We start from the raw sequence: 288,358 nt of genomic DNA on the forward strand, positions 1-288,358 counted from the left end.
TTCACTACCCTTTTTGCTTCCTGCTCCTCAGACCTCTGCTTCAACACTGACTCTTTTCAGTTAGAGCTTAAAATAAGACCTTCTCTTACTAATGCAAGAGCAGAAATAATTAGATTAAAAATTATATGTTCTTCTTCAGAATTATCGCCTACAAAAATATTTAAATGATTTGCTCATTTCTAAACTAAGCAAAATTTTGTTTATAGTGAATACTTCCACTCCACCTCCCCCCATTTCCCAGAGAAAGCAAATGTTTCATGGATCTGCAGGGACCATTAGCATTGCATAGCAAAGGAGAAAAATAGGGAGGCGACCATGTGTATCTGCTAAGCAATGTTTAAATTGGAGGAAATCCATACGAATGGTAGACTCCTCTTTTGCCCTCACTGCTCAGTCTGCGGACTAAATAGCAAGCACGCAAGCAAGGTACTTAAGAATAGATGACCTAAAAAAGGTGGATTTTTTTTCATGTCTTGCAAAAGTTTCTAATGAATATTATATTGTACCATGTTAAACATGTCATAACACACATTGCCAAGTCTCATTTTGTAGAGGCAATGGAGAAAGTGACAGAAAATGTACTGAACTGTCTAAAATGAAATTCAGTTCAATTGTTATCTTTGACTGCAAGTCCCCTAAGAGTTTGATAAGTGGTCAGAGTCATTTGCAAAAGAGCAAAATCAATGAGCAATTTAGAGCCACTTTAAGGCCCCTGTATTGTACACTTCCAGCATGGTGGGTAAAAGGGTCTTAGTGTTAATAAAAATCAGACCTGACTTAAAAAAAAAAAAAAAAGAGCACAATCATCTTCATCTGTAGGAAGAAAAATGAAATTCACATTTTTATTTTATTGTATTTCATTGCATTCCCTAAAGCTGTAGCAATAAACCATTTTTGAATGGCTAAAGCTAACTGGTGGTTAGACCAGTTAACATTCATTTGTTTACTTTTAAAAACATTTTAGGGGACACCTTGCTGAGTTGGCCTATCCTGACCTTGTCGTGGGAGCTGAAATTCAAGCTGCCATGTATGTTGATCTTGTCTCCAATCTGCAATGTTGATTTCAATCACTTCAATCTCTACTAGGCTCTGATGCATTGCTGGGGTGGAGCTCAATAAACAGCCTTATACTGTTCACACTTCACAGAAAACATTGTTAATATAGCACTCCCATGTAAAAAAAGATTTTAAAAAAAATGTACAACTTCTAAAGGTTTCAGAGTAGCAGCCGTGTTAGTCTGTATCCGCAAAAAGAAAAGGAGGACTTGTGACACCTTAGAGACTAACAAACTTATTTGAGCATAAGCTTTCGTGAGCTACAGCTCACTTCATCGGATGCATTCAGTGGAAAATACAGTGGGGAGATTTATATACAGAGAGAACATGAAACAATGGGTGTTACCATACACACTGTAACCAGAGTGATCAGGTAAGGTGAGCTATTACCAGCAGGTGGGGGACGGGACCTTTTGTAGTGACAATCAAGGTGGGCCATTTCCAGAAGTTGACAAGAAATGTGAGGAACAGTGCGCGGCGGGGGGGGGGGGAATAAACATGGGGAAATAGTTTTACTTTGTGTAATGACCCATCCACTCCCAGTCTTTATTCAAGCCTAAGTTAGTTGTATCCAATTTGCAAATTAATTCAAATTCAGCAGTCTCTCGTTGGAGTTTGTTTTTGAAATTTTTTTGCTGAAGAATTGCCACTTTTAGGTCTGCAATCGAGTGACCAAAGAGATTGAAGTGTTCTCCGACTGGTTTTTGAATGTTATAATTCTTGACGTCTGATTTGTGTCCATTTTTTCTTTTACGTAGAGACTATCCAGTTTGGCCAATGTACATGGTAGAGGGGCACTGCTGGCACATGATGGCATATATCACATTGGTAGATGCGCAGGTGAACGAGCCTCTGATAGTGTGGCTGATGTGATTAAGCCCTATAGATATGTGGACAGAGTTGGCAACGGGCTTTGTTGCAAGGATAGGATCCTGGGTTAGTCGTTCTGTTGTGTGGTTGCTGGTGAGTATTGGCTTCAGGTTGGGGGGCTGTCTGTAAGCAAAGACTGGCCTGTCTCCCAAGATCTGTGAGAGTGATGGGTCGTCTTTCAGGATAGGTGGTAGATCCTTGATGATGTGTTGGAGAGGTTTTAGTTGAGGGCTGAAGGTGATGGCTAGGGCCGTTCTGTTATTTTCTTTGTTGGGCCTGTCCTGTAGTAGGTGACTTCTGGGTACTCTTCTGGCTCTGTCAATCTGTTTCTTCACTTCAGCAGGTGGGTGTTGTAGTTGTAAGAATGCTTGATAGAGATCTTGTAGGTGTTTGTCTCTGTCTGAGGGGTTGGAGCAAATGCGGTTGTATCATAGAGCTTGGCTGTAGAGCATGGATCATGTGGTGTGGTCTGGATGAAAGCTGGAGGCATGTAGGTAGGAATAGCGGTCAGTAGGTTTCCGGTATAGGGTGGTGTTTATGTGACCATCGCTTATTAGCACCTGTCATAAATATAAAGGGAAGGGTAAACCCCTTTAAAATCCCTCCTGGCCAGAGGAAAAATCCTCTCACCTGTAAAGGGTTAAGAAGCTAAAGGTAACCTCGCTGGCACCTGACCAAAATGACCAATGAGGAGTCAAGATACTTTCAAAAGCTGGGAGGAGGGAGAGAAACAAAGGGTCTGTGTCTGTCGGTACGCTGCTTTTGCCGGGGATAGAACAGGAATGGAATCTTAGAACTTTTAGTAAGTAATCTAGCTAGGTATGCGTTAGATTATGATTTCTTTTAATGGCTGAGAAAAGAACTGTGCTGAATAGAATGACTATTTCTGTCTGTGTGTCTTTTTTGTAACTTAAGGTTTTGCCTAGAGGGATTCTCTATGTTTTGAATCTAATGACCCTGTAAGGTATCTACCATCCTGATTTTACAGAGGTGATTCCTTTACTTCTATTTACTTCTATTTCTATTAAAAGTCTTCTTGTAAGAAAACTGAATGCTTTTTCATTGTTCTCAGATCCAACGGTTTGGGTCTGTGGTCACCTATGCAAATTGGTGAGGATTTTTACCAAACCTTTCCCAGGAAGTGGAGTGCAAGGGTCGGGAGGATTTGGGGGGGGAAAGACGTGTCCAAACTATGTTTCCCAGTAAACCCAGTTAGAGTTTGGTGGTGGCAGTGGATATTCCAAGGACAAAGGATAAAATTAATTTGTACCTTGGGGAAGTTTTAACCTAACCTGGTAAAAATAAGCTTTGGAGGTTTTCATGCAGGTCCCCACATCTGTACCCTAAAGTTCAGAGTAGGGGAGGAACCTTGACAGCACCGTAGTGTCCAGGAAGTGGATCTCTTGTGTGGACTGGTCCAGGCTGAGGTTGATGGTGGGATGGAAATTGTTGAAATCATGGTGGAATTCCTCAAGGGCTTCTTTTCCATGGGTCCAGATGATGAAGATGTCATCAATGTAGCGTAAGTAGAGTAGGGGCATTAGGGGACGAGAGCTGAGGAAGCGTTGTTCTAAGTCAGCCATAAAAATGTTGGCATACCGTGGTGCCATGCAGGTACCCATAGCAGTGCTGCTGATTTTAAGGTATACATTGTCCCCAAATTTGAAATAGTTATGGGTGAGGACAAAGTCACAAAGTTCAGCCACCAGGTTTGCTGTGACATTATTGGGGATACTGTTCCTGATGGCTTGTAGTCCATCTTTGTGCGGAATGTTGGTGTAGAGGGCTTCTACATCCATAGTGGCTAGGATGGTGTTTTCAGGAAGATCACCGATGGATTGTAGTTTCCTCAGGAAGTAAGTGGTGTCTCGAAGATAGCTGGGAGTGCTGGTAGCATAGGGCCTGAGGAGGGAGTCTACATAGCCAGACAATCCTGCTGTCATAGTGCCAATGCCTAAGATGATGGGGCGTCCAGGATTTCCAGGTTTATGGATCTTGGGTAGCAGATAGAATACCCCTTGTCAGGGTTCCAGGGGTGTGTCTGTGTGGATTTGTTCTTGTGCTTTTTCAGCGAGTTTCTTGAGCAAATACTGTAGTTTCTTTTGTTAACCCTCAGTGAGTAATGGCTTGCAGAAAGTGGTGTTGGAGAGCTGCCGAGCAGCCTCTTGTTCATATTCCGACCTATTCATGATGACAACAGCACCTCCTTTGTCAGCCTTTTCGATTATGATGTCAGAGTTGTTTCTGAGGGTGTGGATGACATTGTGTTCTGCACGGCTAAGGTTATGGGGCAAGTGATGCTGCTTTTCCACAATTTCAGCCCATGCACGTTGGCGGAAGCACTCTATGTAGAAGTCCAGTCTGTTGTTTTGATCTTCAGGAGGAGTCCACCCAGAATCCCTCTTTTTGTAGTCTTGGTAGGAAGGTCTCTGTGAGTTAGTATGTTGTTCAGAGGTGTGTTGGAAATATTCCTTGAGTCAGAGACGTCGAAAATAGGATTCTAGGTCACCACAGAACTGTATCATGTTCGTGGGGGTGGAGGGGCAGAAGGAGAGGCCCTGAGATAGGACAGATTCTTCTGCTGGGCTAAGAGTATACTTGGATAGATTAACAATATTGCTGGGTGGGTTAAGGGAACCACTGTTGTGGCCCCTTGTGGCATGTAGTAGTTTAGATAGTTTAGTGTCCTTTGTCTTTTGTAGAGAAGCAAAGTGTGTGTTGTAAATGGCTTGTCTAGTTTTTGTAAAGTCCAGCCACAAGAAAGTTTGTGTTTCTAAAGGTAATTTTTTGTCCTACATCCTCCTCTTTATTTGTTTTCATGAAAAGTCACCCCCGTGGACCTGATCCAACTTTTGCTGATTTCACTAGGAGTTGATCCAGGCCCTAAAGCATTTTCATTCATAATTGCATACATTCCTCAATATAAATTATGGGTTCTATTCTGCCACTCTTATTCACCTTGAATACTAGCTTAACATGTCACTAGCCCCACCGGTTTCCATGGGACTACTTGGGAAGCAAGGTAATACTGAATGAGTGTAAGGCTGATCACATGAAAGTTCTAATAGTTAAAAATGTATAAAGCACATTTATTTCTCTTGTGATATTTATAGGCATCTTTGATTGCAACAAAAAAAGCTTATAAATTTTTCTGAGCTCATGAAATTTACATGGGCTCTTATAAGGGCTCCCCTTCAATGGGTGGGGGAAAGGTTACAGGATAGCCAGGAGGCAGCTGGGTTGATGTCAAGAGAAGGTCACTGCACTGCCTTTCCTGCTGACCAGCAGAGTGGTGCATAAGTGTGCACATTTATAGCCAGTGAAGCCATCTTTTACCCACCCTCCCACCTATGAACCTGGCAAAAGGACCAGGCTTCCTCTTGACGGACTGTGGGAATTACACTAGTTGACCATTTCCTTTGGGGAGCTGGGAAGGAATTTTTCTCTCTTTGCCAGATTGGCCAAGGCAGGGTGGTTTTTTCCACCTTCCCCACAGGAGGTCTGGGGCCCACCGGGGTGGAGTAGGTTATAAGGCTACGTTTTAGTCACAGGTATTTTTTGTAAATGTCATGGGCAGTAAACAAAAGTTCACGGCCCATGATCTGTCCATGACTTTTATTATATACCCCTGACTAAAACTTGGGGGGCAGGAAGGCCGATGGTTGCTGGGGGTGCTCGAGGGTGCGCAGGGTTCTGTGGCCCTGGAGAGCACTGCGGGTGCTGGGGGAGTGTTGGTGGGGCTGGGGCAGACCCCCTACCTGGCTCCTGGGAAGCAGCAACCTCCAGCTCCTAGCTCCACGTGCTGCCTCTGTTCTGCCCCAATGGGAGCTGCGGGGGCGGTGCCTGCAGACGGAGGCAGCACGTGGCACTAGGAGCTGAGGGAAGGGAGTTCCTGTCGCCTTTCTGGGGAGGCCCCTCTCCCCAGATAAGCACAGGCCTGCACCTGAAACCACAGCCCCCGCCCCCCACACCCAAACTACTGCTGCTGCGGGGGCAGGGGGAGGGGGAGAGGGAGACTGCCACAGCAGGAGCTGGTGCGACTAGCCCAGGACTGCCCGAGCTGCTCAGGAGGCTCCTGGGCCATCCATACTGGCCACTGCAGAAGGCCTAGTGACAAACACAAAGCCCTAATTATAATGTTGCAACTTAGTATGTAAAACTTGTGGTAGATGTCCAGGACAGGTACTTGGTATGGAAGGGATACAGTTATCGAATAAAATGGATTGGGAAAGGATTTGAAGGAAAGCATCCCTTAAGAGAGTCGAGTAAGGGAGGTTTGATGCTCCTACATCTGGAGCAATGGTGAGCCAACTCCTCTGCTTTTATAGCCCCTTTTCACCTCATATAAAGAGAGGGTGGTAGAATCCCAGCAGCAGGATAGCTGTGACATGGCTGGGGATTATGTGGAAATTATTAAGAAAAGGATAATGACCTGCACTGTACAATTTGTTGCCAGATACTTTAAGTGAATAAAGTTGCAGCCTAGGGAAACTACCTCCGTTGCCTCCTGTCTTTCTTCTGGCATGGCTGGACAATTAATTGGCTACTACCTGAACCTTTGCTATTTGTCTCACTCCCTGATCCAAAAATCACATCTGCAGTTTAGATTCACTGCTAGATCCCAAATTATTTTCTGGTGCTGGTTTGAACACAGCTGAAATCTCATGAGATTTCAGTGACAATATATCTGAACCCTCAAAACTGAACCTAAGGGGACTAACCTAATATCTGGACTTTGCCCCCTTGCTCCATGTCTACTGTCTCTCAAGGAATTATTAATTCTTGAAGGCCGCCTCCCCCGGAAATTGTCATATGTATGGAGAATGAACTAAATAACTAAAAAATGTTTAGGGCCTATCAAAAGATAACCCTCTGACTAGTTCTCATGGAGGACCAATGCCAAAAACATGTTCGAAGTTTGTAGCCCAAGACAAATTTTAGCTAGAGTAAGTGGACATAAAAGTTAAACAAAATTTTAAAAAGCGAAAACTCCCCTCCCCCCCAAATAATCCCATCAATAAAAAGTGTTCAACTGATCTCAATCTTTCAGAAAAAAAGGACTTCTCTGGCCTTAGATTAAGCATGAGAAGCTTCAGACTGAAAGTGAACTTGTGTGTGTGTGTGTGTGGTTTTTTTGTAAAAGTTTGGGGGAATAGAGGGAGTGGAGCAAAATTAGGCTTATAATGGAAATGTCACAACTGTTCCATGTCATTTGCTAATGATTATATGCCTGATGCTGAATGAGAATGGAACTTCCATTAACACACAGTATTTTTCTTGGCTTCAGCACTTACTACAAAACCATCATCCAGAACAGCTCCTTTGGTCACCAAAACAACAGCCAAACGCTCATCTAAAAATTCAAAGAAGCAGCCAAAGAAAGTAGTACAATCCCATGAAGTTATGGAAGGTAGGAAAGAATACAAATGCGATGGAACTGGGCATTGCCTGAATGCATACTAAAGGTCATAACACTGTTCTGGATGTAGAAAGCTAATATGAGATGTTACCAGACAGCTACCAAACTTGTTAATAAAAGCTTATTACATCATCTACTTCTCAGAGAAGATCTTAATGGTTTCTAAGCTCTATCCTAGCTAATATAAATGTTAGAAAAGTGTGGTGATCTCTCTTCAGTCCCTAGTGGATTTTCATCCACATCTCAATAATCATTATATGCACAATTGGCAATTTCAGGAAGAGTCCAGGACTGTAAAAACAGAAGCACAGTAGCAGGACAGCAGTGTGTGGACAGCGCTGAGAGGGAAATTTACACAGTAAGGGTCTGATGCTTCAGTTAAGCCAGGCTGCATAAAATTTCAGAAAATACCCATAACTTAGTCTTTCTTTGTGGAAAGTGCAAAACACCTTTTTTTCTAGTGTTGTTATATTATATCATAACTTGTTAGATTATAGGCTGACCTTGAAGTTCATATGCTTATACTGACCGGGACAAATTCAAATGTGATGTAACTCTATTCACTACAATAGTAACACCAGGGGTCAATCATGGCAAATGTATGTGCGTTTTAACAGATAAACCTTTAAAACTCCTGCAAAGTGGAGTTTGCAATAATTTCCCATAAAGAGATGATACAGTGGATCAAAGCTAAAGAAATTACATTCATTTTAACTTTTTAAAAGACAGTGAGAACCTTTAACAAGGATCCAAATCCATTTACTGTATATTGCAGACATTAAACAGGAGAAAGACCTAGTCCGCAATGCTTTGCCAGTACAGTATTGTTTCGACAGTACATTTACAAGTGCAGCATTTCTCAGACAGTGGTCAGTAGAGCACTTCCAGGCGGTCTACAGAGAGACAGATCTGTCACAGTGTTGTCTAACACTCGTTAAGCTGCAATGCTTGCTGTTAGCAATAGCCCAGATCTCAAGATTTCCGGTGGCTTTTTTGAGAAGCTAAATGAGCACTGTTCTGTCTGTCAGCACTGCATGTCTGCCAGGTTTTGGGGGGAAATAGGTGTTTAAATTTAAGTTGGATAGTGGATAACACCAACATTGAAGCAAAACATATAGAAGGACAGAACAAAACTGAAAAATATTTTGGAGATAAGATACAATGAAATATTAGGCATTTATACACTTAAGGCCAATTCCTGATCAATTTAGATATGTAAGTATAATCTGACTAAAGTTAATGGGACTACTAACAAAGAGTAAGGCGAGAAGATTTTGATCTAAGTTCATGGAGAGGAAATAAACCACACGATACAAAATGGGAGGAAATGTAACCAAGATGTCACCGTACAGTTGCAGTAAAGTGAGCTAAAATTCCTTTTGTCTCCTTACTATTCTCCTATTAATACTTGTCAGGTAACCAAGCATTATGATAATGACAGGGAAGGTGTGCAGTAAGGATTAGGAGATTCAGAGGGGAGCAGATCCTCCCAGGGATCCTAAATTTTATGAAGTGGTCCACTATATGAGAAAGATTGAAAACCCCTGTACTAGAGTGTTTTCCTGTTTATTAGTTTTAAATATCTCCAGTAAAACTTACAAAAAACTTCTAAGCCACTTTTTCTCAGGTAGGAGAGACTGCTTTGAAATGCCTTTAGCTCCATGGGGTTTCTGGTTATGTACCACTTCTATCTCAGATGTGTATATTACAAACAATTCTAAAATCAGAGGATAGGGATAAATGTATGTTTAAATATGATTAAAAAAATAAAGGCCAAGTTTTTCAAATGACCCCCTTTTAACATATAGTCTGAAATAACAAGTTATTGGTTGACAAATATTATAGGCCTGATTCTCCTCTCACAGAATAAATCAGAAGTAACTCCACTGGTGTGACTTAGAGGAGGATCAGGCCCTATATCTTTCTCATGTCCCCATTTTTTTTTCTCCAAAGGCAGAAAGTCTGAATTTGAAGTCTTAGGACTTTCCCTTTTTATCTATTCTGCAGGTCCTGTACACCCTCTGTTAGAATCCTGAGTTTTTTCTGATTTTAAACCTCTTTACAGCTGATCTGTCACTGCCTTTACAGACAGTAGCCAGCAGCTCAGCCACACACATGAAATGGGGAAAATGTATGAGCGTTCTAACAGAACTTTTTGCTCTAAAATTAGTCTTCCATATTAAAGGAGGCTGCCATGGGGTCATATTTTCATGCAATATGATCACAAGATTTGGCAGCACTGCTACTACCTGCTGAGGGTTGCTTCCATTCATTGCTGGTTAAGGAGGCAAAAAATTTCAAATGACACCTTCATCTTATTTACTCCAAATCTTTATCTTTTTGAGAGCAATTTTGTTGTAAACTGTACATTAGCTTCTTACACATCTTATTTTGCATGACTTTCTGTTTTCACCAATTATTTTACTTGGCTACAGAACATTCGGAATCTGAGAAACAAAAATCTTCTTCCTCATCGTCTTCCTTGTTGTCATCCACAACAATTCGGAAAACAAAGTCTTCATCAAGAAATCCCAGTGAAAAAAACCAAATAAATAAAATTAAAAACAAAAACAATAGAAAAGTGAAGGATACCATGAAAGGTATGGATTGTGATCAAATAGCCTAATGCAGAAATGAAATTTAAATACGCAGTGGTATAATAGAAGCTGCTGTTTAGCAGTGCATGCTTGTCTTTCTGTGTTGAAGGAATTCTTAAGGGTTTACCACAAACTCTCCTCTTAACATCTGATTCAATTCTTTAAACCCACATGGAGCTCCACTGAGGTCCATGGGGCTCTGTACAGGTATTTGGAACAGCTTGCCAGATCACAACCTTAGAGAGGACATGTAAGGCAAAGATTTTCAAAGGTTAGTGTATTGGAAGCACATGAATGAATGCATCAGTGAACCATACCTGTCCCATATTTGTGTGTGTATCAGGTTCAACTCATACACATACACTTTTGGTGAATATGTTTTGAAAATTTGGCCCATTACACATGAACAGTAGTATATGGTGAAGCAGCTTCTGAGCAGATTTGCTGTTGGCATAAGGGACAGAAGGTCAGTTATGGGAATGGCTTTTATGCAATACAGTATGTGCAATACAGTACAAAACAATGCATGTTCAGGTTGAATCTTCATTACTGGCAACGTACCTAGCTTGAATGTCAGAGCCTAGGCTTAGTTTTCAGGTCTGGAAGGCAGGCAATTTACCTAATTTTACTTGTAAGCTGAGAACATTTGATACAGAACTCATTAAGGGACAATAAACATAGAACCCCACATTGGAAAGTGACCCTGTAGAAATGGCAGAGCAGAGCCACCGTTTAATGTTCACACAGAAAGAGACCAAATTTAATATATTTCCATGGAAGAATCGGAATATCCTAAGCAGTGTGCAGAAATCTGCCTTTAGCCAATGCAGTATCTCTTCCTTTTCAGATCTTCAGTGTGCACCAATAGCCCTATCTCCTTTTTTAAAAATGGAAAACAATCTACTTCATATATAATAAAGCAGCTGAACCAAAATAAATAAATAAATAAATAAATATAAAGCCTATCAGAACTACATATAACCAGAGTCAACTCAAAATTTTGCAGAGCCCTGTACATAGTAAGTCACTAGGCAGGCTTAGATAACCCGTGTTGAACTTTGGTAGGAGGGAGATTAGATAGTGACAGTGTAGCACATTGAAATCTCTTTTCTGAAGAAGGATGTGAGTGGGTTTGTCAGGTGGGAGTGGTTTGGAGTGTTTGCTACCCTGACTGAGGAAGGCCACGCCCCTGGAAGGCTCTCATGCTGGGGTTGACTGCAGGTACAAACAGGATAGAATTGCCGACACAGTATTGCTCTCAGAATTGCTGGGGCCTGTGTGAGAGCATATTTGGCCCAGTGCTAAGGTTGGCCATGAAATACATAAGGCTCCTTTGGACTCTCTTAACTTTTATATTACAAGTACAATATGTCATTAACCCCCTGAGACCACAAGCTGGGGTTTCCTAGAACACATCCATTTTCCAGCCCAGCACCATCTACATTTACCATTTGTGTACTTAACAACTAGAAGAGGTAAAAAAATCTAACCTGTCTCCACTGGAATGCCTGGGTGAAAAGGGTCCCTCCCCAGCTCAGTGAAAATGAGCGAGTGAGTGAGGGTGGGGGAGAGCCAGCAACGGGGCGGTATGGAGTGAGCGGGGCGAGGTCTCAAAGAAGGAGCAGGACAAGGGTGTAGTCAGGAAGTTAGGAAGTTTTGTGTAGTTAGGAAGTTGGCAACCGTAGAAAGACCTCCCATTTCCTCACACAGTTTGTTATTACAGGTAGAGAACCAACTGACATAGGAAGAGCCAAAACATAGTGCATCACTGCATGTCACAATAGTAGGATAGTTTCATAAGGACATAAAAATGTAGATGACATAAGTCTGCGATCATTAAAATAACTTAGGCCTTTCTATTTTCAAAGGTGCACTTACTTAACTAAAGGTGTGATTTTAAACCAATTTAGTTCGACCAATGTAAACTCTTGCATGGACAGTCTTAACACAGTTTAAACCTGGCTTTTATCGATTTACCTTAACTTGATTCCTTATCTCGTGATGAATTAAGCTAAACCGATAAAAGCCAGGTTTAAATTGAAATAAGATATCCACAAAGTTTTGTATCAACCACATAGGGTTATAAACCAATTTAAGTTAAACCAGTGCAACCGACAGAAAAAGAATTGAAAAAGGTATTGTTCCAAGTCACAAGAGTTGCAACTATTTCCAACTGTGTTTACAAAAAAAAATCATGAGTGGTTACTGCGTTAAATCCAAAAGAACTAATGCTAGAATGATGCATAAACATGAGAAAATAAAAAGCGGTGCTTTAATTTGATGTGCACTTCTTGTAGAGCAAGACTCAAAAAACAGAAGAACTTCATCCAGGACTGCTATGTCTGATGAAATAAGAGAGATTTCTGAGGAGATTGGCAGTGGATTGGACAATGTGGGTACCAGGCCAGCTCCTACTGCAAAGCATCCTGACAGAAAAATTTCAAGACAAGGAAATAAAGGTACAACAGCAGCTCCTTTGTCAGAGGAACGTTTTAGCCAGAGCCCTGCCTCCCAGCCAGATAAAGTTACTATGCCCTTCAAAATGAATACTACAAAGACAGTAAGTCCGAAGACCAACATGCAACCTGCTACTACAAGTATGGCTAAGATTTCAGCATTAACTAATGCAACTCATGTCACTAAAGCGAAAGACAAAAGTACTACATCTATGAAAAATGGCACAACTACTACAGCTAAAGGGATGATCGCAGCTCAGAGAGAAAAAACTACTGTAGTGATAGAGACAACAACAACTTCTAAGAAATACACTTCAAAACCAGCTGAAGAGCCAACAGATAGAAGTACCACAACTACTGTAGCTATGGAGGTAACAACAGCTAAAACAGAGATGACTACTGAAGCTAGGAAAGCAACAACAGCTAAAAGTGACAGAACTAGTGCTGCTAAAATGGCAATGACAACAGGTAAAAGAGTCACACCCATGGTAGTCACAGAGAAGACAACAACAGATAACAATGATATGACTACTGCAGGTAAAGAGACTATAACAACAACAGAAAAGCAAGGCAGAACAACAACAGATAAAACAATACGCAGAAAAGACACAACTCCTGTAGCTAAAGATACTGTAATGACAACACATGAAAGAGACCTAACTACTCTGGGCAAAGAGACTGTAACAACAACAGAAAAGAAAGACACAACAACTACAACAGCTAGAGAAACAATAACCACAACAGATAAAGAAGTCACAACTATTGCCGAGAGAGAGACTGTAACAGCTAAAACAGGCACAGCTGCAGCTAAAGACACTGTAAAAACAACAGATAAAAAAGACACAACCACAGCAAATGACGAGATTATACTGACTCCAGATGAAAAACACTTAACAACTAAAAAGGACACAACTACTGCAGCGAGGAAGTCTGTAACAAGAGCACCTGGAACAGACACAACTACAGAAATTAAAGACACTGTAACAGCAGCAGGCAAAAAGGATACAACTACTGTGGACAAAGAAAACTTGCCAACAGATGAAAGAGACAAAACCACCACAGGTAAAAAAGATACAACGACCATGGACACAGAGATTGTGATGACTACAGCTGAAAGAGACACAAAAGATAAAAAAGACACAATTACTGCAGAGAGAGAGACTGTAACAACGACAGCTAAAACAGCCACAACTGCTGCAGCTAAATACACTGTAACATCAGTAGCTAAAAAAGACACAACTACAGTAGGTGAAGAGATTATATTGAGTCCAGATGAAAAAGACTTAACAACTAAAAAAGACACAACTACTGCATACAAAGAGATTGTAACATCAGCTAAAACAGCCACAACTGCAGCAGCTAGGGAGACTGTAACAAGAGCACCTCAAACAGACACAACTACAGAAATTAAAGATACTCTAGCCACCACAGGTAAAAAGGACACAACTACTGTGGACAAGGAGACTGTAATGACAACAGATGAAAAAGACAAAACAGCAGATAAAAAAGGCATTACTATAGCTGAAGTCAATATAATGACAACAGATAAAGCCACAACTACTGCACACAGAGAGACTGTAACAACTAAAGCTAAAATAGTAACAACTACTACAGCTAAAAAATCTGTAATGACAACAGCTAAACTGGACACAACAGCAACAGCTAAAAAGACACAAACTACCACTAAACAGACACCTACTGCTGCTGAAGTAACAACTGTGGCTCTAGAATTGACAACTGCATATAAAGAAGAGACTGTAGATAACAGACAGAAAACTACAGCTACCGAAGAAACAACAACTGAAGAGAAAAAAGAGTTAACCACTGTTATCAAAGAGAGAACTACAGAGGACTCAAAGGGCATGACTACTGCAGCCAAAGAGAAAACTATGAATGAAAACAAAGAGATAAGTACTGTTCTCCAAGAGACAACTACAAGCGATACAACAGAAATAACTGCTGCTGATAAAGAGATAACTCTAGTTAATAATAGAGAGATAACCGCTGTTACCAGAGAGCCAACTATGGCAAATAAAAAAGATGCTGTCACTAGAGACACCTCTACTACCAATAAAAAAGAGGTAACAACTGCTACCGAAGAGACAGCTACAGTGGATAAAAAAGAAAAAGGTTCTGATGATAAACAGGCAACTACAACAGGTAAAATAGACACAACTGCCAGTACTGTCACTAGAGAAACACTGACGGTCTCTGAAGAGGTGTCCACTACAGCTAAAGACTCCCAGGAAAGACCTGTGTCACCAACAGAAGATAAACCTGGTACCACTGTCACTCAAATCCCACCAGTAAAAGCCACTGCCAAACCCACCATTGAACCTGAAAAAAACACTAAGTCTGTGATACAAATTACTGCTACTCAACCCATAAACCTTACTACCTCTCAACCTAAAGACCTCACTGAAACAAAAGTCCATTTTGAAACCACAAAAGAAACTTCTATGGTTACTAAAAGATCTACAGCAACTTCCATTTCCAAGGAGACTACTGAAACCAAAGACACCTCTGAAAATACATACACTAGAGATACTACCAACCAGAAAAATACAACACAATTTCCAACTGAAAAATTACAAACTTCCAAGATTCCCATCAGCCCTTCTTTGGCTCAGAAACCAGCTACCCATCCAGTCACTCCTGAGCAGGAGAAACATAGAGATCATTCAAGTCCCACTACAATTATTCCAATCACTCTTCCAGAAAGTAATTTCCCTCTCAGAAACACAGAAAACCCTAAAGAAACTCCTGTTCCCTCTGAAGGACCCAATCAAAATCCTACCTCTTCCAAACAAGTTAACTCTATAGACTACCCAGCAATCTCATTCACAACTTCTATTGCTCCACTGAGAGGTACACCTAATCCTAATGACAATGATGAAAACAAAAGGTTGGAGACCATTATGAAAATAACATGGACAACATCAAAATCTAATTCAGCTATCCCTCAAAAACAAGAAACAACGTCACATGGTATTACAACTAATACCAGCATTGATCTTGTTTCAGATAAAGAGATTACCAAGGAAAGTCCAATAGCAATGAACACAAATACTTCAGTAAAACATACAATAGTGTCGTCAACCTTTACAGCTGAGAAGGATATGCATCATACCTCCACCTTGCCAAGCGGATTCATAACCACAAGGACTGAAGAAAGAAGAGAAGTCACACATTTCCCCACTAAAACATACTCATCAATATCTTATTCAACTAAAGCTCCTGAAAGAAGCCCCGCTATACACACAGACTCCAAACTACAGGACAAGATCAACACAAGTGTATTTTACAGAGGTATATTTCTTTATAATTGTAACATTTATATTTATAGGGATGAACAAACTAAATTTCTCAGATAGCCAGAGCATGTCTCCATTTCAGGAACCATGTGTTTCTGAAGAGATTACTTGGAACTTTGACTGTAAGTACCAGGGAACATATAAATCAAAACAGGGCCAAGGAATAAGGCTAGAGAGAGATTTCCAAGTCTCATGAAAGTATTCCAGCAAATCATTGGCTAGAGTTCAATTATTAGTCATGTGACCTAATTTGGCAGCCATTTTGCACAGATACCCCCAATAAAAAACAAGACATCCCCCAGCCCCCAGGACACTTTCCAGCTGCAATATTGTTCTTGCCCTTACTATCCACTATATTTTAATTAAAATTTTAGCACTATTATTTTCCTTTAACAGTTTTCAGATTCACATATTCCTGAATATTTTGCTACAACTAGGTACCACTAGACCTAATATTTTTTAAATACTAAAAGGATGGGTGAATACTCATGATTACATAACTTAAACTACACATATACTCATCCTTAAGAAAAAAAGAGCTACAGGAAACACTGCATGGTATCTGTTTCATTCACACTTATGAATGGAGAATTCTGATGTGGTTTTGCATCCACTTTTCATTGGTGTGAATGACGGCATGAGGTGCAAGCCAATGGAGAGTTGAAATCAATGGGAGCTAGATGCCTAAATACGTTTGAGGATCTGCACCTAAATCTATATCTGCTCTATATGAATGAATGAGGAGTCAAGAAAAATATTTTCAGAACCTCTTGGTTTGAGACAGCGCAAATATACTATGAAGGATTGAAAATTTCCTGCAGTTTTTCAGTTTCCCAGGTAAAACCCAGAGTACAGAGAACTGTGAGAAGCTGATTAAAAACAAAACAGAAGAGGTAAATTCTTTTTTCAAATTTCTATAAGAGATTTCTGGACAACAATTTGAGTCAGTTCCTATCTGACCTAAATCCATTTACCCAATGCACAATATTTCAGTCCTTTTAGACTTTTTCAAATAGGCATTGTTTTTAAAGATAGTGTTTAAACAAAGAAGAGAAATCCACTAAACAGGCAGGAAATGGATGCAGAATTAAATATGAGTTTTATGTGAGAGCTAATTCATTTGGTTATTTATTATGGTATACTTACAATTCTACCCAAATTTTTTTCTGAAATGCAGGTACTCCAAATATTAACAAAAGAAAACTATAGATTGCTATAAAAGTATCAGACTTTATATTCTTTGGTAATAAATATCAAGGTTAAAACTTTGGAGAACATATCTCAAATGAATAATTGCTATTATTTGTAACATAAATATAGGAATCAGAACTCTGGTTCCTGAATAGTCCCAAACAAGAAGAAGGAATGGTGCTTGTCTGTAGCATTCTTATTCAAAGTTTTACTTTTATGCCTTTTTATAATGTAATAAGTTGATGAATATACGGTATAGGTTTCCCTATGCACACTCCAATAAATAATGAAACTAAGAGTCTGTTCCATTAATAAGAGGTTTATCTTACCTGACAATCCTATGGCATTTTAAACTATTCTTTGAGCTTCAACTTCATTTAAATAAAAAACTAATTATTTTGTACCAGATGAACAAGCTAAGAATTTGTGTAACGGAAAGCCAGCAGATGGAATTGTTGCTTTACCAAATGGAACATTAGCTGTATTCCGAGGTGAGTTGTCTACTGGATTTTTGTCATTTTCATGCCTTCACTTATGTTTTAATTAAGTACTTACTTTTTGGCCTTTCCTAATGACCAGATAATATATATTTGGGCTATTGTCCATTTAAGTTCAACTTCCAGAGGTTCATTTCATTTCATGTGTTACAGACAGGGACCCATTATAACGTAATTACCAGACACTTATTTTGGTGCATATGGCACATTATTGTTAAATTATTGCAATGTTTATGCTCCAGAATCTAAGATTTCATTCAAACAATTATCTAGCCCTTATAGTGGTAAACCTTCCAAATGTAACTGAGGGCTTGTCTACACTTACTGAGGGATCGACAAGCAGCAATCGACTGCAGATCGCTCTCCCGTAGACTCCTGTACTCCACCGGATCGAGAAGAGTAGGTGGAGTCGACGGCAGAGCAACTCCCACTAACATAGTGTAGTGTGGACCCCACGGTAAGTAGATCTAAGCTACGTCGATATGAGTTACGCTATTCGTGTAACTCAAATTGTGTAGCTTAGATCGAATGTCCCCTGTAGCGTAAGACAAAGCCTGATACAGGAATGTCTACCTGAGTCTGCAGACTACCTGTAATACCAGCTCTGGCATCAGTGTAAAAAATAAACTGCTTAACAAAATAAACACACATAGGCATTACTGTACTGAATGGGAGCTGGGATAATGATGCATAACTTTGGGGACAACCACACAAGTTAGTTTTATTGTGCTAAGTAGGATATGGGCTGCAGAAAAGCCATGGAAATTTCTCTTTGCAGGTCCCCCAGATCTCCAATTCATGCCTTCACCCTCACCCTTCCCAATTTCCATCCTCCACTAATAACTTCTCCACTCCCACTGCTGCTCCCTTCTCTAATTTGTTAACTCTGCCTGCTTTTAGTGTTTGATGAATACATGAACATACAGCCCCATTAACAACTAGTAAAACTTTATAGGAAGCAAGGACCAGATGACTTTAAGAAATTAATAGAGAAAAAGGTAGAGTTAAAATAAGGGATATAGATAGGAGCCAGAGATAGAAAGGCATAGAAATCAAAGGCAATTAATATCCAAATAAATAACTCTACAGCAATAATTAGACACTCTACCCCTCAAAACAATCATATCTCCTCTAATAATTAAATGTGACTAGCGTCCCACAAACAGAACATAATAATAAAAACTGAGAGCAGGCCAGGAATCTACCATAGCCCTTGGAATGAACCTCTGCTTACTACTATCTGGGTGCTTGGTGTCACCAACACAAACTATTGACCTCACATGAGTCTGACTGGCCATGAAGCACAAAAGACTGCTCCAGACTAGGCCTTCACTCACTGATTCCTTTTGTACATGTAGCATAGACAGTAGTCACTGTTGTGGTGTTATCTCATTGCAGTGTAGACAGTTCACCTTCTGGCGGGAGCCAAGACTTAGGTTGCTCAAAGCCAGGTGCCTTGATGAGGCCTAATAGGGCAGGTGGGGAATTAGGCCTCCCCTGCTGAATAGTGGAAACTGAGAGTTCCTTGCTGATCGTAATGTGTAGCTTGACAAGTGTGAGGGGTGAAGGGAAGGGCTGGCTCTTCTCCCCACTCAAAGCCTTGTGTACTTCAGCTGTTTGGGGACAGCTAGCTTGGGATACAGCCTCCCTGTGAAGCTGGGTACTGCAAGATGGCTCGGTTCCTCTTTCTGGGAAGCCAATGCAGATTGCATGTCTCTTAGTCCATGCAGAGTTACAAAGGGGCTTTGCACCATCTAGCCCTTTCCCCAAACAGTTTGTCTGTGCAGTCTTCATGCATGTGGCTAGGTGATCCCAGCCACAGAAAGGATATTCTGGGGTTGTGGTTGGCTGTTCTGTCAAGTCAGTCAAACTCTCCCTCCTCTTTTCTGTCCCAGCAGCACTGCACAGACTTTGCTGCTCTCAGATTAGGCAGATTTCCTGTGTCCTCCTCCTCCCGCAAGCTTGCTGAATGTTACTTTTCCAGCAGATGCTTCTGGGCTCCAGGCACTGTAATTATATGGAGGGTCTGATCCTGCTAGGTGCTGAGCCACCTCTGTTACCTTGGGCACTCAGCCTTGCAGGAGTCAACACTTGGAGAGGCTGTTATGACATTTCAAAGAGAAGAGGGTGGCTCTGTGATCCTTGCTTCTACTATTTAGAATTCTTCTATATGTGGCATTTTCTGTACTATTATTTTTAAAAAAATAAAGGTTATGTAGGGGCAAAATGGTGCATGTCAGTGAGGGTTTTCAGGGCTAGTGCTATTTTTTTATTTTGCAGGTCATTACTACTGGCTGCTGGATTCATCTAGGCAGCCAACAGCGTCCCCTCGTAAAATCACTGAGGGGTGGGGTATTCCATCCCCCATTGATACTGTCTTTTCCAGATGCAACTGTGATGGCAAAACTTTCTTCTTTAAGGTAGGGAATTTATCTTTCTTAGTTTGAGTGTTTTAAAAGATTTAACTTCACAGACACCTCTTCAAATGAAAAAAACAATGAAGGGCTGTATAGCAAAAGGTAATAGTAAAGAAAAAGGTTCATGAGCTCAGCTGACAACACACCAGTCTAATTGCCCAGTTTGCCTTAACGAGTATCCCTGTTGGCATTCTCATGAAAAAGGTCAAGGACGGAAGGGACATGCAGACTGAACTAACCCTTCTAAGGCAGTTGGAGAGGATGCTGGTGAGCCCACAGAGGGTAGCTTTCGCTGCTGTGGCCTGTATTGTATGCATTCTATAGCCAGAGAATATCAGTCCTCAGAGTTGTCAGGGTGGATCCTTTTCTGTGCTCAAACACTCATTGTATAGATATAAAACTGACTACCAAAACCATGGCAAGAATATACTAGAATTAACAAGCTGCAGCTGTGTGGGGGCTGTGACAGTCAGGCTCCCACTGATGCCTTAACAGGGTTTCCTTTTCTATTGCCACATTTTATATCTGAGGTAAGAACCTGCAACAGGCAGAATGATCCCAGATACTATGACAAGACAAAAAACCTCTTTGTGGCAGAGAATTCAGTGCTCTTTCTATGATTTGTAGGTTATATACAGTCCTTAAAGTGCACTGGGCCACAGAGCCGGGAAAGAGAATTTCTAAGAAGGTTGCTGAGGTGTGCACATTTTTGGTACCATCAGAGGAAAAACCCTTGGAGAATGGCTGCTTTCTCCTCTTGCCTGCCTGTCTGACTGCTGAAGTACAGCAGCCTGGCAGAGCTCTTCACACCAACTTTCACAGAAGAGAAAGGCAACCAGAAAGAGCCCAGCAGCTCAAGGCACCTCCTCACTTCCTATGACCAAGGGAAAGATGGCTCCTCTGTTATGCCCCTCCAGCAACACTGGGCCTGGGAAGGTGAAAGAAGGGATCCTGCTACAGGCCCAGGCCTGGGAGTTGGGGAGGGGTGGTGGAGGAGAAGAATCTCAGGATTGATGGGAGGGTTGGGGGAAGAATTAATTGATGGGGGTGGGTGTGATTTCAGACCACTTTAAGTACTGGTTATATGTGAACAAACAATGGATATGGGTGGGGGATGCCTGCTCTTTAAGCCATCTGCTGTGTAACAAGCACAACTATGTAAAGTGCAGTCTTGGTACTTTTAAACTGCTCCTAACAGGAAAGGAGTGTCAAAGTACTCAGTGTTGTTTGATGCAATTCCCACTGGAGGGCAAGAAATTCCTACAAAGCAAGTAGAAAGAGTAAGCATGACTGTACTATGAACAGAAGCTTCTTACTCAACAAATTGGCACATTTGTATTTTGAATCTTCTGTTTACTGCAGTAACAAAACTAAGGCTGTGTCTACACTGCACAACTTTTAGCAACACAGGTGCAGTGTAGCCTCTGTTTGTCAGCCGGCTTTCCTGATGACAAAAAACTTGCACCCCCAATGAGTTAGCTCCATAAGCAGGAGAGTGCTCCCACCAACAAAGAGCTGTTCACACAGGCGCTTGTCATTGGCAAAACTTCTGTCTTTCGGGGGTGGGGATTATCACCTCTGAATAAAAGTTTTGTCGTTCCACTGCCAGTGTAGACAAAGCCTAAGATTCCACTACTTTTTAATCTTGCAGGTACTGCAGAGCCAATGCAGCTAAGGGAGTGAATTGGGTTGCGAATCAATAGAACTGTTCAATATGTTCAAACTGCAGCCTTCTGTGAAGCCTCAGTAACTTGACCGATATAGTTGCACAGGTGTTACAGAGCATAATTTGAAAGCACTATGGTTGCACAGGTGTATGCCAGGGTGTAATTTGAACCAAAGTTTTTTTTATTGGTGATGAACAAGCAGGAAAACACACAAACCCCACTTGACTTTTATAGCTTAGAATGAGGTTAGAGGACTGGCAGTTAAGAAAAACATTTCTTGTCAAATGAGCAAATTTGAGCTGGCGATTAAATATGAATATAAAATTTCAAAGATGGATCCCTACAATGCTGTTTTTTAAAGAGGCATTTTTCATTTAGCAATGGCTCCTCTGTGACTGAGAGTCTGTAGTCATGAGGTCCACAGTTGGGAATAAATCAGTGGAGGAGAAAGCAGAATACCTATCTAATTCTTCCTACATTTCTGCTTTTTAAAGGTCCAGACTTAAGACCTGAGAAGAGGTTGGGCTGGTTGGAAAGCTGAAATCTCTCCTATGAGCTATTCAAGGAAAAAGTCTGGTCTGAAATTGTTTGGTCAAAATGTTGGTTTTCAGCAGAAAACTTCAAAAAAATAAAAGCTTTATTTCATTTTAACTTAATGTTTGTTTTTGGAATCAGCAAATTGGGGTTCCCATTTTCAATTTAAGGATTTTCAAGATCCCTCCCCCACCTTTTTTCAACTAATTCAAAAGGAAGGAATGTTAGTGTGAGGACAGGGGCAGGAGGGGAGAGAGATTATTCCAAAAACCAAAATGGAAATCTAAACAAGTTTTTCACTGTTTCAAATGTCAATTTGAAATAAAGACTTATTTAAAAATTTACCCCAGTAAAATCCACATTTGTGGGTATCAAAGCTTCCTGCTAACAAGCTTCAGTTTTGATTAAACTTTTTGGAGGGAAAATTCCTCTCACACACAATTTTGACCAGAACTCTAATGGAAGGCATAGGATGTGCCCATGGATCGGCCTTGAACTCTTTCAGGTCACCTTATGATGCAAGTGAAGGGAAAGCAGCCGCTGCTGTGCTTCAGTCTCTGACCCCCTGCACCATTAACAGTCAGGGGAGGGGGACATAAATAGTACAGCAGGGAAAATGTTAATAATGCCATGAACCAACCCTGCCCCCAACCCTGCACATGGTTTTATCATAAGTGTAATTTATCTGGCACAGTTGGCAGCCACCAGCACCTTTTTGGAAATGCACTGCATGTTCCAGTGGGCTAATGATTACAGCGGCGCTAACCATTGGTGTTTGTTTCCTTAAGCGGAGTAGTTTAAAATACTGAGTTAAACATAAAATCTGAACTCATTGCTACATTCTCCCCTTATTTCGGTGGAAGGCACAATGCTGTATGAAAGAGAGCAAAAATTAGTTGTACAAAGTTCTTACTTAATAAAATGTAATTGTTTATTCTTCAACTCATTGTTGGGGAATCCTCAATGCTATTTTCACCTTATCTTCTTCCTCTCCATCTCAAGCTCTCTAGGATCCCTGAAAGTTTTTAATTGCACCCCCATCCCTGAAAATCTGCATTACATATACCTAACAAAGCTATACTAATTTTTCACTGTATTCATATGCTTTTATATTATATCCCAATCCCTTCATCTGTTTGTGCCTTTAATGTGGTGACCAGCGTCCCAGGGAAGCCAACCGAGGTTACTCAATTAGGGTGAACTACAAGGAATGGGGCAGACAATCCCCAAAGTTAGTGGACATTCCAATATTTAGATTTACCAAGCCAGCACAAAACAAATTCTATAATACCTCACTGGTTACCCAGAAACCAAAACCACACTTCCCTTGAAGTAACCCATCCTTTGGCCTCCACCCAGACACCCAAGTCATATATGTTGAGGATTACTGAAAATCTTAATCATATAAAAAAGTTCTACCAATCCCAAGGGATCGGACACATTACCTCCCAGGTTAATGAATATTTCAGATCTTACCCAAATACACGCTTACAGCCAATCCTTAACTAAACTAAAATTTATTAAAAAAGAAAAGAGTAATGGTTAAAAGATCAATATACATACAGACATAGGTACAATTCTTGAGATTAAATGTATAGCAGAGATGGTGAGCTTTGTAGTTGCAAAGAGTTCTTTCAGAATTAGTTCATCGGTTATAGTCCAATATTTATATTCAGGGTGGTCCAGTCAGGACTGGGATCTCAGCCTTGTGGCTTAAGCTTCCCCTGCATGAAGCTTCAAGCAAAGCTGAGATAAAATGGATTGGGACCCAAAGGTCTTTTATACAGTTTTCTAGCAGCCATTTGATCACACAGTCCTGGGTGAACAATGGGCTTTTGATGTAACCTTCCGTTTCCTAAACCTCACTGGTAATTAACTACATGGATTAACACAAGATAATTTATCCATTAAGCATTTTATCAAAAACTTTAAAGAGACATATAGACAATGACATTATTGCACCCAAGATTAATCTAAATATTAATATTCACTTTTGATCTCTGAATCAATAGCTATATAGTGAGAGACAGGAGCTGTCTGTTTACATGGCTAACATTTATGAGTGTACACATACAATTAGTATCATCCCTAACTTCTAACAATATAGGTTTGCATTTCAAAGTTCTAGCCTATTTACCATGAAATGGCCCTAATTACCATTTGTAACATCTCTACAGATTGATTCTGGGTCAATTAGCCTGCAGGATGTGTAACACTTTCTGGCCATGTGTCACACTTTGTATAAGATTTGTTGAAATCTGGGTGGATACAAATCAATGATTTAAAAATAAAAAATAAAAAAATCAGATTTTTTAATAAAATGCTTTTTGAGGAAAAACCTATCTGAAGATAGTTTTAATTAAGATACATTATAGCTCAAAGATATCTCATCATGGAATAGAGATTCTATAGTATGAGACAATGTATTCATGCAATGTTGAAGAAAAGTTTTGTAAATGAGTTCCAATAGTTCATGGATTAGGGATCCAATCTTATGCAGTTCCAGGGGCTTCTGTATAGGTTATTTAGGTTAATCTTTCTATCTACCCAGTGGGACTCAGTGTTCAGTTTAGTGGATACCATCAGAGATGCTTAGATTTGCAGTTCTCAAACTGTGGATTTGTGTCTCCAGAGATAACATGCTTGTTAACAGCAAAAATGTTTTAAAATAAATAATATATAGAGGTGAGAAATAACAGACCTCAACCCTATTGTCCCTTTGTAAATTTGTGTACACCGAGTCAATCTCTTAGCTTTCTCTAAAAGTGAAAAGTTTCAAAAAGTTCAATGAATAGAAGATTGTTGGGGGAGGAATAGATCTAAACAAGAAGACGTCTGGAGATAAATGTGAGAAGGGAGGGACAGGTAGTAGAAACAAAAGTGAAACTGTTTGAGCAGCATATTCCAGAAGTCTTGAGGTCTTTCTGAGTGTAGCCTTCACTGGTTTGAGATCTACCACACCATTCTCTCACTAGAGGGGAAAACCTATAATGGCAGCAGTTTGGGAATATTTTAATGAAGTTCCTCTACCAGTGGGTAAGACAGGCATACGTACAAAATACAAATAATGCAACAAAGAAAAACTTGAATGTTCATATGCTTGTTTTGTTAAAATACTGTATTATGTTTGCTGTTAAAGAAAAAAATCCAGAATACATAACGTTTTAGTTAAATAAAACAATTTAAATGTCTGTCTGGTGATGTTCTCCTCCTAATACAGCATGACAAGAAAATCCTCCAAATATTAATGATTAACCTGTTGAATTGGAGATATTTATGAAGTCATTGGGCGGTAAACTATCTGCTTCAATTACCTTTGGTAAATGAAATAACTAAACAATCATTCATTTTCTGATAGAGCTGTAAAACTAATCTGAAAAGTTTTCAAAATAAATCACTTAAAGTGTACAGTGTCTGCCTTCTAAAAATGAAACCTACATCTATCTCTGAGTTGTGAAGAATATGTATTAAGGTTATAACCACCAAGAAGAATGCACTTTTATGTAGAAATCCAAGATTAAATGGTCTTCCTGACTAGTGATTTAAATCAAATCCACCCTGGTTGCAATTATGTAACAGTGGTAGCAGCAATGATTTGCATGGTCATATTTTAATTAGCTAACATCACAAGTGCAAAACCCCTTCAGGGAGGCAATTGTCCTTTTTTCTGTGTTTGTACAATACCCAGCACAATAAGGTTCTAATCTTGATTGGGGCCTTTAGACATTACTGTAATATAAATATTTACTAGGGGTATGTCTTCCCTACCCACCGGATCTAGTCTAGTCTAGACGCGATAAATTGACCCCCAAGCACTCTCCCGTCGACTCCTGTACTCCAGCGCCACGAGAGGCGCAGGCAGAGTTGATGGGGGAGCAGCAGCAATTGACTCCCCGCAGCAAAGACACCACGGTAAGTTGCTCTAAGTACGTCGACTTCAGCTACATTAGTCACATAGCTGAAGTTGTGTAACTTAGATCGATCCCCCTCCCCCCCCAGCGTAGACCAAGGCTAAGGCTCTAGAAGCAGTTTTCAGCCTACCATGCCAGACTAAAATATGCAGCCCTTGCAAACAGATTAGTCTGGTAGTTTGGGTGGAAGTGATTTTGAGCGTCAAATAGCAGCTGTATAACATGGAAAGCCCAGCACTTAGAGAGAGTTCCCCCTAGCTCAGCTAAAGTGATCACAAAAGTAAAGTGGCTGCTGGTAGGTGAAAAGGTTTGTGCACTAATGGAGGTTTAAGGAGCCTGCAGAGTAATCTCTCTTCAACATAAGCGACATTCATTTTTATTTTTGATGGATATACCAGTAATTATTTTGGCCAGTTTTATAATGTGCAGTAATTAGATGTGGATTTCATAATCACCTGTGTAGTCTACATTGAAGCCTATGAGCAATGGACATTTTTTTCTCCTTAAGTAAAAGTTTCTGTTTAAATCCTCAGGGTTCCCAATACTGGCGTTTCACTAATGATGTGAAGGATGTGGGCTATCCCAAACAAATTGCAAAAGGATTTGCAGGACTAAGTGGGAAAATTGTAGCAGTTCTTTCAGTAGCACAGCACAACAACAGACCAGAATCTGTGTATTTTTTCAAGAGAGGTATGTTTCATGTCTACAGATGTAAGTAGTATTCAGCTTATTTCTTTCAGGAATAAAACTGCTCCATTTTCAACTAAGACTGCATGTCTGGCAACAAAAAAGTGATGACAACAGTACATAGTGCACCAAAAAATCCTGAGCTAACCTGAGGCTTCAGATACAGCCTTTGAATGCCAAAGTGATCATGGAAGTTTAAATACTTTTCAGGATAGGGTTATGAGGAAGAGTTTTACCATCATTTGAACACTATTCCAATGACAAGTTAAGAGGCATGGTAAGGCCTGAAATAGACCAATCAGCACATATCTATGTATGGAACTGTTTCGCAGTCATGGTTTCTTTCCTTGTAAAGCACTGGATTTATCTTATTTGAATGGTATAGCATCTACACAGGAACATTTGAAGGAGCTATTCAGATTAAAACAGATAGGCAAGTAAAATAGACCCAATCCTGCAATCCTTTCCCTTGCTACCACTCCCAGGAGGAATGGGAATTATGCAAGCAATAAGCCTGCAGCATTAGGCTAGTGCCCTACAATTTTTCCTTTTCTTCTCAAGGAGATTGATCCCATTCACTCTACTCAGAATAGTGCTTACTACCATGGATAGTCTCATTGACTTTAACAGAACTATGCACAGAAGTAAACAAATGTTAGGACTAGGTCCTGTTAGCATCATTTTTCCAAGTTATATATGTAATTTTGGGGCATTTCAAGCTGAAACTTTCCTCAATAGCCTTTGGACACATTTTAAAAGGTGCTCTTTTCTTCCCAGCCTAGCAAGTTCATATTAGGGTACTAATGACATTTCTGATTCAACTGTTTTCACAACTGGAACAAACTTCTGCTTCAGGTGGCAGCGTTCAACATTATATCTACAATCAAGAACCAGCCAAAAAGTGCAAAAAGAAAGTATATGTTAGGTACCCCGCTTATACACCCAGAGCTGTGATCAAGAGGAGACGCTTTGAACGTGCAGTAGGATCAGCAATCATGTACCGCACACCAGTCATGTACCACACTTTCAGAATCAACCATAATCCATCTGGTCAGTTATATTTAATGTTAAATGATTTTTATCTTCTTTTTAAAATTAATAATTTCTGAAGAACAGCATTTGTCATCTGTTCAACTTCTTGAATGTATGCTTTTAAATCTCTTCATCCTAGCAGCAGTTCTCTCTCTCAGCTTCTCTCCCCAAGTTATAGCTTTGTACAGCCCATATTTTAATATATTTTCCTAACAAAGCAATTTTCTTGTCGGCAGGAATATTACATCATGAGGTTAAAATAAACTCTTACTGGAGAGGATTTCCAAAAACAGTTCACTCGGCTATATCAATACCTAACTACAAAAGGCCAGATGGCTATGACTACTATGTTTTCTCTAAAGGTAAGTTAAAGCTAAAACACGTTAGCTCAAAACTCAAATGCAAGTGTAGGTTTCTGAAATGTGAAGTTACCTACCCTTTCCACTGCAAGAGAACTGCCAAGATGAAGTTTAATAAGTACTAGGGTTCAGGCTTAAAAAAAATGGCAATAACTCAAGCTTCACCCATAATCCCTAAATAAATGGATGTTTCTACTTAAAATGATCGGCAGAGAAATAGCCTGTGGAACTCAGTGCCACAAGATGTCAGGCAGATAGGATTAAAAAAGGATTGGACATTTATAGGGATAACGACTATTGGAGTGGTCATTGTAATGATAAAGCATTCAAAAATGAAATCCTCACGCTACTGAAGTGGAAGGAGTTTTGCCACTGACTTCAGTTTGGGCAGTATCCCGTAACAGCATAGTGAAGGATTTTGTTGTTACACCTTCCTCTAAAGCACTGGATGCTGCACTAGGACCACCACTGGTCTGATCCACTATGACAATTCCTATCTTGCCTATGAAATAAGTGAGACAATGCACACCTGTGGAATACGAAGGTGCCACTTTTACAGTTTTATTTTAAGAAAAGGCTTAAACTCTTTAGACCCTTCAGAGAAGTGCTGGCACAGAATACAACTGAGCATGAGACAGCAGAGACAAAGAACCTTCTCCCCTTAACTCTGAAGTCTTTAGCTGAGGGATGTTCAGTTGTGTAAGACACTATCTGTTCAAGTGCACACAATTTTACAACTGTGAAGAATGTCTTCTGGGATTTTTGAGTGTATTTGAATCAGCTGTGTTTGAGATTCAAAAAAAGATCATATGTTCCAGTATAACTCTGAACAGTGTGAAAACTTCAAAGTAGTATTTGTCAAGAGACTTGACAAAGCTGCCAATATATTTTTTTAAAAAGGGAACTGCTTTTATAAAAATGGGGTACTGTGACTGGTCTAACTGGCACAGTTCTCCAGCCGCTAGCTGGCTGTAACTGTTATAGGGTAAGATTGATAACTGTCAATACTCATTTTTGGGTGACTAAAAAGAGTAAATGTCTGAATGAAATGCTTTGTCTGGAAACTGATATTAAAGCCTCTCTCTCAACTACATGTGCACCAAGTGTGATATAATGTACCAGTTCTGCCAAAGTGACAATAAAAAGGGAAAGAGGCATCTGATGTCAACTCAGCATATTAATCGAAGAGCTTTTTATGTACTAAGACTTCCTAGATCTACAATTTTAATTTCCACTCAAACTGCACTTCTCTCATTGCAGATCAATACTACAACGTGGATGTGGCCAGCAGAATAGCAAGATCAGTTACCTCTCAGACTAGGCAGACAGTATCCAAGGACTGGTATAAGTGTCCTAAAAATGATTTGTAAGACCGGATTTTAAAGAAAGAAGCCATTTTAATATGAGTTTGTCTAATTTTATTAATAAAGACATTGAAATATGCGCACATCAATCTACGTACAAAATGCTGCTTTTAGCGCTGCAATCATTACACTAAAGCAACAGTAGCCAATCTGACAGTCTGTAGACACAGCTTCAATTACTTTACAGAACTTTTAACTAATATTGCCTCTGTTTAGGCCTCCTCTGCCTCCCATTGCATGAGTTACACCTGTGTAGGAAAAGAGACGAGTATTAATGCAAGTACTCTTCCCCACTCCAATAATCAAACATGGTCAGTTTGCTACTTTGTTTGGTGATGAGATGAGTGTGCAGGGGAATATTCTGTTAGCGATCTCTGTGATGGCCTAGCACCAAGAGGTACTACTGTGGATTTTCATTCCATGGATGAGAAGAGTCACAACCACAGCATGCTCAATTATGGGTGGAGAGGGTTACCCTCCCTTTTCTCCAGCCACCCTTTTGGTTAATGTGTGACAATAGATGGGATTGCATTGGAAATCCCTTCTAGTTCTATAAGTACATTTTTTATGGTTAGATCCACAACATCTGAATGTTAACAGACATATCAGCGCTAGCACCAATGCATGCAGAATATTTAATATTTATGTTGATGAATAAATTTAATCTGGGTAGGGTTTTTTTTTTTAATGTGGGGGCTGTTATAGTTAATCATTAGTAGCAATCAAAGTAAAATCTGGAGAATACTAACATAATAAGCTTCTGTAATTTCAATCATTTAATTTTCTTTAAAAAGCAGCATAGTAATTCCAGACATCATCTCAACGAAAATCTTAAATTTGAAATAGGAAAATTGTGTTAGGAGTAATCTTAAAGATCAGAATTGTATCATATCAAGCTTATGTCCTAGCGATAAATTACCAAAAAAAAGTAAGTTTAAAATCTACTGCAATTTATACGCCTTCTAAAATCAGAGCCAGGAGCTCCAGAAGGAGGATGTTTTCTGTAGTCTTTTTGCCTGTCAGCCAAATGAATGCTTTGGATAATATATATTGAAAGCTCTGTGGGGCAGGGACTCTCCATTATTCAGTGTCTCATCATGTATACTTATGGTGGCACTATAGATATCCAGTTTCAAAAGGGTTAAGAAAATTAAGAGGTTATTTGAAAGAGTACATACATAGTCACAATAATTATAACATTGACAGTCACTTACCCCTCTGTCTGTTAAACTGACGACCACGGACACCAGTTCTTAATGTTGGTGGCTGAAGTCTAACACGCCGGAAAGGCTTTGGCTGATTACTGCTTGTGTCTGTAGAGAAGGAAGAGTTTTAGAAAGAATGTATAAGATTGTTACTGCAGTATAATTTGTAACTGTTAGTGAGTCCATCGCTTAAGTTTAACGTACATCTGTACTTGTCTTTCATATTTTAAAAACTTGAGGGTGCAACATATTTCATTAACATCTTCTCAGATAATAATAATAATAATAAAGCCTCAGACTGAACAAGTGTGCGTGTTTTCCTTTGATTTTTTTTTTTTTACTCACTAGCTGGGTTAAATTATATGCAGCGAAGAGCAAGTGCACCTGATTACAATCCCTTTTATTTTTGCATTGCTTACATCACATCCCTTTTAAAAGTTCCACTGGACTAAATTTTGAATCCCATACTCACAAGAGTAGTCCCACTGAAGTACATAATCACAACTCCAGGAAGGGATTCCCAATCTGACCCTAAAATTTTCTCTTTTGAAGCGAGTATCCTTCAAGGTATTTAAAAACTTCTCTTAAAAAAGAAAAACTAAACAAAATATCTCCATTAGTTACCGATGACAAAAATACGGTCCAGGTACTCACAGTCTGTTGCCCTCACCAAATGGAAAAGGAAATTAAATAGATGAAAAAATGTCAAACTCTTCAAAGATTCACATGTCCATTTTATTTCAAAATGGAGTGACAGACCAATGGTTGGTAGACCAATGGATTAACAAAAGAATAAAGCATCTCATATGCCCATCATGTTACTTGTAATTTTTCACTTATTAAAAGGGATATTTTAGCACAGTGGCTCCCAATCTTTCCAGATTACTGTACCCCTTTCAGGAGTCTGATTTATCGCACATACCCCCAAGTTTCACATCACTTAAGTACTTGCTTACAAAATCAGACACACGTAAAAAAGTGTCACTATTACTAAAAAAAATTCCTCACTTTCTCATTTTTACCATATAATTATAAAATAAATTAACTGGAATATATTATACTTACATTTCAGTGTATAGTATACAGAACAGTATAAACTAGTCATTGAATGAAATTGTAGTTTGCACAGACTTCGCTAGCTGTGCTTTTTATGCAGCCTGTTGTAAAATTAGGCAAATATCTAGATGAGTTGTCGTACCCACTGGAAGACCTCTGGGTACCCCCAGAGGTACGAGTATCCCTGGTTGAGAACCACTGTTTTAGCAAAAGCTGTGATTATTTATAAGCAACCCAGATGTCTTAGAGGTTTATCCATGTTATCGACTCATACAGAACAAAAATCAATACAAGTTTAAACACTTATGGTGGAAGAAGTTCCATATTTAGGATAAATGCCACTCATCTGCCTACAAATTGCCACCCTATCTTACTACAATGCTGCCATAAAGATTAAAATTCACTCATAATTCAACCTGTCAACACACAGCTTGGGAAGAGGTGAGAAAGTTGAGTGTATTCTTAACAATGGCCACAGCACTAACCTCAGTTTCTTTTTGACCCACTATGGAGACAATAATAGGTATTAAAGTTATGCTTCAGAAGGGACATTAACTGTTCAGAATAGTTGGTCCTAGTCTGGTCTCCACTGCCAACAATGCGTATTGCACTGGGAAAAGGCTCGAGGTACAAACATCCTACAAAACAGTATGAAGCAATCTGCATTAGGAAGGAAGCCAATACCTGCTGATGAGCTGGAAGGAGGATCCTGACTGGTAGAAGGGAGGTCTGACTCATCAGATGCTTGAACAGATTCTTCTTCTTGCTGGCTATCAATTTCTAGACCAGCTTCTGATGTAATTCTGGAACATAAAAATTCAGGTGTCGAACAATGGTGATAAAACTCAAGAGAAACTGATAATCCCCTGAGAGCACAGATAATTTTGTAATTTTACAGGAAATTGATTTTTGTTTTACTATGGGTACTTTCACACACACTCTTCACATTTTTTCTACCTTGTTACCAGATATTAGAGATATTAGTATTTTAAAAATACAAAGGCAGACAAATCCTCTTTGGCACTCATCTACCCATCCACTGCACACCACCAGGGTGACTGCTTTGCAGAGAAGATCAGAAAAATGAGGGAGAAAAAATTGAAGTTTACTTGGGTGCACTTGAGTAAAACCATGTGCCATGGAAGAACTTGTACACCAATCTGCTCCCCGTATTACAGAGGTCAGTAGGAAGTAAATATTTAATTTAAATGGAACCCATTAAGACTATGCAGTATGATCCAGTATATGAAATGTAAAGGCTGGGAAAAAAGAGATGGTTCCTAGAGTTTTGTCCAAAATGTTCTTTTCAGTGCAATACCTAAAAGGCTTGGATTAATGATTTTTCAAAAAGCCAGTACCAAGACAGTGAAAGACAATAACACAGCTATCTTAAAGAGCACTCTACAGAGTCCAATGGAAGCTTTCCAAGGAGAACTAGGTCAGTTGATTACATGGAAGTCTGAGGGCAGAATTAACAAAATAAAAATAAAATCATTTTCGACAATCTCTGGGGCTGTTTGGTTGTATTTTCTCCAGTTAACTCCCATTTCGTGCTGTTTTATTTCCCCTGCCTCGGTGCAGGACTTTACATTTGTTAATATCAAATTCTACCCCACAAAAGCCCCACAGCTCTCCAGATCACTCTTAGTTTGTTTTTGTCCTGTATGTCTCTAATTCTGGTGGTGTTCCAAATTTTGATCACACTTGAAATTCAAACAACACACACACAAAAGAAAAAAGCGTTTAGCAGCTGAGCAGAGAGATGCTTAAAAAAAAAAAAAAAGGTTAAAAAAAAGCTTCTGGAAAGCCTGACAGTCCTGGATTGGGCTCCAACTATCACTGAGTAAAGCCTGATGGATACTTCACCATGGTTATAGTAACAGTTCCACAAGTTAGTTGAAGTGCTCAGCAGACCCGTTTTGAGAGCCACTGCATCAATCCATTTATCACGGAAATGCATGCCCAACTCACTCATGCTCTGGGTGTCCAGAAAGGGTTTATATTCTTTTAAAAGATTTACATTTTGTTTCTGTTATTTCTGCAAAGTAGGAAATTAAGTTGTTCGGAAAAAAGGAAATCTGACAATGAGCTGTGACCGTTTTGAGATGTCTAGAAATTCTAGATCCCACTACCAGTGCCAGAGGTTAAATAAGCCTCTGATTCAGAGTTTAATTCTTGTTTTCCACTGCAAGTGGATTACCTTGTGAACATCTTCCACCATAATTTCCAGTTCAGATGGGAGTCATTCTTTCTGTAGCCACACTAATCCTGTTTTCAAGATGAATATAGTTCCATACAGGGAGACCAAAAGAAGAAGTTGGTATTGAAGGAGGCAAAAGGTCACCAGATTAGTTTTACACTTAATTTAGGAAACCTCTCAATGCTGGTGATCCCTCCCTGCTATGGACCAATATTGAGCTAAGATTTAACAGACAACAGACACACACAAACAATGAAATGCAATGAAAGCATGTAAAACTAAATCTCAAATACAGAATTAAGTCTTAATCCACTGAGTAGTGTATCTTACCCTTCAGATTCTGCCTCCACAAAAACCTCATCCCCATCATCACCCACTCCAGATTCAGTAGTAGTGGATAAACTGCCAGTGGACGTTGTCACCATTGGAACAGACTGAGAAGCATGCTCTGAAGGATCAGCTGCGGTACTTTCAGTAAAAACAGTCACTTTAAAAAACAAAATCAGGAAAAGCAGTTAAGAGAGAAGGTTATTTTGTACTTATACGCAATTTATTAAAATATTGGGTACTATGAGAACTCAGTCTCCAGTAATATTTTCACCACAGCAATAAACAACATAACAGTAATATACATTTTGTTTGGAAGTCAAAGCATCTAATTTTGTCATTACACTTTGCAATACTGATTCTCACCTGGTGCTGCGACTTGCAGTGGAGTTGTTGGGACACTGCGGCCACCAGACTCTTCTTCATGGGCAAGGAAGAGTGGTGTTTCGTACATTCCTAAACCTACAACACACAATTCTTGGTATTAACAGATGCAGTGAAAGCATGTTAGACAGCAGAAAATTATATAATTATCTGAAGGCAAACTAGTATAGTACAGTACAAGTCCTAGTACAACCTCGAAGTAACCTACTGGTTTGTATTTAAATACTGAGACTGAGTAGTTGAGAATACTCAAGAGTAAACCTAGTTTGCACTTATGTAGAACCTTCAGCCAAAGTTCTTCAGTATTAATGAAATAAACCACACTCCCACATGAAATAAATATCTGTATTTTAAAGACAAGGAAATAGATTCAGATGAGTTAAGTGACTTGTCCAAGGTTATCTTCTAACGACTGACCCAAGCTTTAATCACTAGATAATGCTTCCTTTGATCAACTTGGAATTTTTTTTCAATTCTACGAGTGAAAATCCTATTAGTTGTACATATGCAATTTAGTTTAAGCTACTTAAAACAAAGAAGTTATTTCCAAAACAAATGTGTCCCTCAGTAATGGGAAATTTATTTTACAGAATTTAAGGTTGAACAGTAGTAGTCTGGAGCTTTGAGCAATCTGGGTATTTTTTACTCTATTTTTTTAATTTTTTTTTTTTTTTTTTTTAAAACAGCCCAATTACAAACCGTCCTTCAAGCTTTGGTTCACTCCCACTCGATTAAACTGTCATATCCTTTTCAGATGCATATTGGAAGAGCCCATGATATTTACTGTTTACTTGAAATCTGTCAGACTTACTACTGCAAGAGAATCTCAACCAAGATCAATTCATTTTAGAGACAAGTCTTGCCAAAGAGGCCAGAAAATAATATTGTGCTGCGAAGTACCCAGGTTCGTTGACATGAGATAATTTCCCCTAAACTTACTGAAACCTATGAAAAGAGACAGGCACTAGGTAATTATGCAATTATGAAAATGTCTCACTGGCCAAGCTTGTGAAGGCCTTACACTCAACTTGATGGCATTTCTGTGTTTGTATGTATGTAATGCAGTAACTTTTGAACGCTGAATACAATCAGTTCCAAAATTCCAGGGAACGTTCTAGGCATCAATGGCCACCCTGTTGATTTTGGATAAAACGGAAAAACTCCAAGGGTGAAAACTGAGGACACATGAAGCCTCTGCCAACCCTTTAGCACAAACCAGACACCTTGAAAATCACTGCATACCAGGAGTCTGTATGAGAGAAAGAGGAATGCAGGGCATACAGAACACCTGGCAGGGAGGAGATTGAGGGAATTGCAGGGAGTCCCTGAAAACAAAGGATGAGACAGTGGCACATAGGAAGCTTATAGGAGGACTGGAGGAATGCAGGGAGCCCTTGGTGTGTGCAATAAGCTCTGCCTACACAAGCTATAAAACATGCAACCCCTTAGCAATTTTTCTTTTTGCAAAGCTTATCTTAGGCCTGGTCTACACTACAGGGTTAGGTCGAATTTAGCTGCATTAGATCAATTTAAAAATGAATGCGTCCACAAAACCAATCCCGTTCCATCGACTTAAAGGGCTCTTAAAATCGTTCTGTCGACTTAAAGGGCTCTTAAAGTCTGTACTCCTCCCCGGCGAAGGGAATAGCGTTAAAATCTACTTGGTGGGTCGAATTTGGGGTAGTGCGGACACAAATCAACGGTATTGGCCTCCGGGAGCTATCCCAGAGTGCTACATTGTGACCGCTCTGGACAGCACTTTGAACTCCGATGCACTAGCCAGGTACACAGGAAAAGCCACGGGAACTTCTGAATTTCATTTCCTGTTTGGTCAGCATGGCGAACTCAGTAGCACTGGTGACCATGCAGTCCCCTGAGAATCGCAAATGAGCTCCAGCATGGACTGAAAGGGAGACACTGGATCTGACTGTTGTATGGGGAGAAGCATCTGTGCAGGCAGAACTCTGATCAAAAAGAAGAAATTTGCCAGAATCTCACAAGGCATGTTGGAGGAGAAACACACAGCAGTGCCTCGTAAAAGTTAAGGAGCTGAGGCAAGCCAACCAAAAGACAAAGGAGGAAAACGGTCGCTCCGGGTCACAGCCCCATACCTGCCGCTTCTATGATCAGCTGCATGCCATGCTAGGAGGGGACCCTACCAGTACCCCACCACTGTCCGTGAACACCTGCAAGGAGGGAGTCTCACGGAACGGGGAGGAGGATTTTGTGGAGGAGGAGGAGGAGAATGCGCATGCGCAGCAGGCAAGCGGTGAATCCGTTCTCCCCGGCAGCCAGGACCTTTTCATTACCCTGGAGCCAATACCCTCCGAAGGCGGGATCCCCGACCCTGAAGCTGGAGAAGGCACCTCTGGTGAGTGCCCATTTGTAACTACAGTACAGGGTTTAAAAGCAATAGTGTTTAACATTTGATTTTCCCTGAAGAATTGGGATGCATTCGCGGCCAGTACAGCTACTGGAAAAGTCTATTCGCATGTCTGGGGATGGAGCGGGAATCCTCTAGGGACATCTCCATGAAGCTCTCCTGGAGGTACTCTGAAAGTATTATGGAATCATTGCAGCACAAAGTATGGCAGCGAATGGTCCTGGGTTTTGGTCGCATTCAAACAACATTTGGTCTATATCTTTCTGTGTTACTCTCAAGAGAGTGATTATCATTCACGGTCACCTGGTTGAAATAGGGGAATTTTTGTAAGGGAACAGTAAAAGGACCCCGTTCATGCTGGCCTGTTTGCGCTTGGCTAAAAGGGATCATCCTGGAGAACAGGCACGCGGTGGGGTAGGGGGAGGTGTGTGCTGCACATCCACCCGAAAACTGCAGCCCCTCCTTTTAAATGTGAAACCCAACTGGTATTGCTTGCTATGGGAAAGGATGGTGCGGAAGTTTGAAACCATTCCCACATGTTATGCGTAAGAAGCCAACCCTACGTACCCTTTGCCTTATCATGGCTGCATGGAAACCTAATTCTGTTGCCCAGCCATTTGTGATGTGTCACCATACTGGCAAGCGCTCAATATAAAAGGCAAAATGCAACCTTGTACCTAAAGCACACGTGCTGTCTGCTGTAAATTGCTTGATTCACTGTGAAAGAATCTCCCTTTTGTTCTCAGAAATATATCGTCTTAAATATTACTCTCCCTTTTTATCTCCCCCCAGGTGCAAATGTTTCTAGGCTCCCCCTATCATTTCCATCCCTAAGGTTATCCCAGATTAGAAGGTGAAAAAAAACGCACTCACGATGACATGTTTTCCAAGCTCATGCAGTCCTCCCATACTGATAGGGCACAGCTGAATGCATGAAGGCATTCAGTATTAGAGGCTAGGAAAGCATTAAGTGAGCGCGAAGAGCAGAGGCAGGAGGCGATGCTAAGGCTCATGGGGGAGCAAACGGACAGGATGAAGTGTCTGGTGCAGCTGCAGAAAAGCCAACAAAAGCACAGACCCCCGCAGCATCCACTGTACACAGCTCCTCCCCAAGTTCCATACCCTCCTCACCCAGATGCCCAAGAACGCAGGGGGGGAGGCTCCAGGCACCCAGCCACTCCAGAGGATGGCCCAAGCAACAGAAGGCTGTCATTCAAACAGTTTGATTTGTAGTGTGGCTACAATAAGCAATATGGCCTTGTCCTTCCCTCCTCCCCCACCCTACCCAGGCTACCTTGTCCATTATCTCATTTTTTTAAATTAATAAAGAAAGAATGCATGGTTTCAAAGCAATAGTTACTTTATTTTGAAGGGGGGAAGGTTGGTGGCTTACAGAAAATTAAAATCAACAAAGGCGGCGGGTTTGCATCAAGTAGAAATACACACAACTGTCACACCAAAGCCTGGCCAGTCATGAAACTGGTTTTCAAAGCCTCTCTGATGCACAGCATGCCTTGCTATGCTCTTCTAATCACCCTGGTGTCTGGCTGCTCAAAATCAACCAGGCCATTTGCGTCAACCTCCCACCCTGCCATAAACATCATCTCCCCCTTACTCTCACAGATATTATGGAGCAAGCAGCAATAACAATGGGAATGTTGGTTGCACAGAGGTCTGACCTAGTCAGCAAACAGCAGCAGCATGCTTTTAAACATCCAAAGGCACATTCTACCTCCACTCTGCACTTGTTCAACCTATAGTTGAACTGCTCCTTACTACTGTCCAGGCTGCCTGTGTACGGCTTCATGAGCCATGGGAGCAAGGGCTAGGCTGGGTCCCCAAGGATAACTATTGGCATTTCAACATCCCCAACAGTAATTTTGTGGTCTGGGAAGTAAGTCCCTTCTTGCAGCTGCTCGAACAGCCCTGAGTTCCCAAAGATGTCAGCGTCATGCACCTTTCCTGGCCATCCCACATTGATGTCGGTGAAATGTCCCTTGTGATCCACCAGTGCTTGCAGCACCATTGAGAAGTACCCCTTGCGGTTTACGTACTGGTTGGCAAGGTGGTCTGGTGGCAAGATAGGGATATGTGTTCTATTGCCCCACCACAGTTAGAGAAACCCATTGCAGCAAAGCCATCCAGTATGACCTGCACATTTCCCAGAGTCACTACCCTTGATAACAGAACGTCAATGATTGCATTGGCTACTTGGATCACAGCAACCCCCACAGTAGATTTGCGCACTCCAAACTGATTCCCAACTGACTGGTAGCAGCAGGCGTAGCAAGCTTCCACAGGGCTATCGCCACTCACTTCTCAACTATCAGGGAAGCTCTCATCTTGGTATTCCTGCGCTTCAGGGTGGAGGAAAGCAACTCACAGAGTTCCAGGAAAGTGGCTTTACCCATGCGAAAGTTTCACAGCCACTGTGAATCATCCCATACCTGCAACACTATGCGGTCCCACCAGTCTGTGCTTGTTTGCTGGGCCCAGAATCGGTGTTCCACTGTATCAATCAGTTCCACTGCCGCCATGATGTCCCAATTGCCACAGCCCGTGCTTTCAAGAATGTCTGCGTCCATGTCTTCATCAAAATCAGCGTCTCTTAGCCCAGTTCTGCATATACTCCAGGATAATACGTGAAGTGTTTACAATGCTCACAACAGCAGCGGTGAGCTGAGCGGGCTCCATGCTTGCTGTGGTATGGCGTCTGCAGGAGAGCAGAGTTGTAGCGGAAGTGGTGGATGACAACGGATGCCACAAGAATAGATATTTATACAGAACGACGAGAGGACCTGCAATGTGGATTCATGGCACCAGGAGAGCAGAGTTGCAGCAGAAGCGATGGATGACGACAATATGGAGAAACTTGCTATTGAGACACTCATTTACAAGGGCAGGAGAGCAGAGTTGCAGAGGAAGTTGATGATGATGGTTAACAGTCGTCCTGCACCGTCTGCTGACGGCAGCATCCAGGACACAACAGCAGTGGTGATGGTGAGCTGACCTGAGCGGGCTCCATGCTTGCCGTGGTATGGTGTCTGCACAGAAAAAAGGCGCGAAACGATTGTCTGTTGTTGCTTTCAGGGAGAGAGGGGCGACTGATGACATGTACCCAAAACCACCTGCGACAATGTTTTTGCCCCATCAGGCATTGGGAGCTTAACCCAGAATTCCAATGGTCGGCGGAGACTGCGGGAACTGTGGGATAGCTACCCACAGTGCACCGCTCCATAAGTCGATGCTAGCCACGGTAGTGAGGACGCCCTCTGCCGACTTAATGCGATTAGTGTGGACATACACAATCGACTGTATAAAACAGATTTCTAAAAATCGACTTCTATAAAATCGACCTAATTTCGTAGTGTAGACATACCCTTAGTGATGGTGCTGTACTTCTCAACAAAATATTATTGTCCTCAGCTCTTGATCTTCTCTCCGTTTTGCTTTTCTGACTCTTGTCAATCCGCTACCTTGCTCATTGCCACCCCTACAATGAGTGGTTTAGCAGATCTCTTACAGTTGCTTCTGTGCTGCCAGGAAGGCATGGAAGGGAGACTTCTTGCTGCACAACAGCAGCAAGGACAAGAACGAGCAATTGCTTGCCCGCCATCATAGTGGACAAGGGCCTATCTATCTCAAAGACTTGCTCTCTTCTGTACTCTACCACAACAGCTGCGATCACAAGGAACACTGATGCTGGACATCCCCAAGTTCAAACTCATAGGAATGGAAAGCATTTTCAATAGGCTACCATATTCAGTCACAGATTCAGGCTCATCTTTATCCCGCTACCTTCAAGAACACAATGCCAGCCCTATTCCTTTACATAAGCTTTGTAATAATGAAGTTAGAGCACAGCTTAACAGTATCCCTCCTGAAAGCAAAGACTAATCCAACTGGGAAATAGTTTAAAGTAAGATAGGGGAGTAGAGATTTGGTCTCTGTGACAGATTAACGTTTCCTAAGTTATGTGTGGAAGGCCCAGATACAGCAATACCCACGAGAGAGACAGTAACAAGAACTTTCTTGTGGGATATCGAGGCTAATCTACTGATCGAGGCTAATCTACAATAGATCTTGACACACCTGAACCAATGGTGAGAAGATTGACAGAGCCACACATCAAGACATGCTAGAGAATTGTACGCTGTACAATTTGAAAACATCTGTTAAATTGTGTGTGTTTTAATTTTGCTTTAGTGAAATCAAATTTCAATTTGTCACATACGGTGACGCAGGCAATCTCTGCATGACAACATAATGGCTCAACAAGCTACCTACTTCACTGCGTTAGTGTTAATTTTCCTAATATTTGTATATGCTATTCTAAATGGCTAAACATCGGCTTAGCAGAATTAATTTTATAATTTTAAGAGATAATATCCATGTTTATTTAAGCAACTTTTTATTTATATTAATTTATATTTTCACAGTTGCTGGAAATTATGGAGGTGCAGGGTAAGGCAATTATTTAACAACAGTAAATGTTAAGATTCAGAAAAGTTAAATCTTTATAAACATGAAAGCACAAAAAGTTGTCAACATCACATGTCAAAATATACAAAGTAAACATCCTTAAAACAAACTAAGTTCTCAGTAAGAAAAATGCTGCTTATCTTTTAACGTCAGTTATCATCAATGAAAATATTTTTTCGTTGGTTTGTGTATGTATGGTAAAACTGATGTTTACCTATGTTTACTGATAAAAATCTAATCTTTCCAAGCCTAAGCAGTCAAGCATCCTTACATTAAGCTGCATATAGTTACAAATAACAAAGCTAACAGTGCTAGATAAGCAAAACATCTTCTCTGCCTCCTTAGTTCTTCTACCCTTCCTACAACTACACAGAGGCACAGGCAAGGATATAGTTGGAACGGAGATGACAATTACCCAAGCTTGATTAGTTTCTCAAGCTGTTTCCATTTTTTCTTACAAACATAAAACAAAGGTATTACATAGATTTACCTCCTTGTGATGCAAGCTGGCCAAGATCTGAGTGGCTGGAACTAGTCTGTGGCATATCTTCTGGAGGTCCAAACCTGAATCTGGGAACTCCAGCAACCTGGGGGGAACTACAAAGATGCAGAATGTGCTGTAAAAACTGTTTAATAAACTAAAAACTATAATAAAATTATTTTAATTGAATAAGGAAAACAAATTATCAATTATACAAATAAGATTAGTAGCCAAGCAAAGATAACACTTAATTTTATCAGCATTATCCAAAGTAATTAGTTACTCCATTACATCTGCGTCAAAATGATATGGTCAAAAAATACTCCACTAGTAAGAAAATAATAAAATCACTTTCAATGAATACTGTAATGTTTAATGACAGGTTTCAGAGTAACAGCCGTGTTAGTCTGTATTCGCAAAAAGAAAAGGAGTACTTGTGGCACCTTAGAGACTAACCAATTTATTTGAGCATACTGATGATGCACCCGATGAAGTGAGCTGTAGCTCACGAAAGCTTTATGCTCAAATAAACTGGTTAGTTTCTAAGGTGCCACAAGTACTCCTTTTCTAGTGACGGAGGATGTGGAAAAAGCTAATGTACTCAATGCTTTTTTTGCCTCTGTTTTCACTAACAAGGTCAGCTCCCAGACTGCTGCGCTGGGCATCACAAAATGGTGAAGAGATGGCCAGCCCTCTGTGGAGATAGAGGTGGTTAGGGACTATTTAGAAAAGCTGGACGTGCACAAGTCCATGGGGCCGGACGAGTTGCATCCGAGAGTGCTGAAGGAATTGGTGGCTGTGATTGCAGAGCCATTGGCCATTATCTTTGAAAACTCGTGGCGAACCGGGGAAGTCCCGGATGACTGGAAAAAGGCTAATGTAGTGCCAATCTTTAAAAAAGGGAAGGAGGAGGATCCTGGGAACTACAGGCCAGTCAGCCTCACCTCAGTCCCTGGAAAAATCATGGAGCAGGTCCCTCAAAGAATCAATCCTGAAGCACTTGCATGAGAGGAAAGTGATCAGGAACAGCCAGCATGGATTCACCAAGGGAAGGTCATGCCTGACTAATCTAATCGCCTTTTATGATGAGATTACTGGTTCTGTGGATGAAGGGAAAGCAGTGGATGTATTGTTTCTTGACTTTAGCAAAGCTTTTGACACGGTCTCCCACAGTATTCTTGTCAGCAAGTTAAGGAAGTATGGGCTGGATGAATGCACTATAAGGTGGGTAGAAAGCTGGCTAGATTGTCGGGCTCAACGGATAGTGATCAATGGCTCCATGTCTAGTTGGCAGCCGGTATCAAGTGGAGTGCCCCAAGGGTCGGTCCTGGGGCCGGTTTTGTTCAATATCTTCATAAATGATCTGGAGGATGGTGTGGATTGCACTCTCAGCAAATTTGCGGATGATACTAAACTGGGAGGAGTGGTAGATACGCTGGAGGGGAGGGATAGGATACAGAAGGACCTAGACAAATTGGAGGATTGGGCCAAAAGAAATCTGATGAGGTTCAATAAGGATAAGTGCAGGGTCCTGCACTTAGGACGGAAGAATCCAATGCACAGCTACAGACTAGGGACTGAATGGCTAGGCAGCAGTTCTGCGGAAAAGGACCTAGGGGTGACAGTGGACGAGAAGCTGGATATGAGTCAGCAGTGTGCCCTTGTTGCCAAGAAGGCCAATGGCATTTTGGGATGTATAAGTAGGGGCATAGCGAGCAGATTGAGGGACGTGATCGTTCCCCTCTATTCGACATTGGTGAGGCCTCATCTGGAGTACTGTGTCCAGTTTTGGGCCCCACACTTCAAGAAGGATGTGGATAAATTGGAGAGAGTCCAGCGAAGGGCAACAAAAATGATTAGGGGTCTGGAACACATGAGTTATGAGGAGAGGCTGAGGGAGCTGGGATTGTTTAGCCTGCAGAAGAGAAGAATGAGGGGGGATTTGATAGCTGCTTTCAACTACCTGAAAGGGGGTTCGAAAGAGGATGGCTCTAGACTGTTCTCAATGGTAGCAGATGACAGAACGAGGAGTAAATGGTCTCAAGTTGCAGTGGGGGAGGTTTAGATTGGATATTAGGAAAAACTTTTTCACTAAGAGGGTGGTGAAACACTGGAATGCGTTACCTAGGGAGGTGGTAGAATCTCCTTCCTTAGAGGTTTTTAAGGTCAGGCTTGACAAAGCCCTGGCTGGGATGATTTAACTGGGAATTGGTCCTGCTTCGAGCAGGGGGTTGGACTAGATGACCTTCTGGGGTCCCTTCCAACCCTGATATTCTATGATTCTATGATTCTTTTTGTAACGTTTAAATAGCTCCTATGGCTTTACACAACTAATTCTCCACAGCAGCTTGCTGTGTATATTTTAACTGATCTTCATAGTCAACATTGAGAAAACATGCTTTTGTCACTTATAGCACTAATGTGAATGTGCAAAAGAGGAGCTCAAAGAAACACGATAACCCACTGTTGCCCTAGTAATTTAACTGTATGACTTTTTAAACAAATAGGTTTTGCTAGATTGGAATGTGCTTACTTTTCTGAACTCCATTTTATGATGTATGGTTCAAACAATTCAATATTTGTGACTCTCTCTCTTACCCATCTAGTAGATGGAATGCTATTTAGTATCTTACTACACAATCACTAAATCTTTTATTTCCATTTACCTTTAAGCAAAGAACCATTCAACTGTTAGTAAAAGGGAAATACACAATAGCACTTGCTTTTGTTACGACTTCTACGTACTGAATTGCTTCTGCAAATCCATCTGTACGATGTGGTACCACAAGAGTTGGGGTGCTTGGAACTGTCCTGTCCTCATCATCAAAAAAGTGTTGCTGCTGAAAAAAATATTAAGATCAGAAGCTAAAATTTATTCATTATTCCTACTCTGCTTGCTTCTAAATAAAACTCATCTACAAAAGGTTGTTCCCTCCCAAATAGACTAACAGCTTTAACCACTATTTGTCTAGTCAACAGTGTGAAGGGAACCCATGTGAAAATAAAAAAGAATTTTAAAAGATTGATTCCTAAAAAATAGTAATAAATATTGGCTGTGTCTAAACTGACCCAGATTCTTAAGAGTTTTTAGCTTCATCTTATACTTAATATACCTTGCCCGGTATTCACATTTGGAATAAGTTAAAGGATGGAAGTACCATTAACATGAAAAACCACCGCTTGATTAAACTATCTGCAAGCTTACACAAACAGCCAAGGAATTCTTTACTGCTCTTGTAGTGTTATAAGACTACAAAGTTCAGAGTGCTCTCTCATTCAAGGTTTTTTAGGAGCAGTCTGCCATTTACTTACCATGCCCCCTATACCAGGAGTTAGTTGAAGCCCACGTCCCACTGACTGTCTCCGAGTCATCTGGATTCTCTTTATGGTAAAAGGAGGAATAAAGTAGTATAAATGTTTCCTGGGGAGTCTAGCCATATGCAAATATCTTCAGGAATAAAGTTTAGTGATAAATGATAAATAAAGAAATTCTTTTGGCTTTCTACCAAAAGCATGACTTGATTAACAAAACCAGCTAGCATATTTTTATTAGTGAAAGCCATATTCCAGATATATTTAATCATGCACTTAATTCCTATACTTAAAACAATCCTGAATCAGGCAGAAGCAACTAATTTACAAAATGGGGCAATGTTACACCAAAAAGGGGGAAAAATTAATATAGGAACTCTTTCTAAGTAAAGAGGAAATAGTGAGTGTGTGAGGGGGGTGTTGCAGTACAATGACATTTAAATCATTTTCACAAGACACAATTTTAGTGCAGTCTAAACAAATGGTTCAGCATTTAGTGAAAACGGCTCAAAGGGTTTTTTTGTGCACTTCATCAAACACAGAAAGGTCTTTGGAAAATAAACACAATGTTATAAACCATACTATAATATCTTGAAAGAGCACAACAAACCAAATGAAAAATCTATGAACGATTATAATTGTGTTTAAGTTAGAACTATTAAGGTCAGTTTAATTTTTCCCCCTAAAAAAAAAAACTTAAAAAATTTCAAGTTCTGAGCACGGAACTGTCAAAACTTCTGGCATTCATTCTTCAACTCTCTCTTGGTGCTCCCTGGACTGTGGAGGAAGCATGCTCAGCACAGCTCACCACTTAACAAATTCTCAAACCAATTAGGCAACAGTGCAGACCAACTCTCAAGGAGACCTAGTTAAGGCAGACTGAATAGAAGTCTACTGACAGCTGCATTCAACATTTCTCAGTGTAATAAAATATGCAAGGTCCCATACAGATTCATAGATTCCAAGGCCAGAAAGGACCATTATGATCATCTATCTGCCGTGTATAACACAGGACACAGAATTTCCCCAAAATAATTCCTAAAGCATATCTTTAAAAAAATTAAATCTTGACTTAAAAATTGCTAGTGATGGAGACTCCACCACAACTATTGGTAAATGGTTCCAATGATGAATTACTCTTACCATTAAAAACGTATGCCTTTTTCCCAGCCTGAATTTGTCTAGCTTCAACTTCCAACCATGAATGCTGTTGTCTTCTTTCTCCATTCTTTCATCATTCTCCTATCTATCCCACCTCTTTTATCCCATCCTTCCTTGTGTGCTACTTTTTTCTCTCTGCACCTTTTGTTTTTTTGGTCTTTATTTTTTCTCCACTCTTCTTTTTTATCTGTTCTTTCTTGGGGCAGAAATGATTTGAAATTTGGAAGGTGTTATTATATGTACCTAGCTGAGCACAGGTCTTGCTCCTCTTCCCACTCTGCTTGTGTTTCCAATTCAGCTCCCCATCAGGCTACACTGAGGAGAAGAACCCTGATTTCTAAGAGATGATGATGCCGGGGAAATCATTGTCTCTGTTCTCACTAGCAGCAACATTTTCCACACCTCATGCATGGGGTGAGCTCATGCACTGAAAATCAAGGAGAGATCTTGTGACACTGTAGGACTCATCTGTGTAGCACTATGCTTTTAAAAACATCCATTTTCCAACCTTCCTTACCCACAGCCGGGTCCAACCAGGAAATATAAACATGTTAGCTGAAGTTTCTGGTAAAGTGGAATAGTTAACAATGTTGACATGTAACCTGTCATAAGGGTTCAGAGATAAACACCCCATAGAAATAAATTGGAACAGTGCACACCCCTCAGAACAAGGGGGCTATAAAGAATTAGCTCACAATCAGGAGGTTTCTTTTTGCAACCATAAGGGTAAAACTTTCTTTTTTTAAATGACAGGTTTCAGAGTAGCAGCCGTGTTAGTGTGTATCTGCAAAAAGAAAAGGAGTACTCGCGGCACCTTAGAGAATAACAAATTTATTTGAGCATAAGCTTTCATGAGCGACAGCATCCGATGAAGTGAGCTGTAGCTCACGAAAGCTTATGCTCAAATAAATTTGTTAGACTCTAAGGTGCCGCAAGTACTCCTTTTCTTTTTTTAAATGAAAGCTTAAAATTCTGTAGAATCTTAAAGTGTCACATACAGCTCACATGTGAGGCATTAGGCACAAAAAGGTTAGCTGAGAAGACAGTGGGAGTTTCTTTATGCCACACCTGCATCTGCACAAAGAATATTTAATAAAAATCTGAGCCAGATCCTGCTGAGTTATAACCTTCTCAAAAACTGCTTTTAGAGTGGAAATACTGACAAGTATTAACTGAAACAGTGCTGGTATAATTTACAAAAAGCTACATAATTAAGTAGTTTCCTTAATTTTCTAAAGCGTTGAGTAATTTCCTACCTGTACTGGTGGTCCCAGTTCCTGGGGTGGAGCATGAATAGTCAGTCGTGGGGGTAGAGGATGTGGTGGTCTGCGTGGTGACTGAGGTGGCCGAGGAGCCTGCCTCTCTGAGGCAGATGTTGGCTGCTGTTCTCTTGAACTTTCATGAGAGAAAGTTGACTCTGGAGCACTTGTGCTTCCTTCGCCTAAAATGCAAGGAAATATCACACAATAAAAACACTGTACTCCACAAATCTATGACCAGAGTAATTCAGGCAGTACTCTAGTTGCAATGACAAAAGTATGACACCTTTAAAAAATTGATGTACACTGTAATACTTTATAGAGAATATGGGGTCACTTCACCCACCACACAAATGGAATCAATCCTGAAGCATGAGTAGTTTGAGATGAAGCTGTAATAAAAACTTACAGAACGTATACCAAAATTGAAAATCAGATTAACATGCTATAGCAGACATTTCTACGCTTGCAAAAAGCAGTAATTGACCAACAGTGACAACTGAACAGTGCCCGGATTTAAAAAGTCATTTGAAAGACAGCATGTCTACAAGTTAAAGAACCAATTAGCACCATGATAGGCAATTGTTCACCAACGACTCAGAGGGAAGAGGATCACTTACTGAATCAACAGCTCTTTCTGCAAGTAATGTTTTCCATACAAATATTGAATATACCCAGTGCTACTTAGCTTATGGAATTTTACTGGAGCACACCCCTGTAAACCTATCTTTTCCACCTCAAATTCAAAAATACATGTTTTAACAGAAAGAACTCAAAAGGCTTGCACATGTCTCCCCTCATAACCAGAGACTGTAGAGATAGAGATTAATTGTACCACTGTTTTGAGAGTCTGCTGCTCTCTGGTTGCTTTCTCCACCTCCCATGCTCTCTTCAGTTTCTGTACAAGGATCTGTACCATCAGCACCCTAAAAATTCATAAAACAGTGATTCAGTGCAAAACCCCACCCAGGCCAATAATTGAAAGAGAACAGAAAAACCTAATATAGTAAAGATGGTATCTGTGAAAACTTAAGAAATTTTATATACTGTACATAGTTATAAAGAACAACTATGTATACATTTACTCAAGTTTTAAAACCTATCTATATCAAAATATCGTTTGTTCAATATGTTTCAACTAATAAACATTTGTTGTTAAGAGTTACACTTGGCTAGCTTCACAGCTACCATAGTCTAGTATTACAAAGCTTATGCTGTGTCCTGTACTTCGTATTATCCAACCTTTCCACACATCGAAAAGTTTTTTTACTCAAGAAGAAAACCAGTTGCAACATGAACTATATTTATCACCTAACCACAAAATCCAATCTACTTGAATCAACTCAAATTAAGATTTTCCTTTCTCAACATGTGGATTACAATAGGAACAAGCTATAAAATCACAATTACCTCAGGAGATTGCATATGCCTACAAAAGGTTGCTACTCTTACCTCAGCATCATCTGCTTCATATCCATCATTTCCATCAGCACTCCCGGTTCCTTCATTACTATCATCACCTTCATCCCCCATTCCTGTATCTTCATCATCATCTTCATCCTCCTCTTCCTCATCTTCATAATCCTACAAATGTAACGTACACAGCTTTAGGAAAAGCTCAAAAGGATAACATCTAGCTCTTATACAGTACTTTTCAACTATAGATCTCAAAGCCCTTTACAAAGGAGGTTACTAACATTATCGCCATTTTAGAGAATAGCTAAATCATTTTATAGTGTGCTATGAATAGACAGATTTTCTCTAAAGGTCTCTTTCTAGAGATGTTAAGAATTCATTTGTAGGCATATACAAACTTCAAATGTTGTTGTAGGTCAAGTGAAAAATTTTATTGTCACCTGCAGTAATGTGCAATGAAAAGATGCATGAGAAAGTTTATACAGTGACTAATTAAAATATGCCTGCTTCAAGCTAGTTCTCTCATTGTATATGTTTGTACAGCATCTGGCATCTTGAGGCCAGGATTCTAACTGGGGTCTCAGGGCACTGTGTTAATACAGGTTGAATCTCTCTAATCCGGCACTCCGTGGTCCGGCATAGGTGCCGACTCCGTGGGTGCTCCAGGGCTGAAGCACCCATGGGGAAAAATTAGTGGGTGCAGAGCATCCACTGGTGCCAAGCTCCTCCCTCTCCCCCCATGCGCTGGTGGCCCCGCACTTACCAACTCCTCCTCCTCCCTCCCAGTGCTTCCGGAGCACTGCAAACAGCTGATTCGCAGCATTCAAGCACCGGGAGGGAGGGGGAGGAACTGGAGCCGTGGCTGGGACCCCAGGCGAGGGGCTGGCGTCTGGGACTTGGGGCGAGCATCGGAGCCCCTAGGCGGAAGGGCTAGTGGCTGGGACCCCGGGTGACAGCGGAATCCCCGGATGGGGGGGCCATGCTGGGCGCAAAGCCTGGGAGTACTGCAGCACTCCCCATACCCCTACTTCCCACGCCTATGGATACCCACTGGCACTCTGCATTGACCTCCTGTGATTCGGCACCAGGCAGGTCCTGAGGGTGCCGGACTAGAGAGGTTTTATCTGTATAAATAAGTTACATTAATAGCAGAAAAACTCAAGGTATTTGGTAATGTCAGTGTGATATATTCTGTGGGATTGGTTTATTTATTTATTTTTTTGTGAAGCAAGAAATACTGAGGATTTTACTTAAGGAAATGAATTTTTTTTTAAAAAGTTATTTCAGAATTATTTCTGTGCTGAAAACCTCTCCACAGCCTGGCTAGCAGAGGCATTTCATTATATAAATGAGTGCTTCAGTCAACTTCGCAACAGTTCAAAAATCAAGCTAAGTTGAGTAAATAAATTTAAATGTCCAGCTGTATGAATAACTGCAGAATTCCTATTAACAGGAATTATGTGCTTAGTTCTTCCTGCATCAATGAAAAAAATGTGTTGTTTTACTTCCGCTCATAGCCAGGTAAATGGATGCACAGAGCTTCTAAGAGTGCATATGCTTTTCTATATTTACTGTTAAACAGCAGACATTTGTAAATCATGAGTTCGTCTTTAAAAAAAATAAGAAACCATTTTAATTGCTTTTTGGTAGCCACCCGCAGGACGAGCTGTTTATTTGCACAAAGATATTGATGATCAAAAACTACAAATAAGCCAGACATACTTCTTGCTCGCCTTCATTTTCCTCATCATCATCCTCTTCGTCATCGCTGTCAATCACAATGACATCATCTCTCTTGGACTGACCATCCTGGGATGACGAGGTATTCTGTTGATCGGACTGAAGAGGTCCAAGATCTATTGGGAGGGACTGAGAGGTTTCTTCACTATCTTCCATGGGAGCGTACTCTCCCTGGGTAACCCCCTTTAAAAGGTAAAGGAAAGTTACTAAAATAAAAGTGATACTTCATGTGTGTGTTTTTAAAAATGTTTGCCACAGGAGATATTAAGTCAATTTGCAATTCTGTTTAACTTTTAAATCCCTCCACAAGTGCTGCTAAAAGCAGCTATGTCACCACTCGCGGTTCAGTACCTAGATCAGATTTGGGTCCACTCTACACTACATCTGTGTTGTTGTAATCTGTTTGTGATGCTCATCTTAACTGGTTGCAACAATCACATTTTTGTTGTGTCCACTCAGCTGCTTTTTGTTGGGTCCACAAACCATGCAATTACATGAATTCACACCTACCAAAGATGGTAATTGTGTTTGTATTGATGCGTTCTGGGACAGTCTGGGCATAGTGCTTGAACAAGGAGAAGTGCCCAGAGAATATGTAAATATAGCCTTGCTGGAAGCATGTGTGTAATGTACGCTGGTGTACCCTAATACACATACAGCTGTGAGAAAGGAGAACTGGCCAGATCAGTTACAACAGCTCTGTTAGAGGAGCCCATCAACATGCAAAAGAGTAGTATGCCCAACTGGTGGTGAGATGACAATCAGAGCAGAAGCAGAATCTGTTGCTGGAAATGGAAAAACATTAGTTGTCACAGATATTAACAGAGTATTAATCAAGTTGTGTGCGGACACAAACTATGGCTGGATTTGACCATGCCACTAACCAGTTTCACACCCATCTAAAAAAGATTAAATGTAGCCGGGACCTTGGGCAAAGTTAGTTTTCCATTGATATGGAAGAGAGATCTCTAGGCTTCTCTGCTGCTACTCCAGACTGAATGAAACCCTTTAGGTCCATCACTTGGCTAGCTAGCTACAAAAAGTTATTAAAAAGGTTGTACATCATTCTAGTTTGATTCAGCAAAAACTGCAGCTCATTAAAATCCTCAAAGAATTTGAACAAGAACTGTTAAATCTGGATAAAGATGTTCAGATAATAGTCATCTGTTTTCAGATACTGGAAATCACTTTTTTTTTTTTGGATTGAGAATATTTTTTTCACATTTCAGCACCCATGACTGTTAAGTGCAAGAACTAGTTCTAGATATTTCTGCATACTAAGTGACTTGGTTCCTTTGTATTTGATTGCTCAGCAATAGAATTAACTGGACTGCAGTAATCATGTTTGAGTTCTAGAATAGGTCATTCAAAGATGTTTGGAGGTAGAGATATCTGGGGGTTAAATGAGAGTCAACCTCTGAGCATCTTTTGTATGTGTAAAGTTACAGAAAAAAACCCCTGATTTTAGGGACACAGTATTCTCCACTGGTTAGAGAAAATCCACTCCCTACCAGAATGTAAGGTCCGATCAGGACAGATGCAGGTATGAGTTATGGAATTACTTCTTTGCGGTAGGAAGAGAAATTTAATTCTAATTTTTTGTCTTCACATTTCAATTACTTATTTCAGGAGAGCCAAAAATCTGGCCCTAAATAAATACAAAGGAAAGTCTAAGGTACTGAACAGAACTACTGACATTGTTTCACTCTTATGATCCATCCCAGTTCCTTGCTGATTGAAACCTGCTCAACGATTTGTAACAGAATCTTTCTGCAACATAAAGCCATAAATTCTTAAATTTCTTTCTTTGTTCCCACAGAAGTGTAGTCTGTGGGAACAAAACAAGAAATTTAAGAATTTACAACTCTCAAACTCCAATCCTGGCTCTGATGTTGACTCCTTTAATCCCTATGTCTCAGTTTCCCCCGTAAGTAAAATTACTACATAATTCAGTGGTAGTACTTAATGTTTATATATTTCTTTGAAAATGTGAAGTACTATCTATGGAGGTATGTGAAAATCGCAATCAAAATTAAATATACACTGAATGAAACTTCTAGCCCTAAAAATTGTTATAATCTTTACAAACTGATTTCCATTACAAATCTCTAAATTATGACTGACATTTCACAAAGATGTTACCATCAACAAATGCTTTTCTAATAATGACTAGATTGATATACAATGTTAACTGCAGCAATTGTTAAAATACCAAAGTGGTATTTGCACGGAAGGGCTGTTCATGCTACAATTAAAATTAATTTTTTTTTGCTTACTTCTCCAATAGAGTCTTGAGAATCTTGATTGTAAATCTGAGTTTCTACCTCACCATCAGTGCTTTCTTCTGCCGTGACTTCCTCCTGAAAAACCATATATTTTTCATAATAAGAGAGCCAGTCAGACAGACAATTTTAACTACCATTTCTACACCAATGCCCAATACCTACCTTGAGACTGCTGACTAGCCTCTCTCCATCCAACCTCATATTTCTGCTTTTCTGACATCTCCTCATAGGTGTCATATGAAACTCTGTTTTCTCGCTACATCTGAATATTCAGACCATGTCCAAATATTGCTGCTTCTTTCTCCATAACTCAAAGACCTGGCCCTCTTTCTATCCACACTGCTAAAACTCTTGCCCAGGGGCTTATTGCTCATTTTCAATTTCTGCATCTCCTGCCTTCCTGACACCCACCTCACTCCTTTCAGGCCTATTCAAAATACTGCTAAGCTCGACTGCATGGATTTCAAGTTAACAGTGTTCCCCTTAAACTAATAAAAATTCTACTATTTAACACAAAGCCCCTACCATTAAACGCTATAACTTTTGCTTTAGTTGGAAGTTCAAGATGTAGGCTATTCTAATGGTATAGAGCAAGGGTTTGCTACCTTTTTCTTTCCGAGGCCCCCCTCAACATGCTGTAAAAACTCCATGGCCCACCTGCACCACAAAAACTGGTTTTCTACATATAAAAGCCAGGGGCAGCATTAGGGAGTAGCAAGCAGGGCAACTGCCTGGGGCCCCCATGAAGCTGGAGCTTCAAGCTCAGCCCAATGAGGTGGAGCTTTGGCTTTCTGCCTTGGGCCCCAGCAAGTGTCGTGCCAGCCTTGCTTAGTGGACCCCTCCAACACCTGCTCACGGCCACCCCCCACCCCCACCCCAAGGGGACCTCGGACCCCTGGTTGAGAACCACTGGTAACGAGTTTGTCAATCACCATTTTCACAAAAGGTGACCGACTTTGCCAGCAACAGAATTTTAAAAGCTTTTGCAACAGGATCCTGTTTCAGTTTCCTCATCAAAAGCTTATTCCAATCTCAAATCCTGGACGGGGCAACATAATTCACTGGAAGTATTGCTATTCTTACAAACCTCAGGTCCAACTCTCTGTATGCTTCTCAGTTTCTTTGGAAGAGGTATATCCACTGTTTCCTCTGAAATTTGTTCCGAGTTTTCTACTGTGCTATCCTCTTCCTCCTCTCGTGGACGCTTGGGCAAGGAAGAACTTGGGGTAGCTGAAACTTGAAAGAGTCCTCAGTGTTATTTTCAAGAGCATTATGGCACACAAAGAGGGTTTAGTAAACTGGCAGAAACCCAGATAATTTCAGCTTCCTCTCTGAGAGACTGCCTCTTGCTCTATACTCAACCCTAGCACTTGGATAGGAGTGTCTTGCGGTTTGCTCCTGGGGTTGCACACACTGGGACTGGCAGCAGAGCTTTCTGAGCTGCAGGCTCCCCTCTGTGAAACTGGCCCCTATTCAAAGTCCATCAGAACCCAGATCTAAGCTTAAGGGCACAACTGAACTCATTCTATTTGCTTCAGCTCTTTTGTTCGTTTTTCAGGAGTTTTGTTCCTGACAGAACATGGTTGCTAACATTTCCGTAGACACCAGCAAAGGCAATTAAAAATAGCCACAAGGGATAAATTTTGCAAATAACAGGAGCATCTATAACGATAGGTGCTCAGTGTAACAGTAAGATCTAATTTTTTTAAAAATTGCCATCTAAGGCCTAAATGGGTTTGAAGCAAGTACACGTACAATCACAGAATATGTGTTCAGTTCAGTTGATTTAGTTTGCTTTCCTACAGTAGTCATTTATAAAGTTTCGAGCCAAACCTTTATATTAAACTCTGAATCCTCATACCAAAGCAAGATCAAGGAAATAGAGGCGCGCATGAGGGGAGATCCTGCTTTTTTCTGTAGCGAACAAAATTTAACATCCAGCACTAGTTTGAATAGACATTTGAACATTCACTTCTTGTTTCATCTAGGATACCTTTTAGAAGTGTACTAAGTCACAGTTTTTGAACGGTATACTTTGGCAGGTGCAAGAAGGTAGGCCAGACCTCAGTCTTTTTGAAAGCCTACCCCACAATTTGCACACAAAGCCTTCAGCTGCTATTATATGCATTATGGCCTGATTCAATGAGGATCTGTAATGGTTTGGACACACCATGAGATTAGGCCCTTTATGTTTATTTAGAGAATGAAACCAACCTGTACCAAACACTGCTGTGGAAGTGGAGGGCCTTTCTATTTGTGAGCTCTGTACGACCTCCACAATGGTCGGGGGTGGCTCTTGAGTCGCTGGCTCGATCTGAGGATGACTTTGCTGAGTGGGCTGCACAAAAGCTGTAGCTTGAGTCTGTTGCTGAACAGTTAAGATGGGTTGAGAGAGAGATGTCTGGACATTAGGACTGGTGGAGCGTACAGATCCACTTGTGCTTCCAAAGACTGGAACATGCTCGACTGGTCCTTCTGACTGCATAGCTGGAAAGCAAATGGTAGCACATTTTAATTGGCTTATCATTATCTAGTACAGTTCACATTACTTTTCACTTGAGAAAGCAGTGGATAGTGAGATTTAATGTTTCTCATGTATGACCTGTTAACTGATTTAAAGCTGTAAAAACTGTAAAAGCACAACAAACTAGCAAGGGGATTCAAGGTCAGGTAGAATACCAGACATTACATTTAACTCTGAAATTGACTAGATTTCAAGTAGAGGTGTCCTTTTAAGGTTAGTTTAATTTAGATAGTTGTCCTTTATTTAGAACACTTACCTTCTTGGGTTTCCACCTGTGTTGTAGGCATAACTGTGGCTGTTGGAGTAGTGGTTGGATTTGTAACTGTAGCAGGAGTAACCATTGGACGGATACTTGCTCTTGGAGTAGATTTACTCCCAGGTATGGCAGTAGCAGTCACTTTACTTGGAGTTGACACAACAGGCGTTGGCTTAATGTTTGCTGTTGGTGGATCAGAAGTGCTAGCACTGGAAATAGGACACTGGTTTTATTTGTGCTAACAAAGTTGGGGTCAGACTTACAAGTGTATCAAATTCAGTTTTCTAACACAATATCAAATGTTGATTTAGAAAAGTTTCACAACAACATTTAAAACAGATCATGGCATAGTACTAGTATCTAAGCTAAATTATTATTTAATTGGCATCACAGAGACTTGGTGGGATGCCCACATGGGTGAAAGTGATCATAAAATGATATATTTCACGATTCTACGGAAAGGAAGGAGAGAGAACAGCAGAATAAGGGGGTGGACTTCAAAAAGAAGACTAACAAATACAGAGAACTGGAAGACAGGGTCCCAATGGAAGAAAATCTAAGGGATGTAGGAGAGTTGGCAACTTCTGGAAGACACAACATTAAAGGCAGAATGGCAAACTATCCTGATTCAAAGGAAGATAGGATGTATAGTAAGAGGCCAATGTTTCCCCATTAGGAGCTTTTTAATGATCTGAAAAATCAAAAATGAATCCTACAAAAAGTGAAAACATGGACAAATTGCTCAGGAGTACAAAAGAATAGCACAAGCAAGTACGAACAAATTCAGAAAGGTTAAAGCACAAAATAAATGACAACTAGTAAGGGACATAAAAGGTAATAAGAGGCAGCTCTTCATCTACATTTAGAGCAAGAGAAAGACGAAAGAACAGAACAGTGGGGAAGGAGACCAAATAAAAGAGATGACATTTGGAAGGCTAAGGTGTTTAATGCCTATTCTGCTTCAGTCTTCACTAAAAAGAAGAGTAGTAATCAGATACTCAACACAAGTAATATTATCAACGAGAAGGGAAGAATGCAAGCCAAAATACGGAAAGATCAGGTTAAAGAATATTTGTATAAGTTAGATGTATTAAATTCAACAGGGCCAGAAGAAATTCATCCTAAAGAGCTTAAGTAACTAGCTGAAGCCATCTTGAAACAGTTAGCAATTATTATCTCAGAACTCAAGGAGGATGGGTGAGGTCCCAAAGGACTGGAGAAAGGCAAGCAGAGTACTTATTGTTAAAAAAGGGAACAAAGAGGACCCGGGGAATTATAGACCAGACAGACTAACTTCAGTACCTGGGACAAATTATTAAACAATTCGTAAGCACTTAGGGGATATGAGGGTTATAAGGAACAGACAGCATGAATTTGTCAAGAACAAATCATGCCAAATCAACCTAATTTCCTTCTTTCACAGGATTACTGGTTTAGTGAATCAGGGGAACCTGTATCTGATGCATCTTAATTTTAATAAGGCTTTTGACACAGTTACCACAACATTCTCATAAGCAAACTCAAGAAATGTAGTCTATATGAAATTGCTATAAGGTGAGAGCATAACTGGTTGAAAGACTATACTCAAGCTGGGAGGGCATATCTCCAGGGATCCTGCAGCCCTGAGTCTAGTACTATTCAATATTTTTATTACTGAGGATGACAACAAGCTGGGATCAGAGTAGCAGCTGTGTTAGTCTGTATTCACAAAAAGAAAAGGAGTACTTGTGGCACCTTAGAGACTAACAAATTTATTTGAGCATAAGCATTCGTGAGCTACAGCTCACTTCATCGGATGCATGATGAAGTGAGCTGTAGCTCACGAAAGCTTATGCTCAAATAAATTTGTTAGTCTCTAAGGTGCCACAAGTACTCCTGTTCTTTTAACAAGCTGGGAGGGGTTGCAAGCACTTGGGGGAACAGGATTAGAATTCAAAACCAACCTTGAAAAATTAGAGAATTGCACTGAAATCAACAAGATGAAATTCAATAAAGAAAAGTGCAAAGTACCACACTTAGGAAGGAAAAAAATCAAATGACAAATATAAAATGGCAAATAACTAGCAGTAGTTCTGATGAAAAGTAACTGGGAATTATAGTGGATCACTGATTGAAAAAATCAACAATGGCTGCAGTTGCAAAAAAGGCTTATATCATTCTGGGGTGTATTAACAGGAATGTCGTATGTAAGACATGGTAAGTAATTGTGCTGCTCTACTCGGCACTGACCTAGAGTAGTGTCCAGTTCTGAGTGCCACACTTTAGGAAAGATGTGAATAAATTGGAGAGATCAGAGGAGAGCAACAATTGGGTGACGGGGCAACAAAATGGCAGATGAAATTCATTGTTTATAAATGCAAACAAATCACATTGGAAAACATAATCCCAACTATACATATTAAATGATGGGGTCTAAATTAGCAGATACCACTCAAGAGAGATCTTGGTATCATTGTGGATAGTTCTCTGAAAAAATCCACTCAGCGTGTAGCAGCAGTCAAAAAAAGCTAAGAGCATGTTGGTAATCATTAAGAAAGGGATAGATGAGACAACAAAATGTCATATTGCCTCTATATAAATCCATGGTACGCCCACATCTTGAATACTGCATGCAGATGTGGTTGCCCCATCTCAAAAAAGATGTACTGGAATTGGAAAAGGTTCAGAAAAGGGCAATACAAATGATTAGGAGCATGGAACAGCTTCCATATCAGGAGAGATTAAGATTCAGACTTTTCATCTTGGAAAAGAGACGACTGAGGGGGGACATGATAGAGGTCTATAAAATCAAGACTGGTGGGGGGAAAGTAAATAAGGAAGTGTTATTTACTCCTTCTCATAACACAAGAACTAGGGGTCACCAAACGAAATTAACAAGAAGCAGGTTTAAAACAAACAAAAGGAAGTATTTCTTCACACAACACACAGTCAAGCTGTGGAACTCTTTGCAAGAGGATGTTGTGAAGTCCAAGACTATAACAAGGTTCAAAAAAAGAACTAGATAAGTTCATTGAGGATAAGTCCATCAATGGCTATTAGCCAGCATGGGCAGGGATGGTGTCTCTAGCCTCTGTTTGCCAGAAGCTGGGAATGGGCAACAGGGGGTAGACCACTTGATGATTACCAGTTCTGTTCATTTCTTCTGGGGCACCCGGTATTGGCCACTGTCGGAAAACAGCATACGGGACTAGATGGCCCTTTGGTCTGACCCAGTATGGCCATTCTTATATTCTAACAATAATGATAAAATGTTTAGACATTCTGACCTATGAGGAAAGGTTTAAAAAAACTGGGTATGTTTACGTCTAGAGAAAAGACAACCGGGGGAAGGGAGAGAGAACACCTGATAAACAGTCTTCAAAATATGTTAACGGCTGTTATAAAGAGGATGGTGATTAGTTCCCCATGTCCACTGAAGGTGAGACAAGATATAATGGGCTTAATCTGCAGAAAGGGAGATTTAGGTTAGATATTAGGAAAAACTACAAGGGTAGTTAAATTAGGAAGGGGTTTCCAAGTGAAGTTGTAAATCCCCATCACTGGATGTTTTCAAAATCAGGTTGGACAAACACTTGTCAGGGATAGTCAAGGTTAACCTGGTCCTGCCTTAGTGCAGGGGGCTGGACTTGACCTCTCGAGGTCTTTTCCAGTCCTACATACTTATGATTCCATAATCAACAGCTACCTTCGAAGTTTTGTTCACAATTATCATTCTTGCATATCACCGCTAGAAGAGATTATTCTGCAGGGCAAATTATGCCCTGTGCACAACCCCATATCCTTGATAGATGTGATTAACTGGAAATTTGTGTAGCTGCTGGCGATAAATCGCTGTCTGTACTGGCGCTTTTCAGTGCTAAAACTTTTGTCTCTCAAGGGTGTTTTTTCACACCCCTGCATGACTAAAGTTTTAGCACTGACAGCGCAGTGTGGACACAGTCTTCTATTTGTCACTGAAGTCAACTGATATGGCTCAATACAGAAGGAGAATATCTGCTGAATAAGAATGATGCCAGTGATTTTTACAGTCACTTCTCAAGATCAGAACTTCATTTCAAAGGGATACCAGAATTTTAAAAATCAAAGATGTGTAGCATTGTTACAAGAACACCTGGGATCAGAACTGTTCCAAGAACAGAAATGTCAGATTATAGGCCATAAAGATTATACATCTTCACAGGCTGGTGTAGTACCTGAAACTGCTTATAATTTTTCAAATAGACTAGATTTCAAGTTCACGGTGTACCTAATTATGACAGTTTAGCAGTAAATGACTTAACTGGTTAGATTCGGTTAGTCCATAGCTCAGTGTTAGCATTTAGCAGTCAGTAGCTTCCAAAAGCTGTTAAAAAATTCTTAAATGCAAAAGCCTTTAATTCATTCCTACAGTTCAAAACAAAAAATATAGACATAACGACTAGACAAAAAAGAACCCACAACTTACATTCCTCTTTCACCTGATGCTGGAGTAGATTTGAGTGTGATCTGCCTCTGCTGTTCTGCAACCTATTAGATGTAAGTGTTTTTGTAAATTATATGCTTCCATAGCTAAATATTAAGCCAGCAGGCTCTATAAAACAATCCAAAAATGCAATTTTGGTTACTACTTCAGTAGACAGATCTCTTTAATTACAATTGTTTCAACTATGGATTTGGAAGTATACCAGTTCCATGCTTACTCTCAAATATTCTGAGCTTGCTCAAGGAAGTCAAGTATTTTCTGGGATACCCTTGATAATGCAATTTTTTTAGACAGCCAAAAAGAGTACTGATTAATTCTGTTCTATTGGAAAGAACTATATTTACTGTAGGACCAGGATGCAAGCTCAAAGTTTTAGCACGATAGTCCTGTCATATTGTATATGCAAATAAGACTGCTGACAGAGCCAACAAGAGGAGCAATGTTTGAACTACTCCTGTGGTGAAACCTAGTCAGTAAAACAATTATATACTTTTGTTAGCAGTGGAATGTTTGAACCCAACCAGAACGATTTTTTGTTATTAACTTCTAATGCTCTGAACAGCTGTTTCTCTTCCTTCCAAGACCAACTTGCTTTGGGAAACTGGAGGTGGTATGTACTGTTTCGGGTTTCCAGCTGCATTATTCTGGGGATTAAAAAGGTTGGAAGCCCCCTGGGAAGAAGCTGTGTCTGTTGAATTTCCACCTGCTATCAGAGATATGGTATAAGGGAAGGGGCACCACACAGGAACTATTCTAATTCACAACTGCTCCGTTACTGTGAACTCAAAGCACACACATTGTTAGACACAGACTATTCCGTTTCACTACAAATGGTAAAGCTAACAAAAGCTTCACATATCTTGTACCTTACCTTATTAGTAGACTCTGGAGGCTCATCTCGCTGTTCATGGTGCCTCTCTTGTTGCTCTCTTAGCTCTCTCTCCAGGCGGCAAATGCGACCTTCATACTGTGATTTGAGTGCACTCATCCGCACCTCCAACTCAGTCTTTTGCTCTTCTAATGCACTGCTCTTTTGTTTCCACTCGTCATTTTCTTTTGTCAGCTGTTCTTTTGTACCTAACCAAGTAACAAAGCATTCAGTCTCTTCACTGTAAAACTGCCTACCAAGTCTTTGTGCACGGAAAATCTGTTCGCTTTTATAAATTTGATGAAGTACTTTAAGCAGAGACCTATGTGTACTAACACTTTGTAAGTGATAAAACTATTTCTTAGTGATAACTTGTGTGATTTTTTGAAAATAAGGCTAGCAATTGTAACTTTGAAATATCGAAGGACTGTATGTTTTCTCCAACCATCAGAAAGCAGTAGTTTCATTTCTTCCTGATTAACACTGAACTTGCTGAAAGAAAGGAATGTCCTTTGTACTGGTAAGTTGTGTGGGATAAATACCTGGGTGCTAAGCAGGGACAATATCCTCTGACTCATCTAAAGTAACTCTCAGATTAGTTATTGGCCATTTTAACTGATACCAAGTCAAACATTTTTACAGCTTCCAACACTATATAACTAACTGTATATAGCTGAAAAACCTGCCCAAGGAACAGCTACATTCAAAGTTTAATTTTAGAAACTTATGGTTTACATCATAGTTAATTTCTCACTAAAGTTTACCCAAGAAGTTCACATTTTCTCCAGGGTTTCAGCCCAGGAAGGTTTTCCATAAAACCAATGAAAAAAATGGAAATCCCTTAAGGCAGAGTAGAGTAGCTCACCAGCTAACTGTGCAATTTTCTGCTTGGCAGCCAGCAGGGTCTTCCTAGTCTTTTCCTCCTTCTCAGTTATCTGTTGCCTGAGCTGTTCTTCTTGTGTAGTTCTCTCTTGCAAATCTTGATGAAGACGAGAAAGTTCTGACTGTAGCTGAGATATCTGTTCCTGAAGACTTCTGGCTTCACTTTCTTTCTCTGCTATAGTCTGCAGGAAAAAAAAAAGATAATTTAGCTACCAGCTATAATAAGCTACCTTAAAACTAGGTGGTGAGTGCGTCAGACACAAAACACAGCCCAATTAACTGAGATACTAACTAGTCACTTTAGTTAAGATACAGCAGACCCTCGCTAGAGCGCTCATTGCTATAGCGCAGATTTGCATATAGCGCGGTCATTGCAATGGATCCCAAAATTTAAATATTTAAATTGGGATCCATGGTAATGCGGCCCCTGCTATAATACGGTCCCCGGTTAATGCGGTACCGCGCATGGATCCCGAACCCCGTGTTCTAGCAAGGGTCCGGTGTAGTAAAAGTTCTCAGTGGTATAGTACTCCAGCTCCTCCAACAGAGATAGAGACAGAACACATACTTTACGAACAAATCTTCATTGTACCCTGTGAAGTGCTTTCAAAACATATGTAGAAACTAACAATATTGCTGTCTTCTTACCTTCTGTAAATTTTCAATCTGATTCTCCAGGGCTTTTGTCTTTACCTCAGCCTGGCTGAGAGACTCTTTCAGTTCTTGTATTTCCTGGACCGAAGCTTGCTGTTCTTGTTCTTCAGCATAAGACTGAGTTGATGTCTCAGAAACCACCTGAAACATTGCAAATTGATGTCAGGTCTGGGTTATACGTTTTTTGTTTTGTTTTTTAAAAAGGAGCCATCAGATGTAGAAAGTTATCACTTCCATACATAAACACCACCAGATGGGCACTGATCATCAGAAATGGTCTAAGCAGGATACAAAAAGGAATTATGATGCTCCCTTAAGAGCTGAGTTTCACATTCAAACAACATACAGCATCAGAGGAGTAGCCGTGTTAGTCTGTACCCCAAAGCAACGAGGAGTCTGCTGGCAGCTTAAAGACTAACGGATTTATTTGGGCATAAGCTTCCGTGGGTAAAAAACCCACTTCTTCATATGCATGGAGTGAAAATTACAAATACAGGCTTGTGCCAATACATATTTATAACTGTATCTGTAATTTTCACTCCATGCATCTGAAGACGTGGGTTTTTTACCCACGAAAGCTTATGCCCAAATAAATCTGTTAGTCTTCAAGATGCCACTGGACTCCTCGTTGTTTTTGCACATACAGCATATTATTCTTTGGACATTTCAAAGTTAAAGCCAGAATTTTATAGGCAAGTTTTGGTATCAGAAGTAATGATATTATAAATAGTAATACCTATGAAGACTCTGCTGAGAGTGCACTATTCAATTTCTTAAATAATCAGAATTTACATCTACCTTGTCATATTGCGCTTTCAGCTCTTCATACTGAGTCTTGTATCGTCGCCCAATTTTCTTGACCTGTGTTATAGTTTTGACTTTTTCTTGTATGTCAGCCACTTTATTCTCTAGCTCCTTCTGAAGAGTGTCCTTTTCAGTTCTTATTTTAGTTAGTTCATCTCTGAGGGTCTGGACCAGATTCTGGCTTGTAGTCAGAGATGCGTTAGATCTAAACACCAAAATTGGATGAAGAGATGCATGAGATCTTGCCAAGAGATAAACAAAGTCAGTACATTTTGATATTGCTATATTTTTGTAAGTCATAATTCACCATGAGTGAATATATATTCAAAGCAAAGTACCCACACTAAATCAAATTATAAAAGTTAAATTTGGAGTCATTTGGCTACTTATTTTAAATGTCCTGTTTCCAAATAAATTAACACTTCACTTTTTATAACTACTGAATAAAAGGCGTTAAATTGCTGAACAAACACCAAAGGCTTAACACTTATATAGGGGCATTTAGGAGTTTTGTTTCCAAATGTCGTCTTATTTTAAATATTACATAGTAAAACTGACTTTTAGTATGCAGAACTTTCCAAAAGTTTCTTTATACTGTACCTTGCTATTTCTGCTTTAAGCCTGCCTGTTTCTTCACTCATCTGTTGTATGCGTTTGGTATTCGCCTCCTTCTCTGAAAGGAGTTTTCGATATTCTTCAAGATCAGAGTCTTTCTGTTGGCTCAGTAAATGCTGAAAGATATTTATAATCTGATTAGTCTTGATTCTTGCAAAAAGAAAACACATTTCATTCTACAGAATCTATACATGTTGGTGATAGTTGCTTTTGTGCTCTGTCAATGGTGGTTTAGAACTGCATTCTAAGTTAGGCATGAGATACTGTATAAAAAAGGATGACCATGTTTACACTAAAGTATAACCACTAATGTATCACCACTGTTGCACAATTGTGATAAATCTCAAAGAAAGTATACCCCTGAAAGTATCACTGGAAAAGTTTCAGAGTGGTAGCTGTGTTAGTCTGAATCAGCAAGAACAATGAGGAGTCCTCATGGCACCTTAGAGACTATGGCATTTTAGCCCACGAAAGCTTATGCCCAAATAAATTTGTTAGTCTCTAAGGTGTCACAAGGACTTCTCGCATTGTTTTTATTTGAAAAGTTGTAATCTGTTGAACAATGTTATCCTGTTTATATGCGTGTATTATCATTGCATATGAAGTTATGAATCTTTGCTCTGTGTTTGTATCTTAAACATGTTTTATTCCTGGGTAACACCCACAAGACAGATTTACATCAACACCAGTCAGCCATGGTTGATGAACCATTAAGGAGAATCAACTCTTCCAGTAGGCCCCTTCCAACTACACCTTAGAGAGCATGTAGACAATAGATGACTCATGAATCGGCAAGGGCGTGTAGAATATGTGATCCCTGACTCCATGTTTGAGACTAATTTTCCATGCACATGGACTGAGAATATAAATGGAGACTGTGACATTATTTCTTTGTCTCTTTCTTGCTCCACATCTCTGAACTATAATTTCGATAAGAAAGGGAAAGCTTTAAACAATGGACTGAGGACCCCCAACCCAGAGAGACTAATTACAGACTGGCCGATTTAACATCACTGCTATTATCCTGATCTACAAACTTTGATATCAACTGTAACGTATAGGATTCATTTTAACCTTTTAATCACTCTTCTTTTCCGTTTTTTATGAATAAATCTTTAGTTAGTTACTAAAGATTGGCTGAAGCATGTTTTTTGGGTGAGATCCTGAAGTATATTTTGATCTGGGGGTAAGTGGTGGGTTCTTTGGAACAGGAAGAATATAATGTATGTTATTTCTGGTTTTAATAATCATTTATCACAGATAAATAGTTTGTCTGGGTGATGCATGAGGGCTAGAGGGCCTTAAGGAGACTGTCTGTGGTTCCATAATAACTAGTATGGTAATTTGGAAGCACACATTTGTTACCGGCTTGATGAGGTCTTAGGATAGAATACACCACCAGCCTGGGGTATATGCCCTGTATTCTGGCAGTCTGACCTCAGATTGGCGCTCTTAGCTGTGTCCTATACCAGGCAGAGTGACAAGGCAAACTCATGTTATCCTAACAAATTCAAGCCTTCTTAATACATATTCACTGGTGATGTTTCATAAATCAAATTCATTTCAGTCTTCCACCACTTTTCAGGAGATGGGGTTGATCTACCAGCATTTGAGTTTTTTCATTTGGACCTCTGTAAAAAGACGCACTCACCTGGGTCCGGGCTTTCCAACGTTTGACATCCTCTTCCAACAGCTTCTTTTCTGCCTGAAGCATTCCACTTTTTTCACTTAGCTCAGCATTAGACTCTTGTAAAGGTAGGATGTCTGCCTCTAGCTTACGCACCTGGAAAATCATCAGGTGTTAAAATATACCCCCATCTCACTGGGGGATCAGAGGGGATGTTGGTCAGACTGGCAGAGTGATGTACAGCCCAGAAGGAGAGATGGGAGAGCACATGCCTGAGAAGGCCATGACTAGGGCCCTCCTTCTCCTGGGGTTCTCCACTGGCCAGCCAGGGGAGAAGTGGGAAAGCTGATGGATGGTGGAGCACAAAGGCCAATTTAAACCCCTTTCAAGGGTGTCTCCACTGGCCAGTGCAGATAAAGTCTGAAAGATGCAGCACTCCCAGAAGTAAATGACACAAGATTTCACTGGTGGACCTTGTGCTTGTAAAAGAGGAGGCGTAAAACAACTTGAGGTCCCCCTTAATATCTTCTACTTGCTTTATGGCGGTGGGGGGGGAAGAGGACGAGAAGATTCAGAAGTGAGCTGAGTTCTAGGGGTAGACTGATGAGGGTCAACCCTGAGTTATTGCTTACATGATGGGAGTGGGAGCCCTGTAAATCACACTGGACACAATTAAATTCCTGGTCTGTGAGATAGGCCACATATAACACTCGGCAGAAGTGCTAAGTTAATAAAATTGTGGCCCACCACTTCAGCCCATCCCCTGATCTTTCTTTTATTTTAACGAGTGTCCTGATCAACGGCATATTGTTAATCAAGAGTCACTATTGATTTTCTACTTTATTTAAAGCTGCCTGCAACTTTCTGTATAGTAAACAGGGCCTTGTCCTCTGACATCTTAATTATATTGAAAATCCTCTCAGTAGTGTGATTGTCTCCCACATTATTTATAATCAAGTTTTACAGCATACAGTTATTGCGATTAGCAATATGTTATATGTCTAACAAACCCAGATGTTGATTCATTCAAGATCTCCTTCAAATACTGAGTGTCTGAGAATTTTGTGCATAAGTCTCATCACTAACCTTTGCCTGCATTTGTTGTAGTTCTTGTTCTAGCCTCTCCTTCTCTTCTCTCAGCATCTTGTTGGTTTCTATCAATACATTCATGGTTTCTGTCTTTTTCATTAGTTCTTCATGCTGAGCAATTGTTTTTGCTGTTATCTGTTAGGTCAAAGAAAATCATCCAAATAACTGGTTTAGCTTTCTTTGGACATAAACATTCAAACAACGTTCATTGGTATTAGACTTTAGAAAACTATCACTGTACATAAAGTCGTGTAAAAACTTTTTAAAGAGTTAGATGAAGAAATTAATATATTGTTTAAAAACCCTGAAAATAGCAGACTTCCCCATGTGATTCTCTGTACCACTTCTCCAAACATTTCTTTTGACTGCTTCCTAAATATCTGTTCTGCACAACTATACATGTTAAAACAAGTTTTCAAAGCATAATTGCTATCCTGCTTTTGAGAGCAAGTTCATGGGGCTAGGAGCAAAGATAGTGCAACTGGACAAATATCAATCCCATTCCAAATACAATGGACTCTTGCACACTTCTTAGCTTTTAGCTTATGTTTACAATGCAGATGACAGGCATGCTTCCCAGCTCAGGTAGACAGGCACATGCTAGCTCAAAAAGAGCTCTAAAAATACTGCTATAAATAGCAGCATAGCTGAGGGTAGCACAGATGGTGGCTCAGGCTAGCTGCCTAAGTACATACGCAGGGGATCTGGCTGGCTTCAGTCTCTGACTGGTCGTCTGAGCCACTGCCTGGCTACACTGCTATTTTTAGCAAACTAGATTGAGCTAAGCTAGTACTTCTGTCTATCCAAGCTCAGAAACACACTCCCAGCTGCACAGATGTACCCAGTTGAAGTAGGAAAAGACATGAATAAGGAGGAAGACATTTCAGCCAGTTGAAAGTGTAACCAACAGTTCATGTACACACCTGCACCTTCTCTCTCTCTGCGTTCAGACTATCATGCAACTCCTGGAGCTCCCTTTCCAGGTGATCCACCCTCTGACGATAACGCAAGCTCTCCACCTGGGCCACCTCAAACCTAGTTTCTGCAATCTCCTTCTCTCGGCGTATAAATCTGCAAGAAAGGGGGACATTTGAACTTAAGTGTAAGAAGGAAATTTAAATCTAGACATCCATGTCAGAATGAGGCCAGCTGCTAAAAGAAAATAAAAATGGCAGTTGGCCGAAGAGACCCAAAAGCAAATCCATATATCTACCAATAAATAGAGGAAACAAGAAGACTTGATCCTACTCTGGGAAGGTGTCACTCTGTGGAATGTTCTTGGCACCATCGTTTACCAGGAGGTACCAGGCCCTCCAGACAAGTCTCTGCCTTACATCTTTTCCATAGGATAGCTGGGACCAATCAGCAGCTGCAATTCCACCTATCTCTGCTGCTACTGAAGCAGGGGAAAGGCTGTCACCATAGCTAATACCATTTAAAAATTAATCCACTTTAATTTTGAAATATTCTGTTTTCCAAAAAAGAAAATGAAGATGAACTAACCAGTTCAGCAACTGAAATTACTCACAATGACTATGGAAAATAGTTTAGGATTAAATTTACCGGAGAATTTCTAAGATTTGTTCTTGTGATTTGCCTTCTTCATTAAGAGAAACATTCAATGCACTTGGCATGGCTTCCTTCACAGAGGTCACCATCTTGTCACTTAGATTTTCCAGTTGCTCATGTAATAATTGGTTTTGTCTTTCTAAGTCTTCACAGCGAGACCCAAGCTTTGAAGTTTCATCCTACAACAGAATATTTTTCTGTTTGGTCATGATGAATTTTAATTTGCATAGGTCTGAACACTACAGATATCTATACACTTCAGAAAAGCCAGAAAAATCCTACCTTTAACATTCTCTCCCGCTCTTCCCATGAGGCTTTGCACTCCAGAAGTGCAGATTCAGCTTTCTGAGTAGCTTCCTCTAACTGCTGCCTTATTGCTGAATTCTTAGCAACTTGACTTTTAGCAGCCTGCAAGGCCTCAACATCAGCAGCATGAAGCATCAATTCCCGCTCATACTTATTTTGAGCTTCTGAAGCGATCTTTGCCTGTGAGAAACAGTGTACTTTGTTATTTCTTCAAGTATATCACATACCCTCCATAGCTTTCCATACTTGTTAAAAAGTTACATAAATACAAAAAGGGAAATTTCCCAATATTAGACTTGTCTTCTCTTGCAGATCAATCCTGATAAACAAAATAAGCCACCAAAAATAAAATCTAAGCCACCTCCTCAAAGTGACCCTATCCCTTAACCCATGTGATTCTCAAAAGCCTGAGAAAACAGATATGCAGATCTGAATATATCCCTAAATATTAACACTGACAACCAGCTGGATGAAAACCCCTTTTATAAGCCCTTTCACCAGCCCTCTTCCTTTAAATTCTGCATCGAGAGGGATAGGAGCTTTTCAAGCACTTCTGCTGATTGCAACTATGGAGAGAGGTAAATACAAAAGGGGCGGGGGGGAAGGACCAGCAAAAGATTGATTCAGTCTTATTATCTGACACATGAAAACCCCCAGCAATTAAACACTCAGTCTAGATTAACTACACAATTGAGTTTTCTGAAAGAGTTATTAGAATTTTCAGATGTAGAAAAATAAGCATGACTAGGATTCACTGTAAAAACCAGCAGTTACTTGACACCAAACTTATCTTCTCAGAGTATTGGCAAAAATGTTTTGCTACAGTTATTGCTGCTAGCATGCTCTCTAAGTAATTGTCAAAATTGGGTTTGGAAAGAAATTTTCCCCTAGTATATATGGGTGAGAACTTTAGTTTTCACCTTCTTCTGGAGAGTTAAGAAAGAATCCATTAAGATCAGTTAAGTACGCCCCACACTCAGTGTTCCCTCTAATTTGTTAAGTCCATGTGTTGAATGAATTTTGTATGTGCACCAATATGGAGGTGATGTTTGACACAACACTTTCACATTGGTACACATAACAAAATTCATGTGGTGGGAGTGTGGCTGAGGGGATCGGAGTGTGGGAGGGGGCTCAGGGCTGGGGCAGAGGGTCGAGGTGCGGGCTCTGGGGTGGGGCCGGGGATGATGGGTTTGGGGTACAGGCTGCCCCGGGGCTGCAGTGGGGAGAGAGGACTCCCCCATACCTCTCTTGCTGCAGCAGCTCAGGGCTGGGGGAGAGGCACCTCTTCCTGGCAGCAACAGCTCCAAAGGGTCTGGGCAGGGCTGAGGGAGGGGCGCATCTCCTGCTCGGCAGGTCCACACTGGGGCCTTATACAAGTGCAGAATTTTATATTCAAAAGTCTATTTAATTAAACACTCTAGTTATTTAAAATTTAGATTACATCAAGGCAATGAAGTACCAGGAAATGCAGTCTAGGAAACAATCTTGTCATAGGAATGGACGAACTGCTCCTGTAATACCCTTCTATTTCCACTAATTTCTCTGACCAACAGCACTAAAAATTAAACTCATCCTTGGCTCCAGACAGAGACAAAGCTATCAAACTTCATCTGGCCATTTATAGCTAAAACCAAAACCTACCTGTTCCTGACAGTCACGCCTGGCCTGCTGTTCATTATTTATTGCTGTGCTTGCTCTTTGAAGAGCTTCCTGGACTTCAGATTGCACATTAGAGAGGCTCTTCTTCAGTTCAGATAGCTATAGAAAGGAAATAAAATTGAACAGACAATGTAATTTATTAAGTACTATAACACAACATGAAGAAGCAACATGAAGAGGTATAAGATATGAATAATTTAGAGATAAAGGAGAAATTTTAAATGGTTATAATCTGGTGAAATTTAGACTTTGGCTTATTAACGTAATAGAGCCATTTTTGCGCGAATTCAGGTATTCCGAGCTCCGTTTTCAGAAATAGGTAACTGTGCTTTCCCAGCTGAGTTCACAACAGTGATGCTGGTTGCACAGCAGTCTTGTTAATTTCAACTCCAACAGGAAGAAAATCAGCCATTTCCCAAATATAAAATGGAAAAATTAAAGGGTCTGGATGGCCTAATTTTGGTATACATAAACAAACACCGCATCTTGGTTTTGCTAGTGTGACAATGCTATTTCCTTCAAGCACTGATCAAAGTATAAGACAAGACAAACAGTGAAGGACTAAGTGGATAAGAGTTTTGTATATTTATTTATATATTTTAATATAGCATCCTTCTAATTCAGTTACACTCCTGTAAATCCTTTTGTGAAATTAGCATTGGAGATTGCATTGCTTTCCTTTTCTGCATAGAAGTTAAAATGAAAACTACAATTAAAGACTAACTGCAAACATATTCTTGTAGACACAAGGAAGGTGAACATTCAGCACTCTATACCTGTTGCTCCATGTTCTCTATAGCTTTACGTTTCTCATCCTGAAGTTCTTGCTTTTCCTTTTCTGCCTCCATCAGTTTCTTTTCTAGCTGGGCTTGATACTCAGAAGAATCCTTCAAACGTGCATCAACAGTTGCACGAACTTCCTCTGTCACCTTCACAAAAAAAGTAATATCAAAAAGGTCAAGCTATCAGTAAAAGTTTAGATCCACACATACTACAGGGTACATGAGATCTGCTTGTGTTCCATACTTTCCTTATAAAGATTCACATTTTATGTTTCACATTCATGCAATATTCATTTTAAGCCAAAAAAATGGAATCTTAATCTCAGTTAGCCAAATGTCATGGGAAAATTGGAAAGTATAGCTAATGGTATTTTTGAATCACTCAGGATATTTTCAACATCCCACTGGGGGCACTTTTGAAGAGCACAGTTTCAGATAACTAGGTTTGGATATAGATCAGCTGCAATATCTTATTACATATTAAAGTTTGTAAAATTTATAAAACTCATGCCTCAATGAAATGTTTGCAGTAACTATTGGAGGGAAAGAGTACTGAATGCTGGACACAGAGCGACATGTACTTGATCTGTTGGATGCCACAATTTTAGTAAAAATAATAATTTTGTCCGGTAATCAAAGTTCTATTTGGGTATTCTCTGCTTTGACAAATCAAGAATCTAAAAGACACACAGACGATTTATAACATTGGGCTGCATTTGCAGTTTAGGCAGTTATGTTTTTTACAAATAGGATGTGGTTATTTGCCTTCATGCTTGAAGTGTGCCTAGAAAGCATTCTTTCACATATTTGAAAAGTTTAATCCGTTAGGATAAAAAGTGATTATTTAGAATGTATACATAAATTGTATCTGATTCATATGCAATGCCTACATTTCCAAAGGTCTTGTGAGGGCTGAGGCCACTTGCTAGTAGAGAACTTGGAGACAGTCAGGCAAAGAGTCAGCCTTCCCTCAAATTTACAGTTCAGTTAAATTAACATATGGGCATTGAAGTATGCAGGAAGACTGAATGTGCAGTTTGCTTGAAACTCTATTTACAGTAAGTGCTGAAAAGGAATGGTATAATTTCACAAGACCCTAACAGGCAGTGCAAAATACTTGCTTCTGATTGTGACATCCCATGAAACAACACAGGCTACAGAATTCCTCGTAAGTAAGAGTACTAATACAGTGAAAAATATGACCAAGATGTACACTGTTATATTTAGCAAGTAATGTTAATGGCTAAACATATTGACACTTACCTGTTTTTCTTTATTAAGGGATTCTTCTAAACTAAGAACCATAGCTCTGTACTGTTCCACATTACTAGTAGTAGTCTTCAATCTTTCCTTCAGGTCATTAACTTGTTCCTCAGCTTGTCTTAGTCGACTAACAAGATCATCCACATCCTCATTTGCACTAGGCTGTCCTAAGATATAAAAATTGTGACAGGGTCGGGCCGGATGGCTACAGGAGAGTAATAGAAGGCAGATATATTAGCCCCAGGTTAAGTAGGTCCCTCTTCCCTGGGTAAGGTAACAGGGACGGTTCCAGAGCAATCAGGAACCTTCTGGACACAATTAAGACACACAGGCTGATTAGAACACCTGCAGCCAATCAAGAAGCTGCTAGAATCAATTAAGGCAGGCTAATCAGGGCACCTGGATTTAAAAAGGAGCTCATTTCAGTTTGTGGTACGCATATAAGGAGCTGGGAGCAAGAGGTGCTAGGAGCTGAGAATGCATACTGTTTGAGGACTGAGGAGGACAAGCATTATCAGACACCAGGAGGAAGGTCTTATGGTGAGGATAAAGAAGGTGTTGGGAGGAAGCCATGGGGAAGTAGCCCAGGGAGTTGTAGCTGTTGCATAGCTGTTCCAGGAGGCACTATAGACAGCTGCATTCCACAGGGCCCCGGGCTGGAACCCGGAGTAGAGGGTGGGCCCGGGTTCCCCCCAAACCTCCCAACTCCTGGTCAGACACAGGAGGAGCTGACCTGGACTGTGGGTTCACGAAAACAGCCAAACTAAGGGCTGCCGTGAAGCTCCAAGGCGAGCAAATCCGCCAATAAGTGCAAGACCCACCAAGGTAGATGAGGAACTTTGTCACAAAATGCATAAATTTATAAACTAGTCTTTAAGATGTAAATTATGTCCAAGATATACTTTCTGAAGATAAGATGAGCAGTGACATTGCTTTGTGATTTTCACAGGAAGCAACTTAATTTCACCAGATATTACCCTGGCTGTACTTATTAATTTTTGTGGTGCTGCAAGGGAGAAGTGAGATGAGACAATACACGAGGGTAGTCTGGTAAGACTAGCCTTATAATTAGAGCCCTGTGATTTCTGTAAATATGAAGTCCCACGAAATAAAATGAAAAACGTACATAAAAGAAAATAAAGCAACTGTGTCCTCCCACCCAATACCTCACCCTGCAAGGGTGGCTCCTGCCCCACAGGGCTGGGCCCAGTTCCCTGCATTGTGACCTGATGCATGGGGTGGCAGTGCTGCTCAGACTTGGCCCAGCAACCTTTCTGTCATGACGTGATGGGGTCTCCAGGCCAAATCTGAGTGAGTGGTGTTGTAACCCAAATTTGAAGTACTATTTGCTCAAATTTGGCCCAACTGCCCTCCTACTGCCATGGAGGGGTGGCCAGGCAAAACTTGAGTGGTGCTGTAACCCTGTTCACCAGGGCACAATGCCTGGAACGGGAAGCTGGACTCAGCCCCATGGGGCAAGAACAACTGCTGCTGCAGGGTGAATGTTGGGTGGGCTCACCCTGAAACCCCACAAGGCCTCCCACCCCCCACGGGACATGAGAACTTCCTCAGCCCCCTACCCCTCCATGGAAGGGCCCTCCACTACTCCTGTTGGGATAGATAAAACAAAGTAACACAAAGTTTCCCAAAAGTGAATGAAAAACTATAAAAAGCTTTAACAAATTTCATGTGTCTACTTATAATCTTACCATCCCTTCTAAAAGATAAAGTGCCCTTTCATATTTGGAGGAGAATGTACACATTAAATTTGAACATTTTTTAAACTCAGAATTTTTTTGGGTAATAGAGGAATAAAGAAGTATTTTTTTTTAACAAGTAAGAATTTTCAAGATTCATAAATTTCTTTAAAACACAGTCAAACGAAATTATTTTCCAATGAATTAGAAGTTTTCCTTTAAGGCTAAGAACAAACATGAAAAATTTCAAGCCAAAAGGATTTTTCTTTTAGAAAATCCTAAGCACTAAATAAAAAGCAATAGCTCATGAGGTAAGTGCTTTCTCATCTGTAACTATTGCTAAAAATATTAATATGTTTTTTCTAAATGTTGCACAGTGGAACAAATGAAAATAAATTCATAATCAAAATGTCATAAAATCTTGCATCTTAAACACACAACTAAAGCATACATGAAAACAGGGCTTTTAAAAAAGTTAGTTGCTACCTGTTGAAAGTACACATCACAAAATCTGCAGCTTTAAAAGATACAAGACAAAAACACTGGCCCTAGTGAAGTCAATGCGGAACCAGGATTTCACCCACAATCTTACATTGCAATTATGACATAAAATGCAAGTTCAGAAATTTCCACCCATTACCCTAAGACCACTACCGAGGTCTAAGCAATTAATTTAGATGGTGAGGATGAGGAAGTACAAGATCAGATGTATTTAAGAAATAGCATTTCACATAAAAGGTAAGCTTTCAAGTCTACATAGGAGCCCTATTCATTTGTCCTATTTTTAAGTCGGGTCCATCTGAATTCTTTTATACCTCATATTGGTCAAACTGTATCTGAACATGTTGGAGTAATCAGAATGGGGTTTTCTGATTTCAGAGACTATATTCCTAGATTTACACACAACACTGGACATAACTCACTCTAGTCTCCTCCTTCATTGGGCAGCTTTCAAACTGGTAAATGTTTCAGTAAGTCACCATTTCTCTTTACCTTTACCAGGAGCCTGCTGGGATGTCTGGGAGGCTAACTGAGCTTCAATATTATTCAGCTGCTGTTTCAATGTGGCAGTCTCTTTTTGGGCATTCTTCAGCAGTTCCTTTGTGTTAAGGTGACGGTTCATTTCAGTCTCAAGTTGTCTCTTAGTATCCAACAGATGAACCTGTAAAGGCAGTGTTCTTGAGTCTGCAATACCTGACACATTGCACAAAAATCCAACATAATTAATACAAGACAACAATGTAATGATTAAGCAGATCTTGTAAGCTGGTAAGCAATTTCATTTATTTTTCCCTTAAACACCAATTAGAAAAAATTGCTTACAAGTACTCACATCTTGGTTTTTGGTAAGCACATGCCTTTGTTCCACCTCATTCTCTAGTTTCTTCTTTAGTTGGGATATCTCACGCTCTAGTTTCTCTACCTGGTTGTTGAGTCTTTGTTTAGTCTCTGTCTCAGACCTCTCCAATATCACCTGATAAAAGCATGAAATGTGAATGCTACCATGTGGAACAATTCAGACAAATGAAGAAATCCTAATCACTTAGTATGAGTTAACTCCACACCATTCCTGTTACCCTCACCCCCCCCGCGCACACACAAAAAATTATGCACCACACAATATGCTGTATCAAGATGTTACAACTAACACAGCAGAACTTGTTATCACCATGAAAAGCGAGTTTATAGTGCCTGCCAAATTTTTCTTGTAACTACACAAATCAAACAGCATGTATTTTAAAAAAGATGTGTTATTAAACAAGCGTTCAGTCATCATTAAAGATGAATTTGTTAGGAATGTTATCTTAAGCAATTATTTATGAACCAAGTATTAAACACATCTCAGTGTAACAGGAAAACAAAATTAGTAGGTCAGGCAGTCACCAGAATCAAGTTTGTCGGAGTTAATAAGAAACAAGTAACCACTTTTTTGATCTGATCCACAATTTATAGTCAGTTGCATTTTAATAGTTATATCATCAATGGAAGGAGAATAATTCCTTGTCTTTTGAAAAGTGCACAAAAACGAAGCCCATACTGATAACAGTATTATTGCTCACTGATGAAATTGCTAAGTAACACATTCAAGTAATGAATGTTTGTTTATGACTTGAAACAATGATTGCTGTTTAATGGCCTGTTCCAATGCTTATTGAAGTCAATGATTTCATCAGGCATTGGATAATATCTTGAAACATGCTATTTTCATCAGTATTTTTAAAGCCCTGAATAGAACATGCCAAGTCATCATACTAATTCCTGAAAGATCTGACAAAATGAAGTGTTACACATTTAGTGTTATCAATTGAAAAGACTGTCTCCAGTTCACATGGTTTTTGCTTCCAACAAAAAAGATGGCATTTGATTATACCTGAATAGTTCGCAGATTAGTAAGCAGTAAATTTTGTCCCCTTTGCTCAGCTAATAAAGATTCTCGCTGCTGGGTCAGACGAACTTCAGCCATCTTCAAGATATCCTTCTCTTTTTTCAAGTTCTCTGCTCTCACCTTTAAAAGAGCAAAATTACAAATGAAAATTTAGCATCTTAACAGCAAATCTGTGCATTAGTTAATTTGGGCAAAATTTACCTACTGTATAACTTCTTGAAAAAACAAACATTATAAACAGTCAAGTACTCTTCTAAATGTAACCAGGCTTAAATTTCTGAAGTTTAACAATCTAAGTAAATAAGTTTTAGAATTACAAAACTTTAGCTAGCCGACTAACATTAACCAAAAGCAAAAGCTTCACTCTATTCATCAGTAAAAAAACAACAACAGCCCTTAGAACAGTTTACTGAGTCTCTAAGTATTTGTGATGGTCAACAAAATATCTCACACACATGTTCCAACATGGACATGATTTTAACAGCCAGTGTTTTCACAAGACGAAGTTTTAAGAGATTTAGTACTAGATACTACTGAATTCCGAAATTTCAGGTGGTGTGAAGCACTGGTTCAAATTCTAACAGTTTTCAAGACAATGGAATACAAATTTACTGTGTCACTATACTAAATTTGAAGTGTGTACGAATACAGATTGCATGAAAATGTTGTACAATCACCTCTGCCATAGCCAGCTTTTCATTAGCTCCCCTTAAGTCCTGGGTCATGGTATTAATTATCTGTTCCTGTTTTTGAGTTGTTGCTGTGAGCTTTTGCGTTCTCTCCTGAAGAGATGTTATTTCTCGACGATATCCCTCAACATTGTCCTGCAGCATCTCATAACTTTAAATGGAACAAACAAAAAAAAGTATTTTATATTCCTGAGTTAAATGACTTACACTGAATTACAAGGAGGGTGCATACACTCACATGAACATGCTATGTTTACATGTACCAGTTTGAAGCATGATTTACAGAGATATTAGCCTTGTAAAAGATTAACTGAATTGGAAAAGTAAATGCAAATTAAATAGCTTTCTCTAAAGTGCTAGTCTATTTCTTATCAAGTTTCTGAATATGTTGAATATTTGAGTTAATATCGTGCAAGTAGAAAAGGAGTACTTGTGGCACCTTAGAGACTAACCAATTTATTTGAGCATAAGCTTTCGTGAGCTACAACTCACTTCATCGGATGCAAGCTCAGGAAAGCTTATGCTCAAAGAAATTGGTTAGTCTCTAAGGTGCCACAAGTACTCCTTTTCTTTTTGCGAATACAGACTAACACGGCTGTTACTCTGAAATCTATCATGCAAGTATGGCTAGTTCTTAAATAACGACCAATTAACAAAGCTAAACAGACTTCTCTTCCACTGACAGGCTAGTTGACTATTCTATTCAATACTAGTTGAAGCTCCTCTGGCTTTAAAAACATAAAGTTTCTCTCTCTCTCTCTTTGGCTTTAACCCAGAAAGTTGTATTTCAAATAAAGGATCCACAGTTTCATGTTTGGGTTGTTCCCTTGTTGGATTTCTTGGTTTTTATTTTTAAATAAAGAATTTATTAGGGGTTCCCACTTTGGATTAAGTAACACTGGCACTTTTTTTTTTTTTTGAGTAGCAACATGCTGTCCATTTTGGGCTTTTTGCGGAATTATAAAGTAGCCATGTAACAATGCACCTAAATTTGCCTGTGTGGCAACTGCCTTCTCACTCAATTGGAAACAAGGGTATTTTATTAGCAGTTCATATCAACAAACATGCTATATAGTCTAACACCAAGCAATTAGCTTGTTTTCTCACATGTAAGACAAGAAAATGGAGTTCTATTTGGAAATGTAATAAACACCAAATTACCGTTTGGAGGCAAATTCAAGTTGGGTGGACATCTTAGCATTCTGTGACCGCAAGTCTGTGACTTGCTCCTGAAGTTTTTCATTTTGTTCATTTAGCAGCTTGTCATTCTCTGCCTTTTCTTTTCTGTAGTTCTCAAAAACTTCCCGCAGCTACAGTAAGCATTAAGGAACAATCATTAAGAAGATTACATGGTGAAAAACACAAATTATTTGAAATGTTTACCGAAAAAAATACAGTTTACCTGTTTAAGTGCAGCCTTAGCCTCTACTGCTTCTACTGACTCAGTCATTGACACTGGAGCAGGAGTTGACATGGCCTGAGGCATACCTGAACGTTTTGGGGTTGATGTAAAAGAAATTTCCTCTGGCAACATACTTGAAGCTTTATAAAAATAAAAACTACATTTTAAAACCACCAAATATACAAACAGAAGATTGAATCTCAGTCACTTGGTGTTGGGAAGGCTAGGAGTTCTTAGAGCAAAAAACTTATATATTTCATATTTTCCATATGCCATCTAACGATAAACACTGAACAACACAGACCAACTAAAAAAAGGTTCCAATCCTCTCTATGCATCATTTTAGAAAGCTATCAACTACTGTGAAGTTCTTTGACATGTGGAAACTTATGAGTTGCTAACACAAGCCTAACCTTGCACTGGAATGACAACTCCAGTTGTCTGAGCTAACAGTACACGGTACATATCACGCTGACGAACTATAGAGTCTACAAGCTGCATCTGAACATGACGTGCTTCACGCAGTTTCTCTAACTCATGGATGGCTTCCTCAAGTTGACTCTGCAGCTCAGAAATTCTGAAACAGAGAAAAGACAGGATTTTGTTTTCTTTTTAACTGTATTTAGACAGCAATTATTATTAGCCATGATGGCATTTTTACAGAAGCATTTAAACTATTTAATCACAATAGGCCTTCAAAACTGTTTAGTCCATCCTTGGAACTTTAATTAGTATCACTGGGAGTTCTGAGCAAAGATACATGGACTGGACAAGGCCCTTGGACTTGAACAATTTTTCTTTTAAAAAGTGAGCAAACATGACTGCCTGGCTTAGTCAGTCACGTATTGGCAGATGTCCTATTGCTCATCTTATTTGAGCTCTCAGTTGTTTTAAATTTTGGGTATAATTACAGTACCTTGTTAAACTGACAACATAGAAACATGCAATCCATTTAGCAAATACAAAATATGTCCCGCTATGCCACTGATTAATCTGACAGGGGAAATGGAGATTCCCTTCTCTTAAGACGGGGGAGGGCTATATGCCAGTCAATTGGCTGGGTGCCCCTTCCCACATATATTGACAGGCGATAAATTGGATAATACAAAGAAATAAATTCCTGCACTTGGAGCTGTGGGGGTCTGTGCCTGCTGATGGTCCATGTCCTCAAAATGTCTCGTGGCCCTCAATCAGCTAACAGGCCACACAGGCCACAGGTTGCCCACCACTGCTCTAGGCTTTGGCTGATTGGCATTGGTCCCCATATCACGGACCCGCTTAAGAGATGGGATTTTTTCACCTTCCATGAGCATCCACTATGTGTAGGCCACAGGTTTGGAGGTTTTGCTATTATTTAGGTTTTCTTCACATAGTTTCAAAGCACCTGTAACTTTATGGAGGCAAGAGACAGATTTGAAGACGGTTGGCAGTTTTTCAAAGAGACATTATTAAGGGCATAAGAGGAAACTAACCCACTGTGTAGGAAATATAGGAAGTATGGCAAGAGACCACCTTGGCTTAACCAGGAGACCACCCTGTCCTAACCAGGAAATACAAGAAAGTCCTACAAAAAGTGGAAAATATGTCAAATTACAAAGGATGAATATAAACAAATAGCGCAAGTATGCAGGGACAAAATTAGAAAGGCCAAGGCACAAAACGAGATCAAAGTAGCTAGAGACATAAAGGATAACAATAAAACATTCTACAAATACATTAGAAGCAAGAGGAAAACCAAGGACAAAGTAGGCCCATTACTCAATGACGGGGGAAAAACAATAAAAGAAAATGTAGAAATGGCAGAGGTGCTTAATGACTTCTTTGTTTTGGTTTTCACTAAGAAGGTTGGTGGTGATTGGACATCTAACATAGTGAATGTCAGTGAAAATGAGGAAGGATCAGAGGCTAAAATAGGGAAAGAAGAAGTTAAAAATTACTGAGACATTTTAGATGTCTTCCAGTCACCAGGGCCTGATTAAATCCATCCTACAGGGTACTAAAGGAGCTGACTGAAGTGATAGCTGACCCATTAGCAATTATCTTTGAAAGTCATGGAAAACAGGAGAGATTCCAGAAGACTGGAAAAGGGCATATTTTGTGCCAATCTATAAAAAGGGAAATGAGAACAACCCGGGGAATTACAGACTGGTCAGCTTAACTTCAGTACCTGGAAAGATAATGAAGCAAATAATTAAGCAATCAATTTGCAAACATCTAGAAAACAACAAGGTGATAAGTAACAGTCAGCATGGATTTGTCAAGGACAAATCCTGTCATACCAACCTGATAGCCTTCTTTGACAGGGTAACAAATCTTGTGGATGGGGGGGAAAGCGGTAGACATGGTATATCTTGACTTGATTAACATTTTGATACTGTCTCGCATGACCTCATAAACAAACTAGGGAAATGCAATCTAGATGGAACTACTATAAGGTGGGTGCAAAACTGGTTGGAAAACCATTCCCAGAGTAGTTATCAGTGGTTCACAGTCATGCTGGAAGGGCATAATGAGTGGAGTCCCGCAGGGATCAGTTTTCAGTCCAGTTCTGTTCAACATCTTCATCAATGATTTAGATCGGCGTAACCAACCTGTGGCTCTGGAGCCACATGTGGCTCTTCAGAAGTTAATATGCACTTGTATAGGCACTGACTTCAGACCTGGAGCTACAGGTGCCAATTTTCCAATATGCCGGGGGGTTCTCACTGCTCAACCCCTGGCTCTGCCACAGACCCTGCCCTCACTCCACCCCTTCCTGCTCCCTCCCCTGAGCCTGCATTGCCCTCACTCCTCCTCCCCCGCCCCACGTCACGAAAAAGCTGATCGGGAGGTGCGAGGAGGGAAGGGGAGGCACTCATCAGTGGAGCTGCTGGTGGGTGGGAGGCACTGGGAGCGGGGTGGGGGAGCTGATAGGGGGCTGCTGACATATTACTATGGCTCTTTGGTACATTGGTCAATTCTGGCTCCTTCTCAGGCTGGCCACCCCTGATTTAGGTAATGGCATACAGAGTACCCTTATAAAGTTTGCAGACAATACCAAGCTGGGAGGAGTGGCAAATGCTTTGGAGACTGGGATTATAATTCAAAATGATCTGGACAAACTAGAGAAATGGTCTGAAGTAAATAGGATTAAATTCAATAAGGACAAATGCAAAGTACTCCACTTAACAAGGAACAATCAGTTCCACAAACAAAATGGGAAATGACTGCCCCGGAGTACTGCGGAAAGGGATCTGGGGGTTATAGTGGACCACAAGCTAAATATGAGTCAACAGCGTAACGCTGTTGCAAAAAAAGCGAACATCATTCTGGGGTATATTAACAGGAATGTTGTAGGCAAGACATGAGAAGTAATTCTTCTGCTAACTCTGCACTGACTAGGCCTCAACTGGAGTATTGCATCCAGTCCTGGGTGCTACATTTCAGGAAAGATGTGGACAAACTGGAGAAAGTCCAGAGAAGAGCTATAAAAATTATTAAAGGTTAGAAAACATGACCTATGAGGGAAGATTGAAAAAACTGGGTTTGTTTAGTCTGGAAAAGAGAAGACAGAGGGGACATGATAACAGTTTTCAAGTACATAAAAAATTATTACAAGGAGGAGGGAGAAAACTTGTTTCTTAACAACAATGGGCTTAAATTGCAGCAAGGGAGGCTTAGGTTGAACATTAGGAAAAACTTCTTAATTATCAGGGTAGTTAAGCACTGGAATAAATTGCCTAGGGAGGTTGTGGAATCTCCATCATTGGATATTTTTAAGAGCAGGTTAGACCAACAACTGTCAGGAATGGTCTAGATCAGGAGTTCTCAACAAATTTTTTGGCGGCCTCAGTGCAATTTTTCCTAAAACACTTAATTAACTTTAGGAAAAACAAACCAATTTTAAAAACCTGATTTTAAAAACCTTCCAATGACGGGAATTTCACAACCTCCCTTGGAAGCTTATTCCAGAGTTTAACTATCATTATAGTTAGAAAGTTTTTCCTAGTAACTGACCTAAATCTACCTTGCTGCAGATTAAGCCCTTTATTTTCATGTCATGTTACTGGCAAGTATGAAAACTTTGCTGAAGGAGGAACGTTTACCTAGATGAAGTTGTTTCTTGTTCCTCCCTTTCTCTAGCCTCCCCAAGCTCCCGAAGAGCCACCAAGAGACGCTGATTCTGCTGCTGAAGTTCCTCAATATTTCTGTAGGAGACGAGATGCTGGGATATTACTTCAGAAGAGCTACTGATGTCAGCAGAGCTCACTTCTTCATCACGAATTACATGATTGCCTCTGGCTTCCTCAAGTTCCATTAAAAGCACTCTCACCTGAAAAAGAACATTCAGAGGTTATAAAACTGTAACTTACATTTGGTTTTAAAAATGTATTTTTTTACAGACAAACTGTTTAGAAGCAAAACACTTGAAAGTTCTGTATTTTCTAACTTTCTATAAAGTATTCTGTCTAGAATTAAAATTGAATAGCAGAGTTTTCTTTACAAATATGAATTAAATTTCCCTAAAGCCCTTTGAGGTTAGTAGGAGTTATCCTCATTTTACAGTGAGATAGAGGTTCAGTCCTTTGTCCAACGCTACAGAATCCATGTTAGAGATAGAGCTTGAACTCAGGTATTCCTGGTTCACAATCCTGTGCTCCGATCAGTTGACCTTCCACTCCCACACAAACAAAATCCAATTCATATTGGAATTTTCCATGTCAGACATGCATCATGTTCTCCCAAAGATGACTTCAACTTTTGATAATTTGGACTTAATCTAATTTTATAAGCAGAAACGGAAATAGTACACCGCCCCAGGGAAATGCTTTTAAGGACATCAGCAACATCAGAGGTGTACTTCACAAAGTCGATCTCAGAATGTATAATACAGCAACTGATCACTGAATTAACAAGAGTGAGAGCACTCCAGTACTGTATTAGGAAAAAGAAATGAGTAATATTTGTTCTAACCTGCTGTGAAAGGTCTTTCACTTGTATTTCCAGTCTTTGGTTCTCTCTTTCCAGTACAGAAGCATGCTTATTGGCTTTATCAGTGTCCTCTTGCAAACGCTGAATTTCCTATAAAAAAAAACCAAATGAACTTTTATATAAAACATCTACAAACTCAGAATTGATTAACACTTCCTGCTACAGTGATCATGCCAAATATGGTGAAATAACTAGTAAAAAAATACAGCTATTGTGCCTCAAGGCAACCAAGTATTTGTTTTCTCAATTGAGACTAGAGTCTGTCTTTTTCCACAATCAAAATGAAAAGAAACCAAATCATTACTTTTGCAAATTATATTTTAATTAGTTTTTGTAACGCCACACACTAAAATTATAGGATGAGATTCTTCAAAGCTGCCTAAAGGATTTGGAAACCCAATTTCCATGATAATTAATTGAAATTGGAAATCTAAATCCTATGTTGCTTAGTTACTCATTAATTCCCTGTTTTGGTACCCCCTTGCAAATTAAGATCAAATATGTAAAGCCTTTGTTATAAATTTGTTTTCTTCTCACAGAAGGTCATAAGACTACAGGTAAACACACCGTTCTAGAACTGCAACAGAGATCATGAACAATCTTGTCCATAACCACTCAAGAACTGGAAAACACAAAACAGTTTCTTTTGCACAACACATCAGTTAGTAGAATCCATTCACTTATGTTTACAAATTTATTTTTTAATATCCACACTGACCTTCATAGCTTGTTCAAGCTTAGCAGACAAACTGGCTACAGCTTTTTGTGACCGTTCATACTCTTCACGTTGCCGTTTTAAAATTGGTGCTTTGGCTTCCACTTCCTGTACTATTTCATCTAAATACTTATTAATTCTCTTATTTTCCAGCTTCTCCAGAAGTAGCTGATCCTGTGTTTCCACGTACGCATTGTAAAGCTGTGTCAAGAAAACATGTTTTTTTAAAAGTGTAACCAGTCATCTCAAAACACACTTATTTAATGATTACTATTTCACACATTTGATATACATGTTTTACATCGGTTTCAGAGGAACAGCCGTGTTAGTCTGTATTCGCAAAAAGAAAAGGAGTACTTGTGGCACCTTAGAGACTAACCAATTTATTTGAGCATGAGCTTTCGTGAGCTACAGCTCACTTCATCAGATGTTTACCGTGGAAACTGCAGCAGACTTTATATACACACAGAAATCATGAAACAATACCTCCTCCCACCCCACTGTCCTGCTGGTAATAGCTTATCTAAAGTGATCAACAGGTGGGCCATTTCCAGCACAAATCCAGGTTTTCTCACCCTCCACCCCCCCACACAAATTCACTCTCCTGCTGGTGCTAGCCCATCCAAAGTGACAACTCTTTACATAATCAAGTCGGGCTATTTCCTGCATAGATCAAGGTTTTCTCACATCCCCCCCACCCCCATACACACACAAACTCACTCTCCTGCTGGTAATAGCTCATCTAAACTGACCATTCTCCAGGTTTAAATCCAAGTTAAACCAGAACATCTGGGGGGGGGGGGTAGGAAAAAACAAGAGGAAACAGGCTACCTTGCATAATGACTTAGCCACTCCCAGTCTCTATTTAAGCCTAAATTAATAGTATCCAATTTGCAAATGAATTCCAATTCAGCAGTTTCTCGCTGGAGTCTGGATTTGAAGTTTTTTTGTTTTAAGATAGCGACCTTCATGTCTGTGATTGCGTGACCAGAGAGATTGAAGTGTTCTCCGACTGGTTTATGAATGTTATAATTCTTGACATCTGATTTGTGTCCATTTATTCTTTTACGTAGAGACTGTCCAGTTTGACCAATGTACATGGCAGAGGGGCATTGCTGGCACATGATGGCATAGATCACATTGGTGGATGTGCAGGTGAACGAGCCTCTGATAGTGTGGCTGATCAGTTCTGATCAGTTACATCACGTTCTGTAACACATTTTATATTCAGGTAATCTTTTCAACTGCATTCACTGAGTTGAATAACTAATTGGTTTAAGCTTTATATTAGTTTATGATGCAAATATTCTGTGATGTTATCGTCCCTATTGTTAAATATTTGCCATTTTTCAAGTTCTAGTGTAACTACAGCAATGTAATTCTATACAAAATGAAAAAGGGCAAATCTTAAATATGTTCTAACTAGATATTTGACATAGATCAAAATTCATAGATGGCAGATCAAGCAATAAAAACCTTAGTAATACCAAGTTTAGCAACAAACAAAAGTTTCATTTTGGAACCAATATCTTCAGTGGTTGGAGAAAAGGAAAGAACGAGAAAAGAAAGATGAAAAAATATATCATACAACTAAATCCATTCTTCCTACAAAAGTACAATTAGTTCCATCATAGAGAACACTTTAAAGTTCAGTGTATTTTGACACATTCTGAGCATCCCTTATGACGGTGACAGAAGGAAAAGCTCTACTGTAAAAAACTGGTGTGCACAAATAAAACGATGACCAGATTCAAATGTGATTGGATATGACATTTTCAGGACTGAAGAAACACTCTCTCTTTTTATGTTTCAAAAAAACCCTTGACATTACTGCTTTTTTAAACTCACTAAGACCCTGATCCAGCAAAACACTTTAGCACGTGTTTAACTTTAAGGATGTGAGTAAACCCATTGACTGAGATCACGTGATTGTGACCCTAAGAGCATCCCAGGAGCCAAGGGGCTCCCTGGTACCTAACAGTTAGTCTCAGCAGGCCTGACTGGGTAAGTGTACCCCAACTCACTGTGATCACAGTCCGTATCTAATTGGTGTCATGTGAGGTATCATATGCGAACTGGTAACATGATGGTCATTAACAATATTGTGCAGGGTGATATTTGAAAAATTGTAAATTTGTGATGGAAATATGCTCTGAAAATGTGCTCGGCAGGTAGGGTTTAAGGCACAAAGGAATGTGGTTCCATTTGCTTGAATGGTGTTGCCAATGTAAACTGAGCAAGGAGAGGCAACTGAAGTATAGTCACACAAAAGGTAAACAAAGCAACCGACTAGCAATTGGGGTAGATAAGCCATGATGGGGGGGAGGAGACTGCAAAAATTAACATGGCATCAGTTTCCTGAGCTGCAAGGAAGGTTTCCTATCTTTGAAAACAAAGATAAACTTTGAGGATATGAGCAAAGAGAGAAAGCCATTTTGGCATCTTTCACCTGAGGAGATAAAGAAACCAGACTCTGGGTTCCATGTTGGGTCCTGGCTTGAGACTGGCCAGCTATCCTGGAAGAATGACTGTGGTGAGAAAACTACTTTGAATGAAAAAGATTCTAGTCTGTTAAGTTAGATTTTAGTCTTAGAAGCATATTTTTACCTTTGTTCGTTTGTAACCATTACTATCTCAATTCCTCCTACTTGGCACCACTTAAATATCTACTCTTTGTTAATAAACTTAATCTTGTATTATTACACAACCATATGAGTGCAGCATTTCAAATTGAAGAGTAAAATACTTAGCCAAACTAATAGGCTGGTGCTGTGTACTGTCTCTTAAAGGAGCAGTGAACTTGATACGGTTTGTGAGTGCTACAGTGAGAGGAGCTGAGTAGTACAAAAGAGACTGTTCTGTGGAGACTCAGGACTGGAAGAGTCTTGGTGTCATCCTGCAAGGGGTAACCAGGCTGGTGGAAGTCAGGGTAAGGTCACTATGCTGTAAGCAGGCTGATGGTGTCAGCACTCTGAGCCAAAGCCGCAGAGCACAGAAGCACCCAGGGTTTAGGGCAGGCAGTAAACACAACCCTTACTGTTCTGAGTGAGCCTCCAAAGTGTAACAGAGATGAAGTGCTTTGATGGATTAGGGCCAGGGACATCTGAGTAAATACTTTGTATCCATGTTGTTAATGTTGTAAGAAAGATTTTAGTCAAAGGCCCAAATAGATAAATGGATTTTGAGTCATGAATTTATAATAAACTAACTCTACCTACCTCGGTTAACTTCATTCCAGGTTTCACCACTTTAGCTACTGCTGCAGCAGTAGGAGACATGGCTGTCAGCTCTTCCTCAGACAGTATGGCTCCTGGATGAGTCAAAACCCCAAAACATATGTCAAATCATACATAAAATAGAGAGAAAGTATTCCACAGATGCTTACATTTTATTTCTAGTACACAAATACTATGCACATACGCTCAAAGACAAACACACATACTGTACACAGACAACAATCATTACAAATAAGGTGTTATGAACCTTCTCAAAAATAACGACTAGGAAAAAATTCCATGTGGTTCTAGAATCTTAGAAATTAGAAATAAAATACACCTAATTCTAGTGCAAAATTGTTCTTTATAATATATTCTATAGAGCTTTGTCCAATCTAGTTATAAGTGTTCAAAAAAATCTCATTGTCAGACTCTTGAGTCTTCAATCACAAAATGTAAACATACAATTTAAATAGCAGGGATGCCCCTGAAATACAATGGCTGGCAGAGCTCAACTGTGCCAAACTACAAGTGACACTCTAGTAGAGTGAAAGAAGAAAAAAAAAAGTGCTACCTTCCAAATTTTAAAAAATTAAAACAAAATACAACAGTAACTGGTTTTCTCTGATATTTGGACTGTAGCAGATATATTTAGATTGATCTCTGCTACATAATATTGTCCCTAGATACTATCATATGTTTTAAGATGAAGATTCAGTGCACTTATTTGGTTTAGAAATTGCAATGCAAAAACCCTTTTTGAAAATTACTTCATATATAAAATCTGGCACTTATGAACAGTTCAAATGTTATCCTACCTTTACGTTTTGTAGCGGAAAGTAAATCATTAGCATTCTCCAGTTCTTTCTCTAACTTGCTAATCTTCTCTCTCAGTTCTTTTTCCATTGCAGTTTTAGACTCCTCCACCTCAGCCAAATGATCCTCTGTTGCTTTGTTAGCTAAAATTACATATAATTTTTTTTCTCTCTTTAAAGAGAGTGAAGTATACAAAAGTATCTTTAAAAAGGTTTCTTAAATGTCCTCTGAGAAGGACATTAAATCATTCAGCTTAGAAAGAAAGCATAAACTGGTGTTCTGCTGAATACAGAAGAGGGCTAAAAATTAAACAGCAAGATTAGGACAAGCCAGTCTAAAATAACGAGAATGACAAGATGATACAGGTCAAATTTCTTTAAAGACCTTCTGCAGAAATTATATCTTCTCAAAATCACAATAACATTAAGAAAATTCTACAAGTACATTCAGATATCATAGGAATGTACGAAGATATTTTTTAAAGTTATAAAATAACTATTACAAGACAATTCAACATGACATTTTAACAACATTTCCCACAGATGAATATTGAAAAAATTTCCTTCGTAACTGCCATTGTTTTGGGGGTGTTTTTACTCAGAAACCGTTTAACTAAACAGGAACAGAAAACAAAACCATTAAAAACTATGCAGCTCTTACAAGTAGCTTCTCACCTTCACCTGCTTCTTGCAAGAGTTTGTGCAGCTCCTCTACTGCTCGTGTCAGCTCATTGCTCTTTGCTTCTGAATCATCCGCAGCACTCTAAATACAAGTGTATTATTTCATCTTTTGTTATTGAACAGTTACAAATAAGGTAGCTCCTCAGAGGAATCAACAAGATGTTGGTATAAATATGTAACACACACCAAGGTATTACTCTAATTGGAAACAGTTGTCCCGGAGTGTAAGTCCCAACAATACTGTAATGAAGGGTCTTGAAATTCAGGTGCTAACTCCCCATTTTAGAGGAAAATGGTCAGTTGTTGACATAACCAAAGTTATTTAACATGTTTGCATGGCTGTATTTCAGCAGTATTTTTAGGGGGCCGGCTTTGTATAAAAAAATCAAATTTTCTGAAAATTCAAAAAATCAACTTTTTCTGAAGTATGAGCTTTCATTCTTAGATATAAATGTTTTTGGCAAGTTAGTATTTATACTATACTTTTCACTTGAATAGCTCCTTCTTTTGAGGATCTCAGTGTGATTTGCTGTACAAACAATAGAATTACTGCTTTGTAACACTGCTGTGAAAAGACATTATCCTCCATTTTAAAGGGAGAGCAAGTGAAGCAGAAAGAAATTAAGGCCCACACCTCTCTAAAACTTGCCTCTAATTTTGCGTGCCCAGATTTAGACTGCTAGGATCTAATTTTCAGAGATGATGAGAAACCACAATTCCGGTTGAAGTCTATAGACACTGTGGATGCTCAGCAACTCTGCAAATCCGGCCCTATATAAGAGGGACACTCAAAAACTGTGACATGAAAATTAGAGGCCAGTTAAATTTTTTGTAGATTTTTCTTGTAAACAAAATTTGTTTTCATAAAAACCTCATGCATAATGAACCTTGTTAAGCAAATATTTATTTTTTCATACTTAAAAATAGAAGCAAACTTCTATTTATATATTATTAAATATAAATATACATACACATACTTCAGAGAATCATAGGCCTGGAAGGGACCTTGAGAGGTCATCTAGTCCAGTTCTCCTGCACTCAGGGCAGGACTTATTATTTAGATAATTCCTGCCAGGTATTTGTCTAACCTGCTCTTAAAAATCTCCAATGATGGAGATTCTACAACCTCCCTAGACAATTTATTCCAGTGCTTAACCACCCTGATAGTTAGGAAGCTTTTCCTAATATCCAACCTAAATTACAGCAAGGGCAGTTTAAGCCCATTGCTTCTTGTCCTATCCTCAGGGGTTAAAGAGAATAATTTTTCTCCCTCCCCATTGTAACAACCTTTTATGAACTTGAAAACTTATGTCCCCTCTCAGTCATCTCTTCTCTACACTAAACAAACCACATCTTTCCTGAAATGTGGCACCCAGAACTGGACATAATACTCTAGTTGAGGCCTAATCAATGTGGAGTACAGTGGAAGAATTACTTCTCATGTCTTGAATACAACACTCCTGCTAATACATCCCAGAATTATGTTTGCTTTTTGGCAACAGTTGATGACCGCTTTCCCCCCATCCACAAGGCTTGTTACCCTGTCAAAGAAAGCTATTATGTTGGTTTGACACAATTTGTTCTTGACAAATCCATGCTGACTTTACTTATCACCTTATTATCCTCTAGGTGTTTGGAAATTAATTGTTTAATTATTTGCTCCATTATCATTCCAGGTACTGAAGTTTAACTGACTGGTCTGTAATTCCTCGGGGTTGACATTATTTCCCTTTTTATAGATTGACTCTATATTTGCCCCTTTCCAGTCCTCTGGAATCTCTCCCAACTTTCATGACTTTTTGAAGATAATCGCTAATGGGTCAGATACCTCCTCAGTCAGCTCCTTGACTAATTACATGTGTAGGATGGTAGTCCAGTAGATTACAAAAAGGTAAGATTTTAAATGCAGTGTGAAATATAACACCATCATTACCACCACCTACAAAGTTAGGGTCATTTCAGGCATTTGGCCACATCAGCTGCCCAACCCTGATGAGGTTCAACAAGGACAAGTGCAGAGTTCTGCACTTAGGACAGAAGAATCCAATGCACCGCTACAAACTAGGGACCGAATGGCTAGGCAGCAGTTCTGCAGAGAAGGACCTAGGGGTGACAGTGGACGAGAAGCTGGATATGTGTCAACAGTGTGCCCTTGTTGCCAAGAAGGCCAATGGCATTTTGGGGTGTATAAGTAGGGGCATGCCAGCAGATCGAGGGACGTGATCGTTCCCCTCTATTCGACATTGGTGAGGCCTCATCAGGAGTACTGTGTCCAGTTTTGGGCCCCACACTTCAAGAAGGATGTGGATAAATTGGAGAGAGTCCAGCGAAGGGCAACAAAAATGATTAGGGGACTGGAACACATGAGTTATGAGGAGAGGCTGAGGGAACTGGGATTGTTTAGTCTACAGAAGAGAAGAATGAGGGGGGATTTGATAGCTGCTTTCAACTACCTGAAAGGTGGATCCAAAGAGGATGGATCTAGACTATTCTCAGTGATAGCAGACGACAGGACAAGGAGTAATGGTCTCAAGTTGCAGTGGGGGAGGTTTAGGTTGGATATTAGGAAAAACTTTTTCACTAGGAGGGTGGTGAAACACTGGAATGCGTTACCTAGGGAGGTGGTGGAATTCCCTTCCTTAGAAGTTTTTAAGGTCAGGCTTGACAAAGCCCTGGCTGGGATGATTTAGTTGGGGATTGGTCCTGCTCTCGGCAGGGGGTTGGACTAGATGGCCTCCAGAGGTCCCTTCCAACTCTGTTATTCTATGATTCTATGAACCCAAGCTTATTCTTCCATATCCTTCTTTCAACATATCAGAGCAAATCTATGCATAGTGTCCTAATGCTATCTATGAAGTTTTTGAGAGATCTGTTCCTTTTAGTGAAAATGCATGTGATAAAAATCACTATCCTATTGGCCAGAAGAAACTAAACAGGACTTCGGAGGATTATGGAAGAGAACCATCCTCCCATCTCACATTAACACTTTATATAGGCAGAAACATAGCTCTGGGAAAATAGCCTGACCTGTATCACACTCCAAACCCTGGACCTACTTCCATATAATTCTAATATGAATGTACCCAACATCCCCAAACTTACCTTGTACAAGTTAGATAACTTTATGTGGGCATTTAGTTCATTATGGAATCTTTCTTCCATACCAGCTTGCTGTTCTTTTGCCTGATGAATAAAAAAACATGAATTCATAGTACTGGTTCTGTTTCAACTGAATTGCAAGCCACTGAGGTGGCAAAGTTTGCAGACAATATTAAATTACTCAAGACAGTTAAGTCTAAAGCTGACGGCAAAGAGTTACAAAGGGATCTCACGAAACTGGGTGACGGGACAACAAAATGGCAAACAAAATTCAGTGTTGGTTAAGTGCAAAGTAATGCACATTTGCAAACAATCCCAATTGAATCCAAATGATGGATTCTAAATTAGTTATTGCTGCTCAAGAAAGATCTTAGAGTCATTGTGGCTAGTTCTCTGACAACGTCTTCTCAATGTGCAGCAACAGTCAAAAAAGCTAAAGGAACAGCAGGAACCATTAGGAAAGGAATAAAATAAAAGCAGAAAATATAAGGGCACTATATAAATTTACGGTATGCCTACAACTTGAATACTGTTCTGGCTGTCCCATTTCAAGAAAGGTATATTAGAACAGGAAGAGGTACAGAGAAGGGCAACAAAAACGATAAAGGGGATGGAACAACTTCCACATGAGGAGAGATTAAAAAGATGGACTGTGCATCTTAGAGAAGCAACAATGACTGGGGGGATATGATAGAAGTCTATAAAATCATGACTGGTGTGGAGAAAGTAAATAAGGACATAACACAGGAACCAAGGGTCACCCAATGAAATTAATAAGCAGCAAGTTTAAAAAAAACATGTAGGTATTCACACAATGCACAGTCAGCCTGTAGAACTTGTTGCCAGGGGATGTTGTGAAGGCCAAAAGTATAACTGGATTAAAAAAAAATTTAGATAAATTGATGGAAGATAGGTCCACCAATGGCTCTTGGCCAAGATGGTCAGCAGTGCAACCCCACATTCTGGGTTTCCCTTAACCTCTGACTGCCAGAAACAAGGACTGGACAACAGGGGATGGATCACTAAATAATTCCCCGGTTCTGTTCATTTTCTCTGAAGAACTGGCACTGGCCACTGTCGGAAGACAGGATACTGGGATAGATGGACCATTTGTCTGACTCAGCATGGCAGTTCTTATGTTCAAAGTGAGGTTTTTATAAGTTTAAGAATTATACTGTGGCTGTTAGAATACACAGAAGTTCAAAAACAAAAATGTTTCCTCAGATATACAGTAGTACAGACCAAATAATGTGGAAAAGGGCAAGCTACTGAATGAGATTTTTTTTCCCCCATCAGAAGTCTGACTTTTTTCTAGAACCAGCCAATTTTAATTTACTTTTGAGAAAACATGATTCCTCACATAAATGATACATACAAATGAAAAAGCAAAATTCAGGCTGTGGCACAAACCATTAAAAGAACACTTTTACATTTCTTTATCAATGTTTCAATCATATGTGCTATTGGCTTATTACAAAAGAATCAAGAGACCTAGTTTGTTCTACATTTCTTTTCCAGGTTTCAGAGTAGCAGCCGTGTTAGTCTGTATTCGCAAAAAGAAAAGGAGTACTAGTTTTACTCTTTGCACTTCTCTCAGCATGGAGAATGAAAATATGCCAGTCAATTTCATTTTTAGGCTTTCATACACTTCCAAAAGCTGCAACATTTGAGTGGCGAATATTAGTTCAAAAAAAAAAAAAAATTATATGGAACTTTTATAAAAGTTGGAGGCTGGAAGCTGTTGGCCCAAAGTAAAAGCTTTCTTAAACTTCTATCCTCTTCCCACCCACCTTTGCTCAAAGAAAGAGAGTAGTAAGTTAAAACTAATACTCTCCTCCTAACGGAGTCCTTCCTGCTTTGCCTGGACACTGCAGCCTGCAATGTAAACTCCCTCCCCTCTATAGATTGGCAATCCCAACAATACCTTAGTACAGTGGGGCAGATTAGGGTAGTACTGTATTTAATTTTTCTAGTTAAAATACGGAAGCTATCTTAAATGCTGCCACACTAGATTACAGTTTAGAAAAGGTTTTCTTACCTCCTTCAATTTAGTCAAAAGATCTTCCACATGTTTCTGTAAATTTTCATTTGACAATTTTAAGCTGTTTACCTGCTCCTCCATTCTGGAAACCTGTGTGAACAACAGATATTAAACACCAGAGCGCTGCAGCTGGGAGCTGGCGGAGTGGAGCAGGCTGGGGCTGGGCTGCTCTGCTTCCGCCGCTGCCGGTGAGTGCGGAGGAGATCCCTTCCCCCAAGCAACACGGCTGGGGAAGTAAAGCGGGAGGCTCCCAGCCCGCCGCTATTCCACTGGGCCACTCTGGGACTGCGCCCCCTCCCCCCCGTACAGCTCCTGCCTCCCAGACCCTGGCAGGGGGGAGCCCCTGACTGCCCCTGAGACCCTCTGCCCCTTATCCAACCGCTCAGCCCCGGCCCCGCCCGGCACCCTTAACACGCTGCTCAGAGCAACGTGTCAGAGCTTGACTGTGTTGTACGCAAACCCGCGTTATATCAGGTCGCGTTATATAGGGGAGACGTGTATTTTAAATAACAAACATTCTTTTTAGCAACAAATTGTATTTCTGTGTATTTTCCACTAGCACTGTTGTATTACACCTTGTACTTTCCGCTACTTCTAATTTATCATCACTAATCTTACAAAAATAATCTTCAATTGCTTTACCTTACTTTAGATGTCCATACCAATATATTCATTCCCTGCAAACTATAAGGGACCAAAGCACATAATGGAAAAAAAGCACAATTCCCTACCTTAAAACATAACATCACCCAAAACTTCGAGAATGTACATTACATTTCCCCTTTACACGGAAGTCAATCCATAGTGAAGAGTGTCAGTGCTTTAAAAATTCCTCACTCAAGTAGTCAAGGGGTATAGACTCCAGATAATTGTTACCGTATCTTGACTAAATTTTGTTTTCTTTTTCAAAATTACTTAGAAAAAATATTTTTATTATTATTAACTACTTTACCTCTTCTTTCTTGTTCTCCAGACTACATTTAAGCTCCAGGATTTCATTTCCCTTTTCCCTGGCAATAAGCAGGAGTTCATCTGTTTTGGCTTTCAACTCAGTGTGCAGCCAAGTGTTCTGATTCTGTAATAATTCCTTTTCTTGCTCCAACCTTTTCTCACGATACTAAAAATAAAATTGTGAAAGACAGCATGGTAAAACTAAATAAATTAGCACTTGTAACAAGACTACTTTCTGTGCAATACTTCTTCACAAATTACGTGTGAGTGTGTGTGTTAGCGGCTAGCTCAGGTTTGGGGCTAATGATGCACCCATGCATAGCCGTGCATCCATGAGTCTCACCAAGTTAGAATGGTCTTCTTTTTCCTGTCTTCAGGCTCCAGGAAACAATTCAGGCATGACATATGCCTACTCCTGGATCCTTGCTATCATTTTATGAATAAGAATAATGTCTCTGGCATTGGAATTCTAAGACTGTTAACCTGTCTCTTCAATAGGTAGCATAAACCTACCCCTTCTCTTCAGGTACAAGATAGAAAGCACATTAAAGGCAAAATATGTGTCCATCATCACGGAACAACTATTGTAACATATTATTCACCATTTAAGTTTCAATAGGGGTCAAAGGCCATAATTAGCCTTGGGACCCCATTGTGCTATGCTTGACACAAACAAAAAAAGATATGACCCAGCCTTTAAAAAACAGGAATTACAGACGTGGAAAAAGAAAATTAAAATACAGTGCTATAACAGAACCCCACTTCCGGAGACTTAAAAGCTTGACAAAGATGTCTAAGGAGAGACTAGGTTAAACACCACATATAAGCTCCAAAGTATCAAAAGGGTCAATGTGCCAATACCGTAGTCGTAACAAAATAGCAGTAGTTTGCTTACTTGTTTGACTATATGAAGGCTACTGTGCCTCGAACAGAAACATTCAGAGACAAAATGATACTGAGGAAGAGTGAGGAAGACACTCACGTTTCATAACTTCAGTAAGCCACATACAGATTCATGCCATTTGGCTGAATCCATGTGTAACAGGTCCCTGGAGACTAAACCAAGGACCTCTTGACCTAGAAACACAACTGCCTGTGGTAAAAGACAAAGCCCATTTACTTGCAAGTAGTAGCATATTCAAACCTCTGTAAGTGTTCCAACTACTAGAATGGAACAAAAAGCTGCATTGTGTTAGCTAGGGACGTTTTCCAGAAATATCTAGGAAACTCCATATGAATTCCCTATAACTCTCCTGGAAGGGAACTGATACAGATGCCAATGTAGCGCTGCACAAGCGTAAGTTAACATAACCTTGAACTACTAAAGAGAAGCAACATGAAATGCAGACAAATAGTATTTTGACATGGCTCTCTTGGGAGTCTATTTAACTGACTGTTCCAGTTTCAAATGAAATAAAAAAACTGGATGTATGTTATGATGACTCTAGTCTGGTCCAAATAAAAGATAAGGGACCTTCTAAGATTAAGATCATAAGGTTATCAATGGGATGAGTAAGGAATATATATTAGCAAGATAAATGACTGCGGTCATTTGACTAAGGTCAAACTTCCTAGCACCGCCTTTGGAAGTTAATTTAGAATTCTGTAGGACTATTGTTTCCGTAAGAAAATGAATACAGCTTGGATCAGTCACTAGAGCATTATCACTACAACCAGGAATGAAGTCTAGAAAGTTGATTTCGTGGATATTGGCAGCTCTAGAGTAAGACCAGTCTGCATGAATTATAGAAAATTCAACAGTTTAAGCCTATTGGAAGGTTACAAATGACATTTTCCTGCTATGACAAAGAGTTTGCCTGTGTCCTTTGAAAGAAGACCCATTTTTATACCACATGTGGTTATCTTATTATTGATTTAATTAATGTCTTTACAATGTAAGTAACTGGAACTCTCACTACTGACAAGAATAATCCATGAAAAACACTACTTACCTTCACCGAGACATCCGATGTTTGAAGCTCATCCAGCTTTAACTGTAGCTCCACTTTTGCTGTGTTTGCTTCCGTAAGTTTCTCATTTAGACGTTTAACATCCTCTAGGAAAATCAGAGACAATGTAAGATGTCAAACATTCAAAACAGTATCAGTTATTACTGTAAATAAATCAGATTTAGTACCTTAGAAATGAAGGCTACCAGTTTATGAGAAGACCGTTAGCAATTGTCAATATGTGCCTCCGTACAACTAAATATCACCTAGCATGCTGCTGGGCTTTTCCTGACTTGCACTTACATTTTCCCCACCACTTTCCTTTACCAATCTGACTCCTGTTCCTTACTGATCTATTAATAGGAGTTACCCATACAAATTTGGATAATGAACCATTATTGAGTTTAGGTTTAAGTCTGAATCCCAAAGCAGGTGTAAACTCAGTTATGGTTTTAGCATATTTACTGGTCATACCATTTAAGTGTTCAATTTCTTGAGAGCGTCTCTCACTCGTTCGAACCAAATCCCTCTTTTCACCTTCCAATTCTTCTTTTGCTCTAGTGAGCTGAATCTTCAATTAAAAAAAAAAATACCAGTTTTATGTTAAGAGTCATGGTCATTCTTTAAACTTACTATCATACAGGGAAAATGCTGTAGTAAGCAGAGGTTATCATCCTAACCATTTTTAATGTGTGTGTGAAAGCAATCCTACTATATAGTACACAGGAAGGTGTTTAACTGCTCAAGCAAGTTTTCAGTTACTGAAACAAACTGGAATCTTGTGTCCGTCTTTGATTTCCACTACTGTGCTGGGCATCTATTCAGTTCTGACACAGAGGGAAGAACCAACATCACTTTTTGCAACACCCTGAAGTTTTCTTGGCGGTTTCATCCCATAGCCCTGATTAGTTTATGAAATGTAATCTCAATCTGAGATGGTACAGGATAACACCTTCTTTACCTTTAAACATAAATTGAGAGTATTCCAAAAGGGTACACGTCCAAGAAAAAAGAACAGAAAAGAACAGAAATATCAGCCACTCTAGGAGAATTGTTTATTGAACAGTGATGTTTTCTTACTCCTTCTTTTGCTACTAAACTGCTATAGAGATTTCCTCACAGATGCAAGACAGACGGCTTTCCTCTGGACTCCAGCAAGCATAGAGACAGCTCTTCTTTGTTAGAAAAGCAGAAGAAATGGCTCAGAGTCCTAATGGATTTCCAAACTCACAAATAAAACTTGTTCTGAATGTGCCTAAGGATAAATCCTAGAACCAGAACTGTGGTATCAGCAAAAGGTACTCTAGTCACAACATTAGTTCTCTGAATTGGTTTTAGTTGGTGAACAAATTAGGCCACATGCTATTAACCACAGACTAATCAAAGGGCCAGTGGGGAAAAAAGAAATTGCAAAGAAAGCCATAAATAGCATGGGCTGGTCTACACAAGACAGTTGTACTGATTGAACCCAGAATATTAATTTGAAACCAATTTTATTAAACTGGTGTAACCCCCTGTGCAGAAACTTTTATTTCGTTAAAGTAAGACTTCTGAGGCTTAATTTAATTTGGTTGGGAACACATTTAAGATATGCTAAAATAAGTCACTCTTCAATCAGAAATAAGAACATCCACACTGGAGCTTGCACTGGGACTTGAAGAGCACAACTTTCCTGACTAGACAAGGCATTATTTGCACCAAGCTATCCATCTGAAGAATGGATCAGATCTAGCTTTTGATTGTCAAGACTCTAAACAAAACATGCACCCTAATTCTAAAGCCTTTCAACTATCTATTGCTATATTTGCATACTCAGTGATTCCTATACCTGGACAGCTGCATTGCGATCATGAGCCGCTTCAAGTTCTTTGTTTTTCTCATTCAATGATTTCAACTGCTCATCTGTGGGGAGAGAGGAACAAGGAAGGAAAATTAAGGAAACTTTTTGGTATTAACAGAACATGTGCATTAGTTATATCCAGTTGGTAAAATTCATGTTCCTGCTTTCATGTTCCTGCTTTAGAATAATGTAAAACTGAGAAGAGAAAAATTTTCCCAAAATTAAAAATCCAATATACAAGCCACTGACCAAATTGGTACTCGTGATTAAAAACAAAAGTAGTTTTATCCCTACTCATCTGCTTTCTGGAAACAATACTCAGAGGAAGGAGTATCAGAGAAGCCACTAACATATCAGTGTCTCAGGGCTGATCCTGCAACCTGACCCTTATGGGGATGCATGTGCATTGCACACATCAGTTTGTAGAATCTAACCCTTAGCTCCTTAAGTAGATGGTAATTAAGATGTTTACTCCAGTAAAACAGACTAGAAGCCTGTCGAAAGCAGGGACTTGAACCAAAAATATCAACGAACTTCTATGAAATGAAAGAAGCTTGGTTGACAGATTTTTCTTTCTTATTTAGATTTTTAAGCATTTCAAAATAAGTTCAAAAGATTTAATTATTGTAAGCAGGAAAAAAAATTCCAATCTGCTAATCAATGTGTAGTTATACTTACTAAGTTTGTTTAGCTCCTGACGGAGAGTCTGACATTCCTGTGTCTCGTTTACAAGTCTCTCCTGACTTTGAGCCAGACGCTTTTCCACTTCAAAATACTGTTGTTCTGCAGAAAAACACATTATGTTAACACTACTTCATAATCAGCTTTTATTAGAGAATCATATCTAGCAGAAAATGCAACTAGAAACAATGCGCTTTCAGTAGACCCTGAAGAAAAAACATTTTTTTTAAGCCAAGTGCTATTGTGCTATTTACTGTTAAGCACTGTTTAAATAATTTTGTTACTATGGTCAGATGTGTTTTATATTTCTCCAAGTGCATTGCCCTAAAGCAGTGGTCTCCAACCTTTTTACACACAAGATCACTTTTTGAATTTAAAATCAATGCAGGATCTACCCCGACCCCACCCGAGGCCCCGCCCCACTCACTCCATTCCCCCCCACTCCGTTACTTGTTCCACCCCACCCTCACTCACTTTCACCGGGCTGGGGCAGGGGTGCGGAAGGGGGTGCAAGCTCTGGGCTGGGGCAGAGGGGTTCGGAGTGTGGGAGGAAGCTCTGGCCCGAGCCTGGGGCAAGGGGTTGGGATGCAGGAGTGAGGGGTGCAAGCTCTGGGAGGGAGTTTGGTTGCAGGGGTAACATGGTCACACTGCACCTAATCTCATAGAATCCACTGGACATTTCATGAGTTTTACTTTTTATTAGCGTCATTTGTGGTTTTGTGACAATCCCTGAAAGATTTTTGATCTATAATCAGTGTAACATTCTCAACTGTGGGGTGTGCACTGGCTGAGCCTGTGGCAGGGAGCTGGGGTTCGGGAGTGAGGGGGGTGCAAGCTCTGGGAGAGAGTTTGGATACAGGAGGAGGCTCCAGGCTGGGGCAAAATTTTGGGATGCAGGAGGGGGTGAGGGCTGCAAGCTCTGGGAGGGAGTTTGGTACAGGAGGGGGCTCCAGGCTGGGGCAGAGTGCAGGAGAGGAGTGCAGGATCTGGGAGGGAGTTTGGGGTACAGGAGGGGGCTCCAGGCTGGGATGCAGAAGGGGGTGCGAGGTGCAGGCTCCGGCTGGGAGGCACTTATCACAAGCAGCTCTCCGTAGATGGTGCACTGGGGCTCACCACTCTGCTCCTGGAAACAGCTGGCTGCTGGCAGGTCTCTGCAGCCCAGGGGGCGAGAAGCAGGTCTCCATGCACTGCCCACACCCACAAGTGCTGCCCCTGCTTCCCGGCCAATGGGAGCTGCGGGGACGGTGCTGGGGGTAGTGTGTGGAGCCGCCTTCCCGCCCAGGGCTGCAGAGACGTACCAGCAGCCAGACGCTTCCGAGAGCAGCATGGGGCCAGGGGAGGCAGGCAGCCTGCCTGAGCCCCGCTGCACCTCTGGACTTTTAGCGGCCTGGAGATTGCGATCGACTGACTGAGGCTCCAGGATCGACCAGTTTATCATGATCGACGGGTTGGTGACCACTGCCCTAAAGTCTGATCTACTCCAGTTTTTGGACTGATTTCAGTGTATTTGTTTAGCAACATATGGCTAAATTAGTGCAATTCCCTAGTGTGGTCAGTTATACTGGTACAAAAGTGCTTATGCCAGGATAGCTTATTTCTAAACCAATACAATTAAACCAGTATAAAACTGGGTGTAAATTTGCTCTTACAGTCTTAACTTGGAAAACTGTTAACCACAATGATTTCTGATAAAGAACCTTTTTTGTATGGGTACATCACTATGGACTTTGAAAATATCACAACCAGAAGTAACACTGATATGTAAAGGTTATTGCTTTATAGCTGAAATAAAAGTCACACCAGATTTTCTCTAGTGTTCCAGAAAGCTTTGTAAATATCTGAGATAATATTTCTGGTGATGCTACTATTTTCTTGGAATAACAGCAAGAAAGATTAGCAGACTTTTAGATAAGTGCTGTTTTCTTAATATGTACTGTAAAACTTTCTCAGTCTAATCTACATCAGTTTCAAATAATGATGTTCCACCAGCATGTATATGAAAATCTTGAAGTTTACAGATAACCACTAGCCTATTTAAACTGATAAATTCCACTATAAACACTTGGAAGATTAGAAGTTTTAATTGAGTAAGATTGTTTATGAAAATGTTAATAAATAATACTTCTACAATCTTCCAATAAAGCATCACAAAACATTTTCAACCAGTAATGAATTAAGTTCAAAAATATCACCATAGGGCAGGAATATTATCCCTATTATAATATTGCAAAACTAAGGTATAGAAAAGTTAAGGGCAAGTTTACAAAAGGAAATCTTTGGCCTAGCTGAGAAATGAACTCCTGACTATACCCTTTGTTTTACCTATGCTCAATTATTAAACAATGCTCTTGCCCCCCACTCCAATCCCCTAATACTTAGCTCTTATTAGACAGCACTTTTCATTGTCTGATTTCTAATTGCTCTACAAAGATAGGTATCATTAATGTCATTTTACAAACAAGGAAACTGAGTCACAAGGAAGGGAAGTATCTTGCTCAAAGTTACCCAGTCACAGAGCCAGATATTAAATCCAGGTCTCCTGGGTCCCAGTCCTCTGTTCTAGCCACAATGCTGCCTTCCTGAGTGGGCCCAGGGCAATAAGATTATATCATCAATAATGTAATTGTCTCTAAAATATTAAGAGTATAATGCCAGATGGGACCACCAGATAGCCCAAAACCCTGGATTAGTATTACAGCCCTCAGGAAACAAAAGTGTTGTATGGATCATCGCCAATCCATCCTTTAAAAGCCTTGCTTCAAGCAATGGCAGATTATCTGGAAAGGTTCAAGCCTCAAACATTGAGTTTATTGGAAGTGTTGCTAGACTGGGCCCACTCAGAGGATGTCTAGACTGCAAAAAACAACTACAAAAACAGCAGTGAGTCTCAGAGCCTGGGTCTACAGACTCAGGCTTGTACTACAGCATTAAAAATAGCCAGGCAGACGTTCCCACTAGAGCTCAGGCTCTGAAACCCACTCCCTCTCCAGGGCTCAGACTCCAAGTGGGAATATCTGCATGGCTATTTTTAGTGCCATAGGCCTGTAGACCCACTGTAGCAGGTGCGTTTTTGCAGTGTAAACCAAACAAACCTCTGATGCTCTTCCTCAAGCATCTGGCTAACTTGGAGAGCAGGTAAAGAATCTCCAGTAGAATGTACATCCCCCTTGACTTTAGATTATTTTTAAGAGTTTTAATGTAAAGTAATAACTTGTAACTTCACATTAAGAACAGGCTCCTAGTGTGGTTTACAAACACTGCGACACAGAGCTCAAGTGGAAAACAAGGGTGTAAAAATTAAAGGAATCCGCCTCACAGAACAAATGCATTATATTCAGACACTGCCATTATATAGATGTAAAAGCCATGGGGGATATTTTAAAAGCCTATGTCAGCAACATGAGACCTCCACGCAACATTGCCTCTGGCACTATCCCTTTGCTTCTTGGCTCGGACTCGGTTATGACGATTAGCCAGTGTCCATTGTAGCCCACCTCCCGCCAAACACGCACAACTCGAGACTCGGCCCCTCCCGTACTTCAGTGATGGTGAACCTCGGTGCAGGACAGCATCATGCGCCCAGCGCCGCGCGGGCGGTGGGGGGGCGGGGGGGGCGCCTGCCCTCGCCCCGGCCCGTGACACCTATGAGGGCCTCAGCCCACCCGCCTGGCAGCAGACTCAGGTCCGGATCCTGCAGCAGGAGCAGCCCAGCGGGCTGTGGACAGCACCGTACAAATATCACCCCTCACTCCCATGCCCTCCCCAGCCCCCGCCACTGCCCCTTCCCGCCGCCTCATGCCCAGCTCCCCCCCACCACTCACCGCTGTCCACCTTGAAGCGCTCGTGCCTGGCTCGGAGCCCATCGATCTCGCTCTGCTGATCGGCCAGGAAGCGCTCCAGCTTCCCCTGCACCGGCTTGGGCAGCTTGGCCAGCTCGGCCCGCTCCAGAACCTGCTGCAGCACCGCCGCCATCTTGGGAGCGAGCCTCTCCAACCCCTCTCTGCCGCCTTCCGGCCCGCGGGGAAGGGAAACAGCGCAGCGCCCTCACCTCCCCGGCTCGCACAGAGCATGCGCATTAGCCGCCCGCCAGTGGGCGCCATGGGAAACGTAGTGTTCACTCTCCACCGGAAACCGAACTCCTGTGCGAAAAGCTTCCGGAAGTAGCGTCCTGCCCGCCATGTTGAGTGAGGCACTGCGCCCCAACCTGTCTGATTAGGCCGAGTGAACTCACAAAGAGGGGTCTTGGTTGGTTAGCAGTAAAGAGTTCGTCGTCTCGCAGCGACTGGATCAGCAAAGAAGAGGTGCTGCTACATCCGCCACACAGAACATGGCGGACCCTGATGGGCAGAAACATCCGGCGCCTATCCGCCCGCGATTAGGTTTGTCTCCTGTTGGGCCCAGTGATTCGGCTACGTCATCAACCTACGCTTTGATAGTTCGCTCTGTGAGACGGGAGCAGAGGCGCAGCCTGGTGATGTAGACACGTGGGACACATCCGTGCTGGGCGCTGTGAGAGAAGCTGGTGCCCCTGCCCAGTAAGCAGGGGAGGCTGCCGTGGGTAGAGGGTGTAGGGGGCTGGCCTCGCCGAGGGAAGGGGGCAAGGTGCCCGGCCCCTGGAGACAGGAATCTGACCTGGCTCGGGGAGAGGCAAATGTCTCTGAAGGACGGTGGGTGTCTGACCTAGCTGAGGGAGGGGGAGGCCGAATTGCGGGGCGGGGATGACGGGACTAAACGGGAAATGTCTTCCCTCTGGGGCACTAGCTGGCGGCTCTCGCAGTGGTTGAGTCAAGAGAGGTGGATCCCGTTGTAACCCCCTATCTGCTTGCACCTTGCACTCAAAGCCCTTGGGGGCTGGAGCGTCGTCCCTCAGCTCTGTAGTATAGATCTGGACTTCTTAGTTAGTCCCTTTGGAAAGAGCAAGTCAGGTTGAGGTACGTGAGCATGGTGGGAGGGGGAAAGAGAGAGCTAAAGAATCCCCTGAGTTCTCCCCATATGTCCAGGTCCTACATTTCGCATTCAGGAATTTTTATTTATTTATTTATTTTTTAAGCTGCAAGTGGAAGGTGTAAAACGGGCCTGTTTGACAGACTTCACAGTGACTTAAAAAACAAGTCCTGTCTGAAGAAGGGAAATGAAAGAATGTTTGCAAAATGTAAATATTGTAGAATGTAACTGAGCAGGACTGTTCTTTCATTTTTCTAGGCAGCAGGTATTTGATCATTTTGATCATAGCTTAGTGGTCTGACTATGTGAGAATTGTGAATGTGTGAGTGAACAATTGGAAGTGAACTTCTCCTAAAGCATTAAGAGTTGAAGGTTGTTTCATAGATAACTTATAAATTATTTTTCCCTAGATTTTAAATTAAGATATTTGATGTGCCAATTTCACAGTTATGTTACCATATTTACAACACCTCTTTTTCATACAAGTCTGTTAAGAATAAAAAAATACACTTTCTGTGCCATAGAGAGACTTTTAGAACAGTGAAGCTATTACAGGTATAAAGCTCACTTGTGACTTTGTTAATGGTCACTGTCATACTAACACTTTCAGGGTGTTTTTCTGACCTTTTTATTTCTACACACTTACCATGCTGTGCCTTATGTTCTCGGGTTAAGTACCTGTAGAGGTAGAATAATATATTTTCTTTTTATAGATGGAAATTAGACTAAACTTGCAGTAATGGGCAGAAGCTATTTTGTGGAAGAAGCTGTTGGACAGTATCTTTCAGACTTCAGCACCAAGCCAAAGGCTTGTGTCACTGGCCTGTTGATAGGGCAGGTAAGTGTTTAAATCTATATGAAAGTGAATAGGCTTCTGTCAGGTGAATGTGTAACTCAAATTAACACTATGTTCAGATAGGGTTTGTAATCTGTAGTCAAAGGTAACACTTCTTTATGTAGATGCTAGGGTGAAGAACCTGTGTTAGTGACTTGAGCAGTTTTGCACCCTACATCAGTATCAAGCTACAGACTTGATCCTGCTCCCATTGACTTTAATGGTGTAGGATCAAACCCGTAACCTTAATGTTCAACTTGTATAAGACAGGAAGGGGATATTTTGACAAAGGACATCAGGGCAAAACCATATGCTTATAAAAGCTTTCATGGTACCCGCTGAACACTTGGAGACTTTGTTTTTTAAATCTTGTCTGAAAGATACAGTAAATGGCATGGAACTACATTTATGCACCTCCAAAAGAATTAAGGGCTTAGATAACACTGCTGCATTTCAAACTTGTGTTCCCAAGTAGTCTGGAATATAGTTAAGAGTTGCATGCATGTATTGAAGTGAGAATATATCTTCAGGTATTAAACCATGTAGTAGAAATGAGACTGTGAAGGTGATAGTAGCAACGTTTTGACTCTTGATCTCCCATTTCTGTTCTGTATTTTCATTCATGTTTTGCTATCAGTGTGAAACCCAGTTATAATAGAATGACAGACAGCAAATGTTACCAGCCATTCAACTGTCACTGAAAATGTGTCCTGTCATTAATATTTGGAGGGATCTAGAACACACTGGAGTTCTTTGACAATGACTTTTAAAGCAACTGTTTTTAAAAGTGTCTGCTTATGTAAACAGATCTTTTTAGTGTCACTTTTTATATATTTGTGAATAATTAACGTAACAATATATGTTACCATTTTAATTTCTCCCACATTTGTCATGCCCAAAACTAATAATCTGTTGTTTTTTCATTGTTACCTTGTCCTTCTCCTATTTGTTCTGTTTTTTTCTCTGCCTGTTGCCTCATCATATGTTTCAAATGTACACTCTTTGGGTTGGGACTGCCCTTTTTAAAAACAAATAAATAAAATGTATGTATCGTCTCTAGCACAATGGGGTGTTGGTCTCTGACTGGATCCTCTAGCTCAGTGGTTTTCAAACTTTTTTTCTGGTGACCCAGTTGAAGAAAATTGTTGATGCCCACGATCCAACAGAGCCAGGATGAGGGGGGAGAGGCTCAGGGCTGGGGCAGAGGGTTGGGGTTGGGCGTGAGGGCTGTGGAATGGGGCCAGGAATGAGGGGTTCAGGGTGTGGGAGAGGGCTCTGGGCTGGTGCAGGGGGTTGGGGTGCAGGAGGGGATCAGGGCTGGGGGTGCAGGCTCTGGGGTGGGGCTGAGGATGAAGGGTTTGAGGTTCAGGAGCGTGCTCAGGGCTGGGGCAGGGGATTTGGGCACGGGAGGGAGTCATGGCTCTGGGCTGAGAGGCAGGCTCTGGGGTGGGGCTTGGGATGAGGGGGTTAGGGTGTAGGAGGGGGCTCCAGGTTTGTGGGGCGGCTGGGGCAGAGGCTTGGGGTGTGGGCGGGGGTCAGGGCTTTAGGCTGGGGCCAGGGATGAAGGTTTGGAGTGCAGGAAGGAGCTCTGGGTTTGGGAGGGGTCAGGGCTGGAGCAGGGGGTTGGGGTGCGGGCTTACCTCTGGCGGCTCCTGGTCAGCAGTGCAGCAGGGGTGCTAAGGTAGGCTTCCTGCCTTTCCTGGCACTGCAGACTGTGTTGCACCGCAGATGCGGCCAGCAGCAGGTCCAGCTCCTAGGTTGAGGCACTGTGCTCGGGGCGGGGGCAGCGCGTAGAGCCCCATGGCCTCCCCGCCAAGGAGCTGGACCTGTTACTGGCTGCTTCCGGGGCATAGTGCAGTGTCAGAACAGTCTTAACCGGGCAACACTGCCTATGGGACTTTTAATGGCCCGGTTGGCGGTGCTGAGCAGAGCCACTGCAACCCAATGACTTACAGTCCACAACCCAGTACTGGATCGTGACCCGCAGTTTGAAAACAACTGCTCTAGCTGCCATTGCAATACAATTAATAGTTGCTTCTGTAGATTATTTCTTCTTTCTGGATCTCGGGTTAGTGGTCTTGTTCATTTTCTTCATGGAACAAATTAGAATCCTCTTGAAAAAAAATTGCAGCCCTCTAAGTTGTGTTCTTGGCCAGCTTCTGGTTGTTCTGATGTCCTGATGCTTTACATTCTTTACACTAGTGCTTTTAAGGACACAGCATGTCTGCTCATCTTTAGGAAAAGTGTTCCAATCTGCATCCATTTCTGTTCCACTTGAAGTTCGTATACTGCAGAGGATTCAGCAATAAAGTTGATAACCATCGAAGATATTATACATACATATTATACATAAATCTTCATTACAGACTTATGTGAAGGATAGACAGCATCAAATTTGCGGGTCTTTGTGTACTTTGCTGGTAGAGGCAGCAACTGCCATTGTTAAATTTGAATAATCCGGTATAATCTAAGCCTCTGTTCTCACTTCGATCTCTCTGAAATGTACAATGCTTGATTTCTGGCCAAAGATGACCTTATTTTGTCTTTTGAAGTGGTGGGAAAATTGTATCGTAGTTTTAGAATATGTCTATATCGGTATCATGGGCTTTGATTGCAACTCTTATGGACGTATCCGAGCTTTAATCTAGTTAGTTCAGGTACCAAAGCAAAGAAACTGTGACAGCACAGGATTTAGCGCAGGCTAGCCACTCTAGTAATTACCCATGCTGCTATGGCTTCTCTGCTCCGGTACCTGAGCTAGCTAGATTAAACCTCAGGTATGTCCATACAAGTAGCAGTCACACCCCATGATTGCAGTATAGACGTACCCATAGAGCACAAGGAGAGTATCTGGGTGAGCAAGGGTATTTGCTCCCATTATACTTTTTGCAGGTGGGGGGGAGAACTGTGTTTTGAACAGCCTTGCACGTAAATCGGTGAGGTGTTGAAAGATGAGGAAACTAGAGTTATGAGACTTTTAAAATGATGCACTGAGCATAATAATCTCTTTAATTACATGATATGTTGCTTCTCAAATAATAGAACTTATTTCTACAACTTTTTACTATCACCAGTTACTTTTGAGATTATTAAAAACGGAGAGTTTTTAAAAGAAAATCACTTACCGCTACTTACATTGTTGACTTTTTTTATTTCTCTAGGTTTGGGAAATGAAAATAGACTATTCATTTTCATTAACAATCTAGTAAACTTCACTTACAGGTTGTCCTGCACCAGCACAGTACTGCAGTGTTTGGGTTGCAAGCACTGCAAGGGAGTGTTTTTGTCTGGGGGAGGGGAACCCAAAAAACCAAAGCCAAACCTCTATTAGACTTACGTTTTCTAAATAATGTTGTTTAGAGCTAAATTTTACCTCTTTGAGCTCATTTAAGAGTTAAAGACAAGGGAGAGAAAATATTTCCATGTGCGATTTTAAAAAAAAAAAACGAACCCCAAAACCTGGAGCATTATAGAGATGAACTACACAGCAGCTCAAAATGTGCTATATATTACACTGTGATTTTCTTTTAAAATCGATACCAACCTGATAGTCTTTTGTGTTTTGTTTTGTTTTTTTTCCCCCCTAAAGTGTTCACCACAAAGAGATTATGTGATTCTGGCTATTCGAACACCTCCAAGAGAAGAGCAAAATGAAAGCAACAAAAATTATCGTCCAGAATTGGCTGACATTGATGAAGAATGGGTAACAGCACATGCTAGTCAGGTAAAACACTTTCAGAAGATGTATACTTATTGTAAGAAATAAGTTTTTGAAATTCTTCTGAACTTCAAATCCTAATTTTTATGCATAAGAGTCTTCTCATGAGTCCTTTGATGGCACTGATTTTGTTAATTGATCAAAACCTTACACGACTACAACCAATATTAAAAAGTAGTCTTTTCCAAAAATGCAGGTGGCTCTATAGTTTTTAAGCACAAAACTTGCATGAAATATATGATGATAAAATGGAAGAATAGAGTATTTTTAAATTAAGGGATTGTGAAGTTGAGAAATAGCCTTGCTAATTTTAGTCTTGCAGTTTATTCTACATCTGTGTTCCAATACCTTTAAAAAAAAATAGTAAACCAAGTGATATAGTTTATAGAACTTTATAATCATAATAGTAATTAATAATTTGCTTTTCTGTTTATTTTGTAAGTTGTCTAGAATGCTCCCTGGAGGACTGCTAGTTCTTGGTGTATTTATTGTTGCAGCTCCAGAACTGGCAAAAGACATCCAAAATGCTTTGCGCAAGGTAAGTGGGTAGATAATGTCCACAGGAAGGAGCTGGATTTTTTTTTTTTTTAATTTATGCAGCAGAGTAATTTTCTATCACTGACGTCTTAGCTATATTTATTAACTGGATTATCTGAAACGGAAACCAAAAATATACCAGATAAATGGTTTGCAGTAAAAGATTGCTTGAATTTTTCAACATGGGCAAAACTATATATATTTCAACAACATTATTCTTGAAAACATCTGTAACCATTTTGACTAAAATTTTTCAAAAAAAAATTCAGCCTGAGGCAGACACCAGGCATATAAAATTTCAGTCCCAGTGATTAAAGCTTGACAAAGCTTTAAGCAACTGAAAAGAAGCTCTTAAAATGGGTGGTGTGGGGCAGCTTTTATATGGGGCAGTGCTACCAGTCCCACTTATAGTAACCTATATATCAGTAAAAAGAAAAGGAGTACTTGTGGCACTTTAGAGACTAACCAATTTATTTGAGCATGAGCTTTCGTGAGCTACAGCTCACTTCGTCGGATGCATACCGTGGAAACTGCAGCAGACTTTATATACACACAGAGATCATAAAACAATACCTCCTCCCACCCCACTGTCCTGCTGGTAATAGCTTATCTAAAGTGATCATCACTATATATCTAAAGTGATCATCACTTTAATCCAGTGGAAGCATTATGATTGTTACTCAATATTGGGACAGATACTTGTGTAGATAACTTACCTAAGATGTGGCAAAAGACAAAATAAGAGTAATTCTTTCATCTCTGTTATTATTATATAACTTTATTTGATGTATTTTCTTTTTCATACCAACTGTCTTCCAAATTGTCTCACAGAGTTAAATGGTTTGAAGTGGGAACTGGAAATGTGGAGGCAAATGAGACTTTAAGTTTTCAGATGTGGTCTGAAGAGAGAGTTGATGAGATGGAGAGATATGAGAAAGCTGTTACAAATATCAGAAGCTGCAGGGAATTATGTCAGATTGTATTGAGGAACTGAGAAGAGGAAGGTGAAGAAAGAAACCAGGTCTATGAGCGGGGCATGAACAAGTCTATGAAGGGTTTTTTTAAAAGTGCAAAATGAACTTAAGTCAGTAGATTTGTTTTTGTTCTTGTTTTGAAGATTTGTGTGATAGTGGTTGTGCTGCTTTGTACTGTAGCATGTCCAGAAAGATGCTGTTCAATGTAAAGTCTACATATTAGATATTTTCATTAACATCCTCTCCAGCACTTGAGTCTTTCATATGTGATGTTTCAGACATTTAACAGCGGCACCAGCCTAACTTAAAACCACGTATTTTTAGTTCCTGTACTGTCTGAAAATGGGATGATCTGAGATGAGCCAACCTTCAGACTGTCAGATTTTATGTTAGATTATAATTAAAAGCCATAAGGTCCTTGGAAAATGGATGCTGGCATCAGAGTGGCAGTGACCGTTCCCAAGGGTTTGCACAAATCTTTCCATCAGTTTCAGTTTGTATATTTGCAGCATGTGCATTTGCAAATATTCCCGTTTTGGTTCTATTACAAAGTGTTATACAGCTGAGAAACTGACTTGTAGCAAAACTGACGTGCTGTTTTGTTTTAAAACTGAAATACAGCGCTGTTTTCAGCAACAATAACTGCTTGCATTAATTTTTGTTTGTGCTATGAAGAAAAATCCCATAACATACTTTTCCTTCTTCTTCAGCTAGTTTTTTCAGTAGAAAAGTCTGTAGTTAAAAAGAGGCTCTGGAGCTTTACTGAGGAGGAGGTCTCTGACAGAATGGCTCTTCATGTTTGTTCTGCTACAAAGAAGTATCCTTCTATAGCAAAAATATAATGTCTTTTGATACAGTGTATTGAAATATAATATAGTGCAGGATCTATATAATCTGTCTGGTCTAACTGTATACTTATTGCCACCCAAAAATCTTTATTGCCTTTGTGTCAAGGGTTGCTAGGATGGATATTCCAACAACTCATATCATAAAAAGCAAGGCATCTACTCTGCACTCAATTTATCGGTTCCCCTGCTCAAGCTCAGTTACTGTCCTTCCACTGTTCACAGACCACATTCTCCACCTTCACTCTGCTCAACCACATGCAGCCATAACTTTGAGCATGTTTACTGGTTATATGGTCATGCATTTTGATTGATTGTAGGGTTGGTGTGTCCTTGGTAAATTACATTATATTAATTTTTGTATGATGCATGTAAGTAGGTGAGGTATGGTGTCTGATTGCAGATAGTAAATGTAGAATGTTTTTCTGTTAGAGATCACCCTTTCATATAAAACTCATTTGGTAGTAGTTTTCATGTAGAAGTTACACTAGTGCACACAGATTTCCATTCTGTATTATATTTCTTGTCGGAGTTGAAGGCTATACACTTGTTCAGAATGAGGATAAAGATATAGGGGTTTCTACTGGTGGAAGGAAGTTGAGGGAAAAAGAGGGTGATCAGCAGGGAGGGGCCTGGATGGGGAAGCACAAGGGAGTAGAGATCTATTTTAATGAACCACTTATGGCTCATCAGAAAGGAGAGCCTCTTCCCAGCAGCATCTTCAGGTTTTCCCTTGCACTCTCTGTGCATATTGCTACTTCTCACAATGCCCCGCTACTTCACTCCCACGTTTAATTTGTAAAAGTGATGTTCTTGTTTTAAATATCAAAGGCACCCAAAATAACATCTGATGTCTTTCTCTGTGGCACTGTAACTTGCAATTGTAATAATAAAAAATAGTTTAAAGGTTGATTATGATGGGGAAGTAACAGGCATGGTGGGAAGAATGTTGTAAGTCAGTGAAATAGCTGTGCAGGTGAGGATCATGGAGAACTGGGGCTCAGCAGTTTGATGGGGGAGAAGTATTGCTCTGGAGGAGGCCAGGAGAGAGAGAGAGCACAATTCTAGAGAAGTATGGGAGACATCAGGGTTTGCAAGTGTAAAATACATATCACCATTGATTGATTAGCTATCCATATGAATAGCTAATCAGTGTTGATACATATTTGAAAGGCAGGCACATCATTTCTGTAATACGTGTAGTTTACAGGTGAAACTTTTTTTTTTATTCCCATCAGTGTGAGAACATTCTCTACAATATTAAAAACTTGGCTCTGGAAAATAAGAAGATAGTGAACATAAATGATAAATTATAAGTTAATTTAAAATATTTGTTTTTATTTTGTTCCTTAGTTTTTATTCCTTTTAAGCATGTTTCACTGAATTTTTTCCTTAATTAATAAAGGATACTTTGTCGAACCTATGATATGCAAGATCCAAAGGTAAGATTGACTACTGTATGTAAGATTTATAAAGTTCAGAAGAAATAGATTTTATTTCACATTTGTAATATTGTATTAAGCCATTATATTTACTACATTTTAAAAATAAAACCCTGTCTTTTCCTCCCAGAGTTCACCTAAGCCAGCAGACTGGAAGTACCAAAGTGGCCTGTCTGCCTTCTGGCTATCCTTGGAGTGCACAATTAATGTTAATATCCACATCCCACTTTCTGCTACATCAGTCAGCTATGAACTAGAGAAAAATACTAGGGTAACTAAATAATAACAATACACTATTGCTTACTCCTTTAATATTGTACATACAATTGTACTGCTTAGAAATGAATAATGTGTTATGAAAATATGGAGTAGGTAGGGGAATAGAATTAATGATTTGTTACTGGCAGTTAAATCTATAAGGTAATAAGTTCCTTATACACAACTCACTTGCTGCATTAAGCATAAAAAAGCATAAGGAGAGAAATCTTTCAAGATTTTTATTTTCCTGTATTTATTCTATTTAAATTATTAAGAAACATTTTTAGGAGTGTGTAAAGAAGATAACATCTTTTCCTTTTTCTCTTCATTTGATGCAGGGTCTGGTTTTGATAGGATTTGAAAATGGGGTGCTCTCATTGCCCATTCACTATTAATAAGCCCCACCCCATCTTATGGAAAAACAAAATCCACATGTCATGTCTTCCATATAGGTGGTTATGCAAATTAGCTTTATATTTAGGCCAATAAAAATTAAAATTAATATTTCTATTTACTTTAGGAAATGTAGATTAAGAGGTGTATTGTGAGTAGTATGTTGTCTATCAGTATAATGCAGATGGATGAGAGGTCTGAAATTTGGTTAGGATTTAATGTCTTTCTTTGGTTAATGATTTAAACGTGCATTACAGTAGTTTTGGAGTGTTGGTGGGTTTTGTGGCAATATTCAACCAAAAGTGTAGTTTATTTTTAGAGGTTTCAGAGTAGCAGTCTATATTCGCAAAAAGAAAAGGAGTACTTGTGGCACCTTAGAGACTAACCAATTTATTGGAGCATAAACTTTCGTGAGCTACAGCTCACTTCATCAGATGCGAAAGCTTATGCTCCAATAAATTGGTTAGTCTCTAAGGTGCCACAAGTACTCCTTTTCTTTTTCTTTTTAGAGAAGCTTTCTTCTCAAAATATATACTTACAATCTTTCTGTGTTTTTTGGTTTTTAAAGAACGGATTAACCCGGTGGGCAAAACAGATAGAGGAAGGTGTTTTTCTGATCAACGGGCAAGCTAAAGAAGATGACACAGAGCTATTGGAAGGGCAGGTGTGTGCTGTATAGTATAGAATTAATATCGATGTGTCACTCAAAATGTCTGGTATGGTAATATTAGTGGCTGAAAGGTCTTCTGTAGAATATTTTACTTCTAACTGGCATGTGCCATGTAATTAATATAAAGGATTGCTTTTCTCTTACATAAAAATTGCCATACTGGGTCAGATGAAAGGTCCATCTAGCCCAGTATCCTGTCTTCCAACAGTGGCCAATGCCAGGTGCTTCAGAGGGAATGAACAGAACAAGTAATCATCACGTGATCCATTCCCCGTCGCCCATTCCCAGCTTCTGGCAAACAGAGGCTAGGGACACCATCCCTTCCTATCTTCCATCAACTTATCTAGTTCTTTTTTGAACCCTGTTATAGTCTTGTCCTTCACAACATCCTCTGACAGAGCGTTCCACAGGTTGATTGTGCATTGTCTGAGGAGATACTTCCTTTTGCTTGCATTAAACCTGCTGCCTATTCTCCACCTGTCCTTGAAGCAAAAAAGGGATGATTGTAGAAGTAGTAAAAAGAAGGATAAGTTAGGGAGGACTGGTGTATAAGAATTCTGCCCATATGCTGAAGATTAGATTGACTTTTATGGGTGACTTCAACAGCTTTATTTCTGTTGCAGTTTTTAGAGGTGAAGAGTGAGCCACTCAAGAAGATTTTAATGAGATCATCTAAAACTGTGCAGTTTTTTTGGTACTAAAACCACTACTACTAATTTTTTCCAAAGATTCCTAACTTTTTATTAACTGTGTCCTTAAGGTGGTTTCTATATCTCAATTTTCTTTCTAAAATCTACAAACTGGTACTACGGTGCTAGAGGCCATTGGAGCACCTAGGTATGGTAGATACAGATATGTGTTCTGTATATTTCATATACCATTTTCTCCTTTTATCTCAGAAAAAGTCTTCAAGAGGAAATATTCAACACCGTATTCAACCCTTTGATGTGAAGGTTCTGACACAATTGGTAAGCATTGTGTGTAGAAAATGCTGGTAAGGTTAAGTGCAGTATTGCATAAAGCTTTATTCTCAGATGCCTAGCCTAAAAAAGGGGCATGACGTAAAAATTGAAAATGTCTTTTTTAACAACTCCTCCCCACTATAGGTTTGGTTTCTTGTTCAAATTAATATAATTCTGGTATGTAGGGACTTATCCAAGTTATTGTTATTGACTTCAGTGGAAGTATCAGGTCCTGATAGAGCACCTGAGGATCATACAGTATAGTTGGAGGGGAGGGAAACTGAGGCCTAGAGATGTTAAATTCTGTAAACTGCTCATGTTGGGCAGAATCCTGCACCTACCAGGCTCTATTTATTTCAGTGGGGCTTTGTGTGGCTATATGGGTTCACCTGCACAAAAAAGGCTTACAGATCTTAAGGCCAGAAGGGACCATTGTGCTCATCTATGGTCTGACCTCTTGTGTAACACAGATCATAGCATTTTTATCAAGTGGTTTCTGATTCAAGCCCATACCTTCTGGTTGAGCTAGAGCACATATTTTTTTAGAACAGCAGCTCTCAACCTTTTCTACTGTACCCCTTTCAGGAGTCTGATTTGTCTTCTATACACCCAGGTTTCACCTCACTTAAAAACTAATTGCTTTCAAAATCAGACTTAAAAATAGAAAAGTGTCACAGTGCACTATTACTGACAAATTGCTTACTTTCTTTTTACCATATAATTATAAAATAAATCAATTGGGGCATAAATATTTACTTACATATCAGTGTATAGAGCAGTATAAACAAATCATTGTATGAAATTTTAGTTTATACTGATTTCACTTCTGCTTTTATGTAGCTTGTTGTAAAACTAGGCAAATATCTAGATGAGTTGATGTACTCCTGGAAGACCTCTGAGTACCCTCAGGGGTACGTGTACCTCTGGTTGAGAACCACTATTTTAGAAGACAGACATCCAATTCTGATTTTAAAGACTATAGGTGATGTTCCTAGTTGAGTTGTTTCAGAGGTTTAATTTACTCACCAAAAAAAAAAGTGCAAAAAAGCATCTTATTTCAAATAGTTTGTGTGATCAGAGCCCAACTGGCCTGTTGAAGGTTACACAAAGTTCATGACATCTTTAAATTTAATCAAAATAGTAATAATGTAAGTTTATTTTTCTTGTGAGAGATGCCCATTTATGCTCTGTGCAAAGGGCAGATGTTTACAGTCAAACTATTGGTCTCCGACAATACTGTTTATACTGGAATCGCTAATTGTTCTGTGAACATCTTTGGGATAGTCAAAGGAGAATATCGGACTGAAGGGATTTCCATAATGGTCTCCCTCTTGCCACACAAACATTATAGTTTGCCCTAAAATAGGGTAAGGACTCCATGGATATTAGCTTTGATCTAGTTCCAAATATGACCAGATAAAAATGTCTTCCTAATTAATTATAGGACTGGTGGATGATTCTGCTGTAAGAAAAATACTCAAACAACACAACGTAGATATTCTAGATTATACTTACTAATACAGTAAGTAGACAAACTTTCTGTCACTTAAAAAAAGGCTTCAAAAAGTAGTGTACAAGGGAGGTTACTGGGAAGATACTGTATTCATATTAGCAACAGGCTGTTTAAAAATAATGTAAGCATTTTACACATTCTAGGGCTATAGAATTAATTTTATTTTCAGTTAAAACAGTGGTGACCAAACTTCAAAAACAAGCTGAGGGAGCTATTTTCACAACCTTGCTAGCATCACCATTGATGTCTATTTGCATGCTGATGAGAAGTAAACATAAAATACATTAATTGCAAGAAATTATAAGTTCCTGGAAAAGCAAATTTTAAAGAATTTACCAACTGGAAAAGGACAAAACTATTAAGACGGAGCTTCATATTTAAGTTACTTGCTAAAAGGTATTAACTGCGAGAGGAGAATAACACACATTTTACCAAGTACTTAAAATGTTTAAGTGCTGTTAATTGAAATTTGTAGTGGCTTCATGACTGACCATATTGCAGATGCATAGGTAACATTATAATTGAAATGTGTTTATTTTTCAGTCCCAGAGTTCAGGCCATCGATCTGCAGCAATGGTGCAAGTCTGCCGTGGTTCCATTAATCTTAAAGGTGCTGTGAAATGCAGAGCTTACATCCATAATAACAAGCCAAAAGTTAAAGATGCTATTCAGGTATTGAATGCACTCTCCTTCATTGCTTTTCCCAAATATTTTACTAGAACCCTAAAATTATTGTTCTGCATTTGCCTTTGGTGGGATAATAGAGGTCCAAACTGGGCTCCAAAAAGTCTGAACTCCAGACAGCTAGAGTGATAGTTTGGAATTTTTAGAAGTCCTTTTTATTGTTCAAGAAAATAAATTTTTCAAAAAGTTTTTAATTTTATTTAGAAGCAGTTCATTTTAGATCTCTACTAGTGTTGTTTTTGTCCTCCTAAGAAATCCTAACTTACTCTTAGTCTAGTGGTGGTAATGCTTGGTGTAAAGTTTTCTTAAAATTAAAGGAATGACTTCTGTATGTTACGTATTGTACTTGCCAGAGGAAAAATGTAGGCAGATTAGGTACTCCAGTTACTCTTTTGAAATGTATTTGGAGTAGTACTTCTAAATCAAAGTGATCTTTTCTGTTGTCCTGCTGCACTTCTAATATTGTCCAAAAAAGTACTGAACATGACAGTCAGTATTTTTCCATGTTGCAACCTTCTGCATGGTAACAGACCACATGTTTTGAAATTGTGCATATAATCTCCCATTTCTGTTAGTGAGTAAGGCTATGTCTACACTAGAGACCTTACAGCGGCGTAGCTGCTGTATGCCGATGGGAGAAAGCTGTCCCATTGACGTAATTAAACCTCCTCCAACGAGCGGCAGTAGCTATGTCGGTGGGAGAGTGTCTCCCGCTGACATAGCGCTGTCCACACCGGCGCTTCTCTTGGTGTAACTTACGTCACTCAGAAGGGTGTTTTTTCATATAAAAATACTGAGTGACCTAAGATATACCGACAAAAGGAGCTAGCGTAGACATAGCCAAACTAAAGACAAAGGATAAAATTCAAGCACCATTGAACACTGGCAAAACTCTTACAGACTTTAATGCAAACAAGATTTCACTCATAATGTTCATAACAAAAATACATAAAAATCAATAACGCAACAGAGAATATTGTGACTTGATGAAGCAGGTTTTATAAATTTAACATTACTAACTTTTGATTGGCAACACCTTTTTAAAATCAAACTAGCATTTTGCATAACTAAAAAGCACCATAAACAGATAACTTCTATTATGTTTAGGAAACCTCCTAACTGCATAAAACGGTTTTATTTAACAGACCAGTTATAGTGACGGGCTATATTGTACTCTGATTAGTTTCAGTGGAGGGGGTGGTTTTTAATGGAGGAGCAGCATATGTGAGAGCAGTATTTGTCTCGATAGCCTAATTATTCTATTGCAGCTTTGTGTGTGGCGTGCCAAGCCGTTCAGACATTAATGAATTAGGTCTCTTAAAATCATTGTGGGATTAGGAAAGTTTTAAAGAGAGCCTGTAACTTGGCCAAGAAGATACAGGAAATCTGTTGTAGAGCCAAGAACATAACCCAGTCTCCTGAGTTTGATCATATGCTTATTTTCAATATTGAAGCTTATTTAAAACAAGCAGATAATAATAAAATCACACTTCTTGATGATTTGTTGTTGTTATGGTAGGATACTGAAGGGGAAAGTTTTGGTTTTTTGGTACTAGGTTCCCTTTGTCAGGCATTTTTTTTTTTATTCCTGTTTTTTATATTTTGATTTTGTTAATGCATATCATGGTTAAGTTGGCCTAAATGCAGAGGACAAACTGAGACTTTTTTTTTTTTTACTATGGTTGTTTCTTGGGAATCACCATGTCAGCTAGTTTGCAAGGTATTTGTGTTTATTGTGTGTTTTTTGTTTTGTCCTTGCAGGCTTTGAAGAGGGATATAATAAACACACTCTCTGATCGTTGTGAAATATTGTTTGAAGATCTGATTATAAATGAGGCACCTGCCAAAAAAAGTAGGAGACTAGAGAAGAAAGCAAATTATCTTTTTCTAATGTAATTTGCCTTTTGTTTTCCTGGAGTTCCTTACTGATAGTCATCAGGATTCAATCTGAAATACTGAAATCTGGGTGTAGTTAGAGGGAAGCAAAAGTGTATCAGGCAGCATAAATTGTACTTGTCACTCCTTTGCCTCTTTTTTCAGCTGTCCACTTCAGAAGGATTTCGTTCAACTTCAGACATTGTACTTTTGGCCTGCATTTTCCCCCATAATGTTTATTAAATACCTTCTTGCCCCGAGTGTAAATTAAACTTCCACTTTATTCCCTTCTTGGCATAGTTGACCCTCAGTACAGTACCCCATAGTCATGGACTCAGCATCAAGATCTCAAATACAGAAGGGCTTTGACACTTAGTCAGAATCAGCCAATTATTTTTGTGATGTCCACACCCAACAGGGAAATAAACAATATACCGAACTTGGCAAGATTCAAAAAAGAATTATCCATATCCTAACTATTAGGGATTTGGGGGAGACCTAACATGCAGGACAGACCATACCACATTTGCCTGCAGCAGGAGTCTTACACCTTCCTCTAAAGCATCTTATGCTGACCATTGTTAGAGACAGGATACTGGACTAGATGGACCTCAGGTCTGAGCCAGTATGGGAATTGTTATGCTCCTATCCAGATGTACAAATGTAGCCCATGTAGTGTTAGTCTCCAGTATTTCACCTCTGAGGTTTCATATATATAATATACAAAATTCACTTTACATTTAAATGAAAAGGTATGTATCTTGCATGTCAGCTCAGCATATTGAATGAATTGCAAGGCTATCTGGGTTTGTATTAATTTCAAGGCCAGAATTGTTTTCACTACATACATTTATTCTCCATAATAGTGAACTTTGTATCTTAATATAATTACAAACCGTGAAACCAAATTAGTATACCAATACTATCTCAGTTGGTTCATGCTTAAGTTATCCATCAGACTCATAGATATTAAGGTCCAAAGGGACCATTACGATCATCTAGTCTGACCTCCTGCACAATGCAGGCCACCGAATCTCACCCACCCACTTCTGCAATAAACCTCTCGCCTATCTGAGCTATTGAAGTCCTCAAATCGTGGTTTAAAGACTTAAAAGTGCAGATAATCCTCCAGCAACTGACCCGTGCCCCATGCTGCAGAGGAAGGCGAAAAACCCCCAGAGCCTCTTCCAATCTGCCCTGGAGGAAAATTCCTTCCCAACCCCAAATATGGCAATCAGCTGAACCCAGAGCATGTGGGCAAGATTCACCAGCCAGATACCTAAGAAAGAATGGTCTGTTGTAACTCAGATCCCACCCCATCTAACATTCCATCACAAGCCATTGGGATTATTTACCATGAATAGTTAAAGATCAATTAATTGCCAAAATCATGTTATCCCATCATACCATCTCTTCCATAAACTTATCGAGTTTAATCTTGAAGCCAGATAGGTCTTTTGCCCCCACTGCTTCCCTTGGAAGGCTGTTCCAGAACTTCACTCCTCTGATGGTTAGAAACCTTTGTCTAATTTCAAGTCTAAACTTCCTAATGGCCAGTTTATATCCATTCATTATCCTTCATACTGTATAATAATTTTAAAGGAATGTTTTAAAATGACAAATGCTATGTGATCAGCTGTGTGAAATGTTATTTTCTCCTACCTAAGATCTGCTAAGTTGGAGAGGAGGAAAATGTCTTGTGATGTTTTGGGTGGGTGTGTGTTTTGTTTTGTTTTTTAAAACATAAAGAGTAACTGTTTGAGTAACTGAAAGGAAAATTGAATGCTGCCAAATAGTCGTCTTCATCTACTTTAGATGACATTAAGTTATGTTTATGGTGCTATGTGTACTGAGAAATAAACTCATTGTAAATATTATTTTAGCTAACATTATCCAAAATGGGGAATATGGCAGGAGTAGCTTTTATCATTTGCATGCAGTTTTCCATTCTCTCTCTAGGTGGCACTTGTACTCCATGGCTGTTAACTACATAAAACAATAACTAATTGTTTGATATCCTTTATGATGCTGAAATTGTGTACTGTTTGGCACATGCATCAATTCCTTTATCTCCAACCTTCCTGAGAGTGCTCTTTGTATCATTTCTAAAGTGATAAAGGGCCTGGTCAACATTTTCAATTCAAAATAATTTTTAAGGTTGTTTGGCTATTTCTAAGGACCACTGAAGAGTGTTATGTGAAAAATATATGAAAAGTTTTAGTTAGTAGGAATATAATTTCCATTTACAAATATAAGTGTCTAGAACTTACATGAAACAGTAACAATTAGGCTGGAAATGTTTGAAATCAGACTTTTACATGATGCCTTGGACAGTCCTGTTTACAACTGTTTGTATAATGTATGCTGATTATTGAAATGTCTTTACCACAGCTACACAAGTTTTTGTATGGTATTTCCCTTTCTTGCTAGATTCTGAGAGAGAGTTTCATGCCTTGCCTCACAGAGTGTTTGCCTCCATTGCTGGATCAAATGTGATGCTGTGTGATTATAAATTTGGAGATGAAACGGCTGGCGAAATCCAAGAGCGTTTTTCTGAGATATTGGATCAAGTTGTGCATGGGGAAGCTATACACATAGCCGAGGAAATAAACACAGGTAAATATAGCATCTGAGTGAAGAACCAAATTAGACTATAACTGGGATTACGGATAAATTAACCAATAGACTTTATTGTGGTTCATTACATTACACTGAGTGCATCAAGGCTTAAATCTGGCTAACTTCGTATCTTGTAGCTCTTGTGTATACTAGTGTAATTACACTTTAAATATACTTACTTTATATTACAGGAATAAGATGCTTAAGGCTGCCATATTTTGTACATAATAAAGAGTTACTTGATATGTTTTTGCTTTCTCATGGGTTGTGTCATAGATCAGCACTTCAGCTATCTAGAGCTTCAAGGTAAGATGGCAAAAATGTTGGTAATTTAGTCACAACCCACAAAAATGCAAAAATAATCTTAAATCTTTTATTGTAGCAATATACAAGGCTCCATCAAGAAATTAATGTAATTAATTTAAAACTCCATGATTGCAGTGTGTTGAGTTATTGGTGACCTTATTTCATGAGGAATTTATAAATAGATTTTCTTAAAGACTGAGACAAAAACTGCACCACATATGAACTTTCTGACCTCTTATATTTTAGTCAAGAACTTGCTCAGTAGCTTAATATTTTAACTAGAACAATGCTTTCATCAAAACAAATGTTTTCACAGTAAATGTAAAAATGTATTTCCAGCATTTTTGTTGGGAGTTTTGTTTGGGGTTTTTATCTCATTATTCTGAGTTTTAATTTGTCTGTGTCAAATGTGTTGTGCAAGACTTTTTTTGGTGGGGGGAGTGCTCTCCATTTAATTTAACATGGAATTCCATTGCATGCTAAATAACTATTTTGTCATCATAATTAACACTCTATCTGTATATAACTTTTGTATTCCAGTTATGAGGGTTTTTTCATACTTTTCTATTTTTAAAATTAGAAGTATTTTGTGGTATAATTAGCTTTATAGAGTTTCACTCCTGTATCACCTGACTGCAGTTACTAACTCATAAGGAAAAAATTTATCCCTTTCCAGGTGAGATAATCAAATGTTGTTGTGGTTGGAAAATATAGCCCATAATAGATCTTAATATCTGAGGCATGCTTATTCTCTCTCTCTTCCCCCAATATGGTTAGAGGAGTTTTATTCTATGATTTTGTAATGTCTTAAGTCAAAAACATTTTAATACTTTTCTAGTTTTATCATAGCTAATACCACTTTCACTGCTTCAAACCTGCATATGTTTGAAGAGGAAAATGTGAAATGTTGCTGTAGAGTTGACTGTAGGTCGGAATGTGATTTCTTGTGCTCATTTCTTGTGATGAGTTCCATATTTCTATTCAGTGAATTTCATCACTAGCCGGAAACTCCTCCATCAGTTCCAAATTAATTGAGGTCCCTATGTTTCAACTACTTTGGAAATAATGAGTGAAATTCATCCCTGGTGTTAATCAATGCACTTCAGTGGCGGTATACAGGGATGAATTGGGGATTAATTATAAAAAAATTAAAATGAAAGCAAACCAAAAAACCCACTGGTGTTACACTAACATTGTTTTTTGTTAAAATAATATTACAGCTAACAGAATACTGTAGGTGAGCTGTAATGAAGGTGTCATGCTGTCCGAAGTGGCTCACGACCATGAGTGCCTACTTCAGGGAAGACTGTTGGAAAACAGGGCAGACACCCCAAAACTGGTGTTATATTCTATAATTAGATTTCACCAAGCCAGTAACAAATGTGAACTCCTGGGTCACTATACCAGTCTTAACATAGAATCACAGACTGGAGAGTCTGAGGGGACTGTCTGTCTTGCTAATTTAGAAATAAGCTTAACTGTCAGCCTGACTAGGAAGACTTAAATATTTAAGGAAACAAGGAGTAATTTAAATGTAGGTGGGTCTTGTGTACTTTCACATAGAAGTACTCTCAGCAGTTTATTTATGTGATTTTTGTGACATAACGCAAGTTTGGAATTTTCCTGAGATATCTTTCATGTAAAGGGATGGTCTTCAGTTGAATAGCATCACTTGTTTCTCAAAGCTTAAGCATGCATTCCTAAAACTTGATGCGCTGCAACAATGGAGAGTTAATGCTAACATTTGCAGTGAATTTTGACATGACCCTTTCTGTTAAGACAATGCTCATAATGTTAGACATCTTAGAAACCTGCTTTTGATGAAAATATGACCGTTTCTAAAATTCCATTTAAAATGCCTCAATTACTGTAACACAATATAGATATTTCTAAAAACAGTCTACTAAAAATATGCTCATTACTTTAAATAGTGAAAAATCTGCTTACATTTTGGTTATGTGATTCTGTTTAACACTATTTTAGTTTAATATCTTCATATGGTTAGGAGAGAATCAATATATGAAACGGATTTAAACTTTTTTTGCTCAAAACACAGAACAATGCCATATTTTTAAGAATTACATACAGTAGTTATTTGTATACTAGATCCACATGTTCTGGTCACAAAAGTGTTTTCATTATATCTTTTCATTGTAGCTCATGCTAATGACCCACTGCAATGGTTCAGTCTTTAAAATTTTTAAATGGAAAATAGTAAGAAGAACTAACAAGTCATATCTGAAAAGTATAAACAACTCTCTCAGATTGTAGTTCCAAGGTCCTCCAGGGCTTTGACATCAGCAACTGAAAGCTTTGCATTAGCGAGTGGCCTCACTAAATCCTAGCTCCTGGCACCAACAAATTAAATACATTGAGTAGGTAAACACAAATACAGTTTTAGTGGCCGTAATCTCTTATTGTTCACTTGTTCTTTGTAAGGCAGTTTAAGGTCTGGCGAAGGCTAGGGACAGAGAATATTGGCATTAGAAAGCGTCTGCACTAGACAATTGTACACAGCATTATATCAGTGCTGCTTTAGATTTGGGCATTATGTGTCCTAGGCTTTAATCTTCTTTGGTTTACTACGAAGAACAGGTATTTATTTTATTTATTATTTATTTTCTAATCCATCCTGTGAACCATGTGCATTAATGTCCTTCTCAAGAGTAACAGCCCCCAGTGTGATAACTGTGCTTGTAGGAATGCCATCACAGAGCCATATAAAGCTGATGGGGGTGGTTTTTCCCCCCTCCCCAGCAACATTACCCTGACCAGAGTTATGAAGATTTTTAAATGCTGACTGAAAAAGGTGGTTTTTTGTGAATGCAAAATTCTGAACTTTATTATGAAATTGAAACTATTATTAAAATATATATTTAGACAGAACACTGTTTCTAGCTTTTCTTTCCAATACAGGTTCTTAAATATCAAATTATTTTCTTCACTGTAATATTTGAACTGCAGATTTCTACACACACTGTAAACAGATGAGCATGTGTATTTTTTTTTCTGGTAACTGTAGTTGTAGTAAATGAAATATTATCCAAGTTTTATTCTTGATTAGCACTTGAAACCTCTGCATCCCATTAAATAAGTTGCTAAGCAGTTGTATTCATTAGTTGCTATGATGAAATACGTACAGTACAAGGCTATCGGTTTCTGGAGTAAAAACATGTAGAGACATGCTTTCACAAAGGGAGATAGCTTGGATGATTTTTAAATGACCTCATTTGTGTGTAAGTTATATGGCGTTAGAATTTCATAAGCTAGCCATACATGAGACATCTCAGATGATACACCAGCCACCCATCTGATCAACCCAGATCCTGTTTAAACTTACTTCAATAGCTGGTGATAAAATGGTGAAAGTACTTCTGGAAGTGTAGCAATTTCTGTAATTGGTGCATGAGACAGAGGGCACTGCCTTGTATTGCTCAGTGATTCCTAGATGATTAATGAATGGGTCAGGCAGCCTCACTTATGTAGAGTTCTGTTTATATTTTGACAAAGTAAAACTTTCCTTATCTAGATTCTACATCTAAAAGTAAAATGTATGGACTTAATCCAAAAAGTAACTTCTAACAGCCAAGACATAATATTGTAGCATAACATAATACTGCAAGTGGTGCCTCCATACCCTGCTATGATACGATGGTGCAGTGAAACCTGTGTGAAAAGCCACTCTGTTAGGCAAAGCATGTCTTAGAAGACCACCCCAGAGTATCTCCAAACATACAGAGTCCAGTTCTGCTCTACCTGTGTTGAACTGCTACCTCCAGTGAGTAATTGACTTTGGTCCCTTGAGTGGTTGCTTAAGACAGATTTCACTGTATAATTTCCCTTGTCATGTTCATAACATTATTTTGATACAGGCTAGGATCGTACTGGCTTTTTTTTTTTTTTTTTTGTTGCTGCAACTCAACAATACATTTTCATCTTCCTCATGCTACTAACTTGAATGCTATACCCACTTTAATGGTCAATAATTTCCAGATATTTACCCAGCAACCAACAGGTTGTATTAAGATTTTTAGATTCCAGTCTCCATTTCCTTACATTTTGCTAATAATTGGCTGTAAATTCTTTTTTTGTTTTTGTTGTTCTTTCATTAAAAGATTAAGTTATTGGGTCGAGTTAAAGAGTATATTACTTAGAAATGTGAAATCATTTGGTGCTCAAAGCTCCTCCTTAATACAAGTGATTTTTAAAATTATTATTAGTTGCTGGGTAGAAAATCTTATTCTAGATAGAACAAGGCCATCCTTTAGGGATTCTGGTACAAGAACACATTGAAACATAATTGCGGGGGAAAAAACACTTAGGCATAACTTTCCCAGATTAAATCCGGTGGAACTTCACATTTACAGAAAAGTCCAATATAGAAGCCCCTGCTTGCACCATTGGCAGATAGTAGTAATAGATTCACCCCATGTAGTCACTTGTTTGTTGAAGCAATCTGGGTGAATTTTTATGTGTATGCTTAAAGTAAATAATGAAACGGTGTTTGTTTTATATTTGAGGGGGAAAATTCACATATTCTGAAAGTACCGTTAATTGGCTGGGATACAGAACCCTTCAATTTTAGATCAGTGGTTTATTTCCAGCCTAAGTCAACAGTAGCCAATGTGTTTTCCTCTATGTATGAAATCAGTTAGTGACCTCAATCTAATTATAACTGGACAAGTGTCCACCAAACAGTTGGCACTTTTAGCAAAGACACAGGACTGGATTCTAAATTATTCTCCCGGTCTCAAAAATTGGCCAGAATTAAAATACACAGACAAAGATGTGTACAGAAATTTTTATTTCCACTGTCTGGGCTGTATTTTTTCTATGGAAAAATGAAGGACCTCAATGTTTGGGAATCCTATGTGCCATATTTTTGCATTGGTTAATGGATGCTTTGTTCTGTGTGTGTGTGTGTATTTAACAAGTAATATTAGTTACAATCTCAATTTGTTTACAAGAGGACAACGTATTGAGAGGCACGGTCAACTTGAAACCCACCCAGTTTTTAAAAAAATTGCCCCTGAGCACCACTTCCCATTCCCATCTTTAATGGAAGTTTTACAGTCAGATTTCCCAGTTTTAAAATTTTTCTCTTTATTTTGGAGTTTTTCTACACAGTGATAAGAGGTATCCAGATGGGGATGGGTGAAACTACTACACATGAAGTTCTGTCAAATGCACAAAATAAACCAAAAAAAGATATCCCCTCTTCCCCCCCTCCCCTCATCCAATCTCTTTATTACTTAATCTTAGGTGTTACCTGTAACAATAATAGATTAAATATTTTCACATCTAAATGCTGGTTTTTATGGTCTCCTTTATAACCATTTCTAGTCATGATTTAAAAAAAAAAAACAACCTCTATGCAGCCTTGCATTTCAACAGTACAAGTACACAAAGTGCAGTATAACAAACAAAACTGAAGGTTTGTTTTTCATTCTAAGAAAAAATAATTTAGTTTCTTCTTGTAAAGCCCCAGTTTAGGACCCAATTCTGTGGACGATTATGTACCTGAGTCAGTTTTCCCAGTTGTTCCATTGACTTAAATGGAACCACTTAAGTGAGTAATGTTTTATGTGCTTAAATCTTAGCTTCTAGCCCTGAGTTTCTAAAACTTCTTGGAGTAGAGGTTCTGGGAAACATTGTGAAAAATGACTTCAGCTCTTAAGTGTCAAAGTCACTGTTGAAAATGGGCCTTAGGAATGTAAGTCACTTAAATGCTTTATCACAGTTTTTTACCTTTTTGTCTCTTTAACTGGTTTGCAAAGCCCTTAGCATTCTTTTGGTGCTATGCTGCTGCTGCTGCTATTACTAATAAGAACGTAAGAGCTGTCATACTAGACATGGTCCATTTTCCCCAGTATCCTGTTTCCAACAGTGGCCTGTACCAGAGCTTCATAATTGCCGTTCTGTACACTCCCCCTGGAGTTATCCATATATGTTTTTCACTCCCAGCTCCTGGTCATCAGATGTATAGGATTGTCTTGAGCATGGGGTTGAGTGCTTAATGATCTTGACTAATAGCCATTGATGGACCTATCCTCCATGAACTTAACAAGGTCCTTTTTGAACCTAGTTATGCTTTTGGACATCACAACATCATAGCAATGAGTTCCACAGGTTGGTTGTGCATTATGTGAAAAAGTACTTCCTCGTGTTTGTATTAAACCTGCAGCCTATTTCATGGGGTGACTCCTGGTTTTTGTGTGTATGACAGGGTAAATAGCACTTTCTTTCCCCCACACCATTCATGATTTTAAAGACTTCAATCTCCCCCGTATTCCACCAGTTGTCTCTTTTCTAAGCTGAACAGCCCTAATCTTTTAGGGTATGTCTACCCTACGGAATAAGGTCGAATTTATAGAAATCGGTTTTATATATTCGAGTGTGTGTGTCCCCACAGAAAATGCTCTAAGTGCATTAAGTGCATTAACTCGGTGGAGTGCTTCCACAGTACCGAGGCTAGAGTCAACTTCCAGAGTGTTGCACTGTGGATAGCTATCCCACAGTTCCCGCAGTCTCCGCTGCCCATTGGAATTCTGGGTTGAGATCCCAGTGCCTGATGGGGCTAAAACATTGTCGCGGGTGGTTCTGAGTACATATTGTCAGGCCCCCCTTCCCTCCCTCCCTCCGTGAAAGCAACGGCAGACAATCGTTTCGCGCCTTTTTTCCTGAGTTACCTGTGCAGATGCCATACCACGGCAAGCATGGAGCCCGCTCAGCTCACTTTGGCAATTAGGAGCACATTAAACATCACACGCATTATCCAGCAGTATATGCAGCACCAGAACCTGGCAAAACGATACCGGGCGAGGAGGCGACATCAGCGCGGTCACGTGATTGATCAGGACATGGACACAGATTTCTCTGAAAGCATGGGCCCTGCCAATGCATGCATCATGGTGCTAATGGGGCAGGTTCATGCTGTGGAACGCCGATTCTGGGCTCCGGAAACAAGCACAGACTGGTGGGACTGCATAGTGTTGCAGGTCTGGGATGATTCCCAGTGGCTGCGAAACTTTCGCATGCGTAAGGGCACTTTCGTGGAACTTTGTGACTTGCTTTCTCCTGCCCTGAGGCGCATGAATACCAAGATGAGAGCAGCCCTCACAGTTGAGAAGCAAGTGGCAATAGCCCTGTGGAAGCTTGCAACGCCAGACAGCTACCGGTCAGTTGGGAATCAATTTGGAGTGGGCAAATCTACTGTTGGGGCTGCTGTGATGCAAGTAGCCCACGCAATCAAAGATCTGCTGATATCAAGGGTAGTGACCCCGGGAAATGTGCAGGTCATAGTGGATGGCTTTGCTGCAATGGGATTCCCTAACTGTGGTGGGGCCATAGACGAACCCATATCCCTATCTTGGCACCAGAGCACCAAGCCGCCGAATACCTAAACCGCAAGGGGTACTTTTCAATAGTGCTGCAAGCTCTGGTGGATCACAAGGTACATTTCACCAACATCAACATGGGATGGCCGGGAAAGGTACATGACGCTCGCATCTTCAGGAACTCTGGTCTGTTTTAAAAGCTGCAGGAAGGGACTTACTTCCCAGACCAGAAAATAACTGTTGGGGATGTTGAAATGCCTATATGTATCCTTGGGGACCCAGCCTCCCCCTTAATGCCATGGCTCATGAAGCCGTACACAGGCAGCCTGGACAGTAGTCAGGAGCTGTTCAACTACAGGCTGAGCAAGTGCAGAATGGTGGTAGAATGTGCATTTGGACGTTTAAAGGCACGCTGGCGCAGTTTACTGACTCGCTTAGACCTCAGCGAAACCAATATTCCCACTGTTATTCCTGCTTGCTGTGTGCGCCACAATATCTGTGAGAGTAAGGGGGAGACGTTTATGGCGGGGTGGGAGGTTGAAGCAAATCGCCTGGCTGCTGGTTACGTGCAACCAGACACCAGGGCGGTTAGAAGAGCACAGAAGGGTGCGGTACGCATCAGAGAAGCTTTGAAAACCAGTTTCATGATTGGCCAGGCTACGGTGTGAAAGTTCTCTTTGTTTCTCCTTGATGAAACCCCCCGCCCCTTGGTTCACTCTACTTCTCTGTAAGCTAACCACCCTCCCCTCCTCCCTTCGATCACCGCTTGCAGAGGCAATAAAGTCATTGTTGCTTCACATTCATGCATTCTTTATTCATTCATCACACAAATAGGGGGATGACTACCAAGGTAGGCCAGGAGGGGTGGTTGAGAAGGGAAGGAAAATGCCACACAGCACTTCAAAAGTTTACAACTTTAAAATGTATTGAATGCCAGCCTTCTTTTTTTTTGGGCAATCCTTTGTGGCGGAGTGGCTGGTTGGCCGGTGGCCCCCCCACCGCGTTCTTGGGCGTCTGGGTGTGGAGGCTATGGAACTTGGGGAGGAGGGCGGTTGGTTACACAGGGGCTGTAGTGGCAGTCTGTGCTCCAGCTGCCTTTGCTGCAGCTCAGCCATACACTGGAGCATACTGGTTTGGTCCTCCAGCAGCCTCAGCATTGAATCCTGCCTCCTCTCATCACGCTGCTGCCACATTTGAGCTTCAGCCCTGTCTTCAGCCCGCCACCTCTCCTCCCGGTCATTTTGTGCTTTCCTGCACTCTGACATTATTTGCCTCCACACATTCGTCTGTGCTCTGTCAGTGTGGGAGGACAGCATGAGCTCGGAGAACATTTCATCTGGAGTGCATTTTTTTTCTTTCTAAGCTTCACTAGCGTCTGGGAAGGAGAAGATCCTGTGATCATTGAAACACATGCAGCTGGTGGAGGGGAAAAAAAGGGACAGCGGTATTTAAAAACACATTTTATAAAACAGTGGCTACACTCTTTCAGGGTAAACCTTGCTGTTAACATTACATACATAGCACATGTGCTTTTGTTACAAGGTCGCATTTTGCCTCCCCCCACCGCGTGGCTACCCCCTCAACCCTCCCCCCTCCCTGTGGCTAACAGCAGGGAACATTTCTGTTTAGCCACAGGCAAACAGCCCAGCAGGAATGGCTCCTCTGAGTGTCCCCTGAAGAAAAGCACTCTATTTCAACCAGGTGACCATGAATGATATCTCACTCTCCTGAGGATAACACAGAGAGAGAAAGAACGGATGTTGTTTGAACGCCAGCAAACATACACTGCAATGCTTTGTTGTACAATGATTCCCGAGTACGTGTTACTGGCCTGGAGTGGTAAAGTGTCCTACCGTGAAGGATGCAATAAGGCTGCCCTCCCCAGAAACCTTTTGCAAAGGCTTTGGGAGTACATCCAAGAGAGCTGCGAATGCCAGGGCAAAGTAATCCTTTTACATGCTTGCTTTTAAACCATGTATAATATTTTAAAAGGTACACTCACCGGAGGTCCCTTCTCCGCCTGCTGGGTCCAGGAGGCAGCCTTGGGTGGGTTCGGGGGGTACTGGCTCCAGGTCCAGGGTGAGAAACAGTTCCTGGCTGTCGGGAAAACTGGTTTCTCCGCTTGCTTGCTGTGAGCTATCTACAACCTCATCATCATCATCTTCGTCCCCAAAACCTGCTTCCGTATTGCCTCCATCTCCATTGAAGGAGTTAAACAACACGGCTGGGGTAGTGGTGGTTGAACCCCCTAAAATGGCATGCAGCTCATCATAGAAGCGGCATGTTTGGAGCTCTGACCCGGAGCGGCCGTTCGCCTCTCTGGTTTTCTGGTAGGCTTGCCTCAGCTCCTTCAGTTTCACGCGGCACTGCTTCGGGTCCCTGTTATGGCCTCTGTCCTTCATGCCCTGGGAGATTTTGACAAAGGTTTTGGCATTTCAAAAACTGGAACGGAGTTCTGATAGCACGGATTCCTCTCCCCATACAGCGATCAGATCCCGTACCTCCCGTTCGGTCCATGCTGGAGCTCTTTTGCGATTCTGGGACTCCATCATGGTCACCTCTGCTGATGAGCTCTGCATGGTCACCTGCAGCTTGCCACGCTGGCCAAACAGGAAATGAGATTCAAAAGTTCACGGGCCTTTTCCTGACTACCTGGCCAGTGCATCTGAGTTGAGAGCGCTGTCCAGAGCGGTCACAATGGAGCACTCTGGGATAGCTCCAGGAGGCCAATACCGTCGAATTGTGTCCACAGTACCCCAAATTCGAGCCGGCAAGGCCGATTTAAGCGCTAATCCACTTGTCAGGGGTGGAGTAAGGAAATCGATTTTAAGAGCCCTTTAAGTCGAAATAAAGGGCTTCATCGTGTGGACGGGTGCAGGTTTACATTGATTTAATGCTGCTAAATTCGACCTAAAGTCCTAGTGTAGACCAGGGCTTAGACTCTCCTTATATAGAAGCCATTCTGTACCCTTGATCATCTTTGTTGTCCTTCTCTGGACCTTTCCCAGTTCCTATGTCCTTCTTGAGACTGGGTGACCAGAATTGGACACAGTATTCAAGGTGCACATGGATTTATATAGTGGCATGATGTTTTCTGTCTTATTTTCCATCCCTTTCATAATAATGCTTGACATACTATTGTATGTCTCTTTGATCACTGCTGCACTTGGAGCAGAAGTTTTCAGAGAACTATCCAGAGTGTCTCCAAGATCTCTCTCTTGGGTGATAACAGCTATTTTAGAACCCATCATATATTTGTGTGGTTTTTTCCCAATGTGCATTACTTTACACATATCTAGATTGAATGTCATCTACGATTTTGTTGCCTAGTCACCCAATTTTGTTAGATTCCTTTGTAATTTCTTGCAATCTGCTTTGGAGTTAACTATCTTGAATAATTTTGTATTGTCTGCAAACTTTGCCGCTTCACTGTTCACCCCTTTTTTCCAGATCATTGACGAATAGGTTGAATAGCACAAGTTTCAGTACAGGTACCTCATTACTACTGTTGATAATACAAAATGGTCAATATAGTCCACTGGTAGAACAGATCAGGAATTATAAACTTAATGTCCTATTTGTATTATTGTAATTGCAAAATATAGGTGTGTTTTATAAACTGTCAATGAATACTTGGTTTTGCTAAACTTATCTCTCAATTGCATGCAGTTGATATAAATCCACCTGTCGACAACACAGATGATACGCAAAAGATACAATTGACAAAAGCAACGCTGCTATCGAAACTTCAACAAAACATGGGTATGTTACCTCCAATAAGCCCATTAAGGCAGTCATTTGCTCCCACAATATTGGTAGTATTTTCAGGATGTGAGGATATAGTAAACGGCATAATTTAGTTTACAGTTTAAAGCACAGAGTTAGTAAATGGAGGGAGGGGGGAAGGTGACTTGTTCTTCAGTGGGCTTAAGCCAAAACGTTACGTGCTTGCTAAAAATTCAGAGATTTGCAGCGGGGGGGGGGGGGGGAGTGTTGTTTGGTTCACTCTTCAAAGGCTCAGTTTTGCAATTTACTCTGTGTGTGTGTGTGTGTGTGTGTGTGTGTGTGTATTCGCTGAGCCAAGCAATAGCATGCTTAGTGGCCAAGTGGTGCTTGTGGAGCTGACTGCTGAAGTTGGTTAGCGGACACGTCTCTACAATGTGTATCATTGTTTGCTCTGCCATGCAACTGCAGCTTCGATTGTCTTGAAGACCCCAACGGTGCTAGTTGGCTGCACCAGAGGCCTTTGCCAGTCCGGAATCAGTTAAGAAAGGCCCAGGTCGAAGCCAGGCGGGCGAGCAGTAGGGTCTGTGACAAGGAACTGATTGGTGGTTGATATTAAGCACCAGTCTTCCCGCCACAGGGACTCCGCTATCACGTCCTGGCATGGCAGCCTCGAACACAGTGGGTGTTGTGAGGAAAGATATATAGCTAGTGGGTTAAAAAGGTTGTTGAACAAGGGCAAGCTTGGGTTGGCACATGCCTTCTCAAGCAGCTTACCAGCTGCAGTCTCCCTCCTGATGTGAGGGGGAGCAATGTGGCTCAGAACTGGAAGCCATGGAAGATGAGTTGGTCGGAGACTTCCTGTGATGATGCACATGGTTGAGAGGAGTTGCACATCAACAAGTTTGGTGCTTGCCAATCATCTCCATACTGGTGCACAGTACTTTGCTATTGAGTACGCAATGGCAAGGGCTGAGGTCCTTAGGGTTGGAGCATCTACTCTCTATGAAGAACCTGCCAGTTTGCTGAGAAGGTTGTTGCATGTCTTGACCTTCACTGCTTTCTTGCTCAGGTGGCTTTTGTGTGTCAGTGTTTGGTCAAGGGTCACACCTAAGTAAATTGGATATGCTTCAGCCTCTGGCCATCCATTATAATGTTCAGTTCCCTCTTAATGTTGGCATGTGGAGGTGTAATATGTTAGAGACTATCTTGCTGGTGCTAGAGTGAAGGTGCACCATGTCTTATAGTAGTCGGCCAGCTTTGCAGTATCATTACGCAGGATCTTTTCCAGCTCAGAGAAGGTCAGAGCCTGTAGCCCACAGCAGATGATGTCTGCATAGATGAACTTCTGGACCGGATTGGTGGCACTCTGGCTCTGATCTAGCCATGCACTTAAGATCATACCTTAAGGATGTGAGTAGTCCTGTTGGCATCTGACTCTCATGCTTAAAGTTAAATATGTATGCATGTGCTTTGCTACATCGGGACCAAAGTGTTCAGCATTTTGTCCAAAGTCCATTTTGGATAAAGGCTAAAGCAAATAATGAAATATTGATGGAGCGTTTGTGATATTTGAAAAGAAGCTTTAATCTTGATGAGAAAAACCAATATAGTAGCAGGGATTTTAAATATTACATCAGTAGTCCTTTTTCAAAAATATTTCCCCAGATGGGAGTTGTAGATGATCAGCATATCTCAGAATCAGAACCAGATCCAAGTTCCACAAAACAGATAATAAGGAAAACTTCCCTCAAAACAAGTGGCTGAGGTAGCCCTATTGCCTTCTGGGAAGCCACCATTTTATAACCTCTCTTTTGACAATTAAGAAAGAGTGAGAGCAGGCAAGTGGCTTCTTCCAAGGTGCATTGTATGAATATATGAATGAGCTCATAGCAGTGCTGATGCAGCTATCGCTATGCTGCTTGCAAGGATGAGCTGTGCTACCTTGGTAATGAATTCCAGCCGTCATAGAAGTCTTTCCTCAATCAACATTGCATTATAGTCCCTGGTGCAGACATCAAGCTGGTGAGCAAAGAAATTGTAGTAAATCTTGATGAAAATCTTTCTTTTTTAAAATGTGGATTTATGCTTGATATTTGATTAGTCAGTAGAACAACTACAACACCAACTTAAAGCCTACGTATCATTACATTTGTTTTATTTAATATTTTTACAAGTAACATCTACGTTTTCTGTAAATTGGAGATTAAAAATATATATATTTTGTTTGCTTGTTTGTTTACTTTGTGCATATGACAGTCCTTTCCTCTCAACACTTAGCCAGTTTTGCCCTGCTCATGTTTGTGTATCTCCTGCATATCAACACTGGGGAGAAACATTTTAAAACCATAGGAAAATGTGATCGTAAAACTACAAAAACTGACCATGGGACTTGGGGCAAATGCAGTATCTGAAACAACATTTAATTCATGTATTGGAATTATTTAATTTGTTTGTGCCCTTTTTATCCATAACTTTTAATCTGAGAGTCAGTTTGGTATCATCAAGCCATAACGTAGAGTTAATGCATTAGGCTTTTGGTGACTTGGCCCATAAGAGTAGAGTTTATGATTAATTGAATCTCTGAAGAACTTTGCACTTTGAAAAATTATTTATGTAGATTGTCTTATAAAATGAATTTCTATGACTAACAATATAATCTGATCTTTAGGCATTGTAGTGCTACTCAGCAATGTTAAAAATGACTCTTATTGTTCCCACTCTTCCTTTTCTTCACACCCCGCCTTGCGGTGATTGTACTCTCCTCTTCACTCATGGAAGTATTTTTTCCTTTGTCGTTTTAGGTGTAGCAATAGCAGCTGCAGTTGCAATCTTTGCAGTAACCTTCTCCTTTAATTACTTCAGTGACTAGACTCCAAGCAAAAGAAGCAGTCTAATCATCATGGGAACACTGACCAATATTCACATTAATACAAGGTGGAAGCGTCAAAGATTTCATATGTTAGCAACTAAACATGTTGCCTAAAATACACCAGTTAGGTGTGTTCTAATTGTAGTGATCTATTCATCTTATTTCAACATGCAAATACTGTAGGTGGATCAGATATCCTGGAAACTAAAGGTATATATCATTGATGGAAATTGCCTGTAAAATAGCATTATTTTCCAGGAAGAATTGTTTAAAAAAAGAAGAAAAAAAAAACAAACCCTTTTCCCAGCTACTTGATTACAATTTCATTGTTAAAAGCTTAACTGTATTTTTCAAGAGACATTTTCAAGGTTGCTGGATCTTAACATTTGCCCTTTTGTAATTATTTACTATGACAGGTCTTGCCTTAAGGAATCCTTTAACATTGATATAGGCTAAAGTGCTGTTAAGTATTTAAAAAAAAAAAAAAAAAAAAGACAAGGATTGAAACCCTGGCCCCACTGTAGTCAGTGGCAAAACCCTGATTTCAGTGGCACCAGAATTTCACTCCATATATTCTTTTTGTTACAGCACGTGCATCCAGTGGCGTAGCTAGGCGGAGCGAACAGGGGCAGCGGACATTAAAAAAGGTGCCAACCGCTTGTACTCAGTGGGTGGCACTTCGGGTCCTCGGCAGCACTGAAGGCCGAAATGCTGCCAAGGACCCGGAGCGCGTGAAGGCCCCCGCCGAGCCGGAGACCCGGAGCACCACCGGGTGATTAAAATTAAAAAAGGCGCCTATAAATTAAACAGGCACCACTTGTGCTCAGAGGGCAAACAGCCGCTCCCCCCTGCTATGCTACTGTGTGCATCAGGTTGGTTAACTGATGTAATGAATATGCAAATAGTTTGTAGCAGCCCCAAAATCCTATTTTAGGCCAACACACACTATATAAATATCTTAGCTCAAGCATCATAAACAGAAATTAATGAAATAATTAAACCTCTAAGATGTATGGCGAATTTATATATGCTTCCTTTTTCATCATGATCTGACTTATCCATCCAATCCTGATTGACTCAATTCCCCTCTTTCCGTTAAGAAAGATATATCTGATAATTCCCCAGATATTCAAATCCCAAATATGCAGACAGGCATAAATAATTTTATAAGTTTTTAGAGGCTGATAAATAATTAAGGTTTTTAAGATATGAATAAGAGAGGTAAGTCTATGCTATCTTTAAAGTATATTATTGCTTTCCCCTAAGGAAAAATGTTTGACACAAGGTTAACAAATATCACTTTTATACAAAAGTTGTTGGCATTCATGTAGTTCGAGTTACTATATAAACTGATATGTACCAGATTGAACGGTATTTAACCTTTGTAACTACAGCTTAATGAGTTTATATGCAAAGGTACTGAAATTGCAGGAAGAAATCGGAAAGCTTTGAGCCTACAGCATAATCAAGCATAAAATATTAGAAAACTTTGAATAAAAGGTAACTTGCAAATGAAATAATGTTAAAATTCCTCGCTTGTTCATTTGATTTTTATATTCTGGAAACAATAAACCCAGTAAAAGAAAAATTTGATGTTCAGATTTGTACAATTACTGCTGTGTTGCTAAAGATCAAGAAAAGCTTAGACTGACTCTTAGACTAAACGGCAGCTATAAAAAGCATTGTCTTCATTAAGCATTAGTAACACACCAAATTTGAACATTATAGGAATTCTTTTTAATTGTTGGCCAAAGGCTAAATTTCAGACTTGGAGCATTGTTGAGGCCTGTATTAGGCAGTGGTGGCCTCTCTGATGTACTCTCTTTTTCTTCTCACTGCATTGTTTGAATGGAGCAACTTGAAGGGCGAAGAAGAAAACAAGGCCCCTTATAGCAAAGTGCAGGGATGCCCTCCTGCAGCAAATTTATTTAGCAAATATGTGCTATTTGACATAAATCTGATGGATTCATCAGATGCAAAATAGAATTATGACAAAGTATCTTCTTAATGAGCCAGGGACAAATCAATAATGGCAGGAATGGTTCAGCAATCTCAAGACTTTTTGAAATTTAAAAACTGCTCCTCACAAGTCTGTTCCCTGTCTCCTGAGAGAATGGTAGGAAGAAGTCAGCCTGTCCTCCTAGTTATGAGTAGGTACTTTATTCCTTCCCCACTTCTGGCTGCTAAAAGAAGGTGGACCTTAACTTAGGTACCAAAGTCCATCTCTCTTTCTCCCCTGGGTCTCTCAGTTGAGAACATAGTGGAGGCACTCAAGAAAGGAAAAGAGTGACTGCCAGGGCATTCTCTAGTAGGGGTCCTTGACTTTGGCATTTGATTTCTCACCTACCAAAAATAAATCTCATGGTCAGCCAGAGCCCAGGTTTGTTACTAAGGAGCTGGATGTGTGTATTTTTGGGATAAGTCATATTGCAAAGGTTAATTCTTTTAAAATAGTAATCTGTGAAATATGTTAATTGTTGACCGGCTGGTATTGTGATGACTTATTTAAAATGCTATATTTTGACCAAAAAAGAGAGAGGTGATCTTTTCTGAATACTTATTAAAACTAGGCAATGTGAAAATATTTTATTACTGTTCTTATTGTGTATATGTATAAACAAGTCTGCTCCATACCTGTCATAACTGCTCATTTACATGCTTTGTACGTTGTTCTCATCCACGTTTGTTAGTATTTTGCCTACCTAGATGGTGAACTCTGAGACTGGTAAACTGTTATTGCATGTGAAATGCCAAACAAAGCTTTAGTGAGTAATTAATAAATGTTCCTCACAAACATCTGTCTGAGGTATACAAGTAAGTCTACCCCCTTTTTTACATGTGGGGAAATTGAGCCTGACACACCACAAGGAGTCAATATTGGAGGTGGGATTAGAATTAGTGAGTTCATGGCTCCTGTTTTTCTACTCAGATCAACCCTTTCTCCTTAACTCTGTCACCATGCTTTCTATTAGGGCATGTCTACACTAGGAGCACTTTACCAGTATAAGAAAACTGGTATAGTGTACAGGCAAAGTGTTTCTTTGAGTCCCGCCACTTCCTTTTTGCCCCCCCACCCCCACCCTGAGCAAAACAGATTATACCAGTAAAAGTGTGGTTTTGCTGATATAACTGCATATGCCCTAGGGGCTTCAACATAGCAGTGCCCAGCCAGTCTGGGATCACATCTCTTCATGTCCCTTACTGACCTAGCGAAGTCTAGTCAGAGCATTTAAATAATTCTTTATAGACTTTGAAGTTCACATCTCTCCTGCACCTAAAAAAACTAAATTGCAACTCTGTCACTTTCCCCCATCAATTTGTTACCTTTATCCCACACAAATTTGTGTGTAAATCCTCTTTTATTTTTTCAGAATTGTGAAGGATTAAAGAATATGGTGAAGAATTCAAATAATTCAGTCGTATGAAGAGTTTCCTGTACCAGTAATGTTCTCCTTGGTACCATAGGTTGAGGGATATGAGCAGTATTGTGATTTAGGATTTTACTGAAGTTGTTTAGTGAAAATGCATTTATTGAAGGTTAATTCTGAAAATAATGAAGCAATAGATGATGTACTCTAGGGAATAATCATGCAGTGGCAGGGATAGGTGGCTATTTCTGTATCAAGGTTTTGTTCTTTGGGATTTCTTGTACTCCAGATCTGCCTCAAATTAACATGGCCAGTGCAGCCTTTTGAAAGTAATATTTCAAATGAATAATAAAAGGAGTGCTCCATTTTGGGGAAAAAAAATCCATATCTGAAATTGGTGAAGTATGAGGTCAAAGGATTGTTTCTGAAAAAAATGAAGCACCCCCTCTCTCTTTATAAAAGTGAATTTGTTATTAAGTTCAAAATTTCTAATGTGCCTTCATATGTGCACCCAGACATACTAATGTTTATCTTCAGTTGGGAATGTCTAAGACATAATTATTCTCTGCTCATTTATTTTCAGAATCCAGCCATTAAAAATGAGGTGGGGAAGTAGAAAGCCTCAGAATATGGCATTTGAGGATATCACAGTCTCATTCAGCAGAGGAGTATTTTATTGAGCCAAGAACTCGCTTTATTATGCAACATTCCAATAGTGGCTCTGCAATCTGGCTGCCAGCCGCCACTTGTAGCATAATTCAGAGTTTAGCCATATTTGCTGTTCCATGGATGCTTGGAAGTGGACCATATTTTATCCACATGTTTATTTCTTATTTAATACATCACCTAGATTTGTTTTATTTTATGCAGAGAGTGCTGACAATGTGCTTGGTGTTGTCAGATGAATTATTTTAATAAAAGTGTGCATAATGGATTTAGCAAAGCCTGACTCATATGTTTAAGATTTGGGAGTGGACACTGAGGAATTGAAATAGCCTAAGGTGAAACACCAGGTATAATGCAAGGCTAACTCTGAAGTTTTTTTCTTTCTTTCTGAGCAATGGGCAGGGAAAACCTAATACTTTGCTCCTTGACGAATGAATGGAAGTAAATTAATAAAAACCTCTCCAACAAACATTGCGAATTCAGTTAACATCTCCACAAGAACTGAGCCCAGCAAACATCCTGCCCTTAGGAAACCATGGGTGAAGTAAGAAACAGACCTTGCCTGCCTCTCTGTGGGCTATCTGCAACTCTCACTACGGAAAGGTGGAATGTGATCTGAGAACTGTGGGGACAAGGGAAGGGAGATTGCTTAGCTTTTTAGCATTAACGCTACAATTGCCTTACTAACTATAGTAGCCTAAGAAACCAGGGAAATGGGCATTTTTAAAAAGAGGAAGAAGTCAGGACTGAGAATAAAACAAAAATGATAGGGAACCACTAATAAATAGTCCCTATCTCTCTCTCTCTCTGTCTCTCTCTGTCATGCCTACGCCCTTGCAAGATCTAATCTTTCACTATGAGGCATATAGTATTTCTGAAGGATCCAGTTGAAATATGAGGTCCCCCTCACTTGAATTATAATGAAGATTTTCAGGTGAGACCTACATATTAATTTGCTTGTCTCCACTGATATATCTGGAAAAAAAAATCTAGTAATAAGCCCTCAGTTGGAACTGCTGGGTGTTCCACACTTACGAAAACCTGGCCAATTATTGTACGGAGGTATGTACGTTTAGGCACTGCAGGTTTGAAAACCTTGGTCCACACTCCTATATAAATCTTTTATTTATTTTCCTTGCCTGTCACATACTAATCTTGGTTGGTTTGGCAGTTTTGCTTTAAATATAGTGGCTTCAAATTATTGTACATTATATAGCTGTTGGCTGAATTTTATGCTAAAGTACATGGATAACTACTGAAATCAACAAAGTTAAACTGGTGAAACCTAGAGAAGAACTTAGGCCTCAGAGGACTTGTGTATGCTAGGATCCATAATTTTCCACTGGTACAGATGTACTGCTTATGGCAGGGCTGAGTGATACAACAGTCATAATGCCTGAGCTCTGTCTACACTAGCGTCTACTATTGCTCACTCCAGTGGGGTGACACCAGATGTGAATTACAGGTCCCATTTTTACCAGTGTGTACACACAGCCAAAGATGCTAGTCTTATTTCCCCTGATCCAAAGCCTATTGAAGCAAATGGACGGATTCCCGTTGAATTCGGTGGATTTCAGATTGGGGTTATAGATAGCGAGAAGTTTTGTTCCATGGGTTCATCAAACCTTTTACTCTTTGTCATTCAAGAATCTTGTATGCAATGATTTACAATATGTGACTCAAATCCTGCCTCTCAGTGAGTCTTTCTTTCCTGGAGAAATGTTGATTAATGCTGTGATCAAAGCTTTGCTTTTAAGTTTGGTAAGTCATGATCACCTTCTGTGGAGTGTTGTTGCTAGTACTATTTGGGTGCTGCATTGACACCACATGGATGTTTCATTGTGATATTTAGGGGTTAAAGGAATCCTCAGGAAAATCCTGCTGAAGCACTCGTGATCTGCCTCTTAAGTTGAAATGTGGTGGTTTATTTCCTATAGCCAGCTATAGACGCAGCTTCTGACTTATTTTATATTTTATTTTTTGTGTTGGATGGGAGGGGAAAGCAGCGTGCTGCTTCATCAGAAATGATCATTTGCTTCCCTTTTACGTTCTCTCTCCTCTGTGCCACAGATCAGTATTTTGTTCATTTCCCTCTCACCACCACTCTGCATGGGATAATAATTATTCACCTCATGCTACAGCTAAAGAGGAAAGAGCCCAATACCTGGTGGTAATTGTTTGCCCCTTCAAGTGGCAACTGTTCCAAAAAACCACACCAAGCCCCTACTCACTGGAATAGAAATGTTACATAAGATCAGCTGGATTACTTTTAGCTAGGGATGGAAATGTGAGGGGGCAGAGAACAGAAAGGGGCTGCTTTGAAAGAGCCACGTGCTGCCTGCATTATTACACCAAGCACCATAGTGGAGGATTTGACTAATGTAAAATACCAACTATACTTGACAATTCTTGGAGAATTCATGTCTCAGCATTGTCATTTTAAGTTCTAGGTTGAAAAGAAAATTATCAATCATTTTATAGTGTGAAATAGTCTAAATAGTTTAGATTGAGACGGGAGTGCAAGTGGATTTATGTTTGAAAGTTAGGGAACCATCACTTATTTATATAGTTCATGAATCTCATCTTGTGTGCTAAGTGTTTTATCTGTCTATCAATATGTGTAATGCACTTACATGCTGCTTTCTCTGTTTAGCTCCCTCCCTCCTTTTGAAATGAAGTCTGCTTTTTGCCTGCTGGCTTGCAATGAATATTACCAGAAAGCATGTCTAATGGCAAAGTGGGTTTTCAAGTTACCTAAACCAGGCATAAGCCCCATTTGAATGTCTTTTATTTTAAAAAGGAACATATTTTAAGTTTGAAGTTCAAAATAAGTTTAAAAAGGATATGTTTTGCAAACCTCCATATTGTATTGCTCTATAGGCAAATGGTGTCACTTTTCAGAGTAACAGCCGTGTTAGCCTGTATTCGCAAAAAGAAAAGGAGTACTTGTGGCACCTTAGAGACTAACCAATTTATTTGAGCATAAGCTTTCGTGAGCCACAGCTCACTTCATCGGGTGTCACTTTGAATTCATATGTAACGTTTTTCTGGATGATTGCAAGTAAGAAAAAAATATATTCAAACAGTAAAAAATCAAGGAGTTGATATTGGAGTTGTGCCAATGAATGTTCTGCATGTGGCTGGGGCACTAAGATTAGGAGGATTAATGGACATCTACGTGCTCAGCTCCCATCAAAAATCAATTGGAATTCTGCACATGGAGCATTTGATCTGACCTTGACCATAAAGGGAAACTTACTAGTCTAGTTTTGTTGTCCATCATGAATAAAATTCAAAAAGCTAGCAAACAGTAGCAATGGTGAAATGTAAGCTAGATAAATGTGTAAGTCTTAATAACCTAAGGTGGTGTCAGTAACGTTCAAACTACTCGGCCTCAAACCATGCCAATGAGTAATATCAAAATGTGACAAATGGGCAACTTGTGTTTCATTGTATTTTGTGCCATAATTGACATTCTTAAGTGGTTTTAACTATAAAACATAAGGAACTTTTCTCAGTGAAAGAGAGAACAAATTGTTCAGTGCATTGACCCTGCATTCCTTTAGTCCAAACAGCCTCTTTGTTCCCCACATATCCCATTTTAATAACATGTTTCAAAATTTGAGTTTGGTGAACTTTTTTGCTAACGAGTTGGAAACCTTTCTGGTAGTTCCTCATAAGGATCATTAAGGTACATTTTATGAATGACTTTCATATTTGTTATTGAAGTTTTGGTTCCTTGTTAAGCTTTATTCATATTAATTACATAAACACAAAATATAATTGCTCAGGAATCACAAATGTTTTAACTAAGCAACATCAATGGTCGGAACGTGCTACAACACCATCCTGGAAAGCAGCTGATTAACCTCTTTGTTAATGCAAACTTTAAGCATCTGTGATGTTTTCTCAAGAAGAGAGATTGTTTCAGCAATGAGCTAATCCATATTTTCACAATTATTAAAAGTTAAATACAAAGCCACATATTTAACACTGTGCCCTATATTTCTTATGTATGTAATTTGTGAACATTCACAGCCCAGATACTGATTTATCTTTAACGTTTTTGGGTGAAATTCTGGCCCCACTGAAATAAGTGGGAGTTTTGCAAGTGACTTCAAACAGGTGATGATCTTGCATATAGTCCTGTCCTTGCTGTAGATGTGTAGGGTGGTTTTTTAATTTTTTCACAAACTACTCCTGAGGGCATTTTGCACCAAAAAATTAAAAATTCTGCACATTTTATTTGTTAAATAAATGTGGCGGCTCAGCATGGCATTGAGAAGCACAGAACACTGGCTGCACAGAGGGGGGAGATCACTCTGCAGCTCCCCCTAGAATATGGACTCAGCAGTGAGGCTGCACCCAACCCTCATGCAGCGCAAGGACCAGGCCTGCCCTAGAAACACCCCAGGGCCCTGCCCCTCTGTGCCAGATGCAGACAGGGTCCAAGTGTGGAGGGGTGTAGTGTGGGGGGTCCAATTGCGGGTTGAGAGGGTTGTGTGGGGGGAGGGGGGGCAATCTGGGTGTGGGCAGCTCCCTGGGGGATCTGTGTGCAGGGGGGATCTGGCTGCACAGGTGCTTGTTGGGGGGTTCTGGGTGCAATGGTAATGGGATGCTGCAGGGGGGGTCCAGGTGAAGGTGGTTGGGGCTCAGCCGGGGGGTCATGGTGTGGGAGGGATAGAGCTTGGTAGAGAGGTCTGGGAGGCTGTGGAGGAATCCAGATGTTGGGAGAGTGTGGCTTAGTGGGGTGGGGATCCAGTTGCAGCTGGTTGGCTCTCATGGTGGTGGGAATCCTGGTACGGGTGGCTCATTGGGGTGGTATCAGGGAAGTGGGGCTTGTCAGGAGGGGTTCTGGGTCTGGGGGTGGGGTGAGGTTCTGTGGGAGAGTCTGGTGCATGGGGGTTGGGTAGATGGGGGACCTCCCCCTCTACAGTGATCCTTCACCCTGCAGCTGAGGAGTGATGGGTGCAGGAAGCGCTGGGGGTGGAGTTTGCAGAGCTTCCTACAGCCTGGGAAGAAATTTGAGAGTGGGTCTGACCCAGCCCCGGAGGCCATGCAGGGGAAGAGGAAGTCCTGTCCTGTCCTCCCCAGCCCAGCCAGGACTAGCAGCTGAAAGTGGCACAGGGTAGGAGCCACCAACTGGGTCTTCCCCAGTCCTGCCCCACAATGATTTACCTCTCTGCCAGCTGCCCTGGTCACCTGAAACATACTACGGGGGGGGGGGGGGGGGAATTGCGTGACTGCTCTTGTGGCTTCCCCCTCAGAAAGCAATTTTTCTGTGGGGAAGCAAAAAAAAAATCTGCAGTGACATAAATTCTGCACATGGGCATTGGTGCAGAATTCCCACAGGAGTTACATACACTGAAGAAGGAGTTTAGAAGGGCCTGATTCTGTTCTGACATTAGATGCTAACCTTCTTTTGGCTTTAGTGGGCCCAGGATTGGCCTAAATTACCTTTTAAGACCTGTGTCTAATTTAAAACCTATTATTGTCACCTGCATTTTCTCCTAATTTTGTTATTAGTGGAGATTGCATAGGAACAAATATGTACAGGCTTGTTAGATGTGCTTTAAATAAAGTTCACATACTGACAGTTAAGAAATATTCATATATGTATATCTTATGTATAAAGTTAATGAGCGCACACAGGCTTCTCTAAACAATCATGGGTTCTGCTGAGATCCAATTGCAATATATGGAGAAATAGGAGATAATGAAGGGCTATATCCCTCTCTAATTATTCAATATCTTGATCATCTGTATTGCCATTTCCAAGTGCTGGAATCTCCTTTTCGGGTAGCAGCCCATACTCATGTAGGAAAGATTCCACATCCACAGCAAAAAATTCCTCCCTGAAGTGTTCAGTAATGCTAATAAAATTGCTCAGAAGCTCCCCACCCTTGTAGACAAGCAAGGTTGGGAGCACATCAGTTGAGAAACGGTCTCCAGCACCTGTGTTAGATGCCTTTATCTTACAGAATCTCATTGTGGAGTATTCTGCAGCAAGGCAAGTTAAGCTGTTGTTTAGCGCCTCGCAGCCCTTGATGCCATCTTCGTAAATGTGAACGATGACCAGGACGGTTTTTCGCTCTTTCTCAATGACTTCCAGGAACTGTTCCCCATTTTGGAGCTCATACAGATAGCCATATCTGGGCCCAAAGCTCAGCCTCTGATGCATATCCTGCATGCAGCGTTTGCGGTATTTTTGTAGGCAGCTTTCATCCTCTTGCTCATCATGGATGAGCTCATACTCCTGCATACTCATCTGTGAATATTAAGAGAGCATTATATTACTGAATGGATCTATATATTCACTGAACAAGGAAGGGAACAAGATGTTGCCTGTGGAACCCCACATAAGACCCTTGGGTAGAAGAATAATTGTGCAAAACTGCCCTTTGGGGAATCTTGGAGAGAGGAATTAAGCCATTGAATGGAAACCCCATCTCTCTTTACTTGGGTGTACACGTGAATGGTACTGAAGGCAACTGACATATCTAATAATATCAGCAAGGACACATTGGGTGAAATCTTGGCCCCACTAAAGTCAGTGGGAGTTCTGCCAGTGACTTCAATAGGGTAAGAATGTCACCCCTGTCTTTATCTATTTTCAGGGGGAAATAATTTACCAAGGCAATCAGAACAGTCTCTGCATGGTACCCATATTGACAAGAGTGAAAAAAATCTGAGACAGCTAGATACCATGAGAATTATCTCACCACAGTCTTCTCATTAACCTTAATTGAGGGTAGAAGATTCAGCACTGGTCAACAGTTGGCCAGATTGTCTGTCAGGATCAAGTGGTGTGTTCTATTTCATGTGCGTTTTGAGTCAGTTACTTCCATCTTTCTACTAAGTAGTTCTTTACTCTGTGAGTAGTCTCATTTTCTTCAGTGGGACTACTTGCAATGCAAAATACTACTCAGTGTGGGCAAGAATAGCATAATCTGCCCCTTCATGATCTCTCTGTATTTTATTTATAATAATTCAAATGCCTTGTAGCTTTCAATAGGCCCCAAGTTAAATTTTGGCAACTAATGCTAACATGTATCACACACAGTCCTTCTCACGTTCAACATACTTTATAAACATTGACTTCACAATGTCACTTTGAGGTAGTTCAGTATTGTTCCAATTTGCAGCTGAGGAAAACTGAGATGGAGATGTTAAGTGATTTGTACAAGGACACAAAGGAAGTTGGAACCAGTGGCAATTAAATTCAGTAGTTTCTGGCTTCTCCTGTGCTTATACCACATTTTTCTTGTTTTCATGTTTTGTACAGAATCATTAATTCACTTATGTTTTCTTTTCTCTTGTTACCTTACGACTAAATCTCTCTCTGGTGTCTTTATCATCTTTACTGAGAGATCTGTGTGGTGAAGACATTTGTCTGAGGATCTCTTTCTTGCTCAAAGGAAGGGAATCTCTGTCTTCACTTTCTAATTTAAACTTTCTCCAGTCATTGATCACACCTTTGGGCCCTAGGAGAGATAAAGATCCGTAATTATGTGGTTTTGTTAGTTTCAGAAAGACAGTATCTTTGAACACAGGGCATATTTTAAAGACTTTATACACACTGCAAAACAAGAGGTCATAACACTGAGACTTTATAGCCCATATCTATGCCATTGAAATGTATGTCTCAGTCAATGCTGAAATATTTCTGATTACAGAACTAAAATCAAATCCTACTCTCTAGAGCTGGTTGATTAAACAGTAAAACATTTTGCAAAAAATATTTTGAAAATATTACTGGTTCAAAATGTCAAATGGTTCCAAAATGTCAAATGGTTCCAAAAACTGCATCTATAGGTAGCTGAAAAAAATATCATAGGAAAACTTGTTAAATTTTCAGGGTGGTATGTGGTGGTTGTTCAGTGAAATTTGAACTTGCACCAAAAATTCAAAAATGTCAAGCATTCTCCCTTCAGAGCTAAACTGCTAGTTGGTGGGGTCTTTTTGCATTCGGTGAGTGTGTTGCTTTATAATTGTGAATTAAACAATTAACTTCATGAGCTTTGAGAGCAAAGACTCCAAATACCATATTAAAAAGCCACACGTAAAAAGAGAGCATTTGCCACCCAATAAGATGGGAAAAAGATCTAGGCTAAACATTTCCAAAAACAGGAACCAACAATTAGGAGTCTAAATAAATGCCCTGAATTCCAAAAGTGGTGAGCACCCAGAAACTCCTAATATCTCAATGGATGATCTTGAGTGCTCAGCACATTTGAAATTCAGGTTACTATATCCCTGTTAGGCTTCTAACTTTAGGGTCCTTTTTTGAAATCTCAGCCCAGGTCAACAGTGCTGATTTGGGAAGGAATTGTAAGAAGAGGTGTTGCAAGGGGTAGGGCTGAAGGAAAGTACATAGGAACATCTGGGGCAGAGAGAAAAACGAGCTGTTTAGAACATATGTTTCCATGCTCCCTGAGTACAGTGACAGCACTCACATAAACAATAGTCAGTAGACACTGGAAAAAGAAAAGAAGAATGGATCCAACCAAAGATGGCTTAAAGTTTTTAATGTATATATTATGCTATGACAAAAGGGCTTGTGGATGAATTTTTACCAAAGAGTTCTCCTCCAAACAAATTGAGAGCTTTAAGATTTCACTTTACACTTTTGCTTGTCACACTAGGAGGCATTAATGTCTCTGGCAAAGACATATGGGAAGCAAGATTCCCAGATTTCGTCATTTTTGACTGAAAACTTATAACCCAGTGCGAGTGGGTTACAGCTGTTTTCAGTATAAAGGAGATCGTTAATGACTGAGGCAAAGTAGCCTACATCAAATTTGCACTGAACAACGCCACTGCTGCTTTGGTGTCCAGTGCAGCCATTTGCTTCAAGCACCAATAAGGCTGGATCTGAATTCAACCCTGCGTAACCTGTCCAGTCAAGGGGGGGGGTGTGAATTAGTCATAAAAATGTTTTCATTGGATCCTGGGTATACCTGAATATACCTGTGCAAGGCATTCTGAATTCCAGTCAGCAAATTAAAATTACAGGCTTCCACATGGATTAATTTTTAACAATGTCCCTTAACTTTATTTCTTTACCTGTATGTGTAGCCTGCCCTTCAAAATCTTGTTCCAAACTGGCACTCTTTTGCTCTTCCATAACTGTCACTCAATTGGCTAAAACGACAGAGTCAACACAGAAAATAATGAATAACATGACAGATGAGTTGTAAGTTTTACAGCTGGTTATAGTACAATGTATAATTTCCTGCTGCTTTTAGATATCAGTGCAGCTCCAAGTCGGTAATTAAAGCGTATGCAATCTTAATTTAATTATAGTTCTCTTAACCTCATAAAAAGCAATTAGGGCAACATATCAGTCTGCATTATTAAAAGTGTCTGAACCCAGGCTAATTTAAAATATGAGGGTGTTCCTTTTCCTAAATCTTATGGTGTCCCATAAATCAGCAGGAAATATGAGTAATCTAGAGAAGAACAGAGGTAGTAAAATTTGCTGGAATTATACTCATTGCAAATTTGTCCCATTTTTTGTTTGAAAACCATTCAGTAACGGATCCTGATTCCTACAATCATATTTATTTTCTGAATTATTCACCAAATAGCTCCTATGCAATACATTCTCCATCCTGCACTTTCAGAGTTTATTAGAGACGACTGAGCCAAACCCTCAATACCTTGTGTCTGTACCGATATCTCTTAAATATCCAGGGCTAGATCCTCTGACCTGGCAGGGCTGCACTTGTTGCATGCAGGGAAAGATGAGGCAAAGGTGGCTTTAAGCCACTTTTATGCTCCCTCAATCATGGAGCTGTCAGGGGACCTGGCTGGTTCCTGCTGTAAATTAAAGCCGCTTCAGGGGCCATATGGTCAGCTGGGAATCAGTGAGGTAACCTAGCAATGTCTCTTCCCCCATGTCATGTCCCCTGAACTTGGTTGTGTGTGTGTGTGTGTGTAGAGGAGCACTATGATCACTCTCTTCCATGCAAGGATTCTCCTTTCCATGGAGAATTCTCAGACAGATACGCTGACTTTACGACTACTTTGCACTGCCAGAGTGGTACAAGGTGACTGGATAAGACTGGGGCATTGGGTTGCAAAATGAGCTGATCTGGGCAGTATAATTTCTTTTTTTTCCTGAAAGGCAAAACTTTTTTTTTTAACAGAAATGTTGTGACTTTTGTGAGCACTGAGAACCTACTAGCACTTTTACATAGGAATAGTAAAGGTACCAATTCCTAATTCATCTGTTTACTTACCCAATGCTGACAAGACATATTATTCAACCTAATTGCTACTATGTGCTTTGAGATGAACCTTTTCATCTTCCCTCTAGTAGAAACATCATACATTGCACCCTTCTGTTCAAAAACTGTAAATGGAGTTTGAGTTATAAGCATTTTCCACATAAAAGACCAATGTCAGAAACTCAGAGAAATGAAGATGCCATTCTGTCTAGTCTTATTTACCACTTTTTCTCTACAGATATAACTTGGTACTTGATACTTTGCCCTGTACTTGTGTCCTATGAGAATATTTTTCTCTGGCTTTTCCTACAAAGCCAGCTCTGCAAAGTCACTGTCAAGTAAATATGTTATTAAATTTTGACCAGGTAATTAATGCCAGAGTTAAAAAGCTGATGGTAAGTAAAAACGGAGTGATTTTCATTTTAGATAGTGTTCATAAAGAAATGCACCTTAATTTTTGCCAACTCCAATGTTTCTGTAACAAATCTGTGCTTTTCATGGTAAAATAGCATAGTAGGATACTAAGGAGGATACTCTGCTGCTTGTGTGTATGTTTCAAGTGGAGGTAATTTAGCAAATGTGGTGATAAATTCTTCACGGCAAAAATTCTTGGTGCAAATAATTTATTCAAACTGGTACCTGGGCAACATTCTGATTCTGTGTTGAAGGGAAGCGGATAATGAAGTATGATATTACTAAAATACCGCCTGTAGTATATGATAGAGCTATGCAGATACAAATTACTGTGAAATTGATTCCTTTTCTGTATTTCTGTAGTTGCTCACTTTATTTGCCAAATTCTGTGAACTATGTGGGTCCAAAAGTAGCATAAATACTGTGGTCAACTGTTCACAGGACCCTCTGAAAGTGAATTCCACATCCTGTTGCATGCCCTCCAGTAGAACAGAGAATAATGAACATATCAGAGATATATGACTACTGTGTAGATCTACTAGGCCATAAAGGGGTAGTAGTGAAATGCATCTATAAATCCCTCCCAGGACAGTCATTTGCGGTCTCTAATGCCTATGTCAGCAGCTAAGCTACTGGAGCCAAGGTTTCATCCTTTGCTCCATCAGAAAAACATGAGGGTTTTTAATGTGGATCCCTTTTATGTAGATTTTGCTTTTCCATTGCTTTTGGCCCTAAGTGCATCTAAAAATATAGAAGGAAAGCAAATAGTACAGTTAAGTGGATTTCCTGGCTGCTGCAGGTTTGAACCTGAGAAAGTTGACCACAACAAGAGTAAAGCAGCTTGAGTGGAAACATTGTATAACGGCATCAAAGTATGCTGTGTTTTTTAGAAAGTATATTTTATTGGTCTGTTGTACATAATGCATCCCAGAAAATTTGCTGAATCACTGTAGTACCGCGAAAAGTATTTTCACATCATTTTAAGTGGTTTGGTTGTAAGACAACGAACAACATAACACAGAAGTTTAGTGAGCTTAGCCTGGGATGGGGGGCCAGGAACTCCTGAGATGTAATCCTGGCTCTGCTACTGACTCACTCTGAGACCTTGGTGCACTGTGGGAGAACTTTACTTGCCTACCTTAGCCAGGTATTGTGAGAATGAATTTAGTTAAGGGAAGATTTCACATTTAGGCACCTAAGCGAGGTGGTTAGATTTTTCTAAGGTACTGAGCACTCTGCAGCTGCCAATAGGAGCTACTCTGCAGAAGGGTGTGGGAACTGCTGGGTGTGGACACTTTTGAAAATATGGCCATTTCGGGTATGTCTACACTGCAATGTAACCCCAGGGTTAGTGGGCTCAAGTCAGCTGACACGGTTAGAGAACCCAGGGCTTGAACATCTACACTGATTGTTAACTTTACGTTAAGAATTTTCTAACGCGGGCTCAAATCTAGGGCTCTGCTGTCCACACTGCAGCACTCAGACCTGAGTCAAACCAACCATATCCCAGACTACCTAGTGCCCACCTGAAACATGGCCGCTCTAGCCCTTTGACCATGATGCACTGCGGGAAAACTTGACTGTCCACCCTGTACATTACAGGAAGTTTGTATGGCCTGCCTGGAGTCATTTTGCTCAGTGCACTCCCAGCTACCAGAGCCAGAAACGTGGAGGAGACACCTTCTGAAGAACTTCTTTGGCTTGCACTTGCACTCTTGTGTCAGGAAATTGGCAGAGCTTCCATGAGGTGCTGATGGACATTTCAGTGGCATTTTCTGAACCACCAAAGACACCTGTCATAGCTTATGATGGAGCTGGAGGAGGAGGAAGCAGAGGAATAGGAGTACCCAGGCATGGCAGACTTGAACTGTCTGATGCTTCTCAGTACACTTGATATAGCCCTCTATGTAGACCAGTGCTTCTGAAGCAAGGCCATAGGCTGGTGGGATCACATTGTCATGCAGACCTGGGATGACCAGCAGTGGGTCCAGAACTTTAGCATGAAGAAAGCTACATTTTTGGAGCTTTGTGAATAGCATAAAGAAAGATGCATGTGGCCAACCCTGCCGGTCCAGAAGTGGGTTGGCATAGCGTCTGGAAGCTGGCTACCCCAGACTGCTACAGGTCCATTGCAAACCAATTTAGTGTTGGAAAGTTGACTCTGGGTAAAGTGGTGGCAGAGGCTTCTGAGGTGATCAGGTATGTGGTTTACCCCAAGGTGGTGGCCATAAAAGATATTCCTGAAGTAATTACTGGCTTTGAGAGAATGGTGTTTCCAAACTGCGCTAGGGCCAATGATGAGACTCATGTGCCCATAGTTTGCTCTCCTCCAGGAGCACATAACCGCAAAGGATACTACTCCACTGTTAGGCAGGCCCTTGTGGACCACAGAGGCCATTGGCTGGGAACCATGGATAATGGGAGCTGTGGGAGCGGTGCCTTTGGGTGGAGCTAGGAGCTGAGGGCCTGTTGCCCTTCTGGGGAGACCCCCCCAAGGTAAGCACCACCCCGAACCCCCAGCCCTGAGCCTCCCTCACACCAAAACTCCTGCTGCGGGTTAGGGGGGCCCGAGAGTGTGCCCCAACAGTGGCTGGTGCACCTGGTCCGGGGGCTACTCAATTGACCCCCGGGCCAGGTGCACCAGCCGCCGCAGAAGTCACAGAGGCCACGGAAAGTCACGGAATCTATGACAAACACACAGCCTTAGTTATCATGCATATACTAAGAAAACCTATTAATAGAAACCCATTAAACCTGAGTTGACTCAGTGGCCTTGTGGTTAACTGTGATTAGGCTAACCTAGGCCTCAGGAGTTCACCGCTCTTGCTCCTAGGCCTGAGAGAATTGGTCAGGGGATCCCTAGAGAAGAAGCTTCTTTCTTCATCCTTTGGTACTCCTCTTCCCGCTTCTTTTTAAAAACAAAATCTGAGAGTGAAGCCAATGCTATTGAAAATGAGGAAGTGCATAAGAACACCATTTAAACTATGTATAGTGTAGGCTCTGCCTGAGCACCTTGAGTCGAGACCCATAACAACAGTGTCTTGGTTTCTTTTGAGCAGAGGCTGCCAAATATGATGAAGTGTAAAGTGTCTTTGTGCTGTGACAAATAAGGAGAATGGTGAGACCACCATTCTTTATTTCACTTATCTACTCTTAAAAGAATTGGTTTCATGTCTCCAGTGAATCCACTGTATTATCAAGCTTCCTTGTTTCTGTCTTTCCTAGTTTGTGGTCATAGAGTGACCCTGGACTTCTTAGGAACATAGAATTGCCATGCCACTCAGTCTAGTATCCTGTGTCTGACAGTGGCCCCTGTGAGTGGCTTCAGAAGGTGTGAGAACCTCCTGTAGGCAGTTATAAACTAACTTGTCCCCAGGAAAAGTTTCTTCCTAATCTCAGTAGATAGATTGGTTTATACCCTGAAGCATAAACATTCATATCCATTTCAAAATCCCTGTTTTTAGAGTTCTTGCTACACCAACTCTGGATGTTTCTGTTATCCATATAAATGCTGCTTGTTTTAGGAATCCTGCTATGCTCTTGGCCTATATGATAGCAAATTTGACTCCACAGTAAGGACTGTTATTTCAGCTGTGTCTGAGGTACCCTGAGATGATACAGGCATGTAAAATAATAGAATGTCAGGTGACAAGTGCTGGTGGGAAGGTTTTATTGGTATGAGGATGATCCTTTTATTTAAACGTCAAAACCATTAATTACACAGTAAATTCCAAACAAGTACCAGTAATGCCTCTCAAATAAGTGCCAGTTAGTACCACCATTCATCATTGGAGCTGATTGCAAAAAACATTTCAAAGGAAAATTTTCAATATCAAAAAGCATTTCAACTAAATGGAAAATTTCTGGGTTTTGAAAACTTTAGGCATTTTGTTTAAAAAAAAAAAATAAAATAAAACAAACCAACCTGGCTACAACAACACTGAATACAGCAATGAAGATATCATATTTTGCCAGCTGAAATGGAAACTCCACAGCAGGAAGAAAAAGGAAGCAAAATTTAATGACAGCATTTACTTTCTGAGCAAATGCAAGAAACAAAATATCATCCCCACAGGTCTCACTATCTATAATGCTGTGACCACTACATACAACTCCAAATGTGGTGAACAGATCTGCAGAAGGACTTTACAAAAACTGGGGAACCCACTTACTGCACCTCACATACTGGAGAAGAAACCTGCTCAGACAAGAAATCATCACATGCTCCCACACACTGGAAGAAAAAGATCAGGCAACTTACCTAGAAATCATGCAAGAAACCGAAAGCAACCATCAAAAATCTGATGACAGTCCTCCAACTCAGAAACAAAAAGTGGAACCACTGCAACAGTTCCACAAAGCGCACACCACCACCTCTGAGAGAAACCATGGCACCAGGACCCACCAAATGGACTTTAAATGACACTCCAACATCATCAGTTTATCAAGACAACCCTAACCAGAGGTGAATTATCTATACTTCCTAAGGGACTGAACTTCTGCCCCATCACAGAACCTAGAACCTGACTCAGCTTCAAAGAATTCTTTCACAACAATGATGACACCACCCACAACTACCACATCCTCACTTACGGTCATAAGAAAAAAGAATCATCTGACTGGACACCCCCCAGCAGACACAACCTCACTCTTCATCATTACACTGATTGCTTCAGAAAAAGATTGACTGTGAAATATTTAACAAACCTCACATCTACCATTATCTCTCCACCGCCGGGAGGACAGCTATATAGTCCGACATGCAACTACCAGATAGTGATCAAACGAGCAGACAAATGGAGTGCCACTGTAGGCTTCAACCATGATGATTACGTTAACAAGGTCAACTGGCAATTCTCTGACACCACTTACTATAACGAATCAGAGAAGACCCTATACCACAAATTACCCAGGAATTTAAGGATAGCAGCAAAACATTCCCCCAAAACTTCAGAGAAACTCTACAACGTCACCCTAGAGACCTTCAACCCCAGGGACCTTCCACATGCTTCCCAGGATACACAAACAAAGGAACCCAGGCAGACCCATCATATCTGGCTACCACACATGATATCGTGACCACCACATGAGTATCAGGACTCCTAGAAAACATCCTCCAATCACTCACCACACAATGTGCCAGCTTCCTCCAGAAACTCCACAACATTAACAACCTCCCTTAGAACACCATCCTTACCACTATGGATGTCATCTCCCTATACATTAATATTCCAATGATGACATTGCTGCCTGCCTTAATTATCTATAAGACAATGGACAACACTCAGATATCCACCCCAAACTCATCACCCAACTCATGCATTTCATCCTCGCACAGAACAATTTTACATTCAACAACAAATACTTTGCTCAAACCATGGGAACAGACATGGGTACTAGGATGACTTCCCCTATATGCCAATCTCTTCATGGGCCGCCTTGAGAGAGAATTTCTGGACAAACATATCAGAAAACCATGATATCCATTGATGATTTTGTCTTCTGGACAGGTGACCTAAACTCCCTTTCATATTTCCACTGCAACTTCAACAATAACCACTTATCCATTAAACTCTTTCTAGAATACTCCCACGCTAGCATCAACTTCCTGGACACAACAATCAACTCCAACAATGGAACCCTACAGGCAACAATATACAAGAAACCCACTGATCACCACACCTACTTTCACAGATCCAGTAACCACACCAAGAAATCTATTATCTACAGCCAGGCACTCCAGATACCAAAGAATATGCTCCAAGGAAAAAATCCAGGATTATACACCTTAACAGTCTTCACCAAACAAGGACACTTCACCAGAGAAGTAGATCACACCATGGAATGGACCACCCAAATATCTGAAAGAATCTGCTTCAATACAGAAATAAAATCCCCTCTGACTACACACCCCTTGTTGTCACCTACCACTCCATACTGGAATCCATTCTGAGTATCATTATACAATTACATACTCAAAGTGGACCACATTCTGAAATCTTTCCTGAACCCCCTTTTCTGGCCTTCAAACAACCCCCCAATCTCTCCAAGCTCATAATCAGAAGCAAGCTTCCCACAGTCCAGGACACATCAACTCAAAGTAGCACCAGACCCTACCAGAACAACAGATGCAAAACCTGCAGACATATCTCCTCTGCTCTGATGATCAACACCTCCACAGCACATCTTTCAAGGTTTAGGGGTCCTACACATGCCTATCACAACATATGGTGTACCTCATCCAAGGCACTAAATGGCCCAATAACAACTGCGTGGGTGGATGCTGTGGGGACAAGGAAGAGAAATCCTCCCAATAGACCATGGAGCAGCAGCAGAAACACTACATGATCACTGCTCCATCACTGAGGTTGGATCTACTACAATGGCCCTCACACCTCTCCTCTGCATGGAACAGTGGCTATTGCCTCTGTCATCAGTGGTCAACCATCCCCTATCTTCAGGCCGTCCCTATGCAGATGCGGGCTCGGGGCAGAATTGATGACTCCGTCACTTCCGGGACCAATCTTGCCAGCCAATCACACTGGCTAATGGGGGGGCCCCCCATTAGCCAAAGGCCCAGAGTGGTCACCCCGATTTGCCATACCCAAGGGATGGCTCTGCCTATCTTGCCCCCAAGGGGTCCCCATGAAGAGACCTAGCATAGAGCTAAATTCCACAGGATATCCTGCACCCAGTGTGTGGACAACTAAAATCTGATTTTTCTTCTCCCCTCCCAATACAGCAGAACCACTAGATTTACTCTGTATCTGAGACCTTTTGCACTCAATGACAAGATAGGAGGGAGGATACACCTCTTAGTGCTGCCATTAGTATCATAACTTCCAACGGGCCTGCTCCGAAACCTACTGATGACACAGGAGCTCTTCCATTGAATTCTATGGGCTTTGGATTAGACCCTCACAGCTTGATCTACAAGGTTCTGAGCACAATTTACATGCTTAAAGTTGAGATGTGCTTGAATGCTTTGCTGACTCAAGGAGAGAGTGCTCAGCCCATAGAGGATCCATCCTGTAGTTACTACCATGATGACTATAACTTACAGGAGGCTGTTTAACTCATTATTTTACTAGGTGTAGCTGCTGTTCAAAAGCTTGCAGTTTTACAAGGAGACCAATGACTAAATAAATACATGAGCCAAATTTTCAAATGGGGACACTCCAAGTCAATACTGAATTACACATGCATTTCCTATTGTGCATGCATGTATTATCATAATTACATATGCAAATAGTATTTAGGGAGGTAAGGTTGACAGTTTCAGACCTGGGTGACTAATGATATACTCCTACCTACATGTCTGATAGTCCAAGGTACAGACCACCTGCACCTCCCATCGACTTCCGTGACAATCAGACCACTTATATTTAGGAGCCTACATATGCATTCAGGAACTCAGGTTTGGAAACATTGCCCCAAATACTCATTTCTGTATTAACTACAAGTGAAATGCATCCATAAGAGGCACGAAATTGTGTGTGCTTTTTAAGTACACATAAGTAGCCCAAACTATAATCATGTTCATGCAGAATGTAGTCTGCAGACCACCACATCTAAAAATGTTGCAAAATGTAGTGGTGCAGGAGTTTGTCAGATTAAAGAAATGATCATGTTGCAGGAAGAAAATAAATAAACCTGGATGGGCTGACGTAGAAAGCTGTCAACTTCACTACAGATCACAGGGTTGATGAGAGGGTTAGTGGATTACTCAATTTATCCGGATTAGAAGCGTTATGTAATTCCTCATATGGTGAGATGGAAACATTTTAAATAGATGCAGTTCTAAGTTTCACTGATCCTTAAAGCTATGTCAAGTCAATTTAAGCACTTTAAGTGACAATGTTAGACTTCCAGGGATTCTACTAGGTTAAAAATCATATCATTTAAAAAAAAAATCTTATCTGGTACTCAGATGGTACTCAAATACCTTTAGGACCAAACCTTCAAAACTTGGCCTACAATTATGCACACAAAATTGTGTGTGCGTTATCATGTGCACATACATATTTGATAATTTTCCTGTGCAATATAAAATCTAATTTGCTCTGTATGTATGTATACTTTCTGCATTTCACTCAGTTTGAAAAGTTAAACTAGCTTGAAATTTTATCAGTCAGTTTCACTTTCTGGAGATCATGTCCTGGAACAATGCTGTTGTATTTGGGTTGTGCACCTAGAACAGAATATTGACTTTTAGAAATACTTGTTTTATTTCTGAGAAAAATTTTGGTTAATATTAATAGGGATGTTTTTAATCTTGATTTAATGGAGCCCCATGCTGTGCATTAAATGGTGTCCCTTGAAATTAAAGGAGTTAAATTCTGGAGCCCAGGGCTCCGATAAAACGTTTGTTACCATGGTGGTGATATATTCATTTATTTGGATATTCTGATCCATTATTCTTTCAGGAAATCCAGTTTTTACTTATCAGTTCCTTACTCTGAACTGCTTTTATGTGCATTTTTTTTTAAAGCCGTGGTTGTACTGGGAAAACATATGGTTGGAGGTCAGAAAATGTCTATTTGTTGCAAAAGGAGAATGCCCAAAAGTTTCAAACTTTGGTGTTTAAATATGAATTTTGATTCTGGTCTTTAACCTAAATACCTGGCTTGAATTTCAGATGTGTTGAGCACTTGCAGCTTCTCTTGACTTCAGTGAAGTGCTCTGAAAATCAGGCCAAACTTTTTTCTGTAGATGCCTAAATGTGGGTTTATTTGCTTAACTTTAGGCAGTCAAGTTAGAAAAATATGGTCAGAACTCTTGACTCCCCTTCTCCAGAGCACTGTCTGCTTTCCCCTGTTCAGGTTGTCCAGCAGAGCGTTGGAGAGGGCATCAGGAAATGAATATCTCCCTGCACACTTGCTGGGAATGACCAATCCAACTATGTATAGATTTTAAAGAAGACAACTGACTTCTGCCATGGATGGTTTATGCAACAGTTGTATATTTTGTATTTGAGTCAAGAGACACAGCTAACCATTGCTTACCTAGGCTTAAGCAGTCATGGAATCAATCAGCATATACAACAAGAAAAAGGGGAATCTCCTTTGTTGACCTGTCAATCTGCCAACAGCTGCCATGTGCATATCCTTAAAACAAAACATTTCTAGTAACTTTTTGCTGCACTAGAGCAACATGGCATAGAAATAAATGATCAAATTACAGACATGTAAGTTACATTCTATGCTACAATAGCCCCTCAAGCTTCCTCCCTGATGCCTGCTACATGGAGTGGCTTCTTCCCTCTCTTTGCATTGGTTGGGTCCTGGCCTGGGTTCTTTTGTGTGATGCCTGCTGCCGCCACCCAACGTAAAATAATGCTACTTGGGCTGGAAAGGATTATAAAACTTGGTACACAAGAAATAATAAAGTACAGCAACACAAACCCCAGCAAACATCCCAAAATAACAATTTGACAAAGCAGGGTTTTATTGGGAGCAGGAAAATAAGATCTGTAGAAGGAAAGGGTTAGGTTTAACTAATAGGCACTAAATATTAACAAAACTTCACACCTCCCAACACTCACAACTCTTCCTAACTCCCAGCTCTCTCCTAGGCAGTTGGTCTGATGAGGATGAGTGCTGCAGTACTGTGAATGTTAGCTGGCTTAAACAAAAGAAAGGGGTCCCCTTGCTAAGGTCTTTGACCCTGACTGGGGGAGGTTCCTCTCCCAGCTCCCGGGTCTGGAGTCTGCCATTTTGGTTGCTGCTCTCCTGCTCAGGGCTGGAACTGCCTGATCCATGTACTAGATCCCACAGCAGTTCAAAGACTCTCTTTGTGGGGAGGGAGAGTTAATTGGAGACTCCCTGACCTGTTTCACTTCTCTCTCAAATCCCAAACTCAGTGCTTAAAACTAAACCTTGTCTTTTTGTTTCTGGGTCAGGCTGTGCCCTCCCACTGAAGGTATGTCTGAACGCTATTTTGGAGCAAGCCTCTCAGTACAGATCGACAGACATAGGCTAGCAAGCCATGCAGTAGCGCTCTAAAAATAGCTGTAGAGACAGTGCTTTGAAGCAACTTGGGCTCTGAAGCCTAGGAAGGAGGGTGGACTTCAGAGCCTGAGCTTCACCTTGGCTCATCATTGGCCTAAAAAACTACTTGTCCAGATCACCCCATGCAAAAGCCTCCCTAGTGGCCTCCACTCGAGTTTCAAGTCCATTCACTCTTGACTCCAAGCATACTTGGAAATGGTGTCAGAGGTATCTGGTAGTCATTCTTGCTACGATCAAAGGGTAGGATTGGCTAGAGGCTCAGTTCAGAGTTCCAGGAGCTGGCAGACTTCAAGTGGGTGTTACCATACCTTCACAACGTTCTTTGTCAGGGGTCTCAGGGTGTGAGCCACATCTGAATACACCTCCCACATGCAATAGGAGAAATCACCTTCTTTCCCATTTATGATCACATGACAACTGTGGCCACCACAACAACTGCTTACAAGGAAATGTGACGTTGGGAAGGTATTTAATATATTTCTAGCTTCTTATAATGTGACTTTGTGCTAGAAACATAGAAGAGAGCCAATACCATGTGACTGGCCATCTTGCTGCAGACCACCAACAAATGCTACATGGACTACCAGCAAAACATGAATTTGGAACCATTGGCCTATCCCACAGGTAATAATTTACCCTTGTCTTATGTATATCTTTTCCAACATCTCAATCATTTAAAAGCCTTCAGATTTATCCCATGAGACCTATTTTCCTGATCACAAATACTAAATAGCTACTTTTCCCTAGTTCATAGCATATCAATAAATAAGAGTAACATCTGGTTTGTAAAGGGGCAACAGGTGAAAGTTACAGACTGTGGTTACTCTGCAATGAAGAATTGAAAGTGCTGAAAGATTACAATTTTGCAGCAGTGGTGGATTTACAGAATACCCTTCAAACATATAAATAGCCTTCACTTCCAGACATCTAATGTGAGGTTTCTCTAGGGTTCTAGGCTCTCTGCCGCTTTTGGGTGTAGGTCAAGATTTTCAAAATTAGGTGCCTAAACATTAAGCTCCTAAATCCATAGTTTTAAGTGGCCAGATTTTCCAAAGTAGAGCTGCTCATTCAAAAGCCCATCAAAGTGAACGCATGTCCTTCCACTGACTTCAATGGACTTTGTATCAGATTTGGCCCTTAATGAACAAAAGATAAGTCATGACAAAGAATTCAGTCTCTTGAAATCACATCCCATGGAGGATGCTGAACTTACTATGAGAGAAACCTCAGGTGCTTCTGAATCAATTCTTCTTTATTATAGAGTTCGTGAAGCCACTCCATTGTTAAGGTTGCAACTGAGTTTCTATCATAAGCATGTTGCTCCATTTAAAGCCCCACCCCAAAAAACCCCAGCAACCCTCAATATTACTAAGTTAAATTGCACCTCAGCTCCACATCTGTCCTATTTTGTTAATTAAATTTAATGCAAAAAGTTATCAATTGGAAATGGCCCCTGATCTTTCTTTGCAGATGCAGTTATTACATATTCTGGGGACCTCCCTGTTTTTAGCAGTGGGCTTTCTCCTTTATGAGCCACAGGCAGTTCATTGGACAGAGAAAGCAATGGCTTTCTCTGGTTTCTCCTGCTGTATTTCAGAGCTGTTCTTGAGTGCCTCGTCCCAAACAGGTTCCATCTATCCCTGGCAGCCCCTCATATCCCCAGTAAAGCCTATCTGCTTTTGCCTCTCCAACAACCACTTTCCAGTGACCTGGTCTCCCCCATGGCTCCCCCTCCAGAGGCTCGATTATTTTGAATAACTGAGGAGCAGCTGTGCTGGAGCACAGGTACAAGAGAAGAAGGTAGAAAAGAAACATTAGTGCTTCTTTCCCTTCTTCACCCAGCAAACCCCACTTTTGAAATGTTCATTCACTCTACGTAATTTTGAGTTTGCTTCCCTTTAAGTAGGAGAAAAGGGCAGTGGTGTGAATAGATGCCTTCCCACCCTGCTACAAAACTCACCCCATTCCTGCAACTGGACTTTATTTACAAAGAGACCATTCACAAGAGAACACCAATTCCAGGCAAGTCTTTTTCCTAGGATTGCTTCTTTCTAGGTCTCCTCTTTAGAGGACTGTTCAGTCCAGAGCCTTTCAGGCTGGTGAAATGTTCCTAACACCCTTATATCCTGGTAGGAGTCAATAAATAATATCATACCTCTTAATGAGCCACTCCTGCTGCAGTGAATTAGCAGGACTCCATCAGTATCCTCCCCCACCCTGTGAACAGGAGGGAAGTCAAGAGGAGGGGCTTGACACCTTTCTATGGGATGCTAGCAGGTGAAGACTGTCTAGCTATTCTTTCTTAAGATAAGTGAGGAGGAAAAGAAAGGAACACAGGAAAGGTCCCTGTACTACTGTGAGCATTTTTGGGGATGGGTCATTTCATTCTCTCGGACGTGGCACACCAGTACATAGACACTAATACTTAGATGTGAATTTCCTTCTAGTCACTGATTTTTTTTTTAAACAAACCTCAAGTAGATGATTATTAGTGTAATCAGTACCATGTAAAGATAAATAATGTAACTACGTCACATTAACAGCCCTGGGTGATGACCCAAGGCCTCTTGATTCCTGAGGTACTGACCTCTGAGATCAACCAAAATATTTCATGGCAGTGTGAGATTTAATGGGGCACACTCATGTTTCAAGTGAACATAATACTAAATGAATGAAATGTTCCAGATAGAATTTCATCCACTGGGAACTTCTGGTTTGGAACATTTACCCAGGCATCTTATGCTGCCTCAGAAAATTAAATTCTCAACAGGATGCAATATTGCTGCAATACAGAAATCACAGGATCTTGCTCTAGAATTTGGGTCCCTTCTCTTGGGTGCTAGGATTGGGGGAAAAAAAGGGCAGTTTTGTCTCCTCCTCTTATTGGCTGATCTGCGGGGAGTGCAGAGCACTACCTTCTTCTGGTTGCAAGGGCATGTCTGTTTTCTCTCTTCTCTCCTTTACTCTCTCCCAAACCATGTGTTCCAGAGGCAGCAGAGCTGGTTTCAGTGACTTTTCTCCCCTCCACTAGTGGATAAGAGGGGTGGGCAGATCATATCGCTGAGCCATGCAGAAGAGAGTAGTGCACTGTGTTGGTCTAGCACTCACCATAGTTCATTATTACACCTGGCCATGTGAGAGCTCAGGGGAGGAGATTTCAGCAGTTGAATTTCTCCACAATTCTGCCACAATTCTACATCTGTAAAACTTACTGTAGTATCAATGGCTCAAAAGCTTGTGTCTCTCACCAACAGAAGTTGATCCAATAAAAGATATTATCTCACCCACCTTGTCTGTTTAAAATACATACAAAATATATATTACACACACACACATACATATATACATTCTAACCCGTACAATAAATGTCTTAATAGATGCTATTAACAAGGACTAACCTCTAGTGCCTGACTGGAAAATCCTCCCAAGTGGATTTATTAAAGGATTCTTCTTCATAGATTAACCTGCCAAGGCTCAAATTTGTTCTCCTCATTGTTCCACTTAAATGGTTGATACAGAGACTGGAATGATTTAGTACATGCTTGGTTTACCATGGAGCCCTCTGTAGTGGAGTCTGTTCTCACAGAACTTTATTCTAAGCAAAGAAGTAGCACCATTTTCACATTACATATGTATTGAAATAATTTGTGACTTTCATTCTACTTCACCAGAAAACAGTTTCTCTCTAAATAGGTTCCACTGGATGGCATGTATTATAAAATTAATCTGAGAATCTGATCACTGAAAGGTTTCAGAGTAGCCGCCGTGTTAGTCTGTATTCGCAAAAAGAAAAGGAGTACTTGTGGCACCTTAGAGACTAACCAATTTATTTGAGCATGAGCTTCATCAGATGCAGTAGCTGTAGCTCACGAAAGCTTATGCTCAAATTGGTTAGTCTCTCAGTGATCAGAAAAGGAGTACTTGTGGCACCTTAAAGACATTGATCCTTTCTTCACTACCCACTACTCATCTTTTTAGTCAAGAAATCCTCATTAGGACCATAAAAGATGCTATAAAGATGTCAAATATGGTTAGTCCTAACTTTCAGTTTTCTTCCTATTGAACAAGTAAGTAAGTCTGCTTTTTTGTTGATGATTATTAACCATGTATTGAATTTAACAGGTTTAAACATGGCTTACATTCAATATTAAATCTTGTGCTGCTTGTATTCTCCTACCTTGTTTCTTATTACCTGCTAACATAGGAATAGAGGAACCCACGTTGCCACAGCCATTTCCCTGAGGCCACCAAATTCCAAGCCTACAACAGTATTTTTCTGCCTTGTCAGTCACTCTGAAGTGGTCATTGAAAGCATGCAAATAGGTGCCCATTAAAAAACTACAAAGCAGATTGCAGAGTTCACAGTCACCCACCCAAACCCTCCATCCATAACACACGGGCAAACCTGCCACCTTGCTCTATTAATAAAAGTCCCTCCTTACAGATATCTTTCTAATTTTGCTGAGCTCTCCTCTTCCCAGCACACTATATGCCAACGCAGCTGGAATCCAACACCAAAACAATCTGGTCCCACAAAATATCATGATTTCAACTCCTACCCAATTATCAAGTGGGACAAAATCAAAAGAGGCAGGAGAAAAAGGAACGTAGACAAGTAAGTCACGTTGCCAGGTAGATTGCACTCAAAAACAAGTTACAGTTGTCTGTTCATAAAAGCTAACTTGATTGTTAGAAAAATCTGAGGATGGCTTGAGGATTTTTTTTTTGTGCCTTCTCAATACCACTGACCATCTGTAAACAGTCAGAATGGACCATTTGCCTAAAAGACAGGGAGGAAAGTGAAAAAAACATTTTTTTTCATGCAGTATTCCTCTGCCTTCTAGATCTTGAGGTGGACACCATCTTGAGATCTGACAGTAAATCCAGAAGTATCCTTTGGACAAATGAATTATCTTCTATAATGTTAGTTATCTGGACAAGCAAACTGACCTGTCTGTGTAGTTGCTGGCACAACTGGTATTGAAAACTACCCTACTACAGAGATGGGGCCATGCAGGTAATGAACTTTTTTTCTTCAGAGGCTGGTTTTTTTTTTTTTTATTTTTTTAAATAGTGCAATTCAGCCTTCAGGACAGGAAAACCCTTGCGGCACAGATGAAGATAAAAATAAACCAGGTGAATTTCTAAGATGTGAAGCACTGCCAGAGGCCTTTTCAGCACTCTATAATTAAATATATAAATTAAATAAATGTATTCAGTCCTGTACCAGTGATAAAAACAATATTATCAGGCAGAGGAAACAGTGCCGATTTCAAGATCCATTGCAGCTAGAGACGAATGCTGTAAATGACTGGAAACTAGAGAATGGCATATGCTGCTATACAGCAATCCTCTTTAGTCATGACAATTTACCTTTAAACCACATCATTCATTCACCACTCCATTCTTTCATTCAGCACTCTATTTCAGAATGATGTTATAGCAGTGGATTTATAGAAGTGGAAATTAATACTTTATAACAGGGGTGGGCAAACTATGGCCCACGGGCTGCATCTGGCCCGTTAGGGCTTTGGATCTGGCCTGAGGGATTGCCCCCCGTGGTGCTACAGGCCCCTCGCCGCTCTCAGAAGTGGCTGGCAACACGTCCCTGTGGTCTGGGCGGGGGGCTGCAGAAGGCTCCTTGCGTTGCCCTTGCCTCCAGGCACTGCCCCCTGCAGCTCCCATTGTCTGGGAACGGGGAACTGCGGCCAATGGGAGCTTTGGGGGAGAAACCTGGAGGCGCGGCAAGGACAGCGCGTGGAGCCCTGTGCCCCGCTGCACCCAGGAGCTGTGCAGGGATGTGGTGCCGGCCGCTTCCTGGAGCAGTGCAGCGTGGGGCCAGGGCAGGCATGCAGGGAGCCTGTCCTGGCCCTGGTGTGCGCCGCTGCCACCCTGGAGCCGCTTTAGGTAAGCGGTGCCAGGCCGGAGCCTGCACCCCGAACTCCTCTTGCACCCTGCCCCCCAAATCCCTGCCCTAAGCCCCGTCACGCCCTGCACCTCTCCTGCACCCCTGCCCTGATCTCCCTCCTGCAGTCCGCACCCCTCCTGCACCCCAACCCCCTTCCCTGAGTCCCCTCATACACCCGCACCCCTCCCTCTGCCCCAATCCTTTGTCCTGAGCCCGCTCCTGCACCCCAACCCCCGCCCTGCATACAATTTCCCCACCCAGATGTGTCCCTTGGCTCAAAAAGTTTGCCCACCCCTGCTTTATAACATATGAAATCAGCTTAACATCCCAGTTTTGAAATGGGAGGGAGGATTAGTCTATAACTCTAGCAGCATGTGAGAAATCAGCTGCTAATAGCTAACAATTGAAGTGGGTGGAAAAAATTCAAGAGGGTAACTGACATGATTTTAAGTTCTGATATTGTTCAACCTGTCCAAACTAGAAAACTGCACAAATGTTTTTAGGAGCAGTAAACATTTCAAAGCACTTGATTGCAAAGTTCTTGATGAGAAAAACAATTACTATCACTGCTGATGATGCATGAAAGAGAATAAACTGAGCATAATGGGGCAAATATTCTATCAGGTACATTTACCTCCAAATTTCCTGGCTACTTAGGAGTGTTTAGAATAATCTGATTATTCATTCATGGTCTAGGGACTCCAGCTAGAGAGAATTGTATCATGGAATTATACTATGTAGAAAACTGTATAGCAAGGGAATCTTTATATAGTCTAATTTTCCTTTGATCTCTTTCTGACATTATACATATTTTTACTTGGGATGAACATTTTATGTACATTTTCTATCTATGTTTTTTCTTTGTGTCCATCACCATATCTGATTTGCCTTACCAAGTTTCATCAATACTAATGAGTTGTGTATCAAGAAATATGAATTTTCTCTTCTTTCCATTGGCAAGACAATGCAAGGATTGTGGTTAGAAGTTCCACTGACCTGCAATTGTGCTTCTGCTTAAAACAAGAGCTATGGGATTTACATGTCAGTTCTGTGTGAGAAGATTCTTTTTCCCCCTGTTCACACCCCACACAAGGATGGATTTGACTGTATTGATTTAAAGGGGCTGTGTATTTCCTTTGTATACATACTCAGTAGATGCTGCTTGATAAGTTATTTTGATTGTGGATAGAAATTCCCACAGTGGTCTACATAAATTTAAAAACTTGTTAAGTTTGTATATTTTATGTGGATACTGCATTGTCAAAAGTTGCTCATTAAGGAGAAAAACAATGATGCCAATCAGATTATCTTTGTGTCACAACAGTACACAATGTTAATAATTAGTTACATGTCAATTAGAAAAGGCAGATCCGAACTTTACATATAGCGAGAGAGACATTAGAAAATGGTGAATTGTACAGCAATTGCTTCTGGATATACAAATGGAGCCATACAAAAATACATGCCAGATGCTGTTCTCACTGGAATCAATGGCAAAACTCCCATTGACATGTGCAGGAGCGTGTATTTAATCTGAGACATGTTCTTTATCGTTATGTACAATGGACCATATGATTCAGTTACTCTCATAGCCTCATTAATGTTAATGGTGTAGCAGGGGGTGTGCTCAAGGGAAAAATTTAGCCCAATGTGTTTTGTCTGTTATGAGTTTACAGCAAAATAAAACAAGAATAATGAATGTTACTAAATTGTGAGCATGGGACCCAGACTTTCAAACCTGAATGCCTAAAGTTAAATGCTAAATTTGTATTTAGGCACCTAAATAGAAGTGACCTAATTCGCAGTCATGGGAGCTGCAGGTCCTCAGACCTAACACAAGGATTTAGGAGCCTAACTTTCAGACCCCAGGTTTGAAAATTTTGGTCTGAAAACATTCCAGAGTCAAAAACAAAGAGCTTCCCCACAAACATAAGAGCCCCTAAAGGAACATGGGGGTTATATATACATGGGGATAAAAGAATGACATGTATTCACCCTTTTGTAGCTCATTTTAAAGTCGTGTGGAGTTAAGGTCAGTAAAACACAATAGGTGGAATCCTAGCCCCACAGAAGTCAATGTCAAAACTCCTATTGATTTCAGTAGAGCCAGGATTTCACCCCAGGAACATAAAAGGTATTAAAAAACAGGGAGACATAGAAGTCAATCCTGCTGCCACTGATAGCTGCACAGCTACTCCCAGAACATAGCTGGCACCTCACAGAGTCAGGCGTCTAATAGATTTATTCCTTGCTAAAACTGTTCCATCTAGAAGTTATCCTGAACAGTTTGTCATAGTCCATGCTGTAAGCAAGGCCAATGCTTGTTCACTGCACAACTAGTGACAGTCTATACTATACAACAAGCTTGTATACTGTACATTCAATGTATGGAGAAATCTGGTAATTGAATAAGTACAAATCTAGTATTAATTTTGATATCAGTAGCTTTACCTTACTCTGATACCTAACAAACTCTTTCTGAGTGATGAAGTTCTATAGCAATTATCTTTTGCAAAACGTTTAGCATAATGTTAATACACCTCTACAGCTATCACAAAGTATTGTAAAATCATATCTTGCTCCCCTGTTAACATTAATTCTAAAAAGTATCAATATGTAAAAGACTTTACCTGTTAAGATCAGCTGCTCAGCTCCAATTTTCCAATGTGACTAGTGTCCTTGATAGCTTGTAGCAGAGGAGAATGTGACTCACTGGTGGGATTGCACTTGAGGATAGGTAGATCTGGAGTCAGATTTAGGCTTCTGGATAATGATGACCCCTGTAGAAATAGCTCTTGACAGGTAATAGGATTACCATAAGGGAATTAGCAACGTCTGCTCATTAGACTGGGCCAATGAAATTTCAGGCTTGAGATGGATTTAAAGGTTTTAGTATATAGATATAATTGGGACAGAAAAACCAACCCAGACTAAAGAAGAGCTACAGATGGCAGTTTGATACTGCCGTGAGAGGTGTATTATAAATGTCTAAGGCAGACATATTGATGATAGACACTGTATGGGGCACAATACCAGCAGCTTCTATCACAACAATTATTAGGTTTCAAATTGGTTTGAATTATTATCTGAACCCTGTTCATACATATGATAAAACCATCTGCAGAAGTCATGTTATAGTAATACAGACCTAGATGTTAATTTTTAAAAAACTGAGAGCTCCAAGTCTGAAAGAGAGAAGTTTTACATTATGCAAAATGAAGTATCATCTCTTATGTGGTATAAATGAACAGTGAAGTGTAAGAATAATTTTCACTGAAAATACAGACTGTGGTATCTATCAAAGAGCAGGGGCCCTGGCCCTTACTTGGTGCATGGGACTAGAAAGGAGGTATACCAAAAAGACCCTCTTCCCATATGTGGCTCATGTAAGGGTCAGCCATAATTGCAGACTCTGTGCTTGGGGGCTGTCTCTGTGCAACCTAAAGGGAGGAGGCAGGGCCATAGCTCCATCTCCCCTTCTTATGAAGGCCTCTGGGAGCTCAGTCCTTCCACAAGCTCCCTTGTGGTTCTGACTCCAATGCAGGGCTGTGCCTTAACAGCATGGGCCACCAGTGTGTTTTTTTGTGGCCATGACCGCCTCCAAAGCATGGGTGCATATTGGGGTGGGGGGGAAGCAGTGGCCTCTCCCTGCAGCACCTTGCTGTTGCTCCTGAATAGATGTTACCAAAGGCAGCGAGATGTGCTGCCTTGATGTTTGCGCTGGTGCTGCTGCACCGTGCAGCCTCCTCAGGAGCTCTGGGCAGCACCTCTGGAGACATGTGGGGCCGCTGAGCATGGCGCTGGAGGCAGCTGCAGAGTTTGGTCTCTGGGGCACTCCCCTAGGTAGCTCCCCTGCTCCCGCCTGGCCAGGGCACGGGGAGCCTGGGACTCCGCATGCATCTAGTGAGTTCCCAACCCACTTTCCTTGGAGCAGGCTCTCACTGAAGGGCCATGGGGGTCCGGGACAGAGAGACGGATTTGTCAGAACTGCCACCAGTAAGAGTTGGTGGCCGCCCTCTGAGGCCACCAAAAATGTTGTTGTGAAAACCCATTCCCTCATCTCATTTTTTTATTGTGTAGTTCAGGAGATGGCATATTTAAAAACACTCTGGGGAAATCTGGATAGGTTTCAATTTAAAGCCAGGAAAAAGTGGTTGCTTGAGGCCAAGTCACTACCATGTGTGAAATGAATTCATGGGCTGTCTCTTTTACAAAACATATTGAAGTATCTTGCTTTAAAGGTCCAAAACACTGGGAGCCTGATTTTAATGGGACTGGTACCTGGGTAAGGACTGCAATATCATGCCTTTTAAAAACACTACTGTAAGATGCAGCATTTTGAAGCATTACTGTAAAAGGCTTAAGAGCTGTTTGTTTGTATGGGATTGCCTAAGGTGCACATATGACTGAGGAGTAGATATTATCTCGCCCACCTTGTCTCTCTAAAGTTAAGCAGGCATTTAAATGGTTTGAAGGATTGCAGCCAGAGCGCTCAGCACCTTGTAGGAACCAGGCCCATCTGAATAAAACTGCCTTTCATGTCCTCGCCCAGGTTTCTGTGCTTAGGGAGCATGTGGGTGACCTTACTAACATTTGCTGCAAAAACATGGGCACCGTCAGTGGGGTGAATTAACTCTGCCTGTCTGGCTGTATGGTACTTCTGAATGTCACTTGCAGGGTATAAAGATGGTCCAACACAATTTACCATGGCTTGCTGATCTCCATATCCATTGAGAGCAGTGGGAGCTGTTGGGTGCTAAGCTTTTTGGAAAATCTTGTCGCTATTTTATTTGGAAAATGCTTATGGAATGCTTTTTAAATGTTGGTGGCTCCCTTCTCTCCTGTTCTCTCTACGTGTACTTCACAAAACTGGGCAACAAAATGGCGGACGAAATTCAGCATTGGTAAGTGCAAAGTAATGCAGATTGGAAAAAATAATCCCAACTATAATATACAATTATGGGTTCTAAATTAGCTGTTACCACCCAAGATAGAGGTCTTGGAGGTCACCATGGATAGTTCTCTGAAAACATCCACTCAATATGCAGCATAGGTCAAAAAGGCTAACAGTATGTGAGGAACTATTAGGAAAAGAAAAGAAAGAAAATATCATAGTGCCACTATATAAATTCATGGCGTTCCCAAACCTTGAATACTATGTCCAGTTCTGGTTGTCCCAGCTCAGAAACAACATAGTGGAACTGGAAAAGGCCCAGAGAAGGGCAACAAAGATGATCAAAGTTATGGAACAGGTTGCATATAAGGAGAGACTAAAAAGATAAGGACTGTTTATCTTAAAGAAGAGACAACTAAGAGGGGATATGATAGAGGTCTATAAAATCATGAATGGTGTGTAATAAGTGAATGGAGAAGTTTATTTACCACTTCACATGATACAAAAACTAGGGGTCACCTGAGGAAATTGATAGGCAGATTTACCACAAATAAGAGGAAGTACTTTTTCACACAATGCATAAATAATATATGTAATTCTTTGCTGTGGGATGTCATGATGACCAAAAATAAACTGGATTCAAAAAAAGATCTGGATAAATTCATGGAGGACTAATCCATCAATGACTACTAGCCAAGATGCTCAGGGATGCAACCCCAAACTTCTGATTACCAGAAGCCAGGAGTGGAGGGCAGGGCTGGATCACTTTATAATTGCTTTGCTCTGTCCAAACCCCCTGAAACTCTGATACGGGCCACTGTCAGAAGACAGGATACTGGGCAAGCTGGACCATGGTCTGACCTAGTATGGCTGTTCTTATGTTCTTGCAGTGACATAGAGGGTGTGTCAAACACTATGTAATTTTACTAACATCTGCTTAGATTAAAGTGACCTAAATAATTAACGCAGACTGAATTAGTTTTACAGTAAGACCAGTTTAATTCTATTGTTCCAGGTTAAATCTTTAGGCATAGCACACCCAAACTACTACTTTGCACTGTCAGAATCCCTCTCCAACATTTGCAGTTTCAGCCCCGGTCACTCCTGTGCCTTCCCTCATTCTTCTTCTTTCTACTTCCTCTCTCCCTATTCCCAGTCTGTTCTCTTTTTTTTTGAAGACACAGAGCCATAAACTATCACTCTGTGCCACTAACAACTATGTGTATGCCCCAGCACAAATAACTGGTTTCCTCATCTCCTGTAGCAGTGGCTTCTGGTGATCCCAAGATGCTCCTCCACATTAAGTTGAGGGCCCCCAAGAATCATCCCACAGTCTGTGCTCTGTATCTTAAAGCTGGTCCTGTGTGATAATGATGGACAGGAATCAGTTAAAATTGGGGAAGTCCTGTACAACTGTTCCACAGGCTAACCTCAGAGTACTAAGGGTGAGTTTTTGGGCCAAACTGATTTAAACAATTTAAGCCCTCTGCCCACGTGGTGATAAAACAATCTCATAGGGGAGCTAATGTGTCTGGGGTTACAAGGAATTACATTCTTTATTAACTACTAGTGGTTAGGCTCAGTCTTAATGTACTTATTCCCCATAGAGCTATCACTATAATTTTAGCATTGCATTACTTTCTTTGTGTGGGCTGTAGCATTACATTATTTTCTTTGTATGGGTTGTAGTATGGAAGATAACACCTGCTCTGGTTTCTCTGTAATTCTATCTGTTTTCAGGAAAATTCAGAAGTGCTGCAACCATGTCCTGTTGTTCCCTCCCAGATGCCCTGAGAGACTCCAGATGCTTCATTTATTCCACTTTTTGTGTGAAAGATTTTACTTCTGTGAGACAGTTATTGAATTTTAATGGAAAATCATATTAAAAAGCAGAGGAACACAGACATTACTAGACCAATTCCAAAGGCAAAAGCAAGACAAACAACATAGTAGATAAAGAGGCAGTTCTTCTACCTGATGAAAGTTTGTCATAATGTAAGCTACTTTGAGCCTCTGTTCAATGCAACATACAGATAGACACTTGATCTGGAGGACAAACACTTAATATTACTGAAGAATATGACTTCTCCCTCATTCCATAACATAAAAAATTACCTACATATTCATTCTGTTGTTGTTCCAAAATTATTACTGAATAGAAAGCCAGGCAATTTCTAGTCTGCATAAATAACAAACAAGAAAATAGCCTTAATGTTGCTGCTTTTTTTTTTAAATAGATTCATAGAATTTGAGGCTTGAAGGGACAATTAGATCATGTAGCTAACTTTCAGTATATCACAGGCCAGTAAGCATTATTAAGTTACCCCTGTACTGAGCCACATAACTTGTGTTTGTTTGACTAAAGCATAACTTGTTTGTCTGAAGCATGTCTTCCAATCTTGATTGGAAGAGACATCAAGAGATAGAGAATCTACCACTTCCCTTAGAAGATTGTTCCAGTGGTTAATCATTCTCACTGTTAAATATGTGTATAGGATTTCTGATGTGAATTTTCCATTGGTTCTTGTTGGTATTTGTTTCCAGATCATTGATGAAATGTTGAATGGCGTCGGGTCAAGTATGCAAGTCACAATTCAGGTCAGCTGCACTTGTATTTAGCCCTCATAGTCCACTAAGGCCACCCATTCTAGGCTTCCAGCTCTTCAGCAAGCACTTCTCTTGGGTGGAGACCTACATCTCTCCCCCTCCTGAAATGAGTTTTCCCAGCTGCACAGTTCCACGCCTATAGTGTGATATTCCCAGCAAGCCAGGCTGCCTAAACAGGCCAACATCTGTGCTTTGCTTTCTCTTTGAAAGCTATGAACAGTGTAACTGCCTGCAGTTTTCAGTTACTGCAAAGATCTTTATAGGCAAGCACATTTATTCTTAAGGTGAAAGCATTACAGAGAAAACATATAAAAACAATCGAGGTTCCTATACCCAGGCTAATGGCTTACCAGTGATCACACATCAGTCTTATGGGGCCTCAATAGGCTAAATTTTCCAGACCCTTTTCCAGAAAGGATGGGGGCCCCCCTTGGATAGAATGTCTTGTCCGTTTGCTGCATCAGATAGAGGCCATGATCAGTTTAAACTCAGGCTTTTCATCAAAAAGTCTTATTTGCTGGTAGGTTTCTGGAGAATCCAGTTTGAACTAGTATTTGTGAGCCTCTGCAGGTGATGTTTTTTCTCTAGAGGTGTTATAACCCAAGTGACTTTGTTTACTCAGGCCTCACTGTTCTTAGTTCCTGGAGGAGCTGTGGTCACCCTCCCCCATGAAATACAATACAGTCAGTGGCCCACAATGACACACAAACCTAATTCAGTAAAATTTTCCAAAGATATTGTAGGAAATTGCCGTATCTGTCACAACCAATCCCCGTAGTACCTCACTACAGAGACCCATATTTGATGACTATTCCTCATTGACAACTTCTTTTTGAGATCTGTCAGTCAGTGAGTTCTTAATCCATTTAATATGTGTATTATTAATATGGGACAGAATGCTAATTTTTCAATCAAAATTAGAGCTGGGCAATTTTTTTCAGATTAATAATTTATTTGCTAAAAAATGCAATTTCAGTTATTCTGAAACAATTTACAAATTTTACCTGATTAGTTTCAGCTGGGGAACATTTTTCAGGTCCAGCTTCAGAAAATGGTGTCATCTCTCCCTTTAGTGTAGGGCCTTTACTTGAGGGACCCAGGATGGACTCCTTACTGTGGAGGAAGAACTTGAACTCAGCACTTCCCCACTAGCAGGGGAGGGCCTTAACCACCATGCTACAAGTTATTTTCAGTTTTGTTTGTTGAAACGGTTTCACATTGTATAAATTCTTAAATAGTCAGCTTGAACTCAGGTCTTCGGCGACATGCAAGCAAGCCTCTTGGCCAAGAGGTTGTAAGCTATTCTGTTCTTATGGTCTGCTCTTGAAGCTGCTGCACTTTGTATCAGTACTTAGTTATTCACTGACTAGGCTGAAGAAAGCACACAAGCACAAGAATGGCTCTTGTCAAGGTTCCTTCCCCACTCTGAACTCTAGGGTACAGATGTGGGGACCTGCATGAAAGACCCCCTAAGCTTATTCTTACCAGCTTGGGTTAAAAACTTCCCCAAGGTACAAACTTTGTCTTATCCTTGAACCGTATACTGCCACCACCACGCGTCTTACACAAAGACCAGGGAAAGAGCCTACTTGGAGATGTCTTCCCCCAAAATATCCCCCCAAGCCCTACACCCCCTTTCCTGGGGAAGGCTTGATAAGAATCCTCACCAATTTGTACAGGTGAACACAGACCCAAACCCTTGGATCTTAAGAACAATGAAAAATCAATTGGGTTCTTAAAAGAAGAATTTTAATTTGAGAAAAGGTTAAAGAATCACTTCTGAAAAATCAGGATGGTAAATACCTTACAGGGTAATCAGATTCAAAACATAGGGAATCCCTCTAGGCAAAACCTTAAGTTACAAAAAGACACAAAAGCAGGAATATACATTCCATTCAGCACAGCTTATTTTACCAGCCATTAAACAAAAGGAAATCTAACACATTTCTAGCTAGATTACTTAGTAACAGTTGTAAGGCTGCATTTCTGAACTGTTTCCGGCAAAAGCATCACACAGACAGACAGACCCTTTATTCCCCCCTCCAGATTTGAAAGTATCAAGTCTCCTCATTGATCATTTTGGTCAGGTGCCAGCTCGGTTACCTTAGCTTCTTAACCCTTTACAGGTGAAAGGGTTTTGCCTCTGGCCAGGAGGGATTTTATAGCAGTGTATACATAAAGATGGTTACCCTTCCCTTTATATTTATAACAGCTCTATAGCCTGACAATTAAGGCCCTCTGCTGGGAGGGAGGAAGTAAGAAGTCACAATCCCTTTTCTGACTCAGATGGAGATGTGGTTTTCTGAAGCAGTCCTGAAATTGATTTTTCCCATTTGTTGACAAATTATAAACATTTTCAGAACCGAACCAAATATTTTCCCTGATTTTCTGTTTTGCTCGCCAAACACAAAAATAAATAAATAATTTTCCCAGCACTAATCAAAAAGTTGGGTGGTATTAAGTCAAGTACCTTACACAAACTTAACTATACAACATCTACACTGTTACTTTTATCAACCAAATCTGTAACCTCATCAAAGAATGAAATCAGGTTGGTAAAACAATATGTTGTTTGCTATTAATTTTAATCCTATCCAGGAATTCATTACCAATTGAATCCCAAAACACCATTAGACTTATCCAAATACATTTCTGCCTACAAAAGGAAATTGAAAGGAAAACTTTATTAACAAAGTAGAAAAGTAGTTTCAAGGTGGCACACAGTAGATATTGTTGATTTATAGAGTTGATTTTTTATTTACCTGGGTTGTTTTTAACTTTAAAGGCTAAGCACATGTCTTCACTGCAATCACAGAGTGCAATTGCAGCTAGACTTATCTGAGTTAGCTCAGGTACTGCCAAAGTGATGTTGTGACAACACAGGCTTCAACATGGGGTAGCTGTCCTAGTAATTACCTATGGTTCTGGGCCTGCTTGTACAGCTTATGCTGCTGCATCTCACCTTCTAGAGCAGTCCTGGAAATGAAAGAGGTGAAGAAGACAGCATCAGGAGATGGCAGCCTGGTATTTTGAGATGCGAGCAGTTGGTCCAGAACCTTGCTCTTTTCTTTCCCATTAGAGAGATCAGGACTGGTCAGGACCTTTTCTCTCCCACCAGAAAGCCTATGACCTCTGCCCCCTTCCCCTCTACTCCCACTAGAGAGACTTTGACTGTGAATTTGTAGTTACATCAGTCTATGGCAAAGAGGGGTGGGGCTGGACCCTCTGAGAACATCCCTCTGGTATAGGCATCTGCTTACCTAGTTTGAGGATCAAGGCCTAAGTATGTTTTCAATGGCAGTAAAAACAAGATTAATTCAACCTGTGGTTAATTATTTGGGTCAAAACCAAAAGGGTTTTGTGTACAACATCAGAAAACAACAAAATAAAACTTCAGGCTGGTTTTGTCAAGCACAATTTTGGGGGAGGTAGTTGCAGTCCCTCTGAGTTTTACTGCACAGTGGTACATGGAGCTATTAAACAGATACTTCCCAATTTAAAACCGTATTTTTTAAAAAGCAAAAGCAAATGTCTTCACTAGTATTACTAAAACACTGGAAGCTGGACACATTTTTAATATAAAATGTACTTGTTTTCATTTATACTGTTAATTTATTTTTTGAATTTTACTTATCTTGGGCAAGGGAAATAAGCTAGTTACTTTTACTTTGTGGTGTAATAATTAGTGCTGGCAATTGACTGAAAACTGCAGGCACAAAATGAGAAGCTGAGCTAAGACCTTTTAACATATCAGCTACAGTTTTCTTTAGTAATCACCTACTTCATACTAACTCTCCTTAGGTAAGGATTGGCATCTTAGAGGAAATTTTTTTCCCTGCAAGGTTTTCTGTGGCTGGTCCTTTAAATTTGGCATAATGAAACCGCTGTAGCCCTAAAGAGGCCATTTTGCAATTGGCTACAGCTAACTACCTCTTTGCTAGCTGGTGAGTACTCTTAATACCTGCTGTGTTTTATCTAGTTTGGCCTTTCTTATTTCTGAGGAGATTTCAATATTTCTGATAAAGTACAGTCTTAATATCAATGAGTTCTATTAATGTGTATGGCTAGCAATGTGGAGAATGCTTGGCACACTCACAGAGAAATTATTACAAGAACTGATCTCAGGCTGTGCTTTTTAATGGGTGTTTTCTCTACTTGTAAGAGCACTTTGAAAACTGTAGCTGTCTATCTTTAGTCCAAATAGTCCTTTGTTTCAATAATTGTGGACTGATGCTTGTCATAGAAGCTGACATGGAGCCAACCAGGAAAGTTCAGTCTGTTCTGGTCTTTGTCATTTGGATGAAAATGAGGAACAAACAGAACAATGTTGCTTACGTGTCTGATTTCAGCACAGTGCTGCACTGTCTTATTCCACCACAGCCCAGTGCTGCCTCAGATGGACAGTCAGCTTTAGCAGTTTTGGTGGGTCTGTGAAGCAATTTCACTCAAGTTGACAGTCTTCCCACAGCGGTGATGGTGGTACTGTAAACGTCACCTGCCCTCCTTAGGAGTTCGGTATCTCTTGTGGCAGGGAGGGGTACAATTTACCAGCTCGAGCAAATCAAATACATTAGTATTTTTTTTTAACATCACTGCCTCTGAGTACTGCCAGTTCTTTTCAGTCTGAAATACCTCTGATTGTAATCAAACCCATTGCAGTGAAATACACTGCTGCTGCTAAAGTTTTCAACTTGCTGCTGAGCATGTTTGATTTTGATGGTTTTTGTCTTCAGATTTGATCAGATGATTATACAGAGTATATTTTTGTCTCCTAGGATGTGTATTAGCCATTGTATGCAGTAATTTTACATGTGTAAACTTATTGCCTATAGAGGTCAGTGTTTGCCATTAAAATGGACAATTCCAGGTCATTACACATATTGAATCTATTTCCTTAAGTTAAGTATCTTCACCCCTTCTTGTCAACTGTCTAAATGGGCCATCTTGATTATCACTACAAAAGTTTTTTTTCTCCTGCTGATAATAGCTCATCTTAACTAATTAGCCTCTCACAGTTTGTATGGTAACTTTCAACTTATCTGTATATATCTATATCTATATCTTCTTACATTATGTTCCATTCTATGCATCCGATGAAGTGGGCTGTAGCCCATGAAAGCTTATGCTGAAATAAATTGGTTAGTCTCTAAGGTGCCACAAGTACCCCTGTTTTTTTTTTTTTTGCGGATACAGACTAACACGGCTGCTACTCTGAAAGGAGTATAATATAAGTTTCAGAATATTTTATTTGTTTTCATATCTCCTTCTGCTGACTTCTGAATCACAATTTTCTTATTTAAATTATGTTGATCGAATTTTCAAAGTTCCACAAAAGTGATTAAATTAAAAATATGGGACTTTGTTGTTGACAGATGATTTGGTTCTGATTTTTATGATCTTTAAAATATCAAACCTGCCTTTAATTTTGGGGAAAACCCCTCTAAAATTGAAATGCAAATGCATGGAATTCTTCTTGATAGTTCACCATATTTTTCTAAAGAGGAATGCAAAGTATTATATTGAAAAAGTGGTATAAATACCTACAGTATACATGCTTATAATACTATAGTGGATACAGCATTGGATTGGGACTCAGGAGGAGACCTGCATTCTAGTCCCAGCTCTGTCACCGGATTGCTTGTCACTTCACTCTCTGTGCCTCAGTTTCTCCATCTGTAAAATGGGAGGTAATGATACTTGCCTCCTTTGTAAAGTTATTTGATATCTACTGATGAAAGTGCTCCAGAGCATCGTGGTACTATAAGTAGCATAAATACTTGTCAGTGATTATCGAAGATGCTTTAAGAAAATAAAATCCTTATACACTTGGCATTTGTTTTGACAATGTGCTTGATTTCATTGTCCCAGAAGTGGTACGAGCAATCACTCAAGGCTGTCAAGAAAATTAGAATATATAGTTTATATTCTCAAATGCCCTCACAAGTGTCTTTTAAACGATGTTTGAAATGAACGATGCCTGGCCTGACCTGAACACAGTTTTAGTCCTAAGAAATATGTTTTTTTGGTTAAGGTTCTTTCCAGTTGTTCTTCTGCAGTAAGTGACATCAGAACCTTGTGGATTCCCCTCCTTCAATTCCTCACCAAAATGGGTTTGTAAATCATCAGTCACTGATGCCTGTAGCAGTTCAGCTAACCATCTAAAATGATTTTAAACTGAAATTTGAAGTGCATGTAGCACTTGGATGAAGCGCTGCATTATCAGTTCTGGAAACTGAAGCCATCTGGTTAACACAACAGCAATAGCTCACTCAAACATGGTGTTTGGCATCATTCCATGCAGCATGGCTGGTTGCTGTGTAGTGTTAAGCCCCTGAAAACAGGGTATGTCTATACTGCAATTAAACACACATAGCTGGCCCATGACAGCTTAAGTGGTGTCATGGGGCTCAGGCTGGGGGGCTGTAAAATTTGGTGCAGAGTCTACACGGTAGACATTTGGGCTCACATTGGAGCCCAAGCTCTGGGACCCTGCAAGCGGAGAGGGTCCCAGAACCTGGGCTCCAGCCCAAGCTTGAATGCCTACATTGCAGTTTTACAGCCCCGTAGCCCAAGCCCTGAAAGCCTGAGTCAGCTGACATGGGCCTGTTGCGGGTGTTTAACTGCAGTGTAGACATGCTCCATAAGGGCTGGCTTCTGCCCTGGGACAACTCTGAAGTCATTGGCCTAAGGTCTGTTGATAAAATGAAAACTTTTCCAGTAATATCTGAATCCTGAGAGTTGAGAGGTGGCTGAATCCTGTCCAGAAATATTCATGAAAACTCTTTCAAATAAAAGCTGTGAACTTGCTTTGATGATATTTTCATTAATTTCCTATGAACTTTCTATGAATGACTGTTTGTTCCATAAGAATGTTTGCAGAAAGCAGAGTGCACTAAATGCTTTTGGAGATGTATTAGTGGGAAGGTTCACATCAGAAGTGCTTGTGTAGCCATCTCTATATCTTTTATTTCCTTCCTTTATTTATAGATGTTTCAGCATTCCAATCAGATAACAGGAACAAAATGTGATTTAAGTGACCAGTCACACAACACTAAACGAATAGTTAATAGTCAAAGAAATAATGGAAATGAAAGATCACAAACCATCCACAGGTTGATATATGTTCACATGAAATGTTCAAATGATTGTAAATAATAAATAAATCAATGGAAAAACAAAGTCTACTCAACATTTTCACAAACAGAAAAAAGTAGTAAAAACATTTTTTTCCTGTGAATAGTTGTCCCTTGTTAAACCTTTTGTAATAATATGTGCACAGGGGAGATTTAGATAAGTTTTTATGTCTAGACATATGGCACCTCATTCACTAATTTTTTTTCATTCAGCTTTATTAGTTGTAAGGGGGCAGTCTTACTAAGATGTATTGACTTTTTCTTAATTAGTTAGATATGCTTCTACTGACCTTCTGTAACTGGTAACAAATCTATGGTTCACTTTGGCCCTCAGATAAACTGGCACCAGGTTATTTCCTGACAGTGGTCAAGAGTGAAGCCCAGAAACCTTTATGACACAGCCATAGTCTCTCTACTACTTTATTTCCAAGTATTAAAATCACTGCCCTTCACACGAACAGTGAGGGAGTGTGGTCTAGCAGTTAGAGCAGGGAACTATGAATTAGATTCCTAAGTCTACTCTGACCTCTGCTCGTAATTTACTGTATCCACTTGGCCAAATTAGTCAACATCTCTGTCCCTAACTTTATTCATCCTCAGATAGTAGGTACTTAGATATTATGGTGATGGATGCATCATAAACAGGTTAGATAGGTGTATTATGAGGCTTAATATCTGTAAAATACTTTGAGATCCTTGGATAAATAATACTATATAAGTGCAAGGGACAGTATTATTGTTGGACCAAAGATACTGCCAGTGCAGCTAGATCTATAGAATTTTCATTATTCTCCCAAGTGCTATCAGCCTAGCATTTACAGTGTGTGCACCATAAGATAGATTTAAACAATAAATTACCAAAGCCAGCTGTGCAATTGTCAGTGAGAAAAAAATACTTTCTTTTAGAGGTATTTCTAGACAAAGGAAAAAAGGTACTTTTTGAAACTGAGTTAGCTCAATAACTAGCTTCACTATATCATGATTCAGAAGCCTGCTGGTAACTATTTGCACCTTTTTTCATCATGTATACAGAGACTAAGTGACATTATAAGCAGGGCTGGGTGAAGAGTTCAGAAGCAAATCAGAACCAGTTCTTTCTGAACCTTCTCAGCAGAACTCAAACAATGCAGGGCATTTTCAGTAAACTTTAAAATCATGGGGTACACATAGATTTATTGTGTTAATTGTTATAATTGTAGGTGCTGAACGGATGAATGAGCACAGGATGATATGGTCCCTGGCCCAAAGATCTCACAAAGGAAGAATAATTATATTAAGGAAAGAACAATTAAATTAAAGGAGGTAACTTGTAAAGGGGATGTAATACAACATGGGTTTACCAAAGGTAGTTCATGCCAGTCTAACCTGTGCATTAGATCTAATATACTGGGACTTCAGTAAAGCATTTGACACCATGCCACAGTTAAGTTAAGGAAGATGAGGATCAGTACAAGAATTGCAAGGTGGATAAGAAACCAACTAAAGGAGAGAAGGCAAAGGGTTGTGCTGAAAGGTGAATTATCAGACTGGCAGGAGGTTACTAGTGGAGTTACTCAAAGATTGGTCTCGGGACCAATCTTATTCAGTGTTTTTATTAACGACCTTGGCACAAAAAGTAGGAATGTGTGCTTATGAAATTTGCTGATAATGCAAAGTTGGGAGGCATCATCAATTCTGAGGAGGATCGGAACATTATACAGAAAGATCTGGACCATCTTGAAGACTGGGGTGACAGAAATGGAACTAAATTCAATAGCACACAATGCAAGGTCATGCACTTAAGGTCTAGTTATACACATTTCTGCTACAATCTGGAGGCTCATCAGTTGGAAGTGACAGAGGAGGAGAGAGACCTGAGGGTGTGGGTCAATCACAGGATGACTGAGCTACCAAAGCCATGTGATAGTTAAAAAGGCAAATGTGACCATAGAATGTATCAGGAGAGGCATTTTCAGTAGATATAGAGAAATATTAACATCATTGTAAAAGGCACTGGGAATATTATGTACAATTCTGGTCACCAATGGATCTTACAGACTGATTCAGGGAGAGTCATGTCCATTGTAATAATTGTCCAATTTTTAAATATCTTCTACAGTTACCAGACATCTTTGAGATTCTTTCTAATCTGCTGTATTTTCTAATCAGATCATTCATGCTGATTCTTGGATTTTGCATGAGTGGTACCCTTTACAGATTGATTTTTAATGATTGGGCATTATAGACAGTGGAACCTGGCTGAGGAAAAAAAGGAGAAATGACTGAGATTTAGATGCAGACATTAATGAGGTAGTTTATTCATAGCTACTGATTTAGTGGTGTATGTCATAATGTGATTCAGATCCAAGACTGCTAGGAGGATTTTGAACGCAAATGGGGGAAAAAACTGGCAATGCACACAGATATCTTTAAATATATGATCATAGATTCTTTTCCATAGGAAGGAAATCCTAATGGGTCAACAAGTCTATCCCTTTGTATCATGGAATATTTTCATATCCTTAAGTCGTTGCTTTTCAAAACACAAAATACCATGAGCTTCTCCCACCCTGAAAACACAGGAGAAGTAGCAAACTCTTTGGAGCTGGAACAATTTCTTCATACATGACTTTAAAATATACCTGTTTTTTTTGTTTTGTTTTGTTTTTTTTAAAAAGTCCTTGAATTTTCTTTTGTTTTTTCCTCAAACTTTTTCAGTTTGGGGATTTCCATTTCTTTTCAACAAAGTCTTGGGCATACCACAATCTGTGTTTTAGGGCTTGCTGATGCTTTGCGTCAATGTGCACGAGGTGGGGTGTAAATTCTGTGGCACATCAGCATTTCATGCAGTAACTGGCTGTGGAGACTCTGCTGTACACATTGAAAGTTCCCTAGGGTCCTTTGTTGTTCACTAACAAAATTTAGTGTGTGCCAGTGGGGGCCACACGGCCACTTAGTGCATGACATACTTGTGCGCTAGAATTTATACTCTACGTGGTGTGCACTAATGCACTGTGTACAGAAGCCCTCTCTTTCCCCACCTGTACAATGGGGATGACAGTATAGTATTTACCTATCTCACTGGTGTTGAAACTAAAATTCATTGTTTAAGATGAGCCATGGGGGTCTTTGGATGGAAGTTGTTATATAAATGCAAAACGTGTGCGTCCTGTACAAGACTCAAGAGGGACAGTCAGGATCCATAGACAAGTGTGCTGCTGTCTGAGCCAAAAAGGTGCAATATCTGAGATAAACCTGTCATAGAAGCGGGTTCCCTTCTTCATGTTGTATGTGTCTTGCAAAGGATACAGTCAATTTTTGTCAGCAAAGCAGATTAAAAAATAATAGGGCAAGAAGTACTTCATGGTATCGACAAAATATATGTGAAAATAAAGAACAAGACTCCCAGCTGGTGTAAATTGGTGTAGCTCGCCAACTTAGACCAGCTGAGAATGGGGCTGTAATGATGTGGCCAGCCCCTTTTAAAGGCCAGTCAGTCCTGTTCTGCTACACCTGCGCTAAGTAGTGGTAGTGGACTTGAGAAAAGCAAGCCCAGCAGTTAAAGGCTGACTGAGGAGGACAGTGGACAGACTGCTCCTACCTGGTTGAGGGCCAGGAGCTCTCTGAGAGCTATAGCTGGCCGGGGCCCTTTATAAAAGGGTGTGCGTGGACTGGATTGTTGGGTAGACCTAAGCCCAGGTGCCTGTTGGTGGGTGTTCACACAGGTTGTTGCAGCTGAGGCCCGCATATAAGGAAGGGGGCTGGATGCTAAGCCTGGCTGGGATAAAGATGAATTTGTTTTGAATTTGAATTTGTGGGTTTTTTTTTGTTGTTTATCCAAGGACTCCATTGCCATGGAAGGTTTCCGAGTAACAGCCGTGTTAGTCTGTATTTGCAAAAAGAAAAAGAGTACTTGTGGCACCTTAGAGACTAACCAATTTATTTGAGCATGAGCTTTCGTGAGCTACAGCTCACTTCATCGTGAAGTGAGCTGTAGCTCACGAAAGCTCATGCTCAAATAAATTGGTTAGTCTCTAAGGTGCCACAAGTACTCCTTTTCATTGCCATGGAAGAGGCTGAACTCTTTAAAGTGGGTTGGCCAGAAGGCTGAGTCATATCTATGGTTGGAGTAGGTCAAAGAGCTTGGTCGGGAACCTGAGGTAGAATGGCTGCAGTACCACAGTGTACCATGATGGGGGTGCTCTAGAATGGTGAGTTTTGTACTGTGGCCTAATGTTTTTCACTTAAAAGTTATTTCTGAGCCCTATTCTGGTGGCAGCCATCTAAAAAGTGACTTTGCTTGTGACTCCAGCAGTATGAGAACTCAGTCTCTAAGACAGTGTAAACTCTTTCCTGTATTGTTTTTAGGGTGGTTTTAATATGAGGAGAAGGAATTTTGTTGTGTAAACACTAAGCGTAGCAGAACAGGAATCTTCCTATATAAATGATTAAACCTAAAGCCGTATGAAAAAGGGATAAAAGCTTTCACTGCAACATTATATTGAATTTCTCATCAATTCAGTTCACAACTGAATTTCAAGACTTCCGACTTCGAATCAAAAACATTGCTTATGAAATAGCAGTGTTGTATTGTATAACAGGATCCTAACAGCCATACAATGGTCTAAATTATCACAAGGTTTACATGAGTCAATCATTTTAATCTTAGCAATTACTTAATTCACTGAGTAATATTATCAATGCAAATACTAATCCCCTGGTCATAATTAGAGGGTGGTATTAAAATAAGACTTTTTCCCAGAGGAAGAACATTCTATATTTAGACTTTGATTCTGCAGTCGATCTACTAGCATAGACATCTGAACCTAGAATGAGCCCCATTGTATCCAATGAGTCTTTATGAAGAAGCAGGGAGTCAGTGCTACTAGATTCTACTGCAGGACTGGGGGCCTAAAAACTGGACATGGCTCAACAGGTGATGTTAGTGAACAATAGGGAGGAGTGGAAATAGGAGAAAGGAAGGACCAGTGAACAATAAAAGATAGTATGGTTACTCTAGGTTTGTCAGGTGAATGTCACGTGAATGTCCACAGTATAAACACAAGCTTTACATAACTCTCTCATTTTTTTATATTCTTTTTTCTCCTCCCACTAGCTCATGTGTATCTAAATTCCTAGCCTTCCCCAGCCACTGACCACCCCCTATTTTTATATATTTATACAGTTTTGTTACATTTTAATCTGTTTCATTTTTTTGAAAACAGTTGTTTCAGCAAATGATTTTCTTTGTAGTTAAATACCCTAAATTTCTTCTCCTATTTTCCCTCCAACTCACTTTTTTCTTCTCCAACTATGGTGGCAATCAGCCAATATTCTAGGGTCCTTATTTTCCTTCCTAAGTCTACATCTGTGCAGCTCATGGTAGAGTGACATGAAGGCATGATAACGCATCTCTGGCGGCAGACCTGAATGTTTCTGCTTAACCATGGCTCAGGCTTTACCTCTGGAATTATGGCTCCTGAGCTGGGACTTGGTTGGCGGGGGGGAGGGAAGGTGGAAGGTACATACAACTCTCCCTGCACTCCTCACGCTACTAGTCATTCTTTAGTCCAGGGACTGGCATGTGAGGGGGGAGGGAAGGTGGAAGGTAGTTCTCAGGCTAACCTACTTCTTCTCTAGTATAGCTGTGTCTCCATCAGAGGCCTCTTGCATTCTCCTAAGGCTTGGGCTGGGGGTGATGGCTGGGCTGCTGGTGGTTACTGTCTATCTAGATTTGGGGTCCAGGAAACATTCTCTGCTGTGCAATCTGGGGCCCATGCAAATGGGATGGTGAGCCTAGCACAACTCTCTGCTACTGCTGCAACATCTCCAGCAGATAAAATGAATTTTCTCTCATGAGAAAGGCCTTTCATTTTAGTCATTGCAGTGTAAATCTATTTCTTTTTAGAGCAAAAGTGCTTGTTTTCTTTTCTAATGTGGATTACATCTTATTTTTACACTTTTCAGTTTGTCTTGTATCTTCACTTATAACTCAGGCTACGATTTTGTCATGGTTATTTTTAGTAAAAGCCACGGACATGTCACAGGCAATAAACAGCCGTGACCTGTTTGTGACTTTTGATACTGTGGCTCCATGGTTTCCCCCACCACTGTGGTGGCTGGGAGCTGTGGGGTTCCCTCTCTGCCCACGGCAGCGGGAAGCTGCAGGGGGGGGGCCCCTCCTTCCATGCCGTCTGGGATCTGCAGGTTGACCATATTTCCCAAAGAGAAAACAGGACACCCCCAGATGCTCGCTCGAGGTGTCCCTCGACCCCATCCTTCCTGCGCCCTGAGGAGGGCCCCCTGAGGAGGCTGTCGCCTGTTGCTGGAACCCTGCTGGGGCCCTGCTGATTGCCAGCCCCAATCCCTCGGCCTCTGGGGCTGAAGCAGAGAATGTCACTGAGATCTCTGGAAGTCACGGATTCCGTGACTTCCATGACCCTGTGATATAAACGTAACCTTACTTATAATAAAATGGCATAAGGGTGTCCGGTTCTTAGCAAGCATTCTCTGAGTCATCTAACCCCTCTGAAGATATTTCAGGACTTCTTCCAAAACAAAAACTATGATAAACCACTATCTGGTACTGGAATAAATGAACCATTACCGTGTTCCAATGTTTTAATTCTGAACCCTGTCCAGCAGTGTGTTTTGGTTTCTACTTGTTTTCTTGTTGTGGTAGGGAGAAATTAAAGAAGTGGAATTGGTTATCCTCTCCAGTTGCAAGGTTTTTAGTATATACACTTACATTTCAGCAGGTTATTCCAATATAAATATTTAAAGGATAAGAAAAACTCCCAAAACTGATTGTATGGTTCTTTGCAAAGGAGGCACTTGATAGCTTGTGGAACTTCTGTGTAATGAAAGCTCCCAGCTGTGAAGCGTTGGAGTACAGCAGGCTATCAAAAGAAAAGATAATTGCTAGGCAAAATCATCAAATGGACTAGTGCCATGTTTTCTGTTCTGTCTTTGTTAGATTGATGCGTGACTGGGTGGAAATCTTCTAAACCACTCTCTCCCCTCCCTGCTCCCCAAAATGTCAAATGTTGGACATGCTTTCCTTTGGGGTTTTTTTTTGTACCGCATGCACTGACCTTTATTTTAAAAAGTGAGTGAATAGAGCATCTCATTGTACAGTCATGTCTACGTGGCTTGTCTGTCTCCAAATGACGTATCATTCTGCAGTTACTAATTGAAGATATGTGGACTAACAAAAGAGCAGGCCATGTCGGCACAATATTCCTCTTTGCAGCTGTTGTGTCTACTCCATTGCAGGGATTTTAACTCATGTGAACTATTGCAAACCCTGTGAAGAAAATAAGACTTCCAGTTTTAGGAATAAGCCCCTTCTAATTTTTCCATAATGCTTATGTATGAATGTTGAACAACACAGAGAAGCAACATGCAATATATTGAGTAAAACTCTTTGATGTGACTCTCTAGTTGTAAATGGGGTCGCCTCCAATAAAGACACTCTTCTCTTTGCTAGTTAAGAAAAGGGGAATCATTCTATTAGCTTTAAAATTCAATATATGGAAAATAACAATGTCTATTTTTATGTTCGTCTATACTTGCTAACCTACCATGACTTTGAGTCTGTGAAATAAGACAAACATTTAAATGCTTTGAAAACCTAACAGTTACACCTTTTTTCTCTTGCCTAGCATAAGCACTCTTCTAGCTCTATTCTTTAGTTAGCTTTTTAGACTGGGAGTCAGATTCTCAGATTTGTAAATTAACGCTAGTTTCAATGAAGTCAAGACAGCTATGACAATTTAGCATGAGAATCTGAGACCTGAATAGCTAAATGATTTCCTGAATAAATACTATGAACACTTGGGCACTTAGTTTAAGAAGACAACTTTTTGCTCTTCTAATAGGCCGTCTTGAGCTCTTGTATATTAAAATCAGAGAGTAGCAATGTTTTTTGGAGGAAAATGTGTGCTGATCCTTGACCCATGTTTTAATTTGCTCCAGTACTTGCTTGTTCGATATGTGAACTGTGCAGGATCCTTCTGTATTGACTTATATATATATAGTCTGGTTTATTGCCTGGGGATTGTTTGATTTTTTTTTTTTTTTTGGCAAAGAAGCATTTGATTGTTTGGGATCAAGGGCTTGGTCTTTCTCTTTGTTGTGCTGTTACACGAGCAAGGGTAAGAGCAGGCAAAGAGAGGCTTGGGGTAAACATAGGGCTTAGGGATCCTTCAGGGTAGAATTTCATTATAGTGTGCCAGCCATGTACACTATGTCTTCAAGGGTTGTGATGTATGGTTTAAAGGGAGCATCTGGCCCTCTAATCTGCTAGTGCGCATGTTAATATATGCGACACATAGCCAGGAACTGCAGGAGCGGGGAAAACTCCTTCTGGCAGCATGTGCCATGTGCTGGTTTCATGGCTGTGTACCTACTACTTCCACTCTGCAGGCACTGCTGGATTTGATGATAGACCTCCACAGCAAGTTAACAATTGAAACCATCCATTGGTTACACAGAAGAATCAACTTCTGCTGTTCATATGTGCTTCATGATCTGGCTATGTTTTGAAGCAGCAATTGAAAGAGAACAGAACAGCATGTCAGGATATGAATGTCACTTCATCTTAGTCCGTTCAGCAAAATCTGTTTCATTGAAGGGACATCTAGTCAAATTCGGTCTTTTAGGGTGCATTTCACTATGGACATTTTGTCTTCTTGTCCTATCCCAATTATTATACCTGGGCCTGGAGTTAGTGAGATTGTATTGTCTGACACCTATGCAAAAAATTAATGGGCTTATTGGCAATATGTATCTTTAAAAAATCTACTTTTATCAAACAAAGCCATTTGTAGGGATTATAAAAAGCAGGGAAGATGTTAAATTTGCATTTAGTTTAGTTTAGTTTTTGATAACTTTAACAGCCAAGCTGTTGTTTTTTAGCACAATTATAAATCCTGATAGTGGTTTGTTTTTTTTTAATGGAAAACACCAATCTTAGTGCTCAATGTTGAGCATTGTTTGTCTAGTGATTAGAACAGGGGAATGCATTTCCAGGTACCCAGATTCTATTTCTGGCTCTGTCACTGCCTTATGTGTCACTCATCCTTGCTGCTCCTCTGTTTTACTATCAGTAAAATAAGGATAATACTTCCCTCTTACTTTGTGTGAGGCTTAATTAACTTTAATATTAAATGCAACCTTTTGTATACCCAGTGGTGATGGTTATATTGTTGTTATATAGATAGTTTGATTACTTATATTTTATAGCTTTAAAAAAAAGTACATTTGTACACTTTTAGTGGTGAAAATTGAAATAAATTTGGAAGTTCAGTCATAAATTTACACTTTTCTGAGTGTAAAGATTAGCTTCTGCAAGAAGCTACTCCTAATATATGATTTAGGTGTTTTTTTAATCTTAAAGTAGATTGGATCTATGTGGTCTACTGGAGTTTACTGATATACCCTTAAATGAGCTTTGTCTAAGCAACCGAGAAAGGCAACATCCTACACTTTCCAGTTAACACCGGAGGAACTCCAGAGTGCATAGGTAAACTGGACTGCATGACCTTTTTTGTTGTTACAATTACATGTTTTCCCTAGCTAAGATACAGTAATGTTGCATTTTGCTTTCAAGAGCCCTGAAATGTCTGTAGAGCAAATGTTATAGACGCAATTCACTTTTTAAGGGTGCATCTGTTGAGGATAGCTAAAAAATGTATAGCTAGCCTAGGCTTATAGCATGAAAGCTTGTCTAGGTAGTTATAATGCTAGACTATGTTCTGAGGTATAGGTCAAATTCAGTCCTATTGTAAGCAAGTGTAATTTTGGTGAGTTCAATGAGGTTGTCCTTATTTACATCACAACTGACTTGGGCCCAGACGCTCAAATGAAGGCCTTCCTTGCTACAGCCCAGTACTTAAAGTGGGTCCTTTGGGTCATAAAAATACCCCCACCAGCAACCCTGAAGATGTTTACTGAACACACATTGAATGATGAGCAGTGTGGATAGCTCAGACATTTTTGCAAGAATTCACAGCAGACCATGAGTACTTAGTTCCTAATACAGTAATGGTGGAATCCATATTGTCCTTTCATCATAAAAATATTCATCCAGATTCCACAGATATACAAGAAGACACTAAATTTACCTGGATAATGACAAACTTGGGTGCTGGGTAGACTCAGAAATGGTGAGGCCATTGCATGTTAGCAGGGTTTTGTTGTTGCTGCTGGTGTAAATGATTTTTTCTACTGTAGCACTTTTCTTTATGTTCCCCATCTGTACAGCTCCACACCAGAGGTAGCGACGGTATGAATGCTAGTGTAGCCTGGAAGAGCAGCCCTTTCATTTCAGGGATGGGTCTCCACAGGTGACTATGCAATTCCTCCATCTGGCGCATATTTTTATGTTTCATATCTAGCTGGCCAGCACAACGCTTCTCCGCCATGACAAGTCAGTGCGTAGCTGCAGCTCTCCTTTTAGGCTAAGCTGTCCATCCAACCGACTGTTCCAAAAGGCACCCACAAAATCTCTATGCCCAATACCTGGGTTTAATGGTTAATGTGATCCTGAAGGGAGAAGACTAGGTGTCTGAATTTCTAGAAAAAAGATTTCTGTGGCCAAGAGGTGACTTCTCCAGCAACTATTTCTATTACATCATCCTTTTCTTATCCAAGTTTTCCTACCGCACTCATTGCCCTGGTGTTTGAGCACCTCTGTGGAATAATGGAACTCAGAGCCTCTATACAACAGTCTCCCATTGTAACAAATGTTTTTGACATAAAACGAACATAAACTTTCACAGCTCATTGTAGTGAGCTAAAACATACCAAATGATGAGTTTTATGAGTCTCTTATTTTGACAGGGCAATACCCTTCATCATACTGTGCACTTTATCATGGCTTTAAATAAACAGTGCCACTTAGTAATATAAGCTGTGAATCACAACACATTGTAGTATATTTTCAGACTTATTGTTCGTTTTCCATAAAACTGATTAATTCCTCCAGGATACATTTCCCTGGTGAAATTCAAGGTGTAAAAAATTCCATACTGAGAACTTCGTGTTTGACTATCTTGGCTGACGTGATTTCCTTTCTAAAATATTTTGACTGGAAACAATTTATAGTGGGTTTAATGTCAAGATGACTTGCTTCCATGGATTGTGTAAAGGAGGTTTTATTTCAACTTACTGTACTGGTGGTCTGATGTGATAAAGTGATATTGGCAATGGTTTTATATCAACAAACTGGAAGGTGGTCACATCCTTATGAAAAGGTGTGGAACAGAAGAGCCTTGAACTATGTTACTTCAGGGTAATAGTGTCACCAGAGTCTGGAGTGAATGGATCTTCACTTGGTGGTAACTAATAACATAAAATAAAAGTAGAGCTGAGTGAAACTGTTTGGCCAAAACATTTTTCGGGACAAAATGCGGAGTTGGTGACACTGAAATATTTTGCGAATTTATGTCGCTTTTGGCAAATGGTTTCAGCTAACCCCTACAACCTCCTCACTCCCCCCCACAAAATCAGAAAAAAATTGAAATGCTTTCTTTCAACATTTTTGAAACAGTGTTCTGATTTATTTTTTTATTTATTTTTTGGTTCAAAACAATTTTTTGTTTAGAAATTTCCTTCAGTTTTATTTAAAATTTCAAAAATGTTAAAAAAATGTTTGAAAACAAAACATTTAGAGGAGGTTTGAATGAAACTTTTGCTTCAATCCAAAATCAATTATTTTTTAAATTTTGGCAAATCATAAAGCACAAAAAATTCATTTGTGATTTGTCCCAAAGCAATTTTCTTCCCATTTTCTGGAACTGCCAGTGAACTGAAAAATCCATTCTTCACACAGCTCTAGTTAAGAGCTCATACAACTGTGGACATTTACATACAGACCATTCTCTCCAATTTGTATTTCTTTGCTCCTCTCCTCACTTTGTGATACAAGAGAGCAGTTGGTTCTTGTTGGGGGATTGCCCCAGAAAAGGTTTTATTGATGTTCATCTGGCTTCTGTAAATCATTCACTCCCATTTAAGATTATAGGTCACCTTCCAAAGGGTCTCTTAAAGCAAGAGGAAATGTGATAAGGTGGCAGGGTCTTTTTGGACACAAACCCCATTTTTAAAAGTTGTGTTAAAAAGTTTTTTGAAGTGATTAAATTTACCTCAATGGCCACCCTTAGATTTTTAGTTCTACTCTTTGAACAGCCTTAATTAAGACTTCAGTAGTTTAAACTGTTATCCGATATCAAGTCCTTGCTGGCTAAACTGTTAGTCAGAAAGGTTGGGAACCACCAATATAGGCAATAGCTGTCTCTTTAGTCATTCCTTTTATGCAGCCTAATGGATGTTTGACTCTTGGCCTAGAACTATTAATTATAGGCCTTAATTGATAGTAAAACAGGCAATTAATGCATGTAGGGGGTGGAAGATGGAAATTCCCATATCTTCTTCAGACTGCTTTATTACATAATCCATAATTAAACATTGTGTTCTTAAATTACTTTCTTTATTAGCAATTCAGTACTTCCATTTCAATAATTGCATTGAAGGCACTTTTAGTTTATTAATCCATTCAACCCCTGTCCCACCCACACATTTATCAAATACAGCCATCTGTTTCCTTTGATCAAACATTTTTCTGTTTATCTCATAACTAGGTAACAACAAGAAGTTTTCACTTGCCCTGACACCCACTCTCCCCCTGACAAGACACTCCTTTGCATTTTTTAATCTTTGCGTAAATTTATTTTATGCATTCCAAGTTTGGGGTATGGCTTCCTGAAATGAGTCAGATCAAGATTGTCAGATGTTTCCAAGCACAAAATACTGGTAACACTGCACACCATCTCCACTTTATCACCGATTACTTAAGGATAACCCTTGCAAAACAAAATTCAACGATAATTGAGCAGTGTTGTCAGCTTGTAAGTTTCTGACTGACATAGCATTCTATACAGCATAGATGATGTCCTTGGTAGCGTTGTCAGTGGAGACTGAATCCAGGACTGAGCAATCCAGAAGCATGAGTCTTTGCTACCTGATCTAGAGAATCAGTTTTTAGTTGCTTAGAAATAATTAAGGTATGTCTACACTACAAAATTAGGTTGATTTTATAGAAGTCAAATTTTAGAAATTGATTTTATACAGTCGATTGTGTATGTCCCCACTAAGCGCATTAAGTTGGCAGAGTGTGTCCTCAATACTGTGGCTAGCATCAACTTACGGAGCGGTGCACGGTGGGTAGCTATCCCACAGTTTCCGCAGTCTTCGCTGCCCATGGAATTCTGGGTTAAGCTCGCAATGCCTGATGGGGCAAAAAAATTGTCGCAGGTGGTTTTGGGTACATGTCATCAGTCACCTCTCCCTCTTTCCCTCCCTCTGTGAAAGCAACGGCAGACAATTGTTTCACGCCGTTTTTCCTGGGCTACCCATGCAGACGACATACCATGGCAAGCATGGAGCCCACTCAGCTCACCACTGCTGTTGTGAGCATTGTAAACACCTCACGCATTATCCTGGAATATGTGCAGAACCGGGCTAAGAGACGCCAGCATGAGGACGATTTTGATGAGGACATCGATGCAGACATTCCTGAAAGCACATCATGGCGGCAGTGGGGCAGGTTGATACAGTGGAATGCCAATTCTGGGCCTGGCAAACAAGCACAGACTGGTGGGACCGCATAGTGTTGCAGGTATGGGATGATTCACAATGACTGCAAAACTTTTGCATGGGTAAGGCCACTTTCCTAGAACTTTGTGAGTTGCTTTCTCCTGCCCTGAAGTGCAGGAATACCATGATGAGAGCTGCTCTGACAGTTGAGAAGTGAGTGGCGATAGCCCTGTGGAAGCTTGCTACACCTGACTGCTACCGGTCAGTCAGGAATCAATTTGGAGTGCGCAAGTCTACTGTGGGGGCTGCTGTGATCCAAGTAGCCAGGGCAATCAATACCCTTCTGCTAAGAAGGGTAGTGACTCTGGGAAATGTGCAGGTCATAGTGGATGGCTTTGCTGCAATGGGGTTCCCTAACTATGGTGGGGTGATAGACGGAACACATATCCCTATCTTGGCACCGGACCACCTTGCCAACCAGTATATAAACCGCAAGGGGTACTTCTCAATGGTGCTGCAAGCACTGGTGGATCAAGAGGGATGTTTCACTGACATCAACGTGGGATTGCCGGGAAAAGTGCATGATGCTCGCATCTTTAGGAACTCAGGGCTGTTCAAGCAGTTGCAAGAAGGGACTTACTTCCCAGACCACAAAATTACTGTTGGGGATGTTGAAATGCCAATAGTTATCCTTGGGGACCTAGCCTACCCCTTGCTCCCAAGGCTCATGAAGCCATACACAGGCAGCCTGGACAGTAGTCAGGAGCAGTTCAACAATAGGCTGAGCAAGTGCAGAATGGTGGCAGAATGTGCCTTTGGACGTTTAAAAACTCGCTGGCTCTGTTGGTCAGACCTCAGCGCAACCAACATTCCCATTGTTATTGCTGCTTGCTGTGTGCGCCATAATATCTGTGAGAGTAAGGGGGAGACGTTTATGGCAGGGTGGCAGGTTGAGGCAAATTGCCTGGTGGCCGATTTTGAGCAACCAGACACCAGGGCGATTAGAAGAGCACAGCTAGGTGCGCTGCACATCAGAGAGGCTTTGAAAACCAGTTTCTTGACTGGCCAGGCTATGTTGTGACAGCTGTGTGTGTTTCTCCTTGCTGCAAACCCATCCCGTTTGTTGATTTTAATTCCCTGTAAGCCAACCACCCTTCCCTGGTCGATCACAGCTGGCAAAGGAAATTAAGTAACTATTGTTTTGAAACCATACATTCTTTCTTTATTAATTTAAAAAAAAGTGAGAGAACTGACTGACAAGGTAGCCCAGGTAGGGTGGGGTGGGGGAGGAGGGAAGGACAAGGCCACATTGCTTATTGTAGCCACACTGCAAGTCAAACTGTTTGAATGATAGCCTTCTGTTGCTTGGGCTATCCTCGGGAGTGGAGTGGTGGGTTCCCCGGAGCCTCCCCACCGCGTTCTTTTGGTCTCTTTTGTGGAACCTATATCTTTCAGCAATTACCAGTGGTTTTGGAGAAAAATGGGACCCCAGAATTTCCACAATGTCAATGTTAGATTTGGTCTCAGGCTTAACAAGGTGTAGTAAGCTGCGTAGCAGAGAATAGGTCTTAGCCCCTACAACACTTAAGAATATTGTCACCTTCTTCTCTTCTGTAATGTCATTTGCAATAACAAAAAGCTCAAAATGCTCAGTATATACATGCTTTTAAAACCTGTATTGTAGTTATAGATGGGCACTCACCAGAGCTGCCTTCTCCGGCTTCCGGGTCGGATCCCGCTTTGGGAGGGTATTGGCTCCAGGGTGATGAAAAGATCCTGGCTGCTGGGGAGAACGGATTCACCACTTGCCTGCTGCGCATTCTCCTCCTCCTCCTCCTCCACAAAATCCTCCTCCCTGTTGCGTGAGACTCCCCGTTTGCAGGTGTTCACGGACAGTGGTGGGGTACTGGTAGGGTTCCCCTCTAGAATGCCATGCAGCTGATCACAGAAGCAGCATGTCTGGGGCTGTGACCCGGAGCGACCGTTTTCCTCCTTTGTCTTTTGGTAGGCTTGCCTGAGCTCCTTAACTTTCACGCGGCACTGCTATGTGTCCCTGTTGTAGCCTCTCTCCACCATGCCCTGTGTGATTTTGGTATATATATTAGCATTTCTTCTCTTTGATCGGAGTTCAGCCTGCAGAGATTCTTCTCCCCATACAGCAATCAGATCCAGTGTCTTCCTTTCAGTCCATGCTGGAGCTCGTTTGCGATTCTGGGGGGACTGCATGGTCACCTGTGCTTCTGAGCTCGCCACGTTGACCAAACACGACATGAAATTCAAAATTTCCCAGGGCTTTTCCCACATACCTGGCTAGTGCATCGGAGTTCAAAGTACTGTCCAGAGCGGTCACATTGGAGCACTCTGGGATAGCTCCCAGAGGCCAATACCGTAGAATTGCATCTGCACTACCCCAAATTCGAACTAGCAAGGTTGATTTTAGTGCTACTCCCCTCGCCGGGGAGGAGTACAGAAGTCTATTTTAAGAGCCCTTTAGATCGATGGAACGGGCTTGGTTGCGTAGACACATTCATTTTAAAATCGACCTAAAGCGGCTAAATTCGATCTAACCCTGTAGTGTAGACCAGAGACGCCTAAACCTCTCTGTGATTTAGCTACTAGAAGGGGAGCTACTAGAACACAGCTCGTATGGGCTGACATGTCCAGTACTGACAACTCAAAAGGTATGTCTACACTTCGAGCTGGAGGTGTACTTTCCAACTTGACTAGACCCATGCGCTAGCTTTGATTGAGCTAGTGTGCTAAAAATAGAAGTGTAGCTATGGTGGAATGGGCTAGCTGCTCTGAGAATATGCCCAGGGTCCCAGGCAGGATTATACCTGGGGTCTAGCCCATCCTGCTGCTTGTGCTGCTGCAGCCTACGCTGCTATTTCCAGTGCAATAGCTCGATCAAAGTTTAGTGTGGGTATGTCCACCTGAGCTGGAAATTATGCCTCCAGCTCAAAGTGCAGACATACCCTTAGCTGTGTAGCATAAATGACAATCAAGGTAATGCCAAGTTTATGAAACTTGGTTTTTGACTCAGTGCAATTTTTACATTTCAGACTCCGCCTGAAAGTGCTAGACTGGGTATACTCAGGCTGGTCCTGGGTGTGGGCGAGCAGGGCACCAACATCTGGAGGGCATTGGGGCTGAAAATGTTTTCCAGCATGGCTGGCAAAACTACGATTGCTGTTCCTGGGAACATGCCAATTTGTGTTTCATTAAATTCAGAATTTTGTTCCTCATTGTCACGCTTATGTGCCGAATGAACAATACTAGGGTTTGGGGAAACAGTATCTTCCTAATAGGCATTCTGCTGGTGGAAGTGGATTGTCATAGGATTCTATTGGGTTAGGTCTTTTCCAACAGTTCTTGGATCTTCTGTGTGCCTAAACACCCCAACAAATTGTCAAGTTTTAATTTTTAGAATGAGAGTTTTCAAGAGAACCAAGTCTATTTACCATTGCTTTGTTAGCCCATCTAAAGCCCTCTCTCTCTCTATTTTAGCCACTCATGTAGCTACATGAGTGGAAATCCCTGATGTAGATGTACACTGGTCTAAACTGACTCAGTGTGTTGCTTTTCCTTCCAGTTTGAAATTGGGGAAACTGCACCGGTACAAGTCATGAGTACTTAGGGTGACTACCTCGATATTGAGCAGTTTGTCCCGCGTCCCAACCGAAGTACGTTTGGGACGCCATTTGTCCCAATATTTTGTTTCGGGCGTGTCTTTTTTTTTTTCCTCTTAGGCGGCGGTGACAGGCAGGGGGAGTGCCATTGTTACACTCACCTGGCACGTCCGGGTCTTCAGTGGCATTTCGGCGGCAGGTACTTCTTTCTTCATCGGCAAGATTTATTTCCCGCCGCCGAACATGCAGGGTGAGTGTAACAATTGAAAAGGCACTCCCCTTGCGGTGGTCCCGATATTTTGTATTTAGCATCTGGTCAACCTATGAGCACTACAGGTATTATGCCAGTGTAGAGAAGGCCTATATCCAGAAAATGAACTTTTTAGATCATTTTATGCATTTTAATTTTTCTTAGCACCCCTTGTAGTGCCTGGGTTGATTGTGCAGCATTTTGAACCCTGAGTGTGGCGACTGGCATGAAATGTGTAAACTGCTACTCAGTCTGTCTAAGGAGGAAATTGGCTCCCATCAGTCTTTGTTTCCCAATGTGCATGTTTTAAATGCCCACAGAGGCCTTTGATTGTCTTTCCTTGAGTGTCTGCCAGAGGCATTTCCCTTTTCTGTCTCTGTATGAAGTAATTTCTCCACAAACTTACTGTTTTCCTTAACTTCAGTCTAAAATCTCCTTTTAGACCTAACTGCAAAGCTTGACTCTTGATCCAAATTTGTGCTTGAATTTGGGGTTTTGGTTCAAAACTCTTTTTAAATCTTAGCACAAACTTTGGGAAACAGGGATATGGGAGTTTCTCCAGGAGACTGCAGCAAAGCAGTTATGAGTAATACCTGAGAAGGAGGAAATGAACTAGTCAGAACAAGAAAACTTCAGTTGAATAGTAATAAAGAAAAAAATTCAAGATCACATGAACTTTAATTGCTTGGGTGGAATCAACTCAGACTCTCTGAATAACACTTTCCTCATTTTGAATGTTTAACGTCTAGAACGTGCCATATCAAACAACACTTAGTCTTTTGATGAAAGTGTCACAATTGCAGTTATTTGTACTTGAATTAAAAATGGGTGGGGGAAAAAATCTTCTGAATTAAAATATTCCGTAACTTCTAAGTTACCTGAACAAAATATAAGCATATACATATATATTCTGATCCCACTCCTGCAGTCTGTATTCACATGAACCTCCCCATTCATGCAGACATCTTACTTAACACCAATGACGTCTTTCATTGAGTAAGGACTGCAAGACTCTGACTTTGTACTAGTGTTGAACTCTGGTTTTAAAATGGTTCCTCTCGTTAGGTTTATGAGAATGCTACATTATAGCAATCTTATCAGTGACAGTTATCTTCTAATATATTCATTAATTCTGCTACAGCTACTGTTTACATTGTTAAAAGTATACAACCTTTGTATAATCTGTATTCGGGGTCCCCTCCTGGCTAGCAGGAGGGCACCTCGCTCGAGCGTAATAAACTTGGTGTTTTTTGGGAACTCTGCAGTTGTGGACTTTGTTTATGTGCCTCAGCCTAGATTTGAACTGTGCATGACCTATCAGGTATAATTCGCAGCATTTGTGTGCGTGACCTACCAGGTATAATTCGTAGCATTTGTGTGCGTGTCCTACCAGGTGTAATTTGTAACAACATCAAGTAGGAAGTTATGTACATTTATTTAACAAAAAAGGCAAAGGAAAAGCTGTCATTCTGCGACATACAAAGTGATGACTGGGTTTTTTAATTATGCAGAGCATCTAGTGCACAAACCCAGTCTACTGGAATTTAGGAGACCTAGCTTCTATTCCTGAATCTGCTTTAGACTTCTGTGTGACCTTGGGCAAATCTCTTCCTCTCCCTGTACCTCATTTCCCCCATTTTACAAATGGGGATAATGTTTATCCATCTTTGTGCAGTATGAGTTTCTGATGAAAAGCAAAGCTGCAGAGATTATATAGGAAAAAGTTTAGAAACACCTTAGAACAGTGAGGTTAACTAGAAATTCTCAAAAACTTCACAAAGGGTTTTGGCATAAATGCTTTCATGTCAATATGTTTATTAAATGGGAATTCAGACAATTTCTTAATAATTATTGCAAAAATCTACATTTTTTCAAACTCTTTTATTCTGACCTGTTTCAGTTCCCCAGAACCAGCAAAGGCATAGAGAAGGTCTTATATCAGCTAGAATTGGCCAGAAGTGAAAGTAGCTGACAAAAGGATTAGACAAATTACAGGAAGACCATTTCTCCAACTAGAACAGAGTCTATGGAATTTAAAGGGGGAATAGCAAGCTTAACAACTAAAATGTCTTTCCCAACACTGAAACATATACCAGATCTTTAGGACAAGACTACACTGCCGTTAAAGTCATAGTTTATCAGTAAAGTGAACCACCAAAAGCAAGTACAGGGATTTCACATGACTCTGTGAACATCAAGCCATTCTCGCTCTCTCTCGCCCTGCCTGCCCCACAGTTGCTAAAGGTCCCTAGGTCTGAAAATGTCGCATACCCTGGCTTTTTTTTTAAAGTAGTTATTGAATAGACAAGGGCCCGGGGAATTTACACACTGGTCAGTTTTTCAACCCCTCTTTGCTAAACGAGCTATATAAGTAATTCTGCGTATGAATTGCCAATACATGAAGGATGCACTTCTTAGAGTGAATATGAATATAATACAACTCAGTTTATAGAAAAGTTTTTTGATGACAAATGCCACATCTGTTAAAAACAAAATGTTTTAGAAAATGTATCTATTTTGATAAACATTCCTACAGAAAAAAAATAAACAAAGCAAACAAAAACTTTGAAATGAAAAAAATGGTTTCATTACAACACACTGGAGATACTTTGATCTAGAAAAAAAATTATTGATCTAGAAAAGATGTTAAAAACAGGAAATTTTTTTCAACTGTGAAATTTTTTATTGGTTTTTTTTGACCAGCTTGATTTTTGTAATATTTCTGTCAGAGCTATAACATATCAGTGGAAAACTAAATGTTATAGCTTTGTTGCTGACAGGTGAAGTGAAGTTATCAGATGTGTTTATTTTATATCCCTTTCCGCTTGCAGATTTGTAGTAAATGGAAGTTTTCCATTGACTTTGGAATCAAAGTTGAGTACTTTGGAAAATCTCACCTTACATTCTGCCGTATATTTCATGTTATAGCAGTCTCAGATGATGACCCAGCACATGTTGTTAATTTTAAGAACACTTTCACTGCATATTTGACAAAATGCAAAGAAGGTACCAATCTGAAATTTCTAAAGATAGCTACAGCACTCGACCCAAGGTTTAAGAATCTGAAGTACCTTCCAAAATCTGAGAAGGATGAAGTGCGGAGCATGGTTTCAGAAGTCTTAAAAACACAACACTTTGATGTGGAAACTACAGAATCCAAACCACCGAAAAGGAAAATCAACGTTTTGCTGGTGGCATCTGACTCAGATGATGAAAATGAACCTGCGTTGGTCTGCACTGCTTTGGATCATTATCTAGCAGAACCCATCATCAGCATAGATATATGTTCTCTGGAATGGCAGTTGAAGCATGAAGGGACATATGAATCTTTAGCATATCTGACAGGTAAATATCTTGCAACACCAGCTATAATAATTGTAATTGAAATCAAAATATTTGAAAATGTGGAAAACATCCAAAATATGTAAATAATTTTCTATTATTACTTAACAGCATGATTAATCATGTGATTAATCATGATTAATATTTTAATCACATGATTAATTGTGATTAATTTGTTTAATTGCTTGACAGCCCTAATTTAAATCTAGATGGAAATCAAAATATATTGTTTGTTGTCTTCCATAAACCAATCTTTAACTGAGGAGATTGGGAAGAAACTTCTCATTTGGGTGAATTATTTCATAGTTGCCCACATCAGAATTTTCCTTTCTCTAAAACATTCAGTACTGGCCACTATCAAACAGGGGACTAGATGGGCAATTGGTATGATTCAGTGTGGCAATTCCTACATTCCTGTTTCAAAAATGCTGAAGTTCTTGATGTTGACCCTTTAAGCAGAAATATAATGGGTATCAGTAATATTATAGGCCACTCATCTCTTCTGTTTAGCTAACTCCAGGCTGAAATTTTATTCTTATGTTACACTAATGTGTAAACTATGTCTAGGCTGAAATTCTTACACACTTAACCCACGTGGTCTTGAATGTACAATCCTGATGAGTACATATTTAGTAGTCCCATTGTGGCTACTTATGTGAGTAAGTGCACATCAGTATTAGTGAATATTACTCTATTTCCCCCTTTAATTACTTCAGTGATGTGAATGGTCTTGCACACTTTCATCCACATTGAACATTGAAAGAGCATTATATTATGGACGCCGTCATTAAAGTTCCATAGTTAAAACTGAATTTTACCCTTAGTTAAGCTGCTGAATCTCTGCAGTATGTATGAAAAATACAGCACATTGTCCTCAAAAGTACAGCACTTTTTGAGTACCAAAGTACTCAAGGGGAGGAGAAAGCCTGAGCACTGCGTCCTCGCTCCTTCCCCCGCCTCCCCTGCCTCCTGCCCACGGCAATCAGCTGGTTTGCGGCATAGGGGAGGGAGGGGGAGCCTGCGCGCCATGTCCTCGCTTCTCCCCCCTCCTTCCTGAACGTTGCAAATGAGCTGATTGCCGCGGGCAGGGGAAGGAGGAGGGAGGAGCGAGGACGCAGCTTGTGGAGTAAAGTGGCGGGGGGGAGAGAAGAAGAGGCAGGTTAAGGCTGGCTTGCAAATCCTGAGTTATGACGATCCTGACAGCTCCAAAGTGATTAGGGGATTTGGTCATCTAATGACTTGCTATAAAGAAATTTACCAAGCGAGAAAAAAAAAAGGAAAGCAAAACAACAATCTCTAGGTGTGCTTTTTGGAGTTCAGAAACTTCCGCAAGAGCAGCAGCTGGACAATCCACCCTCTTCCACTCTCTGACTCCACTACCTCAACCAAGCCTCACACTCAGCAATGATAATTGTAGTATTAAATTGTTTGTTTAAAACTTATACCCGTATTAAAGTGCTTGTTTAAAATTGTTTAAAATGTATATGATGTCCTTTGTCTGGCAAAAAAGAAAAAAATTTTCCCTGGAAACTAACCCTCCCATTTACATTAATTCTTATGGGGAAATTGGATTCACTGAACATCATTTTGCTTAAAGATTCATTTTTCAGGAACAGAACTACAATGTTAACTGAGGAGTAACTGTATATGTTTTTTTTCCCTCATGCTCCTATCCTGTCTTTGTAAGAACATCCCCATTCGGTTCAAATGTGGTATCAGTACTGCAACCCAGAGATTTAATTCATGAGCTGAAAGAGTAACTTCATTACCAGGTAACCTCTAGTGGACCAGCCAGTTAGACAGAAGCAAGGGAGGTGCGGCAGCCCTGAGAGTAGGGGCCAAAGGGTGATGGGACCAGGGAGAGGAGGCAGAACTCTGGCTATGTGTGATCCCAATTTGCCCTCCTAGTACTTGGGAATGGGAACCATGGGTTCTCAAAGAACGAGCCTCTTCTTTCCCCCAGCCAATTCTTTCTTTCTCCTCAGTCTCCCCCTTCTCAACTAGTCCTCACCTCTTTCTCCATACCATGCCTTCTCCTCAGCCCACCTCCTGACACACTTTTACAGTGTGTTGCCATCTTCTCTGATCGGTAGAAAAGGGTCTGCATTTCAAGCAAAAGTGAGGCTCTTTGTGTGGTATTACATCATAAAAAATTTACAAAGATTTCCTGCCAATGCAAAACACTGCAAAAGAATGAAAAGAACAGCAAATTTTTGTGGGTGAAACTTCATTCTCCTCCCACCACACACAAAAATCCTTCACTGTGTTTTAATGACCAAATTCTGCCTTGGCTTATATCCTATGCAGATACATTTGAAGTTAATGAGATTTCAAGGAATGTAAATCAAGGCAGAATTTGCTCCTGTAGTTTTAAAATAGAAATTTAGTTAAGGATCCAACCTTTGACATTTTCAGATAATGGGGCTTCTAATTAATGTTATCTTATTAACACTGATTGTCTAAGATCTATACGTATTTTTGTTACTTCACATCACCCCAGACCAATTGTCTTGCCTTATACAGTGTTTGTAAGTTTCTTGGGGGCAGGGAATGTCATTTTCTATGTTTGTACATATAACACATGTTTATAAGTCGTCAATACATACCAGTACTACTGAGGTACCAACCTGTTTCTTTTAATGTGAATTCTCTCACCCTTTAGTGACGTCTTTCATAAAACCTATCAGTATGGTGTATGCAATTAAACACCTGCATCTCGTTCATGTCAGCTGACTTGGGCTCGGGCTCCGGGGCTATAAAATTGCGGTCTAGATGTTTGGGCTCAAGCTGGAGCCCACGCTCTGGGACCCTGTTTAATTGCAGTATAGATATATCCTCAGAGTTTCTAAATATAATTATTATTCCTCTCTTACACCAATAGATGGTGCTGACTGCCTATTGCATTTTATCCAGTCAACTACTGGATGTATCTACCCAGACTTCTATGCAAAATGTGTGGAATATCCTTTATATTCTATTCCATGAGGTCATTAAACAATTACTGATGGTAAAAACTAGGACAAAATGCCAGAGAAATTATTGATAGTTTTTTCAGTGCTAATGGATCCCACAAACAGAAGACAGTCTCATAATATTGATTTATTTTTCTATATAGTGATTAAATATGAGAATCCGGATCCTAGTGTAGAATCTAGTCTAGACTCCAGAGTAAATAGATCTGGGAGCTAAGACTGGAGAAGGCGTGCTGCTGTTCTTCCAGTTTGTGGCTTAAGGTACAGCAACTCATACGTTGATTCAGGCAACATTTTATTGCATTATGTACAATCTGAATTGCTTTGTGTCATTACTTGTGCTTTGGCATGTATCAATTCTAGTGAAAGCAAAAATTCATATGTGGTTTATCAAGTAGGGATAAGTTATGCCAGGGTGGAAGAGGATGCAAGAATTTTCTCTCTTCTCCACAACTTGGAGCCCTGCACAAGGGCTGTACACAGTCCTGCAGGCAATGTTGCTGGCTCCTTTCAGTGATGGCACTATGCCCTAGGAAAGGAGGTAGATGGGGCAATGGTACTTTCCTCTCATTCTGCATCAGCCAGCAATGTTGGCTAGGTGAGGATGGGAGTGCAACTACTCCTGTAGTATGCCCTCTCACGGAGCTCTAGAGAGGATTCTTGCTGAGTCAGCCAAAGTTCCTGAGGGGGCTCCCACTTCAGTACAGCCTCTTCTTACTCATTCCCCACAAGCAAGTGTGTAATAATTCATACCAGGCCTGCAGCAATCACTAATCTTGGATTGGGAAGTCATTGAAAACCAAATTCTGAACTTCATTTTACGTGAAGCTTCAGCATGTTGGCTTCTTTTCTGGCAGTTGCTTTGTCTGAATCAGCTCGTGTGCAAAATGATCATCCATATATACTGTAATAAAGACGTCACTAAAATGCTTAGCACTATTTTTCACCATATCAACCAATCCTTCCAAATTCTCTCCTTGGATGCATGCATGTATAAGCCCCATCAATTTCAATTGGTGTCCTGAATTCAAATTCAGACAGTTTAGTGTTTAGTGTTCAGTGTTACGGTAATAATTTTATCTAAGTGGGGAAAAGAGCATTTCTGTTACAAGAACTATGTCTTCATGCAGTAGCCCTGTAAGTTTTCCCAATTGTGCTTGCCAATATGTAACTATTTACTTTCAAAAGATTATCTATTTGAAGCCCATCTAAGTCTTGGATCTCTATAAATATTGATGCAAATATAATTTCAGTGATATTAAAATATGTTTACACTAAAAAAAAAAGCCTCACCCCTCTCTTGGAATTGATTCATCTCTCAAGGTCAGTCAATCCTTGACCTTTCTACTGAGAGTGTTAATAAGCATGCTGATTGTGATGGCATTTTTGGTAATGTGCATATACTGGTCTAAGATCACCAGTTCATTCAATGTAGGTCCCCAAACGAATGGTAGATAACAACTTTTGGTTACTTCCAACTTGGGCTAAGTTGGAGGAAAAGTATGTAGCAGAGAACAGATTGAAAAAATGGATTTTTTGGAGAAAATATTGTCCCTTTTATCAAAAAATAAAAAAAATAATTCTTTTAAACAGTTCTAAAATAAGATTCATGTTTCAGTAGCCCACAACTTGAGTCACCCAGTCTTTCTCCCCTAGACATTTCAATTCAGACTATACATTTTTTTAATAGGTAAATTATATGGAAAGTCTTTTTCTTATTGCTGAAGCTGAAAAGCAAAGGCAGCAATGGATATGCTGACTCACTTATCCCAAAAGGCTATTTCTTCAAATGCCATTGAGTTTGAAGTAAAGCTTTGCTAAACTGCCAGGTTTAGTCCCGTTGATTGTGAAGTTAGAACCATTTCCTAAAATGTAGTTCATTTTGATAGAATAAAAGAACATGAGCTCCCAGAGAGATGCGGTAGCTAAGAGGGCGAATGTGATCCTTAGATGTATTAGCAGGGGAATATCAAATAGGAGTTAGGGAAGTGGTATTAACTCTGTATATAGCATTAGTGAAACAGTTGTTGTAATACTGTCCAGTTCTGGTGTTCATTGTTCTAAAAGGGTGTTAACAAATTGGAAAGCATGCAGAGAAGAAGTACAAGAATTATTCAAGGTCTGGAAAAACATGCCTTTACAGTGAGACACGTAAGAATCTCAGTCCGTGTAGTTTATCCATGAGAAGGTCAGAGGAGACAGGAACATGGTCTACACATACCTATAAGGGAAAGAGGTATTTGATAGATGACTCTTAGCAGAAGAAAACAAAGAGAGATTCAATGGCTGGAAGCAGAGGCTAGACAAATTTAGACTAGAAATAAGGTGCTTATTTTTGATCAGTGAGGGTAATTATCCATTGGAACAGTTTACCTGGGGATGTGGTGGATCCTCCATCGCTTGAAGTCTTTAAATCAAGATTGGGTGTCTTTCTAAAAGACCTGGTATAGGTCACACAGCAGTCATGAGCTTGAGGCAGAGTTACTGGGTGAGGTTCTTTGGCCTGCAGGAGGCCACACTAGATGATCAAAACAGTGGATCTTTCTGGCCTTAAAATCTATGAATCTCAGGTTCCCCAAAACTTCACACAATTTTCCAGCAAAAAGTTCAAAAATTATCATTTCAGGGATGAAGAGGGAAAAATGCAATTGCAGAGAAGATGGTTGGCTTCAGGTGTTTTATTCTTGAACGGTGGGTCTCAAACTTTGAGATGGAAAGCAACAAAATAATGTTATCATTAAGTGGTCTATACACAATGAAACTATTCTTTTCCTCATGTATTGGTGGAAAGTTGCAAGTAGAGCTGGGCAAGAGTATTTCAACAAAACATTTTATTGGGAAATACATGTTCACTGAAACCAAAATTTTTTGTATAAGTGTATCAGTTTAGTTGAAACTTTCATCTGGAAGGTTGCTCAGGTCCAGGATGGAATTTCTTGTCAAAACATGAGACAGAGATAGACACCCAATACAGAATAGACAATTGTGTAGAGCAGGAATGAGCTTGGTTCTCCCACATCTCAGGTGAGTGCCTGAACCAGCAGGCTATTGGCTATTCTGGAGTAGGTGTCTGTCTAGTGTGTATGTGTGTGTGCGCTAAATTTCGAAAGGTTATGATTTTGTGCCATGTCGAAATGAAAACAAATTTGGAAACCTCAAAATCTTTCGCAAAATGGAAACAGTTTTCTAATCAGTCATTCTTGCAACATCATGGTGTTGCAAAACAGAGTCAAACTGGGATTTTTATATTATCTCAGAATGGGTGCAGAGACTATTTGGGTTCACTGCTTTTGGACTTCCTGTGATCTGCTGCACAGTTGAACAACCCCCAAAGCAGTGATATTAAGCTAAATGAAACCTTTCTTGGTCCCAAATTCAGCCAGGTATTTAGAAAGCACCATATCATTCTAATTGGAGTCCCAGATGAGTGTCCTGCTATCTCCTGCAGAAATTTTAGAATTGATGAACACTCCAGAGGTGGGCTAGCGAGACGGCAGGGGACTGGCCACAGCTGAATGACATCACAGTGGTTTCTAGGAGTCCAGGCAACTATTTGCATACACAGGAAGAAATTCACAAAGCAGAAAGGTTGCAGAAACAATTTTTCCTCCTTATACATAAAAGATGCTTGATCTTCTGCTGTCACTCACTCCTACAGAGACCTCCATGGAATAACTATGTTCTGTGTCAGTGACACTTTCCTCTTCCTTGAGAAGCTGACAAAATGATTGCTCAGGGAGTCTTTAGGGTAGAATGCTTGATGCACCCAGGGCACTGAGCTAGTTCTGCCAGGGTGTAGCCATTAAATGATACAAAGAAAATATTTGGGGTTGAGTTTATGCAGTGATGCATTTTCACTAATGAATGGATAACAGAAGGGTGAAGCTCTAGGCACTTCAGCCAAAAATAATGCCAAAGTGTGTGTGTGTGAGTGTCAGTGAGAGAGAGAGAGAGAGATGTGACATTTGGGAGGCAGTAGCTGTCACTAGGTGCAATTGCACTTCCAGCATTGATTGCGGGGTCCAGACCTAGTTAGAGAGGTTGATGCAGTATGTGGCGAATGAATGTGCCTTATAAAAACACCAAGTGGAGTATAACACAGCTTAATTAAGACCAGTGAGGAGCGAGACCACATTTTATGGAATTATGGCATTTAGGATTGGGAAGAGGAGGGGGCTGGTAGGTGGAAGTTGTCAGTGGTGCTTTGGCAAATATGATACCAGGCGGAGTGAAGTCAGTATTCAAACAAACAATTCCCAAAACCCATAGCATTAAAAACTCTATAAACAGATTGTTGGGGAAGGGGACTTCAAAAGGGGAGAGAGAAACCACAGCTGGGACACATTTCAAACACATGTCTAAAACCTGGCACAATCTCCCTTTGCTGGGATATGAAGAAACTGAAGTACTAAAATTAGTGTGGTTTATCAAACTGATCTTTCAGAGGTTTGACCACCCCCACAAACTCCCATTAAAATTCATGGGAGCTGCGGGTGCTCAATACCTTTGAAAATCAGCTCCACATGAGTGAAGCAAAATTAAAATCCCATGTGAATAATTATTACTACACTGTGAAATAAATGGATACTATTATAAGGGATGAAAAGTTTTGCCCAGATAGTATCCAAGCCTGGGATTCCACTGTTGACATATTTGTCTGCTTGCCTAGTATTCATGTTTTTCTTCTGACTGTTTTGGCAGCCCATTTCCTGTTTTACACAGGATGCTACTATGATGCTGCTAGTGACAACACAGTGGATGGGCAGGAAAGACTGAAGAATGTTTATTAACTAAACAAAAAAAAAAAAAAAAAAAGCCTTGACCTAAGCCACTCTTTCCTACGTAATTGTCTCTAAGTAAGCAGACAAGATGTTAGCCAGCTTGAATGACAATGCATTCTTAGCTTTGGCTTCCAGTGCTAGGTGAGATCGCTACACTTGACAATTTAATTGCTGGTCCTCCAAGTTACATACTGTGCTACTTGTCTCCCCTGAATGTTCCACTGACACCCAGGGAGAGCTGGGAGTCTGGAACACAGCTGGTAAAGGGGGTTCAAAGTGCAGCCAAATGCATTTTCAAAGTCATAAGGTTAAAGTGGATGCAACCCCTCCCCCCCTTTTTAAAAAAAGGAAACAAAACACCTTTGGAGTTTTATATGCTTTTCATGATTGTGAAATTGCTCTATAGCAGATGATGCCAGAAAAAGGAAATTCAAGAGGAAATATTCTCTTTAAAAAAAAAAAAATCATTGCATTTGAGAAAAGTAATTGTGTGCTGGGGAATGAAGGAATCAGTGAAGGGACCAACTAAATTTTGAGTTGATGTACTGTGGGTGTATTGGCTCTTTTACCGCAGGGTAAAGGGCATGAATAATTCAGAAAAAGCTCTGTATCCAGCTGGGGGAGGATTCCCACAGTGGAAGACAGCCTTTGGCTGACCCTCTGAGGCCTCCTTACAAGTCTCTGTGTAGGGGGCGTGCTAGGAGTGGGAGAGGCACCTTAGGGACAGGGCCACACCACCCAGGGCTGTGGCATTTCCAGGCAGTGTTGTGGCCTTGGATGATGTAGTAACATAGACAGGCCAAGTTATGGTAAGGGCCTGTGCAGCCTCCAGAGCAGCCCAGGATTGGGAGGATGTGAGGGGTGCTCAAAGGCATGTTAGTGCACCCCTTCCCCAGGGCTGCAAGTTCTGTGCTCTTAGGGTATGTCTGCACTGTGTGCTAAGCCCGGGCTCTGACTCAGGCTTGGGACCAAGCCTCCTTTCCATCCACACACAAGTCATTCCAGCCTGGGTCAGCAAGCACTCAGGACATGGGTCAGGGTCCGAGTCCTGCTGAGACTCTGTTCCAAGCCCTGTCGTTGTGCAGTGGGATGCAGGTCAAGCCGCAGTCTTGAGTCCGAAGGTCTGTGCAGTGTAGTATGGATGCATTGGCATGGCTGTGAGACCCAGATCCAGCTATTGTAAACTCAAATTTACAAAGCGGTGTGGACACTCAAGCATTGGCTTAGAAACACCAAGTCCATAAGTTCGGGTCCCAGAGGCCCTGAGGCAAAGTCTGCGCTACATAGCCATGTCGGTGCTTGTAGTGCACGTGTAGTCTCAGTGAAAAGCAAGCTGTGTACAGACTGCAGTGTGTAGCTACACATGTCCGTGAAAGACTCCAGCAGAGGGAAAGGCTTCAGCAGTTTCCCGCTGCTGCAGACTTTTGCTGCAGTGAGGAAAGGCTCTGGCAGGGGGAGACAGCAGGGAATACCCCGTACCAGTGCTTTTCCCCACTGCTGGAGCCTTTCTTTGCTACGGGGAAGAGCTCCAGCTGTGGGGAGCTGGCAGAACCTTGCCCCGCTGCCTTCCCTTTTCCCCCACTGCCGGAGTCTTTTCCTGTGGAGGGGAGAGGCTCCAGAGGTGGGACACTACACTGCTAAAAATAGAGGTGCGGCTTGGATGAGTAGAGAGCCTGTCAGTTATGTACTTGCCTATTACCCATGCCCTTCAGGTGTGTCCTTACTCACCTAAGCCATGCCTCCCCAGCTACACTGCTATTATACCTGTGCTGGGGGGCTACGTGGGTGGGTACCCTTAGGGTACGTCTGCACAGTGAGTAGCAGTCTGCAGTAGCAAGTCTTAGAGCCTGGGTTGGCAGACTCAGTCTTGTGAGGTTTGGGCTATTGCACTAATAATAGCTATGCAGACGTTGAGGCTCAGGCTGGAGCTCGGGCTCTGAAACCTAGGGAAGGGGATAATTCATTCCAGTGACTCAGGCCAAAGCTCTTATGGGGGAAAAACTGACAGAGTTAGCCAGAGTACTAAATTCGTTCAGTTTTTGAAAGCCCATTTTCTCTTCATTGCTGATAATTAATAGGTATAAACACCTTCACTTTCCTTTTTTCAATGCGTCAGGTCATAAGATAAGACAAGGTGTGGAAGTATACAGATACAAGTTCTACCTAATGCTCTGGCTGCTTTGTGTTGCTCTCCAGTAGTGCAAAGCAGCTATCAATGCAACTTAGCTAGCTGCCTGAGGATTTAGCCTGTCGATGAGAAACTTTGAGTAGTGTAGACCTGATGTAGCAGGTCCTGTCACCTGCTTCCCAGTTGGTATATGAATGCTGAGTCAGAGCAGGAAGGGAAGTCTTGTCATCTGGGTTCTCTTCCTACCTCTGCCAGACTTCTGTATGACCTCCTCAAATTGCTTATGATCCGTGTGTTCCAGCTTCCTCTTTTGTCAAAGAAGGAAAATGATACTTCACAGCAGAGTTCAGACATTGCTTGTCACTGACTATAAATTATGAGTTGGGTGAAACCTTGTTGTGGGCTGAGTTAAAACCTCATTCAAACTGATGTATAAGTTTGAATTTATGCCCATTTAAGACAGTTGTAAGAGAAGTTAAGGAGCCTCACCTAAAACAAGGCCTAATAGTCTGTCCAGAAACTGGAACCAGGTTGGTGGAGGTTGTGACTGGGTATTGCAACCAGGGGTGTGTGTTTGTGTGGCATGGAGTGGGGTGAGAGAGAACATACAGAAAAATTGAAAATATGTGGAGACAGCCTGAAGGAGCAGCTGAAAGTAGGTTGGCTAACTCTGGAAGAAACCTGGGAGGAGGTTTTTAGATTGGGGGTGCTCCTGGTGTGATCAAAAGAAGTTGGTTCCTGCTATTTGATCTCTTCTGCATTCAGAGAGCCGGGGCTTTGTATGTTCTTTGTAAATTAAAAAAAAATGCATCAAAGAATACTTGACGATCACCAATTTCTGCTCCCAACAGGGCCCCAAATTTTGACTAGCTGCTCGGGTCAAAAAATGACAGCAGTACTTTGAGATCTTTAGAAGAAGGCACTACATATGTGCCAAGTGTTATTACTGATACACACATTTTGTTCAGTGATAATCTTCCTGGGGGAAACATATTAAAATAATTCTTGTAGTCAATATTAGAGTTAAGTGAAATTTTCTGAAATTGAAATTCTAGCAATTTTTGAATTTTTATGTAAAGCTAATTTTTGACATGTTCCGTTTTTTATTCACATTTTCTAACCAGCTCCTGTACATATGCATACCCTCTGCAATCTATAGGCTTCTGGTATGGGTAGCACTGATACTGCCAGTTTAAAGTACTGAAAAAAGTACTGGCTGCTTATGATTAGAGCTTGCTGGAAAATTTCTGATGAAATGCAAATGTGCTGAACCTAAAATGTTGTTTGGAAATATCTCTGGTTTGATAAACTTTTGGTGAAACCAAGGCAGGGTTCCAGTGGATCCCCTGCCAACTTGCTGGTCTGCTAGGGAGCCTGGTCTTCCAGGGTCCATGGCTCTGGGGTAGCTCTGCTGTGCGGACTGCCTTGAGACCAGGGACCCCAGAATACCAGGCTCTCTGGCTTTAGAGCAGCCCTACCATGTCAGGACTTCCAGGTTCCCTGCCATGGAGAGGGAACCTAGGAGTTCTGGCTCTAATGGGGGTCAGCTCCTGACTCCACAGCAGGGAGCCTGGAAGTGCTGTGATGCTAAATGGTTGGTTTACTAGGTGTAGAGTAAAATTCATCAGTGTAAGGAAGGTCCTGTGCATAACTTAAGACCCACTTATGCTCCATCAAGGACCGAAATGGGACTGAAGTGATGCAAAGGACTTAGTGCTGGGCTTCTGCTCTGGACAGCAATTTCCCTTTAGTGAGTTTTCCTCACATTTCCTTGCATACATACACAGTATCACAGACTGTATGATATATAATACTGTGCTGTAAAATGTCCTGTGACTTTCTGTGAAGGACACTATAAATATAGGCTTAGATGTTAGACAGTGGTGCAAGTAGAAATCATTTCTTGACGGTACTGCACTCATGGGAGCGCATGTGACCTCCCCACGTGACTCTGGCCAGCCCGGGGCCCCCACGCTCTTCCCATCCTCTCCAACACCCCCCTTACCTGTCTAAAATTTTACAACTGCATCTGTTTAACAGATCTTTTGGGCCCCTGGTGCCACCTGTACTTCCAGGTGTCATTGAGGATCCAGCAGCACCCCAAATTGAAAATTTCTTAAAGAAGGATAGGAAGGACAATCACCTCACTTTCCCTTAACACACTATTAGTGTCTCCCTTATGTCCAAACTAAGCTTCTGCCAGCTTGCCTTTATCTAAGTATTGCTCTCCGCCAGGCACTAGGGAAGCAAAGATGCTGGGCCATCTGGGTTTGATGGAAAAGAGGCATAGAACTGTGTGTGCTATGTACATCTTGATAGAACTACAGCCCAAATTGTTTTCTTATTTTCCTCAGCATGATATACAGGAGGGGCAACCAAAATCAGCCTGGCAGAACTTTCAGGAGAACTGTCTCTGGACAGATAATTGATCAAACTCACATTCTCTGATCTCTTGGGGCCAAATCTTGTTCCCATTGAAATCAAAAGGAGTTTTGCCACTGAGTTCAATGGGAACAGGCTTTGACATTTGGAGAGGAAAGAACAAAACCACTCAAGCAAGGGCCATGTTCCTTATACCACAGGTATCAAAGGCTGCTGACTTGTGCGAAAGTCAGCAGACATCTGATCTTTGCCCATTGCAAGGGGGAAATCAGCAATCAGTGAGGCTAGAACAGTCTTATATAACTCATAAGTCCATCTGCAAAGGATCAAGGAAATATAAAGGCTCCAGATTACCTTAAAGTCCTCAGTCCTTGGTTAGAATGCTCCCATTAGTATATATCCAGAGGTTGGAGCAGGAAAGAGGCCGGAGCAGGAAAGAGGCAAAATTGAGATGTTTCCAGGCCAGGGCCTTTTAGCTTCTGCCAAGTGCCAAATAAAGGGAAATCTGTTCTCACTGTGAAAGATGGTGTTTGGAGTCACATGGGCAAGTTACATGTCCATCACCCCCACCCATGTTCCAGTTAGAACATTCACAAAAAGTCCATTAAGAGTAGACAGGCAATTTCCAGGGTTCACTGTGTGCTAAGTATTCCTTAATGGACCATTCAACTTGACTTGTCTCTTCATGTGCTGGCTAAATACCTTGTGGACATTACCACAGGAGCAAACGCAGTGAACATAGCTAATATTCATAACTTCAGATACCAAGATGAATATACATGCATAGAAACAGTATAATCATAAGTACCAGCTATTTCACCTACATGACTATTCCCCAAAGAGATTCTGAAAAATCACACCACGTATCTGAGACCCTATGTGCTAGCACCACCAAGCCCCACTGGATTTTTGTTATCTGTTATGTAACAACAGAGATGGAGCCAGTGATATGACTGTTTAGCCTAAAAGGGCAAGTTAATTTTTAGCTGTTCAGGTGTGACTGCACCTTTAATCAGTGAGGGCATACTGGCTGGCACACATTCAGGTTAATGGGCTTCAGTGTTCCTCTGCAGTTAACTTTTTAATGTTCATAAACCTCGTATGTGCTGAGGTGGTTTAAAGCATAACACAGGTTTTTAGGTTTGCAAATCTGTGAACCTCTGCCTCTTTGAGATGAATGACATGGATAATTCAGACCAATGGGGAGAAACAGAATAAAAAACACTGTTTAAACTCCTTCCGTTCCTCCGCCCCCCTTCTGTCTTGAGGATTCCTGACCAACTTAACAGCACAACACATATGCTAACAAACTCAAAAAAGGCCTTTAAGTTTGTTAGCATATGTATTGTGCTGTTAAAGCCATATAAAGAATGAATGCCCTCCCTAGCAGTGTTCTGCTCCTTTAAGGAGCAGAACGCAGCCCTTCCCCCCCCCCCCCCGGATGGGGAGCCCCAAGTCTTTCCAGTACCCCATACCCGCTAAAAATCTCTTGCCAGTACTGTGTACTGGAGAGTACCACCCTACTTGCACTACTCATGTTCTAGTACATAGTATCCAATGAATACACCACTATACTAGTCCTGTTTAGAAAATTGGATAAATTTAAAATTAATTAAAAACAAAATTAAAACTTTCACTCAGTTAACTTAATCCAGAGTTAAGTGTAAACAGAGTGATATTTTTTTCTAACAGCTTGCAGAGTAACATGTCACCTTTGAAAAGGGCTGGATCTTTTTCTGAAAGTTACTTAATTTCCTGTGGGGTGAGAGAGGTGCAAGTAGTAGGAGTAGTTGGTAGTATGCGCAATTAGTATGAGGCGCAAGTAGCATGAGTAGTAAATGGACGGTTTACACTGCCATACGTGATCAGACACGACACTACACTACATGCTGTAGAAAATGTTCCATGATTGAAACTGAATCAAACATTCAGATTCCCTGTTGTGTCACTGCCATGTGAATACGGTTACTGTAAATGCACTCTAGAACATCAGCAGAATGACACAGAGAACTGTTAGACAGAGTTAAGTATTCAACAGGAAATACGGTCATATCGAGTCTTAGACATCTGTTTTCGATTTCTTAGCTTTCCTTAATCGAAAAGAAATGTTTGGTCAAGGAGCGTTCAGTTGTATAAACAAAAGGTTACTTACTACTCATGCTGGCTTTCCCTTGGACTTTCTTATTTTATGTAAGATTCTGTTTATTTTGCCTCAACTTGAATGATTCAGGACATGTCTCTGTTGTTTTTGGATTGTTAGAATGTTGAAATGATTCCAGGGAGCAGGCTGTATGAACAGTGTCTGATGCTGCCTACAAAAAGGGCAATAGATTCTGCATTTTAATGTCCAATTGAATGTGCTTTAACTGAGCTTTCTCCTCTTAGTACAGCACCAAATACGGACTGTGAGCTCTCTATTCTGAACTCTGTTAGACAACAGTGGTCTCCAGAGCTAGCTGTAATGCCAGAATGCAGAACAACATAAAACAGAAAGGGAAGGGGAGGTAGGTAAGTAAAGAGCCTCAAATCTCTGAAACAGGAGGGGGAAAAAGCAATCTATCTATTGGTTATAAATTATCAAATCCCCATATATAAATATCACTACATTATGCCTTCTCTTATACAAACAATACTTTTGGGGACATGAAAGTATAGGCCTTGGGAGGATTAGATTCTCACCTGAGACGCTGAGGCTGTGTTGCAAGGTTCTCTGCTGCAATGAATCCAGCAGCCTGCATAGAGCTCATTGCAGGATCAGGACCATAGTGTGGTACTAGTACATATTTCTGAAGAACCCCTCTATAAATCCTCTAAGGCTGTTTGTTGTTATTCAACAATAGGTATGGATGAATACCTGAGTATCTCAGGTTAGGATCAAGGATCAAGTTCATTCATAGGATCAAGTTCATTCTCTTCCTAGGGACTTATAAAAAGCCATCACTTCACTGAAGGTCCATCTGTTGACTATTTCCTGAAGTATGAAGACTCTGAACTCTACTGAAAACTTTCAGCTGGACAGGATGACCTGCTTTAATAATCCCTGATAATAGGCAATTTATGTTGGGTTCTAAAATGTTTTTGGTATAATTCCTTATTGAGATGGGGGGACCGGAACTGAACAGAGCACTTGAAGTGAGAGCAACCATTGGTCTATATAACAAATTGTAATATTTTCATTAATACTTTTTTCCCATTCTCTATACATCTGAATAACATTTTGGTTTGCATTTGGTTTGGCCTTTTGACTGCTGCTGCATGTGGACTAGAAGTTTTAATGTAACTGTCCACAGTAAAGGCCAGATCTTTTTCCTGAATGGTTTCAGTTAATATAGAATTCAGAAATGTGGTTACATAGTTACATAGACTAGCTACCTTCACAACTGAATTAAAGGTTTCTAATAAAGTACATATCAGCAATCCCCACTGGCCAGCTACCTTCTCATAGTGTATTAGCCAGATAATTAGCCTTAGAACGTTTATCACTTTAATGCAGAAAGTCCCACAAAGTTTGACTGAATAACTGGAGCTTCAGTCAGGTGATGCATAAGAGTTTTGCAGGACTGAACTACCCCCCCTCCCCCACATATATTGGTTCTATGGGGCTGCTAACCTGCAGAAAGCTAGGGCTTCAATTATACAGAACTCAGGAGCTTCACAAAACCAAATCTCCAGTCCTATGGAGTTTAAAACCACCACAAGAGGGAAATTCTAGCCATCTAGTTTTTAGCAGCTCTTTGAAGTCAGAATTACAGAGGCAAATAGCCTTGGGGTAGCTGATTGGCACTGAGGTGTACACTCAGAATCATTTAACCTTGCACACACTTAAAAGTCTGTTGGGGAGAATCACCCAATAATTGGAATCTTCCGAGATCTTCAGACAAGCAGGGTTGTACTACATTCATTTTTTCAGTCTATAAAACAGCTTCCACCACAAATTTTTCTCTAACTTATCTCTTGGGTGCCTTTCTTAACAGTCCATTCAAGTTCATTCTTATATTAGTAAACAAGTCTTTCCTTTACTAGTCTTTTATTTAGGATTACAGATTTCCGCATTCAGTTGGACAAAAATGATTAAATAGGAATAGGTGAATCTGTTTGGATAAATTAAAAACCAACCAAAACCAGATCTGAACCCAAATGGAATCTTTTCTGCCATTCAGACAAATGTGTTAGTTCTATTTTTTAAATGGGAGTTACATTTCCATTTTTCACACACCTCTGCACTTCCTGATGGTTGCCAGCATTGCAAGTGGAAGTAGCAATATAATATGAGAAAAGTTATTCTTTTGATATTTTCTGTCTGTCAGTAAATGGAAAATGCTGGAATCTCTCTCAAGAAAAGTCTTTTCCTGCTAGATTTCTTGGCTGAGTAAAGCCAAGTAACTTAATAGTTTTATCTGTTTATTTTTTCAGAACCCTTTTTCCCCCAGCCTGCCATTTACAGGCCTTGAAATAACACTATCCTGTTCCAGGGTTTCTGCTTGTGGAAGAGGGAATGTGGTGCACTGAGGGAGAGGCAGTGGCCTCAGAGGGCAATGAGAGTTTGTGAAAAAGACAGACGGCTCTGGGCCTGAGACCAGGTTTCCAAGATACAGGGTGGTCTGGAATTCTCCTCTCTGCTCAAGTGACTGCACTTCCCCCCCATCGCTGGTTCTCTCAGGGAGAGATGCCAGTGCTCAACAGAACCTTGCTCCTTGAAGCAACAATGCAGGAAAAGACTTACTAAAAATACAAACAGCAGACTTGATGAGAACTTCACAGCCTGCTTCCTATAGGCCTGATTCTGTAACCCTTACTCAAGTGTAGTACTTACTCTCAAACACAGTGGGGCTGCTTATGTGAGTAACGTTTGCAGAAACAGACCCTGAGTAATTGAAAATAATTGCTTGTCTGTCTCTCTGCTCTTTTTCCTGGCTGCTGGCTCTGGCTCTTTGCCTTCTGGTTTCCTGTTCTTCTGGCACCATTGTTGACTATGTTATGACATGTTCCAAGTTTTAGCTGCAGGCAGGAGGGATATGTGTGTGGGGATAGTTGAAGATGAGGACTTCTTACGAGTGTATCAATTATGCAAGGCTACTGGTCAGTATGTTAATGTCAGCATGCTGAATGTCAGCTGTTGGAAAGTAAATAGAATCATAGAACTGGAAGGGACCTCAAGAGGTCATCTAGTCCAGTCCCCTCCATTTGTGGAAGGACTAATTATCTAGACCATTCCTGACAGGTGTTTGTCTAACCTGCTCTTAAAAGTCTCCAAGATGGAAATTCCACAGTCTTCCTAGACAATTTATTCCAGTGCTTAACCACTGTGACACTCTGTACCTCGGGGGAACGCTGTACACCCCCATCTCCATCTTTATAAAATGATTGTATGGTATCCAATGCAAAGTCTGTCATGCTGGATGTCTTCGGAAGGCGCATGATGCAGCATTATTGGTATAGTGATGTTATAGTAATTGTTACAGTAATGCTATAGTAAGGTTATAAATTATAATTTCATGTATATAGTTATGAGCCTGAAAATGTATCCTCATGGCTTAAAGCAAGCCCAGGCAAAAACTCTCCAAGAGCAGAGAGGCAGTTCACACCTCATCAGGGCAGGTATGGGACAAACCCAGCCCAGCTCTACAGGAACAAAGGATGCTGGCATAGGCAGCAACAAAAGAATCTATTAGACTCTTGAGGGAGTCACCCCCCTTCCTTTGGTCAGTTTGGAACTGTGATGAGGTAATGCTCACCTGACTCTGAAGGGGGGAGCAAAGCCAAGAGGGAAGAAAGGACATGGTAAAAGGAAGAGACATTTGTCGTAGTCTTCCTCTCTCTTCCACCTACATCTACCACACCAAGCGACTGAAGCGCTGATTAAAGGGGAGAGCCTGGCTGAAGGGCAACCAGCCAGTCTGTGCTGAGAAGCATTTAAGTTTGTAAGGGCATTGAAAGTGTTAAGATCAGCTTAGAATATGTTTTGCTTTTATTTCATTTGACTACACCTGACTTGTTATGCTTTGACTTATAATCGCTTAAAATCTATCTTTCATAGTTAACCAATTTATTTGTTTGTTCTCCCTGAAGCAGTGCATTTGGTTTGAAGTGTATCAGAGGATCCCCTTGGAATAACAAGCCTGGTGCATTTGATGGATCACTAACTGAGGTTAGTTTAATCAAAAAACTAAATTTTGTTTTGGAATGAAAGAAAACTTCCTTCTGGCAGAGGTGGAAATAAGTTTATAAAGGTTAGATCATCAGATCAGGGAACAGAAACAAACAACCTATATAACTAGTGTAAAACAAAAGACTCGAAAAACAAATTCCAAGTATTGAATGTTTGAGGGAATATGTAATATAAGCAGTTCACAGACAATATATAGCCCAAATATTATTGACTTTTGAACAAATTTGATAAATACCAAGTTTAATAAGGTATTTTTATAGATACTTCATGTACAGAAAAAGGGCAAATTTCATCTAATGTGTTGTTACTATTCTAGACACCAACTAATCTGCTCATATGTTTATTAAAATGAATTAAATTACTGAGAAAGGTAAGGGAAACTACAATGGAGGATAAAATCCTCTATTTTGCTACAGCACTGCAAGAAATAGTGCAAGTTTGATATCTGCTAGCTTGGCTGACACACCTGGAATTGAACTAGGGACCTCAAGAACTCAAAATATGCCTCTCTAAGCTTGAGCTAAAGATCCAGGTACTGCAAGCTGGGCCTATAAGAGACCCATTTTCTCTAGGCTGGGCATAAAGGGGGACACCTCCCACTGACCAGTGGGATACATAGGCTTCCTTTGCAATAGTACCAGTCAAGGTATTTAACCTAGAGAGTTCACTGTGGCAGTCTGTACCTCTATACTCACCCTGGTTATAGGACTATAATAAATCTTGTACAAGGTGTGCCTTGGGAGGTATCATTTGAAAACTCATAATTTGCTCATCATTATTGTCCTGATAAAATATGTGTGGCAACTGTGTAGTAAAGTTATAAGATTCTACTGTATGATATTACTAAAAGCAGCCACAAACCAGTTCCCCAGAGATAAAAGGCTACCAACACCTCAGCCAGGTGTCAACAAAATCAAATGGACTATCCCCTGTTGAGTAACCAGTCTTTGGCAGGAAAAAGGATATGAATGAAGATTTACAATTTGACAAAGAAACAGCTAGGGATTTCCATCCACACAGACTTTGTCTCCTGAACCTCAGCTGGAGATAATCCTCAAAGAAGAGGAAAAATATAAGATGGAAAGCACAAAAGCTCCAAATCATGTCTTCCTCCCTTTTTCTCTATCCACGGCATCCACAACACCAGAAGAACAAAGAAAATAGCTTTGGATTGGGGGAGGGATCCTGACTGAAAGAATGAGCCACTAACACTTCTAAAATGTGGCAAGAAAGACCTTTGCTTTGAATTCACTCTAGCTTGTTAAATTAGGCATTACATTTTGATTTATTTTCTTGTAACCAATTCTGATTTTTATGCTTCATTGCTTCTAATTACTTAAAATCTACCTTTTGTAGTTAATAAACTTGTTTTTTGTTTAATCTAAAACAGTACGTTTGGACTGAAGTGTTTGGGGAGCTCCATTTGGGACAACAGAATCTGCGCATATCATTTTCTATTAATAAAATGATGGACTTCATATGAGCTTATGTTGATCAGGAGAGAGCTGGACAGTACAAGATGTACATTTCTGGGGGAATGTCTAGGACTGGGAATTTGTTGGTGAATTACACTTCAGAGTAACAAGGGTGACTGACTGTAGCACTCTTGCAGTATGTCTGGTAGTAATTTATATGCTGGAGACTGAGTGTGAGCAGACCAGGAGTGGTTGCTCTCACAGCAAAGCTGTGTAAAAGGCACCCCAGGTTGGAGAACTGAGGGGACACAGCTGTTCATTGGTCCAGACTCTACCCTGGGTAATGTCACATCCACATTTAGTGTTGAGTGGTAAATCCAATCCATTCAATCCTTGGTTTTCGACAACAAGCATGCCCATTAGTGCTTGTTGTGATAGTGTTCTGGTGACATTGGCATCCTATCACTAAGAACTGAACTGAGATTGCCAACTTGCTTCACTTAGAGCAGTGGTTCTCAACCAGGGATATGCATACCCATAGGGTTATGCCAAGGTCTTCCAGGAGGTACTCAACTCATCTAGATCAGTGTTTCTCAACCTGGGGTTATGGGATGGGTTTTATAGGGATCACAAGTGCAAGCCTGGCATTTGGGGGTGGCAAGCAGGGCAGTTGCCCCAGGCCCAAAGCCACGGAGGCCCCCCGTGAAGCTAAGTTACATACTTCAGCCCTGCTGCCTAGAGTCTCAGGCTTCAGACAAGGCTCACAAGCTGAAAATAGGCTCAAGTATCACACTGAAATATAAATACAATATTTGTATTCTGATCATTTTATAATTATATGGTAAAGAAGGAGAAAGTAAGCAATTTTTCAGTAATAGTGTGCTGTGACACTTCTGTATTTTTATGTCTGATTTTGTAGCCAAGTAGATTTTCAATGAGGTGAAACTTAATGTATGCAAGACAAATCAGACTCCTGAGGGGGTGGGGTGGGGGGCTATAGTAGTCTGGAAAGGTTGAGAATCACTGACCTAGGTCATTGAACACCTGACAGATGGTAAATGACTTTCCATCAAAATCGAACTAACAACCTTCCATATTGCTGGAAGGCTCCATATTTCCTGTATGTTTATGAGAGATGTTTGTTCCAAAATCTCTCCTAAACTTGAGGGCAGTTGCAGCTATCTCCATTTAGTGAAATTAAGTACCATGGTCTGGACTCTGGAGAGTTGCCAGTGCAGCCTTTGGCTGAGCAAAGGGTTTTGTTAGATATCATAGCATCCTATGCCTTCTACCTAACTATATTTCTGCATAATATGGTCCAGGCAATGTGGCAAGCTAAACTTGTAGTTTAAACTAGTTAAAAATACTCTTCTCTTCCGCAGAACTCCTGCCAGTTATTCAAGCAGTCCTTTGTGGGCAAATCAGTCATTTGCTGTCATAAAGTGTGTTTTAATATAGCTTAGACTGCAGCCAAGCGCCCTTGGATGATGCTCCATTTCTCAGTACTGCTGCCAGTACTTTCTCTAAAAGGGGTCATGAGTTCTTTCTGAGGCTAATTTAATTGTTCCAGAATCTTTTCTGGCTCTGCTTATATAGTTTTATGATTACTCAGTGGATGTTGACATCTTGGAAGCATTTATCAAGGAACTGAAAGAAAAAGTACTCTGTTATGTAAAGAAAAAATTAGATCCATGAAAAGGTGAGAAAGGGGTGAAAAAACTAGAAAGCAACAATAGTGATGAACTTGACGTTAATTTAAATATTTCATATACGTGCATCTCTATATGCTTCATAAATAAGATTAAAAACATAATATTATAGCTACAGTTCAGTAAAGACTTTTTTGGGCAAACTTCAGGTGCCTCTGTACACAGTAGCTTCCCATAGGCCTGTGAGTTAGAGTATTTTACAACCCAGTCACTTTACGTTCTCTCCATTTTATATATAGGGAACCTGAGTGACTTACCTGAATAGAGATCAAGTTTCCTGTGTTCTAGTTCAGTGCTCAGTCAACTTGACCTGTACTTATAGATGATGTGCACCTGGATGTCTCTTTCAAATTGCTGAAGATAGATACCAAGAAGTCTTTTCAGTGCTTGGTGCTGCTTGAACCAAGGCAGAGGACCTCTCACAGATGATTAGGGATGAATGCTATATGGTCTTGAGTCATAAGAGACCTCTACCCCACAACTGAATAACTTTTGATGTACCAAGTATTGGATGAGCTTCAGAATGTTCAGATAACAGCAGAAAGCTTGGCTGTCCTTCAATTTTATTATAACCTCTCCTGGAGTGCAACACTTGGCCAGAAATCTTTCCAAGGCAGGCTGGAAGTTTTTCCAAGGCAAGCTTTTTCATGAGATTTCTCTTTTTCAGGCTTTATGAATGGGCAAACTGATTTGAAACTAACTTCCACTACCACATCACTAACCACCACTCCATATTCATGCTAGCTGCATGGGTTCCATTTTCTCTTTCTGCATTGTTTCCTGTGGGCTTAGCAATTTTCAGATGTAGACTTAAATTTACACTATTTTTGTGTCCCCAGTTCTGAATCTGGCCGAATTTAAATGGTAAGTCAGATTATGCTCCACCACCCAGTAATAATGTCAAATTTCTCAACCACCCTGAATGTCTGCAAATAACTACCTATCTCTTTTTCTCTAACACTCGGATCATTTTGGTGATGATTGGCTTGTAGAGCTACCATGATGTTTGCTTTGCTATACTTCACGACAGTTGATGTCTCTCTTTAAGAAACAACAGAGATAACATTCTTTAAGGGATTGTTTAGTTTAGCTCATGATAAAGAAGGCTTTTTGTTACTTGGTATATCAAAACAATACCAGAATTTAAGATTAGTGGTTAAGAATTTTTTAAAAACTGACATGTGCCCATTTTTGCTACTTAAGGATACGTAAAGAGGACCTGATTTTTATTTTCCTCCATTTTTTTTACATTATCACGAGAATTCTGATCTTCCTTGGTTTTGCTGGAGGGACCTACTGGATGTCTTGGATCATCTGTGTTGTGATCCTTCAGACTTTTAATTGTAGAGGTGTGCATGATGCATCTTTAAGAAAGACTTCAGTTACTAATTAATATTGTGGAGAAATTAAGTTCATTAGGTGTTTACACAAACAAACTAAAACCCAAAGGCTTTAAAAGGTAAGAATTAAAAATCCCTAGGTTTCATTCTCTTTAATTATGTCATTGGTTTATTAGTTCTCCATTCACCAGTATCTTCCATGGTAGACAGTACCTGAATTTCTAATATAAAAATAAACAAACCATCCCTCCATGTCTTTTTATACTCACAAGTAGCTAAAAAAGCCATAACCCTATTTTGTTTTGTTTTTCTTTGGAGCTAACATTTTAAAGAAACCAGATATAACTGATCAACATACGCAAGTGCAAACAATGTTGAAGAGTTATTAGGTGGAAAGGAAAGTGGCAACCTTATTGGAGGTGAGGATTTTTAGACATGGTGTTTTGTTTTGTGCCAAGGCAGGAATAAGTATGTCTACAGTTGGTGTGATTCACACTCTGAGCATATCTACGCTATGAAATTAGGTCGATTTTATAGAAGTCGATCTGTAGTAAGCGATTTTATACAGTCGATTGTGCATGTCCCCGCTAAGCGCACTAGGTCGGTGGAGTGCATCCTCAATACCGTGGCTAGCATCGACTCATGGAATGGTGCACTGTGGGTAGCTATCCCACAGTCCCCACTGCCCATTGGAATTCTGGGTTAAGCTCCCAATGCCTGATGGGGTAAAAACATTGTCGCGGGTGGTTTTGGGTCGTCAGTCTCCCCTCCCTCCTTCCCTCCCTGAAAGCAACGGCAAACAATCATTTCATGCCTTTTTTCCTGGGTTATCCATGCAGATGCCATAGCATGGCAAGCATGGAGCCCGCTCAGCTGCACACTGCTTTTGTGAGCATTATCCTGCAGTATGTAGCTAGGAGCCGCCAGCACGAGGAAGATTCTGAGGAGGACATGGACACAGGCATTCCTGAAAGCACGGGATGTGGCAATTGGGCTATCATGGTGGCACTGGGGCATGTTGATATAGTGGAATGCCGATTCTGGGCCTGGCAAACAAGCAGACTGGTGGGACCGCATAGTGTTGCAGGTATGGGATGATTCCCAGTGGCTGCAAAACTTTTGCATGCATAAGGCTACTTTCATGGAACTGTGTGAGTTGCTTTCCCCCGCCCTGAAGCGCAGGAATACCAAGATGAGAGCTGCCCTGATAGTTGAGAAGTGAGTGGCGGTAGCCCTGCGGAAGCTTGTAATGCCTGACTGCTACCAGTCAGTCGGGAATCAATTCGGAGTGGGCAAATATACTGTGGAGGCTGCTGTGATCCAAGTAGCCAGGGCAATCAATACCCTTCTGCTAAGAAGGGTAGTGACTCTGGGAAATGTGCAGGTCATAGTGGATGGCTTTGCTGCAATGGGGTTCCCTAACTGCAGTAGATGGAATGCATATCCCTATCTTGGCACTGGACCACCATGCCAAAGAGTACATAAATCACAAGGGGTACTTCTCAATGGTGTTGCAAGCACTGATGGATCACAAGGGATGTTTCACCTACATCAACATGGGATGGCCAGGAAAGGTGCATGATGCTCACATCTTTCGGAACTCTGGGCTCTTAGAAAAGCTGAAGAAGGGACTTTCTTCCCAGAAAATTACCATTGGGGATGTTGAAATGCCAATCATATCCCTGGAGACCCAACCTGCCCCTTGCTCCCGTGGCTCATGAAGCTGTACACAGGCAGCCTGGACAGCTGTAAGGAGCAGTTCTACCATAGGCTGCGCAAGTGCAGAATGGTGGTAGAATGTGCCTTTTAACGTTTAATGGGGCACTGGCGCAGTTTGTTGCGTAGGCTAGACCTCAGTGAAAGCTATATTCCGATTGTTATTGCCGCTTGCTGTGTGCTCTATAATATCTGTGAGAGTAAGGGGGAGACATTTATGGCGGGGTGGGAGGTTGAGGCAAATCGCCTGGCAGCCAATTTTGAACAGCCAGACACCAGGGCAATTAGAAGAGCACAGCAAGGTGCGCTGTGCATCAGAGAGGCTTTGAAAACCAGTTTCATGACCGGCCAGGCTATGATGTGGCAGTTGTGTGTGTTTGTCCTTGATGCAAACCCGCCCCCTTTGGTGAATGTACTTCCCTGTAAGCCAATCCCTCTCCCACCTTTCTACCACAGCTGGCACAGGAAATAAAGTCCCTGTTGTTCTGAATCCATTCATTCTTTATTTATTAAAAAAAACTTGAGATCACTGACAATATTGACTAGTAAAAGGTAGCCCAGGTGTACAAAGGGTTTGATAATGGGATGGGGTGGGAGAGGAGGGAAGGACAAGGCCACATTGCTTATTGTAGCCACACTACAAATCAAAGCTGTTTGAATGACAGCCTTCTGTTGCTTGGGCCATCCTCTGGAGTGTAGTGGCTGGGTGCCCGGAGCCTCCCCACCACATTTTCTTGGACATCTGGATGAGGAGGGTATGGAACTTGGCAAGGAGGGCAGGAAGTTTCACAATGGATGCAGCGGGGCTCTGTACTCTAGTTGCCTTTCCTGCAGCTCCACCAGATGCCTCCTCATGTCCGTTTGCTCTCCCATTAGCCTCAGTATCTCCTCCTTTGTGTTTCGATCATGCTCACTGTATACTTTCCTGGCCTCTGCCACTGAATGCCTCCATGCAATCAGCTGTACCCTATTGGAGCAGGAGGACTGAAAGAGCTCGGAAAATATGTCATCGCAAGTGCATTTTTTTTGCCTTCTAATCTGCGATAACCTCAGGGACAGAGTTGATACGGGGAGCACAGAAACATTTGCAGCTGCAGGGGGGAAAAGGGAGAGTAGATTTTAAGAAGATACATTTCTGAGAACAAAAAGGGGACTCTTTCACAGTGAATCAAGCAATTCACAGCAGACAGCACATGTGTTTTAGGTACAAGGTCGCATCTTGCCTTTTATATTGAGCGCCTGCTGGTATGGTGACACATCACACACAGCTGGCAACAGAATTCGGTTTCCAGGCAGCCATGGTAAGCCAAAGGGTATGCGGGGTTGGCTTCTTCCAGCTTCATAACATGTGGGAATGGTTTCAAATTGCAGGGCCCTCCTTTCCCATAGCGACCAATGCTGGTTGGGTTTGCCATTTAAAAAGAGGGGCTGTGGTTGCCGTTTAAAAGGAGGAGCTGTGGTTTTGGGGTGGATGTACAGCACATCCCTCCCCCCTCACATGGCTATTATCAGGGATGATTTAGTTTAGCCAGGCGCAAACAGCCCAGCATGACCGGGGTCTAATGTGTTGGGGATCACCAAACAGAGGGGATTACTGGTCCCTTACAAAACTTCCCCTATTTTAACCAGGTGACCATGAATGATATCACTCTCCTGAGGCTGACACAGAAAGATAAAGACCGAATGTTGCATGAATGCGACCAAAACCCAGGATCATTTGCTGCCATGCTTTGTGCTGCAATGAGTCCAGACTACTTGCTACTGGCTTGACATGGTAAAATGTCTTACTGTGGAGGACAAAATAAGGCAGCCCACCCCAGAAAACTTCTGCAAAGGCTTTCAGGAGTACCTCCAGGAGAGCTTCATGGAGATGTCCCTGGAGGATTCCCATTCCATCCCCAGACATGGTAACAGATTTTTCCAGTAGCTGTACTGGCCGTGAATGCATCCCAATTGTTCAGGGCAAATCAAACATTACAAACAATTGCTTTTAACCCCTGTAGTGTAGTTACAAATGTTCACTCACCAGAGGTGCCTCCTCCGCCTTCAGGGTCCTGAAACAATACACCCTAGGAGAGCATTGGCTCCAGGATGGGGAAAAGGTCCTGGCTGCCGGGGAGAACGGATTCTCTGCTTGCCTGCTGCGCATTGTCCTCCTCCTCCTCCTTTTCCTTTTCCTCATCCACAAAATCCTCATCTATGTTGTGTGAGGCTGCCACCTTGCAGGTGTCCATGGAGATTGTTGGGATACTGGTAGGGTCCCCCCATAGAATGCCATGCAGCTGATCACAGAAGTAGCATGTCTGGGGCTGTGACCCAGAGCGACCGTTTGCCTCCTTTGTCTTTTGGTAGGCTTGCCTGAGCTCTTCAATTTTCATGCGGCCCTGCTGTGTGTCCCTGGTGTAACCTCGGTCCACCATGCCCTGTGCGATTTTGGCATATATATCAGCATTTCTTCTGCTGGATTGCCGTTCTGCCTGCACAGATTCTTCTCCCCGTACAGCAATCCGATCCAGTGTCTCCTGTTTGCTCCATGCTGGAGCTCACGTGCGATTCTGGGACTGCACGGTCACCTGTGCTGCTGAGCTCACCACACTGACCAAACAGGACATGAAATTTAAAAGTTCCAGGTGCTTTTCCTGTGTACCTGGCTAGTGCATGAGAGTTGAAAGTGCTGTCCAGAGTGGTCACATTGGAGCACTCTGGGATAGCTCCCAGAGGCCAGTACCATCGAATTGCACAGCGCTGAGTCTACAGTACCCCAAATTTGACCCAGGAAGGTCGATTTTAGCATTACTCCCTTCATCAAGGAGGAGTACAGCAGTTGATTTTAAGAGCCCTTTAGGTCGGCAGAACGGGGTTGGTTGTGTGGACACATTCATTATAAAATTGACCTAACGTGGCTAAATTTGACCTAACCTTGTGCTGTAGACCAGGCCTCAGGGTGACACACTAGCTGTCATTGAAGTAGCACAGTAACAATGGAATGTAGCTGTGGCAGCATGAGCTGTGGGATGGCTGAGCTGCCCTAAGTATATGATGTCCCACAGCTCGCACTGCCATGGCTACATTCTCTTTTTTTAGTGCACTAGCTTGATGAGAGCTAGTGTGAGTAGATCTGGGAATCACATTCGCAGGTCCAAGTGTAGACATACTGTAAGAATACCTAGATCTTTCCTGACAGGCGTTTGTCTAACCTGCTCTTAAAAACCTCCAGTGACTGGGATTCTACAACCTCTCGAGGTAACCTGCTCCATTACCTAACTATCATTAGAGTTAGAAAGTTTTTCCTAATATCCATCCTAAATCTTTCTTGCTACAAACTAAGCCAATTACTTCTTGTCCTACCCTCAGTGGACATGGAGAACAATTGACCACTGTCCTCTTTAAAAGAACCTTTTACATATTTGAAGACTTATCATGTCCCTTCTCTGTCTTCCCTTCTCTAGACTAAACATGTCAGTCAATATAGTATAATTTATGCTGGGCATCCTACGAAAAACAGTTTCATTTACTTTAAACTTCATAAGTACAGCGTTAGCCAGATTTACTTCTGTAATCAAGGGCAAAAGTTCTGTCTCTCCCACCTCCCCATTACTGGGAGTAGAAGTTTCTTGGGTGCTCTTACACCTGGCTATTGTGCAACAACTTGCTAACTCAGTACATTCTTTTATGGCTAAATTTTCAGAAGTCATCTGTAATAGCACCTGCAACATTTGCATGGTCAACAGCTTGCATCTGAACATGCAAATAGCTAGGTAGTTGGGTGTGTAACCACTTGTTACTACATGCAATTTTCCATAATGTTTGCAGAAATGTAGCTTATTGAGTTTTAGTCACAAAATCTGTGGGCATTAGCCTACAAACAGGCAGGCCGCAGTGGACATCTCTGCTCCTTTGTGCTGACCTCCTTCTGGCCTTTCCAGCTGGGAAAGAGCCTTGATTTTTTTTCTTTTGGAAGCTGTTAAAACATAACAATAAAAAGTGTGCCCAGCCAAGAAGCTGCACAGACCATTTCCAATGCTGGTGGGGATGCTCTGCATGTCACCAACCTGACTGTGAGCTGGATTATCTTAAGTTTAAAAAAAACAACAGGGTGATGGTTTCTGGTGAACTAATTGTCTACAGATATTGTTTCAAAACTGGATAATGTTACTGAGTGCTAAAGCCTATCTTGATCCTCTCAGAGTAATTGATATATCTCATCAATATCTCCAAATCAGGTAAGGCTGCAGAGAGTGAGTCATTACCCCAGAGATCGGGAATATAAGTAACACTCTTTAAATGGACTTCAGGTAACTGCTTTGCTATTGAATGCAATTGTGATGATTACATAGCAGTTGTTTCCCACTGGAATGCCAGAACGCATGGTTTCTTGTGCTAAGATGTGTGGGTTTGGAACTAGGCATGTTTCAGAATCTGAAGAGATTGACCTCAGTAAAAGGCTGTGATCTCAACGGATCACACTTGGTCACTTTTTAGAGAAACCTGTAGTGCAATATGTAACAGTCCATGTAATTTTAGTCCAAGACATCAGCTTGTTCTTCTGAAACATACCTCATTAAAACTGAAATGCTGTGGAATTGTGCAGCTCGGTAACACAGCAGATTCTGTGTATCAAGCCCATGTAATATCAACTAATTTAACAGAAAAATATTACTGATTGGATGTGATTTTCTGTGTATCAAACCTGTTACTAGTAACTCATTGCTAATATAATACTCACTAGCATTAAATAGTTCCCTGATTAAGCCAACTGACAAACCATTCTGTGTACTTAATATCTTAATGACATTTAATTTCTACAGAACAGTAAGAATGAAAGACTATAAGAGTGGCCATACTGGATCAGACCAAAGGTCCATCTAGCCCAGTATCCTGTCTGATTGTGGCCGGTGTCAGATGCTTCTGGCAGTTGGAGGTTTTAGGGACACCTGGAGAATGGGGTTGCATCCCTGACCATCTTGACTTGATGTTACTAGAGATACAAAGTTATATAACAGACAAAAATCCTCATAATTTTAAGGTTGCATGCATGTAGATATGTCAAGGAATATTGCAGTTTATAAACCTAAGCATTTGAAAAATTGGGACTATACAGTTTGGAGAAGGAATAAATTCAAGTATTCTTATAGTTCATGCCATTTCTATAGACCGGGGTGGCCAACCTGTGGCTCCAGAGTCACATACAGCTCTTCAGAAGATAATATACGGCTTCTTGTATAGGCACCAACTCCGGGGCTGGACCTATAGGCGCCAACTTTCCAATGTGCCGGGGGGTGCTCACTGCTCAACCCCTGGCTCTGCCACAGGCCCTGCCCCCACTCCACCCCTTTCCATCACCTCGCCCCTCCCCTGCCCCACAGTCTCCTGCATGCCACGAAACAGGTGATTGGGAGGTGGGGGAGGGAGAGGGAGGTGCTGATTGGCGGGACTGCTGGCAGGTGGGAGGCGATGGGGTGCGGATGGGGCACTGCTGACGTATTACTGTGTGTCTTTGGCAATATACATTGGTAAATTCTGCCTTTTTCTCAGGTTCAGGTTGGCCACCCCGCTATAGACTCTGGATGAAATTCATCCCTGTGCAACAGGCCAGCATAAAGCCTATATGCCAGTATTCTAGGGATTTAAGTGGCGCATAGGTTGTGTGCTGGCTTTTGCAGAAAGGTGAATTACCTTATGAACTGTGGCAAATCATTCAATCTCTGTGTGCCTTGGGCTACTCTGTCTGTAAACTGTGAATAATATTTGCCATCCTTTTAAAAGCACGTAGGCTCTGATTCAGAAGCCTGTTCCTATTCAGCAAAGCACTTAAGCACACGCATAAGTGCTTTCACTGAGTAAGGATGGAGTTAAGCATGTGCTTAAATCCATTGCTAAATTGGTGCCTTAGAGATGAAAACCCCCCATGAGTGCTAAATATTATAAAATGGTTCCTGGTAAGGAAGTGGCTCTCCGTTCTTCTTCAAAATTTTCTTTTAACATGTATTTTAAAACAATGGTTCCATCCAGAGCAAGTGGGTCATAATAGTTCCGGGGAGGACCGACTGTTTTGGACAAAAATTGATTGTTAGGAACCTTGATAGCTGAGTGATAGAGACTGAGAAATACTGTTCCAATGTGTTGAAGACAGTTTGATTTTATAGAATGTGAACCGGTTGGCTTAAAATTTTTATGAACACTATAGAAATTAAAGAGCATATTAGAAAGCTTAGACTCTGAAAATAAGTTAGCCAATAAAATGTCTGGGAGAAGAAAGCACGATAAAGCAATCTGACAAATATGCTATTTAGTTTCACATTCAAATTACTGTATTTTAACTGAGCTGCCACAACTGTTTTGAAAGGAAAACCCTATATTTCATGAAAGCCTCACTTCTGCTTATGCAAAACTCTGACTTATTACTAATGGCATCTGTCTATTATTTATTGTTTAAATATTGCCATAGATGGGCATAATGCTTTACAGGCAAAATAAAATGAAAGGCCCTGTCACAAAGTATATATGAATTATTATCAGTTTTAGATGGAGGAAAAAGAAGTTAAAGCTGCTATAGCAAGTAATATACCAGAACATTAGTTAATAGAACGAAAACATTAAAAAGGTATGGAGATAAGTTTAGATGTTGCAGCTAATAATATAATTTCATGTGTCAGGGTTCCCTCCCCACTCTGAACTCTAGGGTACAGATGTGGGGACCCACAGGAAAGACCCCCTAAGCTTATTTCTACCAGCTTAGGTTAAAAACTTTCCCAAGGCACAAATCCTTCCTTGTCCTTGGATGGGTACTGCTGCCACCACCAAGTGAGTTAGACAAAGATTCAGGAAAAGGACCACTTGGAGTTCCTGTTTTTTCCTAAAATATCCCCCCAAACCCCTGCACCCCTTTTCCTGGGGAGGCTTGAGAATAATATACCAACCAAATAGGTAAACCAGATTCTTAAAAAACAGGACTTTATTATAAAGAAAAAAAAGTAAAAGAAGCACCTCTGTAAAATCAGGATGGAAGGTAACTTTACAGGGTAATCAGATTCAAAACACAGAGGATTCCCCTCTAGGCAAAACTTTAAAGTTACAAAAAAAACAGGTATAAACCTCCCTCTTAGCACAGGGAAATTTCACAAGCTAAAACAAAAGATAATCTAATGCGTTTCCTTGCTTTACTTACAATTTTTGTAATCCTAGATCTTATTTCAGGCAGGGTTTTAAGAGATGGTTTTTCCTGCCCCTGGTCCCTCTCTGGCTGTGAGAGAACCCACACAATGAGACAAAGCAAAAACCTTCCCTCACAGATTTGAAAGTATCTTCTCCGCTTATTGGTCCTTTTGGTTAGGTGCCAACCAGGTTATTTGAGCTTCTTAACCCTTTACAGGTAAAAGAGGGATTTTATGCTACCCTTAGCTGAATGTTTATGACACATGCATTCTCTGCAATAGGTAGACATGAAAAGTCACTTTAGACATTGGTTTAACACATTGTGGGCTGTTGTTTATCAGATCAATGGAAGCTGTTTTCTGGGGTGATGCAGCCTTCCATTCCATCAGAAGCCAAGTTAACATTTGTATAACTAAGGGGACATTGAATAAATTATCAGTATGTGGATTTTACTTAACTTTATGCCTCCATTTCAACTGATCCTCCTGGAGCAATGGAATGGATAATTCTGTGTTGGAGCCTGAGGTACAAATGAGAGCCAGCTGGCAAAGGACCAGTCCAGATAAGACGGAGATCATGTTGGTAGTTTGAGGGGAAACAGCCGGAAGAACTTGTAAGTGTCCAATCAGAAGTGATTATATAGGAAGTGCGTCTGCCATTTGTTATTAAGTTGCACAATTTAGGGGATAGGGGGATGTGACGATGTGATGCAGCAGGGAGGGGGAAGTGTTGACCTGGGAATGTGCCCTGGGGATGGGAGACCTGAGAGCCTGTCACCTGAGCCGGGAGGGGGAGGTAACACCTCTGCCCAGGAATGTGAAGACAGGCTGCAGGAGAGAGCCTGCTGGGGGGGTTTAGTTTTCAGTTTGGAGCTGGGTGGAGGAACACAGGGAACCCCAGGGCTGGGGTCTAAGCTCCCTGCTCCCCCAGAAGGACTTGACTGAGGGGTCCTGGGTGTACCCACAAGCTCTGTTTTGGACTGTGTTCCTGTTGTCCAATAAACCTTCTGTTTTACTGGCTGGCTGAGAGTCTCAGTGAATCCCTGGAATTCCTGGACTCCCCCACACTACGTGACAACTGATGGCAGTGGTGAGATGTCCTGCACCCCGTGAACGGCGCTTCCTGCAGTAAGTGACTGGGGAACAGTAAAACGAAGGGGGATTGACGGGGACCGGGCATGCTGAAGATTCAGAGAGAGATGGTTTCAGGGGGCGGTTAACCCCTGGGAGTGTGTGACCAGAGAGAAGGACTTTTGCAGTAACAGGGTCCCCCGGGGGATTGCAGCGAGCTGTCCCAGGGGCGGAGGAGTCTGCAGCTCGACCCTGGCAAAGAGGTGGTGACCTCAAGAAGGACTGGCACACGAGAGGCTTTTCCTGGAAACCGTAGAAAGCTGCCCAGCCTGCGAGTGGCCAGCAGGGAGATGTACGCTAAACGCCTTAAGAGTGACCTGATGGAGCTGTGCAGGCAGAGGGGGCTGCGCATCGGGAGGTCCACCAAGGAACAGCTGATTGCCCAGTTGGAGGAGAGGGATCGCTTGGATGACCCAATCCCTGCCCCTGAGGGAAGCCGCCCGGTGGACACAGCGTGGGCCCTGGGGCCTGACCAGGCTGGGAGGGGTCAGACTGCTGCCCAGGACATCCCGAGACCCTTCCTACCTATGCCTGGGGGAGGGGTTGGGGGAAGCCCAGCGAATACTGAGGGCACCCTGACCCCAGCAGCCAGCAGGGGATCCTCCCGGCGGAGCTCCCCATCCCTGGAGCGGAGGCAGCTGGAATGGGAGAGGGAGATGAAAATGAGGGAGCTGGAGGATCATGAAAAACAACGTCAACATGAGGAGAAACAACGTCAACATGAGTAGGAGGAGAAGGAGAAACAACGTCAACATGAGCAGGAGGAGAAGGAGAGGGAACGTCAGGAGAAGGAGAAACAAAGACAGCATGAACTGGAGCTGGCCAGGCTGAGGAGCAGTGGGGCCCCGGCTGCGGTGAGTGCGGAGGGACCCAAGACTGCAAGGAACTTTGATAAGTGCTTCCTGGCCCAGCGGAAGGAGGGGGAGGACATAGATAGCTTCCTGACGGCCTTTGAGAATGCCTGCGAGCTGCACAGGGTTGACCCTGCAGACAGGCTCCAGTTTCTCACCCTCTTACTGGACCCCAAAGCCGTGGAGGTGTACAGCCGAATGACAGGGCCGGAGGCAGGGGACTACAAACTGTTTAAAAAGGCCCTGCTTCGTGAGTTTGGGCTGACCCCCGAGATGTACCGGAGAAGGTTCCGGAGTCAGCATAAAACGCCTGAGGTCACCTACCTACAACAGGTCAACCGGATGCAGGGGTATGCCTGCAAGTGGACAGCTGGGGCCCAAGCTAAAGAGGACCTGCTTGACCTAATTGTACTGGAGCAACTGTATGAACAGTGTCCTTCCGACCTGAGGCTATGGTTGGTGGACAAAAAGCTAGAGAACCCCCAGCATGCAGGGCAGCTGGCCGACGAGTTTGTGAACAGTCGGTCGGGGGTAGCCAGGAGGAGCCCCAAAAGAACAGGCCCCCCCCATGCAGAGAGAGAGTCACCAGGGGGCCTCCCAGCGGGGAAATAGGGAGAACCCCCTCCAAAGGGGAATGCCTGGCGTCGGGCTCCTCCGACCTGCTCGAGGGGACCAACGTGACCTGAGTTGCTATCAGTGTGGCCAGAGAGGCCATGTACGGACCCAGTGCCCCGGGCTCAGGGACAAATTGAGCAGACCCAACCAACCCAGGGTTAACTGGGTAGGGACTCAGCTGGACGAGGGGCAGATGACCCAGGCAAGGGGGGCTGCCAGCTTACCACCTGCTCCGGAGGGAAGAGTACCCCAGGCCAGCTCCGACAGAGGGCTGGAGACTCTGGACTCAGGGTGCTCGGTTTACAGGGTGGGCGCGGGGCTGTCCCTCCGGAGAGAGTGCCTTGTTCCCCTGGAGGTGGATGGGAGGAAGGTCAGTGGATACTGGGATACGGGCGCAGAGGTGATGCTGGCCCGGCCCGAGGTGGTGGCCCCAGATCGGGTGGTGCCCAACACCTACCTGACCCTGACAGGGGTGGGCGGGACCCCATTTAAGGTGCCTGTGGCAAGGGTACACCTGAAATGGGGGGCCGAGGGCCCCAAGGATGTGGGGGTACACCACCATTTGCCCACTGAAGTTTTGATGGGGGGAGACCTAGAGGACTGGCCAAGCAAGCCCCAGACCGCCCTGGTTGTGACCCGTAGCCAGAGCCGGCGAGGGGCACTGCGCCCTGACCTTGGGGAGGGTACCACACCGGAGGCACAGGACCCTACCCTGGTGGGGAGGGAGCGCCGAGGGGCACGGCTCAGAGAGGCTGAGGCCTCAGACCTGGCCACTGAGGGGGAACCGGGCCCCATCCCTTCCCCAGCCACTGAGCTCCAGGCCGAGTTGAGGAAAGATCCCTCCTTGCGGAAGCTCAGGGACCTGGCTGACCTCAGTGTGGGACGGACCATGAGGAGAGGCTGCCAGGAGAGGTTCCTGTGGGAGAAGGGGTTCCTGTACCGAGAATGGGCTCCCACAAGGGAAGTAGAGTTCTGTGGGATCAGGAGGCAGCTGGTGGTCCCCCAGAAGTATCGCCACAAGCTCCTGTACCTGGCCCATGACATCCCCCTCGCAAGGCACCAGGGAATCCGGCGCACGCGGCAAAGGTTGCTACAGAACTTTTACTGGCCCGGGGTCTTTACCACGGTCCGGCAGTATTGCCGATCCTGTGACCCCTGTCAGAGGGTGGGGAAGGCCCGGGACAAGGGGAAAGCGGCTTTGAGACCTTTGCCCATCATAGAGGAGCCTTTCCAGAAGGTGGCCATGGAATTGTGGGGTCTCTCAGCAAGACAACCCGGTCGGGGAAGAAATACATTCTGGTGGTGGTAGATTTTGCCACCCGCTACCCCGAGGCAGTGCCCTTAGCTTCCATTGAAGCAGATACCGTGGCAGATGCGCTCCTGACCATTTTCAGCCAAGTGGGGTTCCCCAAGGAAGTCTTGACAGACCAAGGCTCCAACTTCATGTCAGCCCTGCTCCGGTGCTTGTGGGAGAAATGTGGGGTCCGGCACAACTGGGCCTCAGCTTATCACCCCCAGTCCAATGGGCTGGTGGAGAGGTTCAATGGGACGCTAAAGATGATGCTGAAAACCTTTATGAACCAGCACCCGCAGGATTGGGACAAGTACTTACCTCATCTGCTGTTCGCGTACAGGGAGGTGCCCCAGGAGTCTACCGGATTTTCGCCTTTCAAACTGTTATATGGAAGGAGGGTGAGGGGCCCCCTGGACCTGATGAGAGACGAATGGGAGGGGAAGGCCACTCCCGATGGAGAGTCAGTGGCGGAGTATGTCCTGATCTTCCGAGAGAGACTGGCTGAACTCATGGGCCTGGCCAGGGAGAATCTGGCCAGAGCCCAGAGGAAGCAGAAGGTCTGGTATGACCGCACGGCGCGGGCCCGTGCCTACGCCACTGGGATCAGGTGATGGTTCTCATCCCTGTGAGAAAGAACAAACTACAGGCCGCCTGGGAGGGCCCTTTCAAGGTTGTCAAGCAGCTCAATGAGGTAAACTATGTGGTAAAGCTGTCAAACCAGGCGCACCACTGCCGGGTGTACCATGTGAATATGATGAAGCCATATTATGCCAGGGGGAATGTGGTGTTGGCTGTGTGTGGACAGTGGGAGGAGCAGGGAGATGACCCTTTAGTAGATCTATTCCCTGGGACCAGAGCTGGTTTCCCCCCTGGAAACAATTCCCCTCTCGGATCAGCTAACCCCTGCCCAGCAAGCTGAGGTCAGGGGGGTGCTGCATCCGTACCAACAGCTGTTTTCCAACCAGCCTGGACGCACTAATCTGACTGTCCACCGGGTGCAGACGGGGTCGCACCCGCCGATAAGATGCTCCCCCTTCCGAGTCACAGGGAAAACTGCTCAGGACCTGGAAAGAGAGGTCCGGGACATGCTGGCTTTGGGGGTGATCCAGCCATCTGCCAGCCCTTGGGGATGGCCGGTGGTGCTGGTCCCCAAAAAGGATGGGTCGGTCCGGTTCTGTGTAGGCTATCGGAAGCTCAGTGCCATCACTGTATCTGATGCCCACCCCATGCCCAGACCGGACGAGCTCCTAGACAAGCTGGGAGGAGCTCGGTACCTTACCACCATGGACCTTACAAAGGGCTACTGGCAAGTGCTGCTGGATGCAGAGGCCCGGCTGAAATCGGCCTTTATTACCCCTCTGGGGCTCTATGAGTTCCTGACCCTGCCTTTCAGCCTCAAGGGAGTGCCAGCCACCTTCCAGTGCTTAGTGGACCAGCTACTGAGGGGGGTGGAGAGTTTTGCCATGGCGTATATTGATGACATTTGTGTCTTTAGCCAGACCTGGGAGGACCACGTGTCCCAGGTTAGACAAGTGCTGGACCGACTCCAGGGGGCTGGGCTGACTGTGAAAGCGGAGAAGTGCAAGGTGGGGATGGCTGAAGTATCTTACCTGGGCCATCGGGTGGGGAGCGGCTGCCTAAAGCCAGAACCAGCCAAGGTGGAGGTGATCAGAGACTGGCCCGCTCCCCACACCAAAAAGCAGGTCCAAGCCTTTATTGGGATGGCAGGATACTACCGAAGATTTGTGCCCCACTTTAGTGCCATAGCCACCCCCATCACGGAGCTATGCAAGAAGGGGAAGCCAGACAAGGTGGTCTGGACCGAGCAGTGCCAGGAGGCTTTCCGGGTGCTGAAGAAGGCTCTGGTCAGTGGCCCAGTTCTGGCAAACCCAGACTTTGACAAGCCCTTTGTGGTGTTCACCGACGCCTCAGACACGGGACTGGGGGCGGTGTTAATGCAGGAGGATGAAAAGGGGGAGAGACACCCCATCGTGTACCTGAGCAAGAAGTTGCTACCCCGGGAGCAACACTACACGGCCATCGAGAAGGAGTGCCTGGCCATGGTGTGGGCCCTCAAGAAACTAGAGCCCTGTCTCTTCGGGCGACACTTCACTGTCTACACCGACCACTCCCCTGACCTGGCTGCACCAGATGAAAGGAGCCAACGCCAAGCTCCTGAGATGGAGCCTGCTCCTGCAGGATTACGACATGGACGTGGTCCACGTGAAGGGAAGTGCCAACCTGATAGCGGATGCGCTGTCCCGGAGAGGGGGCCCCGAACTTCCCCAGGTCACTGGTCACAGTGACCCCGCTCAGTTCAGTCTCGAAGGGGGGAGAGATGTGACAATGTGATGCAGCAGGGAGGGGGAAGTGTTGACCTGGGAATGTGCCCTGGGGATGGGAGACCTGAGAGCCTGTCACCTGAGCCGGGAGGGGGAGGTAACACCTCTGCCCAGGAATGTGAAGACAGGCTGCAGGAGAGAGCCTGCTGGGGGGGTTTAGTTTTCAGTTTGGAGCTGGGTGGAGGAACACAGGGAACCCCAGGGCTGGGGTCTAAGCTCCCTGCTCCCCCAGAAGGACTTGACTGAGGAGTCCTGGGTGTACCCACAAGCTCTGTTTTGGACTGTGTTCCTGTTGTCCAATAAACCTTCTGTTTTACTGGCTGGCTGAGAGTCTCAGTGAATCCCTGGAAGAGGGGTGCAGGGCCTGGACTCCCCCACACTCCGTGACAGGAGAGATTGAAGGCTGCTGTTGGATGCTCGGGTTTCAGTTATGGCTAAGGAGACATTTTTCCATCTGTGTTGAGTCTGGCAAGTGCAATCCTTTGTCAAATGCAAATGCTGCTACATTTATCCATGCCTTCATCATTTCAAAACTGGGAATGAAGAGATGCATGCTAGCTTTTTCTTTTTCACGATTTAATTTTTATTTGCATTATTTGGTTATGTTGGAGAATGATATGAAACTATCCCATTTTAACTGGGTAAGGGTGTTCAGAGTATAAGATGGGTGCCTGTTGTTTGTACTGTGGTAGCACATAGTGGTCCCAGTCAGGGATCAGGGCCACATTGTGTGGGGCATTGTGAAAAAGTCAAATGTGATGGTGGGACGGGGATAGGGAAGTATTAATGCCACACTGGCAATACCTCATTTAGAATATGGTGTACAATTCTAGTCACCCATGCTTCAGAAAGATTAATTCAAACTGAAGCAGATGCAGAGAACGGTGGACTGGAGAGCCTATTTTGTGAGAGGAGGATCTTATTGCCCCCTATAAATACATCAGAAGCTAAGCACCAGGTTGTCTGAACAGCTATTTTAAATTAAAAGAAAATTTTGGCACAAGAACAAATAGGTATAAAATTACTATGAATAAATTTAGGCTGGAAATTAGAAAGTGGTTTTGAACCATCAGAGGAGCAAGTAGCAGCTGTGGGAGCAAATAACTAGTTAGCTTTAAGATAGAGCTTGATACATTTATGAGTGGAATTGTATGACATGACTGCCTCCTATGGCAGGGGGCTGGGATCAGTGACCCAAAAGGTCCCTTTTGGTCCTATGTTTTATGTTCTAAATGTCATGTTTCAGCTGGTATCCCACAGGGGTTAGGAAGGACACCCCCTCCCCACAACATATTTCCTTTTTTTTCCTCTTCCACTGAAGCATCAGGGATGGTTACAGCTGGAGCGGGGACACTGGATGGGGTTGGCCAGTGCTCTGAGGTGGTACTAAGAATTCTTTCTCAGCTGCTCAAATGCCCAGGGTCTAACTGATCTCCAGATTCAAGGTTGGGAAGGAATTCCCACCCCCCACCCCTGGTAAGATTGGCAGGGACTTTTCACTGTCCTCCGCAGCATGGGGCATGGGTCACTTGCTAGGATCATCTGGTGAATATCTCACAAAATAAATTCCCTGCCATTGCAGGGGCCTCTGGCATTAGTATACTTCAGTGCTGCCTATTCTCTGTTTGTGGCTCACAATAGTTGAGTCTCTAGAGGACTGTAATTCTTTAGACTAATCTGGGTTATTGGGGCTCAATGCAGTGGTAACTGGGAGGGTTTAGTGGCCTGTGATTTACAGGAGGTCAAACTAGATGTTCTGGTGATCTCTTCTGGTCGTAAGCTCTAGTATTATTACTGCCCAAACAAACTTGTGGCAGCAAAAAGGATGCCGTAATATGACCCTTAGGGTCATAATGCATTACCATGAAACATTACATATTTGTCCCAGAAAAATTCCATTAATGGTGGAATTTACCTAGAGGCATGAAGAGACAATTGAGAGTGGGAAGGACGACATATGTTGTTAACAAAATATTTTGCTGTTACCCTAGAATAAATTCTGCCTTTAGTATTGAAGCTGCTCAAACTACAGAGATCCTTGGAAATATCTGTTGTAGTAGCAGATATTGTGCAGTTAAGGATGAACAATTCCACTGGACATTCTTGAACCTTGGGGTATGGGAAGGGGGCTGGATGAAACCATTTCTAATTAACAATGGTTAGTGAAAGGGTGATTTGGAGGAAAATTCCCCATATTACAGGTTTCCTTGTTGCATCACTCACAATTGTAATATAAGTTTGGCACACCCACTGAATGGGCATGATCTAGCTGTGTATAATTCAAAGCAAGCTGTGAGCTTCTACGTGCTCTCTATCCTGCTTCATAGCCTTGTGTGACATCAACAGAACTATTTGCATGAGTAAAGCAAGCAGGATTTAGGCAGTCCTACAACAAGCAGTTTATTTGTTTATTTGAAGGAGGGATTCAATAAACTGGTGGTTTTCTTATCTCATATTTCTCAAACAGGGGCGTGTAGGCTGTTATGTTCATTTCAGTCTAGATGATGTGAGAATGAGGCAGAGAAAACCCCTTGAGACGTTTCAGAGATAACTGGCAATATCCAGTCCAGTAACTGCAGCTCTGAACTCTACACAACCTATTTTGACGTGCCTGCCAATAACTATTGTTTTCAGCAAAACACTTTATTAAAAAAAAGAGAGAGAGAGCATGCAGAATGTACCCATAATCAGGGGTGGAGGAGAAGGAAATGGTCTGTGGGGGAGAGTCGCTGATGAAGAGGACATTTAGAAAAGAAAAAAAATTATCAAAAACATCAATGTGAATGTTTAGTTTTTTAAAAAAGTTTCCACAGAGTCATTGTTTGAGCAAACACTGGGATAAAGTGATAATAAAGTTGAGACCGTCTGAATAATTGAGCATTTCCGAGATACAGCACCACAGTTGACCTAAGATTAGTTTTCTTCAAATTATTTCCAACATAAATTAGTTCCAGAGCCAAGTTATTTCCTGTGCCAGGCTATTTTCCTTGTCATTTCATTAGTAATTCAAATCATGCTTCACTTTTCTCTTTTTGGGGGAGGAAAAAATGACAAAGGGATGGAAACCTAGTAAATATTGTTCACAGCTCAGAATATTGTTGATTGTCACCTGGATAGGGTTGCCAACTCTCTAACAGCACAAAACCAAACACCTCATCCCGCCCCATGCCCTACCCCTTCCCGGAGGCTACGCCCATGCCCAGCCCCTTCTCTAAGGCCCTGCCCATGCTCACTCCATTCCCCTCTCCCTCCATCGCTCTCTCCCCTACCCTCACTCACTTTCACCAGGCTGGGGCAGGGGGTTGGGATGTGGGGGGGAGGTGTGAGGGCTCTGGCTAGGGGTGCAGGCCTTAGGCGGGGCCAGAAATGAGGGATTCACAGTGTGGGAGAGGGCTCCAGGCTGGGGCAGGGGTTGGGGTGTTGGGGGGTGCAAGGGCTCTGGCTGGAGGTGCAGGCTCTGGTGTGGGGCCGGAAATGAGGGGGTTTGGGTGAGGAAGAGGGCTCTTGGCTGGGGCAGGGGGTTAGGGTGCAGGAGGGTGAGGGCTCCAGCTGGGGGTGCGGGCTCTAGGGGGGTCTGGGGATGAGGGGTTTGGGGTGCAGGAGGGGGCTTATGGCTGGGACATGGAGTTGGGGTGTGGGAGGGGCGTGTGGGCTCCCAGTGGCTCTTACTGTGGCTCCCAGGAAGCAGCCGCCAGGTCCCTGCAGCCCCTAGATGCATGGGCAACCAAAGAGGCTCCCAGTGCCACGCACTGCTGTTGTACCCACAGGCACTGTCCCCGAAGCTCCTATTGGTCATGGGAGCTGTGGTCCCGGCACTCAGGCAGAGCAGTGCATGGAGCCTCCCTGAACCTAGGGGCCACCAGGATCTGGCGGCCACTTCCAGGAACCACGTGGAGCCAAGGCATGTAGGAAGCTTGCCTTAGCCCCGGGCTCCCTATGTGCCGCTGACTGGAGCCACCAGGGTCCGTTTTCGACCAGGTGTTCCAGTTGAAAACCAGACACCTAGCAACCCTACTGATGCAAACCCCAGTTACTGGTTTTCACACAAATGGACCATTTTACTTGTGTGGACTAAAAATAGGTGGGGTTTATTCCAAGTTTTTTAGTGAGTTAATTGAAACAGTTCCCACATAGAGACCATATTCTGCTATGTTATTCTGTATGTTACTCTGTGAATTGTTCCCAGGAGGCAGAGTCTGACCCAAGGATTTTAGAAGTCAAAATCAGTGGGCACCTATGAAATACGGTTGATATAAAGAGAAATAAATCTGTACAAAAAGGGATTGGATCAATCCAAACTGCTGGGAGGTGTCCCAACTCAATAATATTTGAACCCAAGACCTTGGATTTGAACAGTCCTGCAGACTGTGATGTTTCAAATCTAGATCCCAATTCTGTAAGGAGTTAAACTAAACCCCCTGGATCTGAACATAATTGGACGCTTGGAAAAGTTTGGATATGTATCCAAATCTTGACTGTGCAACACAAGCTCATTGCTAGTGATAATCAGGTTTAATATAATTGTCCACATCTCAAGCTGCCATTTATAAGATGGCATGCAGCAGGGCGGTCTGCCCCTTTAAGGATGTGTGGTGCCAGGAGCAGAAAGCCCTGGCCTAAGGAGAAACCCAGGAGGTAGGTGTTGGGAATCAGCAAATCCAACTAAGCAGCAGCTAATGATTGGCTCTGATTCCCACCTGGAAGATTTTAATGAGGACCCAGGTCTGTAAGAGAAGGAGGGACAGGAGAGACAAACACCTCCCTGAGCAGCAGCAGGAGACTGCAACAGGGCAGGGAGGACCGTGAGCTCCTGGGTAGCAGAGGACCCTGCAGTAACAGTCTAGCTCAGGACTATCACTTTTGTTGCTTTTTGTGTTTGTCTAAGAGAAGAATAACAGATCCTCTTTTGAAGGCTAAAATGGTGTTGGGTGTGGCTAATTGTGTTGTCCCTAAGCTGGTGGATAGACCCACCAAACTACATGGCATTCGTCGACAGTTGTGCAGGGAGTCTCAGGAGAGATGTAAAGAGAATGAATGACCCCTCATTTGGAGAAGTGGTCGTTCTGGAGCAGGGTGAAGTTATACTGGTAGGGCAGAGAGTGAGGAAGCTTGCCCTGTCATACCCAAGTTGTACCTGTTTTATAGCTAAATGCAGAAAATCAGTAAGTGCTCTCATTGTGGCAGAGAGGGGTGTGGTTTTTTTTTTTTTGGTGAGGAAGGATTCTCCTGTTTATTCTCTAGGAATCCTCCATTTTTAAGAGTAGCAGCCATTCTTGTTGGCTACTGCATTAATAGAACTATCAGCAGCTTTTGATACCATTGGTCTCAAGTTTCTACTGACTTGCCTGCAGGATTTTGGAGGAATGGATGGGACAGAGTGAAATGGTTTAATTTAGGGCTGTCAAGCGATTAAAAAAAATAATCATGTGATTAATCGTGCTGTTAAACAATAATGGAATACCATTTATTTGAATGTTTTCTACATTTTCAAATATATTGATTTAAATTACAACATAGAATACAAAGTGTACAGGGCTCACTTTATATTTATTTTTTATTACAAATATTTGCACTGTAAAAAACAAACAAAAACAAAAGAATTAGTATTTTTCAATTCACCTAATGCAATGCATTTTACAGTGCAAATATTTTTAATAAAAAATAATATAAAGTGAGCCCTGTGCACTTAGTATTCTGTGTTGTAATTTAAATGAATATATTTGAAAATGTAGGAAAAATATCCAAAAATATGTAATAAATTTCAATTGGTATTCTATTGCTTAACAGTGTGAGTGATCGCCATTAATTTTTTAATCGAGATTAATTGTTTTGAGTTAATTGCATGAGTTAACTGCGATTTATCGACAGCCCTAGTTTAATTCCTTTCTCTCTGTGACTCCAAAGGAAGGCTATTTACTGTTAGCCCTAAAACTGCTTTTAACACATGGTTCCTTCACGGTCCCCTCCCCCCTTCTGCTCAGTGTGTTCAAATTCAGTGCTCTAGCAGAGGAATTTGTGTGTAAAATTATAAATGTGCATGCACATGTACGTGGTTCTCTGTCTTGGGGGACCTACTGGATATCTCTTACAAAAACAAACTCTTTCATGAAGCAAAAAGACTCAGGGAAGTCCCTACTGGGCGCAAAAGAAGTATAGGGAGGGATGAGTAAATGGCTGGGTAAGTGTAAAAGAAGAAGAGATCAGCTGTTTTGACTGTACAGATAATAGTAATCATATTATCGTACCGTATTTACCTGTAATAGCTGTGAGAACGTTGCACCTTTTCTCGTTGGTGGTGGGGCCAGAGGTTTGGACCCCTTGTCTGATGTTGATATCACTGTAGTAATTGGCACCTCCGTAACCACAAGCCAAATTACTTCTCTGCTTGACCCTCTTGATGGGAAAAAAAAATCTGGGTGCTGCAGAATGCAGGGGCTTCAGTGGGATGGAGATCATGACCGTGGAATACAAGTGGTCCATGCTCTGCAATGGCTACTTCTTTCCTTACATAGAAACTTAAGAATTGCCATTCTGGATCATTCCATCTAGGCAAATACCCTGTCTCTAACAGTGGTCTATACCAGATGCTGCACAGGAAGGGGCAAGAATCTCCACAATGGGCAATGACCAAGCAACTGGCACCCAAGAGAGATTCCTTCTTAATCCCAGATACTCAGCACAGATTTACATCTATTTGTTCAGGAGTCCAACTTGACCAGACAGGTACTTTCATGGGAACATATGCAGGTTTGTGTAAGTCTCTCTAGGCCTATATTTTTATTCACTTTTTAATTAAATGCCCTTTACCACAGTTCTATTACTACATTACATGGGCCATCCAACTCATTTATATATGGTTATTAATGGGTATTTACTATACATGGACTAATTACTGTATCCTAATGACATTATATTCTATCCAGGGATGATGATTTAAAGGGTCACTAAAAATAATCAACCTGTTTTGGAGAATCAAAATTCAGTCTGAAAGGAAATGTATTGCAGCTTAGCAAATAATAGAAGGGGAATTTGTTCAGAAACGACTAGGAAAAGCTACTTCACTGGAATAAAGAATACACAGCCTAAATGGAAGGGAGATTTGTTACTACACAGTAATGATGATGAAAAGCTTATCTAAGTCAGTAAATATGTGGCATGATATTTGCATAGGAGAGGCAGGCACATGATAATAAACATGTTCCCTAGTTTTAAAAAAACAACAACCCACCTAACAAGAGTATTTTACATATATATGGCTTACCAATGCAAATCTAACCACCTGGACAATGCCTGCTACATTTTCTGTTTACGTTTAATGTGTTTTCATTGTGTTCAAGCTGGCTCGGATTTCATATGTGTTACAAAATAAGGCCCCAGTCCTGCAAATTGTTCTGTGTAGGTGGATCCCTACATCTGTGAGAAGCCCCTTTGACTTACAGTGGGTTCTGCTTATGGAAAACAACTTGTAAGATGAGGACGTGAATTTCAAAGGTCTGATTGTCATCTCCATTAAGGCTACTTTTTATAGCTTGTCAGGGAAGTGGGGTAAATTTCCCGGTATTTTTAAGAAAAACCAACTCTGAAATATGCTTGATTCATCTTGTTCCATGAGCCAGAGTCAGCAGGTCAGACCTGTAGAGGTGTATGATTGGCACAACTTTTACAAACTGGCTAGCCAGATTTGATGTTCTTGGTTTGAAATCAGAATTTTCCATTGCCTAGGTGAACTGCCTGCCATGGTTGACTAGTCCCACTTGCTTGATAGAGGCCCAGAGAGGTGAAATGACTTGCCCAAGGTCATCCTGCACGTCAGTAGTAGAGCCAGGACAAAACTTAGGTCTCCTGAGTCACAGTCCCCTCCTTCCCTCTGCTGCATTACACTGTATCCCTGAAGAAAAAACAACTAAACCCTTAAAATAAAAAAGGGTTAATGCATTATCAAGTGGCACTGTAGTTATGCAAAGTGGAAGTGAGGAGGTAACAGAATTTATTAATGCTTTCACGAAAATGCAAACAAATAGAAAATCTTGACAACCATTCTTTACAAAGAAGTGTATGTACATGTGCCCTTCCCCTGATACACGCTACATTTAATCCTTTATCCTCAGACTATGAGGTGACTCACAGGAAACAAAACATATCATTAGTATGGCATAAGTAGGGGATTTGACTGAAAAAATAAATTCTTCTCCTTCAAAGACACTCCCTTCCTTCTGAGCGAGGACTTGGAGCCCAACTTGAAAACACATGGAAGTTAATGAAAAATTTCCATGACTTAATAGATCAGGTCTTGAGTTCCTCTGCACTGGATGACCATCAGTGCTATTCCTGGGTCAGTCAGAGGCAATGTTTGAGTGTGACATGCCATTCTTCCCATAGCTTTCCTTAGATTATGTCAACACTACAGAGCCTATACTGGCATAGCAGTGCCGGCATAACCCTTCGCGTAGATGAAATGTACACAGCCAGAAGGAGCTTTTCTGGCAGTGCAGGAACACCATCTTGCTGACTGACATTAGCTAAGCTGACACAAGACCTCTTCTGTCACCATAGCTGTGTTTACATTAGGGGTTTTGTTAGCATAGCTAAGCCACTTGTGAGTGGTGGGGGACAGTTACACCCCTAACTGATGTAGCTATACTGGTATAAGTTTTAAGTGCAGACCAAGACTTAGGCCACGTCTATACTACCTGCCGGATCGGCGGGTAGTGATCGATCTATCGGGAATCGATTTATCGCGTCTAATGTAGACGCGATAAATCGATCCCCGATCGCTCTGCCGTTGACTCTGGAACTCCACCACGGCAAGAGGCGGAAGCGGAGTCGAGGGGGGAGCAGCGGCCATCAATCCCGTGCCATGAGGACGCGAAGTAAGTGATTCTAAGTCGATCTAAGATACGTCGACTTCAGCTACGCTATTCTTGTAGCTGAAGTTGCGTATCTTAGATCGATTCCCCCCCCTCCCGCAGTGTAGACCAGTCTTTAGTAGTACTCTCATCCAGAACTGTGCATGTGCCTGATCCATTTTATTTATGTGCACCTACTTTAAGGACTCTTTACACTGACAGAGCAACATAAAGAAACTTTAATGTAAATGAGAATAAGGGCCTAGTTGTCCAGAGAGAATGCCAACGGGTTAAAGCCAATTCCCATTTCGAAGTTTGCCATTTGAAGTTGATCAATGGCTCCATGTCTAGTTGGCAGCCAGTATCAAGTGGAGTGCCCCAAGGGTCAGTTCTGGGGCCAGTTTTATTCAATATCTTCATTAATGATCTGGAGGATGGTGTGGATTGCACCCTCAGCAAGTTTGCAGAGGACACTAAACTGGGAGGAGTGGTAGATACACTGGAGGGTAGGGATAGGATACAGAGGGACCTAGACAAATTAGAGGATTGAGCCAAAAGAAATCTGATGAGGTTCAACAAGGACAAGTGCAGGGTCCTGTACTTAAGACTGAAGAATCCCATGGACCGCTACAGACTAGGGACCGAATGGCTAGTCAGCAGTTCTGCAGAAAAGGACGTAGGGGTTACAGTGGACGAGAAGCTGGATATGATTCAACAGTGTGCCTTTGTTGCCACGAAGGCCAATGGCATTTTGGGATGTATAAGTAGGGGGAATTGCCAGCAGATCGAGGGATGTGATCGTTCCCCTCTATTTGACATTGGTGAGGCCTCATCTGGAGTACTGTGTCCAGTTTTGGGCCCTACACTACAAGAAGGATGTGGACAAATTGGAAAGTGTCCAGCGGAGGGCAACAAAAATGATTAGGGACTGGAACGCATGACTTATGAGGAGAGGCTGAGGGAACTGGGATTGTTTAGTCTGCAGAAGAGAAGAATGAGGGGGGATTTGATAGCTGCTTTCAACTACCTGAAAGGGGGTTCCAAAGAGGATGGATCTAGACTGTTCTCAGTGGTAGCAGATGACAGAACGAGGAGTAATGGTCTCAAGTTGCAGTGGAAGAGGTTTAGGTTGGATATTAGGAAAAACTTTCTCACTAGAAGGGTGGTGAAGCACTGGAATGCGTTACCTAGGGAGGTGGTGGAAACTCCTTCCTTAGAGGTTTTTAAGGTCAGGCTTGATAAAGCCCTGGCTGGGATGATTTAGTTGGGGATTGGTCCTGCTTTGAGCAGGGGGTTGGACTAGATGACCTCCTGAGGTCCCTTCCAATCCTGATATTCTATGTTTCGTGCACCATATGCCATTTTGCTCCACTGGGTTACTGGTACTTGTTAAAGTTTGTTAGATCTAGAAAAACAATACACTTTATTACCTAAATAATTGGTTTCAACCACTTTTGGCATGCAAAATCTATATTAGCTTTAACTTTTAGAGGTATACAGAAGAGACATTTTAAGGTATTATATTTTTAATTGAAAAGCGGAGAGGAAAAGACAGGGACTCGATGAGAATGAAGTTGATAATGGTTTATATTTTTTCATCCAGGTGAAGAAAGTTTGACCTAATATTATCAAATAATATAGTCAGTATCTGTAATATTCTTTCCCTTTTATCATGATTCAAAATGTAGAGGAAAAACTGAAAAATGGAACAGAAATAATTTTTCTTATAACTGTTTGCAGATGCAGCGTTTCTTGATCCTGTTAGCTGATTTTGCTTCATCATCTGTGAGTCAGACATAATTAGGCATTGATCTGAAGGAGTGTTGCAACTTGCAAACCAGACCTGTTTAAAAAAGGCAAGAAAAAAGTCAATTGGGTTTGCTGCTTTTTAAAAGAAAAGAAATAGAGAGCTGCATGTTACTTTCTCAGCAATGGTAGAAACAATTTGTATTTGTGCTCCCATAGTGAGAAAGAAAATTGCCTTTTTTGCAAAGTAAAATCTTCAATATTTCACTCAGCAATAGGCCTTGTATCCTGTGCTTAGGTCTCTGTTGAGACTTTTACAACCAGAGCCAGTTGGGGCAAGGGTTCAGAGTATGTTCCTTCCTGAAATGTGACAGTTCTCAGAGGCATTCTAGTTGGCACAGTAGGAATGAGTCTGGGAGAATGTGGGGGAAGGCATGCCACAGTGGAGCTGTGACATCCTTTGAAAGTTTGTGCTCCTCATACCCTGGCTCTGCTCAGCTTGTGGTGTTACACATGTAGACTAAGGTTGGAAATTTCTGATCAAAACTTTTCATTTGGGTTTTCTTTTCTCTTCCGCTCCCTCTTTTTCTGCTTCCACTTCCTCTTCCAAGTGGAAGGTGTCTGCTTTCCTTGAAATGTTTTCATTTAAATTTTTTTTTTGAGTTTTCAGTGGTGTTCAGCTACTGTGTTTTCAGTTTTTAACTGAAAAGGGCAGCTGTAGTAGGTAGCCCATTTTCTGACCAATACTTTCCTCAACCTTATCTGCTAGAGATGCAAATTGGGCTAGTTCAGGCACCTCTGGGATCCTCTGCAAAGACAATCAGTTGAGTCTTCTGTCTGCAAAGTGCAATACACAGCATAGAGCTTTCTCCCTACTGTCTTCAACACCTGTTCCAGGCCAGCAAGTTCTGGGGGATATCAGTCTCATTGGAGGGGGTAGGGGAGTTTTTTGAGAACTGGAGTGTACATTTGTGGAGGACGTTAGAGAAATAATGGATGGTGGCTTTTTGTTGAACAGAATAGGGAGAACTGTGTGATGTGTCCCAACCCACAGACCTGCTAAAGGGAGTTATGGAGGTGTCTTGATTCCCCTGGGGGCTTGAGAACTGTCAGCTATCCTCCCATCATATGCCACATCACACTTGAATGCAAGCAGCAAATATCCCACGATAATTTCAATCTGTGCTGGGTGGGGTGAGGTAGATTTAGCAGACAAGGTCTGGGAAGGAAAAGGTGGGCTGCATTGGCAGAACTACAGGGATTGAGATCTCCACATAAGAGCCCGAGTTAATTAATTTTTCTCTGTCTCCAAGTTTTCTCTTCTCTCTCATGTTATTTGATCTTCCTAGTGAGGCATTAGATGGAAATGACTGGTGGTGGCAGCCACTTGCACAGAATCCCAAGAAGGAGAGGCATGAGAGGGAGGGCTTCTTGTGTTCTTTCTCTACATGCCCACATGGGCTAATCCCAGTCTATACTCTGGAGTTGTGACATCAGCAATAAAGACTTGTTTGCAGAAATTTACCATTCTGTCTCATTTAATTAATCTGTCTGATTTCTGACTATGGAGATCACATGGTGGGAGAGAGGGGATATAAGAGGAGAGAGTAGGAAAACTTCAGAGATTTAGGGAAATAAATAAACTCAATTTATTTCAGAGTGGTAGCTGTGTTAGTCTGTATCAGCAAAAAGAAAAGGAGTACTTGTGGCACCTTAGAGACTAACAATTTATTTGAGCATAAGCTTTCATGGGCTAAAACCCACTTCATGTGGAGATCTCCCAGAAAACTAAAAACACTGGAGCAATGTTATAGACTACATAGCTGGCAGTATCAGTGGAAGAGAACATGCAGGAATGTAAGAAAGAGTTCTATTGCATACTCCTGGGAAGATGCCATTGGGGCATTCCATACATTTTATTTGCACTGGTGTTGATAGTCCCTGATAGTGAGGTCCCTGAGGATATAAGTAAAGTGATTACAAAATGTTAAGAGATGCTGCAACTCAATATGGTGTTTCTGGGCTATAGGGCTGCTGTCCTCAGATGTTACCTAGGCTTCGAAGGAATTAGGTGGTTTACACAGATAACCAGTTAGTACTTATGCAGATGATCTGTTCTTTATTTCTCACCCTTTCCTTTCCAAACCTTGTTTGTTAAAGCTACTCTGGAGATTTGTTCTTTATTAGGTATTAAAATCAAGTTGTCTCCTGTGACAAAGTTCCTGCTCCACCTTGGTGGGTCTTGCGCTTCTTGGCGGATTTGCTCGCCTTGGACCTTCACGGCAGCCCTCAGCTTGGCCGTTTTTCTGAACCCACAGTCCAGATCGACTCCTCCTGTGTCTGATTAGGAGTTGGGAGGTTTTGGGGGGAACCCAGGCCCACCCTCTACTCCGGGTTCCACCCCAGAGCCCTGTGGAATGCAGCTGTCTAGAGTGCCTCCTGGAACAGCTGTGCAACAGCTACAACTCCCTGGGCTACTTCCCCATGGCCTCCTCCCAACACCTTCTTTATCCTCACCATAGGACCTTCCTCCTGGTGTCTGATAATGCTTGTACACCTCAGTCCTCCAACAGTCCGCGTTCTCACTCTCAGCTCCTAGTGCCTCTTGCTCCCAGCTCCTCACACGCACACAACAAACTGAAGTGAGCTTCTTCTTAAAACCCAGATGCCCTGATTAGCCTGCCTTAATTGAGTCTAGGAGCTTCTTGATTGGCTTCAGGTGTTCTAATCAGCCTGTCTTAATTGTCTCTAGAAGGTTCCTGATTGTTCTGGAACCTTCCCTGTTACCTTACCCAGGGAAAAGGGACCTACTTAGCCTGGGGCTAATATATCTGCCTTCTATTACTCTCCTATAGCCATCTGGCCCGACCCTGTTACATATCCCTCCCTCTGCTCAACACTACGGGGTTGGGCAACTTGGGACGTCAGGCAGTATACTCGTGACAAGCCATCTGCATTGCCATGGTGGCTTCCAGCCTGGTGTTGTATGGTGAATTGGAAAGGTTGTAGGGACAGGAACCATCTGGTCACCCTTGCATTCTTCTCTTTATTTCGCTGCATCCACAGGAGAGGTGCATGGTCAGTCACAAGGTTAAACCGTCATCCCAGAAGGTAATAACGTAGTGTTTCCATGGCGCATTTCACAGCTAGGCACTCTCTTTCAACCACGGCATACTTCTGCTCTCTCAGGAGGAGTTTCCTGCTGAGGTAGGGGATTGGGTGTTCTTCATCTCCGACCATCTGCGATAGGACAGCTCCCAATCCTACTTCAGATGCATCTGTTTGTAAAATGAATTCTTTGTTGAAGTCTGGGGCTATAAGGACGGGGTTACTGCAGAGGGCTGTCCGTAGATCCATGAATGCTTTCTCTGCGGCATCTGTCCAGTTCGCCATGTCTGGACCCCAGACTTTTATCAGGTCTGTCAGGGGACTCGCTCTGGTAGCAAAATGGGGAATAAATTGTCGGTAGTACCCCACCACACCCAGGAATGCCCAGACTTGCTTTTTCCAATTCGGCCGGGGCCAATTTTGGATAGCTTCTAGTTTGTTTAGTTGGGGCTTGACCATGCCCCTTCCTACAATGTAGGCAAGGTATTTAGCCTCGGCTAGCCCTATAGCACACTTGGCTGGGTTGGCTGTGAGGCCAGCCCACCTTAGTGTGTCCAGAACCGCTTCCACCTTTTCTAAGTGGGTTTCCCAATCGGGGGTGTGAATAATCACATCATCTAGGTATGCCGCTGCATAACTGGTATGGGGCTGTAGGAGCTTGTCCATAAGACGCTGGAAGGTGGCAGGTGCCCCATGCAGTCCAAAAGGAAGAACAGAATATTGAAACAGACCCTATGGTGTAGAGAACGCCATCTTTTCTTTCGCATCTTTGGCAAGGGGAATCTGCCAGCATCCCTTTGTTAAATCAAGGGTGGTCAAAAATCGGGCATTGCCCAGGCGGTCAACTAACTCATCGATACGGGGTATGAGGTATGCATCGAATTTGGATATATCATTCAGCCGGTGAAAGTCATTACAAAACCTAGTGGTGCCATCAGGTTTGGGCACCAACACAATCGGGCTTGACCACTGACTGTGGGACTCTTCGATGACTCCCAGTTCCAACATCCTTTTTACCTCTGCCTTTATCTCCTCCCTTTTTGCTTTTGGGACCTGATAGGGCCTTAAAGTTATCTTTGCCCCAGGGTCTGTGATAATGTGGTGATATGCTTCAGTGGTCCAGCCTAGTTTTGGTTGAAAACACATCCTGGTATCGGTTGATCATCTCAGTTACCTCCTTCTTCTGGTTTGGTGTCAGATCAGTGGATATCCTGATCTGCTTCTGCATATTATTTCCCTGGATCGGGGTCTCTTGGGCCACTACACATGCCTCTCGTTCGTGCCAAGGCTTTAAGAGGTTAATGTGATAAATGTGTTCTTGTTTCTGGCGTCCTGGCTGCTGCACCTTGTAGGTTACTTCCCCCATGGGTTCAACCACCTCATAGGGCCCCTGCGATTGGGCCAAAAGCTTGCTTTCTGCCATGGGTACCAACACCATCACTCGATCCCCTGGTTGGAACTGTCGGACTTTTGCCTGGCGATTGTAATGGGTTCGCTGGGCCCCCTGTGCCTTTTCCAAATGTTCCCGTACAGTAGGGGTGACCCGGGCTACCTGTTCTCGCATCTGCAACACATGGTCAATTATATTTCTCCCCTCATTGGGTTCCTCTTCCCACATTTCTTTTGCAATATCTAGTATGCCACAGGGGTGGCGTCCAGATAGTAATTCAAAGGGGGAAAACCCAGTTGAGGCCTGAGGTACCTCCCGGATTGCAAATATAAGGTAGGGTAGTAGGGTGTCCCAATCCTTCCCGTCTCGACTTACCACTTTCCTTATCATTGCCTTGAGGGTTCGGTTAAACCTTTCTACCAGCCCATCGGTTTGCGGATGATAGACTGAAGTTCTCAGGGTATGTATGTGGAGCAAAGTACAGAGGTCCTTCATTAGCTTCGACATAAATGGGGAACCTTGGTCTGTTAATATCTCCTTTGGTAGCCCCACTTGGGCAAAGATCCCCACCAACTCTTTAGCTATCGTTTTAGAGGCCGTGTTCCACAGGGGGACGGCTTCTGGGTAGTGAGTAGCATAATCCAGAACGACAAGTATATATTGGTGGCCCTGGGCTGTCTTCTCCAGGGGTCCCACTAGGTCCATGGCTATTCGCTTGAAGGGGACCTCTATGATGGGAAGGGGTACTCAAGGTGCCCTCAAGGGGGGATGGGGACTGTGCAGCTGACACTCCGGGCAGGACGCACAGTGCGTCTGCACTTCTTCATGTACTCCGGGCCAGAAGAATCATCACAGGACCCATGCCAGGATCTTCTCTACCCCCAAATGCCCCCCAAAAAGATGACTATGGGCCAGACTTAATACAGCATTCTGGTGTTTTTGAGGTACTAGGATCTGCTGTACCTTCTGCCCCTGTACTGGTGCAACTCGGTGTAAAAGATTCTTCTTCATTATGAAGTAGGGTCCTGGTTTCCCTTCCATGGGAACCCCATCTATTTTGGTCACCTCCTTCCTAATGTTGTCGTACCTTAGGTCTTCAGCCTAGTCCCGTCCAAAATTTCCTCTCCCGGGGCTAATCTGCCCAAGATCTAGGGGGCCAGTCTCTGTTGCCTCTACTGGTTCAGAGGTGTTAGGGTGTGGGTCAGACTTGGGTGCTTCTCCCTCCTGGGTGGCCTCCTTTTCAGCTGCTCGGGTCCACCTGTCTACGAGAGTGACCCTCTGGCTTTGGGCCAGTATTTGGGTTCCCAAGGCCTTAGCTGCCCTTCTTTCCCTTTTCATCTTTCTACACTGTCTGGGAGTGGAGAACAAATCTGGGGATATTTCAGAGAAGGTTGGGGGTTGACAGTCTACTATGGATGCCTCACTACTTTCAGGGCTTCCCCCTTTTTCCATTTTCCCTACCAGGAGTAAGTCTCCAAACCCTGGCAAGTCCCTCCCTGTGAGCACCGGGTATGGGAGTTTAGGGACTACCCCTGCTGCTACCTCAGTGGTGTTCCCCTGAATCTCGATTTTTACTGGGATGGTGGGGTAATAACCAACTGTCCCATGGACGCATGTTATCCCCGTACGCTTAGCCCACAGCAGCTGACTACGCTTCACGAGCTTCCCCAAGACAAGCGTGATAGCACTCCCCGAATCAACCAGTGCTGTGGTCTCTACCCCATTTAGCTTCACTGGTCTAGTGTACATATGTGGGGTTAGTGAGACCCCCACGAGGTGGATTAGGGAGCATGGGTCTGCCCAGTTCCCCAGGTTACACTGCATAGGCTCCTCGGCATTGGGACACTGTGCAGCTATGTGTCCCCACTTCCCGCAGGCGTAACATCTGTATGGAGCCCTAGCCTCCAGAAATGTCCCATAATCCCCTTAAGTCAAGTGGCCACTCTTCTCATTGTTTTTGAATCACTGTAGGAATGCGGATATGCCCTTTGAAAGCTCCGTTTCTGACAGCCGGCATGCTTATCTGCTCCAAGACAAAGCAACCATTAGTGTGGAATGCTGTGTGTGAGAGAGATGGGAGGAGGGTCTGCTGCTGTCTGAACTTACAAGACAGCATACTGACATGCTCTCAGCCCCTGAAAAACCCGCTCGCTCTCCCCCCACATACACACAACACACTCCCTGTCACACTCCACCCCACTCCTCCCCCATTTGAAAAGCATTTTGCAGTCACTTGCATGCTGGGATAGCTGCCCATAATGCACCACGCCCAATGCCGCTGTAAGTGCTGCAAATGTGGCCACACCAGTGCGCTTGAAGTTGTCAGTGTGGACAGACTGCAGTGCTTTCCCTACTGCGCTCTACGAAGGCTGGTTTAACTCAAAGCGCTCTACATTTGAAAGTGTAGCCATGCCCAAAGACAGCTATGAAAGGGTTCTGACTATGTTTGTTGCACACTTTATACCACATAGAAATGTGGTTTATGAAAGTGCATGTTTTCACCAGAAAATTCAAGAACCAGGGGAAAATACTGAATGTTTTATAAGAGCTCTGAATGCATTGGCTGAAAACAGTGAGTTTTTTGGGAATGCAAAACCTGAAAATATCAGAGAGAGGCTCATTATTGGGTTAACAGGTAAAGAAACCATCTCACAGCTACACGATAATGCACCTAACTAATGTGTGTTAGCTATCGTAGTGCAGACAAGGCACATGAGTTTTAAAGTGAGGTCAACTAGGTGAGATCAACCATGGATGGGGGAAGTGCTGGCCTTGTCTCACCAAGTGCCCTGTCTCCACTTAGGATTTGACAGCGAGGTAACTATCATGTGTTATCTCACTCATGTGAGAGGGAAACCCAACAAAAAAACAACCAACTGATGCTACCTTTAGGTCACTGATGACAAAGCTGCAGACCTGTACATTGTGGCAGGGGCAATGAAAGCTAGAGCAACAGCAGTTGCTTCTAATGGTCACTGTCCCAATAAAACAAGGCAAAGTGAGCAAGATGGCTCGCCTGCCTCAAAAAACATTCCCAGTTTGGAGGCATATTGGGCAGAAAGAACCCCCGGCCATGATTAAAAATGTCAGGGGACTGGGGAAGAGCACCTACAGCTCTTGTCCCTCCCAGGGATCTGAGTCTGTCTGGGAACGGATGGAGAAAATACAGAATAAACCATTTGGGGGTAGAGCTCACTGGAAAACGGATTTTTGATCCCATGATAAATGTTGAGGTTTTTTTTTTTTTTTTAAATAAAAGGGTCTCTAATAGGGATGAAAGCCAGTATTTCGAAAGTTTTTGTGCAATGAAATTCTGAAAAAATGTCTTTGTGGGTCAATGAAAATGGTTCCTTTTCATTTCAACCGTATTTTATATAAAATTTCAAAATAGTCATTTTAAAATGAAAAACCAAAACTTTCCATTTTGAAAGTCTTCCCCCCGCCCCAGTGAAGGTGCATTTTTGACCCTCCACCCCTTCCCAATGGGAATCTGAGTTCTGCCCAGGGCTGCCCATTGACCCCCAATGAAGTCAGTGGGTGCTGCGTGATTTGGTGGACAGACCTGAATATTGATGCAAAAATAATATTAATCAAATTATTATAACTTTTTAAAAAATACTAAATCATTCAAACTTTTTTTTGACTTTACTGAATATTAATATATAGCTACAAGGATGCTATAGCAAGGATGCCTGAAAATACAATACATATGTTTAGGTAGTTATAATACAAAATATTAAAGCTAATCGAAGAAATTCCAGAATGTTTCTGTTTCTATCTTCCAAGGGCAAGCAAATATCAAGAAGATAACCTCCTTGGCCATAAAACCATGTAAAACATTCATGTTTGGGGAAGAGATCTAACCGTAAAAAGGAATGTCGGGTGTATTATCAGATCAATAAATCTGGGTTGTAAAGTGGGCTATACCCACTTTTTTTTTTTTTTTAAAGGAAGGCCTCTGCTTCTGTTCTTAAAGCTTTACAGAAAAACGAGAGTTGGAAATGTTTTAAACTTTTATTTCTTAAATGTTGAAGTGACAAACACCCCCATGAAATGCATACTTGCAAATATGTTAGCTAAAAGCAAAGTTCCTAATGTAGCTCCTAATGTTATTGCTGTGTAAATGGTAAAATATTTTGTGCCAACCACAAATCCAAAAACCGTGCTAAAGTAATTACTAATGGAAGAAGCCATTTAAGTATAGAATATTTATATTAATGGAGAATTAATTAATTAGCATCAGTACATAAGCAAACCTTCACCCAAATCAGGAACACAAGAATGTTATTCCAAAAATTGTCATGTAGAATCAACAACTTAAGCTAGAGGCTTTCTAAGAGCTATTTAATTTTAAAAGACTATTCTGAGAGCTAAAAACTGATATAGAAAACAGAATTTCATTTTCTGTTGAACTTTGATCAAAATTAAAGGAATATCCCAGAGAATGGACTGAATAAAGAGAAAAAGTTAACCACTAATTTAAAAAAAGCTAACTGGGATTTTTCCATCAAAGAAGAACAAAGGCAATTAAAATGTGGTATATGCATTAAACAGACTACATATTCAAAAGCAGAAGGTGTCATGTAAGCCAGTCTCCAATAGAGCCAACAAATGGATGCCAGCAACTAATGCGAATCTAAAAAAGCCTGAAGGAAGTTTGTTTATCATTTGCATTCTGTCATTTGTGTTGTGGTATTTGATGTTGTCTTTTCCTCTCTTTAATACAATGGCCATGGTTAATAATTGTGATTAATTAGCTTGGTCATAATCAGGATGTCCCCTAAGGTATATAAAAGAACCTCTGTGACATGCCTGAGTTGGCAATAAGAGAAACAATTAGTAAGAGCTGGCCAGCCATTTCTTGTTTCTCTAAACTCAATATTTTTATTAATTTTTAAAATAAAATTTCTTAGTGTCCAACAATTGAAATTACCCTTTCTACCTCACAATGATGACTGGCTAGGTAAAAGGGCCAGTATGCTTTAGCCTAGCATCTGGAGAAAATAGCCCAGAAAGTGTGGGAAACCTGCTGCAGAGAATATTTTAAGCACTGCAGAGTGACAGCTTCCTGATATTACAGTCTGTACTATAGTTATTGACTGCTTGGTTCTGTGATGTTCCATAACTCTTGAGATACGCAGTGACAGGAGGTGTATCACAACTTGGAGGCAAGCATTAAAGGTGCTTCAGTTGTTAGGCTTTGTAAGTGCTAGCCTTGGTGAGTCCCAGTAGCCACTCAAACAAATGGCTAAAGTGAAAGGATATTTTATTGGTGCTGGCAAGAAATGGAAAGATTGCAAATGGCTTAGATATAGTGGCTTAACTAATGGTTCCTACCTTGGTCCCTAGAGGCAGTTCAGAGGTTAAGGATCCTCAGGCCTAAGCCTGGGCTACCTCTTCTAGATCAGTCCTCTACTAAAGGCAAGCAGGTAACTTGCAGGTTTTCTGATCAAGATCAGTCCATGGAGTGTCTCATTGGAGGCCTCTCTGCACTGTGTCCCAGCTGCAGCGCTTCCTGCACAACTTTTGCAAGCAGGCTTCTTCACCTGTGGAGGCAGGTAGTCTAAAAGGCCACCCCAGTCCCTATCTGTATGTAACTGACCTTTACAGTAGCCCTTTCTTTTGGGTCCAATCCTTGCTCACAGTATGCTGCTCACTTCCCAGACCATTCCTCATTGTCTAAACCACTTAGTTTAGTCTGCAGTAGCTTTCTTCAGGCTCCTGTCCTTTAAGAACCTGAGCTGGCTCTGTGTCCCCAAGAGTTCCCTTTAGGCTGGGCTCTGCTCAGCCCTCTGGATGCAGGGCATCTGTTCAGTCTCTGCTGCCTTCCACAAGTTTTATGTGTCTACCTGATTCTGGCAGCTATGTCTGACAGCCATAGGCTTCTCTACATGTAACCCTCTGGTCTGCACCTCTGTGTCCATACTGGAGGACAACAGGTGATGGTCGAAATAATTGTTTCCTGCTTAGATGAGTCATAATTCATTGTGAATACAGTTATGCAGAAGAGATTTCCAAAATGTAGGACTGTCGCAGTCAGACTAGAGAGTTGGCATCTGGACAATTACTCACACAGTAATACATACATAGTGCCATGGTAGTATATGTTAACTGAACATACTTGAATCAGACACCTTGCATCAGCTTCTTTGGTCACTGAAAACTATCCAGACTGCAGTTCAATGAGAAATTTGAGCTTCCCTTTTTTTCTGACAAGGCACATGTGACACCATGTCCTATAACTCTTTGCAATTTCCTCGAAGATGTGACATTTCCCTTTCCTCAAGCAGAAGTGGAAGGTAAAAAGTGAACTAATAGCACTGTTCTCATTCTAGAGCCTTCCTCAAGAGTACATTCGGCCATTTGATTGAGGTTTGACTTTTACCCTAGTATTGACAAATGTTCTGCCAGTACTTTTATAGGTGCCCATTTACACTGCCGACTAGTATTTCTTGTGTTTTTGAGTTCATGAACTAAGTAAGTTTTAAAAAGCTGATCGTTGTATGTAATACAAAGAGGCAATGAAGATCTTTGTAGTAGGCAGGATTGCTGTATTTATTGTTTCATGTAGTAAATAGAAACACGGTAGCTATGATTGTCATTGATGCATTTGGTACAAGATTAAGTGAGCTCTGAATGGGTGTACTTTTATAAATTGGAAGAAATCATCTAGTCCACCATCTATACTGTCCACTCCAGAGTTTAAGTAGCCCTGGGCAAGCAAAGGGAGAGAGCTAAATCCAGACCTACTGGAAGTTAGTCAGAATTCAGGTCTAGGATATTTTTCAGCAATATTTCTGTTTTAATCTGTCTCCCCCTACATATGACCCGTCCCAATCCTTTTTTTAATGTTGCCTCAATAATTTGATTTTTATCTTTAATATTGTTTGACTAATTATATTGGGCTCAACTTTCCTATTATTGGTACTGGTGTAACACCACTGATTTCAAAGGAGTTACTCTTGATTTACAACTCTAGAGGGGAATGGAGGATAAAGACCACTGTATTTTAAATTGTCCTGCTGCAATTAATTGGGTGGATATGGGTGCCTCATGATCAAACATATTTATATGAAAATAAATAATATGGAATGATCTCCCTGCGTCTTGCAGTTTAGGAATTAATCCTTCCACTAATTTTACTGAAGAGCACTATCCAAAGTTGCTGTGAAGGACTAACTGAATAATATAGTGCGATTTATGAAACACTTCCATTGTATCTTATCAAAGATTCTAAAAAGCAAAACATGTCCAATGGTAGTTTTTGGAACAGTGTGTTCATGAGAGAGAAAATATTTATAATTCTTCATTAAAAGAATCTGAAAGGAAGTGCAGCATCAACGTTATGATTCAAACTAGAATAATTATACTTACTATGAAAAGTCAGATATTTATGCTGTTGTAGCTGTATTCGTCCCAGGACATCAGACAGACAAGGTGATGGGGTTATATCTTTTAGTGGACCAGCTTCTGTTGATGAGAGAGACACAAGCTTTTGAGCTTATACCTAAAGAGCTCTGTGTAAGCCCAAAAGCTTGTCTCTGTCACCAACAGAAGTGGGTCCAAAGTTAGATATTTAAATTGTTTGTTCAAAGATTGTTCAAAGATTCTAAGCATCTGCTTCCCCATTAACTTCAGAGTACAGAGACGTCAGTGGGAGCTCTGGGTTGTCCGCACCTTTGAAAGATAGGCCACTTATTTAGGTGCCTAAAAATAGATTTAGGCACCTAACCTTAGGTGCACACGTTTGAAAATGTTGACCTTAACCTCTTTGCTCTTGTTTAATCTTCACAATACCCATGTGATGCACTCTGGGTAAATATTATTTCATTGTGGGGAAAATTGTTTGTAAAAGAAAAGAAAAGGTGAAAAACAATACAATGCAGTAAGTGCAAAATATTCACTGTAATTGGGATATAATGATGTGTTGGGTATTAATTATGGCATATCTTTATTTCCTCAATTAGAAAAAGATGTATAGTATTTTGGAAGAGCACATTTTTAATCAGTGCCTTGAAAGAACGATTACATGGAAAATTCTTTTGTTTTAAACACTAATTGGGTTTTAAAAATGGATTTGTCTGTTTGTTACTCAAATCTTTAGAAGGGTGAAAGCATGGTGAACTGTAGACTACCACCATAACAAGGGAAGATGTTCTTTCAGTTACTGAGAGCAGGCACTTTTCTCACCCTGCTGTATAAGCACAGTATGAAAAGTTCACTCACCCCTTCCTGGGTTTTGGCTATGTTAAAAGCAAAAGATCATCAGGGTAATATTAAACACACAGCTCAAAGCTTCTCCCTAGACTTGGCTTCCCTCAGGGGGCCTTAGCGTTTCAGAAGTGACTGGTGATTTTGGGTCTTTCCAATATTTGGATGCCCGGTTTTTGATACACTACACGCAGGCCTGATTTTCTAATGCCTCATGCTCAACATTTTCTGAAAATCAATCCCTTTTAAGATCTCTCAAGCTTCTGAAAATCTTAGCCAGGGTTCCTCCCACAGGATTGCTCAGCCCACACCCAATGTCCTCAGAGACCCACTAATATTTCCTTTAAATCCAGGTGGGGGTTAAAGGTCATCTGATTTCATTAGTCAATTAGAATTCATTTAACCCTTTCCCAACTCCTCCTGTGTGTGGGGAGGTTTTCAGGCAAACATTGCACCTTTGTTACTCTTGGTGGGAAATTCACCTTCTGGTTCTGTTGATGATTTAAATATCATTAACTTATTCTGGGGGCTGATGAGCCTGGGTATTCTCCCATGTGGCAAAACTCGAATTGATTCAGTGGGTATTCTGCATATGACATGGCTGATACACTCATACATATGAGTGTATCTTGGGGAGAATAGAGATTCACTATTAGTTTGATATACATTTCTAAGATGAAGAAGGGATTTGCTTTTTAAGGAAATAATGAGTATCATGTGAGACGGGCTTTTAACAACTACTGTTTTTCACAATAAACAGAATGCACAATTACACTGATATACAAATGCAGTAAACATGGACTGTGTTTGGGGACCAATACTACCCCATTCTCTATGGGTGCAGATTCCCCTGCCAGAAGAACTGGTGTGGATTAGGAGGGCTGCATGTATTTTCTATGGAGCTCAGCCCTGGGCATGATGCCATGCATGCCAGCCTGTAAAGCCCATCTTGGGGGTGGGGCAGTGACAAATCTGAAGAGGGGAGGGGCTAGAGTTTCTGGTGCTTCACAAATTGAACTGTTTGTCCTGGTCTCAAACACCTTCAGAAGGGAAGCATCAGTATTGCAGGGGCGACTGCAATCTCAGGATTCCTTTCCCACTTTTCCAAGAAAGATCCTCCCGCCCCCAACGTTCAGCCCAGTATATAAGTTGGATCTGATCCAAAGCCAATTGAAGCCATTGGAAAGATACACAATGACTTCAGTGCATTTTTGATCAGGCCTGTTGTGTGCTGGATGGAAGGATTTGACCTTTATATATATATATATATATATAATATATATATTCTTCTCTTATGCTGATGGTGAAAATGGATGAATGATTAATGTAATACTAAGCACTGCAAGATCAACAATAATGCATTTATCATTGTAATGTAGGCGTAATGAATGCAAACAATGATCAATATTTTGTAGTGGAAAAGCACAGTAAATGATGTAACGGTATCATTTCATTCTTGAAAAATAACCAACTGTGTACAGTGACTACTTGTGTAATAGTACACCACAGATTGTTCAAGTCTGACAAATTTTTGTGTGTGCTTTATTAGATAGAGCAGAGTTCCTGGATTATGTTTTAGGAACAATGATTGCTGATCAAGTGATTATTTTTGTCATAATAAAGAATAGTGGAAAAAACTTCGTAGATTGTGCACAGTATCATTGACACAATATCGTGGCAAAAGTGTGCCAATCCTGCAACATTATTAGGAGGCTGGAACTTTCAAAGGGAATTAAGGTGAATTCAGTGGGATTCAATAGGGACTTATGTTCAAAATGTATAGTGTGACTTGGCCCAAGATTTGGCTTCGTCTGCTAGCCACCAGTGCTAGATTCTTCAGAGAGGCATAAAACCTCCCGCTGGGGATCAGTTTTGTTCTGAATCCAGGGCAATTGATCAAAAGTGAGTGTGACTCTAGATGCTATTCTTCTTCATATCTATGTCTATTATTTATTTGTATTATTATGGTGGCTACAGATCTGATTAGACAGTTCTTGCTCCAAAGAGCTTACCATGTAAATAGACAAGAAAAAAAGTGTGGATTAAAAAGAAAGCATTATCCACATTTTACAGGTGGGAAACTGAGGCACAATGATTACTTGACTTGCCCACTGCCACACAGCGACTATGTGGCAGAGCTCAGAGCTGAACCTAGGTATTCTAGGTTTCAGTCCAGTGCCGTGGCAACAAGTTCACCCTTTTCTTTCTTTGGATCTTTGATGCCTCCTACAAAAGTAGAAAGTCTATGGAGAAAGATCGATGTTTGGGGGAATTGCAAAAAAGAAAGGAATTTAGTGAAGTCAGTGGGGTTGTATGTGAGGGCAGGGATCTGAATTCAGGATTGAGGCCTAAGAAATAAGCTGCATATGAATTATTTCACAGAAAGATTCTGGTATAAAATATATGGTAGCACGTATATTCAGAAATTGCCATTTTTAGGTCTTTTTTGTGATGAAAAATATTCAATAATCTTTCTCCAATTTTACCTTGTATTTATATCTTTTTTAATAAACTTTTTATTGAAGCAAAGTTAAAATAAAATGTTAACATATTACATCATACAGTACTTATTACTTATTCAGGCTCAGGTCAATATTCAAAGAACCTGGCTAAAGATTGTGCCTTGCTGGCTGGGGAGTTGTCCTCCACTGAGTATAGTAAAAAGAGTGACCAAATTTCTAAGTGCCTATTCTCTTTTCGGCACTTTTCTTGTGTAGATACTGGGTATGAAAGCTTGTCTGTTACAAGGACAGTCCATATTTTACTAAACCACAGTTCCATAGGAGGAGGAATCCCATTACTCTACTGTGTTATAAAAAGTCTAGCTGTTAACAATAAAAAATAAATTAATTTGTTTCTCTGCTTAAAATTCAGATCTTTCACTGGATCATTAAGTAAAAAGCAGTCCAGATGAAACCATGGGAGAGGGATTTGGACAAAGAAATTGATCTGGGTGAGGAAAGGAGATACACAAATGAAGATGTGTAACTCATAAAGGGAATTTTTTACAAATTATAGTATAGTAAGTCAAAAGCCATCATATTTTTGTTACTGGGAAGGTGATCTGCTTGAGGAATTGCAGGGAAAGGGGGAAACATATTTACTTCTCTTTTTAATAGTGTAGTTACATAACAGATGTATTAAACACTTGCAATCATACATCAACTCTTCATAAATTTAATACAGTGGCCCCAAAAAGATACTGCATGGGATTGTAATATCTATCACACTTGCAACTTGTGATCATTAAGATACAATGGCATGTCTTGCAAAAGTAGTGCTGTTCAGCCAGGTTTGATCTCAGAGCAACCAAGGGCCCCTTGTCATATCTACCAGAGTAATAATAGCAAATTAGGTTAAAACTCATTATATCATGGCAGTGTTTTGCTTCAGGATCCATGTCTCTGCACACTTTCTTCTCCCATTTCAGTGTGAGAGGGGGAAATGAAGAAACTGCATGTGAAAACCCTGCAAGTGTCTTCTGTGTTCCAGGAGGCCATTGGTCTGGACAGAAGTATTTGTGGTCCTGGTACATAAAAGTTGTAAGTTAAATGTGTGCTTCTGTATTAGATATAGTGAATTCAAATTAGAGTGGTAAATTGGAGGAGCTCTCAAAAGGAGAAAAGGGTAATTCAATTTAATTAAATATAACTGGGAGGACTGATGACCTCCATTAAGAACCATTCCATATCTGTGGTCCCCAGATGGCCTTTGGACATTATGGGTGGAATTTTCAAAAGCACTCAGTATTGGCTAAACTTTGCTCCCATTGAAGGAAACAATTGATATCCAATTGACTTAATTAATAGGTGTAGGCCTACTCTGAGCACTCCTGACATCATACCTTGTATAAAGGAAGCCAGTCAGAAGTTAATAATATCATTGTGTGTGTGTGAGCGTGCGTGTGTGTGTGCACACGCGCATGGATGTCCTCAAGCATATATGTAAATATACAATGGTAGTATCCAAAGACCCTAATTGGAATGTGGCCCTATTGTGCTGGGAGTTGTCCAAATGGAAAAGAGAGATCCTTGCCCTGAGGGAGTTGCAATCTAAGGTAATTAGTGGTAGAGCCAGTGGTAAGGGGGCCAAAGGGAGGTACTTTTTTATACACTGTATACATTTTTGCCAAGATTAGGCTGATGTCAGCTAGAGCCAAAGGGGTCAGATAGAAGTAAAATGGAGATCTTGTTGGTAAGACCATGTTGGAGACAGAATTTATTTGAGGTAGCCTGTTGTGAGTATCTGGTGAAAAGACAACTTTTGCCTTAAAAGACTTTGAAAATAAAGTGACTACATGAAAAGGGCCATGAGTAAAGTCCCATCCATTTTGTTCCACTTTGTTGTTGGACTCCACAGAGCTAAATGAGGTTACGTAGCTCTGTGTGAGTGGGGGAGATTTCTGCTGTTGCATATTGTTGTGTTTGTAGTGTAATAAGCACATGTTGCAAAATGTACCTGTGATGCTGGTAGGCCAGATGCCAGCTCTTGCCCAGGCTGCAGGTATAAGCTAAGAACTGACAAACTCATAGCTGGAGACCAGATCAGTTCACCCGTATGTTAGTTTTGCTCAAAATAGATGTTAGTTTTTTATAAGAATGTATTTAGTGTTTTGACTCCATGAAGTGCTAATAAATTGCTGCATGCATTAATCTCACTTGCAATGTCTGTGATCCACGCTATAAGAAAATATGTGAACTCAGGCCTGGGAATTGTCCCCTCTCTCTGCCCATCCAGAAGGACTATCAAAATCAGATTGGGCCATCAAAGAAAATCTAAATACAAAGGACTGGTTAATGGTGCTATGAGACCTGGGAAATGCTACGTGCAAGGAAGCTCGTCCTGTAGACTTGGAAGCTGAATGAAGAAAATAAAAACAAAGTCACGGGAAGATTTTCCATCTCTCCCTTTGCTGTTTGAACTCTGACAGGGCCAGAGACTAAACTGAGGCAAAGATCCTCAGGGGTTACCCCTGGATTTGCCCTGAAAGACACTTTGAGTTGACAGATCACTACAATTCTGTCACTCTTAGGATTTAAATGGTATATGTTTGCTTGCTCTCTTATTCCTTTTTCCTAGTTAATAAGCCTTTAGATAGTTTGTTACAGGATTGGCTACAGGTATTGTCTTTGGTGTAAGATCTAGAGTACCAATTGATCTGGGGTAATTGACTGGGACTCTCTTGGGACTGGAAATAACCTGAACATTATGTGATTTTTGGTGTAAGTGACCATTTATCACTAAGTCCATTTTGTTTGGATGGTAAGATAGAATTTGGAGAGTCAAAGGGGACAGACTCCATGGTAAGACTGCTATAGTGATCCAGGAGTTCACATTTGTTACTGGCTTGGTGAAATCTAATTATAGAACACTCCACCAGTTTGGGTGTCTGCCTTGTTTTTGACAGACTGCCCTGATGTAGGCGTTCACGGTCATCAGCCATTCCAGACTGCGTGACAGTACCTATTTAAGAAATATGTATATTTCCATGTTGAATATCACTGCATGGTTTTGTTTCATGTTGACTGCTACATAAGTATTTTTTACAACATTAAAATCATATCCCTGAGTTTGAGAATCTCATTTACAGTTGCAAAATGATTATGTTGTATACATACCATGAGACATTTGCATCTTTGGAAAAATAGTGACAAAGAGTAGTCAAGAAAGAAAGAAAAATACCATCTCTCAAAAAGAAAAGGAGTACTTGTGGCACCTTAGAGACTAACCAATTTATTAGAGCATAAGCTTTCGTGAGCTACAGCTCACTTCATCAGATGCATATCGTGGAAACTGCAGCAGACTTTATATATACAGAGAGAATATGAACCAATACCTCCTCCCACCCCACTGTCCTGCTGGTAATAGCTTATCTAAAGTGATCATCAGGTGGGCCATTTCCAGCACAAATCCAGGTTTTCTCACCCTCCACCCCCCCACACAAATTCACTCTCCTGCTGGTGATAGCCCATCCAAAGTGACAAAGTGACAAAGTGGATGGACAAAAGAGTTGTCACTTTGGATGGGCTATCACCAGCAGGAGAGTGAATTTGTGTGGGGGGGTGGAGGGTGAGAAAACCTGGATTTGTGCTGGAAATGGCCCACCTGATGATCACTTTAGATAAGCTATTACCAGCAGGACAGTGGGGTGGGAGGAGGTATTGGTTCATATTCTCTCTGTATATATAAAGTCTGCTGCAGTTTCCACGATATGCATCTGATGAAGTGAGCTGTAGCTCACGAAAGCTTATGCTCTAATAAATTGGTTAGTCTCTAAGGTGCCACAAGTCCTCCTTTTCTTTTTGCGAATACAGACTAACACGGCTGTTACTCTGAAACCATCTCTCAAGAGGCTGATTAGCAAAGAACCCAAAATAATTACATTGCCTTATGATTGTATAGGCTTATAGGCTTATATCAGCTTTTGTCCAGTCATTGGCTTTTCCTTCCTCCAATAGAATACTTCACTGTTACTGTTGCATAGAATTGTACAAGCTAGTGGTAGAAATCCTGTTATGTGACCTAATTCCTTCCCCTAACACAGCCAGGTAGTCCCCACCCTGTAGCCTCTATTGTTTTATTGATTTAGTCAGCAATTCTCTGTGGCTTATCTGTTAATTACCTGTTTTCTACTGTAACTTGTCTTGGTCCTAAAGTAAAATTGTCAAAAGGGCCTAAATGACTTAGGAGCTTAAAGGCTTGCCTACGTGGTAGTGTAATGTGCTTTGTGTGTGTTTGTCTGTGTGTGTGGTTTCTAAAGTGCACTAATAAATTTTTATTAGTCCATTAGACGCTGCTGGTGTACACTAAAGGCGCCGTAATGTGCTTTAACATATATCTGTTTGAAACTGTATGATGTTAAAGTGCACTAGGCCGGGAAACCTTAAGTGTGCACCAGCAGGTCTACCCAGACCAATTAATGTATAACATATTAGTGTACTTTAGAAATCGTACCACTGTAGATTTCATTATTCCTCTGGGTAGACAAGTCCAAAGTCCCAGATTCAAAAGTGATTTAGGCACTTAGTTTAAGTCCTTGAAAGTTGATGTGATTTAGGCTTCTAAGTGCCAAGGCACTTTGGAGAGAGAGAGTTAGGCTCCTATGTCTCTTGGGTGCTTTTGAAAATTTCACCTTTTGCCTTTTTTTGTTGAGTACTTTACCTGTAGAGAATTATGTGGTTTGGGAGATGGTTGTCTGAGACAAATTATCTGTTCAGATGAAACTACCACAATTGTAATTCGCAGAGTTGCTACAGCATCCCAATTCAATTCATAGTGGGCTGCTGGTAGGGCATTTCCCAAGAGATTCTTGAACTCCTACTCTTGGTCCATCACATTGGTATTTGTTGACCTTTGGAGCATGCTGCAAGACTCATCTGTTTTGCTTGACTTTGTTTGAATGTGTGGGTTGAAGGATGTGGTTATTGTTTTAAGGATCTTTATCCCTAAGTTTTGTGTATTTTTATGTTTGTAGATTACAACTTTGAGTAGGATCTTCTGATATAAATTAGAATAATTTGTTACCATCAGACATTACAGACTCAGTCTAAATAGAATTGAATTTAATGATGGAAAGTATTGTTATGGCAGGCTTTACCCGTGACGCTATTTCATGCAGTCTTCCAAAATCTTTTTCCTAGCATGCAAGCAAGATGTGATTCCTGGGAAGACATGCTGGGTTGTGTCAGGAATCAGGGCCTGCAGCAACTTGTTGGCTTCACAGTGCTCATGCCCACCACTGTGCCTGCTCCTGTGTTATCTTGTTCATGATGCTCCATCCTTGCACCCAGCCTTACCTCTGTCCTGCCCCTGTCTTGAACCCCCTCTTTGCCTTCTGCCCTGTTCTCTCCAGTTCCTGACCTTCGGTTTGACCTTTGGCTCTGGCTCCTTACTATGGACCCCAGCTTGACCCTAGCCTCTGGTACCCAGTTTCTGCCTTCTGGTTTTACCCTTGGCTTAGGCTCCCGATGACTGACTATGGCTCTGATCCCAGCTACTAGGCCTGCTGCCTGCTCCAGCCACTAGGCTAGACCACCTTCATCCTGGTTGGCTGACAGGTGGTTAGTTTTAGGTTAGGCAAGGCTTTTAGGTGGAGGCAGTTTCAGGTGAGAGGGAGCTGTGTGAGCAGCAGGAGAGTCTTGGGCTCTGATTAGAGTAAATTCTTGAGGTAAATTCCCTTGGAAACGATCATGGGTGTTGGGTTGAGATTCTCAAAAGAAGGGATTGTCTTGTGTACCGTCTGACCATCTCATTTCAGGACTGCTATATATGTATAGGTAAAGCGTGTTACAATTAAAGTATACTCAGTCTCTCCTCCTGCAAAGTCAACCTAAAAGGCCTTGGACAGCTGCTACTGCTTGGCAGCAGGGCCATAGTAGTATCCAGAATGAAACTCTGGTGTCAGAAGAAGGGGTAACAATACTAACCAGATCGGAAAAGGGAACATGCTCCACTTTGTGACTATGGGAAGGAGAGCCTGTGCCAATGGAAAGGGGAATACCACTTTGCCTGTATGTGTAACGCCGGCAGACCCCATCGTTGGCGGGTGGGATCGAACCGGGGACCTCTGAAGCTTAGAGCATGAGCCTCTACTGCATGAGCTAAAAGCCACATGGCTCTTAGCTAAGGCTGTAACAGACTCATTAATCTCTAAGTGGTCTCAGTGCCACTAGAGGGGGACAGAACACCACACCCACGAGGTGTGTGGGTTACATATGCTTCCCACTTCTTCCCATCCCATGTAAGCCCAACCTTGGGAGCAAGATAAGATTCCAATTCCATGAAGATGGGGAGGGAATGGTAGGGAAAACAGGCTAGACTCATCTGGATTCTTTTCTTCTTCCTATTACCCAAATTTATGAGGGAAAGCCATGCATGTGATAGTAATCCGGGTGTATCAGCCTGTGTTTCTTTTCCTTCCATATTATGAAGCCACTGCTTTAAAAGCTCTGGGGGAAAAATTGTGGTGGCAAGATCCCTGGAAATGTTACTACTATGCTTGCATGAAGATGCTAGCGTCCTGCAGTTCTCTTGTAAATCTCAGAGGAGCCACAGATTAAATTGGCCATCTCCCCCTTCCCCCCCACCCCCCGCCCCCACCAGCGTCTTCCCTCCTAGAGCAAACCAGGCCTATTCTCCCGGTGAAAGAATTCAAAGAAAACTCCTTGAGTTTCCCTCTGGTGGAGTTTCCCCTCCCCTTTGTGGGTTATTTAAATGTAGAGGAGAATGGAACCCTAAGGTTATGAAAACAAGACAAGTTGTAGTACTTCAATTTTTTTTTTTTTACAGATTAATTGTTGCATTACATAGTGCTTTCAATAAACATCCAGCAAATACAAAATCAGTGTATGTGGCATTATATGTTTGCTTGCACGGAAAATTTAGATTAGTCTTTTTATATAATTTTGCTGTAAAAATAAAGCAATTTGTAGTAGCTACTGTTAAGAGGAAGTAATAAAGTATATAGAGAACCGTGTTGCAAAGATATAGAATGCAAAAGTAAAATTTCTTCTCAGCTATTGCAGCATTTTGTTGATGATAATGATGTATTGCTCAAGCAGATTGTGAAAGAGCTGTTTAATGAAGTTTCCAGTCATGCTGATAATCCAGTGATAATTCACTGAAACTATTAAAATTCGACAATGCAGAATAAGATCTTCTTTTCCATAGAGAAGTGTATTTTCTGTAGAGAAGTGCAACCTTTTAAAATAGCGAGAAAGGAATGTGGGACAGTTTTGCCAACTTCCTTTCTCTCATACAAAAAAGATTTTCAGCGTTTTAAAATGAGGTTTCACATGCTTTTAGAACAAGACGTTTCCATTGAATGTGTGATTATTAGTCTCCTAATAGCCATCTGACCCTCCATTACCTTCCCCCCCGCCCTGACCCCCCCTCCCCCCCCAAAAAAATTCAAGTTATTTGAGAACGTGGGCCCAGATCCATAGCTGGTAAAAAGCAGCTGATCTGGCCTGTAGTCTAATGTTCAGAGAAGGAAACTTGGAATCAGGGATTCATTGTTCTATATGGAACACTGCCACATAATCACCATTGCCTTAAATAACTCCATCAACATCTGTCCTGAAGTTTATTAGTCTGTAAATAGCACTTGCCTACCTGACAAGACTGTGAGAATGGCTGTTTTGGAAAGCACTTTTAAGCAGGGGTGCTGGAACAATTTGTATGGTGGGGGTGCTGAGAGCCATTAAACCAAACCATAAACACTGCATATGATGGAAACCACTTCAAGCTGGGGATGCAGGAGAACCCCCAACACCCCTAGTTCCAGCACCTATGCTTTTAAGATCATCAGATGAGGTACAATATAGTGATTTGTTTTCAGGTTTAACATTTTGTTCACAAGCTGTCTTCATTCTATGGTACATCCAGATTGATTTAAAGTCTAATAATAAAAACCTTTAGCTATATTGAAGCTGAGTTTTGTTTCCCAAGGCTCTGCTGAACTTTCGGAATTCCAAATTCAGAGTGCACTGAAGGATCATCATCCATTTTTTCCCTACAACTGCATGGCTACAGAGGATGTTGCTAACTTGTATTGAGGGAGAGGGTATGGTCTAGGTTTCCACCCTAACTACATTTCAGATTGAAAGGGTGTTAACAATCACTACACTTAGTACCCAGCTACGTAGTTTAAAACTCCCTATTATATTATACATATTTTAATAAAACAGGCTAAGATTTTCAAAGGTGACCTTAGGTGGCTTGATTTTCAAAAAGTGCTGAGTGCTAACTACTGCCCAAAGTACTGTGGAGATGGGGTATGTGTGTACCTTATTTACTGTTCATATAAACATTCATGTGTTTTCCAAATTAATGCCGTGTTCCTTTCCCCCTTAACAGAGTTTTCTTTGTTATACACACAGACTCGGGGCTTGTGAGAGGGGAAGTGTTGCCCACTATGGTGCCCAGGGAAGGTATTTAGTTTTTCCCAGGTGTCTGGGTTGGGACTTGAGCTGGTAGTTAATTTTAAAAGGAACCACTAGACAGTGGAAGGTCTTTTGGGCTATCAACAACACCTGGCAGAAATCAAGCTCTTCAAAGTGACTCAAATTGGGTCCTCAAGTTAAAAGTCCTCAAATCACTAGTTACTTCTGAAAATCCTGTAATCTTGAAAATGCTGGTAATCTGCAGTTAAGGCTTCTAATTTTAGTTTTAACCGATAAACACTGATGAAATTACCCTGAATTAAAAAAAAAATTACTGTTTATCCAATAAAGACTGGAAATGGCTGCTTGTATCTCAGGGCTTGTTTATACAGAGCAGAAATGGGGACTACAGGGGTACATTTTCTAAAGTGCATAAACATGCTGGGCATTAATTGATCCATGTAGACTCTGTTGGTGTGCCCTAAAGGTTCCCTAGTGCAATATCTGTAGTGCTGTTTGAAACAGTGCTATGATAAAATGCACAAGAGAACATTACAACACAATTACTCATGATAGTATACAAAGAGAGAGCCCTGAAAAACTTCAGTTTTTGAATAGTGACATAAAACTCAAAAATTGCTTAAATTAAACCCTCAAAAAGTGAAGTTAATAAAACCTGAAAACAGAAGCTGTATCTTTAGCTAAGAGATCCCACCAACTCTACACTGCCCAGCTTATTTTGTTTGATTTTATTCAGCTGAGATCTTGATTAGCTGTGAATAAATAGGCTGTTCATAAAATGTATTTTGTAGGTTTAAAAAGTACTAAGTTCTTACGGCTGGTCCATGATTATCATTGTAGTTGAAATTTATTATAGGGTGATTCACTCCTGGAAGGGAAAATTTTTAGTGTATGAATAGAATTGGAATATATAACTTTAAAAATGCATGAATTAATGCGGTGGTTCCCAAACTTGTTCCGCTGCTTGTGCAGGGAAAGCCCTTGGCTGGCCAGGCTGGTTTGTTTACCTGCCGTGTCCACAGGTTTGGCCGATCGCGGCTCCCAGTGGCCACGGTTCTCTGCTCCAGGCCACTGGGGGCTGCTGGAAGCGGTGCGGGCTGAGGGACTTACTGGCCACTGCTTTGGGAACCACTGAATTAATGTGTCCTTTTATGGTTTAGGAATGATATTTCTGTGTTGAATTTGCAACTATTTTGTATAGTAAATAATGCATATATTGTTTCACAGAGAATAATTTTGGGGAGAGTGTTGTTATTTGGAGCACTCAGAATGTGCTAGGTGCTTTGGACACATAAGACCTGGTCCCCTGTGCTTCCTGTTTCTCTCTTAAACTGATGTGTGGTAGGCCTTGTCTACACTAGCTTTTGTTGACAAAACAGTGAATGCATACACATTGCGATGCAATTTTTGGCGCAAAATACAACCACCCTGACGAGAGACATAAGTCTATTTCCTCTAAATTTTTGTCAACAAAGTGCCAGTGTAGACGCCATGCTTGATTTTATTGCTTTAATTGGTCCCCAGGAGGTGTGTCTCAATGCCCATCTTGACCACTTTGGTGAGCAGTTTGAATTCCACTGCCCTGCAGCCAGGCAAATAACCCTCTGCCCCTCCACCTTGGAAGGCCTGGGAATTTTTAAAATTCCATTTCCTGTTTCCTCAGCATGGAGAGGTCTCATTGCATCTTCCCAGGTGACCATGACTGGTTATCACAGCAAATGCTCTCCCGCTTGGAGCACTATTGGATCTGCTCAGTATATGGGGAGAAGAGGCTGTGTAGTCCCAGCTGTGCTTGAGCTGTAGGAATTGGGATAGCTACGGACACATTTCTCAAGGCTTGTGCAAAAATGGCTATGATCAGGACATGCTGCAATGCAGACGGAAGATAAAGGAGCTGAGGCAGATGTTCCATAAGGCGCAGGAGGCAAACAGTCACTCTGGTGCTGCATCTAAGACCTGCTGGTTCTAGAAGGAGCTGAACGCTGTCCTCGGTGGCGACCCCATCCCCACTGCCAAGAGCCTCATGGATACTTTGGCGGGCCTGAAGCCAAAGGAAAGAGGACCTAACCCAGAGGATGAAGTAATTGATTAAGAGGTGGAGTTAGATAATGATGTGGAGCTCCTGGTGGGGTCATCCGGTGGGGTAGGCAGCCAGGAACTGGTCACCACTCCTGAGGTGTCTAGCCAGTCTCAGCAGTTGATCTCCGGGAAGCAAGAAGCAGGAGAGGAGATGCCTGGTAAGTGGGTGTGGTTTGCGTAGTGTGGAGGTGGGTTCAGGGCATAGAAATGTGGGAGGCTGTCTGTGTTTCTGTGAGCTGGACATTTCCCTATGTAGCTAATTAATATGGTGGAACAGGGTGTTGATGCACGCCGAGATCTCACTGGAATCCTCCAGAGAGGTCTCCAGGAAAGTTTCCTGGAGCTACTCAGTAATCCTTTGCCAAAGGTTCCTTGGCAGAGTAGCTTTGTTCCTTCCCCCATTGTAGGAAACTTTCCCATGCTATTGGGCAATCACTTGTGCCGGGACCAAAGCAGCACATAGGCAAGCAGCATAGGGAGCCGGGTGGAAGCCACAAGCATGTATTAGATGTACCTTTTTTTCCCTGCTTAACCTTAGAAGTGAGGTGTCTGCTAGAATGACCCCCTGCCTGTGGAAAAGTGTGGGAGAATTTTAGAATTTTTTTTCTAGGCAACTGTGTGGTAGGAAGAGAACCTGAGACATAAGCCCTTGTATTAGAGGCCTGGTATGAGGCAGGACCTGCTTACACAATCTGGCAAGAACAGGGCTGATATTGCAGAAATACAAATTTCTAAGAAGTGCTAAGCACAGAGTACTTATGCAAATACATTCTGATATTAAGTGGTACCAGAACATCCCAATATCAAGTATGGCACAAAAACATTTCCCAAGGGTAATGGGAACACACTGATCATCTGTCCATCAGTTGTATGATGGGCAAACATCTTCTCCATAAAAAGACAAAAAGCAAAGGAATGTAGTAGGAAGAGAGCCTGAGACATAAGCCCTTGTATCAGAGGCCTGGTATGAGGCAGGACCTGCTCACACAATCTGTCAAGAACAGGGCTGATATTGCAGAAATACACATTCCTAGGAAGTACTAAGCACAGAGTACTCATGCAAACACATCCAGATATCAAGTGATACCAGAACATCCTGATATCAAGAATGGTACAAAAACATTCCCCAAAGATAACAGGAACACACTGACCCCTCCTAAAAGATAAGGTCAGGATGACAGTATGTAATAGAAATGTTTTAATCAAACCAACATGTACAAGATGATAACTAGCCATGTCATGGGGCAGTAACTAACTTTGTCAGAGGCCGTGCTAACTTGTTTGTATCACGGTATAAAGATGTATCTCAGAGGGAATATCTTTGTCCAGCTGACGGGGGGAATGGAAAGTCCTGCCATTCACTGAGCTGCATCCATTGTCACGGGCTTAGTATCATCGTAGTATGTCTGCCAGGTGCTATTACTGTGCTTTGTCAACAATAAACCTGGCCTATCGCCTTCGTACCTTAATGGATCTTGTGGTCATTGGGTGGTTTGCTCAAGGTCTGCTGTTCTGGCTGTCTGTGCAGAGCTGGGGCAGCTCACAGGGAGAGCACACACTTGCAGCCAAACGTCTAACCACAGGCTGTACGACAACCCTTTCAGGCTCTCCTCCCCAGCCAGCACTCAGCATGTTTTGGGCATTCGCAGAGATGTGTGCTTGTCAAGGGTTAGTGATAAAGTGATAGTTATGTTGCAAAAGGTGTATTTTACTGAAATGTTTCAATGTTGTGTGTGAATTTAACAATCACGCTTCTGTGCATTGTTCCTTGTGCTTTGGCAGATGTGGCCTTTAGGAACAGCCTACACAGACCAGCTGAGCATCTCAGCCAGATAAGAAAGCTCCCAAGACGGAGCAAAGAGGACATGTTCTGGGAGGTTGAGCTTCTCCAATGCAGAGAAAAGAAAATGCAAGGAGTGGTGGGAAGCTGAAAGGCAGGACAGAAAAGAAAATCAGAAGTTTGTTAAGGACGCTACTGAGCGGATGATTAAAGTCATGGAGGAGCAAATGCAGATGCTGAAGTCCTTAATAATGCTGCAGACTGAGCAGATCCATGCCCGCCCTTCCCTGCAGCACATTCAGAACTCTTTTCCATGCCCTTCCCCCCCCCCAACTCCGCCCACAAAGTCCTTTCCACTTTCTGGGACTTCTCGGTTTTCCCTTCACTCCACCCCCTCGAATAACTTTCATAACGATAACCGGACCTACACACAGATCTGAAAGTTTGCCCTTCCCTTGTACCTCCTTTCCCAACAAGCATCTGTGTGTGCTTGGATGTTTGTGTGTGTTGTTTCTTGTGCAATAAAAGCAAAGTTTTTGAATGGTAACTCATCTTTATTTGCTTTCTACAAATTGAGATAGCGGCACCACCAATGTACAGGCAGTTTATTCATGTGCTTGCTGGAATGTAAGGCCCCAGATGTCACCATTGCTTCCTAGGAAACCTACATGTAATGTAACATTGCAACACCCATCACAGAGAGACACATTACTGGTTCTCATTTTCAAAGTGTTGCCTCAAGGCCTCCCTGATTCTAATCGTCCTCCTCTGGGCTCCTCTGATAGTCCAGGTATCTGGCTGCTCTAAATCAGCAGCCAAGCAGTCTGCCTCAACACTCCACCCCTGAGCAAACCTTTCACCCTTAGCTTCACAAAGATTATGCAACGTAGAACACACAGCTATGACCATGGGAATATTCTCCTCACTGAGGTCTAACCTGCCATAAAGGCATCACCAATGTGCCTTTAATCTGCCCAAGGCACATTCCACTGTCATCTGGCACCTACTCGGCCTGTTGTTGAACTGCTCCTAACTGCTGTCCAGGTTTCCTGTGTAAGGTTTCATGAATCACAGCTTTAAGGGGTACACTAGGTCTCCCAGGATCACTGTGGGCATTTCAACATCCCCCACTGTAATCTTCTGGTTTAGAAAGAAAGTCCCTGCTTATAGCTTTCTATACAGGCCACTGTTCCTGAATATGCATGCACCTTCCCAGACCACCCCGCGTTGATGTAAGTGAAATACCCATGGTGATCCACAAGCACCTGCAACACCATGGAGAAGTACTCCTTCCTATTGATGTACTCCGTTGAAAGGTGGTCTGGTGCCAAAATTGGAATATGTGTGCCATCTATCGCCCCTCCACAGTTAGGAAAACCCATTTGTGCAAAGCCATCCACTATTTCAAACATATTTCCCAGAGTCACGGTCCTTCATAGCAGGATGTGATTAATTGCCCTGCACACTTGCATTAACGCAGCTGCAACGGTGGACTTCGACTCCAAATTGATTCGCGACTGACCGGTAGCAGTCTGGAGTTGCCAGCTTCCACACAGCGACTGCCATACACTTCTCTACTGATAGGGCAGCTCTCATTCTGGTGTCCTTGCACCGCAGTGCTGGGGAGAGCACTGCACACAGTTCCAGAAAGGTGGCTTTCCTCATCCTGAAGTTCTGTAGCCACTGCCCTTCATCCCACACATGCATGATGATATCATCCCACCATTCAGTGCTTGTTTCCTGAGCCCAGAAGCGACTGTCTTTCCTATGCCGCTGTTCTGTAAATGCCAAAAGCAATCTAAAGTTGCTCCTATCCATATCACACAGCATGTCAGGCAGCTAGGAATCTTCTTCAGTTAGGAACTTCATGATTAACTGCACTGCCACCTGTGACGTCTTTGTGACAGTTAACAGAGCTGTAGTAGGGTGCTGCAGGGCCCTCTTGGCTCCTGCCCCTGCTGTGCTGACAAAGTCACATGGAGACCCTGGGGTTCAGTGACCACTGGTGCCATTTATTTACGGGTTGGGCTCCCACCACCTTTTTGCCATACACAGCTTGAGTTCTAGTGGCTGCACCCAGGAGGGAAGAGCTATCGCTCTGTTTCTGCTCCCTCCCTTGGCTTCCTTCCTCCAGCCTTTTACATAGCCCTGGGCTAACTGGGCGGGCAGCTGTCTCCCAGTTCCCAATTAGGCGGAGGTTTTCTCTAGCTAGCTCCAATTTCCTTCCCTTAATAGGAGCTGGCATGACAGAGGCCTGAGTCAGCAGTTCTTGCTCAGCACCCTGTCACACACCTCCCCCACTTCTCCAACCACCAGGTTCACCTGTCCGTGTCCTCTTCTCCCCCTACTGGGCAGGGCCCCATGGGGGAGTGTTCCCTTGTCCTTCCAGTGACCCACTGGGTCTTCCTTGTGGGGTTCAGCCATCCCTCACCCGCAGAAACCACATTGTGTGAGTGGTGGATGCCCCCATAGCTCCGCTACCACAGGTCCTTGCACCATTCATACCCCTGGGTGTGTCCCCCTTTGCCTCCAACAGGGGTTCGGGTTTAATCCCAGCTCTACATCCAGCACTTCAGGTTTCTCAAACCCGTCAAGAGGGGCCTGTATCTCATCTTCCAGGCTCCCCTTCCAGGGAGTTCTGTTGGGCCCTTCGGCTCCACTGAGGGTCCTGGGGCAGATACATCCTCTCTCCTTTCCTTCTCCTGTCCTTCCCAAACAGGGCTCCATTGTCTGGTTTTCTGCTTCAGAAATCCCTTCCCCCTTCCCCAGTGGGTCTCCCCCTTTTTCTACTGTGGGCTTCCTCCCTTGGCCTCCTTTCCCTCTTGGGCAGGGGTCCCAGTTGGTGCCCACCACACTGGGTATGGTAGGCTCTCTATTACCCTGACCCGTTTCCAGCAGAACCTGCCCTGGACCTCAAGGGGCATCTGGGCCATTGGGCACTGCCTCTTATCCCTGCAGATGCACTCTAAATTCACTTTGGCACCGGGAAGCATCCATTTAAGCTTCACCAGCCCCCTCCTTACAAGAGAGCAGGCCAAGGCTATGTCCACTAGGCCCCACTGGGGTCTCCTTCCCACCATCATGGGAATGGTTGTCAGTTTCTGCCCCTTCCCCTGCCCTCCAGAATTGGTCCACCCACAAAACTCTGCGAAGCCACACTCCATGTCCAGGCAGTCCCCCTTTCTTTGTCCCGGTCATCTGCACTGCCAGCAGACGAGCAGCCTGGTCACAGTGGGAGCTCCCCAGTTGTTCTGTTTTTAATCTGGACCCTTCCCAGTCAGGAGTTCCCTGGATTTTCTCCTGATTTCTTCTTCCTGAAATGGGTGTTCCTCCTTCCTGGAGAAGTCTGCCTCTGCATACTCTTCCATCAGTTTTACCATTGCCTCTACCTTGCTCAGTTGGTGCCGTCTCACCCATACCCTTATGTTCTTGGGGAGGCCATGTAAAAACTGTTCTAGGATGAGCACATCTGTGATCTCCTCCACTGTTTGGGTGTCAGATCTCAGCCATCAGGTGGCCCAGTCCATTATGGGCGAATGCCCAGGACTGCAAACCCCCTGTCTACCTTGACATCTGGAACCTCTGGCGGTACTTCTCGGTGGACAGCCCCACCCAATCGAGGATGGCTGCTTTTACCACGTCACAGCTCCTGGCCTGTACTTCACTCAGGGTCATATAGGCTGCTTGGGATTTGCCAGCCAGGTAGGAAGCCAGATTCAGGGACAATGGTTGTTCTATCCCATCATGCCCCCATGGCTTCCCACTCAAAAGTGCCTAAGATGGCATCGGGGTCATCTACAGGGCTCATCTTACAAAGTCCCAAGCCCGGTCCCCGAATGCCATCACACACCATGGGACTCACCATCTCCTGGAGGAGCTGCTGTTGTATGCTAGCCTGCTCTTGTATAAACTCCTGCAGGATCTTCTGCTGCTCAGCTTGCCAGCTAAGCAAGGCCTGCCTCTCCAGCTGGTGGGACTGCTGAAAGGTTTGCATAGCGTTTTGTACCACTTCCTGCTGTTTTACCAGCCATTGCAAGGTCTCCTCCACCTCCGGGCTGCCAAACTCTTGCTCTGGCACAAGATCCCAGAGAGGGTGCTGCAGGGCACTCTTGGCTCCTGCCCCTGCTGTGCTGACAAAGTCACTTGGAGACCCTGGGGTTTAATAACCACTGGTGCCATTTATTTACGGGTTGGGCTCCCACCACCTTTTTACCATACACAGCTTGAGTTCTAGTGGCTGCACCCAGGAGGGAAGAGCTATTGCTCAGCTGCTGCTCCCTTGCTCCCTCCCTTGGCTTCCTTCCTCCAGCCTTTTACATAGCCCTGGGCTAACTGGGCGGGCAGCTGTCTCCCAGTTCCCAATTAGGCGGAGGTTTTCTCTAGCTAGCTCCAATTTCCTTCCCTTAATGGGAGCTGGCGTGACAGAGGGCTGAGTCAGCGGTTCTTGCTCAGCACCCTGTCACAAGAACATAGGAGAGCAGTGCAGGATCTGTCCCTTCTCACAAAGATGACAGGGTGCACAGCAAAAAAGGGCCATTGAAAAAGGCCATGAAAGGAAGCCAGAAGCCCATGGAGTGCTGGGACAGAAAGCAATGCATCATGGAGCATTGAGCCTGGTTCCAAGATGCACCATCATCCGCTCTGCCTTCCCGCAACCCCTACTGACAGAAGGTGTTGAGCTGGACTGTGGGATAGGTACCAACAGTGCATTGCTCACACTGTTGATGATAGTTCTCCAACTGTGGACGCACTTTACTGACAGAGGGAGCGAGTGTGAACATGACATTCTGGTTTTTATTTTTCTGATTTTTGAGTGTCGACAAAACTTTGTAGTATAGACAAGGCCTTAATTCCGGCCTTTTCAACCAGTTTTGTACCGGACATGGAATTTGTGCTGCCGCAGAATTTCAGTGGTGTTTTAGAGACAGTCCACTACATCAGCGTGGGCAGCCACAAACCATGACACACAATGTTGAGGACTACAAAATGACTCTGCTTCCTAGAGGTCTTCGTGCCTTGAACATTGTTGATAAGAACACAGTTGGCTTGGCTTGACCGAACTGCATATGGGAAATAAATAAATAGTTCTTGAAGGTTTATATGGACAAAGTTAAAGATGAACAGGTGACAGAAACTGGTTCATAGTGAACAGTCTTTTATTATGTGGTGGTGGGAAATTAGCTGGATAGCTTAATTATGATTGGAAAGTTTAAAAATGTTTTGGGTGAAATCCTAACCCTACTGAAATCAATAGCAAAACTCTCATTGACTTCAACAGGGCCAGGATTTCACCTTTGCTCAGGTTAGGCTGTAGTAAGTGCCCTTCAGCCTTCACTGAAGTGTGCCTGTCTTTTCTGTATGTCTGTCCATAATAGACTGAACTACAGAACATCCTGGAACTCTTTCAAACTTTGAAGCTTATACTCATTCCTTTAAGTCACCATAGCGGTGGGAGCTTTTTCCAGGGAGTGACAGAAGTGCAATTGTGAGAAGGAACTAAATGTCAAAGGCTAAGTGGAAGAAAATCTAAACTTAAAAGCAATTGAAAATCTATAAATCCTATTTATAACACTGGAAGTGCCTAAAGCTTTTAAATTGAGATTCTCCCTTGGATATTAGCCCAATATATCCAAAAGAACATTAGGACACTTGATAATCTGAAAGCACGAACTGCACAGAGTTTATTCCAGGCACTGATGTTTACAAAAATGAGGAAGAGTCAGGGGAAACTTTACCTAACATATGAACAAAACCTGAAAATGTTTAAAAATTAAGTGCATGTTTACGGCAAAAGACCCACATTATCCTCTCATGTGACTGCATGATGATCATATTCACCAGACCTAGATAGATCTCTGGATATTTTCTTCATGGTCACAATGACCTTCAGCTACTGTGGTCAGTGGCAAATTAAAGCAAAAAGCCAGTATTTGTATTTACTTTGGTGTGTTGAGATTAATCCATGTTTACATATCTGAGTCATTCGAGTTACAATTTTTCACTGGATAAGTGCTGAAATCCCCAAAGGGCAGGATGTTGCCTGACCCTTTATAATAGTTGTTAATAATTGTATTGATTGCTAGTTGATCAGAAGGTAATAAGGTTCTTTTCCCAGAATTAAGTTTTCAGGGACCATCAAGGTGTGTGCAGGGGAGCCATTTCAGATTGCGAGGGGGGGCGGGGGTAGGACTTTAACCATGATTCCAAAGGCTACTTAGGCACCTGAAAACTTTCTTGTTTTTTTTGCAGATTACTTAGCTACAGTGCTCCTATCAGATAATAATTTCTAATTCCTATATAAAAATAGAAAATTAAATAAATATTAGACCCACTCAGCTCTAATACTTGTTCTGACATCTTGTGTCAATTCACTTAAGGGACACTAGTTAGTTTTAAAAAATTAATGTATATTCTTACTAACTCTTGAACACAGCAATTGAAACAATTGTAGAAAAACCTAGATTACTTGCTATCACTTTTTTTCAGTTCATCAAGCTTAGAATAGATCATTTAACTTTTGGAAACACCCTATTAGGGCAAGGCCCGTGGTTTATACTGCACCTGCCTGGGGCTCTAGGGGTGTTACCCTACTACAAATAATAGACTACAACATGACTTTAAACAGGAATGAAACTGACACTTTCAAATCACTTTCACAGTATTGCCAAAGCCAAATATTCAAAAATCAAGAATCAGGCTCACTAAAAATCATGAGATTGGCTTTAAAATAATGAGATTATGTAAAAATAATAGATTAGGTGTTCTTTTTATTTACATTCTGCTTTTTGAGCCTTGAGGGTGCACTGGGGTCACAATTAGAAGCTTTCTCCACAGCCACAAGGGCTAGAAACTTCCATTTTTCTGTAAGAATGAAGGCTGAAATCATCACATATCACTTGGCTCCAGGACTTGGGGCTTTAAAGAAAACAATAATTATCATGAGACTCATGAGAAAATCATGAGAGTTGGCAACACTGCACTTCTGTCGAAAGGCGAATTACTTTCCAGAAGGCTCTTAAACACAACACTCCAGTGATTGAGTTGCAGTTTTAACAGGCGAATATTTTAAATCAAACACCAAGAAAATTCAATGTTTTAAAGTTGGGGAAGAAATTAAGACTTCTGAGGTATATCAGGGCCACTGCAGACAGGAAAGGAAAATAAACAGGCACAGGAGCTCTGGGCAACTCTTCCTCTTGAAAGAAAGTTGGAGGGTCAAATCTTCTAGTCCTTAATCAAGTAAAACTTCTATTGCCATCAGCACCTCCATTCATAGATATAAACATCACAGTGAACATGTGATAACATGTGTGGTCAATAACTATACACTTCATATTTAAATATCTGAGCCATCTTATCAAGAGTTACACATCTTATATGCATTGGCTCAGGGACTACATTTTCTAGCATATTCTGAAAAGTGCTGAGCACATAGGTCATGCCCAGAGATTAACACAAATCATGACAATAATGGTCAACTTTATTGACTCTGTGGATGCAATTTCTGTTCTTTGTCCTGGAATTGGCCTGAATACAGCTGAAACCCTAAGAATTTGCTGTATAATCACATCTGATACTCATACGACGCTTTCTCATTCCTTCCTCTTCTCAAAAAAAATGACAAAACAAAATGGTTTTCAGTTAAAATCTAAAATTGCACAGCAGGCATTCCTCTGCAGCCCAGCCTGGGACAGAGCCTGCCACTTATTGGTGGTGAAGTGCTCTCTGCTCATTAGACTCTCATTCTCTTTTCTTTCTTCATCCTTCCTGACCTCTCTGCTGCTTTTGATACTGTCAACCATGACATTGTTCTCAATCATTTGGGACCGTGTGCTGAAGTCTCAGAGAACTGGCTTGCTTGGTTTTGCTCCCATCCATCAAAGGCCACTCTTTTGTAGCAGTTAGCAGAGAGAAAGGCTGGTCCAGTGGATCGGGAACTAGTCCTGAGAGACCTGTGTTCTATTTCCCCCCCGCAACATGGACTTCCTGTATGACCTCAGGTCAGTGCCTTAAGGACAGAGTGTCAAAGGTTTTTAGGCACCCAAAGATGTAGCTAGGCATCTAGTGGGTTTTTTATAAAGCACCTAACCTTCTAGGCATTTTTGAAAATCCCACTAGGTGCCTAAATACCTTTGAAAATCTGTCTGTTAGTCTCTCTGTGCCCCAGTTCCCCATCTGTACAGTGGAGATAACAGCACTGCTCTACCTCACCCGGGGCTGTGATGTGAGGCACTCAGATACTATGATGATGGGGCCACATAAGTACCAGAGGTAGGGTGGGAACTTCTGTATACCACAGCTATCCCTTCCCTGGGTTTTGGCCCCTTCTTTTCACTTCTGCCACTCATATCTTCCTCTTTTCTGAATGTAGCATTGGCTCAGAAGGCTTGCCTGTATTTGTTCTGAGTCCCCTGTATTCTCTCTTCAACCCCCCCCCGCCCCATCGAGGTATTCCTGTTTTACAGGTTCAGCCAAGGACTTCCAGATCCTTGATTTCATTACCAGTTTTTTCTTAGCTTAATCACCCTGCCTCTATTTGTAAACAAAACACTGACTTCCTGCCCCAGGGACACAAGCTGGGAAAAACACCTCTCTGCAGCATTCACATTCCACACTCATGCTGAGCAGGTCAGAGCTCCGCCTGGGAGCACACCTCCTCCATGAAACTCCACGTGGGAGGGCAGCCCCCCTCTGCCCTATATAACTGGCACCCTTGGGTGTGTGGCAAGGACAGTCACACGGAAGACAAAGTACAGCCTTAGAGATTTTTATTAAAACAAAGAATAAAGCCAGAAAAGCTCTGAGCCACATAAAAAGACAGGAGTAGTCCAGTATTGGGGATATCTGTGGTATCATTCTTTGCACAAGCTCTTAAATCTGCATACTTACACCCTTCCTTGAGGACCCAGTGGTAAGAGTCAAAGGGCTCTGGCTTGCCAAATGAGTCCGATGGTCCAGGTTCTTCAATGTCCAAGATTGATGGTAGATCTGAAAGGTCAAATGATGGAAAAACTAACAATGATGGAAAGCAGCTCTAAGCTAAAACTAAAAATTAACTCTCCACATGGTGATTTGCCCTATCATAGGCCCTGAGCACCATCATGAATATTAATGCTAATACTCAGCCTTCCGTGCCCAAATCTAATTTCCTCACCCACATAATATTGAGGTGTACTTATTCTATAGGTTAACATATTAATAAATATTAATGCCACTTAGCTCATTCATATCCATCACTTCTTGCTTAAACCAGTTTACAGTTATTCCATGTTCCTGTGGTTGCTGTTTACCACTAAGTTCTGACTCCTGCCATTAAGCGAGCTACTTTGAATTCCCCAAAAGCTAAGGGTAACTGTCAGATTATTTATCTATGCCAAAGGTTACAGGCCTACTATACTTGACTATAGTCATGCTAACTTCCTTAAGCTAAAAGAAAAGGAGTACTTGTGGCACCTTAGAGTCTAACAAAGTCTAATGTCTTACAGGATACAGGCCTGTAGGCTCCTTGAATTACAGCCGAATATAATAAAGGCTAAACTAGTCCTTTGGACTACAAGGAAGCTGCTCTGCTAATAGTACATGACTTTAGAATTCCCCCCCACTCAAGGTGAAACAGTGGAAATCTCTGGTTTTTTTTATTTCTATTTCTATTGTATTTTTATTTTTTTTTCTATTGTAGACAGGAGAGGTGTGTGTGTGTGTGTGTGTGTGTGTGTGTGTGTGTGTGTGTGTGCACGCGCGCGCACGTGCGGGGGAATTTATATTTTGTTCAGTCCTTCGAGATCTTTGGGCACTGGGTGCCCATATATTAAAACTTAATAATAATAATACATTTTCTTGTAGAACGTTAATATTCCTCTAAGATCTTAAGCCATTTCTGCTGGCCTCTGATGCATCTACATCATACCTAATTTTTGAACTGCATGTACATAGCAGTGTATGAAGTCCTCCAAGTAAATTAGGTCTGAAGATGTCAACTGTTAATCGGTAGTATGAACCAATGCAAGAGGAGGGTTCTAAACAGAAACTCTGTAGTGAGACAGGAGAGAGAGAGAGTGAGCATATAGCTAAGTTTTTTGATCAGTGTGAGGAGATTCTTTCCCACTGTCACGTTAATGTCTCTGAACTGATGACTATTTCCATGTGACCTACGTGTGAAAACGGTTGAAGTAGATGAGAACAGAAAGAGGAACTCACTAA

General features: G+C 41.4%; 4 protein-coding genes across 14 annotated transcripts; 2 read left to right on the forward strand and 2 right to left on the reverse strand.

Moving 5' to 3' along the window:
* The first annotated feature begins 12,280 nt into the window (after positions 1–12,280).
* Positions 12,281–29,802, forward strand: PRG4 (proteoglycan 4). Its single transcript, XM_073356697.2, has 7 exons — positions 12,281–15,707; positions 17,311–17,394; positions 19,681–19,820; positions 26,463–26,619; positions 27,472–27,666; positions 27,885–28,010; positions 29,268–29,802. Exons 1-7 carry the CDS (start codon positions 12,281–12,283, stop codon positions 29,375–29,377), a joined length of 4,239 nt encoding a protein of 1,412 aa, XP_073212798.2. The 3' UTR covers positions 29,378–29,802.
* TPR (translocated promoter region, nuclear basket protein) lies at positions 29,398–103,581 on the reverse strand. Of its 6 annotated transcripts, XM_073356693.1 has the most exons (52): positions 103,379–103,581; positions 99,555–99,659; positions 98,865–98,938; positions 97,511–97,607; positions 97,040–97,143; positions 95,089–95,253; positions 94,134–94,226; positions 92,099–92,179; positions 88,991–89,078; positions 88,319–88,459; positions 87,504–87,595; positions 84,289–84,486; positions 83,553–83,660; positions 82,685–82,911; positions 79,013–79,176; positions 78,600–78,739; positions 78,359–78,507; positions 77,186–77,348; positions 76,494–76,628; positions 75,456–75,596; positions 75,116–75,284; positions 72,426–72,592; positions 71,157–71,309; positions 70,363–70,479; positions 68,695–68,898; positions 68,407–68,591; positions 67,767–67,914; positions 66,841–66,978; positions 65,779–65,910; positions 64,113–64,243; positions 63,507–63,717; positions 62,703–62,849; positions 62,038–62,236; positions 61,176–61,381; positions 60,287–60,348; positions 55,843–56,051; positions 55,277–55,549; positions 54,150–54,298; positions 53,054–53,137; positions 50,760–50,960; positions 49,074–49,205; positions 48,457–48,547; positions 47,619–47,803; positions 45,202–45,270; positions 44,635–44,729; positions 41,899–42,005; positions 34,526–34,621; positions 34,163–34,319; positions 32,317–32,435; positions 30,586–30,684; positions 30,121–30,201; positions 29,398–29,619 (listed from the first exon to the last, which is right to left on the reverse strand). In XM_073356693.1, the coding sequence occupies exons 1-51, from the start codon at positions 103,527–103,529 to the stop codon at positions 30,191–30,193; spliced, it is 7,062 nt and encodes a 2,353-aa protein (XP_073212794.1). In that variant the 5' UTR covers positions 103,530–103,581; the 3' UTR covers positions 29,398–29,619; positions 30,121–30,190. The 6 variants fall into 6 exon arrangements, with proteins under 6 accessions (XP_073212794.1, XP_073212795.1, XP_073212793.1 ...); XM_073356692.1 differs by lacking the exon at positions 30,121–30,201 and having other exon boundaries at positions 29,399–29,619; positions 44,635–44,726; XM_073356691.2 differs by lacking the exon at positions 30,121–30,201 and having other exon boundaries at positions 29,399–29,619; positions 103,379–103,580.
* Positions 103,582–103,726: 145 nt separating this feature from the next.
* ODR4 (odr-4 GPCR localization factor homolog) lies at positions 103,727–140,364 on the forward strand. 6 transcript variants are annotated; one of them, XR_012160332.1, is made up of 15 exons: positions 103,943–104,092; positions 105,215–105,339; positions 108,926–109,060; positions 109,497–109,592; positions 111,276–111,382; positions 112,816–112,852; positions 112,983–113,123; positions 114,072–114,167; positions 115,073–115,141; positions 117,192–117,320; positions 119,094–119,184; positions 121,638–121,823; positions 133,139–133,231; positions 135,997–136,274; positions 140,016–140,364. XR_012160332.1 is itself a non-coding variant. In XM_073356701.1 (14 exons), exons 2-14 carry the CDS (start codon positions 105,241–105,243, stop codon positions 136,062–136,064), a joined length of 1,347 nt encoding a protein of 448 aa, XP_073212802.1. In that variant the 5' UTR covers positions 103,727–103,936; positions 105,215–105,240; the 3' UTR covers positions 136,065–138,858. The 6 variants fall into 6 exon arrangements, 5 of the variants coding, with proteins under 5 accessions (XP_073212802.1, XP_073212799.1, XP_073212803.1 ...); XM_073356701.1 differs by lacking the exons at positions 103,943–104,092; positions 140,016–140,364 and adding an exon at positions 103,727–103,936 and having other exon boundaries at positions 135,997–138,858; XM_073356698.1 differs by lacking the exon at positions 140,016–140,364 and having other exon boundaries at positions 135,997–138,858.
* Positions 140,365–145,838: 5,474 nt separating this feature from the next.
* Positions 145,839–149,225, reverse strand: PDC (phosducin). Its single transcript, XM_073358214.1, has 3 exons — positions 149,165–149,225; positions 147,422–147,582; positions 145,839–146,366 (listed from the first exon to the last, which is right to left on the reverse strand). Exons 1-3 carry the CDS (start codon positions 149,223–149,225, stop codon positions 145,839–145,841), a joined length of 750 nt encoding a protein of 249 aa, XP_073214315.1.
* Between the last annotated feature and the right edge of the window lie 139,133 nt (positions 149,226–288,358).

Source organism: Lepidochelys kempii, chromosome 8 (genome assembly GCF_965140285.1).
Source record: "Lepidochelys kempii isolate rLepKem1 chromosome 8, rLepKem1.hap1, whole genome shotgun sequence".
Classification (NCBI taxonomy): domain Eukaryota; kingdom Metazoa; phylum Chordata; order Testudines; family Cheloniidae; genus Lepidochelys; species Lepidochelys kempii.

Bases quoted from the DNA above. Each gene is read 5' to 3' on its own strand.
- PRG4 (XM_073356697.2), top strand. From the start codon at position 12,281: ATGTCTGATGAAATAAGAGAGATTTCTGAGGAGATTGGCAGTGGATTG. The intron at 17,395-19,680 runs GTGAGTTGTCTA...TTTATTTTGCAG, and splicing joins AACATTAGCTGTATTCCGAG to GTCATTACTACTGGCTGCTG. The intron at 27,667-27,884 runs GTCAGTTATATT...TCTTGTCGGCAG, and splicing joins AATCAACCATAATCCATCTG to GAATATTACATCATGAGGTT.
- TPR (XM_073356691.2), bottom strand. From the start codon at position 103,529: ATGGCGGCGGTGCTGCAGCAGGTTCTGGAGCGGGCCGAGCTGGCCAAG. The intron at 98,939-99,554 runs GTAAGTATAACT...CTCTCCCCACAG, and splicing joins TCAGGAGCTAAACAAACTTA to ATGAGCAGTTGAAATCATTG. The intron at 48,548-49,073 runs GTAAGAGTAGCA...ATGAATTTTTAG, and splicing joins ATGAAGCAGATGATGCTGAG to GGTGCTGATGGTACAGATCC.
- ODR4 (XM_073356701.1), top strand. From the start codon at position 105,241: ATGGGCAGAAGCTATTTTGTGGAAGAAGCTGTTGGACAGTATCTTTCA. The intron at 112,853-112,982 runs GTAAGATTGACT...TTTTCCTCCCAG, and splicing joins ATGATATGCAAGATCCAAAG to AGTTCACCTAAGCCAGCAGA. The intron at 117,321-119,093 runs GTATTGAATGCA...TTGTCCTTGCAG, and splicing joins AAGTTAAAGATGCTATTCAG to GCTTTGAAGAGGGATATAAT.
- PDC (XM_073358214.1), bottom strand. From the start codon at position 149,225: ATGGAAGAGCAAAAGAGTGCCAGTTTGGAACAAGATTTTGAAGGGCAG. The intron at 147,583-149,164 runs GTAAAGAAATAA...TATCTCTCCTAG, and splicing joins AGGGCAGGCTACACATACAG to GGCCCAAAGGTGTGATCAAT. The intron at 146,367-147,421 runs GTAACAAGAGAA...TAATATTCACAG, and splicing joins GAGAGAGATTTAGTCGTAAG to ATGAGTATGCAGGAGTATGA.